Source organism: Saccopteryx leptura, chromosome 1, assembly GCF_036850995.1.
Source record: "Saccopteryx leptura isolate mSacLep1 chromosome 1, mSacLep1_pri_phased_curated, whole genome shotgun sequence".
Classification (NCBI taxonomy): domain Eukaryota; kingdom Metazoa; phylum Chordata; class Mammalia; order Chiroptera; family Emballonuridae; genus Saccopteryx; species Saccopteryx leptura.
In genome coordinates, this window is record NC_089503.1 from 161507032 (window position 1) to 161737258 (window position 230227).

General features: G+C 39.8%; 5 protein-coding genes across 11 annotated transcripts; 4 read left to right on the forward strand and 1 right to left on the reverse strand.

Moving 5' to 3' along the window:
• Positions 1 to 18911: 18911 nt before the first annotated feature.
• Positions 18912 to 61502, forward strand: RANBP3L (RAN binding protein 3 like). 2 transcript variants are annotated; one of them, XM_066379027.1, is made up of 15 exons: positions 18912 to 19467; positions 35646 to 35704; positions 36980 to 37019; positions 38184 to 38261; positions 39341 to 39415; positions 41761 to 41832; positions 42154 to 42281; positions 44932 to 45035; positions 46881 to 46965; positions 50166 to 50268; positions 50625 to 50755; positions 52203 to 52323; positions 53993 to 54135; positions 58310 to 58499; positions 60701 to 61502. In XM_066379027.1, exons 1-15 carry the CDS (start codon positions 19377 to 19379, stop codon positions 60742 to 60744), a joined length of 1464 nt encoding a protein of 487 aa, XP_066235124.1. In that variant the 5' UTR covers positions 18912 to 19376; the 3' UTR covers positions 60745 to 61502. The 2 variants fall into 2 exon arrangements, with proteins under 2 accessions (XP_066235124.1, XP_066235133.1); XM_066379036.1 differs by having other exon boundaries at positions 50694 to 50755.
• Positions 61503 to 65695: 4193 nt separating this feature from the next.
• On the forward strand, positions 65696 to 154719 carry NADK2 (NAD kinase 2, mitochondrial). 4 transcript variants are annotated; one of them, XR_010750486.1, is made up of 14 exons: positions 65696 to 66304; positions 73518 to 73606; positions 74651 to 74739; positions 75931 to 76012; positions 82332 to 82415; positions 83701 to 83837; positions 84866 to 84944; positions 87866 to 87931; positions 89250 to 89345; positions 96400 to 96455; positions 96576 to 96629; positions 99157 to 99280; positions 99774 to 100305; positions 154705 to 154719. XR_010750486.1 is itself a non-coding variant. In XM_066379051.1 (13 exons), exons 1-13 carry the CDS (start codon positions 66005 to 66007, stop codon positions 99910 to 99912), a joined length of 1395 nt encoding a protein of 464 aa, XP_066235148.1. In that variant the 5' UTR covers positions 65696 to 66004; the 3' UTR covers positions 99913 to 101876. The 4 variants fall into 4 exon arrangements, 3 of the variants coding, with proteins under 3 accessions (XP_066235148.1, XP_066235161.1, XP_066235169.1); XM_066379051.1 differs by lacking the exon at positions 154705 to 154719 and having other exon boundaries at positions 99774 to 101876; XM_066379064.1 differs by lacking the exons at positions 87866 to 87931; positions 154705 to 154719 and having other exon boundaries at positions 99774 to 101876.
• SKP2 (S-phase kinase associated protein 2) lies at positions 105592 to 130160 on the reverse strand. Its single transcript, XM_066378981.1, has 10 exons — positions 129981 to 130160; positions 129193 to 129464; positions 119798 to 119909; positions 117635 to 117778; positions 116170 to 116304; positions 113876 to 113974; positions 112485 to 112615; positions 110941 to 110992; positions 110657 to 110764; positions 105592 to 107446 (listed from the first exon to the last, which is right to left on the reverse strand). The coding sequence occupies exons 1-10, from the start codon at positions 130022 to 130024 to the stop codon at positions 107233 to 107235; spliced, it is 1311 nt and encodes a 436-aa protein (XP_066235078.1). The 5' UTR covers positions 130025 to 130160; the 3' UTR covers positions 105592 to 107232.
• On the forward strand, positions 130335 to 180544 carry LMBRD2 (LMBR1 domain containing 2). Of its 3 annotated transcripts, none has more exons than XM_066378995.1 (18): positions 130335 to 130540; positions 143716 to 143952; positions 144214 to 144311; positions 147140 to 147235; positions 150291 to 150458; positions 150808 to 151018; positions 157833 to 157907; positions 159107 to 159220; positions 159526 to 159709; positions 160370 to 160551; positions 161453 to 161586; positions 163146 to 163251; positions 163899 to 163996; positions 166724 to 166827; positions 169071 to 169117; positions 170505 to 170610; positions 173473 to 173602; positions 174503 to 180544. In XM_066378995.1, exons 2-18 carry the CDS (start codon positions 143779 to 143781, stop codon positions 174561 to 174563), a joined length of 2088 nt encoding a protein of 695 aa, XP_066235092.1. In that variant the 5' UTR covers positions 130335 to 130540; positions 143716 to 143778; the 3' UTR covers positions 174564 to 180544. The 3 variants fall into 3 exon arrangements, with proteins under 3 accessions (XP_066235092.1, XP_066235100.1, XP_066235110.1); XM_066379003.1 differs by having other exon boundaries at positions 173476 to 173602; XM_066379013.1 differs by lacking the exon at positions 157833 to 157907.
• Positions 180545 to 188150: 7606 nt separating this feature from the next.
• UGT3A2 (UDP glycosyltransferase family 3 member A2) lies at positions 188151 to 215346 on the forward strand. The gene is given in 9 exon segments (XM_066360860.1): positions 188151 to 188399; positions 190842 to 190943; positions 195717 to 195831; positions 207263 to 207685; positions 208108 to 208219; positions 210185 to 210216; positions 210218 to 210414; positions 211923 to 212142; positions 214898 to 215346. Coding segments are annotated over 9 exon segments (1572 nt in total). The 5' UTR covers positions 188151 to 188305; the 3' UTR covers positions 215175 to 215346.
• The last annotated feature ends 14881 nt before the right edge of the window (positions 215347 to 230227 follow it).

Here is a 230227-nt window from a genome sequence, read left to right on the forward strand (position 1 = left end):
ATTTTCATATGAATTTTAGGATTAGTTTGTCAATTTCTATTAAAAATCTTGCTGAAACTTTGATTGGGATTGTATTGAATCTATAGGTCAATTTGGAGAGAATTGAGATTTAATAATTTAGAGTCTTCCCACCATGAACACAGTATTTATCTCAGTCAATTTAGGTTTTCTATTTTTCTAAGTAATGCTTGCAGTTTTCAGTATATATGTTTTTCATATATTTTGTCATATTTATCTGAGTATTTTGTATTTCTTGATGCTGTTACAAATGGTACTGTATTATTATTTTCATTTTTGATTGTTTATTGTAACTGTGTATATATGAATACAATTTGTTTATATTCTGCCACCTATCTATACTCACCTATTCATTCAAACAGTTTGTTTTGTAGATTCTATCAGATTTTCCACATAGAAAATCTGAGAAAAAAATCTTCCAGGCCTTACTTTTATGGTTTATTAGGTAGGACCATAACAGCCCACAACATAGGGCAGTTGTCCATCACTATCAAGATAACACCCTACTGAGTACTTTACCCAGTGTTCCGTGAGTCATGAGGTTGTCCTGCATGATTTCTAGGTACTACCACCTCCAGGTGATTCTGTCCCTAGTCTCAGTCCATTTTGTCGTGTCTCTGTGTGTGTGCGTGTGTGTGTGTGTGTGCATGTGTGCTCGCCCATGCGCCAGTCAGTGGCTGAGAACTCCAGGGACACTCTGCACAGCTGCAGGTAGTCTTTGTGCAGCTCTTTCCTTTCCAGTACCCTTTCCTGTGACCTCTGGCCACCTTGTTCACCCAGCTTTCAGTTCCATCTTAAATCAGGGAATTATCCAGACTCCACCTGGGTTCCCCTTTCCTGGACTAGAGAGAGAAAGTGAGGGGAATCGTGGGGCTGACCGCATTTGTCTTCCTTTTTCAGGAATCACTCTTCTTCATTGCATGGTACCCAGTGTCTGGAAAACAACTATTTCATATACTTTCTTCACTTACTGATTGTTTAAGGTGGGGGGGTAATCTGGTTCTATTTCGCCATCTTGGCCAGAAATGTAATTCAGTTCCTAGTGTAATGTTTTGGAGAAAAATAATGGATACTAGTCATTGTCAGAAAAGAAAGAAAAGGAAAAAAAGAAATAAAAATAAAAAAGAAAGAAAACATTTGGTTTTAAACAAATTATGTAGAAAGATCATTAGGAGGCAGCAACATTGGTTTTTTTCCTGAGAAAAATAGTGTGTTTTTCATGAAGCTAAATGTATTTCATTTAAATGGTAATTTCTTTCTGTCTTTTTTTTTTTTTTTTTTTTGTATTTTTCTGAAGCTGGAAACCGGGAGAGACAGACAGACTCCCGCATGCGCCCGACCGGGATCCACCCGGCACGCCCACCAGGGGTGACGCTCTGCCCACCAGGGGGCGATGCTCTGCCCCTCCGGGGCATCGCTCTGCCGCGACCAGAGCCACTGTAGCGCCTGGGGCAGAGGCCAAGGAGCCATCCCCAGTGCCCGGGCCATCTTTGCTCCAATGGAGCCTCGGCTGCCGGAGGGGAAGAGAGAGACAGAGAGGAAGGAGGGGGTGGAGGTGGAGAAGCATATGGGCGCTTCTCCTATGTGCCCTGGCCAGGAATCGAACCCGGGTCCCCCGCACGCCAGGCCGACGCTCTACCGCTGAGCCAACAGGCCAGGGCTAAATGGTAATTTCTTAAGCTGAAGTGATATACTTACTATTTTGTGTGTTAAAAAGACATTGGATTTTCTTTTATCTTGCAAAGTTAAAAACTGGTATCTGGTATCTTTTCCAACTTAAAAATAATACTTGCCTGTCAAATTCCAAAGTCTGGAAAAGAACAATAAATTTTAGGACTAAGAAGAGGGGAAGTCCAGGTGGCTGAGAAATAATTGATTTTCTGAAGTGATTGTTAAAACTGTGAGCACTTTAAAGACTGAGATTGTATCTTTATTCACCATTTTGCATCCAATGTCCAGCATGTACTTGGTTTTCTATACATGCTTATAGAGAGCATGAACTCAATGCCATAACCCAAGGACTGCTGGCCTGGCAGGCCCAGGAATTTTCCAGTGCAGTCTTTGTAGTTGATTGGCTTCATTAAACTAGAAACAGTGAGACTAATTGGCTCTGACACAGGCTAATTTCCCCAGGTGACTGATATGGCAGTCATGCACCCATCAGTAAACAAGCTCTTGGACTGAATCAGTTGACAGGATTTGGACTGTGACAACACAATAGGGGGATAATAAAGAGTACAGCATTAACTGGGGAATCTGCCAGGATTTGGGGACACAGACACAAAACTGGCAAAGAATCAGCTAGGCAGACACCTGCTCTGTGGGTTACAACGGGGCTGCTCAGTAGACTCACTTGAATTGATCTAATAACATATCGATACTAAGCCCTGTACTCAGAGATTTAGGCTCAGTTAGTCTGATGTGGAGCAAAAGGAAAAAAAAATTGGAATATTTTTAAAGCTCTTAGGTAAAATTCTATTGTATAGGTAGGGTTACAAATTCTTGTGTTAAGGAAAGAAATGAATAGACCCATCTTCTACCTTTGTTGACTTCTTCCAGTAAGGTACAACCAGTCTCCAGTAAGGTACAACCAGTAAGAGGTCTGCATTGGAAAAACGCAAATCAAATGTAAGCAAATACGACATCCTTTTACAAGCCCCCCCCCCTCCTTTATAGTCTGTAATGGGAAAATTTTCACATATAACTTATATTCTTGTGTCAGTAATGATTGAAAAACTTAAAAAAAAATGTAATTATATTCAAAGTGTGTAAAATTTGGATGTTTTTAAGAAAATATGAATTAAAATAAACGTAAACCAATGAAAATATTTTTCCCTACATGTTTAAATAAGAAAGATTTCTTTTAATGTATTTTAAATTACTTAATAAAATTAAAAAGCAAACTACAGATTATAATATCAATAATTTTTATCAAATTTTAAATTAAAATTATTTTATTAAAACTAAAATTTTAATTTATTTTTTGAATGTAGGTGAGAGGAGGTAGACAAGGGTAAAGGGGGTAAGAGGTGTTGGAAGGAGACGACTTGAGGTGGTGAACACACAATATAACACACAGATGAAGTGTTACAGAATTGTATACCTGAAACCTATATAATTTTATTAACTAATATGAACTCAATAAATTCAATAAAATATTTTTAAAAACCCCAAATTTTAATTAATTTAAAAAATTTTATTGAGAGTATTAAATATATTTTTAGTTTTTTTCTATGATTTGAGAGGAGAAAGAGAGAAGAAGGGTAAGAGACAGACCGAGAGAGAGAGCGAGGCATTGACTCCTTTCACTTGATTATTCCATTTAGTTGTGCACTCATTTAAATGCTTCTCGTTCATGCCTTGAATGGGAATTGAACCCGTGACCTAGGTGCACTGGGATGACATTTTATCCACTGAGTCACCTAGCCAGGGCTTTATTAAATATTTAAATAAAAATATAACTAGTTGCAATTCTAGGATTTAATGTCCTTGAAATTGCCAGTGTAAGGAACAAGAATCATGCTTCATGCATGTTATAAGTAGACCTGCGTATGTTCACATTCAAGGGTAATATGAACAAGATTGTAATTATTTCTCAGCTGTCAGGCTACCAGCTGGAAATAGTAAGCAAATCCATGAGCACTGCGGGATGTACAAACTAAAACATAAAGAGAAGAAAATGGAGAGTTGGCACTATGAGGGAACTGCTGTTTCATTATAAAGCATCTTCTGCAATAACAGTAATTGAAAGGAAAGATTTACAAGTTAATTACTTTTCCTTGATTCTCCCTGAGGTGTTTTCATCCAATTCGCTGCTAACAGGCTCCTCACACTTCCCAGCAGCCTCTAGCAGAGGCACAGCTACTTACCTTCAGAGCTTTGGACACGATGCCTTTTGTTTAGAGGGTGTAAGGGGTAGAGAAGCTTGCCTGAGCAGTGTCAGTCAGAGAGCAAAGGTTTAGGGTTGCAGGCTGGGCTGGGCCAGCTCTGATGTCACATCCTGAGAGGCAGCAGTACCATGTGCTCTTTTACAAATGCATTTGCTGGCAATACACAGAGCCCTTTAAGGCTTTGCTGCCTTGCGTCCAGGGCACGGGATTTGCTTAGCAAGCCAACCTGTGTTTCCAGCCTCTTATAGCACCTCCGGGCCCACAGGAGACTTGGACTCTGTTACAACCATCTGGACTCTGTGGAAAACTTGGAAGTGATTTTGATGTCTCCTTACATGTTCTGCCCCCTTTCTGATGTCCTTTGCTTATGTCCAAAGCCCTGTGATGTCCTCCACAGGTCCCTGTCAAGTCTTTCCTATTCCCCCCATCCCTCTGGCCCATGGCTACTCTCTTCAGTTTGAATCAAAGTTTCCGGCTAGTTTCAAGGAATCTTCCATGCCTGTTCATAGTTCATGAAATTTTAAGGTCATGTTATCCCTCTGACAACTTTGAATGCTGTCCAAAAGAAATATAATATGAACCACAAATGCAAATCAAGTATGTAATTTTATATTTTCTAACAGCCATATGAAAAAAAGTAAGATAAAACAGGTTAAAATAAAGTTTAATAATATATTTATATATTATATTTGATATGTAATACTATAACATTATAATATACTTAATATAACATTTTATTTTACTCAAATATCCAAAATGTTATCATTTCAACACTTAATCAGTATTAACAAAATTAATGAAGATAAACTTTCTAAGAAAGAATAATCAGATAGCTAATCTTTCTTTTTCCCTGACTTAAAAAGGGATTAAAAATGTATTAGGTTCTTAAAATGTTGAAAATAATTTTGCCTTGAGAAGACAGAAAGGGTAAGGGGTCCTTCAGTCTCCACTTTTTCTTTCTTTCTTTTTTTTATTTTTATTTTTGGTACTTCTTAGACACTTGGCAGTTTTCTCACAATACATTTGCAAAAATTCAGGCAGAAAAGACTCTGTAAATAAGGCTAACCTAGAAATGTGGTCAACTGCTTATAACTAACTGATTTGGCACCCAAAATCCTTTTGAATTTTTTTCCCCAAGAAGTGAGGTTTATAATGTGGTGATGTTTTCAATGTAGGCAAGCATACAATTTCATTTCTAAGAAACTTAAGGCTCAATATCCTAAAGGCACAGCCACTCCAAAGATATGCAAAACCCAGACATACTTTTATTGTGGACCCTGTCCATCTAAATGCTTTAAGTCACCCAAAATTAACATGGGAGCCCAATTCTGGCAGCCCCATCTCACACACTCCCATGTGAGAACTATGTGTCGGACAGTGTGAGTAGTCCACTGAATCGCAACCATCTGGAGCCACAGCCCCGTAGCCCTGAGTCTAGAAGCCCCTGGAGACACCTGGTTGAGCCCATGTGTCTGGTGGAGGGTACAGAAATAAAGTTTCTGTTCTAAGTACAGGATGCCATGCCCAGAGGACAGAGCCACCCTAAGAGAGTTAAAAGATGTGAAAGAATGCACTGCAAAGCGAGGGCCCCACTCAACCAGGTCTAGGGAACATCCTGTGATAGCTGCCGTGGACCGAGTTCAGTAAGTCCCCTTTGGTGGGCAATAAAGTGGATGGATACACAGAAGGGAGGACTGGCAGAAGCATTACTGACTTTGGTTAGCAGATAACCCCTTGTTTTTATTACGCTTCATTCACCCCGACAATATTTATCCTGTGCCCCGGACCAGGCATTGCAGTAGATGCTGAGATGAGCAGTGGTGGGTAAGCACGCTGTCAAGGGGTTTGCAGTCTAGAGAGTGTTCCTCAATCCTAGCTATTAATTAGAATCACTTTGGGGAGCTTTTTAAAAATACTTGTTTCCAATCTCCAACTTAAACCAATGTAATGAAATTTCCTGGGGGTGGGGCCCAAACATCAGAATGCTTCTAAATTCCCTAAATGATTTTAACGTGCACCCAGAGTTGAGAACTGCTGACTTAGCGGGCAGCAAATGGCATGGAGTTCTGCTTCTTTTGCCCACGGCCTCCCATCTACCCTACCCGATTGCGAATCCCTGTGGCAGGCTTTGTCATGGGATGTTTGGTTGGTGAGTTCTTTCTGTCACTGAAGGTGTCCAAGGACTCCATGTGCCATGTTGAAACCACCCAAGGACTCGTCATCAGCTGGCTGTGGTGGACCAGGCTTTAGATCACTTTGAGGGTTGGAGGACATCACTTCTTTCATGACTGTTATGGCTTTTTTGGTTTAGAGAATAACACCAGGTTGTCTCAATGCCAATGGGACCGCCTCCCAAACCACAAAGAGCTTTTTCAGAATGTAATACCGCACCTGAAACGATTATAAAACCAAATCTCTGGCATGTTCCATTAGACAATTCAGGTATCTTAAGTGTCTGTCAGCCTTCTGGAATTTAGGTGAATAAGTATCTTTGAACTACAACATGCTTGCCTCCTTCTAAGCTCAAAATGAAGCTTATAAGTATTTGTTTCAAAAGAGCTTCAAAGGGGGAAAACCATGTATTCCTATTTAATACTTTTTTATTCTTTCTGCTTATGTACTTAACTCTAGTTCAGGGGTCGGGAACCTTTGGCTCGCGAGCCAGATGTGGCTCTTTTGATGGCTGTATCTGGCTTGCAGACAAAGCTTTAATAAAAAAAATAATAACATTAAAAATATAAAACATTCTCATATATTACAATCCATTCATTTCCTACTGCTCATGTTCATGGTTGTGGGTGGCTGAAGCCAATCACAGCTGTCCCCTGGGACAACACCAAATTTGTATTAGATAATGCATAACGTACATGGGTCATTGTGAGGTCAGGAAGTAAACTTCTCTCTTTTTAATCAAGGAGTCAACTAGCTAATTGCAGAAGCCCTTTTTTTTTTCTTTTTTTTTTTTTTCTGTATTTTTCTGAAGCCGGAAACAAGGAGAGACAGTCAGACAGACTCCCGCATGCACCCGACCGGGATCCACCAGGCACGCCCACCAAGGGGCGATGCTCTGCCACCAGGGGGCGATGTTCTGCCCCTCCGGGGCGTCGCTCTTTTGCGACCAGAGCCACTCTAGCGCCTGGGGCAGAGGCCGAGGAGCCATCCCCAGCGCCCGGGCCATCTTTGCTCCAGTGGAGCCTCGGCTGCGGGAGGGGAAGAGAGAGACAGAGAGGAAGGAGAGGGGGAGGGGTGGAGAAGCAGATGGGCGCTTCTCCTTTGTGCCCTGGCCAGGAATCGAACCCGGGACTTCTGCACGCCAGGCCTGCTCTACCACTGCAGAAGCCCTTTAGATGAAGAAGATGGCTAAAAGAAAAAATGATGAGGAGTATCGTACTTTTCAGCAGGAATGGACGGAGGAATTCGCCTTTGTGGAGAGAGCAGGTTCTGCAGTGTGTCTAATATGCAATGATAAAATTGCATTGATGAAACAGTCAAATAGAAAGTGGCACTTCAACACAGGCCATACTACATTTGCATCGGAATATCCAGTGGGGGACAGCAGGAAGAAAGCATGTCAAGAGCTACTGTGCAGAGTGCAAGCTAGTCAGCAGCACCTCCATGTTTGGACCCAACAAGGTGACTGGAATTCAGCTAACTTTGCTGGTTCTTTAGCAATTGTGAGAAACGGAAAGCCATTCACAGATGGGGATTATGCCAAAACATTCATGCTTGATGTTGCCAATGAACTTTTGGACAACTTTTCAGATAAAGACAAGATAATCAAATGAATAAAAGGCATGCCTCTGTCAGCAAGAACTGTTTACGATTGTACCATCATGATGGCAAATCAGATTGAGGCAACACAAGTGAAGGACATAAATGCAGCACCATTCTGTTCTCTTGCTTTGGATGAGTCAACAGACGTAAGCCATTTATCCCAGTTCAGTGTGATTGCAAGGTATGCTGTCGGTGACACACTACGTGAGGAAAGTCTTGCTGTTTTGCCTATGAAAGAGACAACAAGAGAGGAAGATCTATTCAAGACTTTTACTGAGTTCGCTAAAGAAAAAAATCTACCAATGGATAAACTTATTTCTGTGTGTACTGATGGTGCTCCATGCATGGTGGGGAAAAACAGAGGATTCGTAGCACTTCTTCTTGAACATGAAAAGAGACCCATCCTAAGTTTTTACTGCATCCTACATCAGGAGGCACTTTGTGCTCAGATGTGTGGCAAGCAGCTTGGTGAGGTGATGTTGCTGATCATTCAGGTGGTCAACTTTATTGTTGCCCGAGCTTTAAATGATCGCCAGTTTAAAACACTGCTGGATGAAGCTGGGAATAATTATCCTGGTCTGCTTCTGCACAGCAATGTGCGTTGGTTGTCAAGAGGGAAGGTGCTCAGCTGTTTTGCGGCTTGTCTGAGCGAAATCCAGACTTTTCTTGAAATGAAAAACGTCGAGCATCCTGAGTTAGCTAACACTGAGTGGCTCCTGAAGTTCTACTACAGGGGTCCTCAAACTTTTTACACAGGGGCCAGTTCACTGTCCCTCAGACCATTGGAGGGCCGGACTATAAAAAAAACTATGAACAAATCCCTATGCACACTGCACATATCTTATTTTAAAGTAAAAAAACAAAATGGAAACAAATACAATATTTAAAATAAAGAACAAGTAAATTTAAATCAACAAACTGACCAGTATTTCAATGGGAACTATGGGCCTGCTTTTGGCTAATGAGATGGTCTATGTGCTCCTCTCACTGACCACCAATGAAAGAGATGCCCCTTCCGGAAGCGCGGTGGGGGCCGGATAAATGGCCTCAGGGGGCCACATGCGGCCCGTGGACTGTAGTTTGGGGACACCTGTTCTACTATCTTGTGGACATGACTGAACATCTGAACCAGCTCAATGTGAAAATGCAAGGCATTGGAAATACAGTCTTATCTCTTCAACAAGCAGTATTTGCATTTGAAAACAAGCTGGAACTCTTCATTGTCGACATTGAAACAGGTTGTTTACTACACTTTGAAAAACTGGGAGAGTTTAAAGATGCATGCACAGCAAGTGACCCTGCTCAACATCTTGATCTCCAGCAGCTAGCGGGCTTCACATCTAATCTCCTACAGTTGGCTCCCAATGGGGTTCTCCTGTTGGTGCTTACTGGGCAGCTCTTTCCTCTTTCCATCCTATTTAGTTCATGTCTTTTGTGCTTTGTGCAGGCAATGTAAATAGTATTTTATTTAGAACTTTATAAATCATAAAAATTATGTAAGTTTGAACACAATTAATAACCCATAAAAATAAAATCAGAAGAGAAAGCATACATCTGTTTTGGGGAGTCAATATCATTTCTAATATTCTTCTCCTTTTTATTTTTATTTTTTGGAGGGTAAGAGTGGAGACGGTTTCTACTGAAACTCTATCACGCAACTAGAACATTTCCCCAGCTGAACAGCGGCTGTCTCTCAGCCACAGAGCTGGCAAAGGTTTCCTTGCTTGGAGAGAAAATGGGAGTGTAGGGCAAGTCAAGTAAGCATGAAGCCCTCTTCTTTCCTGCTTGCTATTATGCAAGCTTTTTGGGGAGGGGTTGGTTTTTTTTTTTAATTATAATGTTTTTTTTAAGATTTTATTTATTCACTTTAGAGAGGGGAGATGGAGAGAGAGAGAGAGACAAGGGGGGAGGAGCCGGAAGCATCAACTCCCATATGTGCCTTGACTAGGGAAGCTCAGGGCGTTGAATCAGCAACCTCAGCGTTTGGAGTTGACACTTTATCCACTGCACCACCACTGGTCAAGCGCAAGTTTTTAAAAGATGTCATCAATGCAAATTCTGTTAGTTGCTCTGGGCTCCACTGTTGATGTAGACTTCAGCAATTAGGCTCAGACAGGATTGTGAGTGTTAATTCCATGAATTCACTCCTCCAATGCAATGCACTGCCAACTGTGGTGTGCCCATCTCTGCGCTCTGCACTTGGGACCTAAAATTGAACTAGACATGGTCCCAGTCCTCAGAGAATCCTCATGTCCTCTTGTGGAGGCCCTTGCAATCCATGGGCCTCAAATTAGATGGCCCAGAAACTCGATTTTACCATTTTTCCCAAAAATATTTACTCTGTGGAGTATTGACTCATCCTAAACAAATTGCAACAGAGTATAAATCAGAATATGTTTGAGCTGACACAACACTCTTAACATCTCCTTCCTTACTCACCACCCAGAGTCCCCACTTCCAACTCACTAGATATATGTGTATATATTTGTATGAATTATAAATACAAAATATACATTTGTTCTAAATATATGTATACTTATATATCTAAGTATGTATATATAAATGTGTATATATATGTATATATAATACATACAAAGTATACATATATACTAAATATAAGTGTATATATATTAGTGGGAAGAAATATATATATTCTAAGTTAGTGCTTGCTATGCATGGAAAATGCTAACATCTAAACATCTAAATGGCTCTGCCCATAATTGAGCTAGATGCAGTTAAATGTTAATAAGATAAGTATTATTGTACTCGTTTTGTGTGATATGGAAACAGAAGCTGGAGGCCCTGGCTGGTCAGCTCAGTTGGTTGGAGCGTCTTCATGAATCACCAGGGATATGAGTTTGATCCCCAGTCAGGGCACATATGGAAGTGACCAGTGAATGCACAACTAAGTGGAACAACAAATGAATGCTTCCCTCTTTCTCTCTCTCTCCCTTCTTCTCTCTTTCTAAAATAAATTAATATTTTAAAAAAAAGAAGAAAGAAAAGAAACAGAAGTTGGAAGGTGGTAAGTTACTCAAGGACGTGCAGCTAGCAAGGGTGAAGCTCAGGTTCGAGCAGGCCTGCCTGAGTTCAGAGCCTCCAGTTCAACTCTCTTGCTCGCATTTAAATGAACTGAAAGTCTGTCTTTGCCTCTTAAATCGGCAGCATTTTTTTCTATTTATTATAGATGTCAATCACTTATTTAAGGTCATCTAATTTACCTTTCTCAAACAATTTTTCAAAAATATTTGAAAGCAATTTTTTCCACTTGTTGCAGAAATTTTCCCAATTTGGGGAACAATCTACTAGGATCTAAGCATGCCACAAATTGGTTATTTAATCATGATCTCTTTGAGAAAAAAGAAAGAAACCTAACATTTTTCTTTCTCTCTTCTTTCCTTCACCTCTTTCTTCTCCTTCTTCTTCATTTAATTATCTTCTTTCATTTCTTCTCTTTATTACTATAATACCTTAAAACCCATATTAGACTCAGTGTACTCATATTTTAGTGAGAAGCATGCATATAGATAATTATCAGAAATATCATATGTATAATGATAAAAAGATATTGAAAATATAGTTCCAGCCCAGAAGAAGGTGAGATTAATTTTATTCTAAAGAGGTTGGGGTGGGAATCTTTACACAAAAGACACTGGACCTGATTGTTAAAGAATGGATGGGCAAGAGAAAGAGCAATTTGGGAAGAGAGCATAGCGTTTGAAAAGCTGGAGGGGTCTTTGTTGGTGAAACAGAGATACAGAAATGTCAGAGCTGACCAATCATTTTATTGCTATTGGCCAGTGTGCATTGTTTCCCAAGACATGCATCCTGCTGCTCTCAGCATCCCTGTAGTGACAGGGGAGGCAGCTGCAAAGATGGCGCCCAGCCAGTCCAGGCTGATGGAATGACTTCTCTCTCCTGGAAATGATGATACTGCATGCTTAGTTTTTATCCGGACTGTTTCTGTTTGTTGTAAAAACCATTTGACATGGTACAAACTGGTGCAAGGCTGTGTTGCAGAGTACTGATTTTCTCACATACACACACACAAAAGCGATCCTACAGATGGAGGACTGTGGCGTGGACTAGGGAAGTCAATCTATGGAAGGACTTGGAACAGTAATGGCAGGTGGTAAACACACACTTATGGTAGATATCAGTAATGCAACTTGCTCGAGGTCACAGCTAGTAAGTGGAGGTTTATTTAGCTGGACCTCCTAGACTGACCTTCCATGTTCCAACTTGTTCAAGCATTTTTCCTGCCTTTTTACTCTGTATTCTTAAATTTTCCTTGATTTAACTTTCTCATAACTAATTCTATCTTTAATTGTGTTCATTATTCAGTTCAATTTTTGTTTTAGTGAAACTTTTCCACTTTTCCTTTATTTGGAAATCATATTTTTCATTTCCAAGAATTTTTCTAGGGCCCTGGTAGCTCACTTTTATCACAACAACCTAGTCTTCGATTATGGGTGTAATATTCTTTCTGTCTCTGAGGACACTAAAATTGTTATTTTTTTAAAGTTCTTTTTGGTTTCTGGCATTATTTCTATTTTCTCCAGGGTCATCTGTTCTGTTTGCTTATCCTATCCTGGTCCTTTTTCTTTCTTCTATTGGCCTTCCTCAAGTATCTGATAATCTTCCATTTGCCATTCATATTATGACTAAAAATTTAGGTCAAGATGTCTGAGGAGTTAGCATGATTTTCCTCTGCAGCTGGGTGGGGGCAGGTTTTTCCCCCAGCTGGCTTCTCCTGAGGATTGACTGCATGCTTTGTGTAAGTGTGCCAGTTGGTTGACAGAGTTCACTTCTGAATTCATGGATATAGAGCACATGGTCAGAAGGAAGACACCCTCCAATTACTACAAAGGCGCACTTGACTTTGGCTGTGAAAGGTTTTAATGTATTCATTTCTTGAGCGGATCAACCTCCCTCCCCAGTCTCTCTCCATCCATGGGAATTCCCATCTGGAAGTAGGCAGGAAGAAGTGCTAAGCCCTTGCCAGCTTTATTTTTCTTCCTAATTTCTCTTTGAAAGCCTTTTCCAGGCAGATAATTCACATTCTTAAAGAATACTCATCAGAATTCATCCTGTGGATAAATGCTACTGTTCCACATGTGAGTTGTTTTTTTTTTCTTTTCTAGTAGTATGTGACCATTGCCCATGTTACTGGTATTTATAGACTCCAAGCTTCTCTTACCATGGCTTACTTCGCTCTTATTATTCAGATTCCATCTCTTTTTTGTCTTCTTGTAAGTCTTCATAATTTTTCACCTAGTGATGGCAGATTCATAAAGATGACTTTCTAAGGTACATTGTCCATATTTTTATGTATATCTGTATAAGCTTCCATACCAAGGCATGGATTTGAAAGTGTGTGCTCAGTTCATTATTTTGATTTGTAATTTAAAAACATAAAAAACATCTCTATTGTCTTTTTCAGGTGTCTACTTAGGATTCACTATTATACAGGCTTACTTGAAAAGCTTACAATAAAGAAGTATATGTTAGCTGATGTAGCTAATATGTGTAATATACAGAAAAAAGTAGCAGAAAAACATACCAGTCGTTTTATTAATTGTGCCAATAACATTTGCATCTAGATTTCAGAGCTCATTGGAGAGCTTCACGCTCCCACCAAGTGAGAAATAGTTGAAAAGACCAGAAGTGGAAGTTTGATTCTTTCTTGATTTATCCTGTACCCCTCTCATGTGGTCACCCCACTGGACCCCTGAGGCAATGTGAGTGATCTTACATTCTGACCCTCTATCTTCAAGCCCAGCCACTCTGAACCCCTGTGGAGCAGTGTGGGAGTGGCTTCAATGGCTCCACTACTGATACAGCTATTCCCGGAACCCCCAGGCTGTTCTAGGATTTTCCGCTGCAACTCACTAGGTTCTCTTGTTTGAAGCTGAAGGTCAATGTCTGAGCTCTAACACCTGATCCTCAAATGCAAGTTATGAATGCCAGGGAGACAAGGTGCCCTGTGTGTATGTGTGCACATGTGTGTGCACTCAGATATGTAGGTTGGGAAGCACAAAGTGGTTGTAGTTCTGCAATAAGAAGTTAGTTGATATTTATTGACTAATGTAGGTAGGTGTCTGAAGTCATACACATGGGAATACAAAGAGCTCAAAGACATTTTTTCTTCATGCCCCATCAAGGCACTGAAATTGAGTTAAAAACTGTCTTCCATCCTTGAAAATACAGCCTGTTATGGACTAAATGTTTGTGTCTCCCCACATTCATATGTCAAAATCCTAACCTCCCATGTGACAGTATGAGGATTTGAGGCCTTAGGGAAGTGATCAGGTCAAGAGGAGGGAGTCCTCATGAATGCAATTAGTGCCTTTGTGAAAGGAACTCCAGTGAGCTCTCTCAACTCTTTCCACCATGTGAGGACACAGGGAAAAGTCAGCAATCTGACACCCAGAAGAGGACCCTCACCAGAACCCCACCAGGCTGGCACCCTGATCTCAGACTTCCAGCTTCCAGAACTGTGAGAGAGAAATTTCTGTTGCTTCTGATCCTTCCAGACTATGCCACGTTGTTATAGCAGCCCAAACTGAGGCACAACCTGACTACATTTTTAAAAGTAGAAATAATAAAATAGTGATACAATTATAGAAATGTAGTATAGTATGGAACATCTGTAAGTTCAAAAGTAATAATTCAATGACTGGTTCTTTTTAAAACTGTGAGTGCCATCTTCACATCAGGTGCTTCCTCCCCTGCCACAGAAGTCTCTGAGTAATGATCATGCCCCCTGCCCATAGCAGGTGTTTGAGAATGTACCTCAGTGTGAGCTGCTCTGTTTGGTTATAAATTGTATTCATGTACTGCTCCACAAACACATTTTGAATGTTAACATTTTCCATCTTTCTATATATTTTATAATATATAAAGTAAAAATTAAATAGAAAAAGAAATTTGAAGAGTTTCTTCCCATCCTAATAAATCTAGCACATTGCCTATTCCTTGTACCTTTTCTGTTAGATTCATTAAAACATTATATTTTAAAACATTTTAGCATGAAAACTTAAATATACGTGTGGAAAAGTAGACATGAACATAAAATAAATTCCATGTGATCATCACTCAAGTTTAATAATTATCTATGTATGGCAAATCTATTTTTTTTTTTTTTTTTTGTATTTTTCTGAAGCTGGAAACGGGGAGGCAGTCAGACAGACTCCCGCATGCGCCCGACTGGGATCCACCCGGCACACCCACCAGGGGGCGATGCTCTGCCCATCCGGGGCCTCGCTCTGTCTTGACCAGAGCCACTCTAGCGCCTGGGGCAGAGGCCAAGGAGCCATCCCCAGCGCCTGGGCCATCTTTTGCTCCAATGGAGCCTCGGCTGCGGGAGGGGAAGAGAGAGAGACAGAGAGGAAGGAGAGGGGAAGGGTGGAGAAGCAGATGGGCGCCTCTCCTGTGTGCCCTGGCCGGGAATCGAACCCGGGACTCCTGCACACCAGGCCGACGCTCTACCACTGAGCCAATCAGCCAGGGCCGGCAAATCTATTTTCATTAATACTTCTTATATCTTCTTCACCCAAATTATTTTGAAGCCAGTTACATAGATAGAATAATTTCATTTTTAATACATTAGAATTATATTATACTCCACTTAATTAACATAAAATGAAAGAAAAGAGGAGAGAGAAGAGAAGAAGGGAGGGAGGGAGAAAGGAAGAAAGGAAGCAAGAAAGCAAGGAAGGAGCTACTGAGAGAAGACAGATATGAAGGAGGTAGAAAAAGAGTAATGGGGTTTGGTTATTATTATATTCCTGTTATTGCAAATTCAGCTCAAGTAACAAAAGTTTGATCAGGTGCAAGTTAATTTGCTTTATTTTGGAAATAATCCCAGTTAATAAGTATTTACCTTCAGAGTTCAGTTCTCCTGCAAACCCATTGACCCCAATTCCTGTGTACTTCAAACACTTTTAAATGAAATTCAGACTCTCTAGGATCATTTGATCCTGCCCAGATGGTGAACATCATGGAACCAGAACCACTGAACTCTGAGTTTCTTTGCCACTTAAAACAAACAAAATAAAACTCCACAATTTTTCTGATCTTTGGTTTTATTTTGTCTTGTTTTCACTTTGGCCAAAAGGCCTCAATAAAGACAGAAAAAAGTGTAAAGCTGTAAAGATGAAATACCTGCACTTAGGTATTTCAAATGATCAAATTTTACCCATAGGAGAATAATCAGGTAACTTTCCTACAATCTCAGACATAGATAATCATTTCCTATATCACAAATACAAGACCCCGTTCTTGTGGGCATTAGATGAAAAGAAGTGGGTTTATCTTGTGCTGAGGCCAAAGCTGTTTTACTAATTGACCTTGGACTCTGCTGACCTCCAGAGGGAGCCAAATCTGAGGCCCATCTGCAAAAATAAGGGCCAAAAATCAGTCTGAACTGCCAAGGCAAAGTTTGTGGAGTGAGCAAGATTTTTGATAACCACGACCAAAAGTTTGGTCTTCAATGAATTAAAGATCAATGGTAGCAACTCAGATAGGGAGCCCCTTTGATAAGTTAGTGTCTTATCATACTGAAATATTTATGAATGCAGTGATGTCTGGAATGCTTCCAATCCAATGGTGAAGTGAGAGGGGAAAGTGGCTCTTATGAAACAGATTTGAAATGGAGAGCTATTGGCCAAAGAGTAAAAACTTCCAGTTATAAGAGCAATAAGTGTGATTTAATGTACAGGATGGTGATTAAAGCTAATGATACTGTGCCATATATGTGAATGTGGCTGAGAGAGTAGATCTTAAACGTTCTCACCACACACACATCCTGTGACTATGCCACAGGATGAGGATGGGGGTTAATGCTGTGGTGGTGACCATCTTGCTTTATAAATGTATCAAGTCAACACATAGTATACCTTAAACTTACATATATATATATATATATATATATATATATATATATATATATATATATATATATCTTTACAATGTTCCCAGGGTAATTATGGTACTCAGCCAGGTTTGAGAATTGAGAGCCTAGATTTTCAAATACACCCCCAAATCCTACTTAGATTTTTTATTTTAAATCTATTTCTTTCTCTTCAGTCTGTAGTCAGAGACAACGCAGAATAATCTTTCCTTTCCCAGGTCTTCATAATCACAGAATGAGTGTTGAATAATTTCTCTCATTGCTTATCAAACATCTGTTTCATTTGACAAATGAAGACACAAACCCAAGAGATGTTCACTACCTGGGTCAGGGTTACACGGTGCAGTAACAGGAGTGGCCGGTCTAGAAAGCTGGCTGCTTTAATCTCTATGGTCTATACCACTCTTTTTCCTGTCTTTCCCCACAGGTTTACATCCATGTGGAAGAAAAATAGAGGCAGGTAAGGGTCTTCCCTGAAAAATCAGACACAAATTAAGGTAAATGTAGATATTAATCCCTAAGCAACATTTTCTCAGAGAGGAAGGTACAGAGTAAAAAAACTGAAGAGACATATAACCAGATACAATGTGTGGACCTGTGAATCTAAATTTGAACAAAGTGTAAAAATAAAAAATAAATTATCAGGCATCAGAAAAATAACAACACCTGGGTATTTAATTACATCAAGCAATCATGTGTAATTATTAAAAAGATGACAATTTAATTATGGTCCTATTTTTTAAGTCCTTGTGTTTTAGAAATACATACTGAAATATTTATAAGTGCAATGATGTCTGGAATGCTTCAATTCCAATGGTCAAGTGAGGGGGAAAGTGGCTATTAAGAAATAGATTTGATTCAAGGTTGCCCATGAGTTGATAATGATTGAATTTAAGTGAGCGGTCATAAAGCTTATTATTCTTTCTGTATATCTATATCTATAGCTATATATATCTATATCTCTATATATCTCTCTATATATAAATTCTCATTATAAAATATTTTTAAAATATTCTTTTCTTTCAAGGGCTGGCTTATAGTTTTGTGGGTTATTTAATTTACCTAAATAATAACAGGCTCATTAGTGAGGCCCACAACTTGATGGAACATTAATTGCTTTCATTTCTTCAGGAATAATATTCCACAGCCTTCCACCATGACCATTGTGAAGCGGGAGATAAATTCCAGCCACTTAAAGCAAAAACTATGGTTCTCTAAGAACAGGAATCTCTTTCAAAGTGGCTAAATACTAAAAAAAAAAAAAAAAAAAAAAAAAAGTGGCTAAATACTTCTACAACCTGTTACACTGTGAGGGTCCTAAAACTTCTCTACACAGACTATTAAAATAATGAAATCATTTTAAAAATATGAAAGAGCGACCAGATTTCATGAGAGTTCTCATAGCTCAGAGTTTGCTGGGGGAAATCAATAATTGCCTCAAAATAAAATGAGGATGTCCATCCTGATAGGTCTAGGAGGTAAATTTCTAGTTAGGGTGTCAGGTTGAGCACCAATTTCCAGATATGCACAGGAAGCGGCAGGATACAGACATTAAGGCTAAAGAGCTCTGCCTTTCTCCTTTATTATTGCCCACCACCTCCTTTCTTAATCTACAAAGAGCTGTGAATCTTGAAGGACAGGCTCTATCAGCATTCATCATGACTTCACTTAATGGAAAGGTATTTCGGGGTTATTTAAAAAGATTAATGAATATGCTATTATTTAAATGAAATATGAGCTGTTTTTAGTATTTCAATAAAATGCACTTTTCCAATACATACACACACATACACACACCACTGGAAATAGCTTTGTCTTTTGACCTAGAAGTAGCAATAGAGAATCTAAGGGGAAGCAGAGCCAGACCTCAGGAAAGATAATGTATTGTGTGTTTTTATTTCTTCCAGAACTCCAAATAGTTACCTTGGCAGGCAGGCTGCTCTCTAACTGCCCATCTCAGAAGAACTGAAAGTGTTTACAGAAATTGGAAGTCCTAGCGGTACATTTCCATGAGCTCATTATTAGTTCCAGTTCTGCCCTTTAGATGTCGTGTGTACTAGTGAATATCCACGCGGCATAGACCCCTGCTCTGAGCTTTTGTTTCAATTACACACAAAGCAGCAGAAGTCGGGTATGGGATTACTGTAACGTCAGGAAATCTCTTGAGAATCCCTGCTTTGGTCACTGTTATTCAAAGCAACTCCACTGTCATTTCTTGCCTGCCTCTTTATGCTAATGAGCCCAGCCCACCGGGCTCCTCCTCCTTCCAGCCGCCCTTAAGAACTGTTCACTTTCTGCTGTCACAGAGGGTAACTGAGACCAGGCTTAGAAATCACTTGATTTAACGCAGCACTTTCCCCTCTCCTGTCTATATTATTCTAGCGTTCCTCTCTAAGTATATGGGGTATTGGATTGCATGGCAGCAGGAGGAATGAAAAAATGCCAAAACTGTGTAATCTGTCAGAAATAGTTACTCTGTAGGATTTTACACTATAAAGGGGAAATTTTCAATATGCTTTGAAATGAAAGAATTTTCTGTTTTCTCCAAATGCATTGGCATCTTTATATGTAGAGGCAGTTATATTGGTAAACATTTATTTTAAAAATCATGATGAGGAGACACTTGGAAATTTATTAGAGAAGTAAATGTTTCACACACAAAGGCAAGATCTGCACGTATGTCTGTGGTTCTGGGTGTTTTGTGAAGACCATTTTAGGTGCCTGGCCAAGGGAAGGAAATGACCCAGTGATACAGGAGCCGTAGTGACACTCCCAGTACCATGTCTGCTCTACAAAGAGAAGGCAGCAGCCACCTGTTCAACGGTTTGCACACCTGTAGATGGAAGCTTCCGGAGGACCAGCAACAGCAAGGTGAGTCAGTCAGACTAATGAGGTGTGTGTTCTCTGATATCCTGGCCATTTGCATTCCTGGAAGAGTGGTGGGCTAGGGACTTTCTGGTTGTAAAATGCTTGACAACCTTCCATTTTAAACTCCGAGAATAGTCATAATAGTGATGCATGAGGATGGGTTACCTTGCATCACTATTTGTTTTTAAGGGATTATGGAAGACTATCAAGAATGCGTATTCCTTGGAGCTGTCATTCTGAAACTTATGTGCTTAACCCTCTAGACACTGTCATTTTTCTAGAGTATGATAGATTTTGTGTAATTCAAAACACGCATCTGGGCAGGGCTGAATCAGCTACAGAGAGAATTTGCTGAGAGTAGCTTTTTGTTAGCCTGGAACTCTCTCCGCCGTCCGACCCCTAATCATGCACTTGTAGACTTAGAGTGTAAACTTACTTGTGTCTGTATCTTTTCCTTATTCATCTGTGGGCAAAATGAATATCTATTATTGGCTCTTTCCCCTTTATGGTCCTGGGAACAGCTGGAGTCAGACAGGGAAAAGCATTGCCTCTCACATGGTGAACACTCACTCAGACTAAGCCATCTCCCTTGCAGCCATTTTCACCGTCTTTTTAAAATTTGAAGTCCACTGTCCAGCCAGCCGCATCAGTTAATGGGCTGACAAGCTGGTCCTGCCAGTGCATTCTGTCAGGGACAGCAAAGGGCACTTGTAGAACAGGCTGGGTGCTGTCACAGATGACATCATCACCCCTCAGAGATGAAGGATTTACCCCAGACATATAACTTATCCTCAATAACTTGTGATGGATTGATCTATGTATGAATCTAGGCTACGAGATCTTTATTTATTTTTCCATGGACACAGCTTTAGATTTCAGTGACATGCAAAGTGTTGGCTAATGAACTGAAACCTCCCATTTCCAAGGTGACATTTGTGCACTAACATTTGTGGGAATGTGTCAGGCCATCTCCCTGCATGTGGACCTCATGCTGTGCAAGGATCAGCATAGTGTGGGTAGAAAATACTTCATCTCCAATGAAAGCACTTTAAGACCATTCTGTGCCATCAGGGCTCCTACAAAATATTTTGAACCAACTTCTTTAGAATGTAAAGTCCTGGCATGTGCCAGGGTTTAATCACAGCACTGCAAAACATTCTTCCTCCCCTATCAGAAGACAATCCTGACTCATCAGAGGTTTCTTGTTTGTAGTTCATTTTGTGTGAAATGTTTAAAGCTACCTCCCCCCCGCCAATTGCTGATATAATATTTGTTGTAGGAGATTTGCTGGTAGAGCATAAACGAGATGTTAAAAATCACCTGTGAAAGTCACCAAAGATATTTGCTGTTATCATTTGAATGTACAGTCTTTTAGCATTTTTTTCTATGCACATTTCTATGACTCTTCTATTGTGTGATTTTTAAACAAAAACAGACTTTGTACGTAGTGTTTTGTAAACTGCTTTTGAACTTTACAATGGCTCATGAGTAAATTTCCATGTTACTATATATTCTTCTACAACCTTATTTTTAACAGTTGTATACTATTCCTTCACGTGGGTGTAGCAAAATTCCTTTAGACAATTCCCTATTTTGGGGCATTTCTTTGATTTCCCATTTTTTACAATTACAGACAACACTGTGTTTAGCATAAACTAATGGATAAATCATTGCAGAGTTTGTGGGATCACAGAATATGCATAGTTTTATGTTTGTTTGTTTGTTTGTTTGTTTTGGCCAAAAGGCCTCCCAATTAGCTACATAGGAATATATTCTCAGTATTTTGCATATTATTTTAAAAGTTCTTTCCCAATTTTATAAGTGGAAAATGGTATCCCCCTGTTGTTTTAATTCGAGGCAGATAGTTTTTTATGGTCTCTCTCTTACCAGCCATATCCAGAGAGGCCTGGAAATATCATTACGATGACATACTTCCCAAAATACCAACAAGACTAAATGTCTGGTCTCATTTCTCAGACTGAAGCATTTGTCTAGAATGTTTTAAAAGCAGCCATATTCTTCCACAGCCGAGTCTCAAAATATCTGCCCACATAAACCACAATACATAAAGTTTTGGAGCACACTAATGCAGCCCAGACTGACAATTGACGGCTATAAGAAACATCATCTAAATATTTGCATTGACAAGTGACCCTGGGCAGTGTTTGCTGTGTTGCTAAAAAACATTCCAGTTACTGTCCTGGAGTTTAAAAGTACTCATTCAGAGCAGTGGTACTGACTTTTACTCTAAGCCAGGGGTCCCCAAACTTTTTACACAGGGGGCCAGTTCACCGTCCCTCAGACCGTTGGAGGGCCGGACTATAAAAAAAACTATGAACAAATCCCTATGCACACTGCACATATCTTATTTTAAAGTAAAAAAACAAAACAGGAAGAAATACAATATTTAAAATAACAAACAAGTAAATTTAAATCAACAAACTGACCAGTATTTCAATGGGAACTATGCTCCTCCACTGACCACCTATGAAAGAGGTGCCCCTTCCAGAAGTGCGGCGGGGGCCAGATAAATGGCCTCAGGGGGCCGCATGTGGGGACCCCTGCTCTAAGCTATACTTGTTCCTTGCTATTATGCAAAGTTCAGAGAGGTCCAAGGCATCAAAGCTGTTTGTTTCAGAGGTCTGGCGGAGGACTCACTCACGGAGGCATCCTGGGTTCATAGCATTAGCCTCTCCCCAAACAGACCAAAGTTCCAGACCATGATTGACACTGAACTCCTCAGAGTTCATGGCTAGATTCAGCACACATCTTTTCTAACATTCCTTGCTTTATGCTGAAGTATTTCATGTTAACTCTGAGGTACTTAACTCTTTCCACCTAGTCACTTACAAAAATGTACTTTTGGGGTGTTGATATAGATAAAAGTCACTCATTCTTCAGCAGTAATTGGGGCTATGACTGCGCCAAGCACTGGTCCAGGTGCCGGGGGTGCACGGCCCTGAGCTGTGGTTCTGGTCCACATGGAATTGAGCTCTAGGGCAGCAGGTGCTGGATAAGCATAGAGCAGACTCCAGGAGCCTCCTCTCCCCACTTGGTGCTGTCTTGTAGCTTCTTCTGTGATATTTAAATCCATTTATCTGTGACATTGTTCTGAGACCACAACTATAAACATTGATTTACATGTCTGTGAAGCTTCAACGAAGCTCAGTACACATTACATGAACTAGGCAGTTGTAGTCATTCTTATGTTTTATAGTCTTTAACATTTATAAAGTGGTTCCAGATACATTATCTCATTTCATTCTCACAACATCCAGGTAAAGTGGTATATTAGTCAAGGTTCTCCAGAAAAATAGAACCCATAGGATGTGTGTGTGTGTATATATATGTGTGTGTGCACACACACACATAGGTAGTTAGAGATAGAGAAAGAGAGAGAGAGAGAAATTTATTTCAACAAATTGTCACAGGATTATGGAGGCAAGCAAGTCCAAAATCTGGAGGTCCATACAGAGAGCCAACCAATGTCGCACTTGAAGTCTAAAGGTGGTCTGCTGGCGGAATTACTTCTTGCTCAGGGCAGCTCAGTCTTTTGTTCCAGCCAGGCCTTCAGACCTTCAGCAGACTGAATGAAATGCACTGACATTATGGAGGGCAGTCTGCTTTACTCAAAGTCCACCAATTTCAATGGAAGAAGAGCTACACATATATAGCTGTTTTTATTCCACCAAAAGGGAGCCTCAAAGAATCTCAAATAGCATTTATTCTATATGCAAAGTCATTACTGGCATTTGAAGGCACATATGGGTAGAAACAAATATAGACCATTTAAAAATAACTTTAAAATTCATATTTTATTAGACTTTATTATGTTCAAACTCCCACACTTCACAATAAGCCTCTCTAGTAAGTGGCACATATGTGAAGATTTGGAAAATATATGTAACGACTTGAACTTCATTTTTTCCACCTCACACTCATTAGAGTGGCTATTATAAAAAATAGACAATAACAAGTGTTGTAAAGAATGGGAAGAAATTAGAATTCTTATGCACTGTTGATGGGAATGTAGAATGGTGCATCTTCTGTGGAAAGTTGTATGGCATTTCCTAAACTACTAAAAATAGAATTGCCATGTGATCCAGCAATTCCCTTCTGGGTGCATAACCAACACGAGTGAAAGCAGGGACTGGAATTCGTACCCCAGTGCTCACAGCCACACTATTTACAATGGCCAAACAGTGGAAGCAACCTGGAAAGCTATGCAGTAGTAGGAGGGAATGAAGGATTGATGCACGTGACCTCACAGATGAATCTCGAATATGTATGACCCTTTGGAGGTAAAGATAGGAGGCTGGCCCTGTGGGGTGAAGGACCAAGATGTTGGCACACCTGGAACACACACCAGTGCTGCTACTCGTGGGCTAACATGCTTTAGCACTAGCATGCATTTCGATCCTTACTGATAGGCTGTATCATGGAGGCCGTCCAGTGAGGATGCTCAAGTCCCACTGGGAGACCTACATGACCCCATTCAAACTACGATTCTGCGATGTGCCTGTAATTATTTCCCTCCTGTTGTTTCTCTGTGTTGTACAAGTTCTCTGAGAGCAGCAAACCAGGTTTATCCTTAGGACCTCACCACAGTGCCAACATGTCATTTATGAACAAATTGCATTTATGAAGTGTTTGTCATACGACAGACACTATTTTTAAGCACTTTACATGTGTTACCTCATGATGTAGATAACGTCGTGACCTCACGGTGGGGGTCTTGAGACAAGATCCTAATCCTAGAAGCCTGGTGTCAGAGTCTGAGCCTTTAACCCGTGCTCATCATGTCTTCTCAAGCAGCACAAAATACATGGTCAGCTCTTCACCGGCAAAGGGCCCGAGTGATGGCTGACCCTTGAACTCTATTTGTGGTTCATCATTGAAAAGGTGTTGTTATTGATGTCACCAGTTTCTTTCTATATAATCTACTAACCATATTCTACTGTCTCTCCAAAAGGTGTATTTGACTCTAAAAGAAACGGGCCAGAAAATGTACCTGTATCAATGCAAACACATCAGCCCAGAGCAAGTGGCCTGCTTACTGGACTAGCCATCTTCATGTAAATTTAAGTAACTGCACAGTCTATATCTCTTATACTGCACAAAGTGTGGAAGATAGCAAAGTGCCATTTTTGGAACTGGCCTGGTATGGCCTTGAGAGATGCTTTGGGCTTTGACAAAAGGCACAAGTAGTATCCCAAACTCCAAATTTAAAGGGGGCTATATAATAGTTATTATTATTTAAACTGAGGACTCTACTTAAAATGCTGGCTCACCAATTATATTAAATCATTAACTTGACTTGAAATATCAACATTTAGGCAAAACCCATTTCATACTTTAGTTGCTTTTTAATGAGGTCTGATGGCAAATTTAGCATAATATCCAAAAGCCAAGATTCAAGATGCAGAAAATACCTGTATTCACTAAGAAATTGTAATTCCTTCCACCGATGATCTGATATCTCAATAAAGAGTTAGTGTTTAATGGGTACAGGGATGATGAAAATTTTCTAGAAATGGATAAGGGTATTAGTTGACACATCTATGTGAATATACCAAATGTCACTGAACTGTACATTTAAAGTAGTTAAAATGGTATATTTTATGTTAGGTATATTTTCCCCACAATAATAATAATAATAATAATAATAATAATAATAATCTAAAAAAAAAAGATCTCACATATTACAGTATCTCTTCTAATCCTTCTATCCTGATTTATAATACACTTCAGTGATCATGAAAACCTGAAGGGAGGAAATGGATGAACATAAAGGATTGTTTTCAGTTTACTTGAGAATTTTTCAAGTCATATGAATTTATAAATTTTATAAAAAGTCAAAGTTTTTCTCTTGTGATTTTCTTTAGCATGCTAAACCAATGTTCCTGGGAGATTTACGACTTGCTACCGGGACTTGACTTCTCCCATGCCAATCCCCAACCAACGGGATAGGCTATCTCTGGGCAGAGCCACCCGCAGCAGGCACAGGGCTTCCTGCGGCAGGTCCCTGCTGGAGGGCCAGCAGGGTATTTCAGGGAAGGTGAGAGCAAGGCTGCCGGCTTCTGCGAGTTCCCAGGAGGAGAATGAGGTCCAGGCCTTCCCGGCTTGTGAGCATGTCAGGCGCAGCTCTCCTGTGTTCCCCTCCAGGGTCTTGTTCTCAGTGGAATAACAATCACTCCCATGGAAATGGGAAAACAGGAGCAAGACTCTTCTCTGGCTTGCTCAAAGGCTCAGGATGAAGGGGAATATGTTTAAGGAAAAGAGATTTGGAATTGGGAGACATTGCAATCAAGCTTCTCCACCTAGCCCATGTCCTTGGGATCTAGGAAGGAATTTAAAAATAATGTGTTTCTTTACTGAACAGGAAGTGATACTTCGGAATTCAATATATGAAGCTATTTATCAGCCACTTTGACTTGTGAATAGTCTTTGCGGAAAATAATTTAATTCTATTTTGTGTCAAAATCACCTCTTTAATTTTAGCAGTACAGAAAACACTAGAGGATCACTTAAATGAACTCTAAGAGCTATCATTTTAAACCTATGCGTGTACCTGCTCAATATTTATCTTCAACATGCCAGGAAAACTAGATTATGTATCAATTTCCTCCTCCCTCAGCAAAATGGAGAGACTCATTCTAACATATGGAAGCATTTTCACACTGCAAGTTATTCTGAGGGGAGAGTAGTGATTTATAAATGCTGTCAAGTGAAATATGTATTTTCAAATGGTACTGAATTGACCATGCATGTCTCAGGACACATTCTGCATCTTTATTACCCAATCGGCATAAATAAAGAAACGCTGTAGAGAAAGAGCAAGGCAGCTGTTTCTGGCATTTTCTATCCAGAGAGCCCAAGTTTGCTACTGGTAAACATATTGAAGTAATCACAGATTGCAAGTGATTGTATCACAAAGGCACATAATAATTTTATTTATAGATAAATCTAATAACACCTTCAAATTACGGAGAAATGGATATGCTCTGTCAAAAGTAATCCATTCTTCTGAGTTATTTTTGCCAGAGACTGAAAAGATTTGACAAGATTTTTAAATGACCAGACTGACCATGCCACTGGCCTGTTGACCTTCTCAAACAAACCTCTTTAGAGTCAGAATACAAATAGAAAATGGCAACAGTAAGTGGAGCACCTAGCAGTGTTTACAGATGGCACAACCCAAGTTCAGGATGACTTGCACAGCCTGGGACCCCATCTCAACCAGGCTGGCCATGAAAGCAGGAGGACTGTCATCGCCTGGGCATATCATAGCTTCGAGAGAGAAGCCCCAACAGTCATTTCATTCACAATGCAAGCCAGGAGGGAAATCTTTTGTTTTTGTTTTTGTTTTGTTTTTAAACAGGAAAAAGCATGAGATTTGGAATAAGCACTCGCTCACATGGTTTAGTCCTGGATCTCTAAATGTTAGCTGTGTGCCCTTGGGTACATCCTATAAGCTTAAAGCCTCAGTGCTCTCATGGCAGAAGGGTTTAATAACTTACCTTTTGCGGATCAGATCATGTAATAAGAAATGCAGCTCACTGAGCATTTCATAGGTGCCAAGCACTGAGTTTAGGGTTTGACCTAATTACCTTGTTTAATTCTTACAACAACTCAGTGAAGTATGTCTTACTATCCCCATTTTACTGATGAGGAAACGGAGCTCGGTAGGATCACATGAACTGCCCAGCTCACAGAGCTGGTAAATTGAGGAGCTGGAATTTCAATCTATGTCTGTTTTTGTGTCAAAGCTTAGGTTTTTAAAAACAGATGTTCTGGATCCTGGCCGGTTGGCTCAGCTGTGGAGCGTCGGCCTGGCGTGCAGGAGTCCCAGGTTCGATTCCCGGCCAGGGCACACAGGAGAAGCGCCCATCTGCTTTTCCACCCCTCCCCCTCTCCTTCCTCTCTGTCTCTCTCTTCCCCTCCCGCAGCCAAGGCTCCATTGGAGCAAAGATGGCCCGGGCGCTGAGGATGGCTCTGTGGCCTCTGCCTCAGGTGCTAGAATGGCTCTGGATGCAACAGAACGACGCCCCAGAGGGGCAGAGCATCGCCCCCTGGTGGGCATGCCGGGTGGATCCCCGTCGGGCGCATGCAGGAGTCTGACTGCCTCCCCGTTTCCAGCTTTGGAAAAATGGAAAAAAAAACAAACAAAAAAACCCCAGATGTTCTGGTTCTTACTAGCCATCCATTTAGCCACTAATATACACTGCTCACAAAAATTAGGGAATATTTTATACTTTTATATTCATTTTGAAATATCCCCTAACTTGTAGTTAAATTTGCTTTATAAAGGTAAAGTATGATGCAAATATAAGTTTTTCTATTAAGCCTGTACATAAAAGAAGCATCAGGGGATATCACCAAAGTCTAACTTCTCATGCTACTTCTTCAGGTCATATTAAATTAAACATTTCAAAAGGCCAAAGGGTAAACATTGTTAAGAGGAAAGAACAATAAAATAACTTAAGAAAAAATAAAATAATATTTAAGTAATTAAAAAATAAATAAATAATTCAAAAAGTAATGTTTTCACATTGGAACAGTAGTAAAATTTAATGGAGTATGCTGTGATATCTATTAAAGAGTCACTCATCACCTCACCCCAATATAAAGCACACTGAACATGATGATCATGTCTTTTGGGATTACTTACAGAACACTCAGAATTTAAAGCCATTTTCTTCACCATCACTGCATTTTGATGGAAAGAGTGAATTAGCCAGATGTTCTGTATCAAATAATTTTGTTAACATTCTCTGTATTTTGAATCTATGAACTTCGCTATTTATAAAAACATTAGTGAAGTAAATGACTTTAAGTAATAAGAATTTTTTTCAATTGAATTACTGCTGCTGCAAATCTTCAGATTCTAAAATGCAAATGCAATGAATTCACTGGCCAATGTGACTTCACATCTGACTGGATTATAAATTAAGCAGCAGAGTGTGGAATTGAGTTTGGGGTGAGAATGGACCCAACACAATTTTTCAGGGGCTTGGTACTACTTCCAGAAGGGTAGCAAGTCTTATGTTTGACACAACCTCTGAATCTTTTTGCTTCTTGCACACATCAAAGCCTTTTATTATCTCTATGCCTTGGTTTTTCAAAATTTTTCTGTGTCTAGATCAAGACCAGCATGCAAACCAGTGGAGGTAAGTGTCTAGAGTCTTTGGAACCTTCTATGAATGAACCCCTTGAAGATTATCAGCACGAGAAAGCAGATGAATTCAGAAAATGTGATGGTTTAGATCAGTGGTAATCAACCTGGTCCCTACCACCCACTAGTGGGCATTCCAGCTTTCATGGTGGGCGGTAGCGGAGCAACCAAAGTATAAATAAAAAGATAGATTTAACTATAGTAAGTTGTTTTATAAAGATTTATTCTGCCAAACTTAGCGAAAATCCAACATAAAGTACTTGGTAAGTAATTATTATTATATGCTTTAACTTGCTGTAACTCTGCTTTGTAAGTTTTATAAAGTAAAGTTACTTCTCTACTTTATAAATCACCATTACTGTGGAACCAGTAGGCGGTTAGAAAGTTTTACTACTAACAGAGATACAAAAGTGGGCGGTAGGTATAAAAAGGATGACTACCCCTGGTTTAGATGAAGCTCTGGGTGATGATGGGTATAGTCATTGGACTGAGAGATAGTTTTGTCATCTTCAATTTCCTATTCTGAAATTATTTCTATTCTAAAAATGAGTGATTTCTTTGTTAGCATGGTATTGAGGAGACAAGGAACAACTTTTTTTTGTTTTATTGTAATTTTTGTCTCTAGTGTATGTTTCTCTCTCTTTTTTAATGTTTAAATTTTATTTAGAAAATTAACTTTAACAGGGTGACAAATGAATCAAAACTAGAAATGCTAGATTTATTAGAACTGGCATTTTATAACTTCATTTCCAACAAAAACTTAAAGCAGTTCAAACAATTTAAAATTGGATTTAAAAGATTGACTGAGGCCCTGGCCGGTTTGCTCAGTGGTAGAGCGTCGGCCTGGCGTGCAGAAGTCCTGGGTTTGATTCCCGGCCAGGGCACACAGGAGAAGCGCCCATTTGCTTCTCCACCCCTCCCCCTCTTCTTCCTCTCTGTCTCTCTCTTCCCCTCCCACAGCCGAGGCTCCATTGGAGCAAAGATGGCCCGGGCGCTGGGATGGCTTCTTGGCCTCTGCCCCAGGCGCTAGAGTGGCTCTGGTCGCAACAGAGCGACGCCCCGGAGGGGCAGAGCATCGCCCCCTGGTGGGCAGAGCGTGCCGGGTGGATCCGGTCGGGCGCATGCGGAAGTCTGTCTGACTCTCTTTCCCCGTTTCCAGCTTCAGAAAAATACAAAAAAAAAAAAGATTGACTGATTTTCCCCTTTTAGTCCAGATGCTGTATTTATTAAACACACTTGTATTTATAGCACACAAAATTTGTTATAACTTAAGCAGGGCTGGCATCATGCCAGCAGGGTTCATTCATCTTGTGTCTCAAGTTGAACTAGTGCTTTGTGAGACAGTCTGGAAACTTCCTAGGCCAACTGCCTTTGTTTCCCTCTGGGGTTCCGATTATTTTACCTTCAGGTCAATACGAGGGATCTCATAAAATAGACTCAAGATTGTCCCTTCACAGCTAATAATGTCATTCTGTGGCCCTACCACCCCTTTCTGTAAAGACATAGTTTTTTTTAGAATTTGGTGGGCAAATTACTGTTTATTTCATTTCTTTTGCATTTTTACAGAATTCCTCCGTATATGGCTAGAAATAAGTACACAAATATTTCATGCTGGTGGTTCTCTCTTGAACTGGCCAGGATTCCTTTTCCTTCTGGGCTACAATGTGTCCTTTCTTAAAACTATCTTAGAATATTTTCATACAGTTTTGACTTTTGTCTGTTCTTTTTCAACAAATCAGGACTGTGATTCAGATACTTTGTGTTTCCTGCTAGGATTTATCTGAATTTCCTACAGAAGATATCATTGTTTACCATTGAGATTTTAGATGTTTTACATTCTTGTTGAAGAATATAAGTTCTATGACAAAGGTTTTTGATGCAGTTTATGTTTCTAGGCTAAATTTTTCTTTGTAAATAACCTCAAGCAGATATATTTACTAGAAATTTTTGAATAAAGTTAGATTTCAGACACATTATGAAAGCAAATATTTGCATTAGAGAAGAATTCATTAACTGCTTCAAGCAGAATATCTGAATAATTGATTTTAATATCAATTTTGATATTTCATTATTCTTATTACATGTTTTCTTTTTAAGTCTTTCAAGAAGTCCTTGACTTCACCTCCCATTGAACCATAGTAGTCACAGTCTGTGGGCTGAGTACTAATTATTTTCTCACTAATTGTCGAGTTTCTCAGAACGTCTGGAGGTTTGGTCACTAACTGCTATCTTCCGACAGAAACCTGGGGGACTGTTTCTCAAATGTGTGTACAAATCATCAGAGGGTCCTGTCAAATGCAGATCCTGATTCAGTAAGCGACGCCTAAGAATCTGCATTTCTAACAAGCTCCCAGTCAATATTGCCAGTCTGTCTTGACCACACTTTGAGGAACAAGGATCTCTAATGCTATTTATGTGCCATGGCCTGAATCCAGAAACTTCCTGATACTAAAAAAAGAAGCAGAATATAACAGATCAACAAGGGGAACTGAGAAGGGAACAAGGGGTAAGAATAAGGTAATGAGTGAAGGGAAAAAGAAAGACCTTTGAGGAACAAAAAAGGCACTTCTTCCAGAACTGACAAGGTAGCAGGACGACTGCACATCACATAGGACTGGGGAGGATGAGGGAAAAGGGACCTCACTTTTATTGAGGGTCTTCTGTGCAGATAGATAGACTGAGAGCTATTCTGCTTTATTCCAAAAGGATTTGAAGAGGAAGCTATTCTAGGGGCTCTCACATGCACACATTGTTTCAATCCTAACAACTCTTTATAAGTATATCATACCTGCAGAACCAGATGAAAAGGCTGAGGCTTGCGGTTACTTTGTTTTTAAACACCGCTCCAGGCCTCTCTTGACCTCAGAGTTCTACCTCCGTGCCATGACCAGAAAGCTGGACACAAGTGAGGGCGGAGGACGAGGATGGGGACACACAGGACAGCGCTGGAGCCTGGGTGAGACCGTGCACAGGGAGAACATCAGGGCAGAGGATGTGGCAGAGACGCATGGGCAGGTTCAGAAAGAAAGAGACAGAAACACGCAGGGCCCGCCAGGGCTGTAAGTCAAGCAGCAGACCATTCCATTTGGCAGGCGGGCCCTCTACACAGGGCTTGTTATCCCCCTCCCTCCTGCCGAGGCTTCTTCCACAGCCTTTTTGGCCCCGCTAGCTAGCGGAGTCTGGGCCTTTCCAGTGCGGAGAATTCGGGTTTCACGCCCCCTAAAACCACAAGAGCAGCAAGCAGACGTTTGCTGGGCTCCAGTTGGGATGGGCCGGGTAGCAGAAACTTGAGACCCCTAGAAGCTGCTTGTACCCCACATCCTCCAGGACTCTGAGCGAAAGGCATCTCTTCTGCCTCCTTTTCCTGGAGCTGCTTTCCACTCAGTAAATCCTTTCAAACATCCTCCATCAAGAAGGTTCACCCAGTTACTTTCTTTCCTCCATGAAATAGGTCTGTTTGCCAGAGATCGAGTGCCAATGAAATATGTGGAAATACAGAGTACTTTACCACCCACCCAGAATTTGGTGCATATTAGAATAGGGGGGAGAATTATATTTACTGTTAACACTTTGAATCCTGAAGACCCAAGCTCTTACATATATGCACAATTTTCTCTCTGAATTCTTGTCTGGGGACTTGGGGGAATGTGCTGGTGAAGGGCAAGGGCATAAATTGCCTCTCAAATGTGCATTCTGAGCTCAGTGAGTTCCTCTTGCTCACACCTTTATTTCCCTCTATCTCTATGCAAAAACCAGTTGGACCTAAGAAATAAGATACTGGATGCCTGCTAGGCAGTGTAACTCAATAAGTCTATTTTTGGCAAGGAGCATGAGATTTGTCCTTTAATTATGGGCGTCTGACACTATAATAGGAATTATTTTTGTTTTTAATTTTTAAAGTTATACATATTCATGTGGTTTAAAAGATCAAATGGTTTTACAAGATTTTCTAGGGGGAAAAAACAGCCATTTTCTCCTTGCCCCTTTCTCTGCTCTTTCTTTTCTTGATCTCCTGACCAAGAAAAAACAGCATCCAACTCCCATAGCTTTCTTTAGGTGTTCATCTCTGGATCCCTACCTATCAGGCATTTTAGTGCGATTTCTTTATATGTATGTTTAGACATTACTGACTTACAATGATAGGACAATTTATATCCCTTCTCAGATTTCTCTGAACCCTACGATCACTACCAACACAGCTGCTCCCCACTCTCTCCCTTCCTGTCTCTCTCGGTTTCAAAAATTAAAAATAAATAAATAAAGATCTTGGCCCACAGCCTACTTCCATTGTGGAGCAGAATAACAGGTGAACTGAGTACATTGTGCTTTTTCTTGTATATAATGGGTACTTAAATGTATTTGAGATACTTAAATATATTGTGAATGAATGTCTTCTCTTAATGAAGTAGTTCAGAAAACAACAATATCGGGATTCATTAAATGCTACATGAACCTTAAAACAGGCAAAACATCAAGAATGAATCTTTAAGGGTTTTAGGTGTTCCTCCCCATTCCCTCATCTTCATTCCCTTTCACAGAAGACTGTATTTTAGACTTTTAATTTCTCCATTTGCCTCAAAAAAAAAAAAATCATAGCTGCAAGGTGAACAAAGAAATAAAAAACACAGTAGTTGACTCTCTAGAATTTAGACTAGCCTCTTACTTCCTCCCTCTCTGTCCTTTTCCCTGCTGATCCCTTCTCCACACAGCAAGCAGAGTGATCTTCAAAGAGGAAATGAAGATCAGAGTGAAACATTCCATGGCTTAATATCTCTTACTGGCTTTCCGTTTTTCTGGGAATAAAAAGGAAACTCCTGGCACAACCTACAAGGCCTCCCAAAGCTCCTATCTCATCTTCAGCCTTAATTTGTACCACTGTCCCCTCTCTCTTACCTTATAAAGGGTCTTATACAATACATAGCCACCCCTCAGTACATTGTTGTTAAAGAAGTGGGTTTATCAATAAACATATTAAAGAATAAAGGATACATTTTTTAAGATATAGTTTCAAGGACTTCACTTGAAATTGTTAATTTCCTACTGGGTCCGGCATGAAAACTGGTATGAACCCCATGGCTTGATACTTACTTTGGCTTTGTCTTTGGAGCCCAGAGGATTGCTTGGGAGAGGGGAGAAATCTAGAAGCGAGTGGAGGTGAGGACTATTTGCTTTCTCACTAACGCACTGGGCCCTGTTGGGGAGAGAAGGCGCTGCAATGAGGCTAACATACCTTCAATCAGACAGTATGTACCTAGGTCCTAACACAGTGGCTGGCACAAAAGAAGATGTTCAATAAATATGTGTTGAGTTAATGAATGAAAGTGGCTTTCCTACTTTACCATATGCCTTCCACACTGCAAATAACACTTCGTGATTTTCTCCTTAAAGCTGCCGTTGAAGATCGCTTTTGCCCATGGTTAGCTGAATACTTTGATAGAGGGAGAGTCATGTTATTTGTCTAGGGTTAGGCCAAGTTGTGCTATTTTAAGAATAACTAACCTAAGTCCACATCAGAAGTGGCCCATTCATTATTCTAATTCGTTAAGTATGCCCCCACACATTCACAAAGACTATTTCCTTTCAAAATCACTAGCAAGCTCCTTTCTTAGATCTCATGGGATTGCTGGAAAGGGGGTTTGTTTGAGAAAGCACATAGAATTGAACTGCAGTTTCACAGGGCTGGGATTGCCCATATGTTATGAGCACATTGTGCTGGGGGTCACTTGGCAGAGGGGCAGTAAGCATTGCACTGAAAGCAGGTATCAACTTCGCATGGCCCCAGGAGCTTGGCAAAGCTGGCAGAGTGTGTGACACTCTCTTATGGATTACACTGTGGGGAAGGAGAACCCCTTTCTGGCATCTAAACAATGTAATTGTCTAGTAGTTCCTTGAACTCAGCTAGAGGTTTATTTCTTCAGCCTAGGGATGGTAAATTATCTCAGCTTGTATGACAGGACGGAATATTGGTAATGGCTTCTGGGAACCTACAAAGAGAAGAGTTCTGAGGTCATATTTGGGCCCATCAAGAAAGTACTGCTGTAAGTTAGCAATGTTAGGTATGAGTTTTCAAATGGGGGTTGGTGGCATACCACATATTTAATATCCTTTTTTGTTTCTTTTGTTAAAAATCTAAGTACCTGTAATTAGGTCTAAAATCCATTTAATCTTCACATAAATTCTGTGAGGTAAGTACTATTTTAATCTTTTTTTTTTTTAGCTGAAGAAACTAAGTTTCAGAGAGATTAAGTTTCCTAAAGTATAAAGCAATTAGTAGTATAACATATATTTGAAAACATGCCCACCTAACTCCAGAGCCCAACTTCTTAAGAACCATTTTCCCTAAGAATTCTGGAGTGCAGATATTTAAAGCTGTTATCACTCATTTACACCCTAAATAGTTTCTCTCTATTGTCCTAAGATAGGAAAATTTAAAAGATTAATAAGGTTGCTAGGGCTGAAGATAAACTTCAGCTACTTTATAACACTAAGACTGATTCTTAACCTAAATATTGGAAACATGACTTAGTATATGACTACTCTAGTCAAGGAAATATGAATTATTTCTAGATCACTTTTAAGGGTGGACTGCAGGACATCTATATCTGGAGATTGAATCCAAGTAGGAGTACTATTATCAAATGAAAATTTTCACCCCTTGGAACTTTTTATTCTAAAAGTAAAGAATGTTAATCACTGTGTCCTGGTGGGATTCTAAAGCCAGGTAATTATATTTTGTTTTTCTTAAACTTTTAATTCATGTTCCTTTAATGGGATGATCTATTTATGGAAATATATTATTATTATTTTTCCCAAGTATTTATTTCTGTGATGAACTATTAAAATCATTTGTAAACATGCAATTTATAATATCCAAGCAAAACATTTTGGATTTTGCCCAAAAGCAGAAAAAAATACAAACAAAAAAAATCTTCAATTGTTTTATTTGGTATTAATTAGACTTGTCAGAATATGATTTCATTTCTTGCCTGATCTTTTTCTTTTGCAGAAAAATCTGTCATTTCTCAACCAATATTTGTTTTCAAAAAGAGAGAACAAACTTTTAAGGTAAGATTAGGCTACTTTTCTTTCTTTGATTTTTACTTTGACAAAGAAAATTGTATTTCACGAAGCTAGCTATATTAAATGACATCCCTACTGAATAAGCTTATTCTCTTAGTATTTACTTAGCAAAAGAATGCCTCCAGAGTATTTATACAGTAGAGATTTACTGACAGCAATTTGGTTGAAATGGGAAGTCTGTGGCCTTGTCTCAAAGCTATGACATTTTTATACTAAATTATACACTTAGAAAAGTGTGGAACTGAAAAAGATTAGGAAAGCTAAGGCTCCTCATAGATTTCCACCACCAATCCAGCCTAAAACTGGGTATTAAATACTTTGTAAACTATGGTATATTATTCATTTATTTTTTATTTAGAAAATTAAATTTAATGGAGTGACATTCATCAATAAGAGTACTTAAGTTTTAGGTAAACATTTCTATAGCGTTTGAACTGCTGATTCTGTTGTGTGCCCATCACCCAAAGTCAAACCATTTTCTGTCATTGTATATTTGTCCCTCTTTACTCCCCTGCCCTACCCCCAGTAACCACTTCATTTTTATCTATGCCCATGAATCTCGTTTATATACCCCATCTATGTGTGAAATCATTTAGATTTTTCTGATTTACTTATTTCACAGTATAATGTTCAAAAGGTCCATCGTGTTGTTGTAAATGACATTATGTCATCATTTCTTATGGCTGAGTGGTATACCATTGTATATATGTACCACACCTTCTTCATCTAGTCCTCTGTGATATATTATTTAAAAAGGAATCTTAAGGACCCTATCTGTTTTTTTCAACATTATACTAAAATCTCTTGCTTTGAAAGACAATCGATAACATTAGTAGCAGTCACTTTACCTTAATTAGTATTTCCTTGTTATTGGTTCTTGCTTATGCAGGGAATGTATGTCACTACCCACAAAACTAACTAACCAAAGAACTCTTACCCTCCAAGCCCTTGTTGAAAAATCAGATTCATGGGCTCTACCCAGGGTCAACCACTTCAGCATCCTGAGAGCTGGTGTTTCAAAAGCTCCCGCAAGGGATTCTGCAGTCGCTGAAATATAAAACTGCTCTACCAGACTTGGCTTTTTTTGAATACATGCTTAGTGAGTAAAGGTGAGCAGCTTGGTCCTGGCCTGGCGAAGGAGACCTGGCTTGGAGAATTCTCTCAGAAAGTGACGGGGTGATGGACAGTTCAAATGCTAGGGGTGGAAGTCTGGTGTGAAAACAGCCAACAGCTCTCATCAGCAGCTTTGTTTCCTTCCAGAGACCCGCGGAAGACGCTCTGTATGAAGCTGCAGAACATGGTAATGATATAGACTTTGTATTTCAAAATCAATCTTACACAAAGAAAATAAGCAGGCACAAGCAGTTTGGCATGTGGCACGGCCTGTGTAAAACGTAATGTTTCTTTTTCGTGTTCAAACATGAGAGTGTTCTGTGCTCACACATAATAGGGTGTACAAATATTGTGTTATAAAATTGCACCCTGGAAATTTATATAATGTTACTAACCAGTGTTATCTCAATAAATTTTAAAAACCACAACATAAAAATGTAGCTTAAACTGCATTAAAACTCAAAATGAAAAAGCAATTTTATTAAAACATGAGGAAAAAATTCTTCAAAACAAAGACAGTCTGAGGAACTAATCCAGATGAAAGGATTAATCTGGACCATCACAGATGGAAGACTGACAATCACATGCTATTCAGGACTGAATTCTAGACTGGGGAGAAAAATGTTATAAAGGACATTATTAGTCAACAGACAGAGTTACTTTTGGTGGGTAGATAAGAGTATTACATATTATGTTGAATTTCTTGAAGTTGGTCATCATACTGGGATAATATAAGAGATATACTTATTCTTAGATAATGCACATTGAAATATTTAGGTATGAAGGGCATAATATACACAGCTTAATCTGAGGTGATTCTGAATAATATGTATATAGACAGAAAATGGTATCAAATGAGGCAAAATATTAACAATTGGTGAGTCTGGTTAAAGGGCATTAGACAATTCTTTGGACTATTTTTCCAACTTTTTGGTAAATTTGAAAATATTTCCAAATTAAAATAAAAGTAAAAACAAACATGAAAGTAGTCTGGTTTTTGTTTTGAGAGACGACTTGGGAGTCCCTAAGAACAGTGGTGTTAGCCACTCAAAAATCCCATGATTCTCTGCTGCTTTGCCTCAACATAAAAAAATTCTCTACACAATCTCAGAATTCAATTTCTTGCTGCAACTACTTGTTTCTGATGGCTTTATGCTAGGGTATATGACTTATCAGTTCATAATCACCAAGCTATGAGCCCCATTATTTAAAATTGTGCTTTAAGAGTTAACATGCTATCAAATGATAATTTGTGTAGACAAAAGGAAATGCTATTTATCTCCCTATATTATAGGTCGAGAATAATTTGTTATTGAAAGCAATTTTACCCTTCACATTGAATTTCTTGCAGAATGTAATAGTTTTTCCAGAAAGCGCATACGGTCTTCATCTTTTTCTTTGCACACTACAGATTCTCAGTTCCGAGGAGGTAAGTAGAGTGTTTGTTGACTGTCGGATGTTCACTGTTATGTGTATTTTGAGTATAAAATTTCTAAGAAACTTTTCAAATGAATAATTTTTAAAAATCTACCCACTGGATGGTGTTTAAAATATGTGGCTCTAGCCTGACTTGTGGTGGTGCAGTGGATAAAGTGTCAACCTGGAAAGCTGAGGTCACCGGTTCAAAACCCTGGGCTTACCTGGTCAAGGTACATATGGGAGTTGATGCTTCCTGCTCCCCCCCCCCTTGTGTCTCCCTTCTCTCTCTCTCTCTCTCTCTCTCTCTCTCTCTCTCTCCCCTCTCTCAAATGAATAAATAAAATCTTAAAATAAATAAATAAATATAAATAAATAAATAAATAAATAAATAAAATAACATACATGGCTCTATGAAGACAACAGTCTATAAAATGAATTGTACAGCAACTACATTCAATTGATCAACATTGAAGAATCACTGAAAGGACCAAAGCTAGCAATGGCTATTTTAGGTCATGGGATTGCAAGTGATTTGGTTCCCCCCCTCTTTGAATTTTGCTATGGTTACAGAGTTTCTGCATTCAGTCTCTATTAGCTTTGCAGGGAAAAGGGCTACTTTCTCCTAAGTAACTGTCTACTTAAATAAATAGATGTCTGCCTTTTAAAATGGCATTTTATTCTAAGAACTTCATCATAAGACTACTGCATTCTGAGTAAACTGGTGATGTAGTTTGCCTCTTTTCTCCACTCAAAGCACTCCAGTGGTTCCTTTTGTGATTGATTGCGTTGTCCTCTGCCCTGTAATGCAGCTATTCCTGTTTACGTCTGTCTCCTCCACTGTTTAATTTCTTGAGCCTGTCTTCATGCCCGATAGAGTCTCTTAAACAGAGTGAGCACTCAAAATTTACTGAGTTAAATAGAAGTTCATTTATAATCCCTACCAGATGCACACTTTATTTTTATTGACAAAATACAGATATTTTTTTTCTAAACAAGTATGTAGAAAAATTTCTGAAACAGCAAAAAATCCAAATCAAAAGAAACAAAAAGCCACTTCCTAATTGACTTCTGTTTGCAATCTGCTTTTAGTGTCAACCTTGTCCCAGAAGCGAATGAGATCATCATCCTTCACTGACCTCCCAACCTTCCCCCCTACTGGCCCAGGTAATAAAGAATTTCTAGAACCTTAAGCCTGACACTCTGACTTTTCAAAATCCATTCTCATTAATGATGATCTTTCTTTCTCAGGTACTATAAAATGCTGACATTTTAGTGGCATATGAAATAGAGGATTTAGCAAAGTATATATGGAAGAATACCTTAACAATACCACAAATTCAGACATCATATTTGTTTATTATTGGTGAAAAGTTTGAGCTTGGGTATTTTTTTTAGAATTTCATATTTATGATAGCAATATATTGTATAAGGCAGCCCTATAGAATAACCTGCTTAATTTTACTTATTTTTGTTCATGTCTATGGCTTATAATATATATATATATAGTATTCCAAATATACAGCTATGCTTTGCAGGGGTCCCCAAACTTTTTACACAGAGGGCCAGTTCACTGTCCCTCAGATCGTTGGAGGGCCGCCACATACAGTGCTCCTCTCACTGACCACCAATGAAAGAGGTGCCCCTTCCGGAAGTGTGGCGGGGGGGGGGGGGCGGATAAATGGCTTCAGGGGGCCTCATGCGGATGCCTGCAAGTTAGATTCTTATTCTAAAGTTTATGGTTTAGATTTATATTTTAAAGTTTAGAATATAATTTTTTGTATTTTTAACTAATTAAAACATTACTTCTTTTTAATTTGAAATTAATTATACTTTGCTAAGTAAAACTATTTTATTATACTAAAATCTTTGAAATGGTTGAAACATTTGCTACATTAATATGATTTATATTCTTGTGTGTTTTTGCTTCTACTGAACAATCAACTGCCTTTTGCAAGTGATGCTTACCACCAGAAATGAAAAATACAAACTTTTTCTGAATTATTAACTGATCCCCATCTACCTGGGAACCGCCAAATTTTCAAATTAATGAATTTATGTTTTTGTTAATCATTCTATGAATGATTAAGCAACAATTTGTCAGACACCTTTCAGATACAGAAGAGATGCTTTCTAACTTAAAAGGCCTCCTATAAACCTCACTGATACCTTACAGACATTAAGAGGAATCGGGGTCCTAATCCTAGAGGATTTGTTATATTGTATTTGTGCATAAAGCAAAGGGATGGTTTTCAGTTATCTAGATCAGTGGTCCCCAACCTTTTTTGGGCCACAGACCAGTTTAATGTCAGAAAATATTTTCACAGACCGGCCTTTAGGGTGGGATGGATAAATGCACAAAATAAAATTATGCGACTGGCATAAAAACTGTGGTATTTTTAAATATAATTGTCGAACTTACGAGACAAGCATCAAGAGTGAGTCTTAGATGAATGTAACAGAGGGAATCTGGTCATTTTTTAAAAATAAAACATCGTTCAGACTTAAATATAAATAAAACGGGAGTAATGTAAGTTATTTATTCTTTCTCTGCAGACTGGTACCAAATGGCCCACGGACCGGTACTGGTCCGCGACCCAGGGGTTGGGGACCACTGATCTAGATAACTGTTTTAATTTTTTTTATTTTAATCAGACAAAAAAACCAGACACACAGAAAAGGAAAGACTGAATAAAGAAACATTCATATTAGTAAGCACCATTCTTTGTATATATATGCAGAATGTTGGTGGTGTTGAAATGGAGAAAAGTTGTATAATTTTACATGGTCCATTCATTCATTTTTTGTTTTCAATTATAAAGATCATAAGCACCCTTTAATTGAATTTTGAATTAGAGAAGCAATTCTACTCCCAAGTGTGTAATAGGTTATAATACTTTGAAGAAGCAATTCTTATTCTTTTCTCATCTCCCTTTCTCAAATGCTCAATGGTTGCTGATTCTGCAATTTGCCACCAATAGGTGATCTCCTTGAAATGGATAGTAGTTCTGTTCTTGTAGCCACCACCACTTACACCACAAACACACTTCATAGAAAAATAACGTATCATAATGGTTTTATTTCTATCTTCGGATATTGTTAAAGTGGGGAGAGGGGCAGAATTTGCTAACAATTTTGTAACATTCTATAAGAAGAATATATCAATGCACACAGAGGGTTCATTATCAATTTAGATTTTGTCTCAGTAGAATTTGTCAATGTAGAGTTCGTCTTGGTGCTCTAGGTCATAATTCTAAAGACAGCCTATTCTGTTAGTGACCTAAGTTACACCTACATTTATGAGAGTAAACAGAACTATGTAGCAAAACTCACTATGTAGCAAAACTCATCCATTTTAGCAGGATCAGCACTTCCCTGTGCAAAGCCTGCTACTCTATTAGTACCAACAGTGACATCTACTGGTGAGTTCAGTGAAGGACTGTTAAAACCCAAAAAGTGCCGAAACTGACCCAATCTCAGATTTAAATTTTTCTAAATATTTTTTCTTACAGTGAAGAAAAATAATGTTTTTATGACACCAACTCTTGTGCAAAGGAATATTTACATGAACAGTGCAGAACAAGGTATGTAGTATTTCCATTACCAAAACCTCAGAAATTAGATTCACCATCTATATTTTAATCTGTATATGTGTGTGTTGGAGGAATGAGGTAAGGCTGAGTGATAAAACATGAATATATTTGAAGCCAAGTCTCATGGTCAAAATAAACAGTTATATTGGGTAAAATTTTGACTGGAAGTGAGTAGTAGGCAATTCACTGTCTAGTTTGTCTTTGCTTAGTTAATATTAAGCCCTCATTTAATTCTAACTTTGGGTAATAATCATTAAATTAATCAAAGATATGGAAGAAAGAAAAACTGGCCTTTAATTCTGTCCTGTTAAGGTCCTGTGCAACATCCTGACCATATTCTAAGACCCGCTATGTTGCAGACACCTCAAGGTCAAAGGTGTGAAAAAGTAAGACACAACGCATCCGAACATTGCAAGATTAAAGAAAAAAACAAAAATAAGGTAAAAAAAAAAAACTCTGCTTTAGCAGGACTGACCTCAATCTCCCACCTGTCTTTTAGTAGGCGGTTGTAAGTCCCGGAGCCAGAATTAGGGGCTGTCTGAGCTTTGTGCTGTTGCAGAATCCACGGCCGAGCTAGAAGAACACTTGGACTGGGTTGCAGGAAGCCCCCATTAAACTCATTTAGTGTGTCTCCTTAACTTGGAAGGTTGTTCCCAGGAACAGGTCTTGTGGTTTCTCCAAAGCTGCAAAGCTGAGTCTTAGAAGGTGGGAGCCCTAGTGGTCCTTGTTCCGGGGCACTGATCCCATGTAAGAACAGGGGGAGCAATGAGGTGGCAGAGGCCGGGAGTCAGGAGTTAGAAATGGGACCGAGATTTGCTGCATCCCCAACTGCTTGACCTCCTACTGTGGCTTTGCTGGTTTAGGTCACACCAGGGATCCACTCCAGGACCATCTTCGTGGATCACAGGAGCAGTAGAATTGGGAGGGTTTGGGAGACAGATAAGAATTCTCTCTTCCAACTGTTGTGGGCGGCTGAGTCATGCTTCATGGGCATTGTGCTCAGGCCATGCTGATAGGGGATGGGATGTTCTGTTGCTGTAGTTCTAGCTGTGTCCTCTGGAAGTGGACACTTGAGGGGAATGAGACACAAGATCAGTTAGTTACAATTTGAGAGTTAACCCCACCAGTCACTTATTTCCAGCTAAACTATCGAGGGCTGGTCACTTAGTTTTGTGTTGTTTTCCCTTACTGAACATGACAGCAACACACGGACTGTTAAAAATACAGTGATTGCATCAATTCAATGACAAACGTCAGATGTGTAGTAATCCTACCTCTGCTACTACCCATGCTTGCATTCCTGGAAGGAAGCACCCAACCTTCTCTTTCTGTGAGTGAAGTGAGGGAGTTGAACTCAGCATTTGCCAACATTTTTATATTTCGAAATCTTTATTTATTTATTTATTGGTAAAGATATAATTTCATGAGACCCTTTGTGAATTTTAAAAATCACTTTATCATTTATGCATGGTTTATGATGTGATTTTTAAGTAAAGCAAGTTTTAAATTTTAAATCAGTATATTATTAAAAGTTTTCACTTCTAATAATCATCACTAAATATTACTTAAATTCTTTTATATATTTAAGAAGTGATGTATGTTATTTAATTTTTTAATTTATAAGAAAAAGTATGATATATTGACTAATTTCTACAATGTTATGATGCATTTGATTTTGCAACAGCACTACCATAAGTTATAGATTAAAAATTTTTATTACATGTTATGATATCAAAGGTAGATTAATACTTCTTATTTGGTATGATTTTTTGAAATCTTTGTTGCATATTTAAATAATAAAATTTAATATATTTATCACATTTTCTACCTAAATGATTCAGCATAAGAGAAATTTTCAGGCTATTGTTTGTAAGCTTGTCTTCTTGAATAACTTATTAAGGTCATGAATAGAACTTATTTTTAATAAGTAAAAAGCCTAATTAAATATGCTCATCACTGAATTTTTTATTTAATGATGACCTATAAAGAAAAGTTAAATGTTATCTAAAAATTCTGACAAAATAAATGTAATTTATAGAGCCAGTGAAAATTTTATAGCACCATTATTTCTTGTTTCTTATTAACTTGTATATCAAAATCAGAGAATTTTTATTCATCTTGTTATCAGTAGCCACTTATTGTGATAATGTAAGCAATATATTTCTAAAAAACTACTTTAAGCAAGCTAAGAGTAAAAACTTTGATTTTGGCTGAAAGATAAATCCTTTGAGTGACTCAGTCATGAACATGTATTTGATCTCTGCTAATCAATTACACATATTCTCTTGATACATGTTTCTCAGCTCTCAAATTCTGTCATAATGAGAAAAGTGTTCAAAATTATTTCTATTGATAGATATAATATTAAAGTGGGAACAGACCCCATCTACCTTTAAAAATATGAGCTCCCTACAACAAATCTTTGCAAATATCTGGTAGGGAAAAGGAGATGTTCACAAAACATTGGAGACACTAGATAAGATCATTATAGGGTTTCTTCCAGTTTTAAAAGCACTCATTCCTTCATTTATACATTAATGCAGGTAATGTGCACATGTATATACACATCAGAGTAACTAATTGTTATGTTACCAGTCCAGAGTTTGTAGGTGAAGAGATGAAGTTTCCTTTCACATTGGATGGTGGTGATGGTGAAGCTCTTAGGATGTTTCCAGGGATTAGGCAGACCTGAAAGACAGATTTACTAATCTGAAAATGAGAATGAATTCCATTTGGCTAAAAAGGTAAAAGGAACAAAAAGAGTGGGATTTCTAAAATATTATAAAGTGTATCATCTCTGGAGTCAGATAGACTCAGGCTCGAATGTCAGCCCGTTCCTGATTGCCCAAGCCTAGCCCAGTCACTTACCTCCTAATTAGGTTAGTTTTTCATCTGTAAAATGAAGATAATAATAGATGTACAAAGTGTGTAGAGTTGTTGTGAGGAGAAAATGAGGTAACATACCTCTAATGCTCAGGGCAGTACTAGAACATAGAAAAATTTCAACACATTTAACTATAATGATTGTTTCCTTGTCTGATTCCCCCCGAGTAAGCAATTTAAATGAACTTTTTGATGGATTTCTTTCAGATTTCTGAGAGGAACTCTTGTTTGCTAAGTGACAACTTGCCAAGTGCCAGAATTTCAGTCCAGCTGTCTGCTAACCAAATTATTTTGGGTGTTACATCAATAGGGTAAGTAAGTGTTGTCTTTTCCTTCTTGCTTTCTTTTAGTGGTATATAACCATTTACTGAAAAATAATTTTCTCACATTGTAGAGATAAATTGCCAATATTTCTGTTGCAAAGGAGATTTTATAGAGAACACAAGTTTCTAACACTTTTCAAAGTCTCTAATATTTCACTATCATCATATTAATATTGGATTGTCTCCATTGCCTTGTTGATGTGGGTGAGAATATTTCAGACAGGTAGGCTACATTTGTATTTAGTTAGGCATTAATTATCTATTAGATTAGCCTTTCCTCCTCTTTTGCTGGCATTCATTTTTCCCTTCTTTTACGTTACTTTTGGCCCTATTTATTGATATAGGTTGGGTAGACAATAAAGAAAACAGTATATATGCAAAATGAAAGTTAATATGTACCAGTGCTGAAGGCACATTTGATCTGAGTGAAGATTGAAAATAGCATGGACATACCTGGACTCACGTGGTCAGGGCCAGTGTACGAACCACAGGACTCACCTACTGTGCACCCCGGTCCCACTGTGGACTCTGGAGTACATCTGCCTGCAGAGAGAAGCTGAATGTCTTTGAGTGTCTCATCATGCAAAACACTTTTAATATTCAAACAAACAAACAAAACATTTCTGGGAGATAAACAACAAATTAAGCCAATGCAAAGATAAGTATAGCTGACTAAATATATATACATTGGCTTTGCTTTTGCCCTGGACCTCTGATTGCTAAAAGCATTGGCGATTTGGGGAAGAAGAGAGTGGAGATTAGAGACTGGAGAGTCCGTGCTGGAAGAGCAAAAAGATAAGGGTTGGGCAGCCCACCTGGTTGATCACACAGTACAATGATGGGCACAGGACTTATGTGGACAGGTCTCAGCCTGGGTTGTAACAACTGTCAAATATTTTTACTATTTCCTGGAAAGTACGTGTCTCAATTTTTTCTTCATTTCTCATTAATTTCAGATAATCGAAAGTTAGCATTAGATGAATCTATTTACTTTACATAAATCTATTAAGTCATCTGATGATTTCTCTTGCTAAGGTTTAAAATGGCTTTATCCATACACTTAACATAGCAAATGCTATGGTAAATGATGCTGAAGTGAACATAGGGGTGCATTTATTTTTTTGAATTAATATTTTGGGTTTCTCCAGATATATAGTTATTTAAAGTAGCCAAGCTATGGAAGCAACCCAAGTGCTTAATAAACAAGTGAATAAAAAAAGAATGGTACATATATACAATGGAATATTACTTGGCCATAAAAAAGAACAAAATTTTACCATTTGCAACAGCTTGACTAGATAGAAAGGGTATTATGCTAAGTGAAATAAGTTAATCAGAGAAAGACAAACACCATGTAATTTCACTGATATGTGGAGTCCAAAGAGCAATATAAACAAACAAACAAAACAGAAACAGACTCATAGATACAGAGAACAGACTGATGGTTGCTGGGGAGGGAGTACTGGGTGAAAAAGGTGAAAGGATGAAAAATATAGATCAGTATTTACAAAACTGTCACAGGGATGGAAAGTACAGCACAGGGAATAGAGTCAATAATATTGTAATAACTATGTGTGGTGCCAGGTGGGTACTGAAAACATCAAGGGAAACACTTTATAAAATATATGATTGTCTAACCACTATGCTGCATACCTGAAACTAATACAAAATAATATTAAATGTAAACTATAATTGAAAAACATTTTTAAATTAAAAAATGAAAAAAATCATTGATAAAAGGAAAAATGCAAAAGGTACAACAAAATTTTAAAAAGCTATTAAACATGCACACACACAAAAATAAAATAACAAATGCCTATATCTTTTTCTTAGATGTCAATCAAATGAAGATAAGCATTCTTTTAAAAGCTGCAGTTCTGATTTCGTTTTTGGAGAAAACATGGTAGAAAGAGTTTTGGTAAGATTTTGGCAAATGTTTCTATTATTATGTAGAGAACTGTCACTTCAAATTTCTGAAGACAAGTTAATTAAAATAATGTTAAATTGGAGCATTTTCTTTAACTCCTAGGTTCAAAGGCATGTTTTCTTTCTTTAACTGGAAAGATTCCCCTGGGAAACTCGTTTTAGTGTTAGAATAATAGGAAGGATTCCACAGAGGAAGAAAATTGTATAACTGTAACATTATTACTGATGAGAAATACTAAATAGTTCTTGACTTGTATTAAACCAAAGGTACCCAAAGCAATCCCATAATGATCTGCAATAATTAGATAAGCTCAAGTGATAATAATATTTTAATATAGTTTTTCAATTGCATTTTTTATAACAAGATGAATTTAAAATCATTTGCCATTTTTTTTTCTCATTAACCACAACCCTCCCCTTCAAGCTCTCACGCTAAAAAGTGTTACTATAACTTTTGAAGGGCTAGATTTAAGAGGAAAATCACTTGCCTAGGGGAACAGACCTGCCCAGTGGAGAACTCCTGAACTATGATTACTGCCGTCCTTATCCAATAGTCAGTATCCTACTGCATGCGGCAGTTGCTGCTCTGCCCTCTTGGGCATGTCTGAAACAGCATTTTGCTGGGGCAAAAACTACAGCATCTACAGCAAAGTGAAAGCTGCAGAGCAAACGAGCCTCTGCCTTAGTCTGGTCCGTCACATCTTCAGACCCTTTCCAGCTTTTACCCAGACCAGAACCTTGGCTAAGGTCGGTCAAGATGGATAGCTTACCTTATGGCTGATAGTTACATGAAGGCCCCAAGGAGACCGTAGAGATTAAAAACCCGTGAAAGGACTCAGATTAATAAGAGGACCAACTCAGGAGGCCAGTTTATTCCAAGATTTTTAGGGCTTCCACAAATCAGTCACTTTTAAGATTTACTTTGTTCCCCACTGGCCTCAAGCTACACTTCAATTCCAAGAGTAGTGCCATGGCTTTTCAGTAGAGGCACCCTTCTGCCACTCCCAAATCGAAGGTCAACACCTGTAATCCCTGAGCTGCTGACCCACTCATTTGCATCCGAACCAGAATGGACCAGCTTCCAGAGTGAAGTTTCAGGCAATATATTCATTTAGGCACATTTACTTCATAACCTTTACTCCTAAATTTGGCACTGGTTAGTCACAGCTTCCTCACGATGTCACAGACAAAAGCAAAATACTTTCCAAACCTCATAGGATCAGCCTTAACATTCAATTCAATTTAACAAGTGTACTGTGCTCTTATGCTATATAAAACATTGCTGTTAAATGTCAAATTCGGCCGCATATTAAACATCTGGTGAACCTTTAAAGTATTTCTTATGCCTGGGCATCTCCCCGAGCCATTAGATCAGAATGCCTGTGCGTGAGGCCAGGTGTCAGGTGATTCTAACACATAGCCAGGTTGAAAACCACATGATCAAAGCTAAAGGAGTCCATATGCTAGAGGTGCTTATAGTCTTGTAAAGAGAGACAGATACCAGTACAAGGGAACGAGTCAGGATCATAGATTTACTTTGAGGCTGCATTTGTGCATATTTCTTATGGGCAGTTTACATTTGGCTTACAAAAGAACCTGAGATTCCTAACCTTTTAAGTTGATAAAACAGGGGCAATAGAGATAGATTGTATTTGTCCTCTAGTTAATCCTATAATCCTGTGGCATTGTGATTTGCAGGTCAGGGTATCCTCCTGACTTGTTAGCTGGTCATGGGTTTTTTAGAGCTAGTCATTAAGCTTTCTGTGCCTTAGTTTCTATTTTCTTAAAATGAAAACAATTACACCTATCTCTACCAATTTTGACAGAATATCTTGATGTTCAGTTAAATAATGTATAACAGGGGTCGGGAAACTTTCTGGCTGAGAGAGCCATGAATACCACATATTTTAAAATGTAATTCCATGAAAGCCGTACAATGACCCGTGTATGTTATACATTATTCAATAAAAATTTGGTGTTGTCCCGGAGGACAGCTGTGATTGGCTCCAGCCACCCGCAACCATGAACATGAGCAATAGGAAATGAATGGATTGTAATACATGAGAATGTTTTATATTTTTAACGTTATTATTTTTTTTTATTAAAGATTTGTCTGCGAGCCACAGGTTCTCGACCCCTGATGTAAAAGAATCTTTAGTTTATAAAGGAAAAAATATAAACCTAAGTACATTTCAATTTTCCCGGTTCTGCAGGGGGCTATTCATTATCATGGATGGCAGGGCAACTACTCAGTCTTTTTCATATAGACCTAGATTATAACACCTGTGCAGAGACCCACGAATGCAGCCTTAAAAGCGATTATTGGCAACAAGTGCCTTGGAGGAAAATTAAGGTTCTTTCTATGAAAATTGTAGAAGGAGGGGCAGGCCCCCTCTTGGCTTAGAAGCAAGAAACGAAAATACAAGGAAAAGGAGCCAGCTGGGGTAACAGAGTCAGCCAGTGATATCCCATAGTTACAATACAAAATGAGAACAGCAGGATCTGTCTGTAACTATGGCCAGTGATCCTTCCCCCTTGTTTACTCCACTGAAACTTTCCCTCCCCTCTCCTTGAGTCCTGGGAAACCTTAAACAAATGAATCACATGCACTTTGCTTAGATACTGTAAAGGTATATAACCTGTAAGAAAATCAACTTCGGGGAGCCCGTGTTTTGGAACTACAAACTCCATGTGCTCCGCTGGCTTAATAAACTCTCCTTCCTTTATTGATTGAGTTATCTGAGTGTCTATCCTCCTTTGAGTTGCTTCCTGCAACAAAATGATCTTTGAGACAGCTCAGTGGTTTCTCTGGATTATTTTATTTTATTTTTTAATGCAGTGCATAGAGACAGTGAGTTGCTGGGAATACTGAGATAACTTGAAATAGATAATAGTTACACCTCCTTATAGGTATCAGGTTAGTCTGGTGGTAGCATGGAACACTTGTTTGCTCCTTTTGGGCTCTAAAAGGTCTCCCATTGTCCCTGAAATAGGCTGGGGGTAACTGGATTGTTTCCAGAGGATCAGTACCAAGGTCCTCGGAGGGGAGGGAAGAAGTTCCCGTTCAGCACATAGGAAGCCCAAACAAAAACAGTTGGGTTTGTTGGCCCTGTGTTAAGACAGAAGAACAAAGATATCTTTTGGTTTATTGCAAATATATGAAGATAAAATACATCTTTTCTTCCCACTTAGGGTACTCAAGACCTCACCCAGCCTCAACTTGAAAATGATTCCCAAGCCAAGGAAAAACCATTCAAATCCACTCTAAAATCTCCTCTCAATTCTCCAAACTCAAGTAAGACTCATTTCATTTGTAAAACATTTGGTTCAACTGGTTTATTTCCTATTTTGCCATGTCGTTTGTTTATTATTTATAAAATACAGAAGCAATAGTCCAGTATTTTTAAATTTGTTGGTAAATATTAAAGCATATTCATATGGTTACATGCTATGGAAGCTTTTTAAAATTTTTGACATAATGATCTGGGGAATCATGGAAGAGATTTACCTAAACTCAAGAACTTTGGTTTTCTTGGAAACACTCATTATTATAAAAGGTGGAAGCAACATGTATTTAATAGGGGCCACAAAGAACATGCACAATAGATAAAATGGGGCCTTTTATGTGTTTTCCCCCCTATTTTCTCTTAGGAACAGGCACTATTGAAAATATATCCCTTATTGAATCAGCTGCCGCTCTCTCTTTTAAATCACCACCAGAATGCTTGCTGAAGAAAATTGATGTAATAACGGGGGAGGAAGCCGAGTATAATGTGCTAAAGGTCTGTATATCATGCATTGCTCCTGCTGGTAGCACTTACATATGTCGAGTAAAGTGACCATCAGCAAGGACATCTTTAAAAAAAAAAAGCAGAAATACAGTTTTTAAGAAGACTAAGCTGCTTAAATAAAAATGTTGATGCTTCTAAAAATTAAGCTAGTATTTTGTTGTATTCTTACAGTTGTACATGTAATTTGCCGAAAGATGAGTTGCTGGGTTTACAACCATGCACATTAGTTCCTTAGGAAGATGACAGCTCAAGATCCCTGTATATAATATAACTTCAACCTTGTGTTTTATACTTTTCAACCTGCTCATATAATCAGTGCTATTATCATATGATTTAAAAATTCAATTTACACTGAAGGTTTTTAAGTGCTGATAAGAGGAATAGATTTTAGTTCAAGATAGTAAAAGAATTTTGTTTTCCTTTTGAAAGTTTTTAAGCAAGTTGTGAATGTCGTGTAAATGAAGAATTTCACAGATGTAGTCCACAGCGTCATACGTAGGATTTGAATGTTGAGTGGTCTAGGTATCAGCCTAGGGGTATGAAACATAATTACTGTAACTGAATCATTTTTTAACAAGACAGATATCCTTTTGTTTCTACATCTGCTCTTCCTCCAAACTCTCTCCTTTTCTTTTCTCCCACAATCTACTAATACATTTACTATACAAGGGTGTTTCAAAGCATACGTTGGATCAGATTATCCCTGGCTTTATTGACATAATCACTAGGGGTGAGACACTGGCATGCTGCATTTTTAACATGTCATCCAGGTGATTCATGTACACAGTGACATTTGACAATTTCAAATTATAGTAGGGTATCTGGTATCACATCTCAGTTCTCATGCTATAGTCTTTAAAATATTTTAAACACACAAACAAGTTCCATGACTTCTTTACTTTCAAATAAACTATATGGCTGAAATAACATTAAGTTTAACTTAAAAGTTGGTGTATATAGATATATAGGGTGGGGCAAAGGTAAGTTCACAGTTATTTGTTGGCAAATAATAGAATAATTAATAAATAAACATATAAGAATAAACTGTATTTGTGTAATCACAACTGTAAACCTACTTTTGTCCCACTCTGTATTAAGTGAAAAAGCAATATACAGAAAGTACAATATTCTACCATTTACAAAAAAAGAGTGGGAATGTATATGTATATTGACATGTATATACACCTACATATCTCTGGAAGGACAAACAAAATATTAGCAATAGTGGTTATTCGTTACAGGAGGTAGAAAATACAGATGAGAAACTAGGGTTGGAGACGTTTGAACTATTCAGAAGGTCTTAAAAGTTAAATAATATTGAAAAGCTGATCTATAAATCATTAACAACTGTCATGCTGGTAAAAGATCAAACAAAAGTATAGGAAAGAATTTGAAAAAACTTTCTGTATATTTGACATTTTAAAATATTGTCCTCTAGATCAACTGCAAGCTTTTTATATTCAACAAGACAGCGCCGTCCTGGATGGAAAGGGGCCGAGGAGCTCTGAGGCTGAATGACTCAGCAAGCAGTGACTGTGGAACTTTCCAGTCACGACTAAGTAAGGAATCATTCTGTAAAGCAGGGTGCTATTTCTCAGGGTAAAATTTCCAATATAGGTGCATACTATTTTTCTGGAGATGTGTTATAAAATATGTTCATAAATCAGACCATTGAAAACAATCTCATTTCCAATATGTGACAGGAGCTTCCTGTTTAGAGTACACAGGTCCCAGTTCTGGGTCCCCCACTGACTAACTCATGACCTTGGACAAGTTGCTTAACCTCCCTGTGCCCTAGTTGTATCATTTTAAAATGGGGGTAATAGTATTCCATGACTTATTGAGTGATTGTGAGAATTCAGTGAGATACTGTACAGAACGTACCTATGACAGAGCCCACCACATACCTAAATAGAAATCCGTTATTATTTAAAGAAATAGAAATGAACAAAAATCTATTCACCACTTTCATTACCACAACAATATACAAATTATCTAAAAAAAAAAAAGGAGAAAATAGTTTTTTAAAAGAGAATAATTGCCTTATTCTTGACTCTTGCTGTTGTAAACATGGTGTGTGGGTCGGGATGAGGGGTTCGTTTCCAAGGAAATAAAGGTGTGTGATTATTGAATCCGGCAGAGACAGTGATGGCTGGAATCTGGAGTCAGTCAAACTGAAAGGCTCATGAGGTTTGAGGTTTTGGCTTTTGGAAAGACACATCGGCCCTTGTTCAGAGGTGCAGACCAAAAGTGAGCCCCAGAAGAGAGAGATCTGGGGTGGGCAGAAAGGCTTGGTTGACTGGTCAACAACATTAGGTGGTCCGAGCTGTGGAGGAGACCACAGACAGAAGCTGCACCTACATATACACGTGTTTGCTGAGTGTCAGGTATCGAGCTCAAGAAACAGATAAGGAATAGAATTCGGACTAAGAGAACAGCCTTCACGTCTGTAATTGGCAAACAGGTTTCTAGGTAACCCAACCAAGTATTATCCTGGGACAGGTGCTGGTTGTTTTTCTACTCTGGTTAAATTCCACTCCTCCCCATTGCCTGCCAAAAGAACCCACAAAACAACTTTTACTTTTCATTATACAGGAAAAGCATGTTTGTTATAGAAGACAGAGAATGGATAAACAAAAGGAAAAACTTACAGGCCTATTTACTTGTAATAGCTTCTGTTAACAATATATTTTTTTAGACTTTATTTTCTATACACATAAATGTATATATATATTTTGAAATTTTTGTTTCATGTTGTTTATATTGCTTTGCAACCTGATTTCTTCTTTTTACATAGTATACCATGATCACCTCTCCACATCAATAATTACTGTTCTTCAGTATTCCTAAAGGGTTCATAATACCTTGAGTAGCTGTACCATCATTTATTTAACTAACCCATTTCTGAATGCTTAAAGTTTTTGTTTCAGTTTTCTCTGTTTTAAACAATTCTTGGATAAATTCTTTAGACCACTAGGTCCTCGAAGGAGTTCTAAACTTTTCATCATTTTAAATATTATAGTAAAAAGTATATAATTCAAGCATTTTGACAATAAATCCTCTAATAAAGTCCAATTTGAAAATCAAGTTATGATCTAGTCAAACTTAGTAGTGAAAATACAATCTGAAAAATAACTGCAAGATTTACCTTGCTTTCAACAGTACAAAATTCCCCTGGAAGGTTAAATCAACTGTTCCTTAGTCTGATGTACCAACTTTCTATTTCAGTTATGCGCAACCAGGGCAGCCTGAGGCTGGTTCTCAATAGCAAACTCTGGGCTCAAATGGAGATTCAAAGAGCGAACCACCAAAATTTACGAATAACAGCTACTGATTTAGAAGACTATAGTATCAAAGTGTTTTTAATTCAGGTATGTAAGAAATTCCAGTGATAGAGAATTACCCACTCTACTATATTTCTAGATCTTTGTAATTACTAATTTGTTTTTTCTTAAGTTTCATGATAATAACCTGTATTACTGCCAAAATATCAGGCATTCATTTTGGTTGTTCATAGTTTAATACAAGATCTAAATTTTACATGAAATTTAGATATTAACACCCAAATCTATGGTAATCAGTTGGTACCTGTCCCTAGACAGTTGTATTGGTATATACCATTGAACGTCTACATTTTCTCTTCACTACTGAAATTGTGTCAACAATCATACAAAGTTACTAAAGAGACTGCCGTCAGGAGTGACTCCCAGGAAGCTAGCAGAATCCACAGCCTGATGCTTATGCTGAATGCTGAAACTGAGGCGGCTTTGAGATCAGTGGAAAGGGATAAGCGAGGAATGGAAAAACACAGGGCTAGCAAGTTAGCCAGTCCAACAGCAAATTCCAATTCTGCACGAGTCAGTCTCCAAGGAAGCAGGATAGGGAGCACAGCTTCAGCGGTTCCCTGCAACAGGAATGCTTGATTTTAAATACAAGATATCCAGGCACAAGAGAGAGAACTGGCAGGAATCAGGTCAGGAAAAAGACTGGGTCTCCCCTTTGGGTTGAGACCCGAGAAGACTGGAGAAAACTGAGTGCCCAAGGGACTCAGGTGGAAGGTAACAATACACGTAAATTGGCTTCCACAGAGTAATGAAAAACAAAAAAAGTTGGCAAGTGACCATCGATGAAAAACCAAAGGTTTTATTAATTACCAGTAAGTGCACTGTTAGGAGTAAATGATGTAGAGTATTAAGGTGTTAGAGTAAGATGATGTCCAAACCCTGTTTTTATCTAGGGAGATGATACTCTGCCAAGCCAGATCACCTGACTTTGGGTCAGGCAGCCTGCCTGGGCAGAGACAGAGAGTGAAACTGTAACTATGGTTGTCTCTGCTGTTCAGTATCAGACCCATGATGTCTTTTTAAATTGCGGGATATTTTTTTTTAGCAATAAGCAAATAAATGAAAATAAAAATCACCCCAAATTTCACTCCCAGAGATGGTCATTATTCACATTTGGCTTTATACTGTATTTAGTTTATATACAGTGTGTCCGTAAAGTCATGGTGCAGTTTTGACTGGTCACAGGAAAGCAACAAAAGACAATAGAAATGTGAAATCTGCACCAAATAAAAGGAAAACTTCCACAGTTTCATACCTGTTCAACGCAGTTTGATGTGGGCTCATGCACAGATTTTTTAGGGCTCCTTAGGTAGCTATCCTGTATAGCCTCTACAGACTCTTCACTGACTGATGGCCTACCAGAACGGGGTTTCTCCACCAAAACTGCCGGTTTCCTTCAACTGCTTATCCCACCGAGTAATGTTATTCCTATGTGGTGGCACTTCGTTATAAGTGCGCCGATATTCACGTTGCACTTTGGTCACAGATTCAAATTTAGCGAGCCACAGAACACACTGAACTTTCCTCTGTACCGTCCACATCTCGACTGGCATGGCCGTGGGCTGCTCCGCTGTATACCCAGTGTTACGTTACCATCTGCGTATGCACACATGCTGCCACATCATCCTACAGAAACTGGGAGGGTTTTCCTTCTATTTGGTGCAGATTTCACATTTCTATCGTCTTTTGTTGCTTTCCTGTGACTGGTCAAAAGTGTATCATGACTTTACAGACACACTGTACATAGGCACCATACTGTATGACCTTCAGGCAAGGTAGTTACCCTTCCTTAACGTGACTTTAGTCATCTGCAAAATGAAGATAATAATAATATACTTTATAAAGTGATTGAGAAGATTAGATAGCTAATATTTGATTGTAAAATACATATATACAAACTTCTTTTCATTTATCAATTAAAATAAGTGTTTTTGTGTCATTAAATAGTAGTTCATGCCCCAAAAGTTCTTTTAATGGGTGAAAAGAATTCTTTTGTATTATGTATCATAATTTATTTCATTAATCCCACTTTGTTAAATAATTATTTACTATATTTCATTATTATAAATTCTTTAAGGAGGCTGAAAGAAACTCTCTGTGGACATACCTGTAAATATTCTTGGGAAAAGGTTAAGGTTTTGGCTTGTCTTAACAAATTTCTCTTCAGAAAGACTGAACCAATTTTCATTCTCACCAGAATTTTCTTATGGTATCTCCTCAGAATTATCGTTTTTATGCAGTGTAAACTTGTTATTCAAAAAATATCATGTTATTTTATTTTTAATTTCTTGTTCTGAATTTCTAAAATGAAAACATCTGAATGAACTTGTCAAAAGGAAATAAATATATCAACTAATGAAAGTCATATTTAAAATTTAATGTAAGAAAGTCAAGGAGCAGAATGGTGTTTATAATTCAATTACAGATACTCTTTCAATATTTGTTATTAATTAGGTTACTAAAGAAAAATTACACCTTTGTACATGAAATAAAAGTTAAATTAATCAAGTCAACAAATACCTAACTCTGTAATATTGAATACAATATGAGAAACAAAAGTATTTTATTGCATTTATATTTAAGTTTCTCCCCACAAAGTATTTAAGGCAACATAAGAATATGCAAATAAAAAATATATACTGTACTTTACGACTGTTCTCTCAAGAGTTGGGATATAGTTGGTCAGTTCTCAGTTCTGGGTTTTAACATGTTTGATAACTCTCTGGAGGGTTAGCAAAGAGAAGAATTTTCAATATTTTCTTTAAAATTGTGAAAAGATACAGAAACATAAACTACTGACATGTTATATTAAAGAGCACCGAGTTAGAGGACAAAAATCCAGAATCCAAGTGCCAGCCAATTTGCCAACTAGCTGTGTAAATTCAGACAAGTCATTGTACCTTTCTGAGCCCCAACATCTGTAAAAGGAAGAGGGAAACAAGAATATGTTGAATACCTGTGGTATGTGCCTTTGCTAATATAAATGGAATAAATAACTATAGTTTTATTGTAAAAATTAGGTAAAGATATACCTGTGCACCTTTCCCAACACCATTTATTGAAGAGTCTGTCTTTACTCCATTGTATGTTCTTGCCACTTTGTCAAATATTAGCTGACCATAAAAGTGTGGGTTTATTTTGGGGTTCTCCGTTTGTCCCATTGATCTATATGTCAGTACCAAGCTGTTTATGAAACAGCAAGGATGGACCTGGAGATTATTATGTTAAGTGAAATAAACCAGTCAGAGAAAGACAAGTACCATATGATCTCACTTATATGTGGAATCTAGTGAACAGAATAAACAAGAATTAACATAGAAACAGAGGCATGGACACATGGGACAGACTGACAACTATCAGTGAGGAGAAGTGGAGGGGACTGGATGCAAGAAAGTGAAGGGATTATCCAAAATATTTATACATAACATATAGACAGAGACAACAGAGTGGCAATAGCCAGAGAGAAAGCAGGGATTGGGGCAAGGTGGAGGTGGGCAAAGGGGGGGGGGGGATGAGGATGGAAAGAGAATTTGCTTAGGGCAGGAGGCTCATGATGCAGAATGTAGACAGTGTTATATTAGTTGTATGCTTGAAACCTGTATGATTTTGCAAACCAATGTCATCCCAATAAAGTTAATAAATAAAAAAATGGGGGATACTCTAATAACAGTAAATGTTATACACATAGTATTGTTACCGTCATTTTTATATTAATAGCAACCACACAAATAGCATACAGAAATACCGAAAATAAGTACTTCTGATGTGTTTATGGTACAGTATCATAGGCTGCTCTGATGAGTTCTGCTCTTCCATAGAGCTATGCGACTTGCAGGGGATGTCTAACCAAAGTGATGTAAAGGAGATGAATGTCTTCCCCCTACCCAATGCTACAATTTTCTAGAGTAGAAGCAGAGGACAGGGTGGTCTTCACAAAGTGAAATTCCAATAGAAATTTTAAATTACACAATTTTCTTTCTCTATTTAAAATGTACAAATTAGAACCTCTTACAAATTATCCACTTTAGGATTCAGTTTGTTTTACAATAAATTGACTTTTTACCCTTTAGTTTTTAGGGTTCTTTATATTCTAGACTCATGCCATATAATTTCTTTTTTATTAATAGTGAAAGATCAAAAATCCTTAAAATGTGGCTATTGAGTTACTTATATTCTTAACAACTTAATTTTCCTCATGCAGGCCAGTGCCAAAGATACAGCATCTCTGTACACAGCAATCCACCACCGTCTTGTTGCTCTTCGAAGCTTCAATAAGCAGAAGGACGGAAATCAAGTCGAAATCCCATCAGAAACAGTCCTCCAACCATTAGACTGTGAGAGCTGCGATGAGGAGGAGGAAGACTTCGTCCAAGTCACTAAAAATAGATCAGGTAAAGGACTTTTCTTTTGGTAGGACAGCAGTTTAAGAAGGAAATCTTAAACACAATCCTAGTATATGAAATAGATATTTCAGAATTTCAGTAGTAGAACTGATTGTTGAAAGGGGGTCAGGGTTAGAGGCCTTATTGTTTGGATCCGAGGAGGAGTGGGTTTGAAAATCTGTCTCTTATATAGGCCTTCCTTAGGATTTTACAAAAAGTCAGCCTCATCATGAGGCCCGCATATCATTTACATCAGTGGTCCCCAACCCCCTGGCCGCGGACCAGTACCGGTCCATGGGTCATTTGGTACCGGTCTGCAGAGAAAGAATAAATAACTTACATTATTTCCATTTTATTTATATTTAAGTCTGAATGATGTTTTATTTTTAAAAAATGACCAGATTTCCTCTGTTACATCCGTCTAAGACTCACTCTTGACACTTGTCTTGGTCTCGTGATACATTTATCCGTCCCACCCTAAAGGCCGGTCCGTGAAAATATTTTCTGACATTAAACTGGTCCGTGGCCCAAAAAAAGGTTGGGGACCACTGATTTACATATAAATTGTATACAGACCACTTTTACAATATAAAGTATGAATTGCTACCCTAAAACTAACCGTTTATTCATGTTTCTCTTCACTGCTCTTATTCCCCTATTATTGGCCATAATAGGAGAAATTATAAATACTGGCAATGGAGCCACTAGGCAAATTTTGCTTGAAACATCAAAAACCTTCCTTATTCCCTGTTTGGAATCTAACTGCTTTATTTTCAAAGACTTTCTTTGCCTGGTATAATGCAAATTACTTCTGTTATTGTGTCAAAATTCATGAATTAAGTGGGGTGGAAGTGGTTTACCCACTAGTAAACAGACTTCTGGGTTGCAGGGTTTGTCCTGATGCATGGATTTAAAATGAAAGTTCATCATTAGTTTTGGAGAAAAACATTGTCAAGGAAACAGTGAGCTTTGTGATTAGATGTCAGCCAAATATTTTCAGTAATAGTTCCATTTAGCCTTGAATTCTGCTCTACAGAGTACTGAGTGATATACTTACAAAGATAGTGTGTTAGCAAGCAATTTTTCAACTTTTGACCACTTTAAATCTTAAAGTTACTTTAAGCATACATTATTTAAGAATACACCAAAACACATGTGCAGAACTCAATGTAATATCTTCTTTTGCCTAATACTAAAAATGAAATCAAGAGAAAAATGCACCAAACATGCAGATCAGGATCATAAAGTACTTGAATCAGTGAACCAGAGAACTAAGTGAATATGATTTTTTCCTGTTATTATTAAACAAATGGCTTATTATTCTTTGAAATGTATGAAATATGAAATTATCTTTTATATTACTATAAAGTTTATATTGTCAACAATACAATGGGGTCTATTAGAAAATGAGTTGGGGCCCTTACTGGTGGCTCAGTGGATAGAGTATTGGCTGGGCGTATGGACATCCCAGGTTCAATTCCCAGTCACAACACACAGGAGAAGCAACCATCTGCTTCTCCCTCCTCCTCTCCCTTCTCTCCCTTTTACTGTCTCACAGCCAGTGGCTTGATTTGCTCCAAGCATCAGCTTCAGGCACCAAAAATAGCTCGGTACTGGAGCATTGGCCCAAGACGGGGTTGCCAGGTGGATTCTGGTCAGGGTGCATGTGGTCATCTGCCTCACTATCTCCTCTCTTCTCACCTACAAAAAAAAAAAAAAAAAAAAAAGAGTTGTTATTCACTAAACATATTAACTTGAAAGAAGGATCAAATGGCAAAAGTCTCATCAACAATGACCTGATTTTGGAATCTATATTTTTTAATATGCAACTATCTTCAGATACGATGAGAAACAATGGAAATAATGCAAAATAAATATCAATAATATGAACGCATCCTTCTTCTTTTGCCCTTTCAATTAGTACCTTCTCCAACAGATGCTGCATCCAAATGCTAAAATGTTATGAAAGCAAAAAAAGTCTAATTTTTAAAACTTTGTTGCCCATGCTTTAAGGAAGGGTTTAATTATTTGAAAATGTCATGTTTAAAATTAGCATTTCCAAATGTTACTTTTAAAAGATGTAAGTTCTGTATATTTCATTTCCTCACGAGGAAGCATATTCATGAGTATTCCTGTTTAGTTGTGTTCAATATTAAATATAACCCTGAATATAACATTGTATAATAAAGTATTTTAAATTTATATCACAGATCCGTCTAGGTGGACCCACCGACAGTCAGTTGCCTGTTCATGAGTGCTACCTACTATAAACATGACAACATCTTCACAAAGATTGGTCACCTACTGAAAATACTAAGCCATCCTAACTAAACGCGAAGATCCTATTCATTCCTTGAAGAGCTTTAATAGAAAAGTTCATGAAATATAATTTGTTGTAATTAAAATTTTTCTCTCATATCGTCTAATAATTCTGAGGTTTTACATTTTTCTTATTCTGGAGACAAATGACAGAATTTAAGAAATACCTGGACTTTGGGAGTTCAAAATTTGTCATTTTGGGGAAGTCAATTTAGAATAGGATTTGATACTAATTTGGACTATTCATCACATTGATGAACAAGATAGTTAAAGTTATAAATTACTGGATTTGATAAATGTCTAAAATATTTGTTTTTTTCAGTCATACATTGTGTGGCCAAAAAACAAATATTTTATAAAATTTCCAGTCATTTCTTTGAAAACCACTATAAGCACACTATAAGCACATTATATTGCATTAAATCATGTTTTTCTTCTGGGAAATATGTATTTTCATTTAGCCTTTGGGTTTCTTAATACTATAAGATTATATATTCATGCATTCCTTTATAGAGAGTACTTGTTCTTGGACTTGTATACTTTGTACCTTGTATGCTTGACTCACTGTCAACCTCCAGTAGTTGAAGGAATGAGCAAAATGCATTACCTATGTACCAAAAAAGTAAGTATACAAAAACTGAAATATTTTCACTTGTTCTTTGCTTTATGTAATTAAATTGTTATTAATATTCTTATAGGTGTGGCTGTGTAAAGAGACCTTTTTTAAACAAATATATCCTATATAGCCATATAAAATTCTTCTTAAAAAATTCAACAGTAATTTCAACAATCATGCAACTGAGTTTTGATGCTCCTCTTTTGATTTTTGTTTCAGAGACAATGTGTTATACAAGACAATTAGTCTCAGCACTTAATAGCTATATTTCACTTTTCAGTCCAGTTTGAATACCCTTTGGTTACACAATAACTGTTGATTGTAACCCTTAAACGATTCCCCCTGGGAGAGGCATCTTAGTCTGCTTGGGCTGCCAGAACAAGATAGCACAGACTGGTGGCTTAAACAACAGAACTTTATTTCTCATAGTTTGGAGGCAGGCTGGCAAGATAGGTTTTGTGCTCTTGGCTTGTAGGGGCCACCATCTCTCTGTGTGTTCACATGACCTATTCTCGTGGGAGCAGCAGAGAGAGAGTGTGTAAGCTTTCTGGGGTCTCTCGTCCTATACTCTCATTGGACCAGGATGCCACCCTCATACTCTCAACTAACCTAATCATCTCTGAAAGCCCCATCACCACCAAATACCATCATGTTGGGGGAGGGTAGAGCTTCAACATATACATTTTGCAAGAACATAAACATCCAGTCTATAACAAGGGGATAAGATTCACAATCCCAAAATGATTTCTGAAAATGTTTTGATAGTTGAGAACCATGGCATTGGAAAGGTTATTGAAATAACTGGTAAATGTTTAGCCTAATAAAGATTTGATGTATAACAATTTTTTAAAATTATAAGATTACCAAAACTTCTTAATTTTTTCCAATCTAGTAGACATAAAAGGCTATTCCACTATTACCTTAATTTGTACTTTTCTGATTTGTAATAAGGTTCAATATCTTTTAGATATTTATTCACTGCTTGTGTTTCTTCCAAGAAATTCCTGTTTATAATCTTTGCAAAGTTAAGCATGCCATTTTCTCCTTTTAGTGGCTTCCTAGCCTATATGGGGTAAAAGCCAAGTTCATAAGCATAAATATAATACTTCCATGTTGTTTTCCCTGTCTACCTCTGTAGCCTCACCTCCCACCATTGCCTGCTTCCTTCTAATTTCTCTAGGGACTCAGAACTGCTGTTTCATTGCTCCATTCCTTTGTGGAATTCCTTTCTCATTCTTGCTGATTCTGGCTAATGTCTACTCTTCCTTCACAGCTTGGCTCTTGACAGTTCCAGAATGCATTCCCTAACTCCTCTTAGGCTGAGTTAAGACCTGTTCCTCCTGATTCCTGTAGCATTCTGTGTATAAGCTTTGTCTCTGTAAGAGGGGAGACTACCTTTTATTTACCATTTTATCTTCAGCACCTAGCAGGGTGCCTTGTCCACAAATACAACCAAATATAATTGATCTCCATACCTGTGCTGTATGTACAAGGCTCAACAGAAAGATAGAAACAAGGATTTGAAGCTCAGGGGACAGTCTGGGCTAAAGATACTGGGAGTAGCTAAAATCATGGAAGGGGAAAGGGACTAATATTTTCCAAGTATATACTTTGTAATGGGCACGTCTAGGCATTTGCACATATATTTACAACTTTACAAGGTAGCTGTTACCTTTTATAAATGAAGAAGTAGCATCAGGAAGGTTAAACTAGTCCTAGGTTGACAAAGGTATTAAGTGGTGAAGCTGGGGTTTGAACCAAGGTCATTTTAAACCCAAAGTCCACTCTGTTTTCATTACACAATACTGGATGAACTCATGCAGAAGAGTGGAGAGAGAGGGGAGGGAAAGGAAGGGGAGGAAAGGATAGATTTGCAGATGAACTTAGGAAGGAAAAGGGGACAGAGAGATGGGAGGAATACCATCAATGGCTGGTGTATTGGAAGCCAAAGTAAAACATTCAAGCCTGAGCAGTGGTGGTGCAGTGGATAGAGTGTCGGACTGGGACGTGGAGGACCCAGGTTCAAAACCAGAGGTCACCAGTTTGAGCATGGGCTCATCTGGTTTGAGCAAGGCTCACCAGCTTGAGCCCAAGGTCACTGGCTTGAGGAAGAGGTCACTCGGTCTGCTGTAGTCCTCTGGTCAAGGCACATTTGAGAAAGCAATAAATGAGAAACTAAGGTGCCGCAACAAAGAACTGATGCTTCTCATCTCTCTCCCTTCCAGTCTGTCTGTCCCTATCTGTCCCTCTCGCTGTCTCTCTCTAGCTCTGTCACATACAAAAAAATTATCCAGAGGAAATGATAACCATTTCAAATGTTGCACTTAAGGGCTGAAAAAATTTTAAGATATCATAGATATGAGCATGTTAAAATCATAAAAAAGAAAATTCAGTAGAGAGAGAATGAAAGATATATTAAAGAGGGTAACTTCCTGAAGTAATGTTTGAGGAGGTCGAAGGGATGGGATCCAAAAATAACAGTGGACAAAGGGATATCCCAACTGAGATGTCAATGTAACCAAGTTTGTAGCTGGAAATGGGGGGGGGGGATCCAAAAATTTGAGTTCTTACCTGTGAGTGGGAAGAGAAGAGGTATGAAATTTCACATATACCAGACCAAACTCATAGACTTTGATCCCAAACCGGTTTTCTAGATTTATTTTTCTGTCAAATAGATCATAGCCACTATACATCGAAGCTTCAAACCTGTGTCATCTGTGACTATTTTCTTTTCTTCCTTCCTAATAGCTAATGAATTACCAAGTGTAACAATAATAAGAAATAGATAGGACCTTGGGGATGTTCAAGTTAGAACATTTCACAGAAACTAAGAGGCATGCTTTAAGTTTCTACTACAAATCACTTCCAGCAGCTGCTGTAAGGCAAAGTTCATGGCCAGAAGGGATCAGTGACCTACTAAAAGTAGACATCTATCAGACTCCATGATGTATTTCCCAGTGTAATATACTATGTGGCACACAGTAGGGCCTCAGTAAATATTCAGTGAACACATGAATGAATGTTGGTGGTAGTGACTAGGCGACAAGCAAGAGTCACAGATTTAGAATCAATTAGGCTCGATAGAACCTTGGTATCACTATAGTTCACCTCCCTCAGTTCCAGATGGGAAGTCTGGGGTCCAGAAAGATGAAGTAACCTGCCCAAAGTCCACAGGCTAGGTACTGATAGTGCCAGGACGACAGAGAAACAGAGGGTGTCAGAGCAAGTAGACCCAAGGAGCAGGGGGGATAAACACTAGGGTATGCACATTTGAGTCTCCTCATATAACAGGAGAATTTTCTTCACTTTCATTACTAATTCCCTAGCCCAGGTCCACCTGTAACTATCCCCATAGCATCCTAGTCTCCCTTCCTCCTCTTGCCTCCAACGTGCTCCACATGCCAGAGCCAGATCAATAGTCATCAAACATGGCTCTCAGGACCACTTCTTTCTGGTTAAAAGCCCTCAAAGGCTACCTACTACCTAAATCTAGAATCAAGTCCAAATTGCTAACATTCTTAAATATTCGGTCTTGTCCCACTTTTTGAATCTTATCTCCCCATCTAGAAATGCTCCAGTTGGCCAGGCTTCTCTACTCAGTAACCGCCAACTTCCTCAAAGGCTATCCCCTCTTCTTTCTTCCTCTGGGCTAAGTTTTTTTGGCGGTCAGCAGGGGCAGAGACCTGTGCAGTCCCACAGGCCCCATGCTTAGATGGGCTCAGTGCTCGGCTTACTGCTCCCTTGCAATTCTTAGTCATTTCTGCACCACGGTCTTCGCATTTTCCTTTTGCACTAGGTCCTACAAATGGTGCAGCTGGTCCCAGAAGGTCTCCCTGGCCCCTGGCCCGGCTTTGTGTCAGCCATCTCACATACGCTGTTTGAATGAACGAACAAAGGGTCTGCTCTCCTGAGCAATAATGAAACGGTCTAGACTTCTGTGGTCTAGCCCTACGTGTAACCAAGAAAAAGGACAGAACTGCAGCAAGGTGACACGCGGCACAAGCCTTCCCGCCAGGCCGTCAAACACCCCACCCGAGGCCCGCCGGCTTCCGGGTGGGTCCAGCTGGATTCCTTAGGGCAGCTCGAATGCCAAATAGAATCCCAGCCCTCCCCCGGCCGCAGCCAATCCCCGCAGTTCCTCGGGCTCCGAAACCGCAGCGGGCCTCGATTGGCTGAGAGAGTTGGCAGAGGGCTGATTGGCTGGCAGAGTTAGCTTGGGCGGGAGAGCTCGGATGGGAGGGGGTGGAGCGGGAAGTTGGTCCCCGGGCGGCGAAGCGGCCTCTGCGCAGGCGCGGATGGAAACGCACCCAAACAAACAGAGCCCACCACCCTGTGGCCTCCAGCTCTTCCCCGCCCACCTTTACCTCGCGTGGGCTGTCCCCCTTCCAATCGTCCGGGTTTCCCCGCCTCCGTCAACGTCCGGCACGTCCCCCTCGCGGCGCGGGCCACGCACGGCCCTGCACTTAACCTCTGGGCGCCCGGCGCGGAGTGGGAGGCTGGGGAGGCGCGGGTGGCGTGCGCACCTGCCCGCGGGGAGCGGAGGCGAGCGCCCGAGCCTGTCACCTCTGTTGGGCAGAGCATGACTTGCTACCGAGGCTTCCTGCTGTGCAGCTGTCGTCGCGTAGCGGGCGGCCGGGCGGCAGCGCTGAGGGGCCCGGGCGCGGGAGGCTCCGCCGCGCGGCCGCGGTTCGGCGGGGACGGGGACGGCCGGCGGCTCCTGGGGCACGGGACGCCGCGCGAGCTGGCGGGCCGCGGCAGCCGCCCCGACGGCGGCTTCCGCCCGTCCCGGGTGGTGGTGATGGCCAAAACCACCCGGTACGAGTTCGAGCAGCAGCGGTACCGTTACGCGGAGCTCTCGGAGGAGGACCTGAAGCAGCTGGTGGGTCCCAGCGGCCCGCGCCCTGCGTCTGGGCCAGAACTTCCTCCCCGAGGCGCACTAAATGCTTTGCCGGCCCTGCCCGCGGTCCCCACTCCCTCTGGCTTCTCTCGTAGGTCCCCCGTCGCCTCTGTGTGTGCGAGAGATGGCGAGGGACAGGGTCACTGTTCGTGCAGAGACCTCCCCGAGGCGGAGGCGTCTCTAGGAAGCCTTGGAGGGGGCACGAAGGGCTCCCACACTCGGAGGGGTTCAGGGATGCAGTTGGTCCTTAGCTTGTCACCTTTACCCCCTTATTGGGAATAGTAGCAAGACCCCCCCCCCCCCCCGAAGGGCTGGCCCGTCGCTACGTCCGGACGCTCTGGAGAGAGCTCCTAAGCCGCCTGAGAGTGCAGGACCCCGGCCGCCGCTGCGAGGGCCGAGGTGCCGCGGACACACCCCCTTTTCCTCTGCAGGACCGAGTCCCTGGACACTCGGTAGAGCCACTCTGGGTGAGCCCTATCCGTGCTGGAACGTGCTGGTCAGACGAAGTTCTAACAGTTTATCTTAAAAAAAAAAAACGCACGTGTCTCTGGTGCTGGGAAGAGCAAGGGAGAAAATTTGACTTTGAATATATTAAGTAGAAAGGTCTAGACAAAGGGTAGGCAAACCTGATGATTATGCGATAAAGAGCCGATGTCTATAATATAAGCAGTACCTGCACAAAAGACTACTTTCGGTAATATTTTTGCAGTCCATCTAAGGAAGAAACCCTGAGTAGTATTCTTGTTCCCTGTCCTTTTGAAACTTTTGATCCCAGGTCCCCATCCACCTACTTTAGGAAAAGGAGAGAGAGGATGCTTGCGTGAACATGTCTACAAAAACCTCCATTGGAGATCTCTAATTGTTGACACAATGCAACAAAAGGCGTTGGGATTAATTGCCTATAACTCTACTCTTGTAGAATTCTGTACAAGAATAGATAGCCTGTTCTTGTTCTGAACTTCTGCTTTGTAATCTTCAGCAAGTTTTTTTTGTGGAAGTATCCAAATAAAGTTGTAAATCATCTTTGCTTAAGTACTGAATCTATTTTCATCATTAAACTTTTTGATTCTTTAGAATGAGTGGATTAAAGAGAGGCCCTGCATTCATCTGATGACATGCTAGGTGCAGATTTGTCTTCTCTCCTTTCCCTAAGTGTTTGAATGTAGGAATTGATAGGAAACAATCAGTTAAAACAGGTAGAGCAGGAGGTTGAAGTAGCTAAGTTTGTGTTAGGGTGTGAAATTGGGCTGAGGCAGTGAATAATATCAGAAGCAAGTGTTTCTGTTTTGGTATGTCCCTTGGCTGTATTGTACTTTTAATTGTCCAAGATGTACTTTTTAGAATTTGTCAAAGGCCATATACCCATAAATGTGTTCTTCATACAACTTGATTGGAGTCACCCTTAATGATTTTTAAAATAGCACACTTGATTGGGATGTTTAGAGTTTGGGTTAGGAGGTTGGAATCTTATGCCCAGGTTCTGTGTGGTAAACATCCTTCCTATGAGTCTTTTTCTTTTTTAACTTATCTGGGATTGATGGGTGAAAACAATATTTTTTGTGTGGTACTGTCAGTTTTCCAAGTGCTTTTCCCTAGTTTTGCATGTGTGGAATACTCGGGTCGGACTGGAGAGCCTCCAAAGCCTCAGAAAGGCTGGTGTTTTGAAACTGCTTAACTTTTTCAAGACCTCAAGAAAATGGGTGGCATCTGAATTAGATTAATTTTTGGACCTCTTAACTAGATTGCCACTGATCACAACTTTTTAAATATAGGTGAGTCAGTAAGTTTTAAAAAAGCAAACTGCCTAATGTACCCACTTACTATCTGAAGAGAAATCTCTTAGTAGGTAAATATTTGTCTATGGATAGGTAATGCTGTTCAGGATAAGAAAACTTTGAAGTAAAACTTTTGGACTACAGAACACACAGTTTTGAAATAGTTGTCATTTCAATTAAATTTTATCGGATTAGTTTTCTCATTTATATGAAGGCCATTATTCAGACTAGAATAGAATTAGGTGGATCCCAGACCAGTGATCAGGAACAGGCCAAAGAAAACTAGGCTGTGTGAAGTTGTTCTAAAATAGGATTCTGTATTAGGAGTGGAAAGATGATTAATACTGTTTGTTATTTAGTTGAGAGTAAAAGAGACTGGTATACAAATCATGTGAATTAGGTATGAAAGAAAGTGGCCATGTGTGCTTACTTGAGTCTTCAGGCACCATGGTTGCTTTGTCTATACTGTCATGGTAACCTGAAGTTCGTATCAAAGGATTCTCTTTTTTTGGTGGTGGTGGTGGTGCTTTTGTTGAAAATAGATCTCAATTAGGTTACTTAGGTTACTTGTTAAAGTACAAAGGGAAGATGAGGGATGGAATACCAATGTAATTTTATATCCTTGAAGCCTCCTGGTTTTTTAACTGTAGAAATAACAATTAGAGGAAATACTTCTTCATTAATAAAGCACGTACAAAATAGGTTTACATCCCTCATATTTCATCATGTTTGACTTTCAGCTACTCTTCCATGGTGGTTATGTTGCTTAATTTTTAAGTTTTGCTTTTCCCTTCCCCTTACTGATCAACAACTTTTCTTGTGACTTGAGGACTTCCAGTCAAGGAGTTTTTCTCAACTGGCATATGACCTTGCAAGGATTAAACTATTATTAATTAAACTATTATTAAACTATTAAATACTAAACTATTATTAATATAAACTATTATTACATCATAAGAGATGTAGCTGTAGGCAAATAAGGAACTTTTATTAACAGAATCCAAGAGACTCACAAATTAGACCTTTAGATGAATCAAAGCTGACTGACCAAAAAGGTTTCATTTAACAATATTTTGCCATATACCAAATAAGAAATGAGCAGTTTTCACCCTCCTCTCCCCCAGTTGCAAGTATTACAACCCCAAATGCAACCCCCTTTAATGGTTCTCACTTATAGTTTTTAGAAAAAAATATTTCCAGAATGAGATAGAATAATTTTATTTAGCATTCTCTCTATTATAGGATTAAACTATTCCCAGTTTCCACCTTGTGAACAGATTTGGGGATGTAGTGCCTTGGATGTTGTTTCTATTACTCTGTTTTCTGTTAACATTGGTGTAGCTTAGGTTGTAGTTCTTGGGCAGATAATATTTTTGCCATATGGAGTGCAGTGAGTATAGTGTATGCAATGCATTTATCAAATGGAAGAACAGGATATGGAATACTGCCAGTGCCTTCCAACGGAAACCTCACTCCTCTCCAATCTTACAGACACAGGCATCAGTGTGGTGTATCTAATGTGAGCATCAGGCCTCTTGACTCGTCTATTTAGAATGCCTTAAAAGCTCCTCATAACCTGTAGAGTCACCTGGAATTTGTTAAAATGAAGATGCCTGAATTTTAAGCTTCCCCCGCCCCCAAGATTATGATTCAATTTGTGGAGAACTCCTAGACTCTGCCTCTCTGAACTCACACCCTTAAGATTGCTGACTCAGCATGTTTAAACCACTGCTTTTCAGGTTTGCAAGTGGTCCTTGGATCACACTTTGAGAAACACTGCTGTGGGTGAACCTTAATGATCTTTTAAGTATGTCAGACAAGTTGCTTCATGAACTGGTTCCTCTCTACCTGTTGAACTTCATTTCTGATCAGTTCTTCTGTTTCCTTCCAGAAATAATCTGTACGCAAAAATCAACAGTGAAATATTCTTTTTGCCTCAGGCCTCTGTTCAATGATAACATTTATTTAAGGTATTCTGCATCTGTTTTTTTTTTTAGCAGTATGTGCAGTATTTCATTGTGTGCAGATGCCTTAATTTATTAAAATATATTCTGTAATGAGTAATGAATAACATTTGTGTTAATTCCTACATATGTGAATCAAGCTCTAAGATTAATACCTGAAAGTGGAATTGCTGAGCCAAAAGGCATGTGCATTTGAAATTTTAATAGGTATCGCCAGGTGGCTTCTCTTAGAGGCTGTACCAATAAACACCTTAACCAGCAACGAAGGTGCTTGTTTTACCATAGGTAGTTTATCACATTGTGGTGTCTTTGCCAGCCTGGTAGGTGAAGATACTGTTTCACGATTATTTCATTTACATCACTCATTGTCTTCACTTTGTAGTCCTCTCCCCTTTACTTTCAGTAGCCATCCTTGGGAACCTTGTTGTGCCTCTCTCTGGCCACCAGGATTATGTTAGGTATTCTTCACTGTATCTTATATAACACTTAACGTTTTTAAGGGTTCCACTTTCGAGTATAATCTGTTGTGATTCTTTCTGCTCTAGACTTGAAGGCAAGGACTGCATCTTATTAAGTTGTATTATAAGTGGTCCATGGGAATTCAGAGAAGGGAGAGAATGATTTGGGGAAGGGCAGGAATGAAGGAGAAAGAAGACCTTTGAGTATTTCTTTAACTACTAAGTAGACTCTATAGTGATCCTTTTAAAGTGTTGATTTTCAGTTAGGAGCTATTTCTACCACATAGAAAAGTTTCAAAAAGTAACTAGACACCTGTGTCTGGAACTGTCTAGCCTTAGCAGGTATTTATTTTGCCATATTTACTTCAGATATTTTAAAGGCTATGTTGTAGTTAGAACTAAAGCCCCATCTTTCCAGTTTCCCCCATCCCTGCCTTCCTAGGGGGAGCCACTAGCCTGGCGTTGTTATATATACTTTTCACATTCCTGTGTCATCTAGTCCTTCATATGAAAGTGTAATATTCTGTGTTTTTAAAAAGTTGCATCAATAATACTATGTTCTTTAGATTATATGCCCATTCTTTAGAAATCTGCTTTTCTTTATTAGTGGTTTTGAAGCTTATCTATGTTGGTATATATTAGTTCATTTTAACCATTGTATAGTATTCCATTGTTTGGGTAATTAGGTTTCCAGTTTTTCCACTAGATAAAAAATGCTGCAATTAGAAGTACAAATCAGTTTTCCATGAGCATTGAATGCCTCCCTGATTCCCCACATTCTCACCAGCACTTGGTAGACTTTCCTATTTTTGCCAATGTGATGAGACTGAAAAGGTGTCTTTTAATTTTGGGATATTTGCATTAAACATTGAAGAATAAAGAAGAATTTATGTGTGAAAGGAAGAGAAAAGTGCTAGCAAGATAGTGGGAAAGTTCCTCTCTTTGCAAATGGAAAGAACTCAAACATTTTTTACTGCAATTCACTGTCAAAAGTTTTACATCGTGACTTAGTACATGTACTCACATTTGAAATAAAAGTTAACATGAAACAATTTAGTCTTGTTACATGTAGTATAGTTTATTTTCTCTTCAATAATAATGCTGGTTGTGATCATTAGATTGATATAGCAACCAATGTAAGGGCAGTTTGAAAATCATTGCCCAGTAGTAAGTAATCTGAAGCTAAACAGGTAAGCTGGACCTTATAAAGGTGTGAAGTGTCCTGTGAAGGAATTGATTTCCACTTTTTAGCAGAATACAACAACCCTATATTTCTAGCTATGTAAAGTGTTCACTCTTGAAACAGGCTCATTGGAGGTAATTATTGTGGCAACTAATCTGCTACAAAAGCATGATATTGAGCTTGTTAGTTTGAGAAGCCTGTTAAGTATCCAGAGAAAGATGTCAAATACACTGTTGGGTACATTTATTTGGAGCCCTCAAGTTAGGCCAGGGTTAGAGAAAGCAATTGGGAGTCATCAGCATCAGCATACATATCTATTTTAAAGAAAGCCTTGAACTAGAGAGGCTCCAGGGAGAGAGGAGAGAAGAAAAGCATTGTGATCCACATTCATTGAGAGGTAGTTAGTACAGTCTTAGTTAATCCACAGTTGGGTAATGAGAGTAACAATTTGAATGTTAATGCCATGTTTATGCATATTAAGAAACTCAACTCTTAGACTTGTTTTTCAAACCTGGTTCATGTTGATTTGTTGATTAAAGTAAATGAAAGTTTATCTGATTATTACCTTAGTCACTGCTTTAAAAAATATTCTTGTCATTGGTGTGTTCTGTCTAAATATGAGACTTATGTCTAGGCACTAAGCTGTTGTACAGGCTCTATGATCTATTGATAATATATCTTTGTGAGTTAATGTCTTCTGTGTATTAGTTTTCAAATAGCCAAGTAGGTCCTCAGTTTTTCTTTTGAGGAGCATGCATTGCCTTTTATTGTAGAGTAAGGATAAAACTATTTTAAAATTCTTACCTCAGTACTTAGACACAAAAGATTGGGAATGTAGGTGTTAAAATATAACTAATACAAATTTTCCTGGGGTAATAAGGTTATATTTAATTAAAATTTTCTTTATATATGCATCTTCCATGTTGTATTATTTTATAGCCTTTTTTAAAAATAAAATACATATTATTAAAAATTCTATCTAAAAATTGGTTTTAATTTATAATCAATAAGTAATGATTTAAAACAAAATGTATTTAAGGTTGCATTTTGGACAGGTACTTAAAAACTGATTTTGTATCATAAAGAGGCAAGGTATAAGGGAATTTAGAGAAGAAAATAACATGATTTTAATTCTAGCTTTTATTCTAATAGAAAAATCTACTTGATTAAATGGATGGTCATTGAGGTTATTTCAAAACTTCTCTGCTAACATTTTACTTTATGGGTTATTTAGAAGACATACTTTAAAAGGAGAGGATTAGTGGTGAGATAGTAACTTTATAAAATGTCATGTCACTAGACTGGGAAAGACACTTCTTGAAAGATAATACATCTTTATATCTAAAAATTATGTATTTTGGCAGCTAGTCAGCCCTTTGTTTGAATTGAATGGGGCAAATACAATTAGAGTTCATTAATCTAAGCACTAGAGAGCTGCAAATCCAAGTGGAACAAAAGTCACTGCATTCTAAAATACTAGTTTATCTTTGATCTTCAGGTAGCCATATGTGATATGTTAAAAATTCATTTAAAATATAAAGAAAACACTTAAGCTGTAAAACATGCAAATTATGAGATCCTGTTGACTGCATGATTCAGGAAACTTAATGGTGTATTTGGTATTAAAACCAAACTGATTTTCCAAAATCAAACTTTCTAGTTCAGTTTAAGCTTAAGTTTCACAAGTAGTCACTAAAATGTGCCTTCAATAAAAACCTCATTCTGTTTATTATATGGAGGGCTTTTAAAAGAAATATGTTATAATATGTACTATATATCATGTTATAAGACAAAATTTCTTTTATTTTGATGTAGCTTGCATTGAAAGGCTCTAGCTATACTGGACTGCTTGAACGACATCATATTCACACCAAAAATGTAGAGCATATTCTAGAGAGTTTACGGTAAGTTGGTGTGTTGGGTGGGCTTTTGTATGCAAGACTTCCAATTTTTTCCTGAGTGGCTGTTTATCATTAGATTTTTAGTAAAGATTGCCATTATAAAATCACTTTCAGAAAATTATATTGTGGTTAATGGACCTGATATAGTGCTTCTAAGGAAATTTTTACAGATTCAGTTATTATTTGATCTAACAGAGAAGTGCCTTTTCAACAAAGGGTTAAATCTACACAGCAGGGTTCAACTGTATGTGTAATGTTTTATTTCTAAAACAGAATCCTGGATTATATGGGTGTTCATTCTAACATTCTTTGAATGTTTAGAAATTATCATTATAGAAACTTCAGTTACTTTGGGGCTTAATGTAGTGAGTGAATACATTTATGTGTATAACACCATCAGTGTGAAAACATGCAAATTAGAAAGTATTTTTATTTAGTTTTAAAACTTATTGATTGCTTTTAGAGAGGGAAGCATTCATTTGTTGTTCCATTTAGTTGTGTTCACTTATTGGTCACTTCCTGTGTGTGCCCTGACTGGAGATTGAACCTGCAACCTTGGTGTTTCGGAATGATGCTCTAACCGACTTAGCTAACTGGCCAGGGCCTAGAAAGTATTTTGGTCACTGTTTTCTTGCCTGGCATGCAATGAATATTTGTTTGGATTTAAAATAATGGCTATTCAGTTTTCTAATTTAAAGAATGATCTTCTGGGTCATTTTTGTATTAATGAATTTTAACATCAGAAGCAGAGAAAATGAAGTGAAATTCTAATCAGTATAGTCATTTGTCAGGAGCTATAAAAGATGGTTTAAAGAGATTTGGGATAGTTATTCACTTTCAGTTTATTCATATGCTTTCTGATTTATAGTTAATTGGCTGTTGCAATTAAAAGAAAATGAAGCTAACCTTATGAAACTAAAAATAAATTTATTTATAAAACACAATTGTTTATTTTACATCTCCATTATAATAATCTGCTTCTATTAGAAACATACTCCTGGATGTTATTAGTAGAATTTTTGTATAACCTTTACTTTTTTATTTTAGGAATGAGGGAATTGAGGTTCGTCTAGTAAAGAGAAGAGAATATGATGAAGAAACCGTCCGATGGGCAGATGCTGTCATAGCTGCAGGAGGTAATAGTTTTACAGAGTTAAAGATGTGGTAGTATGGAAATGCTCGTTAACACTCCTCTTCCACATACCCTGTGGTCTAGCTGTAATGACGCCTTCAGAATCCTATCATAAGACAAAGTTTTGGATTTTTAGGATCAGGTTTAAAAAGATGTGTTTTATGTAACATTTCACTTTTTCAGTGAATGAGGTTACTGTGAGGTTCCATGAATATAATTCTGTGTGTCTATTCAAGGTGTGCATTTTAAATATGATTCAAAGGATTAGTTGTAACTGTGCTTTGGTTTAGTTATGCCAGTCTTTAAAAAAAAGTTGAAGTTAAGAGTTTAATGAGATGAGAAAATCCATCCCTCTCTGGCCCTGATATGCATACACTTATTTTTTTCTGAGCTTTATTATTACGTTAGTGAACGTTCTTTCTTCAAGCTTTAAATTGACAGTAGTTTTGGAGAGAAAAATCTGAAATTGGACACTTTGTTGGACATACTCTCATTAAAATAACTTATGGATTTGGACTGATGGTATAAGTCAGGGATAGTCAACCTTTTTATACCTACCACCCACCTTTGTATCTCTGTTAGTAGTAAAATTTTCTAACCGCCCACAGGTTCCACAGTAATGGTGATTTATAAAGTAGGGAAGTAACTTTACTTTATAAAATTTATAAAGCAGAGTTACAGCAAGTTAAAGCATATAATAATAATTACCTACCAAGTACTTTATGTCGGATTTCCCTAAGTTTGGCAGAATAAATCTTTATAAAAACAACTTACTATAGTTAAATCTTTTTATTTATACTAAATAAAAAAGCCAAACAAACAAAAACATGTTTGTTTGGCTACCGCCCACCATGAAAGCTGGAATGCCCACTAGTGGCGTTAGGATTAGAGCCAGTTCCCAACTTGGGGATGCTACTGGCATCTAATGGGCAGAGGTCAGGGATACTGCTAACCATCCTGTGATGCACAGGACAGCCTAAAATTATCTGGTGCACAGTGTCAGTCTTGTCACTGTTGAGAAACCCAAGATTAGAGTGGGAGGGGTACTGGACAGGAATAGTGGGAAGGGAGGAGGTGGAGTGGCCTGTGGCAGTCAGCAGGAGGTGGTGGGGGTGTGAGTGTTAGAAGTACAAGTGTTTCAGTGATGCTAAAAACCAGTTTTGTAACAAGTTTGGTTATGTCTTCTGTGCTTTAGGTGATGGCACAATGCTTCTGGCAGCTAGTAAAGTGTTGGACAGACTTAAACCAGTTATTGGAGTAAACACTGATCCAGAACGGTAAGGAAAAACATGATTTGTTTGTTTGGCTTTTTTATTTAGTATAATACAAACAAACATTATACTTTGCTTTGTATAGTATCTGTTTATGGTGAATCTTAACCTCTGGAAGCTTTCTTAACTGTCTGTACTCTAGTCATTACTGGGCTCTGTTCTACAAGGTGTCGACTGTGTTGTGTGATGTTTCAGTGGAAGCATCATGGCTCCTAGCTGTCAAGGCTAAATGAACATAAGAACATTTTAGTGATGGATTATAGACATAGAGAATTGATCTCTACTTCTAATAGATTTCTCATCTGTGCAGTTGTTTTTAAGCATGTAGCTTTGGTTTTTAGCTCAGGCATGAGATATATATATTTAACTGGCATTGATATGGGGCAAGACAAGTCCTCACATCTCACTTCCCAGATAGTTTGGGAGTAGTGTCTGTGACAGAATAGACCTGACCCTTCGCCTCAGTGACTGTTAGTGACCTTTAGTATCGCTAAAGAGGGAAGAATTAATGATGATCCATCTCTGTCCTTTCTTATGGCTCTCATCTACACTCCTGGTTGTGCCTCCGCTGACACCCTGGTGACTTCATTGACTCTGTGAACAGACTGATCCTATTACCATTTTTCCTTCTTTCCTCAGTTTCATTGATATTTACCCTTGTTCTGCTCAGTTGCCCATGGCCATGACCATACTTGGCCTTTATGATCATCTGTAATTTCCCCATATCTCAAATCTTAATTCCACTCTGGCCACAGCCTCCTACTTTAACAGCAGTTTTATTCCCTGCTAATTCACTTTTCCTTTGACATTTACTGAGTTGACCCATCCATTTTCTTCACTTAATTCTCCCTTACTCACTTTCTTGACAAGTTTCTTAAATATATTGTATTTTATCCTTCTGCTTAATCCTAGGTCAGTTTGTCATCTTTTCTATTCCTACATCAGCACTGCTGAGACCATCCGGGGGGAAAATCGTAGGCACTTGGGCTTGGTGGCCCAAACTTCCTTTCCATTTGTGGTTTCTAGCATTTAGAACTGTACTCTCAGAGAGTTGCTCAAGAGTTTCCTGCTGGGCTCAGGTCACCTCTCTTCCCCATTCCCTCAGGAGTGGCAGCTCCTGCAGGAGTGGCTCTTCAACTTCGTGCCCTCCTTGTGCTCCTTGTTCTTCCTTGTTCTTCTTCCTTCAACACACCTCATCTCGGAACAGAAACGGCAGTCACAGGAGTAGAACTTCTTCAGCTTTTCTCATGCTTAAGAAAAATCTTGTTCTGTCATTTGTTCCTTTTTTCCCTCTCTCCCCTCACCCATGCTTTTCTTTTAGGCTTAAAGCTCAAGACTCCCATCTTTCAAGAAATTTTAATAAATCCTTTACCTGGGTCACTCTCTTGGTTATTTCTCTTTCCTCCCCTTTCCCCTGAAGATTGGCATCTCTTTTTCTCACTTCACAGTTATTTTCTGAACCTTTGCGATCTTCTCCAGATTTGCCCCAGCCAGTTCATGGACTGTGCCTTGGAAACTGGTGAGATCGTGGTTACTGAGCCACTGGACGTTTTAGTTCCTGAATTGCTTTATTTCTGGGAAGTTGGTGGTGCTCACTGCTCCCTTTGATGCACCTGTACTTTGGCATTTATGATGCCCCTTTCCTTCTACCTCTCCGGCTATTTCTTGGCCACTTTCTCTTCTGGAGGATGTTATTGTTTGGTCACTGCTTACCTACTGGTGTTTTCACATACTGTCATCTGGGCTCTTCTTTTCCCTTCACTTTCTATACAGTCTCTTGAATAACTGATTAATAGCCGTGGTTTTAACTTAGATCCTAGTGACTCCTAAATCTTTATGTCCAACATGGGTTATGTCTCCGTTCTCACTCTTACTTAGAGGCTCTTCCTGCTGCAGCCAGAGTGATCATGTTAGGAAAGTTCGATACTGTTATGTGACTTCTCTGCTCAGAATCTTCCTCTGATTCTCCATGGAGCTCAGAGTAAAATCTCATTCTTTACTATGACTGGGGTGACCAACTCATCTTGTTTTGTCAGAGACTTTCCCAGTTTTGCACTAAAGGTCCTATGTCCCAGGAAAATTGTCAGTCCCAGGCAAACTGGAACAGTTGGTCACTTTATCTGGAACATATAAGACTATCTTACCAGGCCCCTGACTGCTCTGTGTCCTGTTATTTTTTGCGTTCCTCCTGCTATTTCAGTCATACTGTCCTCTACTTGAATGTATGCAGGGGCATTACCAGTGCAACATGTCTGTAAGTGGACCTGTCTTCTTTCCCCTTCCCCGCCACACTTGACGGAAGAGTCATAGCCTGTGCGGAAGCTATGATTACCCAGCCTCGCCTTCCTCATCAGGTTGCAGGGGGTCTAGTCTGCGTTCTGGGGATCCCGTGTCTGACTCCCATCTTCTGCTGTCCTCACTGCTGTCCCTGCTGAACACAGTCAGGCCCTCACGGTTTGTTGTCATTGCAGTAGCTTCCGGTCCCGCCCAGCCCCACCGTCCTTACATTTTGCAGTTGGGCTCCTTCCGAAGTGTGGGTCTGATTGTGTCCACTCCTGAAGTAGAATCTTTAGCAAAATTTCTTAGCATAATCCATGATCCTTCACCATCTACTTTTCTGGTTTCAGCTGTCCTCATGTGCCCACAGGCACACACGTCCTACAGCGTAAAAAGTAGTGCTGAAGCCCCTCTAGGAACAGCCTACAGTCCTTCCTAAAGGCTGCTCTTTCCTTTTTAACTGTGTTTTTACTCAGCTTTATTGAGGTATAATTGATATATAGAACTGTGTGCGTTCACAGTACAGCATATTGACTTGACTTACAGATACTGTGAAATGATTACCATAATGAGTTCAGTTAACAGCCATCATCTCATAGATACAGAAAAAAATAAGAGCTTTTTTCCCCTTGTGGTAGAAACTCTCAGGATTTACACTCTTAATAATTTTCAAATATACCAAATAGTATTAACTGTAGTCATCATGATGTCCATTACATCTCTAGTACTTAGGACTGGGAGTTTGTACTTTGGACCACCTTCATCTGATTCTCCCAGCCTGCTCCCTGTTCTTAAGTGCAAATGCAATGTACGAGCATATGCGAACACCATGGGTGGAGGCTCACATGTGAGGCTTTTGCTGGGGAGGAGCTTTGTTGGCATTTAAGATGGCAGGTCTTGAGAGAGTAAAGAGTTCTCCACAAGGCCATGTTCTTTTCATGCCTAGAGAGCCCTTCTGCCACTTCCTCATTTGAGTAGTTCTTACTCATTCCGATTGGTGCCCCTCCTGGGCTCTGACCACCAGTCCCTGTACAGAGAGCACTTCTTCCTTCAGATCATTTTCTGCTTGATTCTTTCTTCCATTTGACTAAGTTCCCTGAGTATAGGGCTTTGTGTTTTAACTTCGCTATCACTATTACAGTATTATATATAGTCAGTAGGTAATAAACATTTGAAATGAGTGATGAATTAAATGATCTTAGGGAGCAGGGCAATATTCCCTGAGCATAAGTAATTGACATCATTGGTTCAGTAATTATTTTTTGATTGCCTTCATTGTTGATGCGTATGTATTTTTAGAACTTCTTAATGGCATATTTTATATCATTAAAGAGATTCTAGATATTTTATATAGTTTATTAAAATATATTTTCCTTTAAAAAGGTGACTTAATACTCATAAACTTTTGGGAATTTGAAACTGAGTAGATGGTGTTGCCTCTATACTTTTTACCTAGAGTAATAAGTTTTAGAAGTCCTTTGGTTTCTCTTCTTGCATTCAGGCAGAAATGGATTGAGCCTCCTAGCGTGTTCAACAATTCAGGCTGCCGACTTCTTTTTCATAAGCACTGTGGTCCCTCACAATCCTTAAATAAGCCCAGAAGCTAATGTTCAACTTAACTTTCTTCTCTGTATTAGGTATCAAATGCCACATAACAAATTGCTCCAGAACTCAAAAGCTTGAAACAGTAGTAACGACTGATTATCTCTCATGGTTTCTGTGTGTCCAGAATTCAGGAGCAGCTTAGCTGGGTGGGTTTAGCTTAGGATCTCTCATGAGTTTATAGTCATATGTCAGCTTGGGCTTCAGGCATCTGAAGGCTTGACTTGGGCTGGTGGATCTACTTCTAAGATGGTTCATTTACATGGGCTTATCTAAATTTAATATATAAATTCTGTGTGTCACTTCTGTATTCTGCATTCATTCTACTGAGCCTGGTAAATATGACATTTAATGCTTAATAATCAGAATGAGATAGAGGGCATGTGGTTGTCAGCCTCCAAGGCAGCAGCTTCCTAGTATTTATACCTTTCTGTGGTTCACTATGCCCTTCTATTTTCGGTCAGGACTGGCCTATGTGACCAATAGAGTATGGTATGTCTGTGTGCAGATTCGAAGACTAGGTTGAAAACGGTATTGCTGCTTCTATGGCAGCCTCTCGGATTGTTCATTCTGGGGTAAGTTAGTACCATGGTGTGAGATACCTGAGCAGCCCCATGGAGAGGTTCACTGGGGAGGAATTAAGGCCTCTTGCCAACGGCCAGCCCCAGTTTGCCAGCCATGTGAATGAGCCCCATGGATAGTGAATCCTCCAGGCCAAGTCAAGCTTTCAGATGCTTATAGCCCTAGCTGATACTTCTCTAGAGTGCTTTAGACCTGCACTTGACCTCAGCAGGTAGTGTTCTAGCAAATGACTGTTGATACCTTTTATATACTTAATACTATGTAAAGTATTAGAATGAACATAAAGTTCTTAACCGCAGTATTGACCCTCTTAAAGAAATTGACTAGTGACAACTTTGTGAAAACCACTTTTCTGCTCTTCACACTTACAAATTGACCTATAGTTATTACCAAGAGTTTGTTTTGCCAAGTGTACTCAACCTTTCCTTCAGATTGATGATAATTGAGCTTCCTAGAGTCCTTTCCTCATGTTAGGTGCCACATTTTGTCATCTTCTTGTAGCAACCTATAGGCAATCTTAACACTGTAATTTGCAATAAAAAAATTGTCTTCTTGGCCCTGGCGGGTTGGCTCAGTGGTAGAGCGTTGGCCTGGCGTGCAGGAGTCCGGGGTTTGATTCCCGGCCAGGGCACACAGGAAAAGTGCCCATCTGCTTCTCCACCCCTCCTCCTCTCCTTCCTCTCTGTCTCTCTCTTCCCCTCCTGCAGCCAAGGCTCCATTGGAGCAAAGTTGGCCCAGGCGCTGAGGATGGCTCCATGGCCTCTGCCTCAGGTGCTAGAATGGCTCTGGTTGCGACAGAGCAATGCACCAGATGGACAGAGCATCACCCCCTGGTGGGCATGCCAGGTGGATCCTGGTCGGGCACATGCAGGAGTCTGTCTGACTGCCTTCCTGTTTCTAACTTCAGAAAAAATAAATAAATAAAAATAAATAAAAATAAATTGTCTTCTACATCATGCTGTTAATTCCTTGAAGGAGTTCATCCAGCAATGTTTTTTGAGTAAATGAAACATAACATTGAATTAAACTTTGAGTTTTCTTTTAGTGACTTGGAATATTTTAAATGACATTTAAAAGGGATTTATAGGTCAAAACACTGACATAAATGGTTTGATACCTCAGAATAACCTTTTGAGATTGGTGGTTTATTTTATTTTTTATTTTTTGTGTGACAGAGACAGAGAGAGTCAGAGAGAGGGACAGATAGGGACAGACAGAGAGGGAGAGAGATGAGAAGCATCAGTTCTTTGTTGCAGCTCCTTAGTTGTTCACTGATTGCTTTCTCATATGTGCCTTGACTGGGCTGGGGGGTGCTACGGCAGACCAAGTGACCCCTTGCTCGAGCCAGCGACCTTGGGCTCAAGCTGGTGAGCTTTGCTCAAACCAGATGAGCCCACACTCAAGCTGGTGATCTCGGGGTCTTGAACCTGGGTCCTCTGCATCCCAGTCCAACACTCTATCCTCTGCACCACCGCCTGGTCAGGCTAGAGATTGGTGGTTTTATAGCATGGAGATGAAGAAGCTGATGCTAAAGTGACTTACCCCAAATGAATATAGTTAAATAATTTAAAGGTAAGATGCAAACACCACTGTACTGTGAGATAATTTTGTGGACTGGTCAATCAGTGGCAAATTTGCTGCTATTTTCAGATTCACTGTAATGTGGAAACTAAGCGATGTTGTGTATTATGGCAATAATGTCTATTTGGTCTTTTTTTGTTCTTGTTGAAAATACAGACAATTTTGTGGCAAAAAAGTGAAGTATAGAGTATAATTTTTTTTTAAATTTTATATCTGATTTTCAAATTAAGTATTTTTTTCTTTTCTTCCCTTTATACTGCCCCAAATTCCTTTTAAAATAAAGGTCTGAAGGTCATTTATGTCTTCCTGTTCGATATACACATTCCTTCCCAGAAGCCTTACAGAAGTTCTATCGTGGTGAGTTCAGGTAAGAATTTCTTATTGTTATAAACATATATCTTAATAAATGTGCGCCATTAAAATGCTGTTAAACAGAATTTGCTAATATTTGGATTAGTCCATAGTTATAACAATCACCATGAAAAGTAATACCTTAGCAGCTGAGTCACAGACCCATCTAAGTTACCTTCTTCCAGTCCAGTCAGAACTGTGGAGAGAAACCCTGAGAAATGCCACCTGACCCTCAATGTAATTTCAGGTAGAAATTTTCCCTTAAGTGAGATAGAGGCCCTGTCTCTATTTTCCTAAACTTGTTACATTTTCTTAGCAGTTTGGTAGAACTGAGTTAAAACTGTTGGCTAAAATTGAGTGCTCAAATTTGCTAAGATTTTATATTTTTTATCCTCATCTTCTCCTGCCCATAATGACTGAAGGTTAGATTTACTCCAACCTTGCTGAGTTCTTGGGGTATCTCTCTCTCTCTTACATATTGTTTCTTAAGCAGTGAGGGTGGGTTTTTCCATGAGGAAGGAGAAGAGATGGAGTAGGCCAATTTATAGAGAGAGCTGAGTGGTACTACTATTATGAGATTTTAGTTTGGGAAAGCTTATTCTCTGGGTGGTTGAGTGATTGTAATAAATCTTTTTGACTTCTGGAATCATTAATAATGATTCTAGTTTCTAGTAATTTCAGAAGTTTGGCACCTCTACAAATGGCTGTAGTTACCAAGTAGGAATATACTTTTATGTATTTATCTGCCAGAATCTATCCAGTTGGCTTTCTGATACATCACTTTTTGCTTTTGAAATCCATTAAGCCTGATTCATTTTTTCTCTACTTGTACCAAAAATGCCATTTTTGTTTTAGGTGAAGTATTTTCATCTAATCCATTTACCTTAACACACTATTATTTTCATATCAGAATGATTTTTTTTTTTTGTATATCTTAACTTTTTAAAAAAAAATTTTGTGTGTGTGTTGTTTTTTTTTTTTATATCTTATACTTTTTGATGAGCAAAACACAATTGTATCTAGCTCAGTATGTTGGCTTTGATTGGATACTTGCTAATTAATTTTATTTTAATTCAAGTTATTTGAGAGAGTTTGTACACATACATTAGATAGTTCCATTTAATTGAACAGAGAAGTAAACTTCTAAGTTTGACTTTAAGCAGGAACCTGTGACTTTTAGGTGTTTCTAGTATAATTTGTTCCTGGAATAGCTAGGTTTTTTTAAATGAATTTTTAATTTGATGAGATTATAATGTTTAATTCTTAGTTTTATTTCTTCTGTTTTTACTCCCTCCTTTAAGGTGGTTGTCAAGGCAGCGGATCAGGCTGTACCTCGAAGGGACTGGCATCAACCCTGTTCCTGTGGACCTTCACGAACAGCAATTAAGTTTGAAGCAGCATAGTAGAGCCTTCAATATTGAAAGAGTTCATGATGCAAGTAGGTGGATTGGGAATTAGATATGTTTGGGGCAGTTTGTAACTTACAGTTCTTTGATCTGGTACTTGCCCAGTGAGAGATTCTTGGGTGTAGTGAATCTGCTATTGGTGACATTCAGAAGATGGCATTTCCAGTTGGAGACTTGTAAAAGAAACCATTTGTGGGTGACAGTCACAGGTTTGATCCAGAAAGCAGTGGGAATCCTTTGGAGGATTTTATGAGATGGAGCGATGTTTAATCGCCAAGGAAGATTGCTGAAGCTATGCATGCAGCCTTATAGAGTGAAAAAAGAACAGGTGACACTTTTTAGGAGTCATGAAAGGAGACGTGGCAGTGTTTCTGCAATGCGGCTGCTACTAAAACCCTCTTGAGGTTTTCTTCTTAAAAAAAAAAATAGATCTGATCTCTAACATAACTGATGTGATTTCCACGTGAGCCATTTATGTAATTTGCTGCTTAAATCCAAAATGGCTCTCCTTGGAGGTACCTGATCATTTCCACCTCTGAAGCTTCCAGAGTAAAACCAAGTTAAGTGTGACAACAAGAGTCTTATGAGATGGGTAATATATTTTATTACTCTGGAGAAATTGTTTTCAAAAAGAATTAAGGTTTATTTTGGAGAGACAGAGGTTTTATTGCAGCTATATTAGAAGACTTTGAGATTTATATTAAGAATACTTTGAGCCTGACCTGTGGTGGCGCAGTGGATAAAGCGTTGACCTGGAAATGCTGAGGTCGCCGGTTCGAAACCCTGGGCTTGCCTGGTCAAGGCACATAATGGGAGTTGATGCTTCCAGCTCCTCCCCCCTTCTCTCTCTCTGTCTCTCTCCTCTCTCTCTCTCCTCTCTAAAAAAAAAAAAAATATGAATAATAATAAAAAAAAGTTAGTGGGAAAAAAAAAAGAATACTTTGAGATAATTTATATGTTAATAAATAATATGAATATTTTAATGTTTTATAAAATTTACATCATGGCATTGCTAAAGTTGAAGTGCTATGTGGCGTTTTTTCCTTCCCCATACCTTCAGAGTCCGAGGCTTCGGGGCCACAGCTCTTGCCGGTGAGGGCGCTGAATGAAGTCTTCATTGGGGAGAGCCTCTCATCCAGGTACATTGAAGCCTGTGATCTTGAGTTTGGAATTTAAATGTTTTACTATTTTTTTTAGATATTTATTGAATTTCTACAACCTAAGATTTGTGAATAATTAACACTGTACAAGTAACAGAAATGAATTATTTAATGAATTATTTCTGAAACCTTCATACATGTTGATACATATCAAGAGGATAAAAAGTTCTATGACCCAAAAAGTTTGTGAAATCCTAGGCTAGACAAAGTTACTCTGGTTTCTCTACTGCAGTATTTTCCAGAACCTTTAATCTGTGTTATAGGTGCATTTATATGTATCATATGCATGTTTAAGAGAATGATATACTTACTAGGCATACATTTGCAATTGATACAAAACTTTTATAGACAAGTTATTTAAAAACTTACCTAATTATCTTAATGTCCTGTAAAGCTGATTTGTTTGTTTGCTTGTTTTTATTCAGGATCCAGTTAAAGACCGTGCATTGCATTTGGTTATTGTGGTCTTTAAGAATTAACTAAGAACAGGTCTTTAGTCCCACCCCTTTTCTGTCATTCATGAGATTAATAGTTTGAATGGTCTAAGCCAGTTGGTTTGCAGAATATCCCTTACTTTAGATTTGTGTGATTTTTTTTTCTCTGCATAAGATTTAGACTAAATATTTTTGGCAGGAATACTACATAAGTGATCATTGCACCCTTCTCATAGCAACATCATAAGGCAAGCGCATTGACAGCTGAAGATTTGTAACCAATAATTATTAGCAAAAAATTAAGATAGTCAAGTTCTTCATTAAGAGCATATAGTATGTTTTATGATGGATGAAATTTGTTTTGTTGGTGTTGAATATAACTTAGGCTTAAATTGTCAGTAGAATTTTTTTTTTGCAAAACTTTTTTTGTGTTAGTTACCAGAAATGACTGCTATAAAATAGAGTTCATTTAACTCTTGGTGGTCCCTTAGAACGTGCCTTCTCCTTTCTGTGTCTGTAAGTAAATTCAGGGCTGAAGGTTAGAGATGAGTCTGTGTCCCACTTTCCTGTTCCCCGAGCCATGTGACCTTTTGAAGGCATTGTAGTTGATCCCCTAGTTTACTGAGGAGAGTTCCACATATTCTGAAATTCTGTATGTAAGTCATATTCTTTTAGAAGTTTAAGTATGGGGAGGAAAATTCATCTTAAAGAAGAAAAAGATATCCACATTTTAGCCAAGGGCTTCTTAGTGGTACTGAAGAAAACGGAGCCTAACTCCACAAGATGATACGAACAGTTTTTTGGGTTTTATTTTATTTTTTTTGAGTAGTTGTAATTATTATTACTATTACTACTTCTTTTTTTTGGTGACAGAGATAGAGAAAGAGAGAGAGAGGGACAGATACGGACAGGCAGACAGGAAGGGACAGACATGAGAAGCATCAATTCTTTGTTGCAGCACCTTAGTTGTTCATTGATTGCTTTCTCATATGTGCCTTGACCGTGGGCCTTCAGCAGACCGAGTGACCCCTTGCTCGAGCCAGCGACCTTGGGCTCAAGCTGGTAAGCCTTGCTCAAACCATGTGAGCCGATGCTCAAGCCATTGACCTCAAGGTTTCGAGCCTGGGTCCTCCGTGTTCTAGTCCGATGCTCTATCCACTGCGCCACCTCCTGGTCAGGCTGTAATTATTTTGATTAATGTAATTTTAAGTTTATTCAATAAAAATATATTGTGCTCTGCCATGTGTAATATGGAAGCCACTAGGAATATAAAGATGAATAAGATAAAGGTAATGGTATCTTACTTTTTTGGAGGGTGGCAGTAAAATACAGTATATAACTTAAAAAATTATTAAAAGTAAATTTTTTTCTTCAAAGAAATAAAAAATATATTCTTTAAAGAACTTAAATTGTAAAAATGTATTTATTTTAATAGTAAGACATGCTGTCTATAAATTTTTTTTTTTTTTTTTGCTGTCAACTTTGAAGCAATATGGAATGAATAATGGATTCATTTATGTGATGGAAAAGAGAAGGAAGGAAATGCAGCTAATTAGTAATATAATCTAGTTATTATTGCTAAAGACTCAAGATAGAAGAGAGCAACAACTTTAAATGAGGCTGGAGAAAGTCTATTAAAATAAATAGATGGCAAAGTTAAAAACATTGTGAGTTTATGCATTTACTCCAGGGGAGCCATTTAGGGGTTCATGCCATTCAGTTTGTATATTTTACAGGTGTAACTTCTGAGAGCTTCTGCTAGCATTGCTTTATAGTTTGTACTTACTAAAAAATGGAATAACAGATAAAAGAAGGAAAACTGGGATAATTGATAGACTGGGTATTCTGTGAAGTCCCAGAAGGAGAGTTCAGATTGAACGCTTTTATTTTCTGTGGCAGTAGTGATTGGTCGATTTATCTCCTAAATAATACCTGATGCTGCTTCTCTTTGTGCTCTTTGATGCCTTATATCTTTACTAAGATAAGGACAGCAGTGGGTTGTCTTCCAATGCTATTGAAAGAGGGTTCGCCGTTAAAGGTCTTAGAACTTCCTTTTAAAGATTCTGTGACAAAGACTCTTAGGCAGACAGCAAGTGATGAAACTTCCTAGGTGCCTGCTGTGTGTCAGGCACTGCATATATTGTGTATGCTCACATTTATGCTCATGGCAACCCTGTGAGAAAGGTAGTTGTATTCACCCATGAAAAGATTAAGATTGGAATTGGGAGAGTTCAAATAATTTGGCCAAGGTCATGTAATTAGTTAGCCTCAGAAGGGCCATGTGAAGCCAGTGTTCCTGATCCCAGCCCTTATGTCAGTCTCCATCGTGCCCTGCATACTGGAGGGCGTTGCTTGGACAGAGGAAGTGTAGCAATATTATTCCTGCCTCGTTTAGTATGTTCTTAGATTTAAGAACATTTTAAAAGCCCAGTTTTTTCTTCTTTTCTCCTATTTGTTCTGACCTAGAATGTCTTATTCTTGGGCTGTAGCAGTGGACAGTTTAAGAAGAAGTATACCCACTCTAAAGGGACTGTGAGTTTTATTGCTGCCTTAAAAAATAATTTCCCTGAAACAAAAATTCTGAGTTGACTAATCTTGATAAACCTGCATGAGAGAATGACACTAAACTTGCTCATTGTTTTGGGCTCAACATCTCTCACCTATTACTTTTCTTTCTCTCCACCGCTGTGTCTCTGTCCCCGCTGACCTCTAACCTCTGATTTGTATGTGATTCGGACATAATAGCAGCCACCCCAATGATCGGCTGGCTTGTCTATATAACAGGCTCCTAATGTGACTAAAATGCCTCATTTTCTAAGATGACATAATAAAGCTATGAAATTGATTAGATGTGACTATGAAACCTCTGTCTTTTACTTTTATGAAGAATGCTGTGTTCAGAATAAAAATCGAAAAGGAATTCTATCATGTAAAACCTTTGCAGATTCAGAGCTTGGCAGGAGAAATTGAAAAGGTTAGAATACGAATTAAATTATCCACTGAGTGTTAGTGTTTGCAAATATGTCTGATAATTACTTTGAAAAGCTATATTTTACTAAGGGTTTATTTTAACTTTTTTATTTGCTAGAGAAAATTAACCCAGGATTAATTAGCAACACAATTATTTTAAGATACAGTTTACAAAATAGACTTCTACATGTTTCAGGAGTTCCTGGAAGAGTTGCAGATCTTCATGCAGTTAAAGAATTGTGTCATTTCTGCTGGTGTCAGAAAACCCGTTGGATTTCATTTTATGAAGTACTCTAAGAAATATAAATCCTTAACGGAATTACAGTTTAGTTTTATCTCTAGTTTTGCCCACTAGAATGCGGATTAAGAATTTTCTTTAAAGCTTGTTATCTTACTATCAATTCAAAAGGCACAATAAATAGTATGTAACTCAACAAAAATTTAACAGGAATTCTCGATAACTTGAAAGATTAGATTCAGATGTAAATACATCACGGACTATCTACCAGGAAAGAAACTCAGGAAGAATGGTGTTTCCGTTTTGAATTCTGAGCTAAGGCTCTGTACGTGTTAGGTTCCATAGAAGTAGCAGCGGCAGCACCAGGCAAAAAATTTCCCGATGCCCTGGTGTGAGATGTTAAAGTACTAAAGTCTTGATTGACAGGAGCATGTAGATCAGAGAAGGATGCAGACATGCAGGATAGTTTTTTAACTTTTTCACTTAATATTAGAGTTAGCGTCATGATGTATGTGCCTACTAAGGTATGTCTAAGTCAGGCTGGCCTACTTAGATTTCATCAGTTCTGAAAAAAACGATGTTTGTCTTGTTTACTATGAGCCATAAATGCAGCAAATCCAGTGTTATATTCTCAATTCTTAGGGCTTCCTACTATGAGATTTCCATTGATGATGGTCCATGGGAAAAACAGAAAAGTTCAGGACTCAATTTGTGTACTGGGACAGGATCAAAGGCCTGGTGAGTCACTCGGGATGCTGCTTATTGACTTTTGGGAAATATTTTCAGTAATGGGACTTATGAGTTACTTCATATCGGCATATCTGAGGCCTCTGATGCACAAGAGGCCGCCTGGTGGTGTTATGTCGCTTGGTTCAGTTTCTGCTTCACTTGGATTGGGCCTCCGAGTCTTGCTTTGACTTCTTAGACTACAGCAGCAGCTTAGTTGTGGTCATTATTTAGCCTACCTTACCAGATTTGTAAAAAGAATAAAATAAAATGAGAATTTTTTTGGTAGTACATAGATTTTTTTTTTTTTTTACAGTGCAAAATATTTAAATAACAGTAAAAAAATGGAAAGAAAGTACAATACAAAAAACATATGCTAGAGGTTTGTCCATTGGAGGCCTAACCAGAGGTCCCCTGGGCCCCCAGCATCTTGTTGACACTATAACCTCGTTCTGGGTGGTCCTTCTGCATCCAGCACACAGGAGGTGCCTCCCAGACTTCAGTCTGCTGGAGCACTCTTCTCTCCTGACTACACTCACGTTCTAAAATTGCTTTGTAGATGGAATGGGGATCCAGCTTTTCAAATTCAGTGCATTTAAAACTGCATGTATTGTCTTCGGATTTTTTCCCTGTGTTCCTTGCATTGCTTGCTAGTATCAGTGTTTACGCTGAGTTCACATGCTAGAGCAGTGATGGGCAATCTTTTGAGCTTGGTGTGTCAAAATTCACCAAAAAACTGAGCATAACTCGAGTGGTGTGTCACTTCGAGAAAAAAACCATAATTTTGCGATATTTATAGTTTAAATAACAAAAATGTATAATTGTAATATATAACTGTATTTAATAAACCAAAAACTAATTATTTAACTTACCTACTTAGTGACTTTTTGTTCATCTGTCAGTCGGTTTCTTTTGTTGGTCTTGATATTATTTAACTTGTGTGGGGTGCCGTGAACTAAGATAAGTGAAAGGGAAGGGAAATTCTTTAACTAACCTGCCTATTAGTGACTTTTTTGTTGCTGAATTTCATTGGCTAAATCTTGAATTGAAGGTTGGTATTTTGTACACTTCAAGCCCAAGCAAGCGCTACTAACTTCATCTGTCAATCTGTTTCTTTTGTTGGTTTTGATATTATTTAATGCTGAGAATAAGGTCTCACAAAAGTACGTAGAGGGAAAAATTGTGAGTAAAGCCATTGCTATATTTTTCAGGGTGCTAAAAGTGTCTGGTAGTCGGTTCAAGGCACTCCAAATTTCCTGTTCCTAGTGGCACTCCTCTTGATTCTCCAAGCGGCATCTTTCCAGATTCTCAAGCTTTGACCTCAAGTTGACAAACACCTGAGCCCAGATGCTGTCTTGAAATTCTACAAGTTGCATCTTATGTAAATTAAGATGGCTGCCGCTATTTCTAATGGCAGGAAATGGCACCCATAGCACAGGCCCTCACCTCTCCCAGCCTCCTCCTCACTTACCTCAGTAATGATGGTTAATTAGAAATCCATGACACCCCAGAACAGTAGATTGGATGATGGTTGCTGTGGTTATGTGGTTGCTGGTAATGGCGATCACAGGGCCCCCAGAGATGCATCCCCCATGGCATTCCGCTGCTCCCTGCTCCACCAGCCAGAAGTGAGGTCAAAGATCCCCTAATGGCCTAACCGGAAGTCCCAGAACTAGACGCTCTGTGCCCGAATTCTGTTGTTTTGGCCTACAGACCTCCAGTACAGAGTGTCTACACTACAGCAAATGTTTTATCCTTGGCTACTGCACCTGGCTGTGCAGGAGCCAAGGATGAAACATCCTTCTCGGCATGTGGCCCCATACTTCTCTGGCATGCGGCCGCTTGCAGCTGTGTGTCATCGAAAATGGCTACGTGTGTCAGTGCTGACACACGTGTCATAGGTTCGCCATCATGGTGCTAGAGGGTAAGTGCTTTTCTTCCAGGCCTTGCTTGAGCCTCCTTATTCGCCCCCTGCACGCCCCAGTCTCGAACCCAGTGAGTGGCACTCTGGGTCTTGAGCCCCTTTCAGTTTCTCCTGCTTGTTTTTCGGCCTGGGCCCCCATCTTCTTAGTGAATATACTCTGCCTCACCCTTTAGTCTTCAGGCTGTCATCTGTACCACTAACAGTAATATTTCTTTTAAAAAATATTATATTGACATTATTGGGGTGACATTGGTTAATAAAATTATACAGATTTCAGCTGCACAATTCATACATCGTCTGTATATTCTAAAACATAGATAAACTCTGACTACCCCTTCTGTGCTTTACACCTTTCATTGACTCCTGTCTGTGTCTAGATTACTCAGTCTGTCGTGTAAGGCCCTTTAAATATGACTGAAGGTGCCCTGGCAGCCTGCTGCGCCTTCCACCCCCCGCCCCTCCCCCCACACACACTGGAGATGCTGTAGGCTGCTTGCGATTCCCAGCACAAGCCAGGCTCTTGCTGCCCTTCTTCTTTGTGCTCAGTGCAGCTTCTTTCTGTGCTGAATACTTGAACACCCTCCACTTTCCAGGCCTGGCTGGAAAATCCAGTCTTCAGATGTCACACTCTGTGGGAAAACTTCACAGGGATCTGGTTCCTCTAGCACAATTCATCCTCATGTACTTATTGACCAGATTCAATAGTTACCAACTCACATCCATTTGTTTTTTCTGTCCCCCTATCTCCTTCCATCCCATGTTGTTATGAAGTAATTTTCAGACATCATATCACTTCATAAGGACCGAATAACTTAACATCTTAAAAAAAAAAATCCTAGTCTTAATCAAATAAATAAATCTTTGGGAAAATATGAGAAGTATCATTTTAAAAGATTGGTTAATATCTTATTCTCCCTAGGGCCAGTGAGAATACATTTCTAAAATTATTTTTCTAATTATTTTAAACAATAAATTTAATCATATGATATACTATAAAGTTATTTTTTAACCATCTCATAAATTAAAACATTACAATGAACAGCTTTAATTCATCCTAACATTTCTTCTGCTCTACATGGTGTTTTACTGGTTGAAAACTTGATTGAGAATTAGAAATAGTTTTCCATAGCCTTTCCCTTTTCTTCTGTATTCCCATCCTTTAAAAATGGGCAAATGATATAATTGAGAAGAGTACTGGCCTGGAAGTTGAGAGATTTGGCCAAACCACTGACTAGCTTTGCCACCTTGTACAACTTTTCTGCAAAGTGAGGGAAATGGAACATAAGACTACTTTATCCTATGAACTTTTGTGATTCTGTTAATATTTTATTTGTTATAATGCAAACCACCAGTTATTTAGAGCCTGCTACTTTCAATATTCTGTGCTAAGGGCTTTTCATTCGTTGACTGTAATCCTTATAGAAACCTGCAGGAAAGTGTATAGTAATATTGCTGTTTTGTAAAGGAAGAAATTGAGGCTTAGCCGGGACAAATAATTACGCTGATATCTCATGAGTGTCAGACCTGTATACGAGCACAAGTGTGCTTGAGTGCTTGACCACAAAACTGATGCCCCCTCCATTGCTGACTGGTCAGTGGAGGGGGGGCTGTCTAGAGGTCACGCAGTTGGGAGATGAGTCACTAGATTTTATTGAAGATCGTCAAGGTTAATTTACCAATCTTAGAGAAGTGCTCATGTATGGTCAAGGCAGTAGTGTGTAATTTTGATAGTTTTAGTTTTCAGCCTTTCAGTAGTGGAAAGAACATAAAGATTAAGATCCATCATGTTGTCAAGTATCCCCCTTCCCTGCCACACCTCAGTCCCCTTCCCATTGTGGAACGTGGTTTGCTTCATACACTGGGAGATGTACTATTGAGTGGAATCATAATGTTTGTTAGTTCTTTTTTTTTTTTTTGGTTATTTATTTATTTATTTATTTATTTATTTTTTCATTTTTCTGAAGCTGGAAACAGCGAGAGACAGTCAGACAGACTCCCGCATGCGCCCGACCGACCGGGATCCACCCGGCACGCCCACCAGGGGGCGATGCTCTGCCCACCAGGGGGCGATGCTCTGCCCATCCTGGGCGTCGCCATGTTGCGACCAGAGCCACTCTAGCGCCTGAGGCAGAGGCCACAGAGCCTTGGCTGCGGGAGGGGAAGAGAGAGACAGAGAGGAAAGCGCGGCGGAGGGGTGGAGAAGCAAATGGGCGCTTCTCCTGTGTGCCCTGGCCGGGAATCGAACCCGGGTCCTCCACACGCTAGGCCGACGCTCTACCGCTGAGCCAACCGGCCAGGGCTTGTTTGTTAGTTCTTAAGACTGTCCCCAGGCCTCCTCCTCCATACCTTCTGTCCTAGCAGACTTAAAGAAGGGTTGAGGAGGTGTTAAGTGAAGAAAGTTTTACAGCTGTTGAAGATGAGAGACTCTGTCTTTCAGTTTGGTTATCTGTAGTACAAAGGTGTGTCTGATTTCAAATGGGAACTCTTAGAATGGTAAAAGTTATAGAAAAAAAGTGGTCATGTGCTAGCTAACTGCTGCTTAGTCACACACTTTGTCTTTGATGAAGAATGTAAACCTGCCTGACCTGTGGCGGCGCAGTGGATAGAGTGTTGACCTGGAATGCTGAGGTCTCTGGTTCAAAACTCGGGCTAGCCTGGTCAAGGCACATATGAGAAGCAACAAGCAATCAATGAACAACTAAAGTGAAGCAACTATGAGATACTTCTCGCTTCCCTACCCCTCTCCTTTCTCTGTAAAATCAATAAATAAAAATTTATTTTTTTTTCATTTTTTTTTTTTTTTTTTCATTTTTCTGAAGCTGGAAACGGGGAGAGACAGTCAGACAGACTCCCGCATGCGCCCGACCGGGATCCACCCGGCACGCCCACCAGGGGTGACGCTCTGCCCACCAGGGGGCGATGCTCTGCCCATCCTGGGCGTCGCCATGTTGCGACCAGAGCCACTCTAGCGCCTGAGGCAGAGGCCACAGAGCCATCCCCAGCGCCCGGGCCATCTTTGCTCCAATGGAGCCTTGGCTGCGGGAGGGGAAGAGAGAGACAGAGAGGAAGGCGCGGCGGAGGGGTGGAGAAGCAAATGGGCGCTTCTCCTGTGTGCCCTGGCCGGGAATCGAACCCGGGTCCTCCGCACGCTAGGCCGACGCTCTACCGCTGAGCCAACCGGCCAGGGCCTAAATAAAAATTTTTAAAAAAGAATATAAACCACTTCTAAAGGTTGGGTGAATTGGCTGAGATCCAGGGTCTAACCACAGGAAATTAGTCTTAATTTAATCCCAAATCAGAGGCCTAGTTTGGGTTGGTTTGTGGTATCCCTAATAATAGGAATGTGGTGTTCCTAGTAATAGCAATCTAGGAGCATTGCAGCAAATCTCCTTAGCCTTTTGTTCTCTGAAGTTAAATCTTTTTTTAAATTTTTAAAAAATTTTTCCGAGGTGAAAAGGGGGGGTGGGGGTGGCAGACAGACAATCCCGCATATGCCCGACTAGGTTCCACCTGGCATGCCCACCAGGGAGGATGCTCTCTGCTCATCTGGGCCATTGCTCTGTTGCAACAGGAGCCATTCTAGCGCCTGAGGTGGAAGTTATGGAGCCATTCTCAGTGCCTGGGCCAACTTTGCTCCAATGGAGCCTTGGCTGCGGGAGGAAAATAGAGAGATAGAGAGGAAGGAGAAGGGGAAGGGTGGAGAAGCAGGTGGGTGCTTCTCCTGTGTGCCCTGACCAGGAATCGAGCCCAGGACTTTAACACGCCGGGACCACACTCTACCGCTGAGCCAACTGGCCAGGGCTGAAGTTAAATCTTAACCACAGTAAGGAGATATTAGTTACTAAAATCTTTTGTCCTTTATATATTTTAACTCCATGGAATCCTAATAAACATAACTCATTTTAATGTGAATTTTTATTTTTTTAAGAAAGAGAAATATAGGAAGGGAGAGAGGGGGAGGAGAGGAGATGAGAAGCATCAAGTTTCCTAGATTTTTTTTTTTAAACCTTTCCTTAAACATCTCTATAGACGCCGGGACAGAGCTACTTTTAAAAGTCATTCATGTTTGTGTTAACATTTGTTTTTAAGTGGTTAAATAAAGCATCATACTGGCAAAGGATTTCCCAGCTTTAAGGAAACTATTTTATGATTTAAATAAATACTTATACATGTTAAAAATGTTAAATATTACAAAAGGGTATATACAATGAAAAGCTAGTCTTTATTTTTTATTTATATATATTTTTAAAATATTTTATCAATATTTACTGATTTTGGAGAGAGAAGAGAGAGAGAGAGAGGCAGGGGGGAGGGAGGAATGGAAGCACCAACTCGCAGTTGCTTTTCATATGTGCCTTGACCAGGCAAGCCTGGGTTCTCAAACTGGCAACCTCAACATTCCAGGTTGACACCTTATCCACTGTGCCGCCAGGAACCAGGCAAAAAGCCAGTCTCTTTAATTTCATACCTCTAGTGCTAATCTCCAGAAAAAACCCCATATATATGTATAATTGTTTTTTAATAGAAGTAAAACAGGGAAGTAACATATATACTATATAATATTTTTTATTTAAACTTAATATCAATATATTGGTTATCCCTCTTTATTAGCACATGTAGTTTTATTTTATTCTTTATAATACCTTTATAGTACTCTGCTGAGTAGCTATAAATTTATTTCACCAGCTTTCTATTGCTAGATGTATTTGAGGGTTTTGCTACATATAATTGCTTTGCTATTATAAACAATGCTTCAGTTACTATCCTTGCATGTGTTCTTGTATATTATATGTACAAGTGTATTTTAGGATAAATGACTAGCTTGAAGAATATGTTCTTTGTAAATTCTAATAGTGCAGAATTGCTCTCTGACTGCTACTTCTATATGTAACCCCATCAGTGTATGACGATGCTGGTTTCACATACTCATGCCAGTCATTATTTATCAGCCTTTAATTTTTGCACATCTGAATGTTTACCCATGTACTTTGACCACTTTTTAAAACTGAGTGAGATGGCTATTGCCGTTTGGTTGTTTGTTCCTGATAATTTCTAAGAGTTCTTTGTATATCAAGTAGATTATTTCTTTTTCATTTTTAGTATGTTTTTGGAACAAAGAATTTATGTGGTGTTTGTTTTTAGGTCATTCAATATTAACAGAGTTGCAACTCAGGCTGTGGAAGATGTTTTAAATATTGGTGAGTACCAATAAAGCTATTGTATATTACAGTTATAATATGCTATATAATGTATATGTTTTATGATGCTAGGAAACATTCTATTTAATCAAGATATTTTCCCCTTTTCTTTTTCACTAGCAAACCGACAAGGAAATTTAAGTCTTCCATTGAACAGAGAACTGGTAGAGCAAGGTCAGTAACAAATAATCATAATTACTAACAGTTTCATTGAAGTTCTGTATTGATTTTAGGATGTTATCATGATGTATACTTGTCTGATTAGCAAAGCACAGTACTTTTTTGAACTTGAACGTACTTTTAATATCACTTTAAATATATTTAAACAAGAAGAAATTTTAAACCGAACTTTTATATTATGATCTTTGTCAACCATGAAATATAACCTCTATGTCAGGAACAGCATAACTGAAAATATGCCCTGGGGAATAGGGAAACACAGAAAATCACGTATCTGGTGGCTGGGGAACGCACAGCTGAACTCGGTGTGCCATTATTTCCCCTGAATGAAGAGTTCACGGGGCTGTAAATGCTTATCTTCACATTCTCAAAAATGTTCTTTGGCCTTCTACCTACTCCTGCCCAGATCCTTCCGGGCTCCTTTGAGAGAACTAGTCCTGTTGGGAGAAGGGATACTCATCAGGGAATTTGAACATCTGTGATCTAGTCCCAGAACAACTGGTGACTCCCTGTGGGAAGACGGCAACTCTCCACTCCCCTGCTTCCTCACGGGGCACAGGGAGTCTGCAGAGTCTCTAAATTTTATTGAGAAATATTTAAATTCTCAAATTATGAAAAATACATTTGTTTGATTTGCATGTGAAATTTTAACATACTGAAGTCCACTTATTTACCAAGATCACTGTTGTACAGACCTCAAACTATCTGAAGAGTATCCTTCAATATCAAGCTAAGTTATTTTAAAAAAACAATAAAAACCCCAAACTTGTTTACAGTTGCATCTACCTACTTTTGTAAGGATTTGCCAACATACAACCAAAATGAAGTGTAGATACAGAGTAGATGTCAACACATAAAAGATTAAATTGTCATCTATCCGTAAACACAGACACTTGAATTTGTGAGTTATCAGAATAACTTCATTCTTGTTCGTTGTCTTTAAAATGATTTAGCAAAACATTAGAAATGTGATACAGCTTTTTAACAGTGTCAGTTCCTATATCTGTATATTGGGACTTCTACACAAGAATGCCTTTGTTGGGTACGTGGCTTGCCTTTAAAATACTAGTGTGAAAACAGGACCATACTCTGGTCCTTTATTTCTCTAAAATGGAGTGTTCTCTTCCTCTCAGTTTGAGACCTAATGATTATTTTAATCATGGCTTATGAGCTAGCATTAGCATTAAATCTAAGTCAAAGAAAGGAAAATTAGCCATGTATAGTAATTGTTTTCATTATGTAATTAAACAAACGATATATATAGACCAACTGAAACTTAGGTATGTAAGTTAATTTAAGGGTACAGATAAAAGAAAGATTATTTTTCTCTTAATAAACAAACTGCTCTGACTGGACACAATTGCTTTGAAGGCTGTCTGTCTTCGGAAGCGGAGTGGGTGGCAGAGTTCAGTCCCTGATGTCCTGGAGCAACTTTCTCTAGAGCTAGCACCATTTTGTGTGTGGGCCCAGAGAGGCAAATTCTTCTTCTATTTTTTATTTTTTCTGAAGTGAGAAGCAGGGAGGCAGACAGACTCCCGCATGCACCCAACCGGCATGCCCCAGGGCGATCCTTTGCCCATCTAGGGCATTGCTCTGCTGCAACTGGAGCCATTCTAGCACCTGAGGTGGAGGCCATGGAGCCATCCTCAGTGTCCAGGCCTACTTTGCTCCAGTGGAGCCTTGGCTGTGGGAGGGGAAGAGAAAGACAGAGAAAGAGAGGGGAAAGGGTGGAGAAACAGATGGGTGCTTCTCCTGTGTGCCCTGGCTGGGAATCGAACGTGGGACTTCCACATGCTGGACCAACGCTCTACTGCTGACCTAACTGGCCGGGGCAAAATCTTATTTTTCAAAATGAATTAGATTTTTTTAAAAGAACCCAAAAATTCAAGTGAAATTTTGAAAAATCAGGTAGATTATCTGACAGTCTTATGTCTTTTAATGTGCTTCTGAACTAAGTGTACTTCAAGCCATGCTTCTGTGTACAGTTGACTTGAACCAGTTTGTGCTTTACCTGCTAACTCTCACGTGCCTCTTGGTTAGACAGAAAGCAGGTCCCAACGATTTCTAAAGCTATCTCAACTAATGGCATTTTCAGTAGTGAAGGCATACTGCCTATCAGTATTTGAGAGTGCATTTTATATCAAAACATAAACTTATACTTGTGAACTCTTTGACATGGTATTTTGGAAAAGAAGTTGGCAGGGGACTATGGCAACTCAGGTTCCATTTTTGAGTGCCATAAACTAGTTCCTCCATTATTACCAGCTTTGAATTTTCCCCCCCAAATGTACGTATTCCTATATTGTGAATAATGTTGGCTTCAGTGGATTAATCTTGGAACCTAATCCTCATTTTTAAAGTTTGTTTTTTTAATGGAATATGTAGTGAGTTCCAAGATACTGGATACCAAACAGACCTTTGGAACAGACTGCTTTTAAGCTGGGGATGGTGTCCATTCTTCATTTTGCACTTCTCAGGTGACTGTTACTGAATGTGCTAGTGTTTTTTTCTTTCTTCACAGTAACAAATGAATATAATGAATCGCTGCTCTATAGTCCAGAAGAACCAAAAATACTTTTCAGTATTCGAGAACCAATAGCAAACAGAGTTTTCTCAAGCAGCCGTCAGCGTTGTTTCACCTCGAAGTAAGCTTCCAAAGTCTGTTTTCATCCCTTGTAACTATAAAGCATACTTGGTTTTAAAAGTATTAAATTTCATTCAAACTAAATCTGGTGGGAGAAGTAGCACCTGTGGAATGGAGGCATCATGTTAGCCTGCCTAAAAGATACTTTCTTTCAATGTGGCATTTTAGAGAAACTGAAATTTAAAGGAATACTGTAGAAGGGGCATAGTTACTTAATTGGATGATGTGGATGTTATTTTAAAATTTATTTAGATCACACTAAGATCAAATTGTTTTAAAAGAAACTGACTGGAAAGCAACCTTTATCACATGCTGTGGAATAAAAGCTGGATAAACATTTATATAAAACCTAAATTGTGTAGCAGTAAACCTACAGAGTAGGATTCATGTCTTCCCTCCCACATCTGCTACTTTAGATAAAAAATTAAGGGTTTTAAAGAAACTGTTATTTAGGGTTAAGAAAAATCATTAAATGAGATATGCTTTCTGCTTAGGGTTTGTGTTCGCTCTCGTTGCTGGGATGCTTGCATGGTTGTGGACGGAGGAACTTCTTTTGAGTTTAATGATGGAGCAATTGCTTCAATGACGATCAATAAAGAAGATGAGCTTCGAACTGTGCTTCTAGAACAGTGAAAGATTTCCTCAGATGACACATTTTGATTACCAGAAAAATACTTTTACTGCAGGAACAGACTACCAGTCATAAAGCTACATATTTTGGTTATTGTTGAGACTGGTTGGCCCTGGGCTCAAAGGTGACTGAGATTTGTGTTGGATTTTGATGGAAAATATGTTCACTGTGTGAGAAAATGGTTGGACTAACCTGTTAGAATTTATACCAGTGGAATTTTTATATTGTTTATGATTGGTATCCAAGAGTGCTGATACCTTTTTAAATTTAGGGAGGTAGGCTCAAATAAAGGATTAAATGTTTAGGATTTGTAATTTAACTGTACAACTTTTTTCCTTCTCCTTTCTCCTAACTTTGTGGAATTGGGCAAAACAAACACACATTATTTGATTGGTGTATATTTTTTATAGCACCTAAAAATCAAGATTTAAAAAAAATTTTGATGGAGAATTTTGATAAATCCTGATGTTGACCTAATTGAAGTAGGTAAATGTGTTTTTATATGTGCTAAGAATTTTCTAATTTCAGAACATATTATTATGACTATTGACTTAAGAATTTCAAACAACCATTTTTGAAGTTATTTATAGTTTTCATTAAATTGACTTACAGGTTAATTTTGACAGTGCTGGGTGAACTGAAATCATGATGCTATTACAAATGTGTTAATTGTCCCATACCTATTTCAGGTCATAGCCAATTTGTTAAAAATTATTTGAGTCTAATAGATTTCTTCCATATTTAAAACTCTAACATGGATTCAAAGACTAAAAGGATGAACTGATTAGACATATTCCACTAGGAGTTTGCTCAGATCTTTAAAAAGTATTTTTATCTACTTTTAATGTCATGATAATTTTCATATTCCAAGTTTTACACATTAGCTTTGGAGGATAAAATGCTATGGCTTTTCTACCCCCGGCCCCCATGGGAGTTCCTCTACTTTTGGAGGAAAATTTTATCTAATTCTTGATTTACTTATATGTAATCCTAGAATTTTCACAAAAAGCACTTAACTGCTGTATCATGAGACCAATGGTAGTCTCATGTCATTTTTCTCCCATCCAAGTACTAACCAGGCCCGACCCTGCTTAGCTTCCGAGATCAGACGAGATCGGGCGCGTTCAGGGTGGTATGGCCGTAGACACATGTCATTTTTCAAAGTTGTATGTTTTATTCACTAGCTATGAAAAAATTTTATTCAATCATTGAAGTATTTATTGAATACCCATTCTGTGCCATGCACTGTACCCATCTCTGGGTGGATATACATTGGTGAATGAAACAGACTCTCCTGATAGAACTTGAGTAGTGTGAGCTTGGAAGTAAATTCTGTAACAGCTAAGATGCGTAATCAAATTGAGTGCTCTTCATTTTGCTAACATTTAACGTTTTTGTCAAGTGTTTTACATGTTACTACACAAAAGTAATCTAGGTTTCCATATATATCCAGAACAAGAACCTGCTTTTCCTTTTTAGTGAAGAGTATATATAGATACTCATTAGCAAAGCATTTACATGATACATACAGTGAAAATGCTGTTTTCCCAGAGCTGGGTCTAGTTTCTGGTTTGACATAAAAATGATATCCTTAAGGTCTACTTTATATAGTGAAAGTCTACACTACAGAAATTCCCCTGGTAGGTTCGAAATGCCTTCTTGACAAAAACAACAACCCCACCTTTAACATCAAGGAATTCTGATTGTCCACATGGTACCATAGATGTTAATATGTAACATATTAATAGGTAACCTGTTGTGTAAAGTTGTTCATAAGCCACATTTTAAAGGTTTAAAAAATGCTTAATGTGCTCCATTTGCAATATAACTTTTAATATTTCTGCTATGTGGTAGGGATTTATTTGTAAGAGATGATGAGAGGCAAAGGATGTTAGAATACAAAAACTTTTCATGAATTAACCTTTAATGGCAACAAGATGTGAATAAAATTAAACTACTATTGTTATTTCCTCTTTTATTTAACTCTTATGGGGTCATTATATCTGAAAGCATGGTTTTCCAAAAATGTTGTTTCGTCTTTCTCCCCACCACTATGTATTATTCTTTGCTCTGTTGACTTCATTTACTGCTCATCTTTGATGCAGAAGCATGAGTTGTTATATAATCAGGATAAAGTGCTTACCTGGTAAGTATAGAGACACTTTAGATGATTTTGACTTAATATATATTTCTTGTTGCCCCATGTGTATTCATATTGTGGCCCTGGGAAATCCAACCATGGGAGAGCAGTGGTCACAAAGGGTAAGTTGCCTTTTTGCTTGTTCGGGGTCAGGATCTCCAGTGGAAAGGGGCTCTAGTTTCCCCAGTCCCCAAAACTTGCCTCCTTAGATGTTCTGTACTATCCCCTGTGCTATTATTGAAACACAGAATCCTCCACACTGTGGATCTTCAGGACAGTTGAGTTCACCAGGATAAAAGGGACACAGTGTTGTCACTTTATCCAGAAATAAGAATTTTGCACTTGGCCAGAGTACCCCTCAGATCTCTGCAACTTGTGGCTAGGGTATAGCAGAGGGAGGAGTCAAAAGCTGGAGGCAGATCAGATTTTAACTCCATAAAAATGACAGCCAGCTGTTAAGGAACCACAGAAGACCCAAAATAGCCAAAACAATCTTGAGAAAGAACAGAGCTGGAGGGATCATGCTCCCTTATTTCAAACTATGTTTCAGTGCTCTGAAAACAGTAATGTATTTGTATAAAAACAGCAATGTATTTGTATAAAAACAGACACATAAATCAATGGAACAGAATAGAGAACCAGTAAACTCATGCATCTATGATCAATTAATTTATGAGAAAGGAGCTAGTCTTCAATAAATGGTACTGGGGAAATTGCACAGAACATGCAGAAGAAACGATGACAGACTTACATCACACACAAAAACTAACTCAAAGTGGGTTCAAGACTTGAGCAGTAAACTGGAAATCATAAAACTAGAAGAAAAAGTAAGCAGTAGATTTCTTGACATCAGTCCTGCTGATGATTTTTTGGATTTGACACTGAAAGCAAAGGCACCAAAAGCAAACACAAATGGGCTGACATCAAACTAAAAAGCTTCTGCACAGAGGAAACCAGCAACAGAGTGAAAAGGCAGCCCACTGAAGAAGAAAAAATATTTACAAGCCATCTATCTGATAAGGGGTTAATATGCAAAATAATTTTAAAAATTCATACAACTCAATAGCCAAAGAAAGATTTAAAACGTGGATAAGAGGATATTAACATATACCATCTTTTGTTTATCCATTCATCCATACAGGTTGTTTCTGTATCTTGGTTATTGTAAATGGTTACTGACAATGAACATGGGGTGTTCATTGTCAGTAACCTCGGCTGGTGGCCGAGGATAGGTGGGTCCACGTTGAAATCGGGCAGACAGTAGAGACACTGCAGAGTCGGAAAGCGGTGGGCCATTCTCGTTTAAGAGTCTCACAATGGCGGACAAGCACACAGGCAGGGGAGACCGCCTCTCAGGCAAACAAACAGCAAAATGGCCCCTCACATTGGTGGGCAGGCAACCTGTCATCTGCAATCCCCCTGAGCGCAAGCACCCATAGCCTTACATAGACTATACACACGTGGCATTGCCACGTGTTCACGCATCAACCAGGCAAAGTGCTTGCAGCCAGTAAACCAGCGAGCGAGCCTAACCCAGCTGCTTCCCACAGGTGCATGGATCTTTTCAAGTTAGTTTCCACTGTGTGTACATACAGACACACCACAGATTATTCTACAGCCATAAAAAATAAACTCTTACACTATTTGTGACAACATGGGTGGACCTTATGCTTGTGAAATAAGTCAAAAGAAAAACCAAACACTGTATCATCCCACTTATATGTAGAATATTAAAAAAAAAAAAGTTCCAAGGTCACAGTACACACAGTACATTGGTGAATGCCAGAGGCTGCGGGCTGGGTGGGTGAATGGGTCAAGTGGGTCCAAAGCGACAAATTCCCAGTTCTAAAATAAGTCGTGGGAATGTCATGTACAGAAGGGCTATTATAATTAACAATACTGGACTGCATATTTGAAAGCTGCTGAGAATAGATTTTAAAAGTTACCATAAAAAGTTCTGTTAACTGATGTATGGTGGTGATCGCTTTATATTGAATCATTATGTTGTACACCTGAAACTAATATAATACGGAGCAATTAAACCTTAATTTAAAAAAAGAATGTCGCCCGACCTGTGGTGGCGCAGTGGATAAAGCGTTGACCTGGAACACTGAGGTCACCGGTTCAAAACCCTGGGCTTGCCTGGTCAAGGCATATATGGGAGTTGATGCTTCCTGCTCCTCCCCCCTTCTCTCTCTCTGTCTCTCGTTCTAACTCTCTCTCCTCTCTAAAATGAATAAGTAAATAAAAATTAAAAAAAAAAAAAAGAATGTCAATCAAATGCAGTGTGTGGACCATGTTTGGAACCTGATCATACACACACCCAGGTAAGAGAACACTTGAGACAACTTGATATTTAATGTTTTAGAATTACCTCAGGAGAATCTGTCTTTTAAAGGTATATACTAAAATATTTATGAAGTCAGTAGGTTTGGGTTTTGCTTCTTGTTTGGGGCAGTTGAGGGAAGGATGGAGGACATGATGGAGAGCGACTGCCATGAGTTGATGACTGTTGACAGTGGATGATGAGGCTCACCATATATATTCTCTACTTCCTGCCTTTTAATGTTTTTCATAATCAAAAACAGAAAAGGAATCATAGTAGTGATAAGGGGGGAAAAGCAAAAAAACCCAAAAAAACTATAATATTCAAGAAGAATCACCATTCTATCATTTGAATGGGTGGGTTCAAAAGGAAATGAATTCCTGGAAGACCTCTGGATATAAAGTGAACTATGCAAATAGTTTCCTAATGAGAAAAAAATACACAGTATAAGCTGTATTTTAAAAATGCGAGCAGCTGACTTTTCTTGATAGCACTTCACTATCCCCTCAATCACTTAAATTTCAGAAGTTTTATAAATGCTATTTTTGTAATGCAGGTGGTTGAGGCCAGGTGGGTTCGCATTGAATTAGGGCAGATGGCAGAGGAACTGCGGAGCCAGAAGGCGTCGGGCCATTCCCGTTTATTGAAAGCTTGCAGAGACAGGTGAGTGAATAAACAAAGGAAAACCGCTTTAGCAGTGGAGGGTGAGGAATCAGGAACACCGCCACTGGCAGCTGAGGGGATCAGGGAACCACACTTCACAGAGGCGGGAGAGCGATCTGGGAGAATCACCACCGAGGAAAACCACCCGTCGCTTTTATAGAGCCACACACGTGGCTTTCTGCTCAAGCACTAATCTTGTAAAGTGCTTACAGCTGGAAAACCAGCAAACAAGCCTAGCACAGCTGTTTCTCCCATACTTTTTAAAGCACTTTAAAGATAAACAAGCCTGTATTTAGTACCTTGTTAGGAAGTATTACAAACTCTCATTTTAATTGAGAATGAGCATATCAATTAGATGAGGCAAAAAGGGCCACTTTAGGTTTTGTTTTGAAGGCTCTTATTTAGGGGGCTGGGACAAAGAGCACCCCCACCAAATGCTCCCAATTCTAAAAATAGCACTTAAGGAAAAGAGAAAGAAAAAAGAAATACAACTTAGAAGAAGTACTCATTTTTATAAAAATGTGTTTTTATTTTAAAACAAGTCTATAAAAGTAGAAATCACATACAAAAATACAGATTACTCTGACACGTTAGCAAAATAGCTTTTGGCTGAACTTGAGTTTGGAAGTACTATGTGTTTGAGGGCATCCGGAAGTCAGAGTCCGCTGGAACCTATCCTCAGCCCTTGTCACTAATCTGTAAACAATGATTTCAAGTAGTATTTAGCACTTTTTAACTACTACAAAATCGAAACATAATCATTTCGGGTATAACTACCTTAAAATGTTCTTTCTTAGGCCTAGGCAGGTAAGGGCACTTCGCACCATAGTTTCTAACATTTGAAAAATCTGATTAAAAAAATGTTAATAGAAATAATGGGGTTTGGCTTTTCTGTTCCATTGTGAATGTATGGGGAGGTCATCAATTTAAGTAAGAAATTAGTGTTTGTTTGTTTGATTTTAAAGTAGAATTTAATCTGTTTGCTTCTATGTGCCATTGGCAAAAATCACTGCTGTCAAAAAGTTCAACACCCGGGTGTTAACTTCTCTCTGCAGGTGCAAGTTGGGCTTACAGCTCTGAAATTATGGGACCCACACCTGCTTCTAGTGCCTTGATGATGAACCTTTTTATTAAAACCGCCCACTTTTGCAGTGCTGGTCAAACTGGTCCCTCCCACCCACTAGTGGGCGTTCAGCTTTCATGATGGGCCAATCATGGCAAAAAGGACAATTAAAAAAACTTGATTTCAGAGTAATATAAAAATAACTTCAAGAACCTCGGCAGTAAAGGCAAACAACTGCAGCTCAGCGGCTCCATCAACATTTTAAGAACAGAAACACTATATCGCCATCCTAAAACAAAGCAAGGCATTTTAAAAGCTAAAGAACCCATATTAACATCATTTGATCATCAAGTTAGAAGACCATGATCACCTCCTTGGCTACTTTCATATTCTGGGAGCACAGTAAATTAAAGGCTACTTCATTAATATGCAGAGCATACTTCAGATTAACCTGTCATAGAAAACTCCCTCCTGAGCCTTCAAATCCTGCATCTGCATGTGGCTCTTCTTTTATTTAGGCTTTAGGGTGACTTACCCAGGACTATTTGTTTTCCTGAATCTAACTGCAAATCTAAAGGTAATGTTGAAATGTGTATTTTTCTTTTTCTGCCTCAAATCGACTGTCCTATGCTGCTTCTGTTTAACTCACAATACAAATAGCTTATCATTCTTCCAGTCTATTGTCTTATAATAAAGCAATAGTGAAAAATTAAATAGAAGACAGTTCAGTTACCATAGAGAGCAAGAAGAAAGATTTGCTTGCTGGTGATTTTTAAGCTTGTTTCTACACAGATTTAATGAGAAAGGCACCCGGAAGAGACAGCTCCAAGTTTGCTTTTAAGAGGTCTTGAAATTACAGGCTCATTCTCCTGAAATTTCATAAGGCCCACAACTAGACTCTTAGGGGCCTAGCAGCGACAGAAGCTTTGATAGTCATTTAAAAATAATAATAAAAGAAAAGCAACACATCCTAGTTTTCTCTCTCAGAAGCTTCTCGAATATACTTGCAGAAGGAAGACACACGGAAAAACCAGACATAAAAATAGGCGAGCGCTTCAGCAATTGGGCTTCCTGACTGTTTTCCCTGATCCATAGAAAAGAAAGGAGATAGCACCTTGCAATGTATCACTTCATAGACAACTGGACTTCTGCAGTGTCAGTCGGCATCTGATGCCCCATATCTCAGGGTTGCTTTTAGCACCAATGGTAGGCCTGGCAATGGTGGTAAAATGGGAACAATTAATCTGGAGGTGAGGAAGGGCTTCCTGCAGCAGCTGAAGGGTACCGTCTGGCACGATTCCGAAAACTTGTAGTGTTTTTAGTGTGGGAATTTCTCCAAGTTCACTGGAAAGGAAGAGAGAGGCTTTCAGAGTAGCAGTATCTATGGAAACTATTCCCACTAGTTACCTGACCCTGTTTTGACAATTTGTATCATCCTTGATAAAATGCAAACTGACAACATAATCTGCAATCAACGATTTAAGAAAATAGCAAAGGCGAATCTAGCCGCTAAGCACAGGCCACAGCTTGGAATATCTGACAACCTGAAATTGAAAGGTTTATTTCAAATCCAACCGTATTTGCTTCCTTTCTCCATTCTTAATTTATACTGGAAGGTGTCACCATCTTGGGCGGATAAACTAGCAAGCTGGAGGTGGTCAAGTTTTACTGTGGTTATCAGTTGAAAATCACCTAAAGTTACATGTAATTTACGGACATGGACTTGATCTTAGGCTCCCTGTCTCAAAAGATGTCAGCAGTGTTGACAATGTCCCAAGCATCCCCAAACTAGGGCCCGCGGGCCGCATGCGGCCCCTTGAGGTCATTTATCCGGCCCCCCGCCACACTTCCCCCCGCCACACTTCTGGAAGGGGCACCTCTTTCATTGGTGGTCAGTGAGAGGAGCACTGTATGTGGCCTCCCGTGTAAAAAGTTTGGGGACCCTTGGTTAATAATGGTTAGTAGTCCACAAGTCCTTTATATGTGATAGAACCTAACGGTGACTTCGCCAAGATATTTTAGACAGGGTTATGTAGTTGGGTACAGATGGAGAAGAGGGGTGATTGTTCAGACCCTTAGAGGAGGCCAATACCCACCTTACCTCTCCACATATCACCACATTTTTCTGTCACCCATAAGCTAATTCTCTTAGATGTTTCACATTAGATGAAATATAACTCTGTCAACTGTGAAACTCTGGTTCATAAAAAAAATGGAGCTTGTTTATCTAAGGTAAATACTTTTTGGTAATGATTCTTTCTTCTTAACTCAGATCTGTGTGCTCAGAAATTCCCCTCTCTGATCTGTATTTGCTCCAGATTGGGACACACAGTACAAAGTCTCAGAGAGGGAATATTTGGTTTGGAATTGCCACAAAATCCCGCTGCAAATCAATGATCATATCAATGACCTAGAGTTAGAAGCATCCTTTATGTTTTCATATTGCTGGTAGTTACTTACAAAACAAACTTTCCTTTCCTTATAATAATTGTCACTTTGCCTCCAATTTCCAGCCTAGTCTAAATACCAAAGGCCAAGGCATCTTCCAAGACCCTAGGTCATGTTACTCCCTGTTCTAGAACCTTGGATGCTTCCCTCGTGTTTTTCAGCCAAACCAGACAAATCCAGTCTTTCTGCTCCTCTAAGTGTATTTCTTCTGTGATCAACACAGTGTCTTAAACACCAAACACAGTTCATATATGTTAGCTAAATAAATATGAAGGGGAATTTAGAAAGTAAAAGAACTATCCACATTAAAATAAACATGTTTGGTGTTCATAAGGGGACAATACGACATGGAGGTCACAATAGACCTAAAAGAAAACCAGAAAGAACAAATCATTCTTGAAGGAAACTAGTGTCTGGATATAGAAACAGGAGTACAAAAGAAAGGTCACAACATATATGGGTATGTTGATCACTTCAGAATGCAGTAGTCCCATGCCAACCGTATCTCCCTGTTACATGAAATTTGAGTATATGAGAATTTTGGTCCTGGGATGTTCCCATTAGCCAAATTTAAGTCACTCTGCTGTGGACAGTATTTCAAAGAAGAAACTGTAGGTGGGAGGAGAAAAGGAGAGAGAGCAGGTGGCAGAAGAGCAAGTGTCCCTGTAGCCACAGCGACAGAGCCTTGGGGAGGAAGGAAACTGGACCAGACTCCCAGAAGACACTCGGTGTCATGTGTGAGGAGGGAGGGAGCTGTAAAGATGACATTAAATTTGCTATAGATTTTCATTTGATATGAGGAAGAATTTTCCAGCCCCTTGGGATGAAAGAGAGGAAACTTTTTTAAAAATCAAGAGATGATATTATTTCTAGGAGGACTTGGGTATAGATAACACTTCCAAAAAAAAAAAAGAAGACCAGGTTCCTTTTCTCTGGACATGCCCCTTGATTTTGTGGAAATGGCCGAGCAGATACAAAGTTAATCCTTAAATAAATAAAGTAAATAAACAAACAAGAGCTTAGAGCAGGGGTCCCCAAACTATGGCCCGCGGGCCACATGCGGCCCCCTGAGGCCATTTATTCGGCCCCCACTGCACTTCCGGAAGGGGCACCTCTTTCATTGGTGGTCAGTGAGAGGAGCACATATCACTTGTTACGGCTAGCAGTGACAAAGATGGAACCGGATATTGACCATCTCATTAGCCAAAAGCAGGCCCATAGTTCCCATTGAAATACTGGTCAGCTTGTTGATTTAAATTTACTTGTTCTTTATTTTAAATATTGTATTTGTTCCTGTTTTTTTTTTTTTAACTTTAAAATAAGATATGTGCAGTGTGCATAGGGATTTGTTCATAGTTTTTTTTTATAGTCCGGCCCTCCAACGGTCTGAGGGACAGTGAACTGGCCCCCTGTGTAAAAAGTTTGGGGACCCCTGGCTTAGAGAGTAGATCCAGACTACTCTGCATCTGTCCAGGAGGTCTACACTGTAGACCCAGGTTAGCCATGAACTCGCTCTATAGCTAAGAGTGAAGTCAACTTCACTCCTTTGGACTTTTTTCTCCCCCCTTTGCAAGGAGAGCATCACACTCTCACAGTAGTGACCACTTAAGTATTTCTATTCTTGCTATTCCTTGACTATCAAGGATAGACATCACTAGAAAATTATAGAATTTTTCTTGTAAGTCCAGATGAAGACTTTTAGAATCAGGAGTTGATTTGAACATTTTATTTGGTTAAAAAACAAAAACACCACATTGGGTCTGCCTCCCCACTTATACTCTGAGCACCCTAGACAATAAGGCCATCGTCTTTTGCAAGTCCTCCACAGATGCCAGTACCGAGTTCTATTTAAACCTGCTCACAGCTAAATAGTAAATGTTTGGTAAGTTATTTCAGTCAACTCACTTTTACCAGGTTAATTTTAAGCAGAAAATTTTGCCTGTTGTTTTCTATTTTGCTGGTCTTTCCTAACCAACTAGTTCGTGGTACACTAGTATCGATGTTCAAGTGTCAAACATCTGCTGTTAGTAATAACGAATTTTAGCACCCAGTGACCTCTCTTTGGGTCCCTGACTTCTACTAGCTTTAAAAAACAAAGGTACTTACAGTAAAGTTTCAGGTATTATATCATAGCACCGACTGAGCGACAGGTGTTGGAGGTAGTTGAGTTGGTAAAATTCTGGAAAGCAGTCGTGATTTATCATGATACTATCACTGTAACAGAGCAGAGGAGAAGAGTCAAAACCTGTCCATCACTTCCAGGTGCAGAAGAAAAAAGTAGTCTACTGCTGAGTTCTTTCAAGTCAACATATAAAAATCTTTCTAATTATGATTGTTCACATTTAAATAAATAAATAAATAAATAAATAAATAAATAAATAAATAAATACCTTAAGTCTAGGTTGACAAGATTGGGGCATCTTCCAATTAAGGTAGAGACATCTAGAAAAAAAAAAGATGGTGACGATTAAGGAACAACATAAGGATATCTGCTATCAACACTATCATTTACCATTGTGCTAGGAGCTTATGCAGAACAGTTCAATCAGCCGCACACACACTATTAGAAAGAAAAACACATTAGCATCTTGGTAAAAGATTTTTCTACCCTGAAAACCCAAGTGAACCTCCTGGTAACTATAGAAAACAGTAAAGAGAAAAAGTGGTTAACAACAGTCCATAATTTATCTACATATCAGCAAAAACTGGAAAATAAAATCCTATTCACAATAGCAAAAAGCAAAACCAAATACCACAATATATGGGTATGTGCCACATAATGTTTCAAAGAAGGACCACATATACAATGAAGGTCCCATAGAGCTGAACGTTCTTATCAGTGACATAGCCGTCCTCAATGTCTAAGCAAAACACAGTGCTCATGTGTCTGTGGGGACGCTATGTAAACAAACCTTCTGTGCTGCCAGTGGTAGAAAACTGTAGCACATACAATCATGTGCAGTACATAATACTTGATATGGTAATAAATGTTACTGGTGTATGTATTTACTATACTATACTTTTTATTATTTTAGAGTGTAGCCTTTCCACTTATAAAAGAATGCACTAGAACAGTAGTAGGCTGTGTTATGCGGGCGTCGGCCTTATATACACCTCGCATTGACTGTCTCTAAGGATTGCATAAGTTTCTCTCATGTTTGACTTAACCTTAACCTCTGTCCAACAGATGCCAGGAGCCACTCCTGCATCTGTGACAAAAAAAATGTCTGCAGACTTGCCAAGGTCTCCTTGCAGGCAAAATTAGCCCTGGTTGAGAACCACTGTTTAATACTAATCAAACACTGCATTTACCGTATTTCCCCATGTATAAGATGCACCTTAATTTGGGGGGCCCAAAATTTGAAAAAAGTGTATTACATAAAGTTATTGAACTCAAGTTATATTAATCTTAAAATGCATACAACTCCTCATCACTGTCAAAACTCCCATCCACTAGCTTGTCCTCATCTGTGTCTGATGACGAATCACTGTCTTCAACAATGAGTGCAAAAACAAGCGTGAAAAAGTGGGAAATGCAGGTAAAAAAATCTACAACCACTACAGAAGACGCACCCAGTTTTTAGAACCAAATTTTCCCCCCAAAATGTGCGTCTTACACATGCAGAAATACGGTATATATCTCTGTGTTGGAGTTTTACCTAAAAATCTAGTTGATTAAAAGTTCTTCTGCTTAACAAAGAAATTGTTTGAAAGTATAAAGGCTTCTACTTCTAGACCCTGGATTCAAATCTTCATGCTAGCTGTTTGCCTTTACCTAACTCTTCTGATTAGCTGCTATCTCATCTGAAAAACGAAGGAAAAAACACAGGTACTGGGTTAAGTGAGACAACTTGGGGAGGACCACACTTAGCAGGGGCTCAGTGAGTGAGACCCACAACTGCCAAGGCACCTCCAGCAGCCCAGCGGCTCCTACCTGATCTCTGCAGGTTCTTCCGGTAGCCGCTAAGATTCAGCTGGGTGACAGTCTCTGACACATGGGCAACAGCCACCTGCACGTGCTTTTCAGTGAAGTCGAAGCACCAGGAGAGGTTCAGCTCATCCAGCCTGCACAGCAGAGGGGTAATAAGAAAAGCATGAAATTATCACACAGGAGCAAGTTCTCCAGGCAGCACTGCTTCTGGCCACAGAGCAGATACGAAGCCATAGACTCTTGCCATTTTATGCACAGAACCTCTGCTTCTCCAGGCAGCTACCTCTGCTCACCTGGAACTGTGCTCCCTGGCCCTGTGACCCACTCCTGGGCTCCATTTTGCCCCAGAATCCACTTGGCCCCAGAAAGTGGCCACGGGATCTAAGCCATGGCCTGAATGAATGCTGCCCCCTTGTGGAAACCACAGGCAGCATCCTCCTCCCTTCCTGACAGCTCAAGCCTCACACCAGAACTTGGAAGCAGAAATTCCAGCCTGTTTTCTTTCTCAACCACCCATACTGCTGGCAAACAACTATACAGATGGAACAATCATCTGAGATCTTTTAAACAACTGATTCCTGATAAAGAGACTGACGTTGCAAAAAACTGCTTCATCTTATTTGGCCTCAAACTAAGCAAATGAGACATTCAAGGAGTATGTCCAATCATTAAACCACACACCCCATTCCTGGCATTCCTGAGAAAATGTAGGGCTTATACATTATCTCACTGATAACGTTCCTATCCAAAGGCAATCTGCTTTCAACAGATCAAGGAGACAGGTACAATGCAGTAAGATTCATGCAGAGACCAAGGGATATTAAAAAGGACAGAGACACGGACTCACGGACACACACCACACACACACACACACACACACACACACACACTGTGTATTCTGTGAACCATATCTCCTCTCAGTAATATCTGTACCTCTATAGCCTTTACTTTTATGCTGGCCTTATTAACACAATATAAAAGATGTTTTTAGTGTAATCACCCAAATTCATGATGTATATTTGCAATGTACCAAATTTAATCAAAAACTGTTAATTTAGGTATACAGATATTAAAGGGGGGAAAATCTGACTGTATAGTCAGGTGTACACAGATTTCTTTCAACCATCCTGTTTATAAACATATTACCACATTTCCCTTTAGTAAACAGTAACAACAACAGAAACGGGGATCATTACACAAGCAGCCTCTGCAAACGCACTGGATTTGGCTCCTGAGGTTGGACAGAACGTTTAGAGGGCAAAGGACACTGCATTATCCAGATGAGAGCTCGGAGGTAGGAACCGCTCAAAAAATGTCCCAGTTCTGTTCAGATGTGAGTGATGATTGTACCTTTCAAACAACAGCTATGTAATCTAGTCTCAAATCTTTCCTACCTGGAACAGCTACTCAGCAAAGTCTCCAGGGCAGATTCGGAGAATCCAGAACACCCAGAAAGGTTTAGGCGCACTAAATTTGAGTTCTGCGAGAGATTACTGGAAAAAGAGAAGAACAGACAACCAATAAGACGCTCGTTTCAATTCACAAGCATTCTGAGGAAAGCAGGCTAGTCAAGTGTTTAAGCAATGCAGGACTTTGAGTCAGAAGTGAGTTTAAGTTCATATCTCACGGAGCAGATTGGACTTTGGGTGCTGAACCCACAGTGCAATATACAGATGATGTATTATAAAATTGTACACTTGGAACCTGAGTAATTTTATGAACCAAAGTTACCCCTATAAATTTATTTTAAAAATTAAAATAAAATTAAAATGTGAAAAATAATTCATGCCTCACAGAAGGAGATTTGACTTTGGGTGGTAAATACATAATGCAACATAGAGACAATGTATCATACACAGGCTTGTACACTTAAAATCTATATAATTTTATTAACCAATGTCACCCCAATAAATTTAATTAAAAAATTAAAATAAAAATGTGAAAAAAAATTTATGTCTCACTGTTTGTATGACATTGAGCAGAATGCTCTCTACCTCAGTTTACTAATCTGTGAAATGGTAGCATCAGGACTTTCTTGGAGGTTTAAAAATAAATGATAGAATGGGCCCTGGCCGGTTGGCTCAAGTGGTAGAGCATCAGCCTGGCGTGCAGAGGTCCCGGGTTCGATTCCCGGCCAGGGCACACAGGAGAAGCGCCCATTTGCTTCTTCACCCCTCCCCCTCTCCTTCCTCTCTCTCTTTCTTCCCCTCCCGCAGCCGAGGCTCCATTGGAGCAAAGATGGCCCGGGCGCTGGGGATAGCTCCTTGGCCTCTGCCCCAGGCGCTAGAGTGGCTCTGGTCTCGGCAGAGCAGCGCCCCCTGGTGGGCAGAGCGTCGCCCCTGGTGGGCGTGCCGGGTGGATCCTGGTTGGGCGCATGCGGGAGTCTGTCTCTCCCCGTTTTCAGCCTCAGAAAAATATAAAATAAATAAATAAATAAAATAAAAAATAAACGATAGAATGTAATAAAGGGCTTAGCACAGTGCCTGGCACAAAGTACAGACACAAGAAACGTTTGTCAATGTACTTTTTAAATAAACAAAAGCAACATTCTATTTCCATTCAGGCATAATTAGAATTAACTTATAGGCAAAATTCTAGTTATAAAGTTACTGGCTTCTTTCAATCAACTGTCTCTCAAATTCGCCCTCTCCTCTACATTCCCAAATGTCTCATGCCAGTGAAACTCAGTGATAGAGCAAGAGTTCTGGAATCATCATTGCCAGGTTCAAATCTTGGTTCTGCCACCTACAAACTGTGTGACCTTGGACAGGTTAGTCAGCCTGTGCCTCAGTTTCCACATCTGTAAAAAGGGAACAATAAGAACATATTTTATGGGATTGTTATGAGAATTAAATGAGAATACCTTTAAAGAACTTAATCTCTGGCACACAGGTAAGTGCTTAACAAATGTTCGCTGCTATTATTATTACTATTATTCTATATTTTTACATCAGGTTTCATTCTTTCTCACCCGAAGAACACAACCAAGTCCTAACTAACTTGGTTTCTTCCATGTTTGAGTGACCCTCTGAGGTGGTCAACAAGTTGATCTTCTAAACTTCAACTCTGCCATATTCCTTCCATTTTCAGAAGCACGCTCTATACCACACTTCTCTATAGCCTACGGCGAGGTCCAGACCTCTCCCAGCACGGCGAGGCCCATTACAACCTGACCCCGATGATTGCACTTCCTGTCACTCCCCTCACTGAGCCCTGTGCTCCAGCAAGTCCCAATTACTTAAGAGCTTAGAACCACGGGCAGCAGTACCCAGACAGCTCCCTTTGTCCTACTGCATGGAGATATTGTCAATACTCAAAGTAAGAGTCACTTCTTCCAAGAAGGCAACCTTCCCTACACTTAACTAGGTCTCGCTGCATGTTGTCACGTATTCACCAACACGATTAACAAGCACACTGCATAGTAATTATCTGCCTCTCCCATGCATGAGGCAGAGACCGTGCCTTTATTCATCCAGGTATCTCTAGAACCCAGTGTAAGGCCTGGCACTTAGTAAGCACTGCATGCATGCTTTGGTTGCCTAGACCCTGGAAAGTTCTTTAGAAGCTGAAACACTGTCCCGGATATTTTCTGAGTCCATCTGGATAAGGGCAGCAGTTATACTAAGGACACAAAGTCAGTACACATAGAAACAACTGCCTTTGTGACAGGCTCCTGGCTGCCACTCACTTGACAACGGGATCCGAAAGCTGTAGGCCTTCCAGGCTGAGATTCTGCAACTTGGAGCACAGAGACATAATGTCCTGGAGGGTCGACACATCGATGACCGAGTTCGACAGGTCCATGTGCTGCACACGGAATGGGCTGAAACAGAGACCAGAAAGAGAGGGGTCCCGTAAGGCAGCTCACACAGTCCACATCAATTCCGACCCTGCCTCCTCCCCAAATGAATAGCCAATCACAAACCAAACACTCAAAGCACATTTCAAGTATTCACTATAGTCCCTTCCATAAAACAAATTGCTCCTAGCTAATTCCCATCCTCATTCACCTTAAAATTCATGAGAATTTTTGCCAAGTCAAGATGTCACTGCCAATCTAGTCCTGCTTAGAAATTAGTGAATGTTGTGAGAATGAGCTGGATGTAGGTAACAAGGGAGTTATGTCTATGATGACTTCCAGAGAGGATGAGGGGGTGGATGGCAGTGGCATTTACTGAAACAGGGAAGATAACGGAAGGGCAAGTTGTACAGGGTAGGCTGAGTTTAATGTCAGATATGCTGATCCTGAGGTACCTGCTGGAAATGCAGGAGTGGCCGTGTCCAGGTCGTTAGCAATGAGAATGCTGAGAGGAGAGAGCTGAGCAACCGGCGAGGATTTGATGGCATACACGTAGGAACACAGGACACGGTTTATCCAAGGGCAGTGTGAGGACTGAGAAAGAGTGCAGCTGGGGATAGACGCTGGAGTGAGCAGAGGAAACCGTGCAGGGGACGTGTGGAAACAGCCACCGCAGAAGGATAGAGATTGGGGGCGGGGGAGCGCCGCCCTCTGACCATGGAGGGGGAACAACCACCTGCATCAGAATATGCGCTCCATCCTGCCTTCTTTCTTCTGTTTTGAGCCCATTTTTTTTTGTTCAGTACCCAGTCATTCTACTCAAGTTTGAGCTAACACTAAGCTGTGTTACCAAACTATCGATAACAGGGAAATGTTTTTTTCACAATATTCTACAGAACAAACAGAAAGAGGACAATTCTCCAGGCTGCAAATTTGTCCATGAGAGGATCGGAAACCTGAGCTCCCAAACTAAAAATTCTCCTCACACACTTTTTTCCTCTTGTGGAATGGACCCTAGGGAAGTAGGGTGCCCCCACCCCCTGTCTGCTGCTGGATGCTCGGCTGGCCCCGCCTCATGAGACACAAGAGCCATCTGCTGAGGAACCCGCTGCAGAAGCTAGCAAGCATTGCTGACCCAGGGACGAGCCCAACTGGAACCCCGAGTTAAAATGGGAAGGGCGTTGCTGGAATCTGGGCCACGTGCCCACATGGCAAAATATGCAATTAACATCCTACACGGCACCGAGGACCTGTCACAGGCTAGATCAGGCTGCATGGAGTGAGGAAAAAAAGGTTTTGATCTATTTTCAACCTCAAGATTTAAAAAGTCTTTTCCCAAGTTTTTCTTTTTTACCTGAAGTGTTCAACTAATGGTTGGTCCACAAATGATCGTGGGCAGGAGAAGGCAACCACCCCTCGAGACAGCAGCCGCCCGATCGCATCCGGGTGCAGGTTTTTACCTGTGAGGTCTAAGGTCTGCCACAGAGACTCGTCAAACCTGGAAAAGAGGAGGGGCTTGAGTTGGTGAGTCCGGGGCGTGGGTTCCAGAGGCGCCCTGCTACTAACGAGAAGGATGCGGCCAATACACCGCCCTGCAGCACATTCTGAAGAAACCTTTGTTTTTAAGATGACTACAATTTAGCTACGGCATTTTTAAGGCATATTATTTCTTGCTCATAACATGGACAGGCTTCCATGTTCCTCTTTCTACATATTTCTAGTTTCAATGGCTCATTATTATCAGTAGCCAGGCAAGGCTCTGAATACAGAGAATAAAATTCAATTCGATTGGTTAACTTTAAAGATGACTGCTCAAACCACTTAATGGATTACTCAAAGGTGAGTACGTTCAAAATGGCCAGAGTGATCTCACTTGCCGTTTTTGTTAAGCATAAACAGGCTACCATGGTTACTCCAAATAACATGTTAATAAAATTAAAAAAGCCTGACCAGGCAGTAGTGCAGTGGATGGAGCGTAGACTGATATGCAGAAGACCCAGGTTCGAGACCCCGAGGTCGCCAGCTTGAGTGCGGGCTCATCTGGTTTGAGCAAAGCTCACCAGCTTGGACCCAAGGTCGCTGGCTCAAGCAAGGGATTACTCGGTCTGCGGTAGCCCCACAGTCAAGGCACATATAAGAAAGCAATCAATGAACAACTAAGGTGTCGTAACAAAAAACTGATAATGCTTCTCATCTCTCCCTTCCTGTCTTTGTCCTTATCTATCCTTCTCTCTGTCTGTTAAAAAAATAAATAAAATAAATAAAATTAAAAGATAGTGTTTCTAAAGCAAAAAGGAAGTACCAACAGTGAACAGATCAATAATGGAGCTTTAACAACCACAGATAAATTCAGTTTAACAAAAAAAAGTATCAAACACATGAGGGTTCGAACATTTCAAATGCCTACTACCAGAATTTTACTTTTCAACACTGCTTGAAACAAGCAGACTCCTGGCAAGGGCTTTGAAATAATTCCGCATAAAGAAACAGTCAATGTGTTCTTTGATCTCCGTTATTAAGAAGGCAGGACTGCAGTGCGGAGCATATACAAGTGCCTGATAAATGTGTTACTTTTACAGTAACTGAGATGAAGAGTCACAGACTCTGCATGCCCAGGACAGTGGGCAAAGAAAGTTAAAACGGGGTCACTAGCTGGGAGGATGGATGCTGTAAATACCGAGGGTGTCTTATTTCCTGCACTCCCTGAATGGAGAGGAAGGGGCTCCTACTGTCTCACCGTGAGTCCTGGCAACGTGGAAGGAGAAGAGACGGATGGCGGAGGGTTGGGTGGGGATGAGAAGGGATGAAGACGGAAACACATGCAAACTGATAAGCACAGCCTTTTCCAGGCCCCAGCCTATTCTCGCCTTTCCAACTCACCAAGACATTCCCCGTGCAGCTCGCTGTCCGCCTCCGAAAGTGCTGTCCCCAAACCAGCAAAGCACCAACCACCGCGGGCTGCCACAGCACCCACTTCCGGAGCCAGGCACCGTGCAGGCGGCACCTCCTTATGCATCCTCTGAACTGTCCTGCCCTGAAGATGCCCTTCTTCCCATCTTATCTACACGGAGGCAGGGGGGCTCAGAAGTGTCAAGCACCTCACTCAGGTCACACAGAGCCTCAATAACAGGGGCTGGGTTCACACTCGTTCTAAAGCCAGGGCCCCACGTCCTCTCCCCACTGCGATCACCGGCCAGCCCACCAGGCTGAGGAACCGCAGTGCCTCCCCCAAGGTACCACCTCGCAGGTCAGGGCCCAATACATGTGTGCTACCAAACCCGGGGAAAATAGCAGCTCTCCGACACGGGACAGAGTTCACCTCCAGGAGGCTCCTTCCCTTTCCCGGTGAAATAAGACACTAAGTATTAATAGAAACATGAAGATCCTTAGCTTGCTTTGTGCTCCTATATTTTTCTTGGGTTTTGGTTTCATCAGACCCAAATGAATGAGTCAACGAATCCTGTCTCTTCCTGAAGATGCCCTTCCCCATAGGCCAAATGGGGTGGAGAATACTTACGCCAGGTGATACCACCGCTTACACACGCTGGAGACTCTGAGGAGTTCAGGGAGGCAGAGGCAGGAGAAGATGCCCAAGAGCAGCTCATCGGGAAGCGAGTCCCAGGAGACACCTTGGGGGAAAACAAGGGCTCTCCTGTCACCATTCCTTCACCCGTCACCATTCCTTCACCGCCACTCTGTTGGCTCTTTCCATGCACGTAAAGGATACACAATATTTAGCTCGAAACAGGAATTTAACACTAATCAAAGTACTCATCCCCACGATTGTTTTTCTGCCCAGCCACTGTGTAAGTACTTTACAGTAAGCACTGCATTTTCTTAGTGAAAATAGAGAAAACTGTGAATGCTTTTCACAACACGCTTCCTTCGGTTGGCGCCCACTGGTCGACCTTGGGCGGAGACGGTATGAACGATGTCCGCACCTGCTCAGATGTCACACAAGGTCTAAGGTATCATGATGCTTTTGATTGCTACGGAATGCTAAGGAGACAGTGGAGGGTCTATTGAGTAGTGACCTTTATTTAAAAGGCAAATGGACATTCCTCCCTCTTCTTTCAGATTTACAGAAAGCACTCGGAAGTCAACTTACTTAAAAGTGTAATATCAAAAGGTGCCCACACAGGAGAGGATGGGCAGTACGGGGTGGGTGTTCCAAGTCTGAACACAGTGGTCAGGGAAGGCCTTCCAGAGATGGTGACCACTGACTAGAGGCTTGAACAAAGTGAGGGAGTCAGCCCTGTGAGTCCGGGTTGTGTTCTAGGTACAAGGAACAGCATGTGTTTTGAGGAACAGCAAGGAGTACAGTGTAGAAAAACAGTGTACAGGCAAGAGGGAAAAGGTGAGATCATGCAGGACTCTGTGTCATGATGAGTTCTTCGGCTTTGACTGTGAATGTGCTGAGGAGCCACTGGTTCTGATTACGGGGGTGGCAAAAATCTTGATTTCACATAAGTTTAAAAAAAATCATTCTAGTGGCTGTGTTCAGAAAAAAACCAGGAGGAGAAAAAGGAAGACCAGTTTTCTTAGTCTTATAAAAGCAATCTCTAAACAGCTTCCCAACAAGAAGTAAACACTTATGTATGAATGTATAGACAAGGATAATAGGGCAACTGACAAGAAGGAAACCGCACCAGATATATTGAGTTGTCAAATTAGCTCAGTAACTTGCCTTCCCAGTCTCTTCCTACCTTCCATTGACCAGTACCAATTCTAAAGCTATTCTCTCCTTTCTGTGGTAGTTAATTTTATGTGCCAACCAGCTTGGGTCTGGGGACGGCTAGATAGCTGGCTACACACTGTTCTGGGTGTTCTGCAAGGCTGTTTCAGGATGAGATTAACATCTGAATCAGTAGACTTGAGAAAAGCACAGGGCCCTCCCTCCCCAATGTGAGCAGGTCTCCTCCCATCAAGGACCTGAGAGAACAAAAGGCTAATCAAGGGGGAACTGGCTCTCCCTCCTGGGACTTGGGGCTTCTCCTGCCTGCAGACCCTGGATCGGAGCCTCTGGTCGGTAATACAGGGTGATAATCTTATTCTTTCTCTGCCCATTATGCCCTTCCCTCAGTCCTTCACTGGTGCTCCCCAAATAGCCTAAAGTCTGATTGACGTGAAGTTCAACGCTTTCATGTCAGAGCCCAACACATTTTTCTAGGTTCATTATCTACACATAGGTTCCAGCAGCCATTGAGAGTTCTTTGTAATCCTCAGCATGAGTCCCTCTGAATCACATCTCAGCGCCTCTGCAGAAGCTATGCCCACTCCTGGCCAAAAGCCCCGACTCCTCCGGAAGGCCTCTAGGCCAGTACCAAAACAGGCCCGTGTTACAATTTATTACTTACTCTGTCCCTTACTAGACCACAAATTCTTGAGAATAACACATTAAAAAAAATCTCTGTATTTCCAAGGACTAGCACAATGTCTGAAACATTCATCTATTCATATATTTATTGAGCAGGTGCTACATGCTGGGGTCTGTTCTAGGGATACAAAAATGAACAAGGCATGGTGTGCTCAGAGTTTGAGACATGGACAAGGAAGGAAATTTTAATGAAGATCACGAGAGGCTGCAATAGGTAGGCTTCTGGATGTTGTGCTATGCGGTATATGGTGGTAAAGTAGTGGTCAGGGAAGCCTTCCTGGATGAAGTGGCTTCTATTGAAGAATAAGTAGAAGATGTACAGTTGTTCAATTAATGCCTTCCCCTCTCTATCTAGAGGACAAAATTAAAGGTTCTGAGTCCCAGAGGTAGAGAGATGAAGGCAGATCATCAATGCTGACCCTTGACATGAGCCGAGGAGGTGGCTAGAGATTAAACTGAGGCTGCTCTGTGAGGCAGGCACCTTCTACCACCACCACAAAGCTCCTGCAAGGTCAGCCTGGACAGAGGACGGAGGTTCTCCAAACAGGATCCTGTTCTGCTCCCCTAATTGGAAAAAAGTTGATGGACAGGTTTTTCTTCCATTAATGCTTCTGAACTCCCTGACCTCTGCTGCTTCTTGTATCTGCAGGTCACATTCTACCATTTGATTTAGCAAAAAAAAAATAACATACTTAGATCTCTAAAGTCTAATGTCAAGTTTTACTATGTTCTGCAAAGACCATCCTGGCACCAGGTGCTTGACAGCAACCCCCCACCACCACCACCCAACTAGCGTAAGAACCACTGGCTAGAGGGAGAAACTGCTTGGAATTCGACTACGGTGCTGCCAAATCCGTGAACCCTGGGTGGGTGAGTTACTTAAGCCCTCTGGGCTTGGTTTCTTCATCTGCAGGAATGGGGACAGAAAGATCATCTTGCAAGTTGTTCACTGTGAAATTAAGTAGAATATGGAAAAAGACTGAGCCTCACTAATTCTCCTTTCTCTTTCCATCTCTATTCCTCTCCTTTCCCTATTAAATCTGCACATTTTCCTCTTGTGGCCTCTTCTTTTCAGTAGTGCTGAGAATTTTCACTCTAAGGCAAAAGGGAAGCATGATGTAATTTACCAAGACCTCCAAACCACCCTCTAGCTACGTGTGGGATCACCAGAAGCAGGTCCTGAGGATCTGAATTCAAGTAGCTGAGTTGGGAAATGATCTCAGGAAGTCCCAGGAGTGGAGAGAGATATGGGAGGGAAGGAAGCTAATTTCAGGTTTGTTAATTAAGGAGGTTATTGCTATGGGCCATTGGGGTTCAAATCTGCTGGAGACCATCCCAGAGCTGTCCAAGCTGAGGGCACGGGTGCTGGGGTATTAATCCACCAACTGCTGTCAGTCACGACAATTCTAGGAGGGAGGCACAATGTTAACTCCCAGCATGCCTGCTCAGGAAAGCCCACAGTCACATCTGCTTGCAGGAGAAAGCTTAGGGAATGGGGAGCTTCAAAGGACTATGGGGGGGGGGGGGCCTGAAGCATCCACTAAAGATGTGAGGCTGAAAGAAACTTAGAGAGGTTTGCTGTGCAGTATGGGGCAGGAGAAATGAATAAACTTTGTGCTTCCTATTTTACTGAGAAGACATAAGAAGCCAGGAACAATAAAAAGATCGGTAATTAAAATGCTAGGAGGAAAATTTGGCCTAACAATGAATGCAAAGGTTTGTTGAGGACAGCAATGCCAGGCAATGAAGCCACGCAAATAAGAGAAGTCTAGAATTAGGAGAAGTCTAAAACAAGGAGGGCTTTGCATCGCAACGTCCACCTTCACTGCCCAACTCCTATTTGTCCTTCAGATACCAGCTGAAATGCCACTTCCTCAGAGGAGCAGCCCCAGGTCACCACCATAGCCCCGTGCCCAGATCTGAACAGCCAGTATCTAGCACAATGCTTGGCACACTGTGAGCGCTGGCTGAATCTTTGCTAAATGCATTAGACTTTTCATTCTCCTCTCATGCAGACTGTGAATGAGCCAAATCTGTAACCTTTGTTAACCAGGGAACTACGAAACACCAGTGCCTAGGACAGAGCCTGGCAATGAGTATTAGGAAATGCTCAAATGATATGTCACAAAGAAATGATTAATAGCTGAGAGGTAAATGGCTGTATTTTACATGAAGGCAACACTGTTGGCCTCTTAGGACCAGTTTCCTCATTTGTAAAATGACAAGGCTGGCCTATGGCTCCACTACAACAGATTCCTGGGAGCCTAATTAATGCTCTAGTGCTGGGAGCTGGTGTATGCAACAGTCCCTGCCTAACAGCCTCTCTGGGAGATGAGCTAATAAACAAATACATAACCCAATGTTTAAAACGGCCATTTACCAGAAGCTCTACAAGTCTCAGGTATTGATTAAAGGACACTGACTCTAATCTTTGCAGCAACCTCGTGTACTAAGTAGTAGCATCCCATCTTATAGATGAGGAAACTTGTTTAGGGGACTGAAGAACACCACTATGAAGTGGCAGAGCCCAAGGTCAAATGTGGTTGTTCTGTCTGCTCCAAACCCCACGCCCCAAAGTGAAGGCGTAGAGCCACAAGAAGTGGGTGTTGGAAGGTTGGCCAGATGGCAGAGGGCACTACAGGTAGGGACACAGAATCCGCAAAGGAATGGCATGGCACTATTGGCTTCTGAGGGCATGAGGTTGAAGACAACTCAGGGCACAGAGGAAATGTTCTCCATCAGAACAGAGGTGCCTTTGAGGTGGGGGGAGGGGCTTCAGGAGAATATACAACTTTGAAAAAAGAGACAACTCAAACCCAGCTCTGACTCCAATTCATGCCTTCTTTCTACCCTAAGGTGCTCTAAGACTCCATGCTCTCCCTGTTCTGAGTACTCAATGTTCTACAAGTGTAGGGAAGGGGAGACTTAAACCTGATTCTAGGGAAAAAGACACAGACCAGAGCTGGGAGGAAGAGGTGGCAGGGAGGGGGCATAAAGCAAAGGCGCTGAGAGCGACCGAGGGGCTGGCTACCAGATGGAAGCAGCAATGGTCAAGGAAATGCACTAGCAGCCAAGGACCCAGGGCCTTACTCAGTGACCACAGGACAGTGATTCTGGGGCCCCTGGGTGGGGATGTTGCAGCCTAAGACTGGCTGCGGTCCAAGCAGATGGGGCAGAAGTCTGTCTTCATATCGATGCTCTAGCGGCTGGTATCCAGGCCTACGATGTGCTTAATCTAATTTTACTTGCCATATTTAATTCTCAAAACATCAACCATCTGTTTCCTGGATTCCCGACGACACTGCTGCCCGGTCTGTTTGCCCAGAGCGGAAGAGAAAGTCCAGATCTTTCCTCCACTCGCCTCCTCTTCTGCACCCCCCAGGACTGCACACCAGCCCTGCACAGTAAGGGAAATAACAGCTCAAGGCCTCCAGTCTTCAACCACATGGAAGCAGTTGGTCAGACTCGCAAACCTGCTCCTCATCACCCGTCGTCACCACCATTTCCACTTATTCCTGAGGTGCAAAACCAGATGTCCACTCCTGTGACTCCATCCCTGCCATGCCTCTTAAACCCCGCTGGAAAGAATGGCTCATTGAAGAGTTTTCATGTATTAGATCTCTGGAGGATAGATAACTCTTCCCACCTGACCTATTTCTTTCTCAGAACATCCCCTACACTTGAATTCAATTTAAAACACCTAAGTCATCTTAATCGTAAACCAAACTTTGACTCCTAAAATTGTCCCTCTCTTTAAGCATAGAAAAATTATACCTAAGGAGTAAGCAGGCCCTGCTGCTCACAACAGTTTTTTATGTATTTTTAAGGGTGGGGGTTTACCTCATGTTTGCTTTCACTAGCTTGTTTTAAGGAGCAACAACCCAGGCTTCCCTTCTGGGAAGCTACAGATTCTGCCATCTGAGATGAGTTTTCCTTCCTCTTCCCACAAATCACAAAGAGAATACACATACTAGCTCTCATGCTCTCTCTCTTTGTGGCTAGGTAGGCAGAACTGAGAAAAGCAAAACACAGCAAAACAAAACCAGGGGTCCTCAATGACACCCTGTACCCCACTAGATTTCTGTGAGACCCCAGCATGAGGGAAGAGCAGTGGACAGACCAGGGAAACTGGGATTGGGAGAACAGATGCAGTATATAGGCTGAGAGTGGGCCTTTTGCCTGGTATGTTCAGTGCTGTATTCCTAATCCCTAACAGTGCTCAATGAATCTTTGCTGACAGAATGAATGAATGGAAGCTGCAGAGCAAAGAATGCGCCTGGGAGGGTCCCAGAAAGGCTTTAACAGCTGAGTTTTGAAAGCTGCAGGCTGAGATTCATTAGTGAGCTATGAAATCAGTCTAGTTTGACCAGCACTGTTTTTGAAAGAATCAAATGGAACAGACTAGGAAATAGCTTAGGGGAATATAGTTTTGTGAAATTTCTGTTTCAAGTACACACCCAGGATTGCAATGTAAAATATATTTCTTATTGGTTAAAAGAGAAAAATTGGAGGAACTATGTTTGACTGGGGCTGTTAAAGCAGATTCCCAGGTTTAAGGCAGGGCTTCTTGGATCAGTATCTCAGGAATTTTGCACTTTGAACAAGTTCCCTTGGGGATATCAGCATACTCTATAAACCCTGGAGTCTCCAGTCTGAGAACCAGCTCAGGGTCTGGAATTTCCAGCAGTTTAATAGCCACGGAAGAGTTGATTAACAAATGACGTCAACAGGGTTTTCATGGCCATCCTGTTTGGAGGGGGAAGCGGGGAAGATGGGATCAGGACAAACATTTAATGCCCACAGATAAAATGCAGTTGTCTTCTTTCTGCCTTGCAATTGGCCATTTCTGCCCAACTCTTCCCACACATTCACACAAAGGCAAGTCAGACCCATCCTGGTACGGGTTGGTCACATAGTTTTTTATCTTTCGAAGTAGACAGATAAAGAACATTTAGCTGCCAGATGTGAGCCTGGCTTGGGGCCTGCAGGGAGAGATTGTTGAATGAGGAACCAAGAGAACTCCCAGTCCAGGGCCACTGTCATCAGATCTCTATGTAAAGCAGGTGTGGCCTCTCCACCCTAATCCTGGCAGAGCTATAAGCCACCTGTCCCGACAACTGCACTCAAAACTCCCTGGAATGATGATCCACTCCACTGGGGACCCGGGCTCCGGGAAGCCCGCTGGGAATCCTCCATCCAGCTGTCCCTCCTCCTATACATCACTGGTCTCACCTCTCCACCCTGCCCCCCTACACCAGCTAACCCGTCTATGCTGTGCGCAATTCCACACATGTGCAATATATACATTGCTTCCTTCCCCGCCCCTCTCTTCTCACTTCAGACATATGTATTTGAGGTCAAATTGAACAATCCAGCCCTTCTCTGGACTCCTCCACATAGGGCAGCCAGCTGCCATCTTTTGCTGTGAGGATCTCTTACTGTACATTGTCTCTGCACCCCAACTTGACTTGCAAGTGCCTAGAAGACAGCAACTGTCCCTCAGTCTCCTCCGGTTTCCAGAATGCCATGTTTAAAATTGTCTCTCTCATTTACATCTGTGTATGTGAATGGGGAAGGGCACACAGGGACCACATCCGGTGTGAAAGGCTATCAGCAATGGACACATTAATCAACAACTGCCCATTTAGCACCAAGTGTCTTTCACGTGTGGGAAGTCAAGAGCCGGATTGCTAGTTGCATTCCACACACTAAGTAAAACAGTGACATTAAATCCAGAAGGAAAAAGCCCTGATGCTAACAGGATCAGACCAACAGTATTAAGAACAAAAAAAAAGTGAAGTCGACTCCCAGATGGATGTCAAGTTTTATTGACCAAATTAATTGGGTTTACTTACTGTTACATGCAGGCAACATGATAAGAGCTTCACGGGCATTTCTTTCATTTAATCATCCCAGCAACCTAGGAAGTGGGTGTTATTTCTCCATTTCACAAAGAAACGAAGGCAGAGAGGGCCCCAAGTAACTTCCTAGGGCTGGTAAATAGCATGCTAGAGATTCAAATGTAGATTTGTCTGACTTCACCACAATCCTTTATTGCCTTTCTAATTCAACTTATGTTGATTCCCAGATTCCCAGAGGGTAACTTAAAGAGTCCTTCTACTAAAGAAAGGATCAACCCCACCCCCATAAAAAGATTTTTTAAAAGAGCAAAACAAGCAAGCAAGCAAGCAGTTAAGCACCTCTAGCCAGATATCCCACTGCTCTCCCCCTTACTGGTTCCAGTCTTAGAATATGGCTTCCTCGTTCCTTCAACAAGAGACACACCTCTGCCTGAGGGTCTTTGCACGGTGGCTCTCTCTGCAGAGGGCTCTCTTATCCAGACATTTGCACGGCATACTCTCTTCCCTCCTTTATGTCTTTGCTTAAAGCTCACTGTCCAAGGAAGGCTTTCCATCAATATCCTGTTTAAAATTTTCTTCCCATTATACGACTTCCAATGCCTCTTGGTTTGTTCAAAGTTTGTTTTTTAGCTGCACTTATCATGCTTTAACATACTACATACTATATTTATTATGTTTATTGTGTCCTCGCTCTAGAACAGAAGCGCCACGGGAGGAGGAATGCTGACGTTTTGTTCATTGCTGTTTCCCTAGCACATAGAACAATGCTAAGCACAAGGCACACAGTATGTGCTCAGCAAACACTTGCTGAATTAATGTTTTAAATGACTTACTAGCAAGAAAAATGGATAACCCTAGGTCAATGCCCTTTGTTTACCCTATGACTTTGAGTTCTTGTAGTTCTGATCCGCTCTAGGAGGCATTCATTCATCTGCTTGAGAGTGGGAATGAAAAGCTACTAAGAGGGTAACGATATGGTGAGTTCTATGTTTCAGTCAGGCCGTTCTAGCTCTAGAATATGGATCTGGGGAGGATAAGGCTGGAATGATGAGTCCATTCCAATATTCAGGTAAGAGATGAAGAGAACTTGAGAAATACTTAGGACACAAGAAGGAAGATTCAATCATTGGTGGGGATTTCAGGTTTGGGGGTTGGGTGGCTGAACAGACAATGCTACCAGTAACAGAGACAGAGCGTAACAGAAGAATCCCATCTGGGAGTGGACCTGGTTCAGTCTCCTCCACTTAGTTTAACATCCACCTTAGCAGTCCTTTGGCAAATAACTAAAGCGATTATGGCAAAAAGCTCAATGAGGGGCATAAAAGAGCCAACTACAAAGAGTTCTATAAGATCACCACTTATGTTCCCATTTATCGGTTGCACTGAACCAGCCTTTGAATATAGACAGATTCCCTTCTAAGGAAAAAGGGCAGCAATGTCTTCTCCTGGGTTAAAATTTTATATGAGTTAAAAATTAATTGTACACTTGAAGATAAATACCCTCAAGGTTCTTATTGAGTTCATTGACAATGAGTTGTTTCATTTCTTTGGAAAATAACTTCAGAATTAGGCGTTTTTAAGAGGGTCCCATTCTAAAGATCCCAAACAAAGGTTTACCAGCAAAATTGTTGAACCCGGCCCCTCTGAGACTTGAGTTTTACCCTCATCCCTTACCTGGAAAACTCTCTCGATTTAGCTTGGGTCTGCGGATGATCACAAAGTCCTTGTCATTGCCTTTGCTCTTCAGTCGTTTCCGTGTGGGGCTCTGCGGGTGGCCCAGGTTGGAGAGCAGTTCTTGAGGGATGTTCTCACTGTCCACCTCCTCCTTCTCCAGCGCGGAGACCCCCATACCTGTCAGCAGCTCAGAGGTCTTGCTAGAATCCCATCCCCAAGTGAAGCTGGTGGTAACGTTGCTAGTCTGGTCGGGAATCTCCTGGAGGTGTTTCCTGCAAAAATGCACAATAGCCCCTTTCCTTTGAGGAACACACCCATAAATAATTGGTAGGCCTAAAGGAAACTTAAGTTATGCAATGCAGAAAACTTTCGCAGCAGCTAACAGAACTGCATTTTTTAAGTGCCGGGGGCGAATTCCCAAGAATGAAAAGAGAAAATAACCGAACAAATCGAGAAGGCTTTTTGGTTTACGATCCCGATGATGTAGAAGGCATCAAGGATTTCTGAAAGTGGAAAGAACAGATTAGGAAAGACGGAGGAAAACCACAGCCATTCAAAACAGTAGCAGGAAAACCGAGTACAGTACCGAAAGACTGATAGCACACTCTGATTTTCGCACTAAAGCATCCATCCATCCATCCATCCATCCATCCACGCTTTCCCCAAAAGGGGCTAAGAAACCATTCACCGTCCAGCATTAGCAACGATTTTAGAAAGTAGCAAAAGTCGTAGCCGAAATGAATTAACACGGTCCATTCATGTGCTGCCCCTTTTCTCAATCGGTTTACCGGTGCATGGCGTCCACCGATTCCGGGATTTTAAATGCGTGCATTAATTGCAGACTTGCCCGCCTCCCGGATTCCCGCTCCGGTGCGCGGCGGTCCGAGGCGGGAGGCTTCGGCCCCCAGCAGCGAGACCCGCCAACTCTAGCAACGTCCCATCTCCGCCGCGCGCGCAGGGCTCCCTGCTTGATCTCCGCGGCTCCCGCCCGCCGCCCCGCTACCTGCTGGGAATAGTAGTTTCTCCCTTGCCCTGCCCTGTAGTCTGGCGGGCTCACTACCACTTCCTTCCCTTGCCGCTCCGCCGCCTTTGAGATACCCACAATCCCCAGCGCGTGCCGGACTGGCCGGCCCACCGGGTGGGCGGGGAAGCGGAAGCGGGCGGTGCTCCGCCTGGCTTGGACATGTCAGCCTCTTGACGGGGATCGGGTTTTCCTTTTCCAGGAGCCCCAAAGGCCTTCTGGTGACCGCCACAGCCGTCACCTCGGAGCGTGAGTCCCAGACCCTGGACGCTGTGGCAGAGGCGGAGTCTCCCGGTCCTTCCAGACGCTGTCTGGCGAGATCGGACGGTGAGCCTGCGGGGCAAGAGCGTGGAGCACTTGGGTCTGGGGTCTGGGGCGCGCGTCGATGGACAGAGGACCCTGAGAACCCCGAGCGGCCGCCGCCGCGCCCGTGGGGCCCACGGCCCCAGCCCCGAGGGCAGGCGGTGACCCGGATGGGCGGCCAGGTGCGAGGCTGCGAGCCGCGGGCGTCGCACCTGCTCTCGCCGTTCCCGGGAAGCTGCGGCCGGGGTAGGACCGGGTCTGTGGACTAGGTCCTTGCCTCGTCTGCGCTCCTCTCCCAAGCTGGGAGTGAGGGTCAAATCAGAGTGGGACAGCGGTTATTAAATTGAAGCGCAGATCGAGAAGAGGCGGTGGTTTAATTTTCGGGGAGCAGGAGACCACGGTGGCCCCTGCTGGGTGCAGTGGGAAAGCTGCGCATCCTTTTGCAGCCGCGACAAGTCTCATAAACGCTAGCGCCGGAACAAATAAGGTGGCTGTGCTTGCGAAGGGCTTTAGTGTGCAACGCTGGTGCCACCAACAAAGCCATTCTGTTGCTTTGGGTTGCGTCGCGGCCTGAAAGGGAGTTGCTTTTAGCCTATCTCCCCGGAACGGAGTTTGGAGGCGGCTTAGAGTAGAGTGTGCCATTTCCAGATGGGATGACCGTGCGAAATCCATTGTGCAAGCTGCACTACAACCGGGGCCTGGGAAAATGGGAAGGGGGTGGGGGGAATACATTGCAGCCCTAATAAAAATGGGGAGGATTTATTAAATTCACAGGTAAGCAGGCCAGCGTCATCACAAAAATTACATCAGCATGCTGTATGATACACCGTTTTATATCTTTTACTAATTCACTTTATACTGCCCAGGTTTGCTTCAGGCTTGGTGCTTAGCTTGAAAAGGAAATACCATCTCTTGACAGAGAAATGTATTCATGATCCTTTTGTTTGTTCTTGGAAGTAGGTGAAATTGGTGTCTAGAAAGGATCTGTTGACATTAATTTGGATTGAAAATAGCTAAGAACTAGGCCGAATGTTTAGAATTCATTACACTAATGTTATATGGAACATATTTTTAAATGCAATATTCTAATTTTTTTACTTTTTTACATCAATTTACCTTTCTGTTAGTTTGGCTAAGGAGAACGCAGTTGTCTTAATTTGAAATCTACATCTTTTCCCTTAAAATTGCAAATCATTAAAAAAAATTGCAAATCATTAGATAAAATATTTTTAACAAAAACGTTCAGGAAAGTGAATAAGATAGAACTTAGAAGTTAATGGAAGAAAATGAATAAACAACAAAAAACTTTAAAATGACTTGATGAAAGGAAACAAAGTTTTGACATATAAAATAACTGGGAGAGGCCGGTTTAGATTTAGAGCTGATAGATAGGAAGGTCTAATAGGTGGGATGATTCTCAATTTAGAGATGAGAAATAGTCTTGTTAGGACTTAGCTATTAGTGCCCGAGAGCTAAGGAACTTGACTAGTTTTCAGAGAACTTGAAATATCTGACATGATGGACATGAGATCCTAAATGGACTCGAGGAGACCCTGTCAACTTTGAAAGTCAAAGTTTTTATATTCCAGAATAGATATTTCACTAATAGTTTGCCTTGATAACAGAAATACTTTAGCTTGCTAAAATGGGAATACCTTTTTACTTCATTCCCTCTAATCATGGCTCTATCTATTTATCTATCCATCTCTAAAAGTTTAAATTGGTACATGTGATTCTGTTTAGGGAATTAAATCCATTGAAAATTTGAGATTACTGGCTACAGGACAGATTAATGTCTGGTCTTTTCCAGAGTTACACTGTGATTGCAAATGATGTGGATGATTTTGTTTTCCTGATTAATTTTATTCATTTAATCTTACTCAGCACACCTGCTGTCCCAGTTTAATGAGAGAGGTATACCATATTTCTACAAGTAGAATACAAGATCAGTATTTAGGACAAATGAAATATGTATTTTTTTAATATCTAAAAAGGACAGAGTAATTTCTAGTACTCTTCAGAAGCTTCAGCTAGAATACAAAGTGAATTTGTGAATTGGGAAAGTGTTGATCGTACAAAGTGGGAAGAACGTAGTTACAAGATCAGTGCGCAGGAGGGGCCAAAAAGTACTGGAAATTACATTTGACTATAAGCTATATCTACAATATATTCAGTAGTCTATTAGTGTTCTTGAAAATCAAATATGACAAAAAGAGATTCTACTGAGATGGAGGGTGTTGTGCTTCTTAGCTCCATCACTGCATGTGGTAAATCTAAGATTCCTCTAGTTTTTTAAATGTGATTTAGCTTAGAGGAACAAAAGACTAACCCTAATTCTAATTTGCTCTGTTTTCTTTTCTACTTCTCCTATGTAGATTAGAATCATATATTATCCTTAAATAATGGTAGTCTTAGATACAAGGTAAAAAGGCTTACTTAAATTCTATATTAAACTTGACTTTCTTAGCACTCTACCATGATATATCTAAGGGAATAATTAATAGGAGAATGTTTGTAATTTGTTCACTGTGAACAAATTGCTGAACAAAGCTATTATTTAAACAGTTTGTTACTTTTTTAAAGATTTTATTTATTGATTTTAGAGAGAGAGAGAAAAGAGGGGGGAGCAAGAAGTATCAACTCATAGTTGCTTCACTTTAGTTATTCATTGATTGCTTATCATATATGCCTTGACCTGGCAAGCCCAGGGTTTCAAACCTGCAACCTTAGCGTTCCAGGCTGATGCTCTATCCAGTGTGCCATCACAGGCCAGGCTAAACAGTTTAAATTTTATTAAGCCATGTCTGCACCGGAGAAGAGAATGGTGTATCCTAACTGTAAGCAAGGTTCAGTAGTCAGGATGTCTGGGTTTGAATCCCAGTTCTGACCCTCTCTCTGCCATTTTCCTCCTTTATTTATTTATTTTTTTAATTTTTTTTTAAATTTTATTTATTCATTTTAGAGAGGAGAGAGAAAGGGAGAGAGAGAGACAGAGAGACAGAGAGGAGAGAGAGACAGAGAGAAGGTGGGGAGGAGCTAGAAGCATCAACTCCCATATGTGCCTTGACCAGGCAAGCCCAGGGTTTCAAACTGGCGACCTCAGCATTTCTAGGTCGACACTTTATCCACTGCGCCACCACAGGCCTTTCCTCCTTTATTAAACAAAGATACTAACAGTCCTTTTTTTTACTGGGTTATGAGGTTTAATTCAATAAAGCATGCTAGCACAGTGTTTGGCATCTACTAACACACTAAATATTAGTCCTATTTTTTTTAAAAAAAAAATCTTTAGTCGTTAGGAAGGATTCTAAGGATTTTGTAATTATCAAAGTAAGTCTTACAACTTTACCTACAATCTTTAAGCATTAATTACAATTTCACTTGTTTTCATCTTACCTTCTTACATGGTTCCTATCTCTCCTTATGCCTTGCTAGAGGTGAAACAGTTTTGGTTTTTTTTGAAACAGTTTTTATGTGTCCATCTTTCTTCAGAATGGCTTGTCATACTTTGGAATTGCATTCACTTGGTTGGTTTGCCAACTCAGTTATGACTTTCTTACATTTTAAAGTGGGGGTGACATGCTTTTGTGGTATTCTGTCTGTATTCTAAACTGCATTCTCTCTATACCTAAAATCTTTAAATGTGAGAATAATGATTATCTTTAAATGTAAATTTTGATTAGGGGTGGAGAGCTGTTGATTTTCATCACTCATATTTAGTTCTGATTCTTTTTCATTATTAGAATCTTTAGTTGTCTCCTACTTATTATTTCACATAGCTGAGTTGGAAGAGGGTAGAAAGGGGATAGATGGTGATGGAGGGAGATTTGACTTGGGGTGATGAACATAGAGTACAACATACAGATGATGTATTATAGAATTATACACCTGAAACCTGTATAATTTTATTAACCGATGTCACCCCAATAAAAATATAGAGATACATATTTAAGTTAACACAGTCTTATTCTGATGAATCACCCAGTTCTAGTTGGGAGTTTTTCATTCAATTTCAGAATCTTAGGTGTTGATAAGATTTTTGTGTTCGATTGCTACCAGTCCTTCCTTCAATCCTCTCCTTCCTTCAATCCTCTCCTTCCTTCCTCCCTCCCTCCCTCCCTCCCTCCCTTCCTTCCTTCCTTCCTTCCTTCCCTCCTTCCTTCCTCCCTCCCTCCCTCCCTCCCTCCCTCCCTCCTTCCCTCTTTCCCTCCTTTCCTCCCTCTCCCATCTTTCCTTCTTCCCTCCTTCCCTCCCTCCCTCCCTTCCGTCCTTCCTTCCTTCCTTCCTTCCATTACCTCTCTCTCTTTTTGAAAATATTTGGAATTATTCACATTTTTAAATTGTCTTAACCTCTAAATTTTCCACTTAAAGTGTGTTTAGCCTGAAAAATCATTATCAACCATAAAGTACTTAGGAAACAGTACTCTAGGTCAGTAACATTAACATGCTAATCATGAGAAGCATTTGAACGATTATTGCACAGTACAGTGGTACCTTGAGATACGAGTTTAATTTGTTCTGTAACCGAGCTTGTAAGTCAGTCAACCTGTATATCAAACAAATTTCTCCCATTTAGCCTGACCTGTGGTGGCGCAGTAGATAAAGCGTCAACCTGGAAATGCTGAGGTCGCCGGTTCGAAACCCTGGGCTTGCCTGGTCAAGGCACATATGGGAGTTGATGCTTCCTGCTCCTCCCCCCCTTCTCTCTCTCCTCTCTCTCTCTCTCCCCCCCTCTCTCCTTTCTAAAATGAATAAATAAATAAATAAATAAATAAAAGAAATAAGAGAGATCCATATGGCAATAAATATAAAAATTAATGTTTAAAAAAAAATTTCTCCCGTTTAAAATAACTTAAATAGAATTAATCTGTTCCAGCCTATGAAACATCCCCAAACCATCCTAAATTATGAAAAAAGACATGTTTTTAATTAAGAAACACACATGTATACTTTACCAATGCATAACAAAATATATGAAATAAAAGAAAAAAGTGTTATTTAGTACTGTATTCTTACCTTGGAGACAGACGAGTGCGGCTAACGGAGGTGAATGGCAGAGGAGGAGGGAGGGAGGAAGGGATGCAGGCACTGTAGACACATAAACTATCTTAACACTAAATGTAAACTAAAACTGCATTTTCTTTAAACAAAACTAAAACTACATTTTCTTAAAATGAAACCACATAAACTTAATTGTAAAAAAAATCCACTTTCTTAACTTTAAACTTAACCTAAGCTTAACATTCTGTATTTTTCATTTAATCATCACCTGTTTTTGCCTTTTTGGCTGCACTTTCAGCACTTTCACTTGCAGGACTTTTGAATAAAAATCTATCCAAAGAGGTTTGCTTTTGCCTGCCTTTTAAAATGTACGGAAATGTGACAAACAAGTGTCATTAAAAAGTGCTGAAGCACGACCGGTTGAAACTTTTTCTGGGTGTTTCTTTTCAATGAAACTTGAAAGCTTCTCCCACATTGCCAGCATGTCTTTAATTTCACTTGTAGAAATCACTTCCTCTGACTCTACCTTCTCCTCACTACTAATCTCTTGCCCAAGCTCCGTATGTTGCATCATCTGTAGCTCCTTCAACTCCTCAGTTGAGAGTTCCTCCTCATGTTCCTCGAGGAGCTCGTTTACGTCACTCTCATCTACCTCCAGACCCATCGACTTTCCCAGGGACAAAATCTCCTCCAACGCTTCTACCTCAGTCTCGGTCTCTAGTTCGAATCCTTCAAAGTCCCTGTCTGCAACAATATCAGGCCATAACATTTTCCATGCTGAGTTCAAGGTTCTTCTTGTAACCTCTTGCCAGTTCAATACTCATACAGCATGCTCATGTTTTTCTATTATTTCTTGCTTTACTTCTATCGACATCATTCTCTTCTTCTCACCATTGTCCTTTACACACACTTTCTTCGGCTCCATGATAGCACACAAAAAAAGTAAAAAATGCAGAAATGATGCAAAAACGAGTACAGTGCACGAGATTCGACTTGATTCTGTGGGTAACACATGAGAAAGAACGAGATGCTGGTGTTGTGCTGCCAATACTGGACCCGTGCGCCAGTGCGCCAACTAGCGGCAGCTTCCCGAATCATGACTCGTATTTCGAAATTTCGCTCTGATCTCCAACAAAAATACAGACCGAGTTGCAGCTCGTATCTTTAAAAATTTGTATGTTGGTCTGCTCGTATCTCAAGGTACCACTGTATCTTGATGGTTGGTAAAAGACTTAGTTGGATTGAAAATATTTAAGACTTTCAGAACTGGTATTTGAAACGTAGACTATGTCTGCATATCAGGCACTTAAATTTGATGGAATGAATAAATTAGCATTGTAAAATCTTTTGCTACTGTGTGCTAATGCCAACCTTGATGGCCTTAAGTCTCTTTCATTTCTAATCACTGGGACTGAATTTTGGTTTGGCTCCAAATTTTAGCATTTTCTTCAGTTATTTTTGTTATTTAGTGTAAATACGTTAATATTTGAAGAAGATTATTAGAAGGACCATTGTTATGGTCAGGGACTTATTTCACCTTTGGCTTTGAGTGTGATTTTGCAGACCTGCGCATGTTTGCAGTTCAGCCAATGATCCATCTTGACCCACCTCTATTTTGAGCATCTTCCTGGAAGAATGGCATTGTCTTTCTGTATGGCACTGCTTTGTTAAACATACCTTTGTTAGAACCATGGTTCTAATAGGTGTTCTGTCTCTTCACAGGAGTCTGGTGAGGGGCGTTTTGGTTACCTCGCAGACCTAGATGGTAATCCCAATTTGTCAAGTGAGGCAAGGGGAGCAGTTTCTGTGAGTGAAGATCAATTTTTGTTTTATAGGAATAAGGGTGGGCCCAGGTTCTGGTAACCATAGAAACTATGAAGCAGAAAGCATAGGTATCGGGGTAGGGGGAGAGCTTAGTGTAAAACAATGCTTGGAGACCATTGAAGCAACTAGTTATCTTTTGGAAGCACATGATATGAAAGAGATGGAGATTAGCAACAAGAATTTATTGACAACCTGCTTTGTGTCTGAAACTGCTGCTTGCTGTTTTACTTTTATATTTCATTTGATCTTCATAACAGCCTGTATGAGATAATTATCCTTATTTAACAATTTCAATTGCATAAAGTTAGACAGTTATTAATCAGAGTGGGGATTTGGAACCCAAGTTTACCATGGTATAATAAAACATTTGTATTTTAAAACAGTTGTAATTTTAGGCACTTAACACTGCAGCAAAATTTTTTATTTTAGAGTTGCTATGTGTTTTTTCTTTATATTACTATACTGATTTTTATATAATTGTATTTATTTTTTGATTTCAGAGAGAGAGATAGGAAAGGGGGGAGAGAGAGAGAGGAGAGAGAGAAAGAGAGAAATGTTGATTTGTTGTTCCACTTACTTATGCATTCATTGGTTGATTCTTGTATGTGCCCTAACCGGGGATTGAACCCACAACCTTGGCATAATAATTTTAAAATGACAAAATAATGCATGTTCATTGTTTAAAATTAAAAAAACACACAAGAAGGTACAAAGAATAATGTAAAAGTAATCTCTTGACTACTTTGTGACAACTGTTGTTAGTATCGTGATGTATATTTGTCCGAAATATACATGTGCTTCTTATATATGCTCCCTCAGATCCTGCCCATGTCCCTTGTGACATCTCTAAATTGTCTCTCTGGATCTCACTTTCTTCTAGACTGGTGGAATCTGGTGGGCTCCTTTAAGTACTGTCTGCAATGGAGTGTTTTTTGACTCAGACACAGATCTCTCCTCCCATCAGTCATGGCCAGGTTAGCAGGATTAATGATTGATGAAACCCTTCACTGTTTTTCTCAAAAAGGCAATGGACCACGAGGAGGCTAGTGAATATTTTTAAAACTTCCTGGACTATTGAGTACAACCATTTAAGTTGTTTCTATGTTTTTATGTTTAAATAATGCTGCTGTAAAAACTAACATTTTAAATAAATTTTGTTCCCATTTTGGTTTCCTTTAAGTTATTTGGAAAGGAATCATTTGGACAAAGGACATGTACCTTCTTTAAGGCCTCTGATATACATATTGCCAAATTGCTGCCCTCTCAGTAAGGTTTCTTTGTTTTTGTTTTTTAAATAAGCCAAACTTGAGTTGACCAATTTTTGTTTATCTCTATTAGATTTTAATTGACAGTTACTTTATAAATTTAAAATACAAGTAACGAAATCAGATGGAGAATAAGGCATCCCTAGCTTCGAGCAGAATATCATTCAACTGCAATAACAAAAACAGGCCATAGGAATTCATAAGGAACCTTGAAAAGTACTATCATTCTGGACTGTAAAAACAAAAAACAAAATCAAAATTCCGCACTTGAATTTAGGTACAAGGTCACTTGAATTTAGATACACAAACTTTAAAACTATTAGTTTTCTCATCTCAGGTTAGGGAAACCTGTTTTTATTCCCAATTTCATGGGACCCCTAGTCCTAACCTTGTGTAATCACAAGGCATCAGGAGTTCAACTTGAACAGAAATAGATGCTGTGGTAAGCAGAGAAATAGAGCCGTAAGGATATCTGTGCCTAAATCCTGGCAGTGTGACTAGATTATCCAGATGGCCCAGTGAGAGCAGATGAGCCCTAAAATCAGAGCTTTCTTCCAGCTGAGAACGGAAGAAGAAGTCAAATTCCTAGAAGGAGAAGGATTGGATAAGCATTCATTGCTGGCTCAGATATACAGGGCCACCTGCAAAGAGGCCTCTAGAGGTAAGGTCTAATGCCAGCTGACAGCCAGCAAGGATCTCAGTCGTGTAACCAGAACAGACGGAATTTTGCCAGTAACCTGAGTGAACTTAGAGATTCTTCCCCAGAGTCTCCAGAGAGGAGCACAGACCTGCTGACACCTTCATTTCGATTTTGGGAACTCAGTCGAGCCACAGTGTGCCTGGATATTTGACCCACATAAACTATGAAATGTGGGTGTGTTTCACGCCACTAAGTTATAGGAATTGTTTACAGCAGCAATAGGAGACTAAGACAGTGAATATGGGAAGAGATGAAACAAATCATTTATTACTAGAATAATAGATCCATAATTCTGTTTATTTACCTATAATATTTTAAAGTACTAGCAATGAAATTGACTAAAAATATCAGTCATTATAAAAAATCATATTATTAGTTGCAAGTTTATAACTGTGACTTTTGTTGTTTGCTTATGCCCGTAATTTTACCATCTGTTATTGATATCTGCATAGATTCCATTATTGTCCTGTTCATTTTTTTTTTTTTTAAAGTTCCTTGTTTTATTTATTTTTTTTAATTTTTTTTTATTTATTCATTTTAGAAAGGAGAGAGAGAGGGAGAGAGAGAGAGAGGAGAGAGACAGAGAGAGAAGGGGGGGAGGAGCAGGAAGCATCAACTCCCATATGTGCCTTGACCAGGCAAGCCCAGGGTTTCGAACCGGTGACCTCAGCATTTCCAGGTTGACGCTTTATCCACTGCGCCACCACAGGTCAGGCTGTCCTGTTCATTTTTATGCATGTTATGTAAAATTGTGCAAATCTAGTTTTTCAGTTAATGTTATGGTAATTTTCTTATGTTATTAAATAATCTTAATAAACATCACTTCTTATACTTCAGTAATATTCTATCATTTGATTCTGTCATACTTTAACATTTCCTTGGTAATCTTTAATAGTCTTCTTTTCTATAATGGTTATGTTTGTTGTACTGGATAATTTCAGTCAAATAAAGGTCTAGGTGAAACCCTAAAGGAATTTTCAGGTAATAATTGTGTTAAATTCATATTGAATAATATTTTTTTAAAAGCTGGATCATGCCGATGGTCATGGTTTTCATCAGCACATCCTAGGTCGAGTGGTTGCCTAACCACTTTATCTGTTCTTGGCTTAAAATAAGATCCGACTAACTCTTACTGTAGTGGTGTAAGTTTTTTTGATAGATTATGAAATTTGAAAGTTTGAGTAGTAGTAGTAGACAGATTTTTAAGCCTTTTGAGTTATAATTAGTATTTGTAAAATCTATTTCGAGACCATAAAAAGTTTTAAAGTAGTGTATATATTAAAGGATACAGTAATGTTTTTTATTCATTCATGTGTTCATTCAACAAATAGTTTTGAATATCTGCTACATACCAGACAATATATCAGAGACTTGGACTTTAGTACTGAATAAATTTGTCAAGCCTCTTCTTTTGTGTGTGTGTGTGTGTGTGTGTGTGTGTGTGTGTGTATGCATGCACGTGCGCACAGGGGGGCTTATAGGGAGACAATAAATATAAAGAATATGCTGAATTAACTGGATAAGTGCTTTGAACAAAAATATAGCAGGATATGATGAAAGTGACAAAGGGGGTACAATTTTAGATATTTAAAGGAAACTGAAAATATTAGTTGAAATGCACAGAGGAATAGAAAGAAACTGCTTCAACAATATAAAGAAGCAGTTTATTAAGCACGATTTTTACTTGTGATATTCTACAAAGGGATATTTCTTACATAGATTTAAATATAGCTTATTAAAGTACCCAGACTTTCTATTTTATTTTTATAACTAGTTTTTGTTGGAGATATGTATTGATTTTGCCTTATTTTATTTTGATGGTTGCATCACAACCTTGATTCTCTACATTAAGATATTAATCAATTCATTAGTCTATAATAGTTAGTCCACAGACTAACAAAAATGCCTAACATTGATTTTACAAAGGTGAAAAGTACATATTGCCTTCTGTTAATGAAGGTGAATTATTTTATAAGGGTAGAGAGATAGGAAACAAAACCATTTGCTTATGTCTGTATCATCAGTTTATAATAAAAATATTTTCAATGTATGACTTTATTCAATAATCACTGATAAGTTTTTATGCATATAAAATAAAGTAAATTTCTTTACAGAAAATAAGATTTATATAGATAAATGGAAAGTAGTAAGCATATCTTGTGAAGCAGTAAGTGAATTAAGAACTTCAAGTTCTGAAAGTTCTTAGACAAGATTAGCAGTAAAGGAAAATACTGTTTCAAACAAAGAAAACATTACTTCACATGGTCTCTCTCTTTCTGTCTCTCCCTCCCTCCCTCTCTTGTAGAAAATTTTAAGTAATGGGTTACTGATGACTTAGAAAACTTGAATTTATGAAATATCTAACTCCCTAGGATCTGGTCCATAGTGTATTTGTATAAAATATTCTGTTAGGACTTACCACATTAAAGAACCAGCTCCAAATGACACTATTTTTTTTTTTTTTTTGACAATGGAATACCTTTATCTTGGTAAGAATGTTTAAAATTAACAAATAGGCAATGCTCTCTAGGATGAAGACAAAAGGCATGCACTTACAATCTTGGTGGTGATTTATTTTAGTACGCATTGTTAAAAATATGGGTTTTACAATTTTATTGAAATATAATTGATAGAAAAACTGTTCACAGTACACTGTATATAGCATACACAAGGTGTAAACTATTTTTTTTTAATAATTTTATTTTTTTAATGGGGTGACATCAATAAATCAGGATACATATATTCAAAGATAACATGTCCAGGTTATCTTGTCGTTCAATTATGTTGCATACCCATTACCCAAAGTCAGATTGTCCTCTGTCACCTTCTATCTAGTTTTCTTTGTGCCCCTCCCCCTTTCCCTCTCCCTCTCCCCCCTCTCCCCCCTCCCCCCCCGTAACCACTACACTCTTATCAATGTCTCTTAGTCTCACTTTTATGTCCCACCTACGTATGGAATAATGCAGTTCCTGTTTTTTTTCTGATTTACTTATTTCACTTCGTATAATGTTATCAAGATCCCCTCATTTTGCTGTAAATGATCCGATGTCATCATTTCTTATGGCTGAGTAGTATTCCATAGTGTATATGTGCCACATCTTCTTTATCCAGTCATCTATTGATGGGCTTTTTGGTTGTTTCCATGTCCTGGCCACTGTGAACAATGCTGCAATGAACATGGGGCTGCATGTGTCTTTATGTATCAATGTTTCTGAGTTTTTGGGGTATATACCCAGTAGAGGGATTGTTGGGTCATAAGGTAGTTCTATTTTCAGTTTTTTGAGGAACCACCATACTTTCTTCCATAATGGTTGTACTACTTTACATTCCCACCAACAGTGTATGAGGGTTCCTTTTTCTCCACAACCTCTCCAACATTTGCTATTACCTGTCTTCTTAATAATAGCTAACCTAACAGGTGTGAGGTGGTATCTCATTGCAGTTTTGATTTGCATTTCTCTAATAACTAAAGAAGATGAGCATCTTTTCATGTATCTGTTGGCCATTTGTATTTCTTCCTGGGAGAAGTGTCTGTTCATGTCTTATTCCTATTTTTTTATTGGATTGTTTGTTTGTTGTTGAGTTTTATGAGTTCTTTGTATATTTTGGATATTAGGCCCTTATCTGAGCTGTTGTTTGAAAATATCATTTCCCATTTAGTTGGCTGTCTATTTTGTTATCAGTTTCTCTTGCCGAGCAAAAACTTCTTAGTCTGATGTAGTCCCATTCATTAATTTTGCCTTCACTTCTCTTGCCTTTGGAGTCAAATTCATAAAATGCTCTTTAAAACCCAGGTCCATGAGTTTAGTACCTATGTCTTCTTCTATGTACTTAATTGTTTCAGGTTTTATGTTTAGATCTTTGATCCATTTTGAGTTAATTTTAGTACAGGGGGACAAACTGTAGTCCAGTTTCATTCTTTTGCATGTGGCTTTCCAGTTTTCCCAGCACCATTTATTGAAGAGGCTTTCTTTTCTCCATTGTGTGTTGTTGGCCCCTTTATCAAAAATTATTTGACTAAATATATGTGGTTTTATTTCTGGGTTTTCTATTCTGTTTCATTGGTCTGAGTGTCTATTTTTCTGCCAATACCATGCTGTTTTGATTGCAAATGACACTATTTTAAAACGGACCACATCTCATATTCTTAATGTGTAATATTTTTAGAACTAATGTAATTTTTTACAAAAATACCTTTTATCCTGAAGGTACAATTTATGTGAAATTTTAAGATATGCTTTAAAAATAAGATATAAGAACCTAAGAGTAAGATTATCCTTTTCATCTTATTCATAGTCCATTATAAAGCCTGACAGTTTTCCAAAGAATTTATTAATAGATTAATAAACAATATTTAAGAAGTTTCCCAGTGGTCATTTCCTGTTAATACCGCCATTTTTTTCCTTCAGTTTACAGATATGATCCAACCCTGTACGTGAATTACTTTGGTTAGTCAGAGTGAGCATTCAATAATGAGCGGTGCGGCTTTGGGACTCGAGATTGTTTTTGTCTTTTTTCTGGCATTATTTCTACTTCATCGATACGGAGACTTTAAGAAGCAGCATAGACTTGTCATTGTTGGAACACTGCTAGCTTGGTATCTCTGCTTTCTCATTGTCTTCATATTGCCTCTGGATGTCAGTACGGTAAGAGGTGAAACTGATTTTCACAATTTAAAAGACACTTGTAATCATATAGCATGTTTGAGATATGTTAGGTCCCAAAACAGCTAAATTATGTAAGGTTATACTTATATTTTTAATTTAAATGTTACTATATGAATTTAATCACTAGAAAGCATAGCCAGGAAAGTAATTTTAGGTAGATAGGTTGATACACTCCCCTATTCTTTAAATACTTGGTAACATTTTGATTTTCAGTTTTAAACCATGCATTTGTTGCTTTAGACAATATACAACCGGTGCAAGCATGCTGCTGCAAACTCAAGCCCCCCTGAGAACAGCAACAGTACAGGCCTGTATGCAACTGCTACCCCAGCTCCAAGGTATTGCTCTTCTTCCTTTGTTAATTTCTTCCCTTCCTTCCTTCCTCCCCTTCTTACTGTCTCTCCCCTCCCTTCCTCTCCTTTCCTTCCTTCCCTTCCTTCCCTTCCCTTTCCTTTCCTTTCTTTTCCTTTCCTTTCCTTCCCTCCCTCCCTCCCTTCCTTCCTTCCTTCCTTCCTTCCTTCCTTCCTTCCTTCCTTCCTTCCTTCCTTCCCGTCTCTTCCCTTCCTTCCTTTCCCTCCCTTCCCTTACTTCCCTTTCTTCCCTTCCTTCCTTCCCTTCCCTCCCTTCCTTTCCTTTTCTCCCTTCCCTCCCTTCCTTTCCTCCTAATATTGTAGAAGACAAATTGTTTTGAAATTGTCGCTTTTTACCATCTGGATTTTATGTTTATAAAAGTTAATCCTCATTCTTTACTCACCCTACCCCCACCTTCATCCTTTGCTAGTAGACTTTTAATTACATTGTATTTTGTTTAAAACTTAAATATTTAAATAAACTTAAATATTTATTGATGTACAAGGCCTTTTAGTAGACGCTAATGAGAAACTTGGAGAAAGCCAGATTTTTTGGTCCTGGTTCTACCTTGACTTCCAAAAACTGTTTTTCTCTCCGCCACTCTCTGATCTAAAAATGGGGCATGCATTTGTTTCTTTTTTTGCCTAACATACAAGGTTGTGTACTAAAGAACAAGGAGGTTATTCTGTGTGGGGGATATTCCTTACATATTGCACAGCCTTTGAAATCGTTATAGTTTTAGACTATGAATGACTAAAATTTAAATTACCAAAGGTTTTATTTAATTCATATCAAACTTCCAAGTAAAAAAACTAATAAATGTATTTTGTGTGTATGTATTGGTTCACCTTCAACTCAAAGGTGAATTTTTTTATTTCAAAAACTGTTAAACAGACCCAGGCCAGTTGGTTCAGCAGTAGAGCGTTGGCCTGGTGTGTGGAAGTCCCAGGTTCGATTCCCAGCCAGGGTACACAGGAGAAGCACCCATCTGCTTCCCTATCCATCCACCTCTCTTTCCTCCCTCTCTCTTCTCCTCCCACAGACAAGGCTCCATGGGAGCAAAGATAGCCCAGGCGCTGAGGTGGCTCCATGGCCTCTGCCTCAGGCGCTAGAATGGCTCTGGTTTCAACCTAGCAAAGCCCCAGATGGGCAGAGCATCACCCCCTGGTGGGCATGCCGGGTGGATCCCGGTCGGGCACATGTGGGAGTCTGTCTGCCTTCCAGCTTCTCACTTCAGAAAAATACAAAACCAAAAAACAAAAACCTGTTAAACATGTTTTTACAGATGGGTTTTATGGACAACATTATATGGGAGGTAGGAGAGAAGTGTATGTTTATGCCTGTATTATGTACTTTCTTCAACCCACAGTATACACTATTGCAGAGAATCTCAAGTATATGTGGCCAGTATTAAAGAAGTAAAAGCTCATAGTACAAAAATGCATTTAATTGTAAAAGATAAAATCCAACAAAGAAATCTCAGAATAAAAAACAAAAAGTGTGGCAGACTTTCTTAGGCAAATATTTTAGGCTAACAGTTTCCCATCATTGATTTCAATGCTGTCCTTTAATTTTTTTTTCTTAAGTGAGAAGTAGGGAGGCGGAGAGACAGACTCCCACATGCACCGGAACCAGGATTCCCCCTCCCCCACCGCAAACCCCCTACCTGGTGATGTTCTGTCCATCTGGGGCTGGTGTACCGTTGCTTGGCAACTGAGCTATTTTTAGCATGTGAGGGGAGGCCATGGAGCTATCCTCAGCTCCCAGGGCCAACTTGCTCCAACTGAGCCATGGCAGCAGGAGGGGAAGAGAGAGAGAAAGAGAGAGAGAGAAGCAAGAGGAAGACGGGTAGAAAAACAAACGGTCACTTCTCCTGTGGGCCCTGACTGAGAATCAAACCCAGGACATTCATATGCTGGGCCAATGCTCTACTACTGAGCCAATGGGCCAGGGCCCTGTCTTTTAATTTTTGCATTGAAAAATGGTCAGTTCTCTTCTCATAGCAGTTATCTTCCAAATAGAATTACAAAACTGGCTGCATTACGTCTCACTTCCAGCAGTATGGGTTAGTGTTTTGTTCAAATATATACCAGCTTAGATCGAAAACTAATTAATGTTGACTAGTTTTTACCAATGCTTTACATGGTATTTACATGCTTCTTTTTGCATCTTTTATTTTATTTTTAAATCTAACTTGAATGAAGGGATATTTAAAATGTAGATGCTCCCCTTTGAAGCATCATTAAAAATTGGATATAGATCTGCAACAATTGTGAATTGTTGGAAGTCCTTCAACTAGAAGATACCCTTCCAGTCTAGGCAGACTGTCAGTGAAAGAATCAATGGTCAGATGCACATATGTTCAGAAAATTCAAACGGATTATGAATAGATGCTGGCATGCATCTTCATAGAAGCTATGCTACAGTGACTGATTAGTTATGTTTCAATTTCCAGAAATTAATCGCCTAATGTCATTTTCCTCCCTGCTCCCCTTCCCCAAAGTAACCAACCTCACAAATGGGTTGAATGTATATTTTAAAGATAATCATGTCAGAGATTTAATTTCATGGTGTATTGGTTTTTAAGTACTGTTGAGTTATTAGTCAGTCTATTGGATGAACATTGTGTCCTCAAACTGTTTGGTTGCCTTTGTGTGTGTTTGTTTAGTTTGACAGTCAGCTTTGAATTTTAAGTTTTATATGAAATTATACAAGTTAGAGTCAATAATTTAAAATCTGAATGCTAATAAATATATATAATTTATTTAATTAGTCATCACTTATGATGAATTTGCTTTAAATTGTTATGAAACAGCCATCATCCGTGTTTCAAGCCATGGAGTTACATTCCTGATGGAATCATGCCAATTTTCTGGAGGGTGGTGTATTGGACATCACAGTTTTTAACATGGTAAGTGGTAGTGAACGATAAAACTTTTAAATTTTGGCTGAAGTAAAAAGAGAAATTATTGTTTTAGTGACTCTTCATATTTTAGAATTTACTTGTCACTTATCTTTTCCCTTAAATTTCTATCCTTTCCCTTTCTGCTTCAAGTCTGTCCCATCTTAAAGAAATGAAAAAAACCCCAAGAAATAGAAAATAGAATAAATAATTTTCCTTGTTGCTGTTCCCTCCCAGTTACTGCTTTCTCTCTCGACCTTCAGTGCAGTCAGTCTCCTTGCAGTCCCGTTGTTACGGGAAGCTGCTCTTGCCAAGGTCATCATCATCCCTGCTTTTCTTTCTATCCGCTTACTCCAGCCTTCTGCATTGCCTTCATGGGCTCCAGTTCTGGGTCCATTTCCTAAATGCCAGTGTCCCACATTTGGTCATCATGTTATCTGACTTTCCCTGTATAGCTTTAATTATAGCCGTGGTTTCATCGACTTGTGATGCATCTCAAATCTTTTTTTCTACCCACTCTCGCTTTGTCTTTCTTCTGTGCTCTAGACCCACACTTGACTTCCTGCTGAGCATTTTAGATACTCTGCAGGCAGCTCAGCTCTAAAACTTGAGGCCTTCAACATTGCAATAGAAAAGCCACGCGAAGAATGGGGTAGTACCCCGTAAACTGATGTTCAGTGAACTCACGGGTCTCATCGTCGCCAGCCTTGCTCCTTTGTTCTCCAGTCGGCTTGCTTTTCACTCTCTGCAGCAATCTTTCCCGTCACTTCAACCTCTGCTATTCCCTTTGTGACTCTCATATATCCTAGAAGCAGTACCTTCTTTCCTTGAACATCTTTGCTTTCCACCTCCCAGCAGAAATAGAAACTATCAGATGGCAGCGTTTTAGATTCCCATCAAGTCTATTTACCTACCTATCCCTCCGTCCTTCCTTCCCCAGAAAACATGGAGGAGTCACTGTTAAATGAATCTCTCTTCCTGAAACATGGCCCCATTCCCTTTGGCTCTTGTTACCTTCACTTCCCTGTACTTGTGCAAAGTATGCACAGTTCTCTCGTCCTTAGGAGTCCCTCAGATCCCAACCCTTTCCCACTTTCTATCTCCCACCTCAATTACCTCCTCATCAGAGTTCAATTTTTTGTTGATTGTTTCACGGAAGTATGAATTAGTATTGCAAAGCTCACAGATTGTGTTTAGTTTAACTTTTTTCAAAGTAAATACACCTACATAAGCAGCACTCAGATGTTGATAAAACAGTGTCCCCAGACACTCCCCTCATACCCTGTCATTGCCCTCCCAGAGATAACGGCGATTCTGACTTGCATTACCATAGGTGAGTTTATGCCTGGTTGATTTTTCCATTAAATTTTTTTTTATTTTTCATTTACAGTTGATGTACAATATTATATTAGTTTCAGGTGTACAAACCAGTGATTAGACTTGTACATAACTTATGAAGTGATCATTCTGATAAAACTAGTAGACATCAAGGCAGCATCCACAGTTACTACAATATAGTTGATTAGGTTCCCCCTGCGGTACTTTACATCACCATGACTGTGCCATAATTACGAATTTGTGCTTCTAAATCTCTTCACCTTTTGCACCCATTTCCCAGCTCCTATGACATCTGGCAACCATCAAAATGTTCTCTGTATCTACAAGTCTGTTTCTGTTCTGCTTGTTCATTTATTTTGTCTTTTGGATTCCACAAGTCAGTGAAATCATCTGGTGTTTGTCTTCCTCTGACTTCCTTCACCCAGCACAATATACTTTAGGCCCATCATGTTATTGCAAATGGCAAGATTTCATTTTTTTCTGTGGCTGAGTCATTTTACATTGTATATATGCACCACTTCTTTATACATTCATCTACTGATGGGCACTTAAGTTGTTTCTCTATATTGGCTATTTTTAAAAAATTTTTATTGAATTTATTGAGTTTTTGAACTTTAGAAGTGTAGAATTATACAAGAAGTACTTTTTGCCTCTCTTTTTGGCTTATGCATTTTGAAGACTCTTTTGTGTTGTGCTATATTTATTAGTATTCTTTTTCATTTCTGTAAAATATTCCACTTGATTATATGTATCATAGATTATCCTACCCAGCCAAAAGTCTTAAACAAATTGTCTATGTTTAGCATTTAGTGTCTCCACATGCTCACTGCTTACTCTTTATTCAGCTCGCTGAGCTCTTTTCTGTCCCCACTTGTCCCCTCACAAACGCAGGCTCTTCACTTACCTGACCGCCCGGCAGCATTGCTTCTGTTGTTTTCTGTCTTAATTTTAAAACCCGTGCTTCTCCTGGTTTCTACTCTATGTGCACTCCTGAGTCTCCTTCCATTCCCTGCTGTCCTGTCTCAGCGGGCCTCCCCTCCTCCTGTTTTCTCCTCTGCTTTAAAAGTCCGTTTCTCAGAGGGCAGCCTCAGTTCTCACTTCTCCTTCTGCACACTCTGCCCTCCTGATGTTATTTCAGTATCACCGATGCAGTGGTGACCCTGGGTCTGTCTGTTTCTCATCCTGCTTCTTGAACTCTGAAGCTGGATCGCCAGCTTTTTGAAGTCCTAGGCACTTCAAAATCAGTATATTGACAGCCTGCTCTTCATTACAACACAGATAGTTCCAATTTTGTTCCTGTTAACTCTAGTCTCCACACTGAAGCCTTGTCAGTTTTAAGAAAACTAAAATTGACTGAGTCCCTTTTTCTGTTAAAGAAAATGGTTCCTCATTGTTCTTTGGATGTAGTCCAAACTCTTCATAAGGCTTTCAAGCCTTTTATAAGACTCATAAATCACTCACTGTTCTAGTCTCTGCTGGTCATTGTGGCCTCTTTTGCTCCCAGGAATGTGCTTAGCTCTCCCCCAAATTTAATATTACAAAAAATTCAGTCATTTATTATAATTTGTTTGATATTAACAATTAATCAAAATCATATGTGTTTGTAAAAACAAATATATTAAAATTAAAAAATACATTAGACAACACATTAAAATTGAGATTCTGGTATTTTGAGATTATGAAGACATCCCGAATGCGATTAACCACATTTCCCCTCTCCACCTAGGATTCTCTTGCCATTTATGCAGTCGTACGCAAGATCCGGGGGGTTCTCTATCACCGGGAAGATCAAAACCGCACTGATCGAGAACGCTATCTATTACGGCACCTATTTGCTGATTTTTGGAGCATTTTTAATTTATGTAGCTGTAAACCCACATTTGCACTTAGAATGGTAAGAAAAATCTTCTTAATGTTGTTTCTGTGTATATTTCCACTTTATAAAATTAATGTATATATATCTCATATCAAGCACCATTTCACCAAGAAGCATAACAAGTTATATGTTTTATAGATTCCTCAAAAAAAATATGTGAATAATTCATATTACTAAGAAGGAAAATATGGAATAACATCCACTGTTACTAAAAAAGGAGCTGAGGATTTGAAGGTCTAATTTTTTTCATATAAAATGTTAGCCATCTTTTAGGGTTTTCTGACAAACCATTTAACACTAGTTAGTTTCATTTTAGATTTGTGTTGGGAAAATTTATGACAGCTGTCTGCTGTGTTCTCTCTCGTAGGAACCAGCTTCAGACAATTGGGATAGCTGCTGCAAATACGTGGGGTCTGTTTCTTCTCGTGTTGTTGTTGGGGTACGGCTTAGTGGAAATCCCTCGGTCGTACTGGAACGGAGCAAAAAGAGGTTACCTGCTTATGAAAACTTATTTTAAGGCGGCCAAACTGATGACAGAGAAAGCAGATGCAGAAGAGACATTAGAAGACGTCATGGAGGTGAGCATGTTGTAAGCCTTACAGTCAAGTTTACACCTAACAGCAAGTTGTGCATATCCCCTTTTGGATACATGGTTAGTTTATTGTTGTGAGCACATCGATGGACTTTAATATTTGATGTTGGACACTTCTTAAGGATGTCTCATTCATTCAGATGATGAATTGGCAGTTCAGCTTCATGAGATGTCATCTCCATCTTCTAACTGCCAAAGATTCAGGGAGAAGATACCCGACAGTGCAAGGCTGTGCTCGTTGTCCTTGGGTAGCTTCTAATAGTGCCCTCTTTTGCTCTCTAAAGTGTCTCAGATTAGATGATGTTATAGGTAACCCTGACATAGTGGGAGTGAAAATTAGGAATCAGAGAACACTTCTTCCTGAAAGTTAACCCGAAGTACTCCCACCATGTCTGGAACTCGCTGTAGAAAACAATTTGCATGGGAGTTTGTATCAGTAACTTTTGTTTCCTGTCTGTAATCTTAATGTACTCAAAAAATGCCAATCACTTGAACTATCTTCATAAAGGTGTTGAAAGTATAGATTTCAATAATATACATAAAAATATTTAACAGATTATAAAATCTTGCTGTTAAATAATAATTTGGTTATTGATTTAAAAAGATTATTATAGTCATCTCACATTTTGCTCTTCTGGGAAAATATACTATTCTAATGATGTCACTCTCCACCTTAAAACCTCCTGTTGAAGGCTATTCATTCATATTAGAATAAACTCCAAAAAGTTTTATTGTGGCCTACTGAAAAATGATTTGGCCCATGGTTAGCTCTCCAGTCTTATCTCTAGCCTCTCTCTTACACTGGTCAACTTTGTTCCTCAAACTTAACAATGGTGAGAATAACAGCAAACAACTATATAGAGTTGCTTACTTACTAATGACTTTCCAAGAACTTTACATATACTAATACATTTAATTCTCACAGCCTTATGAGGGAGATTTTTTATCCCCACTTTATGAATGAAAAAAATAAGTTACACAGAGGTTGTTAGTGTCCCAGAGTCACACAGTGAATGAGTGACAGAGCCAGGCAGTCTGACTTCAATTCGTGCTTTAACAGGGATTGGCGGACTTTCTGTGAAGGGCCAGATAGTAAATATTTTAGGATTTGTATGCAACTGCTCCATCACTATTACATGAAAGTAGCCACAGACAATACATAAATGAGTGAGCATGGATGTGTTCCAAACAAGAACAAGTGTTGGGCGAGACTTGACCTGGCTTCTGACCCCTAAACTTAGCCGTTGCGTTCATCACCTCTTCTTTTTGAGCATACCATCCCGAACCTTTGGAATGCTCTTTTCTCCACTCTCTTCAGCTAACTCCTACTTCATTTTCGGGTCTCAACATAAGTGAGGATTCTTCCGGGAAGGCTTCTGTATTCATTTCCTAGTGCTGTCATAACAAAGGGGACAGTTTGAACAGCAGACATGTATAGTCTCACAGTTCTGGAGGCTACCAGTCCAAGATCGAGATGTCAGCAGGGTTGGTTCCTTCAGAGGACTGGAGGGAAGACCTCTGCTACGCCTCTCTCAGCTTCTGGTGTTTGCTGGCAGTCTCTGGTATTCCTTGACTTGTAGACCTCTGCCATCATCTTCACATGGTGTTCTCCTTGTCCACCTTTCTGTGTGCGGATTTCCCCCTTGTACTAGATGAGGGGCCCTGTACTGCAGCACACCTTGTCTTAATTTCAGTAATTACATCTGCAACAACCTTATTTTCATATAAGAGAACTTAAACATATGAATTCTGAGAACTTAAACATATGAATTTCGGAGAAAAAGAAACAACAACATAAATTTGGGAGAAGTTGCAGTTCAAACCATAATACGATCCCTGGTCCTCCAGACTCTGAGACATTCGGCACCGTTTTCAAGTGGATGAGTCAATGAAGAAAAGATTGTGCGGGTGGGGCTCACGTAGGTTTATGTTGTGAGTACGTGAAGCACAGAGTTTATTCTTGTATTATTTTATTCATTAAATATTGTATTATTTTCCATACAAACAACTGTAAACCTACTTTTGCTTACCCTGTATACTGTGATTGAAAAATTTTATGTTGACTTTTGAGCATTTATTCCCTATGAAATATAAGAACTGTAGCATTAAAGTAGTTTTGCAATATAGGAGTAAATCTCCTATAAATATAAGTAATCTATTACATTTCCTCAGGCATATAATGAATATTATTACATTTTTCAAACAAAGATAATTTATATTTGGTAATTTTATATATTGAAAATTTGATTTTTTTGGAAAAATATTTGAAAATTTCTATTTGATAATAAAATAATTAAACCCTATCCATTTAAATGGATAGGGTTTCCCCCAAAAGATGGTATCAAATTTAATTGTTTTAGATTTGAGGAACATGAATTTCACCAGTTCATTCAATAGTCCAACAAATATAAATACGTTTTATTTTTTGAGATCTGGATTTTGCCAGGAGGACTTATCAGTGTCTGAATGAAGAGAGATGTTGTTTTTGTTATTGTGAACTAGGAGCACCCTGCTAAGGAACAGGTGCTTTATCTGCTATTTCAGTTTAGGTTTAGGTATGAGGAATTTAAAAAGTTTTAGGAAGGAGAAAACTTTCCACATAGAAAGGAAAGCACTCTTTTCTGTTGACTGTATTTGACATATAATATTGTTGGACAAGTAAGTTTGTAAAATGTTTTTTGATTTTGCTCACTTTTATTGTTAAAAAATGGCTGCCCAGATATGTGATCTGTGAAACTGCTAATTACTTTCCTGCTTGGGAAGGGGTTTTGTTATGCTAATGTGTGCTGGGGGAGGGCTTGTCATGCCAAAAAGTTTTAAAAAGAAGGAGAACAAAGAGGAAGGAGGCAATGTTTTTGCAGAGAATGCAGCCAAGATGGCAGGTTGCTGAAGGAGAAGCCAGTTTGTGCAGAGTTTGTGCAGAGAGAGGAGATGGGGAACCAGAGGTGACTGAGCTAGTGGGGGCCTTTGATTCTAGGAAAACCCAGATGTGTCAGTAGCTTTGTGAGCACTGAATAAGTGGGTTTTGGAGCCCTCTGTGTCTGTGTGTTTACTCGCCTGCTGGAACGAGGCTAGAATAAAGGAATGGCCCACCAGTTTTCAGCTCCGCTGTTTCTTTACCGTCTGTCCAAATCTAATGGGAACCTGTACGTGCATGGCTGTGATTGCCATGGCTACTGGTCATACAAATATCATGGAAATTTAAAGTCTACAAAATGTTAATTGGATGCATTAAAATACTGTAAGAAACCACTCTTCTTAATGGATGTTTTGCAAATAGAAGCATATCCACACAGATAGCAGGACTCTGGCCCCATTCCCCCCCCCCCCCCAAATGCATCATTTATTAGGTGTAATTTTTTTGGTCCACATATTTCCAGGGAATTTGGAACCTTTTCTGCTTTCTTGAATGTCTGAAAATCTATAAACTTGAGAAGGAAATATATGTATTATTTAATAAATAATTCTTGTCTTCCTCTTGTGTTAAGTGCTATGCAGAACTGGCTGTTAGGATGCTACTAACTACAGTGGAGAACTGCAGTCCTTTGTGGTGCATGGTAAATGCTATGTGAATTACTGTATATAAAGAAACTGCTCTGGGATAGAGGTTTCACTTCTGAATAGTGAGCAGAGGAGGAAGTGAAACATGACCGGGCCTTGAAGGATGGGTAGAATTTTTTTTATAGCTGGCAGCATCCTGGTCACATATTAGGAGATTTTAAAACCAAATTAATTGAACATAAGGTTAATGTTGGAAAGATGAAGCTTGTAAGGCTGGAAAGGTAGGTTGTAGCCAGATAGTGGGGCCTTTAATGTCACAGTGGAAAGTCCAGACTGCACTTGGGAAGCGGTGAGGAATCCCTGAGCCCAGCCGAGGGGAGCAGACAGACCCCAGGGCGCACTCTGGCTGCCACAGGGGCACAGAGCAAGGCATGGAGCAAGAATGCAGATAATTTACTTTGAGAAAAACCTTTAAACACAGAATTTTAACAGACTGCAAAATTCAGTCACCTTTTTTTTGTAATTAGTGATTATAGTTTTCATCTACCCATGAAATCTTCAAGTTGCAGTTTTATACATCTGTGTGGCTATTGCTTTTCTTTGAAGCATTAATAAAACTTATAAGCCTTGTCAGACTATTCAGAGGGTATTAGCTACATGGCCAAAGAAGTCCCTTCTATCTTTAGTCATTTTTCAAGGTAGAGGTTTTGGAAAGGGAGAAACAGCTACTTCTTTCTGCCGAACACCGCTTGTTCGCCTGGCTTCACCCATGTTGTCTGGCTGCCTCGTAAAGAAGAGATGAGGTGCAGTACTAACAGAGCTCAGGGTTACGTTCTTTAAGTGAAGAAAATAAGCTAATGTTTCACATACATTCCACACTTTATAAAAACTTGGAACTTTTAAAGGAAACTTACTGTTGTAACACACATAGCAAATATCAATAGCTAACTGTTTCAGTACTCATTTTGTTTTAATACGGTTAAAGGATATAAAGGAAAAAATATATTTCATATATGAATATATAACCAGAGTATATAGTTCATATTCAGAGTTTTGCTAACAAGTCAATAAAACTTGAAGACAGCATAGCAATGGAAAGTTGTAATCCACTGATGCTTCAAGCACTTTTTAAAAACCCGGGTTTTATCTTATTCTTCTCGTGTGTGGGCCTCACGCATTGACCCACAACGAACTGGTGTTAGGACTTCTGAGGTGCTTTGCTGACATCATTCTTCAGCCTGATCAAGTGCTTCTCAGGCCTTTACTCTTCTTTATCCTGAAATCAACCTGGACTTCCTTTAGTTCCTTGAAAATTTGTTTCTTTCTGCTTGAAGGCTTTTGTATGTGCTGTCCCTCTATCTGGAATATTCTTGCCTCTTCCTTTGATGGGCTGACTCCTACTTATGCTGATTATTAGTTTAAATAATCAGTTAAAATTAGTTAACTAATCAGTTTAAATTAAATAATGAGATTAAGTGATGTGCTTTCAAACTCATGAAGCTAAACCATTTGACAGGAGTAGTGTGTTTCAATACAGATTATTCATAAGGTCTGCATATTTAAATTTTTGATACATATTGCTAAATTATCTTCCACATTTTACTGTGTATATGGGGACCTGTTTCCCTGCAATCTTACCTCATTACATGATACACTTTTTTTATAAATTTGTAAGAAAATTATTCGCACTTGAAAATTTGTAATTGTTTTTCAGTGAGCTTAAGTGTCTTTTTCAGACATTTATCAGCCAATTGTATTTCTTCTGTGTCTTCCCATTTTTCTGTTGATTTGCAAGAGCCCTCCATATATTAAGGACAGTGACTTTTTTGTCAGATAAGTTACAGATATTTTTTTGTCACTTTGTCTGTATGCCAGATGTTTCCCTGCCTCCAGTTTATGTACCTTAAGGCCATTCTTGACCCTACAATCAGAGTGTTCTTGACAACATTCTGGTCAGTTCGCTCTTGCTTCCCAGCCTTTGAACATGCTGTTTATTCCATCTAGAACAGTGGTTCCAACTTTTTAAAAATTTTGTTACTATTAGAGAATATAATGATTCTTTCAGAACTATTGGTTCTAAAGGTGCCGCTCCCTAACCCCTTGATGGCTCTCATACTCATTAAATTGCTTATTTAATTATTTCATCACTAGACTCTAATCTTAGTCAAACACGTATGATACTACGTCTTCCCAGTCACCCTCTGGTACGGATTGTGGTTACACAGCGCAGGGCTGGCCCATAGGGTGCCCGTAATAAACAAATAGGGGTGAATCATTAGCTGTGACTGCTTGTGGAGCTCTCTCCCACAGGGAAGGCAGGTGCTCTGTGACATTGGTAACCTGTCCTGCTCCTCTGGTCTCTTCACTGTATTTCAGACAGTGAGACAATTCAGCTTGATAAGCAAGTTGAAGGAGCACAGCCCTGTTCATTCAGGATTGCAAAGTTTCATCCTTTGAGACTTTTTAACAATTTTTATTCATCTTTGTGGACCAAGTAAGCAAATGACAAGGGAGTGTTAGGAAGGAATAAAAAGTGTGATGGTGCTGAAATACCTATTATACAGGGCAGGGCAAAGGTAAGTTTACAGTTGTTCATATGGAAAATAATCCACTAACTAATAAATAATAATACAAAGACAAGCTCTCCTATACTTACAACTGAAAACCTGCTTTTGCTGTGCCCTGTATAACTTTGTATGCATTTTCACTTGTGTTCTAAAGAACTTTTATTCTGTGAATGGAACTTCATATAAATGTTAAGTAATCTGGATTGAAATTAAATTTGTGAGAATATGTATATTTATATAGTACCTGGAGCATTCTCATTTGAAACATCCAACCCAGGGGTCCCCAAACTAAGGACCCCTGAGGCCATTTATCCGGCCCGCCACACTTCTGGAAGGGGCACCTCTTTCATTGGTGGCCAGTGAGTCCTGGAGTACTGTATGTGGCGGCGCCACATGTTACTTGTTACTGTTAGCAGTGACAAATATGGAACCAGACATTGACCATCTCATTAGCCAAAAGCAGGCCCATAGTTCCCATTGAAATACTGGTCAGTTTGTTGATTTAAATTTACTTGTTCTTTATTTTAAATATTGTATTTGTTCCCGTTTTTTTTTTTTTACTTTAAAATAAGGTATGTGCATTGTGCATAGGGATTTGTTCATATTTTTTTTATAGTCCGGCCCTCCAACGGTCTGAGGGACAGTGAACTGGCCCCCTGTGTAAAAAGTTTGGGGACCCTGATCCAACCTATAGAAATGGAAATATTTTCATTTTTCTTACTATTTATGTAGGAGGTTCGTAAAGTGAATGAAAGCATCAAGTATAACCACCCATTGAGAAAATGTGTTGACACAATACTTAAAAAGGTAATTAAATTATAATTTGCATCTATTTTCCTTTGAGATATGTTTCTATATTTTATTACAATAAAAACATCAGGAAAGTATGAAAGCAGCCTATGATTGAAGTCTTCTTAATTCCTTTTTCTTTTCATGGAAATATAGACCATAAACCAGTAGTCATTTGAACATAACATTTGTTCCTTTGTATTCCAAGTTTAACATTAATTATTGGCAGTATTTTCCATTGCAGTGTGGACATAGAGTTTGTATGAGTAATGTATTACAACTGCCATGACACAGCTATGGAGATGGACCCTTACAGTTTATAAGGGTGTCATTGACAACAGTCTTTAAAGGCGTATGTCCTGTATGAAAATAAACGAGGGCCTTAGTGACCTGCTTCAGTTTGCTTCCTATAGGTCATTTTACAGTGTATTTCATATGCCATCAAATGAATGACATTGTGAGGCATTTAACACATATTTAATAAGAAGCCATACAATTAAGGTTTTGATGTATTATTATTGAATCAGGAGCATTCATGTACTTCTAAAAATGATTATTCAAAACATAATTTTGCCAGTTATTTTCTCTGCAACCATAGTACTATTGAACTATCTTTTCCTATATTTTAAATTTTTTATGTTGAGTATTAGCTAGTGTTCCTTTTGGCTAAGTTGATAGTCATGAGAATCATTTCTCTAATCATTTCTCTCACATTTGCTATTTTTTGAGACCTATTCTGGGAAGTTAACTGACTTTCCCAAGTTCACATAGATAATAAATGACTAATAGCAGGGCAGACAACTCAAAATAATGTATTTGTTTCTCAGTACTATTCTTTATAAAAATTCAACATCTCGGATTGTTGGGGTTCTTCTTCATTATTTAGCTGGAAAAAAATTGACAGTTTCTAGGTGCTTCCTAGAATAATACTCTCAGATACTAGTTGCTTCACGTCGGTAAGCTCCCCTGCCCCACCCATCTCCAGCTAGTATATCTTAGCACAAAGGTTAATATTAATAGAGGTAAGAAGAAACTCAATGTATCTTTTAAAATATTTTCAAGAAACATGTCATCAACTAAAATTCCAACTACATAGAAATTACAATAAAGAAGGATATTTTTGAGAAAATATGCCCAAGAATGAAAGATTTTTAATGAAAATAAAATTTTTGTCTTTTTACAAATAAGGTTTTTACAAACCTACTTGTTCCTTCCAGTGTCCTACAGAATATCAGGAAAAAATGGGTAGGAACATGGATGATTATGAAGATTTTGATGAAAAGCATAATACCTATCCAAGTGAAAAAAGTCTGGTGAAATTACATAAACAGGTAACTTTATTAATTATAGCTATGTCACTTACTGATAGTTTAGTTAGATCTATAATTACTGCCCACAAGAAAGAAATTGTGAGTAAAATGTTTTTAACTTCATGTTTCTTAACAGGGGTGTTCTTGGCATTTAGGGATTCACTGAATATAACTGTTCCATTATAGTACAGAATGTAACATCCTTGGCCCCACCAACGGGATGCCACCAGCACCTCCCATTGTGGTGACAACAAAAACATGCTCCTGCATGGGGGTTGAGGCACGGTTGGACCAGAACACTGAATGTACCCCGTCCTCTTGTTTAGGTCATTTATTCGGTGCAGCGGCACCGTCGAACTCAAGTACAGTGGCAGATTCTGTTGGAACAGGCATTTTATCTGGAAGATGTAGCGAAGAACGAAACAAGTGCTACTCATCAGTTTGTTCACACTTTTCAATCGCCCGAACCAGAAAACAGATTTATCCAATATTTTTACAGTCCTACAGTTGGTATGTAATTTGATACAAATTTCAAAGTTTGATTGATAATTTTTCTGAAGAAAATGTATATGTTTTCACCAATGTGGAGTTGATTTGTATTTGGACTATTTGACTTATAGCATGTGGTAATGTTATGCATCTGATAATCCCCCTCCCCCCACAAAAACTATTTTACTTGTCATATAACATATAATCTATTTGTTTGCACTGTTACTTCACAGATGACCAAAATTCTGTGCAAAAATATGTGCAGGATATCAGCATATTTTGTATACATAATACATATTTAATTTTAAGCACTTTTACAGCATAAGCTTGGATCTCTCCTCCAGTCTTGAAATACTACTAAAATATTCCCCTAAGAAGGACTCTTTGATTATTTACACTTATTAGTCTATTTATAAAACTTGCACTCAATAGTCATATTCTATGCTCCTTTATGATTATTTATGACACTTTCTTCGATGTTATCAAATTTAACATGAAGAATTTAATGATAATGCCATTGTCAAAGTCTTAAAACTTCTGTTTACCTTAAATATTCAAGTTGGTAGTTGTGTTCACTTTATTCTCTTTTGTAACTGTGTATCTCATATACAGATGTGAAACAGTATAAATACCCTGTTACTCTTTTATGGTTTTTCTAATAATTTTTCTTTCCCCTTCCAGAGTGGTACTGGGAATGTCTTCTACGGCCGTGGTTTTCCAGAATACTAGCCGTGGTTTTGTCCGTCTTCTCTGTGATCGTTGTGTGGTCAGAGTGCACATTCTTTAGCACTACACCTGTCTTATCCCTCTTCGCAGTCTTCATACAGCTGGCTGAGAAAACATACAATTATATTTATATCGAGGTCAGTTCATTTATATCAGTTATGAGTAAATTTCAGTCTGTAGTAGAACCCTTACCTGTGGTCTCTTTTCTCTGTATGCAGTAAGGAAGGCAGTGAAGTTTCCCACAGTGTTGTCATTCAAACTTCCAAAAAATGAGTTTCATCAATTTACCCAGACCATAGAAACTAAGAACTATATTTGAGGAGAAATAAAAAGGTACAAAATAGCACAATATACTCTTCTGAGATTACCTGATTCTTTTTATGCCAATGGAGCATATAACTTACAGTCTTCATGTGAAGGGTGCCAACGGAATGGGAGAACAGGCTCACTGCAGGAGGTCGATTTGAAACTTAGGAACAGGATGGGAAACTGGTTGAGATGTAGTTTTATTTCATACTCTGATTTTCTTAAGTGGTTAAAAAATCTGTTACTATATTTAAATTTTAGAATGTCGATAATATTAGCTAGAAATAAAGGATAATGCTCTGACAGTATATAAAATACTATTAGTCTTTAGTCTATTAGTCTTTTTTTTTTCTTTTTTTGAGAGAGACAGGAAGGGGGAGAGAGGGTGAGAAGCATCATCTCGTTGTTGCTTTCACTTTAGTTGTGCATTGATTGCTTCTCTTTCGTGCCTCAACCAGGGCCACGTCATTGTCTCCTTGTTCAAGCCAGTGCTCTTGGGCTTTTAATGCCAGTGACCTTTGAGCTCACGCTGACAAGGTTTGGGATCATGTGGACCATTTTCCCACTCAAGCCAGGTACCCCACACTGACGAGCCGGCGCTCTGAGCCGGTGACCTCAGGGCTTTGAACCAGTGACCCTAGAATTTTGGGTTGATGCTTTATCCACTGCACCACCACTGGTCAGGCAAAAGGCATTAGTCTTAACCTGGGTTTTTTTGGTTTGTTTTTTCAGATTGCTTGCTTCCTTTCCATCTTCTTCCTAAGTATCTGTGTTTATTCCACTGTGTTCAGGATTCGTGTGTTTAACTACTATTACTTGGCGTCACATCACCAGACTGATGCCTATAGCCTTCTTTTCAGTGGCATGTGAGTAGATCTTATTCAGAAACAAGGGAAATCCCTATTGCATGTATCCTTGTGGAGCTCTCTTTTATTTCTTGTTGTTTATGGGTCTTCCACTGACACCTGTACCTCTCTGAGCTAATTGATTAGGTTTAAATATTAATTATATGTTTGTTGATTGCTAGATAAATACTGCTTGAAATTATGGTTAAAATAGGGATGCTAGACTAGGATTGAAAGGGAAGGCACAGTGAATCTGGATTTACCAATTAGAGATTCACTAAATAGGTTGGTAAAGTTCAGAGACTAAATCAGACCTACAGAATGTTCTGGGATTCTGTGGCCTCAGACTGAATTGCGGAGGACTGAGAATACCAACAGGAATAGTTTTTGCTTAGAGATTTAGCAAGAGTTTCAAGAGAGAGAGCTTCAGCTTGGGCTAGGTTGCTCAACCTGTTATTTGTTCATCTTATTAAATTAGTCATACTGGGTGTTTATAAGAACTAGACTTAGAGAGGTTTGCAGAAGAATCAATATACAAAACATCTCTAAGACCTTTGTTTTTATCTTTTTTCCAAATATAATAGAGTCCTCCTATTAACCTTCCTGCAGCTTCTTCCCCAGAGGAGACATTTTATATAGCTGTTCTGCAGTATCAACATCAGGAAATTTACTCTGACACAATACTATTAACTAGGCTCAAGACCTTATGTAATTCTACTTTTTATCCTTTATTCGTGTGTGTGTATGTGTGTGTGTGTGTGTGTAGATTCCTATAAGCTAAATTATTCTATTACCACAAAAGCACTCCTCATATTACCACTTTTTTATTACAGTTTACATTCAACATTATTCTGTATTAGCTTCCAATGTACAGAATACTTATTAGACAATCGTGTACTACTTAAAGAGCGATCCCCTGAAATTTTAAGTGTCCACCTGGCCCCATACATAGTTACTACAATATTATTGACTATGTTTCCTATGCTGTACTTTACATCTCAGTGACTATTCTGTAATACCAATTTGTACTTCTTAATCAGTTTACCTTTTTCATTCCCCTCCCTTCATTTTTCTCTTCCCTTTTCTTCAACTCTGTAATGTTCTGTTTTTACCTGGACAGATGGAGCTCTAACAATTTTTTATAACTATAGTTACCAGTGACGTACTTTGATACAACTTCAGACCTTTCAGGTAGTGAGTGCGATTCACCATAAAGATGTTACCGTCTTTGCCATGCTACCGAGACAGATTGTCCAGATGGTAGACTTGGGAGAGGCCCATACAAAGGCACTTTGCCAACTCTTGGCATAAATCAGTGGCAAACACCACCAAAGCAGGCAGCCTGAGACTGGAGGGTTGCCTTGGAGGTTTTTAAGGACCATGTGATTAATAGGGTTTTCAGAATGTCTCCCAAGGAAGTAAGGGCGATTCACATTAATAAAGCAAAGATATAATGAATACAGATAGGTGAAAATGATAGTTACAATGATCTAAAATGTTTTTACTACATTTCAGTGTAATATCAAAAGGATTTTGCTGTGTATTTTTTTATATATTTTATTTGTAAATGCTTATTGCAGGTTATTTTGCCGTTTGACTCCTCCTTTATGTCTTAATTTCTTGGGTTTGACACATATGGATTCATCCATCTCTCACCAGAATACGCAACCAACTGCTTATACATCTGTAAGTATGATCAGAAACAGAGTTCTTTAGATTCATTATCTAATGGAATATTATTATTGTGAAAAAAATTGTAATACAGAAAAGTTCTGTAAAATTATTTGGATATTTTTTTTAAGTAACTAACTTTCTTTTAAAAGTTGTATATATAATTACTAATGACTGGATGAAAGTGATTTTGGTTTTTTTATTATAAAAAAAATGATTTTTGGTTCACATAGGTCTTCCAGCTAAGTAGTATCAATAGATCTGACCTATCATAATAATTGACTTTCATATGACAGTTTTCAGTTATGTTTACAGTGTTGATTATTTTAGGGGAAAACCTTAATAAGTAAGCAAATTAAGATATACTCAGCATATAACACTGTATTAGTTTAAGTTGTACAACATAATGATTTGATATATACATAAATTGTGAAATGATTACAATAAGTTTAGTTAACATTCATCACTTCAGTAATAATTTTTTTGCTTGTGATAAGAACTTAAAAATCAGTCCAGTAGTGCTATATTTATGCTTTCTGAAAAGTAGAAATTTATTGATATATCTAGTTATGTATGAATTTTCTAGTGATGGAAACAAATTAAAATATAGAACTGTATACTGATTTAACTTACATTTTTCTCCTTTTTTTCTTGCTCCTCAGATTATGGGTTCCATGAAAGTTTTATCCTTTATTGCAGATGGATTCTACATATATTACCCTATGCTGGTGGTAATTCTGTGCATTGCTACTTATTTTAGGTGAGACACTCAATACTCTTAGTCTGATCTCAATATCCTCTCTTCTTAAAGATCTTTTCAATATTTACTGGTTGGGTTCAGATTGTTGTTTGTGTTATTTTGGCTTTGGAGATGTTAGGATAGGATAAAGCAGGGGTAGTCAATCTTTTTATACCAACCGCCCACTTTTGTATCTCTGTTAGTAGTAAAATTTTCTAACCACCCACTGGTTCCACAGTAATGGTGATTTATAAAGTAGGGAAGTAAATTTACTTTATAAAATTTATAAAGCACAGTTACAGCAAGTTAAAACATATAACAATAATTACTTACCAAGTACTTTATTTCGGATTTTCACTAAGTTTGGCAGAATAAATCTTTATAAAACAACTTATCTTAAAAAACATCTACCTTTTTATTTATACTTTGTTTGCTCCGCTACCACCTACCAAGAAAGCTGGAACGCCCACTAGTGGGCGGTAGGGACCAGGTTGACTACCACTGGTTTAAAGAGATTGCTTGAGTGATTAGGTAAGGGTCTTTCTCTGAAGATATTTCCAGGAAAAGAGAGGTAGAGTTAGTCATTGCAAATACTTAGGCTACAAGGTCATAGCAATAATTACAGAATGTTAGCTCGAAGTTCTCTGGCTTTCGACACTGAAGCCAATGTAGCTTATAAAACATGTCATGCCCAACTTCTGCCTAGTAACATAAATTAGTCTTAGGCTTTCCCATAATCGTTGCTGGGTTTCTAGGTGCTTCAGCTCATAGCACAAATGGTCTCTGAGAAGCAGTAGCAATCAGATAGTACATGTAAGGCTGAGAAGGACACGGGCTGCTCTTTTGATAGGATTAGAAAACACGATTAGAGGTAAGACTCGAAAGGACAGGTGTGCTGGCTTCTAGCATCTGCCTTGTCTACCTCCTCATGTCAGGTGCCCTCAGCCACCCTCATCACTCCTTAATGCACATACCAAAAGTGCTGCTTTTTAAAAAATAGTTTATTGATGTTAATCAGTTTGCTTTTCTGATAAAACTAAGTCTTATTCAACCACTTTTAATTTAAATCTTCCAATACCATTATATAGTTATTACAGATACTATGTATGTACTCACATTGGGATATTGGTAAACAGACAAGTATTGTTTGAAATAAATTCTCTGTTTAATTTTTTTAAAATCTATATTTTACTTTCTCATAAGTAAAGGAACTAGAGAATTATAATTTAAAATAAAACTTAATATGAACTGATATATAAAGTGAATATGAACTGATAATAAACCTATTGTTTTGGGGTTTTTCTCTAAGTCTTTCTATAATGACTTAGGTTTATACTGTGAAAATCACATACCCCAAAAAACAATCACCTGTCGGCTATCCAGAACTGAGTTTTGATTATATGCTTATTCACTTTAAAAGTGTATAACACTGTTATGGAACATTAAGAGCTTGTGATGTATAAATGATCTCTTCTCATGTTAGTAGTTATTTTGGTAAGAGATTAGCAACTCCTCTTACCTTATTAGATTATTATATGGATCGAGTAATAGATGGATAGGATAGTGCTCTGTCAACTATAAAATATTAAATACAAGGAATTATAATGTCTAAAAGGAAAATTGTTAAACTTAAAAATAACTCCTTAAAAGTATTGTTTTAGTGTTTATTAGATTAAACATTGAATGCTAATTTGTCTTTAAGGAAAAAAAGAAGGTTGTGTTTCTCAATTTTCGAATTCTCTCTCAAATAAATATTTATTATAGGAATATATGAAGCAATGCCTTGCTTACATTTTAATGGTAACTTGACTTTATAAGTCCATTTCCTTTTGAAACTGTGCCATAATAGGTCTAAATAATACCTGTATATATTACTAGCAACACAGCCATACACAGTGGTCTTCAGACTCAATGCCTAGAGAGCGTAAGGCTGTTTTCTGACACTTTACACAAAGCTAAGACCTTTTCAGAGACAGTGATATACTTTATGGCTTCTCATCCAAGGGTATAGTATTTCTATAAGGATATGAAGATGGCAAGGGAATATTTAAAGTCACAGAATTAGCAGTATTAAAATTGCTGTTTGAATATAAGAAAAGAATAAACTGCTTTTGTATTATAGCTATTATTTAGTTTCTTAGCATAGTCATTTTCTAAAGGTATGCTAATAGCTTAACTTAATTTGTTTCCTTAAGAAATCTGGGTATGCTGCATACCCTAGGCAGTAGAGTCCTGGGAGTCTTTGAAAGGGAAATAAATAGTTCTTAAAGACATTGTAACTCTGTCTGACCAGGCCGTTGCACAGTGAATAGAGCGTGGGACTGGGATGCGGAGGACCCAGGTTTGAGACCCCGAGGTCGCCAGCTTGAGTGCGGGCTCATCTGGTTTGAGCAAGGCTCACCAGCTTGGACCCAAGGTTGCTAGCTTGAGCAAGGGGTTACTCAGTCTGCCGTAGCCCCACGGTCAAGGCACATATGAGAAAGCAATCAATGAACAGCTAAGGTGTCACAACAAAAAACTAATGATTGATGCTTCTCATCTCTCTCCGTTTCTGTCTGTCTGTCCCTGTCTATCCCTGTGATTCTCTCTCTGTCTCTATATAAAAAAAAAAAGACAATGTAACTCTATTGATGTGCTCTGATAACTGATAATGAAACAGGCTTCTTTGAGGGTGACAGCACCAAAAAACAGTTTACCCAAACATTTACAATGTGAAATAATGCTTTTTTTAAAATCTACTTTTATTAGTTTGGGAACTCGTTGTTTGAATCTACTTGGTTTCCAGCAGTTCATGGGAGATAATGATATGACATCAGACTTAGTTGATGAAGGAAAAGAATTAATCAGGCGAGGTAAGATTTGTCTTTTAAAATAAATGATGAGAAAGTGCAAAGACTCAAAATACTGAATTAATGTTTTTATAATTTGTAATATAGTATTTAATCTTTCTTAAGAAATTACAAGTTAATATTTTTAATTAAAAGCCTACATAATGCCTTTGTAGCAAAAATAATTTGAAAACATGAATGATTGTCTCATCTGTCTTTAAGAAATTCTGCAGCAGGGTCCAGGCTGGATAGCTTGGTTGGTTAGAGCATTGTCCCAACGTGCAGAGGTTGCTGGTTAGATTCCCAGTCAGAGCACATACAGGAGCAGATCAGTGTTTCTGTCTCTCTCTTGCTCTCTTTTTTTTTAAAAAAGCAATAAAATAAAAGGAAATTGTGCAGCAGAAATTATATGATATATCTTTAGCTAAATAATGCCCTTGTATGGTGCTAAAGTTATTTTCATGTTTACTTTGAGACAGATATGCCAAGTTTAATACAACTATAAAACTCATTAATTTTTAAAATATTTTTTATTGATTTTGAAAAAGAGGAAGGGAGAGAGGAAGAGAGTGAGACAGAGAGGAACATTGATTTGTTTTCTACTTCTTTATGCATTCACTGGTTTCTTGCATGTACCCTGACCGGGGATTGAACCCACAACCTTGGTGTATCGGGACGACACTCTAACCAACTGAGCTACTTGGCCTGGGCTACCAAAACTTATTAATTTAAAAAATCATCAGTTTGACACTGCAAGAAAGTTATTCAGGCCAAGGCTAGTTTTCAGAATGTGATGGATGATCATTAACATGGAACTGTACCGGAATCCAATCTCACAGCTGATGTATCACATTCCCTAAGGTTCAGGTGACGGTAGGATAGGGGAAAAAGGGAAATAAAACTTGAGTTTGGGGATAGTGATTCTTCTTACCTAGATCTGGGGCTTTTATATAATCATTAGATAAATGTAAGTCAAAATTTGTTGCAGCATTAAAATAACCTAGTGTGGCTTTCACATGCTCCCATAGGAGGGTGGTACCTAGTTAATGTAAGAGTTCTGCTTTTTGTATTAAATGGACCTCATCTGCCCTGGCCAGATAGCTCAGTTCAGGGGTCCCCAAACTTTTTACACAGGGGGCCAGTTCACTGTCCCTCAGACCGTTGGAGGGCCAGACTATAAAAAAAAACTATGAACAAATCCCTATGCACACTGCACATACCTTATTTTAAAGTAAAAAAACAAAACGGAACAAATACAATATTTAAAATAAAGAACAAGTAAATTTAAATCAACAAACTGACCAGTATTTCAATGGGAACTATGGGCCTGCTTTTGGCTAATGAGATGGTCAATGTCTGGTCCCATATTTGTCACTGCTAGCCGTAACAAGTGATATGACGCACTTCCGGAGCCATGATGTGTGCGTGCCGCGTCACCGGAAGCGGTGCTGCGCTTTGCAGTGCCACCACATACAGTACTCCAGGAGCACAGGATACAAATGCTCACTGACCACCAGTGAAAGAGGTGCCCCTTCCAGAAGTGTGGCAGGGGCCGGAAAAATGGCCTCAGGGGGCCGCATGCGGCCTGAGGGCTATAGTTTGGGGACTCCTGGCTCAGTTGGTTAGAGCATCATCCTGAAGCACAGAGGTTGCGGGTTTGATCCCCGGTCAGGGCACATAGAGGAATAGAACAACGTTACTGTCTATCTTACTCTCTCTCTTCCTCTCTCTAAAATAAGTAAAATAAACTTAAAAAAATTAGACCTTATCTGGAGTATCATATCCAGTCCTTGGTAAGATTTTCAAGAGTAAGAATGATAAGTCAAAAGGTATTTAGAGGACAGAACTATGAGTCTGTGAAGCACAAATCTTATGGGGAAAAACCAAAACCAAACCAAAAACCAAAACCCTGAGTATATAGCCAGAAGAGAATAAGAGGAAAGACTTGTGTAGAAAGAAGTATGAACTTAATTTAGAAGTAAAACATATAAAAAGGAGAAGTTACAGAGAAACACATTTCAAGTCACCATAAAGAAGAACTTTCCCTCACTGGAACTAGAGAAAGCCTAAAGGGCCATCTCCAACAGAAGTAGAAAAGGTATTCTCTGTGGAGTTAGGTTCATCTCTAAGGTCCTTTCCAACGATAGCCTATTACCTTTGATTCTGTTGTAGTTTAAAAGAAATTGGTCATAGCCTGATACCTTTACTTCAGTTACTCTACATCTAATTATGTTATACCAAATTTGAGACCGCTTTTCTGTCTCTAGAGAAGAGAAAAAGGCAAAGGCAAGAAGAAGGTGAAAATCGAAGAAGAGTAAGTACAGTACTTATTACATTGCTGCAACCTAAAGATTATTGTGAAATATAAGAATCTTCTGATTTAGAAAAATTAGATAAAGACCAGAGAATAGTTGGAAAAGACTTAAGACATGTTTTTAAAGAAAGGTAATTTTACCAGTTTTATATATTCATGCTAGGTGTCTTGTCAGACATACTTTTAAGTCATTAGCATCAAAGACTTGACTTGGAGAGTGAACACACAATACTGTGTACAGAGATGTGTTTTTTGAAAAAAAGGAAAGCTAAAATAAAAATCATTTGTAATAATTTCATGTTCAGCATCTAGGTAGGTGCTCAGAATATAATTACTAAAGGAATGAATAAATTCATGCAGTCTATTAATTTTGATTGCTTTAAATCATACTTTTTTTATAATATGACATTAATTTTATTGCTCTTTAATTTTTCTTCAGTCTTCTGTTTACTGAGCCACACTAAACTTCTAGAGAGTAAAAAGGCAATAAATGAGAACAATCTAATGAGAGTCACCACACATTTTCAACACCTAGGTCTATCTATACTAGAGAAGTGAAGACTCAGGACATGCTAGTCATCTTCATGTGTTTAGTGTTTGTCATGTAAATAGAGACTTGTTCTTTATCTCGGAGCCATAATTAGAACCAAAGAGTGGAAGTTACCGGAGACGGCATTCACTTCTCTAAAAAAATTTCCTCGTTTTACCAAAACTGCAGGGGTGATTATGCATAGAAATTTCCTTGTCATCTAGTAAGAGAACCAAAAAGCATCTGGTGTGACTGCTTTAGAATGAAGCCCTGCACACAGCGTGGGAGGTTGAATTCGGTGACCTCTCGTGTTCCTTATAGCTTTAAGATTTTAATGAGTAGAATCCTAGTTAATATGGTTTTAGTGATGTTAAGACTACACACAATGCCATGTGAGTCATTATCTATTTATCTTTGTATACAACTTTAATTTTGGTATCAAACATGAGTTTAGAGGTCTCAAAATTTGTAGTTAATTTGAGTGGAAGAAAATTTTGTTAGCATCTCATTAATTATTGTAAGTTTTCATAACTTCTACATTGTCAAGGTAAGTTTATTGTAGTTGTAATATTTTGACATTTTAGATAGAAAAATTGAATAATAGTATAATCAGAGTTAGCAAATATGTCTAGAAATGTCTTCATTCTTAAAAGTTAAGTTTGGAAACTATTAAAGTCATGTAGAGATAAGGAAAATTACTGACCTATGATTTGTAAAGGCACCGTACTAGTTATATTAATTTCTGATGAAAAATAAGTAAATTATATTACTCTGTGTAGATAATTTGTTGACACTAATAAATTGTTTTTTGCCTGTGGGCTCTTTTGTTATATATATTCACCTGTGTTTATTTCCTAGGAATGGAAAGAACGTTATGGACACAATAGAGACGATTCCACTAGAAACAGAAATGTTCATATTGATTCAAAAGAGTCCAATTTTTCAGATATTAGTACAAACCGATGTAAGTGGTTTAGTAATTTTTTCTTACGCTTGCTTGCATAGAGACTGAGGATTAGGAGACCCATTCAGGAATGTGGTTCTGCATTGAGTTTACTTTTCTGTCCCTTAGCGTATTGGAGGGAGGGAAACTCAAATATGCATCTGTAGGAAAAGGAGACATCTGGAATATAGATGAACAGTTGTAATTGTTCTACTCTAAGTAATAGTACTTATCCCAGGCATATTCTAGGCAGATATTGATTTTTATTATTTACCTAGGTGTTTTTCTTTACTTTTCTATAAGTAGATTTGAGCCTAGTAAGTACTTTAGAAATGCTTTAAGGGTTGAATATTATAGTAGACTAAAATCACAGGGAAAGAAAATGGATTAAATATTGATTTCATGCTAGAAGAGTTATATGTGTCTGCTTATAGAAAATGCCCTGAAGCTACCATGCTTTAGTTTTTGTCTTTTGGGTTTTTTTTTCCATGCTTTAGCTTTTACCCCCCCCCCCTCCTTGGGGAAGATAAGCTAAACAATTTTTAAAAAATACTGTTGACATTGTTAAATTCTAAACCTTCCTTTGCTCATACCAGCAAATTTCTAATAGCTAAATATGAGCAATTTATAATAATTTTATAATAATTTATTGACCAACCCATGTATGTCAGGTACTTTTTTAGGAATATAGGGATATAGAGAACATAAATGTCCATCCTTGAGGTGCTCATAATTTAGTGAGGGATTGATACTAGGCAGGAGACATTAGTCAGTGGGTTAAGAAACTTTCCCACATCCTTAAAATATGATTTGTGCCAAACCCAATATTGAGTAGAAGCAGAGGTTGTCTGTCTTTAGGGGAGATGCAGGAATGCACCCCTGATGCTGAGGGAACTCGGCTTAGAGAATGGAAAGGGTTCTTTATTGGGAAAGGATTTCTGTGATAAAGAAAACTTAACTGAGTATTTAGGAATGACTAATACTTAGCCAGGTGAAGGTGTTTTAAGCAGAAGAAATAATGAGTAACAGGAGAGAACCTTGGGAAATTCAAGTTTTTCTCTGATTAGAGTCTAAAGTATGGGGAACGGGATATGAGGGGAAGCTACAAAGATAGTTGGGAAACAGATATTATTGTGCACAGTTTGGGATTTATTCCAAAGATAAGATTTCAATCTGGAAAGAAATGTACTGAGATTTTTTTATCTAGAAAGATTTTGACAGCCATACAAAGCATGATTTTCAGGAAAGTAAGACACAGAGACCAATTTAATGTCTGTTTTGGTAATGCAGTCAAGAAATGATGTAAAAAAAATGATGAGGATATGCCTGACCAGGTGGGTGACATATAGAGCATCATCCTGGGACACTGACGACTCAGATTCAAAACCCTGAGGTCATTGGCTTGAGCACAGGCTCATCTGGTTTGAGCACTGAGTTGCCAGCTTGAGCATGGGATCGTAGACATGACACCATGGTCTCTGGCTTGAGCCCTAAGGTCACTGGCTTGAGCAAGGGATCACTGGCTTGTCTGGAGCCCCTCCAGGTTAAGGCACATATGAGAAATCAATCAGTGAGCTACTAAGGTGCCAAAACTATGAATTGATGCTTCTCATCTCTCTCCCTTCCTGTCTGTCTGCCTGTCTCTCTCTCTCCTCTCTTGCTAAAAAAATTGATGAGAACCTAAAATAAACAGTGGTTCTGGAGATGAAGAGGGCAGGATGGATTTGAATGATACTTAGGGGAGAAGAAAAAGGGAAGAGGTAAAGTTTAGTTAAAGCTAGGAAATGGAGTATTTTACTGAAAGGTTGGGAAGCCTGCTTACCATGGAGTAGGAGTTAGCAGTGGAAGGATCCAAGAGTTTGAGAGAATGGTTAAGAGAAGAGGAAACACAAAGCCTGAGTGTGATGAGTTAGAACCAGGCATGTGGTAAGCAACCAGTATTTGCTGAGTGAATGGGAGAAAGATGAAGAGGCCGTCCAAGATGGCAGAAATGTAAGATAGGTTAGAATTGGTATGCCCTAAGTTTCCAAAGGAACTCTATCATAAAGTTATTTTGAAGCAATTGGACTGCTCAAAACAAAATGTAGATGGTTCATGAAGGAAACCCCATCCGTGCAGGGTAGGGAGAGTTAGTGCTCCTGGTCTGTGCTGACCACGGTGACCCATTAGCCATGTGTGGCTGTTGAGCATTTGCAGTGTGGCTGGTCTCCATGTTGAAATGATAATATTTTGGATATAGTGAGTTAAAGTAAATACATTAAAATTAATTTTACCTGTTCTTTTTTACTTTTTTAATGTAGCTACTAGAATAATTAAAAGTAGAGGACTCGCATTTTATTTCTGTTGGACATTGGTGCCCTAAACTCTTGCCTTTTGGGAAAAGGATTTAGGCCTTTTCCTTTCTTTTTTTTTTTCTTTCCTTCGTTTTTTAATGAATTTTTGGGGTGACATTGGTTAATAAAATTATATAGTTCAGGCCTTTCTTAAAGTGCTAGAGTTGAGTACACCTTAAAGAAAATCTTAGCCAAGAAATGAGATGTAGCAGCCCCTGGATTCATTGTAAAACTATCTGAAACCTGATTTGATTGTGAATAATTTTATTATGATACCAAAGTTAAATATTAACTCTGATTCATAGTAATTCAGTCTTTGCACTATAGCTGCTTTTGATATTAGACTTGTTACAAGGGAAAACTTTTTCTTGTTACTTTCTATCATACTCTTTATCATTTTAATCTGATTGTAAGGAACCACATAGTTATTTTAATATTGTCGCCATCAAAATTCAGATCCACTGTAGTCTTGACTTTCCTTTCTGTGAGTTCACAGACTGGCCCAAAAAGACAATAGAAAAGTCACCCTGTTGTTTTTCTTCTTTTGCAGCAGCATCCAAATACACGAGGGCTAATAACAGGACTGAAAGGGACCGAATAGAACTCCTACAAGACGCAGAACCCTTGGACTTCAATGCGGAAGCATTTACCGATGATTCCCTTGAATCTGAATCAGGAAGGTGAGTTCCAGCTGCATCATGTTGGCTCCAGCATTCTTCTAAAATTTTAATGACATGCTGACTCAAGAGATAAATAAACATAAGGAAAATTCTCATCTTGACTACCGATAAAAAGCGTATTAAGCAACCTTTGATGCCTTTTTATACCTTCTAATGCTTTTCTGGTTTTTAAAATTATAGCATGGTGGTAACTGAAATCTTAACAAACCACTATTGGCATTATAAATAAACAAGAATTGAAATTGATAGTAAGAATCTTAAGAGTGTCTATTTCGAACAGTCTCATTTATGAAATTTATCATATTTAACAATGGCCAACTAGCTATGATGGATATCAGACACTATTTTAAGCACTTGCACATGATATTGTATTCTATCATTGTAAATCCAATTAGATTTGAATTCAGAGAGGCTCGATAACTGACCCAGAGTCACACAGCTTGTAAAGGGCAAAGTCAGATACTCAAATCCCAGAACTCTGGCTATAGAGTCTGTGCTTTTACCCATGATGCTATGTGAAAATAATTATACAGAAACAAAATACATGCATGAAGATATTGCTATACTATTGCCTGCCTATAAATAACAAAAAATATTCTATTCTATTCAACAATTAAGAGTGGTTGTTAAGTCTTTTACATTTCATGATGTGTTTAACATCTCTCTGCCCCTTCCTTTTACATCTCTGATCTTATTTGGGACTCTGAACAGTTGTTGGCGGGTTTATAATTGAGTAAATCCCTTTGGGTAATATCCTTAGAAAATAGGTTTTTATCTCCAGCTCCTGAATAGATATTATAGTGCTTACAAATTGTGTAGCCACTTCCTTTTAATGTGTCCTTGTTTTTCTCTCCTCTGCTATTTTTGATGCCTCAGATCATTTCTTTATCCACCTTTCAGGTATCAGCCTGGTGGACGATACCTCTCGATGTCTCGCAGCAGAATATTTGACGATGTTTAAAATCTGAAAGAATTTATAGAATGACTGGCAAAAATCAACATATCTGTTCAGTCTTTATGAATATCTGTTACCCTAGAATTTACACTGTATTCTCAGTGAAAAGGGTCAGGATAAAGAAGACACTGAAAATTAATCACATCTTAGTAATAGCAGTTCATTCTTCACTGAATAGAGTATGATCTTTCCTAATAGAGGTCATTGCATATCATTCCTGAATTGTCTGCCTTAGGAGGACAGTTACAGAGGAGGGACTTCATTCATGATTAAGATCAGTATATTGAGAACATGTAGTTCAATTTGTTTCAGGTTTTTTTTCCCCATGAAAGTTGATTTAAAGCTCCAAGGAAGCCGTATACGTCAAACTAAATAACGTTATACGACGTTGTTTAGATTTATATTTTTGCTGTTTCTAAAGAATATGTTAATCTTGTATTTCCCAAAGAATTGGAGACCATAAATAATAACCATATTTACAAAACCCATGTCTTAGAACAAGGCTTACTTATCAGCCATAACTGAATGTAAAAAGCTCCTTATCAACTCTCTATGCATATTAGTGAGGTTTTTGCATGTGCAATTAACATTATACTTCAGCTGATAGTGTTAATATCTTTAGTATGTGTGCTGTCATCAGATGATATGTAATCTGTCAGTCTTTGGTAGTAACTGGAAATTGTTGATGCTTTTGGTATTGCTTTGTAAACAGTTTTCATTTCAGAGAGAAGTGGTCAGTCACCTTTACCATTGAGCTTGTTGATTTAAGTTTTGATTATTCCATTTAAGGAGAATCCTATACATTAATGGTAAATAGTATTGTTGTTTTTTTCATAACCAAAGAATCCCATAAAATTCTCTAACTTTTAAAGGTGCCTGTTTATGCTTTTTGAAAAAAAAATCTGGTTATTCAATGGTTAAAAAGTGAATCTATTTTTTGTTAGTACTAACACTTAAGTTGTGGTTGATAGGAAAGAGAAAACTGCAGGCATACCTTCAAGATATGGTGGGCTCAGTTCCAGACCACAGCAATAAAGTGAGTCTCACAATTAAGTGGGTCATGCTGTTTTGGCTAGTGGAGGGCATTCCCTTCATTTGTAAAAAAAGTAAGATCTGTGGGTGCAATAAAGTAAGGTTGAATAAAATGAGGTATCCTGTTTACATTAGAGTAGAAATATGTAAAAACTTATTAGTTAAACATGCTGTTTATTTTTGATTCTTTAAACCTTTGTGTTTAAGTCAGGGTTAGGTATTATATTTTAAATCATACATCACACATGGAATATAGTTGAGCAAAACATACTTGCAGAGCGTTTTTTATGTTCCTGAAATGTTTACAAATCCTAGAGGATCCAAACGATGGATTCACCCAATGGTGACTATACTTTAGCTTGACCATGACAGTCTCAGTTAAAAATCTGTTACTCTGTGTAATTTTTAATAGTGCTCACTTTTACTCTTAAGTATTCCAGTTTGCAGATTAATTATATAGTCACTCTAACAATATGAATATATGATTTGTAATCTTTCTCTGAATCATAATTTTCAATTTTTATTTTCCTATTTACTTAGTGTTATGTGAATTTAAAAAAGACACAGGTCTATGCAGATACCAAAAGGAGTAGTATATTATTGCATTTATCTAATTTTCTTCAATTTTTATGAGTTTTTGAGATTAGCTCTCCTTTAAAATAATTATCAATGGATAGATTTTACTCTCAATCAAAGGTCATATAGAGTGTCCATCTGAGATCACACACACACAGCCTTTTATTGTGAAGTGTGGTTCGAGAGCAATAGGCCAGGAGCAGAGATAATTTAATACTGTTCGTAATTTTATGGTTGACCATTGAATACCTTGGGCAAAACATGTAACCTTTCAGTGCCTCAATTTCTTCATTTGCAAAATGAAGATAGTACTTGCTATTTACCTACTGATCTACCTCACAAAGCTATTGTGAGGTTGTTGAGTTGAGGTTTATATATTGGAGTTAAAAAGAAAACAATCAGTTTTTAGCTGTCCTGTTTTTCCTAATGGTACTTTGACATTGGATGGAGAAGTAATCACCCACAAAGGGGATCAGTTTCTTATTAATACAGAAAACTTTTTTAAGTCCCCAAAGCAAAAAGATTTCTGTTGGGAAGATTCACCAAAAATTCTGTGAAAATAGTATTGTTTCATTATTTAGTCTTTGGGTTTCTGGGAATATTTTTCATAAATATAATGTTTCTCATTGAGTTTTATAATAAAACTCAGATGCTGTTATAGAAGCTGAAGCATAAAAAGAAAAGAAATTATCTGCTTACTGTTGTAACTTATAATGTCCTAAGATAAACTGATAGGAAAGTATTAAGGGAATGTACTACTTTCCTTTGTTATTAAACTTTTTTTATGATTATGATAATCAAAGTATTATACTTTACAAATGGTAGCTCCCTTTATGACTTCTGTTATTTCCCAAATAAATTTGGTTAAGTGACCTAGAGCAGTGGTCCCAACCCCTAGGCCACGGACCGGTACCGGTCCGTGGGCCATTTGGTACCGGTCCGCAGAGAAAGCATAAATAACTTACATTATTTCTGTTTTACTTATATTTAAGTCTGAGAGATGTTTTATTTTTAAAAAATGACCAGATTCCCTCTGTTACATTCGTCTAAGACTCACTCTTGACGCTTGTCTCAGTCACGTGATACATTTATCCGTCCCACCCTAAAGGCCAGTTCGTGAAAATATTTTCTGACATTAAACCAGTCCGTGGCCCAAAAAAGGTTGGGGACCACTAATCTAGGGTACTTAACTTTTTAAGCAGAATTTATCTTGCAGGATTTGTATACTAAGATCATTTAGGAAGGTTACCTGGGTAGGTAAATTTAAGTTCAAAAGGTAAAGATTTAATCTCTGGTGACTGGGAGTTTAGTGCTGGGAAACTAAGTTAATATTTATTAAGTCACCTTGTATTAAAAAAAATGTAATAGGTACAAGAGATTTCTTTTTTGAGAATCTTATTAAAATGACATCTATTATAAAACATTGCTACCAAATTAATACTTCACGTGCAAAGTACATTTTTTGAAGTTACTTCTGTCAATTACCTTTTGATGTCTTTCTTATATAATAATAGATACCTGATTAAATTTTATATGTTATTTTTCTAACTAATTGCTAGTTAAGGATATTCAGTAAACCAATAATACAAATTATCATTGCAGAAAGTAATGACCTACTAATTTCATGAATCATTTGTAAGTTGCTAATTTTGTTACTCCATTAATATAATCTATTATCAATAGAGCATTTTTGTCAAAATTGTTATTAAAATAAAATAAGGGATAAGCCTAATTATTAGAATTTGTTCTCTTGCCAAATGAATACAAGGGCTTTGAAATAATTTCATCACACAAGAGGCCCTCATTTCACAAGAGCTAAATCAAAACATCAGTGGTTCTTTTTTGTTTTGTCTTTATTTTTTTGTATTTTACTGAAGTGAGAAGCAAGGAGGCAGAGAGACAGACTCTCGCATGCACCTGATCGGGCTCCACCTGGCAGGCCCACTAGGGGGTGATGCTCTGCCCATCTGGGGTGTTGCTCCATTGCAACCAGAGCCATTCTAGCGCCTGAGGCAGAGGCCATGGAACCATCCTCAGCGCCCAGGCCAACTTTGCTCCAAGGGAGCCTTGGTTGCAGGAGGAAAAGAGACAGATAGAGAGAAAGGAGAGGGGGAGGGGTGGAGAAGCAGATGGGCACTTCTCCTGTGTGCCCCAACCAGGAATTGAACCCCGGACACCCACATGCTGGGCCAACATTCTACCACTGAGCAAGCTGGCCAGGGCTACAATGGTTCTTTATTTATAGAAAACAGATCAGAGAATTGGACAATCCAAGCCTTCAAAAAAGACTCTGCCAAGTGATTCGTTTTTTGGAATCTACTATTTGAATAGATTATCAGTTCTTAAATGTTGCCTTTTATGTCCCCAAATGAAGTTAAATGTGGATGGGAAAGGCCATGTGTGTTTTCTGAAGCTTATCTGAGCATATTAATGAAGGAATTTTATTTATGTACAGTAGCAAACCTCACTTTTTTATATCTTTAGTAGGTTTAAGGAATGTTCTTGATTGTGTGTTGGTTACCATTTTAAAGGAAAAAAACTCTGCGTGATTATAATTCACACTGTTTAGTTATGTGACTTTTATTCTTGTGATTTGAATAGACCAGCCTAAGAATCACAAGGATAAATGTATTTACACTAAGAGGTAAAACTTATCCCTGAAAAATCTTAATGTACTTGAGTCTCCAAAGTGTATTGGGTCATATTGTATTACATTCTAAATAGTAAGAAGTAAATGGATTTAGAGGCTTGTCTCTCTCTTTTCTTCTTCGCTTTCTCATTCTGCTTATACCCTCTTTCCTTTCTGAGGTCTCTCTGTAGAGCCGACTTTTAAAGTGTTGACAGATTCTTCTGTGTTTTGTGTGCACAGCTGTTTTTGAGGCTCAGTACACGCAGAAGGAACTAGTTCTAACTACAAATCCCACCACTTGAATGGCAGTATTGCACCTAAAGTAGTAAAACAGACTTTGCTAGGCAACTAAGCAACATCTGAATGGACACGTGACATATGTCAGCTCCTTGTGTTGTCTTGTAGGTCACTAAGGAAGGCACTTCAGTAAAATGAATCATTCTCAGTGTAATGTTCTTGCATAAAAATAGATTTCCAAAAGCAGTGATTATTAAAAAACAAAACATTAAAAACCTTAATGCCTCTTTTTATGAAAAGGAATTCACAAATCATTGTTAAAATTTTCATTAGGAGAGGTTGAAACAGTTTAAGAGGGTTAGAGGGGGACTTCTAAAATATGAATTCTCTCTGTATAGGGTACTTCTTTCCAACTCAGTGACTTTTTCCTGCACAGAGAGCTGGAAGACCAGGCAGTGTCACACTCTTGTCCTAGTTCCTGGGGGCCAGGCCCTGTGAGCCATCCCCAACAGAGCAGGCACTAGCCCTGCTCATCCTGCATCCCACTGCAAAGGGATCACTCCCTCCCCTCTAATTCCTTTCATTCTCAGCCTCATTTCCTAAAAGACTTGGCCATTGAGGTTGATGGAAACTTTGTTGTGATTTTGTTTTGCTAAAGTAAGAATGACATGTTCCTCTTCTTATTGATACCCTAAAAGACATTTGTTTTTACACTTCCTGGGGAGAATTAACTTTTTTCCTCTTAAAATCTTTTCTTTGTTGTTATCTTGATTTTATATTATTTTTGCAAAAAGATTTTTCTGTGCTTGGTAAAAAAAAAAGGAAGGAAGGAAGAGTAGCTTACTATGGCAGACATGTAGGGTAAAGTCAAAATTTATTAATCTGACTATAAAATACCATTTTGAATTGATATTATTGATGTAAATCATTTCAACCTAATTGGTTAGAGCTGCATTTCTCAAAAGAATGCAGGCTAGCATCTTCCCTACTTAGTACATCAAGTTGTAGGGGAGAGACTAGATTTTATTTTTTAAAAGCAATCCAATGGATTTTTGTCCATATTTTGAAAACAAACTTGAAGAGTTTTTCTCGTGTTAGAAGGTAAAGAACATGTAGACCTGTCTTTTAAATTACTGTAAACTAATATATATTTATAAATTATGGCATTGAAAAAGAGTTCAGATATTGATGTTGTTACTTCCTGGTATTTAATTTTTATAAAATGTTTTTGTAAATAACTAATTATAGTATTGCTTTTAAGTAGTTTAAAAATATTTCTCAAATAAATTCTGCCCAGAACCTATTTCCTTAGGGCAATACTCTAAACTTCAGTAGTCCAGTGTGAATTTGAAATATTCCTACATCTCTTCAGTATCTTTTTATATATAGGAATACCCAAGCAAAGTATACCAAAAGCCTAATTTCTGTATTGCATTAATAAAGTATGTACTAATTATCTAATTCAGTGGATTAGGTGAAATAAAGAGTAAGACTTTTCAAATATGTATCTGATCATACTTTTTTAAAATATTACGTTCATTTTTGATTCATAATGCCAAATTTATCTTTAATCAACCATTACTACATATAATATACTGACATGTTTTTCTATTTGATCAGTGGGTTGTAGATTTAACTTTTCTCTGAAGATTCTCATTACATTTTCAAATATGTATTTGGAAAAAGATATTAAGTAAATTAGCCTTATCTATGCATAAGGTTCTCTCAGTTTAGTTTTGACCAACTCATGGACTTGGATTTGCTCTGTACTATTTTAATTTATTGTGATGTAATGAATTTTTGAAGTGCTTATTTGGCTAGCTGTTAAAATACAGAAAATTATGTAGCTTTGCATGAAATAAAGTACATTTTTACAAGTTACTAAGAATTTTGTTCATTATTTATGCATTTTACATCATACCATCTTTGAGATTAAACTCTTAAGTAGACTGAAGCATTCTATGTTTCTTACAAATTTATTAAGACATTATAAATGTTTTATGTTTTAAATTTAGACAACATATTACTTTAATCTGTATTTATAATTAAAATAAATAATTATTATAAACATTAGAGCAGAAATCACTGAAATTGAAAACAGGAAAAAAATAATGATAAAACCAATATCTGGCTGTGTGGAAAGAGAAGAAACATTGATGAAACCATAATCAGGCTGAGCAAGAAAACTTAGTTGCTTTTCTGTATACAAAAAAAAAAATGAGATGTGAAATAAAAATATAACACCATTTACATTAGTCTAGCTAATGCAATAAGATAAGAAAAGGAAATAAAAGATGTACAGATTTGTAATAAGAAATAAAAGATTCTTACACATTGTCATCTGTGTAGAAAATCCAAAAGAATTGAAGAAAAATACTCCTAAAACAATTAAGTGATTATAGCAAGTTTGTAGGATACAGGTTAATTTGCAAAAGTCAATCACTTTCCCATATACCAGCAGTGGACAAGTGGCATTTGAAGTTAAAAACACAGTATCATTTATATTAGCACCCCTGAAAATGAAAACTTAGGTATAAATTTAACAAAAAACATGGAAGTTTGGGGTTTTTTATGAGAAAAAAAACCAAAACTCTGATGAAAGAAATCAAAGAGCTAAATGAAAGACACCATGTTCATGGATAGGAAGACTCAATATTGTCAGCTTGTCAGTTCTTAAATGCTGTGTATGCATTTTCTCAACCACTTCAACATTATAAGTGATTTCTGTTTTGATTGACACTACAACGCTTTCTCAAGCCAGTCCCATTGGCAACTCCTGCTCACTCAGCCCTGGACTCTATACAGTGGTCCTAGAATGTCTATGGGCCTGTCTGATAGGGATCACCACCAGGGAAGGAGGCTGCATGCTGGGCTCAGCCCTCCAAAGGAAAATAATATGAATGTGTTTCCTAAGCTCAGGCACCAGTGGAAATGGACCAAAGGTCTCCTGCAAACTCCGTACCTTTCTGAGTCAGATCTAAGCTCCAGACACGCCCGAATATGTGTTGCTACTCTGACATCCCAAAACCTGTTCATACATTGCATGTGTGGTCCCCACACATTGGATACTGTGTTCACAATCATTTCTGCAGTTTTCAAGAGCATTTTTAACACTTCAAATGAATAATACAGTTTTTGTGTGTGTGTGTGTATGTGACAGATAGGGACAGACAGGAAGGGAGAGAAGAGAAGCATCAAGTCTTCGTTGTGGCTCCTTTGTTGTTCATTGATTGCTTTCTCATATGTGCCTTGACCGGGGGACTCCAGCAAATCAAGTGACCCTTTGCTGAAGCCAGGGACCTTTGGGCTCAAGCCAGCAACCATGGGGTCATGTCTGTGATCACACACTCAAGCCAGAGACCCTGCACTCAGGCTGGTGAGCCCATGCTCAAGCTGAATGAGCCCACGCTCAAGCTGGCAACCTCGGGGATTTGAACCTGGGTCCTCTGCATCCCAGTTCGATGGTCTATCCACCATGCCACTGCCTGGTCAGGCAATTATATTTTTTAATAACACAAACATTTGAGTGTTGTATTTGGGAATCCTTCAGAAGTTTATTCTATGATGGTCAGAATCAGCTTTCATCTCAGAATTGGCTGAATATGTAACATTTGGCTTTTGACATTTCTCAACTGATTATAGTATACATATACATATACAGCATATATGCTGAGTGTGTATATATACATATATGGGTATAGTGTGCATATATATGCATGTATATGTGTGCGTATATGTGTGTGTGTGTGTGTATATGCATATTTTTTATTTGTGTGTGTGTGTGTGCATCTGCCAACAGATACAAATGGGCAGCGATGGCCACCAGAATTGTTAGGCGCTCCCACCCTCTGACCCGACCCCCACCCCCCCAGCGGCTGGTATGGTGGATCAACCACATCCTCCAGATGGGGTTGGGGGCAGGACACCTCAAACCCCTGGCTTCCAGCAGCCATGGTATGAGCAGTACCTACTGGACCTCTTCTCATTCCTAGGTCACCCTAGGCTCGTGTGGCTCTGGGAAAATGCTGGGTGAGGTGGCCAGGTGGCTGTGTGGGGCAGGCAGCTGAAGAAGGCCTGATGCACAGAGCATGCTGAAGGTGTTCATAGAATTTAGGTACATCATTTTCAAGATGGTCATAACAGAACTCCTGCTACTCCTGTTATTGATGTGAACAATTTTCTCAGTGTTGATATAACTAGGAGATATTGATATCAATCTGTGTCATTCCAGAAGTAATGTTTATTTGTAGACAATGAATTAATTTTAAAAGAATTGAAAAAATGTCCTTTATCTCATTGTGAGATATGCTCTAAATAAAATTTTATATTTTGTGTTAGGGGCTTATTAATCAAATTAAAAATTTGTTTAATCAAATATTAAAACAAAATAATTTAGTAAAATATTAAGCTAATAGAGCATTATTGTCATAGAAAATATAAATATTTTAATCTGAATACATATTTTTGATGCTTACCCCTTTGAGTAGTACAGACATTCATGTAAGTCCTCGTGCCTCCTGACCATCCAGAGTACCATCGTACATGGGTAAGGCAACATTAAAAAAGGCACGTGTATGTTCTTCTTGTTTCCATAAATTGGTTATCAAACAAACATGATTTTAAATTAATAAAACTGTAACTGGAACTAATTTCATTTTTTGAAAAATACTCATTCCTGGGGGACAGCAAGCATGAAAGAAAACTCACTACTCAAAGGGTTAAGGTTATGCAGGAATATGCAATACATTTCTTTCAAGCACAAACATATAGAGTAGAATATTCAGTTCTTTGGAGAAAAGAATAATCAAGAAAAAATGGAATGATACGAAATTTTCAACTAATAAAGAGCTCATTATCAATACTAAGAATGGCTGATGTGAGTATCAAACTGCGGAGGTGTTTACAACCCATTGCATACATTTAACAGAGGGCTATAACTATTTTTAGACCACACCATTACAATGACCAGAAATGACATCCTATTTAATTATTTACACAGAAATATTCTGTAGGTATAGTGACAAAATAGTTTGAAGATCACAATTTAAAAAAAAATTTTTTTTATTCATTTTTAGAGAGGAGAGAGAGAAGGAGAGAGACAGAGAGGGAGAAAGAGACAGAAGGGGGAGGAGCTAGAAGCATCAACTCCCATATGTGCCTTGACCAGGCAAGCCCAGGGTTTCGAACCGGCAACCTCAGCATTCCCAGGTAGATGCTTTATCCACTGCGCCACCACAGGTTAGGCCACAATTTTTTTTGTCATTGGCTTACACAAAGAGGGGTTCATTTTTTCTATGTAGGAAGTAGATAAGAGGCAGGCAACTGTTGGCATTGGTCCAATAGCTCTACAGTGTCAGGAAGAATGTGTTTACAATTCCTGCCCTTTACCTCAAAGTTGAAAGTGACTGTCCAGTTCCGGATGTCATGTTCATGCTCCAATGGGGACAGAAAAGGGGGAGGGGCAGTGTGATCTCCATATAGAACTTTGATGTGGAAATGAAAGTTTCCACCAAATTATATTTACCTCTCTCCCAGACAAGAGACGTCTGTTCAGGTGCAGAACTCACCTGGCTAATCAGGGATGGAAGGGAAGCCAGGAACATCTCTGCCTTGGCAGCTGGTAAGGCCTGAGAGCTGGAAGTGGGTGTCAGGTTAAGTGAACTGTAGTGTCTGAACCACATGGCAGAGGGCCAGAAAGCCTTAATTCTTTTTTTTTTTTTCCCCCCTTTTTCTTGCACCTTTCTGAAGCTGGAAACGGGGAGAGACAGCCAGACAGACTCCCGCATGCGCCCGACCGGGATCCACCCGGCACGCCCACCAGGGGCGATGCTCTGTCCACCAGGGGGTGACGCTCTGCCCCTCTGGGGCATTGCTCCACCGCCTGGGGCAGAGGCCAAGGAGCCATCCCCAGCGCCCGGGCCATCCCCGCTCCAATGGAGCCCCGGCTGCGGGAGGGGAAGAGAGAGACAGAGAGGAAGGAGGGGGGGGGTGGAGAAGCAAATGGGCGCCTCTCCTATGTGCCCTGGCCGGGAATCGAACCCAGGTCCCCCGCACGCCAGACCGACGCTCCACCGCTGAGCCAACCGGCCAGGGCCAGAAAGCCTTAATTCTTGACCATGCGCAGGAGAACTGTCTGGGTTCTGATATTTTGTCCAGCCCTATAGTCAGTTATACAGCAAAGCAATAAGCAATCTCCAACATAATAGAAATAAAATTTCAGTCTCTTGGTTACAGTCTCTGGCTGGGACCGGGAAAGGAGCTGGCAGAGTAGGCTGCAATGACTTTCTAAGTGCAATGGGGAGGAAGATGGCAGGGATGAGCCCCATCCTGGGGCTCCAGCCTGTGTTCAGTTCCCAAGCAGATGAGAAAGGGGATGGAACTGTGGCTGTGATTCCAGGACAATGCACAGAGCAACACAAAGGGTCCAGATGAAACCCACACCTTCCTGTAAGCAGAAAGCCAAACTGTCGACAATTGCTGGGAAGCAGAGTCTCAACAGATTGAGAAAATGCTCCAAAAAATGGCAGTTTTACCACTTATTTTATACATTAGAATCAAAGGGGAAGACGTCAAGGGGTTACATGAAATTGATTGGTGCTAGATTAGGGAGGCAGGAGAAAGCAAAGCAAGGTGGGGGGAATCTCTGGGATTGGATAAAAGGTAAAATGCATACACTGAAACTTCTTTTACATACGGAGGCATAAGATAGGTAAGCTAATTAACATGATAACAATGAAGGGGTTTGTTGGTTCCTAGTTTGGTGGGATGCCTACCCTGAGAGGGGCAGAAAAAAGATTACCCCTACATTTCAAAGGCATGTTATCAAGTACATTATTTTAGATACAAAAGGCAAAAGACAGGCTTCAAAGCAAGCATTGACCTTAGTTCGATAGAGACTAACTCCCTAGGACGTGACTACCCACCATAAACCACTTTCAGTAAAAATGTTTCCATTTCAGACCATCCTATGTGTTTACTTTAGGTCCGTGAGTATATAAGGACACCATGCAGGCTTTCCCTGAGCTTGTCAGGTTAAGCATGTGGCCCTTCTTTATCCACAAACTAAAATGTGTCCAGAAAGAGAAAATCTGCATTATGGATGGAAATTTCGAAAAAGACTTCTGGTAGAAGGAAACTTTGACAATAGGAGAGGGACTCAAAAACATGAGGGACACAAGGTAACAGTCTTGGAAAGGCTTCATTTCTGAGAGAGATGAGGGTGAAAGGGAAGGGTATATGTGTCACCTTTTCTGTATCCTTTTCTGCGTCGAGGGGCACGTAGGCTGCTTCCATATCTTGACTGCTCTGATAATGCTGCAGTGAACAGGGGGTGCTTATGTCTTTTCAAGTTACTATTTTTATTTCATCCAGGTGTGGAATTGCTGGGTCACATGTGTAAGGTATTTTTCCCCGCCGAGAAGGAAGGAAGGGGCCAGAGCACCAAGTGTGGAATAACAAAAGGCTTTATTGAGTACAGAGCACATCCCATCCGGCAAGGTTCCCTGGCCCCGAGGAAAGATGGAGGCCAGGGAAGTCGCAAGGATTAAACCACGTGGGAGATATTTAAAGGGGTCCTCTAGGGAAGTCGGGCTAATATGACTTAGTGAAATCTCACTGGCTGACAGACAGTCGCTTTTTTCCAAAGGGCTCCTGCCAAGCTTCTTTTGGCGTGCTTGGTTGTGGGTGGTCCTACCCAAAGTTCGCGGGTCTGGGTTTCCCACGTGACCATCCCCCATTATTCAATGACCTTACAACATGATAGTTCTGTTTTTACTTTTTGAGAAAACTTTATACTGTTTTCTGCAGTGGCTTCCCCAATTTATCTTCCCTTCAACAGTGCCTAGGGGTTCCCTTTTCTCCACATCCTCACCAACACTTAATGTATTTTGTGGAGGTTTTTTTTTGTTTTGTTTTGTTTTGCTAACAGCCATTCTCATTGTGATTTTGATTTGCATTTCCCTGAGAGTAGTGATGTTGAGCACCTTTTCATGCACCTGTTGGCTATCTGTATGTCTTTTTTGGATAAATGTCTATTCACCAATTTTTTTATATTGAGTTATATGAATCTATATATTTTTGACATCCACACTTTATCAGATATATGGTTTGTCACTATTTTCTCCCACTTGTTAAGTTGCCTTTTCATTCTGTGAATGGTTTCCTTTGCTGTGCAGAAACTTTTTAGTTTGATGTGGTCCCACTTGTTTATCTTAGCTTTTGTTGCCTTTGCTTTTGGTGCAAAATCAAAAAAATCATCACCAAGACTGCTTGCCGTCAAAGAGCTTACTGCCTGTATTTTCTTCTAGGAGTTTCCTGGTTTCAGGTCTTAAGTTCAAGCCTCTTCTCTGCCTGTTATAGAGTTGCACTAAAAACCTTCACTAAAGCCAATCTTGTTTTGAGGACAGAAAATGCAAAGATGAATTCTGGAGTTTGCATGCCCTGTCCTTCCCGAGTCTGACTGTATTTATGAAGGGCAGAGTTAAAGGATGTCCCAGCTTGTGTTTGAGGAGGCTCTAACAGATTCCTCAGTCCTGTGTTGTGATTGATGCTCACTCAGAATTATAGCCTCAGCTTTAGAGGTTCAGGCCTGGGGATAAAGACCTGAACTTGGAGACTTAGGACAGTAGCACCCCTTCATGGATAAACTACATCTATGAGAGAGGCTGTCGTGATGTCATCCTGGAGTGGTAGGTGGATTTCTCTTAAAGATTCGCTTCCAGAGCAGAAACAAACCACTCCCAAGGACAGAGACTAGTGTCCTTGAGCTTGGGACACCAGCAGATCCTCTAAGCAGGTAGCTGAGGCAGCAGGAACTGGAGAGGGTAGTAGGTAACAGAAACAGTTAGATGGTTGCTGGAGTTCCCTAAGTTCAGGGAAGGGTCCATAAAACGGAGATGAGGCTCAGTCCCTGTTAAGTGGAACTGTCACAGACATGGTTTCATAAGTCCCCACCTTTCCTGGGTCGGAGTGTTTTCTATAAAGAGAGTGTGGGAATTAGCTGTCAGAGGGGTTAAGTATCAGCTGGCTAACCCCTCCTTCCCGCTAACGGGGATGGGGACAGAGCAGAGTACCTAGTGGGGCGTGCACCAAGGGCGGAGTGGCAGAAGGGCTAAGGGGGACCGACGGGAGAGAATCAGGCGAGAGCCTTCTTTTGCCTCTTCGCAAGCTCTCACCAGCGTCTTTCCTCCCGTGCGGGGGCGCACAGGTGCCTCCGCGTGGCCGCGCGCAGGGCCCACAGCGCAGGGCGCGGTCCGCTGCTTCTACCTGAGCGAGCATGGCGGGGCAGCGGGCGTTGCTGCTAGTGGGCTTCCTTCTGCTTGGGCTGCTGCTCTCAGAGGCTGCCAAAATCCTCACTGTGACTTTTATGGGTGTGTGCTTGACCGAAGAATTCAGACAAGTGCGTCCTGGGAAACCAATCCAAGGCTCTTGCAAACAGCGTTGGGCAGGTTTTGCCCCTTCCTGGAGGATGAAGAGATGGGCGCCTTTGTGTGTATGGTGAGGGGCTGGGGACAGATGTGTAGGTCAAGCCCGGTGCAGGGGATCCCCGGCGGTCGCCTCCAGAGAGCAGGTGGACATTCAGAGGGAGGCAGCAGTTCCGGAGAGGGTGGCCCGCACGTAAGGCCCCTGGAGGTCTGGGAAAGGGGCTTGGGGAGCAGCAGCAGCTTTCTTTCTGAGATTTCACAGGAGCCAGGGTGGAGCAGGGAAGATGTTTAAAAGACAGGAGGGTGGAGTGTTGTTATGTAGAGGAAACCTGGAGATTTCAGGTGGGCTGAGGAGTGGACCCTGGGCATCCCCCCCCCCTTCCTTTCTGCCCTGCTGCTGGGCTTCTTTGAACGACTCTTGGGGCCGTTAATTCTGCATTTTGTGGCCTCAGTTTTATTTCCTTTACTTTTGTACCAAAGTGAATAGAAGATAAAAGGGAAAAATATAGGAGGATAAAGGGGTCATCATAGAATAGAGCTCTTTCAAGACTATTTCAATGGACAGTCAGTGAGCTCTTTTAGATATCTTTCAGATCACCGAGAATTAGTGGATTTTTGAGCTAGAAAGAACCATAAATCCCCTGATTCGGTCCCCACGGTATTTTCCTGAGCGGGAAGTGAAGGGTTGGGGGAGAAAGTTGCCTTCTGCAAGAGCTCGCCAGACATCTCTCACAGCCGCACCTGGATTGACTCGGGCTCTCCAGCCCCAGGGTCCTCTCCACACTCTTAAAGAAACCCTGTAATTCCATTCCATTTGACATTTTAAATCTCCCTAATTGTTAGTAGCAATGAAGTAAAAGAACTTCCCCACCTCTTAAGAGTCCCTGTTCTCTTGCCTCAGATGCCAGGCAGACTGGTGTGAGGTGAGGGGCTGGAAGCCTCCTCTCCACCCCAGAATGCCCTTGAGCTCACAGAGACCCTTTATGATTGGGTGCATATGTGGTCACTATCTTCTTCCCAGTTTTCAGGTGTTTCAAGGATTAAAACGTGGGCAAAAGGTGTGGGAGATCTGTACTTTATATATCCCATTACTCCAGACTATACAAGTTTGGATATTCAAAAAAACACAACCCTCAGAAATAGCCACACCATTCCTCCACACCAGCTCCACTCCTCTAACACTCATCTCCAAACTCTTCTCTCCTGGTCTTTCCCTGTGGCTGGGACCTTAGATTCAAACAAAAGACTTCTGTTGAAACTGGTTCTAGGAGGAGACATTGATGTGATGGGACTTGAACCTTCCCTGAGAATCAATCTTCTCTTTCCTTAGGATCCCAAGATTGTCCTAGGGTGGGTGGAGCCTCAGTCTCTCAAGTATGTAGGGCCCTGCAGGCCCACCCCAGGCACTCACCGTTATCTTGGATATTGTGACTTGATGTTCTGTAAAATTCAGGCTTCGACTGAGAAACGGCCTAGCAAATACATAAAACAGCCTGCCAAGCCTTCAATCTCAAGGATTTTGACTTCAAGTGGTAGCTCCACGTCCTTCTGCCCCAATCGCTGTTTCTGGGACTCATATTCAAATCCAAACATTTCTGGTTCCTATACTAGCACAAATTTCCAAAGAGAAAGACTTCAGAAATGCCTCTCATTGATTGTCAGTTAGTTAGACCATCCACACTCACATGCCAACATTTCTAACAGTGCAGTTATTTCTATAGGACATGGTGTCTCCACTAAACCTTGGCTAAAACGCAGCATGTACCTTCGCATCAGAAACTCAAGGCATAAACACCGAGACATCGTCACACCGAGAGGGAGCCCATGAGTCACAAGAGGGAATATTTGATGGAAGTCTGCCACAAGTGAGGGATTTGGGCCAGCAGTCTCTGGGTGCATGGCCTAGGGGGAACCTTTTTGGCTGAGGGAGCCATGAATGCCACATATTTTAAAATGTAATTCCATGAGAGCCATACAACGACCCGTGTACCTTACGCATTATCCAATAAAAATTTGGTGTTGTCCAGGACAGCTGTGATTGGCTCCAGCCACCCGCAACCATGAACATGAGCAGTAGGAAATGAATGGATTGTAATACATGAGAATGTTTTATATTTTTAACATTATTATGTTTTTATTAAAGATTTGTCTGTGAGCCAGATGCAGCCATCAAAAGAGCCACATCTGGTCATGAGCCATAGGTTCCCAACTCCTGACCTAGGGGCTCACTCAGAGGGAGATGGAGAAATTGATCAAGTTCATCTCTTTTATTCAACATCAACTTTCTGTTTCAAGACCCCTTCTCTTCCTTATCTGGCTTTTTCATCCTATCATCCTCAGAACTTCTATTCTCATCATTACAAAAATGAAGTTGTTCATTGTTTCTAGGTGGAAGTCATTATCTACTGATGGACCGGGTACCTCAGATTCTTCACGATCATGGCCATAATGTCGCCATGTTTTGCCAGAGAGAAAATTCAGTAATGTCAGGTATCTTTTTCCCACTAATTCTTGATATCTTCCAATTCAGACAAAAGACAACAATGACTTTTGAGTAGATGGGCTTTTCAAATAGTTCTAAAAATTTAATTGGATTGTAAGAATGAAAAATGAATGTGTGTGTTTGTGTGTGTTTATATAAGGTGCTAGAAAACTTCTTAAATTTGTTGACTAGAGTTCCACACGCTGTAGTGTTATATTTTCCTCCCTAACCTGGACATCTACTTCATTCTACACAACCCTTCACATTATTACAGAATCTTTTGGTAAATTTCACTTTATAACATGGCTTGAAAATATGTTGAATAGAAATGTTCGGCCATTTAGATTTCTAATAGGTAAGCATCACTTTCCTTTTTCTATAGCATAGATTACTTTTTTTTTAATGATGTCTGAAATTTGAGGAAGCTTTCTCTGAGAGTCATTTATGCAAATATGATGAGGATCTATCGTTGAGATGATCTTACTGTCTTGAAAATACAGTGAATGCTCATGAGTTTATGAGTAGAGATTCTTTTTTTTTAATAGAGAAAAAGATAGGGAAACATTGATTTGTTCCACTTATTTATGTGTTCATTGATTGATTCTTGTATGTGCCCTGACTAGGAATAGAACCCACAACCTTGATATATGGGGATGACACTCTAACCAACTGAGCTACCTGGCCAGTGCTGGAGACTCTTTTGGGTCATTGAATCCAAACAATTTTCAGCTAATATTAGCACATAAATCTTACCAACTCTTTTCTGTTGACAGACAAGAAAACAGCAGCCCAAAGAACTTAAATAATTTACTCAAGGTCTCATGGTAGGTTAATGATTATGTTGGATATAGGACTTTAAGCTTTAGATTGCTCAATCTAACAAAACTGAAGTTTTGTTTTTAAAAAATCCAATGTTAAACAGCATCTTTGGGGAACAAAATTCTGATAAAGTATAAAACTTTAAAGGTGACTTCACTTTTTGTTATTGTTCAGATTGTTTCAAAACAGTATTTTTTTTTCCTGTGAAAATTTCTTTTAAATGTTTTATTGTGGTAAATATACATAACATAAACTTGACAATGTCAAGTTTACTGACCCTTCAGTTCATTCCCATTGTGGTGCAATCATCACCACCATCTATTTTCAGGACTTTTTCATGATCATGAACTGGAACTCTGTACACATTAAACAATAACTGCTAGTTACCTATTGTCCTCTGCCCCTGACAACCATTATTCTACTCTATTTCTCTTATAATTTGACTATTCTGGATAGCTCATATAAGTGGAATTATACAATACAGGCTGGGGATAAAGTAGGGTTACAGTTGTTTGTATAGAAAATAATACAATAGTTAATAAATATACTGCTTACAAAAATTAGGGGATATTTTATTGCTTCATATTCATTTTTGAAATATCCCCTAATTTTTGTGAGCAGTATAATAATGCAAGAGTAAACTGTGTTCCATGTACTCACAGCTGGAAACCTCCTTTTGTCCCACCCCGTACTTCTCCTTTGCTGTCTGACTTATTTCCAATGATATAATGTCTTCAAGTCTCATCCAAGTTGTAGCGTGTATCAGAATTTTCTTCCTTTTGAAGGCTGAATAATATTCCATTGTGTGTATATGTGTTTAATTTATCCATTCATCTGTTGGTGGACATTTTTTTTCCATCTTTTGAATATTGTGAATAACACTGCTCTGAATATTATAGCATACAAACATTTGTTGGAGTTCCTGCTTAAAACCATTTTAGTCACCTTCTAGAATAAGCTCTATATTTTTTTACTGAACACCATTTATAGGTATAATCTTTTATAACTGCCTTTACTGCAGATCTGATTAAACAGCTATATTGTATTGTTCTTTTTTTTTTAAGACTTTTTAAAATTTTATTTATTGATTTTTAGAGAGAGAGGAATGAGAGAGAAAGAGAGAGAGAGAGAGAGAGAGAGAGAAGGGGGAGGAGCAGGAAGCATCAACTCCCATATGTGCCTTGAACAGGCAAGCCCAAGGTTTCGAACCGGCAACCTCAGTGTTCCAGGTCAACGCTTTATCCCACTGTGCCACCACAGGTCAGGCCTTTGTATTGTTCTGAATTTTAAAAATTATAATTACATATAATTAAAATGTTAGATTAAAAATTAAATTGGTAGTTCCCCAGAACTTTGAGAAACTTTTAAAAGCTACAGACCTTGTATTTTGATGTTCTGCATGGGAATTCACTCTTATCCAGAGAAACAATTCACCCCTTTAACAAACATATTTGCATCAAAATCCATATACAGTTTGGGGAGTTCATGAATCCCTCCAGTCTTATCGTTAAGTTTCTGTTTTAAGAGTCTAGAGTTTCTCCCAATATTCCCCAATAATGGGCATTTCTGAGGCTTTGAAGTAGCATATTCATTTGTCCCTTCAGGAGTAGAGCTTGGCTCAATGTCTGCAAATAAGGTGCATGTGGGATGGACATGAGTGTTGGAGGTACAGAGAGCAGAATGTAGTGGGAAGAGAGTGTTCCCCAAAGATACTCCACGTCCTAATCCCTGGAACCAGTGAATATGCCGGATGGCAAAGGGACTTCGCAGATGTGATTGTAAAAAGAGCTTGAGATGGAGAAATGATCCTGGATTGTCCCTATGGGCCCAATGTAATTCCAAGAAGTCCTTCTTTAAAAACAGTGACAGGAGAATACAAAAGTAAATGTGATGGTGCTAAGAAAAGTCAGAGAGATGTGATTTGCCAATTGGAAGGAGGCCGTGGTCCAAGGAATGAAGAAAGCTGCTAAAAGCTGGAAAAGACAAGACAGTTCAACCTCTACATCCTTCAGAAAGAATGCAGGTCTGCCCCCACCTTGCTTTTATCCTAGTGAGACGTGTTTTGGACTTTTAATCTCCAGAACTATAAGATAATAAATGTGCGTTGTTTCAAGCCACTAAATTTACAGTAATTTGTTAAAGCAGCTGTAGGAAACTGATACAGCCATTATAGGTGGTCAGAAGAACTACAGGAGGCATAACAGGAAGTTGCTGAAGCGTCTACAGTTTGGGGGACACTGATGGCTGTGCCTATTGTATTACAATTTGGACAGACACCAGACGTTTTTGCCATTTGGGGCACTATGTGAGTCTGTACATGGCACGTCAATGACCTCTCCCTGATGCACGCCAGTGCACTGGGGATGGGATTGTTCCCACAACATCATGTCTCTGTCTCTCCAATGCATTTCTAGGTGATCTCTCATTTGGAATGAATGAGCATTACAGTTTGTCTTCAAGGGAAATTGCTCTGTCTGTAGGTGTAGATTCTACGTGTTTATAGAATATGAGAAGGTGAATTCAGGGTTTTCTTATGCTATCATCTTGGACTGGAAGCCCAGTATTGTTTCTTGACAGTTTCAGGGATAGAGATGACTTTAACTGGCCAAATGATTCCCAGGAATTTAACAAGGGTACTGGAGCTTGAGCTTTTGTGGAAGCAATCTCATAGCCCTTTGTGTGGGCCCCTTTGTGAGTGTTTTTCTATACTGAACGAGTTGTCAGATTAATCTCCTTGGAAGAGTATGTACTCTGTGTAATGCCATACCCATGCTCCTCGAGAAAGCTGGATGTGGTGAAGGTCTTGCCAACAAAGGTCATGGCCAATCGTGAGATTGTGAAGTACCCAATGTGCAGCCAGTTAACTGTACCTTCCAAGGTAAGGCAAACTGAAGTGGCAAGTTTGAAATAGGTGCTGAAAAGAACATATTACCCAAATCTATGACTGCAAAGCCTTTTCCAGTAGATACTTGGAAAGACTCAGTAATTTCACTAAGACTGGTTATGGGAGCTTCAATGTATGGAATATACATTAACCTATTCCCAACTCCTACACACAATTTGGTTGGATGTTATGACTGAGGAAGACACACAGGCATTGAGAATATGAAATGTTTCTACTCAAATAATAAGGATATTTTGGAAGAGCATTCAGTCTCCCAAGAAAATCTGAAAAATCACTTTCCAGAGCGAGGAGGATGGACTGGCCTGAGTTTACACTGTGGGTAGTGGGTTGGGATAGGATGAGGGCTCACCCTCATTGACCTGACTTGCATGTTTTGAAACTCTCACTAGGGAGAAGGAACAGAGCACTCAGACTTTCTTACCAGTTTTCCCAAATGGGGCCCAGAAAAAGGAGAGTAAGATAGGGCTTGGAATCTGTCAGCATTCAAACATCAAAAATGGACCCATATTATATTAGACATGGGTACTAGGGGAGGAGCCAAGTGTAAGTAGAGGTATAGAAAACTACAATTTTAACGAAGCCATTTAGTACTTTTTACTGGAACAAATTACTATTTGGATGTATCAACTTAAGTAATAAAAATAAATGTATCCATGACAGAAAGAGCAGAGGCTATGGAATGAAAGAAACCTTTATTTAAATAATACTATCCCACTTCCGATGTACGCCACCTAGACAAATTATATAAAATTCAATTAATTTTGTTTTCTTCCCTCCCAGTGAGACAAATAGCCCTACCTTCAATAAAATCTTTAAATGTAAGCTTTTATTACTTTCAATTAAAAAGCATTCCTGAATCATTGTAAGGTTGTCAATAAATGTTTTCAGTTTATAAGATTGAATGAATAAGAAAGCAAACCAAACAATAATGGTTCAAAAGGCAACCATTCAAGTGCATGTAAATTTATTGGAACAAACAAATGTTGATATAATCAAGCTAATGTTAATCCTGTTGTGTGATATATTTAATATTTTTAAGTGATTGTTATTTTTCTAGATTTTAAGGATGTGGAAAAATCATACGAAGTCATCACTTGGTATCCACCTGAAGATTATAACAAAGAATTTAAGAAGTTTTTAAATTTTCTCATTGAGGAAGCTTTGAATGGCAGGTATTTTCTTTTTCTTATTTGAACCAAATAATCACTATTTTAGTGATACAAATTAATAGGTAGGTACATGGATGCTTAGACTGAGTTTATAAGAAAGTATGAATAAATGGATGGAAGGATGGATGGATGGATGGATAGATGCATGGATGCATGGATGATGGATGATGGATGGATGATGGATAGATGGGATGGATGATGTATGAGTGAACAAAGGGATAGATGACAGAGTGAGTTGTGTAAATAATTATTTCACACCAAATCATTCAGTCTAGTCAGTAGAGATTCTTCCTTACTATGCACTTTCCCTCCTCCACTAAGAACATATGTGTATTTCTATAGAAAGTGGGGGTTGTTACTTCTAGGATCTCCTTGCAATCTTCTAACACAGAAACGTGGGCATCTCAACCCTCATTGTTGGTAGGAAAATCAGAGCTAATGTTTGACACATATTTGTCATTCTTTTTTAATATATATATTTATTCATGGAGGGAAGACTTAAGAACATTGATATCCTAAGAATTGAGCATTGGGTCCTTTTTATTTTATTTTTTAATTTTTTCCAATTCTTATGTTGTAAGCTCTTAAAGTGAAAAACATAAATTTTATTAAAATTGATTTTTTTAAAAAATTTTGTTTGGACAATTAATTTTAACAGGGTGACATTGATCAATTAGAGTACATAGTTTCAGAGAAAACATCTCCAGATCATTTTGACATTTGATTCTGTTGTATACCCATCACTCAAAGTCAAATTGTCCTCCACCACCTTTTATTTAATTTTAAATTTCTCCCATTTATTTGGTTTTCTTTATGCCCCTCCCCTCCCCCACCCCTCCCTCCCCTCTCTTCCCCTCCCCCCTCCCTCTCCTTTCTTCCCCTCCCCCTTCCCTCTCCTCATTTCCCCTACCCCCTCCCATTCCTCCCTTCCCCTATCCCTGGTAACCACCACACTCTTGTCCATGTCCATGAGTCTCAATTCTGTGTCCCACCTATGTATGGAATGATACAGTTCTTAGTTTTTTCTGATTTACTTATTTCACTTAGTATAATGTTATCAAGGTCCATCCATGTTGTCATAAATGATCCTATGTCATCATTTCTTATGACAGATTAGTATTCCATAGTATATATGTACCACATCTTCTTTATCCAATCATATATTGAAGGGCTTTTTGGTTGTTTCCATGTCCTGGCCACTGTGAACAATGCTGCAATGAACATGGGCTGCATGTGTCTTTATGTACCAATGTTTTGAGTTTTGGGGGTATATACCCAGTAGAGGGATTGCTGGGTCATATGGTAGTTCTATTCTTAATTTTCTGAGGAACCACCATACTTTCTTCCATAATGGTTGTATTACTTTACATTCCCACCAACAATGAATGAGGGTTCCTTTTTCTCCACAGCCTCTCCAACACTTGTTATTATCTGTCTTGTTGACAATAACTAATCTAACAGGTGTGAGGTGGTATCTCATTGCAGTTTTGATTTGCATTTTTCTAATAGCTAATGAAGATGAGCATCTTTTCATATATCTGTTGACCATTTGTATTTCTTCTTGGGAGAAGTGTCTGTTCATGTCCTCTTCCATTTTTTTAATTGGATTGTTTGCTTGTTTGTTGTTGAGGTTTATGAGTTCTTTGTATATTTTAGATATTAGGCCCTTATCTGAGCAGTTGTTTGAAAATATCATCTCCCATTTAGTTAGCTGTCTGTTCGTTTTGTTCTCAGTTTCTTTTGCTGAGCAAAAGCTTCTTAGTCAGATGTAGTCCCATTCATTTATCTTTGCCTTCACTTCCCTTGCCTTTGGAGTCAAATTCATAAAATTCTTTTTATGGCCAAGGTCCATGAGTTGAGTACCTATGTTTTCTTCTATGTAGTTTATTGTTTCAGGTCTTATATTTAGGTCTTTGATCCATTTTGAATTAATTTTGGTACAAGGGGACAAACTGTAGTCCAGTTTCATTCTTTTGCATGTGGCTTTCCGGTTTTCCCAGCACCATTTATTGAAGAGGCTTTCTTTTTTCCATTGTGTTTTTTGCTCCTTTATCAAAGATTATTTTACCATATATATGTGGGGTTTTTTCTGGGCTCTCTATTCTGTTCCATTGGCCTGACTGTCTATTTTTCTGCCAGTACCATGCTGTTTTGATTATCGTGGCCCTATAATATAATTTGAAGTCAGGTACAGTGGTTCCTTGAGATCTGAATTTAATTCATTCTGTAACCAAGCTCATAAGTCAGTCAACTCATATATCAAACAAATTTCTCCCATTTAAAATAACTGAAATAGATTTAATCCGTTCCAGCCCAGTAAAACATCCCCAAACCATCCTAAATTATAAAAAAGACATGTTTTTAATTAAGAAACACACATGTATACTTTACCAATGCATAACAAAATATATGAAATAAATGAAAGTGTTATTTAGTACTGTATTCTTACCTTGGAGACAGACGAGTGTGGCTAGTGGAGGTGAATGGTAGAGGAGGAGGGAGGGAGGAAGGGATGCAGGCACTGTAGACACGTAAACTAAAACTGCACTTTCTTAACACTAAATGTAAACTAAAACTGCATTTTCTTTACTTTCAACAAAACTAAAACTGCAATTTTTTAAAATGAAACCACATAAACTTAATTGTAAAAATCCACTTTCTTAACTTTAAACTTAACCTAAGCTTAACATTACGTATTTTTCATTTAATCATCACCTGTTTTTGCCTTTTTGGCTGCACTTTCGGCACTTTCACTTTCAGGACTTTTGAATAAAAATCTATCCAAAGAGGTTTGCCTTTGCCTGCCTTTTAAAAGGTTATGGAAATGCGACAAACAAGTGTCATTAAAAAATGCTGAAGCACAACCAGTTGAAACTTTATCTGGGTGTTTCTTTTCAATGAAACTTGAAAGCTTCTCCCACATTGCTAGCATGTCTTTAATTTCACTTGTAGAAATCACTTCCTCCGACTCTACCTCCTCCTCACTACTAATCTCTTGCAGAAGCTCTGTATGTTGCATCATCTGTAGCTCCTTCAACTCCTCAGTTGAGAATTCCTCCTCATGTTCCTCAAGGAGCTCGTTTACATGACCCTCATCTACCTCCAGACCCATCGACTTTCCCAGGGACACAATCTTCTCCAACGCTTCTACCTCGGTCTCAGTCTCTGGTTTGAATCCTTCGAAGTCTTTTGTTGCTCTTTCTGATGGAGTCAGACAATTCCTGTAGGGATTTCTCATTTTTAAAAATTCGTGACTCTCTCTCCTCTTCTCTCTGTAGTGTCTCTAGTTGCCTGTCTTCTATGTCACTAATTCTTTCCTCTATCTAGCCTATTCTATTAGCTAAGCTTGTTACCTCATTTTTCAATTCATGTATTTTTTCATCTCTGGTTCCTTTTTATAGTTTAGTTTCCTTGGTGATGTATTCTTTTTGTTCATTGAATTGTTTCTTGAGCTCTCTAAATTGCCTTTCTGTGCTTTCTTGTATTTCTCTGAGTATTTTTAGGACTTCAATTTTTAATTCTCTGTTATTTAACTCTAAGGTTTTCAAGCAATTGAAAATTTTTTTTCTAGAGATTTTTCATCATCTCTCTGAGCTACATCTCTGTCTTTTGTATCCATGATATTTGATTTCTTTTTTCTTAATGGCATTTGAGAGTGGTTTTGTTAATACCACTAATAAGGGATAATTAAAAATAAAAAAAATTGAAAGGTACAGTGAAAAGATGAAAATTTTATTATGATAAGTGGAACAAAAACTACAGAGAACAGGGAGCCAGAACTGAGGGAAAATGACAAAGAGATAAAAAATGAAGTAAAAAACACACAAAATGCCACAAAGAAAAATATGAATCCAAAGTAAAATAATTTGTTGATAAATGACAATTGAATGAGAAAAAAAGTTAAGGTTTTTGAAGTGTAACCCTCAAGAATGAAAAATGTAACAACTATGGATAATGAAGTTCAAAAGAATAAAAAGGAAGAAGATACAATGACCAAAGTGGAAAAAAAACTATAAAAAAGGTAATTTTTTCCTGGTTTTGAGAGGTAGCTTCTTTTTTTTGAACAGCACTGCAAAAGTGGGCGGTTTTTATAAAAAGGTTCACCAACATGGCCTTAGAGCCTCTTGTTCTGCAAACAGTGGCTGGGGCAACCTCACAGCTAAGTCCCCAGGGTGCTGGATGCTGTGCTACAGGCTTTGCCCCTGTGTGGCTCTTGAGCAGAGAGATTTGCTATTGTGTCACAATGGCAATGATGTAGGCTTGGCCTCAGTCCATTGGTAGTGTTAGATTCAGGGAGTACTGACATGCTGGGGCTGCCAAGAGTGTACAAGGTCCCTGTGACACTGAGAACAAAGAGTTCAGCAACATCCTGCATTGAGTCAGAGACCCTTATCAGAAGTTTATGTTTGAAATTCTCCACTGAGCAATACCCCCCCGTAACTGCACACAACCTCCCTAGCCAATGACTAACAGCCACATCAGCTTCTGTATGATGCTTGCTCATTCTAGATAGCCATCCTATAAAAAGGAGCCATTTTAGAAGCTCGGAGCTGCAGTCCCTGTGCAGGTTTGGGGGGGCTGCAGTCCCTGCGCAGTTTGTTGGCTGCGCAGGTTTGGTTGGCTGCAGTGCTCCCTTGCATGGGTTGCCTACAGTCCCTGTGCAGGTCTGCAATAAAACTTATAAAATTTACTTTGTGTCTGCTGTGACCTATCTCGCCAGGATGTAACAGATGGAGGCCCCAGCGAGATAGACCGTGTAAGACCCCTCCTCACGGAGTGGGCTGCAGCAGACTTTGGTAGCTGGCCAGCCTCCGGCAGTTGCCATTTGGAAACTGAATTTGGCTGATTTGAAACATTTGGAGTCTTGAGACTGTTTGGTAAGGAAGCTTTTGGTAAATAAGCTTCCTCTTTGAATATTTGGAAACAGAGCTCTGGTTAGAAAAGGGTGTAGTGGAGCAGGCGGGACGCCACCTGATTCCTCCCCACCTGGTCAGCCGGGGAACGCAGGACGCTGCCTTCTCCCTTTGGTTTTGGTTTAGAAGTTTTGTTTGTTTTGTGTGCATATTTGGTTTGTTTGTCTGCTACTGGAATGGCCAATTTAAGAGCAGACTGGCCAAACCAAGGATTGCTAGACCCATAGAAAACATAGAGAGTCTAGCGTACTATCACCAGCACCCACCTGCAGGCAGGTGGCATGGTTAGTGTGCAGCCAAGTATAGCAGCAGAGGTAGAGAAAGAAAAGGCAGCCAGGCTGCAGCTGGCTGCAGGAGAAGTGGCAGGCTCCCCTCACAGTTTCAGGCACTTGATCCTCCCCATTGGGCACCGGCTCAAGGGCTGAGCCACTGCTTAGTCAGGCAAAAGATAACAGTGCAGTAAGCTAGAGGCTATCATCAACTTGCTACAGCCCTCTGCCCTCCTCTGCTTTGGCTCCGGGGAATCCCCACCTCCTATCTGGAGCCAGACCCGAGGAGAAGATTTAGGGAATATGGCCCCTTCTAAACCCACTGCTTTAGCCATAATAGAATTGTATAGTCTGTCAAGTACAAAGACTTCCTTTTTGTACCAAGGATCTGTTGTTATATTCCCAATTTTGCTCTCTTAGTCAAGCCCCTCAGTGAGATCTGAGCATGGCTTTTAAGGTCTATAATGACCAAGGAAGTAAAAGAAAAGGCAAAAAAGGCCCAAAAGAAGTCAGGAAATACCAACTTTTGGCTCCAGCGCCCTAAGGGGCTTGCTTCATAGCTTTCATCAAGGCCCTGCTCCAGAGTGGAAAGAAAGGTCATTGAACTGAAGCCTGCCAGGCTTCCCGGTCCCACCGGTTGACACACCTGTGCTGTGGAAAGAGGGACATGAGAAGGTAAGCTGCCCCCTTGCTCCATGGAGGGAGAGTTCAGTCTCTTCTAGCCCTGCTCCAGCTACCTGTGACCTGACCTTGCCCAGCGTACTGGGAATTGCCACTGGAGGCCCAAGGACATCGTTCACGAGCCTAAGGTATTTCTTCCAAGTAGCAGATAAGCTAATCTCATTTCTTGTAAACACAAGGGCCATCTACTATGCCTTGCTTGAATATTTAAGTTTTATTTATCCCTCAAAAATCTCTACTGTGGGTATTGACAGCCTGATTTTATTGCTTTATTTAATGTTTAGTATCTCCTTTATTTCTCTTATCTCAATGCCCCATGCCTATTATAGGCTGGGACCTGCTGCTAATTCCAGCTAGAAGCAGTGGTCACTAGGACTTAAACTCTAACTGCAAAGTGTAGAAATGTAACACCCTTTCCCTAAGTACTTACAGGTTTTATAGGTTACTCAGCAAACTGTTCAAAGACTGTCCAAGAGGCACTTCTAGCAGTACACCACCCAAGGACTGACTCCCACCTAGACAGGTCCAGACACCATGAACCTGACCACTCCCACTACTGCCAAGGTAGAAGGCATACCTACCTGGGTCCACCGCAGCCGGCTGAAGCTTGCAGTCCCAGCAGAAACACCTTTGTGGACAGCGAAGACTGACCTCGCCAACCCTTGTAAGCTGACCCTGAGAAGGACCGCATGCCCTGCTTCAGCCACAAACCAGAAGTTAACTGGTCCACGCATGGCTAATGCCTAGAGAAGCTCACTAAGGACCTCCTTTTAATTAGACTTTGGGGAGGGAGGGAAACTAAGGTAAAGGAAAGCCAAGTAAGTCATCTTAAGGTTTGATGCATGTACTGCTATGAGTCATACAGAAAGGGGTGTAGGTCCCTTGGCTGAGAGAGAAGCTACAAGGTAAATGAAAATTATATATGTGCTCATAGCTACCACTATAGAATAACCTATGAATATTGGTCATGTGTCCAATAGGCTGCTTATGAAAAGGACACCTCCAAAAGCAATCTTTGAAAGAGGATTACTTAGTACTAACTTAGTCTTTGCTGAAGGTTAAGGTTTTTAAAAATTAAGAGTTCTGATGAATTAGAAAGGAATTGTATGATTTTAATAATAAAAGGTATAAGGTGTAAAGGTACTTTTAAAAAGGAAAGGAAAAAGTAAGTTATTATAAAGGCCAGTTATTTCTGGATAAGAAAGTGCATAAAAGTTGAAGGTTTATGTAAGTTGCAGAAGGTTTGTGTAAGTTGCAGAAAGTTTGTATAAGTTGCAAAAGGTTTGTGCAAGTTGTAAGAAGTTAGTACAGAGAAGAAAGATACAAGGCAGAAAGAAATTAGTCCATAAAGCTTGTAGTACTAAGGACACACTATCAGCGTGCCAGCACATACTAGGGAGGACCCCTGACCTAATTAGCTTATAGCTACAGCTAAAGTAGAAAATTCTCATAAGCCCCAGCTTTATACCATTCTCCCCACTGATGAAGAATCAAGGATTTGATTTATGCCCAAAAGAAATGGGGGAATGTTAGATTCAGGGAGTACTGACATGCTGGGGCTGCCAAGAGTGTACAAGGTCCCTGTGACGCTGAGAACAAAGAGTTCAGCAACATCCTGCATTGAGTCAGAGACCCTTATCAGAAGTTTATGTTTGAAATTCTCCACTGAGCAATACCCCCCCATGTAACTGCGCACAACCTCCCTAGCCAATGACTAACAGCCACATCAGCTTCTGTATGATGCTTGCTCATCCTAGATAGCCATCCTATAAAAAGGAGCCATTTTAGAAGCTCGGAGCTGCAGTCCCTATGCAGGTTTGGGGGGGGCTGCAGTCCCTGCGCAGTTTGTTGGCTGCGCAGGTTTGGTTGGCTGCAGTACTCCAGTCTCTTCGGAGGCGTGGGTTGCCTGCAGTCCCTGCGCAGGTTTGGGGGGCTGCAGTGTTCCCCTGTGTGGGTTACCTGCATCCCTGTGCAGGTTTGGGGGGCTGCAGTGCTCCCTTGCATGGGTTGCCTGCAGTCCCTGTGCAGGTCTGCAATAAAACTTATAAAATTTACTTTGTGTCTGCTGTGGCCTATCTCGCCAGGATGTAACAGAAGGTGGGGATTGTTAGAGTTTGGAGGCTCTGGCAATGGTAGACTCAGTTAGTTTTCCAGGTGCCTCTCTACACATCTCTCCTTCCTGAACTAGCACCATGAAAGCTGGAATGCCCACTAGTGGGCAGGAGGGACCAGGTTGAACAGCACTGCAAAAGTGGGCAGTTTTTATAAAAAGGTTCACCATCACGGCTCTAAGAACAGCCAGGTGCTTCCTCCAGTACCACTCAAAGCACAGTTCTGGGTTGTGTTGTGCCAACCAGAGCCACCAGCGAGAACAGAGAGGGCTGGGAGCGGGTTGCAGGTCTGGCGCCTTTCTAAGGGCCAGTGGACAGGTCTAGCACATCTCAGTGTGCTGTGGGCTGGGAGCCAACTGCAGATCAGGAGCCTTCCTAAGGGCCCCCGGGCATGTCTAGTATGCCTCAGTGCTCCGTGGATCTAATCTCCACAGGCTTCTCCCTTATGCCCTGTTTGGTAGCCTGCAGCAAGCCATGTGTGCATGTAGCTACCACAACTTCCGCAGCGCACATGGAGGTCTGCTCCTGCCCACTTAGGCACACAACGCCTGTGATCTCAGTCAGTGCTGGAATGCAGGAATGCGCTTTGAGACCTGTATCAGCTCACAGAGGCGCCCTGCCTGGACAGGTCCAGGCCTAGGGATCCCAGCCCTTGTGCACTTCCTGTGCTGTTAGTTGGGGAGCCAGGACTACACAAAAACGCTGGCTGCAGCCCATGCAGATATTCACCGCTAATACTCTTGGGCTAAGCCCTTTAGCTCGTGAGCACATGTACCTATGCCAGAGGCACCAGGTGGAGCCACTTGCACACCGCCCGTGATTGCAGACCCAGAAGTGCACAAAGCTGCTCCGTCACCAGCCTCCGTGGGCAACTCACACAGGCAACCTCTGTAGGAGCCTGCCGCCCATGCTCACCCTGCGTCTGCATCCGCATTCTCAGGCCTAGCAGACGTGCTCTCCTCGGCTTGATTATCCGCCCTATCCCAGCTTCTTCCCTCTGCCCCAGATCCTTCATTTCTCTCGGTTCCAGATGAAAATGGCCCTTCTCGAGATCAGTGAAGAAAGTGGAATGCTCTGTTCTCCATCTTATTTCCTTCAGAGTGGATTATATATTCAGCCACCTTTTCACCCAACCATACCTTTGTCTGGTGTGTGTATATTTCAGATGCTCCTGAGATTTTTTTCTGTCTTTAGTTGTTGAATTTGTTGAAATTTCAAGGAGAGAGATCGGGAGCACCCCTCACGATGGTATTTCTCTGACATCACTCCCTTTTTATTTTTTTTTTTAAAGATTTTATTTATTGATTTTAGAAAGAAAAAAGAGTCTGACCTGTGGTGGCACAGTGGGTAAAGCATAGACCTGGAATGCTGAGGTTGCTAGTTTGAAACCCTGGGCTTGCCTGGTCAAGGCACATGTGGGAGTTGATGCTTCCTGCTCCTCACTTCTCTCTCTCTTTCTCCTCTCTAAAAGGAATAAATAAAATCCTTTAAAAATTTTAAAAAAAGAAAGAAAAGAGAGAGAGAGAAGGGGGAAGAGAAGGAAGCATCAACTCATAGTTGTTACTTCTCATATGCAACGTTCCAGGTCCACGCTTTATCCACTGTGCCACCACAGGTCAGGTGGAAAGTGGTTTTAAATAGCCATCACCCTCATGCAATAAGACATGAAGCTGACTCCTTATGCTTCATTTGGAATGGAAAGGAACATATAATTTCTTAATCTTAGACATAAAAATGGAAAGACAGAAATCCATGTCTATCTCTATAAATTACAGTAGTCTCACCTTCTTCTTATTATTTTTCTTTTTTTCTTTACTTTAAAAATTCTACTTACTCTTCATGTCCTGCTCAAATAAGATTTAAAAGAAATTTAAAAATATATTTTTTTAATTAAGTCTTTCTTCCTACTCAAACTGAAGGACCACAGTACCTCCTGTATAGGTCTGACCTAACCTACTCATTTAACATTTAATTTATTTTGTCTTGCTGATTAGTTATATATTTTTATTTATAATATATATGTAGTATATATATTTATATTTATATATTATTATATGCTTTGTCTCTTCTCCCTTAGTTTAATATTTTTAAGAACAGGTTTGAGTAACTATGCATTCTTGAAAACTTTTAAATTAATTTTAAGACCATGAGTTATCTTTTAGGAATTTTTCTAGCATAACTGAAATTGTCCAAAATATTTAGCAATCACTCTGTTTGTTATGTGAAATCTTAAAAAATTGAATAACTTTAACCAATCTCTTCTGTTGTGTGATTTGCAGTTGATCCTAATGATCAAGCCAAGATCTGCATATTGTTAATGAGTTCTCAGCCTCTGGGTCTTCTTTGTCCTGGAGGCAATGGTGCAATGTATACAGTTGGTGTTGATTCTCTGAATCCTCCCTGAGGCCCCTGGTGTCTTGAGCTGTGGCACCTGTTACCTCTGATAATTTGGCATAGTGTAGACGGTTATCCTCATTTATTTCCCTGTGCTTGTACAAATAAGAAACAGGGTTACATTCTATACAGGAAGCGATCGGAAAGCATTGCAAGAAGAAAATCCCATAGGCAAAGTCTGAATTACACATCAGTTAAGCTTTGCCATTATCTTCTCTGTTCACTGCAGCCAATACTGAAGAGGAATTAAGTATTCAAAAATCAAGCTTTTTTAAATTGCTTAACCCATGGACATAGAAAGTTGGACTTCCCATTTTCAGCTGGGATTCTGTGTTCTAATATGATCAAAGAGTCCCTTGGGTGAGAGAGACTGTCATTTACAGAATACACAGTGGTTTTTAAAAATAGCCTATATCATCAATATTTATGGGACTGTGTCACTAAATGACTTCCAGAGTTTGGCAGAGTAAACGGCAAAATCATTCATAGTACATTGGTATGAAGATAAAGGTTGAGAACATCAGGGGATACACCAAGCAGAAAGAAGTCTGTGAGGTCTGCTATGGTCAGAGACGGCACCCAGAGCAGAGGGCCCAACACAACAATTTGTTCTCAGTTAATGTGATTCAGTAGTGCCCGTGGGTTTCAAGAATTGACAGTTCAAAGATATATTTTCTAATGAACTGGGGTAGAGAGTGCTTGGGATTTGGAGTGAGTAGGAACCAGGGGGCAATGCTCTGCCCCTCCGGGGCGTCGCTCTGCCGCAACCAGAGCCACTCCAGCGCCTGGGGCAGTGGCCAAGGAGCCATCCCCAGCGCCCGGGCCATCTTTGCTCCAATGGAGCCTTGGCTGCAGGAGGGGAAGAGAGAGACAGAGAGGAAGGAGAGGGGGAGGGGTGGAACATCTGCTCAGAGTGGCCAAGAAGAGGGTGTTCAGGATCGACCAGGAGGGCAACTGCTACATGTGCTCTTCATTACCTAGGATATTTCCTATAGAGCCCAGGACTCTTTCCTGTGCTGTGAAATTCACACCAACAAACACTTATCCCTTCTGTCCCTTCTTATAGACATAGATTTGAAAATTTATTACAATTGATGCAACTGCTGGCGCTTCAGTGCAGCCATGTGCTCAGGAGACATGATCTCGTGGATTCCCTAAAGGATGAAAACATCGACCTGGTGATAGCTGACAGTTTTGACTACTGTTCATTCCTGGTGGCCGAGAAGCTTGGGAAGCTGTTTGTGTCTGTGCTCACCACCACGTTTGGCACGATGGACCTCGGGCTACCAAGCCCTGTGTCTTATGTGCCAGTGTTCTATTCCTTGTTAACGGATCACATGGACTTCTGGGGCAGAGTAAAGAACTTTCTAATGAGCTTGAACTTCTTCAGGAGGCAATGGCTGCTGCAGTCTACGTTTGACGACACCATCAGGGAGCATTTTCCGGAAGGCTCTAGGCCAGTTTTGTCTCATCTCATAAGGAAAGCAGAGCTATGTTTTATTTTATTTTATTTTATTTATTTATTATTATTATTTTTTCTGAAGCTGGAAATGGGGAGAGACAGTCAGACAGACTCCCGCATGCGCCTGACCGGGATCCACCCGGCACGCCCACCAGGGGGCGACGCTCTGCCCACCAGGGGGCAATGCTCTGCCCCTCCGGGGCGTCGCTCTGCCGCAACCAGAGCCACTCCAGCGCCTGGGGCAGTGGCCAAGGAGCCATCCCCAGCGCCCGGGCCATCTTTGCTCCAATGGAGCCTTGGCTGCAGGAGGGGAAGAGAGAGACAGAGAGGAAGGAGAGGGGGAGGGGTGGAGAAGCAGATGGGCGCTTCTCCTGTGTGCCCTGGCCGGGAATCGAACCTGGGACCTCCGCACGCCAGGCCGATGCTCTACTACTGAGCCAACTGGCCAGGGCCCTGTGTTTTATTAACTCTGACTTTGTCTTTGAATTTGCTTGGCCTTTGCTTCCCAACACTGTATATATTGGGGGCATAATGGCAAAGCCTAGTAAGCCGGTATCACAAGTAAGTACCACCTTGGCTGAACGTGGATGTCATGCAAAGGGCTTTGGAGGTTTTGTGGGTGCCCCTGGCAGTGGAATACTGGGCCTGATGGGGTGAAACCAGGGAGGCACCTGAGGCATATTTTTTAAGGAAGTACTCACTTGCAAGGCTATGCAGGTACACTGTTAGTGCTTGAACATCCCTGAGATTGAGGGCCTCCTTAAATGGTCCTCTTGGCCTTATGTTGGCCTTGTCTGTTGGGGTAAGCCTTTTAATATGTGGGCATTTTCGTATGCATTTTTTATGATTATATGTGCAGGAAGTGCATTGTAAGCATGTCACATGCAGGGATTATTGGGAGATGAGTGACTCACCATGAAACACACAACATTGTGAGAAACATGGTATAGCCAAGGTGGGACTGTATGGGCCTGACAGTGAGAGCTGCAGGCCCCATCTCCAGCGTCCCCAGCCTGTCAAGCCCTGGTTCCTAACTCCACCTCCTGATGGGATGAGTCTGGGTCAAGCCTGGGCATTAGAAGTTGTAAAAGGTGCTCAGTCCATTTGAATGCAAAGCCTAGACTCAGAGTCCCGGCCATGGAAGTTTTCAAAATGAAGGGGAGCTGAGATGAGTGGGCTGCCTGCTGCCCATCAGCACAGGGTTGCCGTTTTGTGAAATTTGTATAGTGTGATGGTCTCCATTTTTTTTAGGAGACAGAGGCTTGGGTGCTGTACCTGATTTCCCCACTACCATCCACGTCAGAGCCAGGGAGCATGCTGATTGGGCCTGGGCCTCCAGGGGCATGTCCACCCTCCTTCTGCTGACCTTGCACTGAGTGATCAGGAAGATTTGGGTAGTGACTCATAGGCTGATTGTGCTCTGACTTGATGGCAGGATCTTTTAGGAATGGAGCTGGGAGGAGAGGGGGCCCACAGTGCCGAGGTAGAGTGGAAGATTCTATCACACAAATGTAGTCAGGTCAGACTGCAAGAGGACCCATCCAGCAGGAGAGTGTACCAGGTTGTGGCCACAGCGCAGGGGGACAGACTTGTTAGGCAGAAGCAGAATGGGAGGAAGGGTTGTAGGTCTGTGACATGGTGGGCTTTAAAAAAATATTTTGTCCTCTCTGTTTTCCAATTTTTATATCCTATTGCTTTCATGGTTATACAAGATGACCAGGCTATTTTCAAAGTGGTCCTTTGAGATGATAAATCAGACACTGTCTTGCTAGAAAGAATCACCTTCAGAGGATGAAGGTCTGGGAACTGGTGGCAAGTCACAGATGTCCAGAGGGTAAAAATAAATATTTGAAAGTCAGAATTAGTAAAACTGTGTTAATACCGAGATTACATTAGGTTCCCCTGCCTGAAGGACTGCATGGTAGACTTGAAAAAATGAGGTGCCCAAGTCTAGACTTGCTGCTTCTTAAAAATCTCATGGGGGTATATTCTATAGCCCCATGGATGAACCACTGAGGGAGAAGGTGAATTACAAAGATCAGAGGCCGAGACTCTCACGGGGTATCATGGTGCACTGGCCGCGAGAGGGGAGGAGTCTTCTACCTCTTCTTATGCCAGCAGGCTTCTCCCAGCTTCCCCATTCAACCCCCCGATGGACCGCCTCCCTCTGTCTGACTGTCACTCCCACCAGCAATGTTCCCGACACTGCCACCTCTCCTCTGGCTTCGGAAAACTCCCCAGTAACCATGTCTCAGTGGACCTGAAATGAGTAGAGGGTCTTGGATCGCTCTGGCACTAGCCTTAGGGTTTCCAAGACAAAAGATGCTCCCACGAACAGCATGGTTGTGAGCACAATGCAGAGAGTGCAGAACTGTCTGCGGAGGGTGATGTGACCATAGTTTCAGGACCGTGAGCTCCAGAAGTGACAAAAGGGTATGTTAATAAACATCCTTTCTCTCATTGCATGGCTGACTAGGCTTTTGTGACAAATTTGTTCGCCTCCTTTCCTTTCTTACCTCTTTCCAGGAATTTGAGACTTTCGTCACCAAGTTTAGAGACTGGTTTTGTCCTTGTGGCCCTGGGCTCTATGGTGAGCATTGCTAAATCCAGGGAGGTTCTTAAGGAGATGAACAGTGCCTTTGGTTATCTGCCTCAAGGGGTGATATGAAAGTTTAATCCTTCTCATTGGCCCAAAGATGTCAAATTGGCAACAAATGTGAAAATCATGGACTGGCTTCCTCAGTGTGACCTCCTGGGTAAGGACTGCCCAGGTGTGCCTCTCTCCTTTTGTGTCTGTGTGTTTAGGGCTTATCACGGCGCTAACCTTTAGTTGGGCAATCCCTCAGGACAAGAGGAGCAGCACTTAGCTAAGACTAAGTGTCCCAATGGCAGTCGTGCAGCAGCCAGCTGGAGTTCATGGGAAATCAGGCCACACTTCCAATGAGATAAGATGGCTAAACAGCCATCTCCCTTTCATTCTTTTCTGTCTCAGGTCCACTATTGGCCACCATCAAAGTCACCTTGATGTACTGCATTTGGTCTTGAACAAGGTCACCCAGAGTCCAAAACCATTGGTGACTCTGAGAACACATACCAGGGTGCTTGTTGCCACTATACTTAGTGGCTTTATGAACACCTGTACATCCATGTGATCTTACACACACACACACACACACACACACACACACACACACACACACACCTCCCATCTTTCCACTCAGAGATACATCCTAAGATACTAAAGTGTGAGCAACTCATACCTTTACATCATTGATGCCAATAGTGTCTTTGTGTTGTGCCAAAATACCTGAGTGCCAATCTGAGCACCATTCTGAGCAATCTCCTGGCCAGTTATTTGATGCACTGAATCGCTGGTCCCAGAGTCCCCTCCTCCCCCCCCCACACAGAAGGTTTTCTTTTTGCCCAGTGCTACTTCTTAGAGACTCCTCACAGCCATAGCTGCTGAGTGGATCCAAGGCTCAGAATCAAGATTACCACTCAAAACAAACTGTGGAGTTTAAGGAACATATCTTTGGAGACACATCTGCAAGTGAATTTCTTTAGGTCTGGGTTGGGACATAATGATTCTCACTTCACAGAAGAGACAAAAGGTTTGGATGCACACCCCAGCTGAGTGGCACAGGCTGAGATTAACTCTTTGTTATTCACAGTCATTTTAGTTACCTTTAAATGAAGGCAAGATGGAGTGGCAGAAGCTGGAAATACTGAGTCGTAGGGTCTCTGCTTTCAGGGGGCTTCTCATGTATTTGAGGAGACATCACATACAGTGTAAGTTTTATGAGTGCCCTAGGAGTTGTGATGTCAATGAATAAGCCAGGAATTCATAGAAGGGGGGAAATTAAGAGAAGATTGCTCTAAAGAGGGGGGGGGGGGAGAGAACAAACATGAAAGCATCAAAGAGAGGCACTGGATAGAGTGGATGATGGATTGATGGATTGATGGATGATGGATGGTGGATGATGGATGGATGGATGGATGGATGGATGGATGGATGGAGATATGTGCCTTGCTTTGCATTATTCTCTACAGAATTCCTTGACTGTGTTCTGGCTGAGGCAAGAACAAGTCTTGGAATCATGTATGTTGGAATGTACACCTTAGATGTGTCTCAAGTTAAATCATCTTTACAGTGTTCACAGTACATCTGGAGATTCCTGGGTTTATTCCTTTGCCCTTGCTGCTTTCCCTGGTGTTCCCTGGTGTTCATCCTAAAATGTTCTGCTGTTTTTCTTATTTGCAACAGCTCACCCTCGCATCCGTCTTTTTGTCAGCCATGGTGGGTTGAATAGCATAATGGAGGCCATCCAACATGGTGTGCCCATAGTGGGAGTTCCCATCTTATTAGACCAGCCTGGAAACATGGTCCGAGTAGAAGCCAAAAAGTTTGGTATCTCCATCCAGTTCTACCAGATCAAGGCCAAGACATTGGCTCGGAAGATGCGGGAAGTCATAGAGGACGAGAGGTAGGCAACTGTCGGGGCTGATGGTCTCAAGGGTGAACGGAGACAGCAGAAGCGTAGGGCACTGTGAGGGTCTTTGCATAGAAGCTGAAACTTGTTCTCCTCTGAGAGCAAGACCAGGCAATTTAGGTTAGATGCTGAGTACAATTTTCTACCTTCTGGGTTGTGGGACTCCTGAACTACTTCCACAGGGCATCCTTGCCGGGTCTTTACTTTGGAGGTGCTGGTAGTAGAATTCCAACTGAAGCAGGAGGTTGCCTTTCTGTCCCCTGGTTCGTGACACTGCTCCACACCTCAGGCCCTTGGTCTGAGCTGCTCCCTCCTCTTCACAGGGCTCCTCCATGAACTTTGGGCGCCAGCTCTCCCACAGCCTCCCTGGAGAGGCCATCAGTCTGACAGTCCTAACTAGATGGCTCCCTTATCCATCCCAATCTTAATTTATCACTTCCACTTGACACTACCCAGGATCTGTAGTTACCCGATTTCTTTAGCCCTTTTAACTTCTCATCTGCTCTCCTACCCTGGGAAGTCGATCTGAAGGGCTGCCTCAGTTTCCCCTCTGCCCCCAGGGCCCAGCACAGAGTAAGTGTGATGAATTTCTGTTACGTGAGTCAGTAAAAAGGACCCACAGACTTCCTGTGTAAGTTCCCATCCAGCACCACCATGTCACGTGAAGAGAAACATATATATATTTCTTTTCTATAACTGAGAAGGACTGAATAACAGGGGTTCAGGCTACAATCCCAAATCAGATCTCAAGACTTAACCTATGACCTTGCACACAGGAGAGCTGCATGTAGTTCTAGCTGGATGACAGTGAAACAACCACACAGCCTAAAGTTCTCAGCCCTAGAGATGTTGTTAAGCTCCAGGGGGCCTGAATACCACCAACATTTTATATATACAGTGGTACCTTGACACACGAGCACATTAAATCACGAGCAATTTGAGAGACGAGCAGTCACTTGTGGGATTTTTTGCATTAAGTCTCAAGTAGATATTTGAATCAAGAGCTTCTGCCACCCTCCACTAGATAGCCTGCTGAACGTTCTGAAAGGGAAGAAGAAACAAACTTCTATGGAAAGGTTTTTGTTGAAATGGCCTCTAAGTGAAAGTGTGGCAAAAAAGCCAAAAGTCAGTGAAGAAGATGATGACTAAGCAAAGTAAAAAAATAGCAATTAAGTTTAGCAATAAAGTTACATATTATACATAGTGTATAAGTTAAAATTTCCAATTAAATGTAGTGTTAAGTGTGTAGAGAGTAAGTTATGTTAGGCGATAGCGCACAAAATAAAAACCTCCCCACCAGTCTCCTCCCCCTCTGCCAGCATCTTCCCCTGACTTTGAAGGTAAATATACTTTATAAACCAGTTTATTTCTTTACATTCTCTCTTATTATGCATGTGTATGTATATATATATATATGTATGTATGTAATATATGTATGTATATATTTGTTATTTATAAAGTATATTTTCTTATTTAAAAGCATATAAAAAATTTGTGTGGTTCTTGGGGGCCAGAACAGATTAATTGTACTCCATTAATTTAAATGGGGAAATTTGATTTGATACATGAACAAATTGAGTCACAAGCTCGGCCATGAAACGAATTGAATTCATGTGTCAAGGTGCCACTGTATTTGGTATCTTGTGTTGAAAATGTTTAGTTTCTGATGAATGAGTTTTTAACTTTCATTGGATTCTCAAACACCAAGGCCCAAATGGCCATCACCCACTGGGCCCTGTGAAGGAGTCATTTGGGCTGGGCAGGTCCCCAGGTACTGTGCATCAGGACCAGCTACATGATTTATGATGCCCAATTTAAAATGGACATATGAGGTCCTTTGTTATTAAGTTGAAGGATTTTAAGATGATGACAGCAGAGGATTGGATCAAGCACAGGACAGGTCTCAGTGTGGCCCTGTGCAAATCTGCAGCCCCGCCCTGACACCAGCACAGGCAGAGGCAGATTTAAGGGTGGGCACACATAAATAAAAAAAATAAATATTTTTTTATTTATTTAAAAATATGGTCAACATGTATTTTTATTTTCCCTCTCTCTTTTTTTTAAGGGGCCCAATATTTTTTCTTCTGCACCCGGGGCCTCAACCGACCTTAATCCGCCTCTGAGCACAGGTCGGTGTCATGCTCAGCAGGAGCCGGAAGTGAGGGCGTTATCTGGTCCACAGTCCCTGGAGTCACATTTGTCACCTACCTTAGACACCAGCACAAAGTAGGCTCTCTCTCTCTTTTCATCCTGTACAACTTTCCTATTGTATATCATAAGCCTCTTTGGCATGGAGACTAGTCCGTATAGTCTTAGTCACTTTTTTTATAGTTTAGCACTTTTAGCACTAAGCAGGGATCTTTACATGTAGGTATCAGTTTGAATTTTTCTTTTTTTAAAAACATTTTTATGTATTAATTTTGAGAGAGAGAGAGAGAAAGAGAGAGAGAGAGAGAGAGAGAGAGAGAGAGAGAGATAGGAACATCAATCTTTTCCTGTATGGGCCCTGACCGGGGATCAAACTGGCAACCTCTGTGCTTCAGGACAACGCTGTTACCAACCGAGCTATTTTGCCAGGGCAGTTTGAATTTTTCAAAGGGACCCAGGTGGACAGTGGCAAGGCCAAATCAACACTTTTCCTTGAAAGGGAGTCCTTTGGGCACATGGTGAAAAGTGTGTGTGTGAGGCACGAGGTCTCTAAGACTTCGGAGACCACATGAGTAACACCCACCTGTGCATCTGCCAACAGGTACAAATCGGCAGCGGTGGCCGCCAGCATCATCAGGCGCTCCCACCCCCTGACTCCCACCCAGCGGCTGGTGGGTTGGATCGACCACATCCTCCAGACAGGGGGCGCGGCACACCTCAAACCCCATGGCTTCCAGCAGCCGTGGTATGAGCAGTACCTTCTGGACGTTTTCTTGTTCCTGCTGCTGGTCACCCTGGGCGCCAGGTGGCTCTGTGGGAAGATGCTGGGCATGGTAGCCCTGCAGCTCTGTGGGGCCAGGAAGCTGAAGAAGGCCTGAAAGCACAGAGCAGGCTTGGAGGGGGCAATGGGGAGCCACCAGTTCTCTGAAAAATTTCCCCAGCTCACACCAGCCTGCTATTCCCCCTGTTTAGAAAGTCTTATGAAGCAACCTTGGTCTTCCTTCCTTCCTTCCTTTCTTTTTTTTTAATTATTGTAAAATAAATGTCACATAAAATTTGCCATTTTAACTACCATACCTAGTATTCAGTTCAGTGGTATTGAGCACATTCATATATTTGTGCAACCATCACTACCATCCACTTCCAGAACTGTTTTCATCTTCCCAAACAAGGATTGTGCACTGAATAAACAGTAATTCCCCATTTCCCTGCCCCCACCCCAAGCCGACGGGAACTTGCATTATACTTCCGGCATCCACGGATTGGGTCTTGGCATCTTGATTTGCCCCTCATCAGGGGACCCCTCTCCTCAGGCTCAAACCTTCACCAGACAGCCCCACCTTCCTCCTCTCCCTGTCCTTAGGCACAGTGCTCTGGCTCATCCTCTCTGTCCTTTCTCCTTTCTATGAAAATGACATAAGGTATTTGCCCAGTTCTTCCCTTTTGGGCCTACCTCTTTTTATTTTTTATTTTTATTTGTGTGACAAAGACAGAGAGAGACAGAAAGAGGAACAGATAGGGACAGACAGACAGAAGGGAGAGAAATGAGAAGCATCAATTCTTCATTGTGGCACCTTAGTTGTTCATTGACTGCTTTCTCATATGTGCCTTGATGGGGTGGGGTGGGGCTACAGCAGAGCGAGTGACCTCTTGCTCAAGCCAGCGACCTTGGGCTCAAGCTGGTGTGCCTTGCTCAAACCTGATGAGCCCACGCTCAAGCCAGCAACCTTGGGGTTTCAAACCTGGGTCCTCTGTGTCCCAGTCCAAGGCTCTAGCCACTGTGCCACCGCCTGGTCAGGATGGGCCTACCTTTTGCATCTTCTTCTTAACTCACTCAAAGCTCAGAAAGCCTGTCCTCTCCTGCAGGGAGGCAGAGTCAGCCCCTCCCAGGACTCCACCTTGGGCTGTGCCCCAAGTCCTCTCCTGCGGAAGCACCTCCTTTGCCAGTCTATCTGTCCTGGAGCCTGTCTTTGTTCCACAGCTGATGCTGTGTGTCCCACTTTGCACAGGTCTCTTTCCCAGACTCCTACTGTCAGAGATGTGCTAACAGAAATCTGAGTGGGGACCTCGAACCTTCAAGTAAGGCTTGGAGCCTTAGGTCCTGTGGCCACAGTGGTGCCCAAGGCTTTATCGATTCAGGAAACATTCTGTTTGCCACTCTGTCCCCCACCCCCCATATAGTAGAGAATATTCCTATATGTGCTAGATTCTTAGGGATTTCATTCAGTTTCTAGTAAGAGAAATATGGTAACTCATGGCCTAAATGTGGTAGAGTTTTTGGTATGTTTTTTCAAACATGCCTGGAGGCAGGTCCCTCCTGGCTGGTATGGTGGCTCATCCTGCCCGTCTGCAACCTCTCTCTTCTTCTTTTGTTCTGTTGACGTTTTATTCTCCCTTTCTAAACTACTCACCAAGCTGCCTCTCTAGTTTGTTGGTTTTAGGAACTATTCTACCTTCAATGACTGTGTCCTTCAATGATTTGCTTTCGCATTCTCAGATGGACTGAAATTCCTCCTTCCAAGAATGAATGAGAATGAATGGCCAGGATTTCATCCCTCATAAGTGACATAGGGACTTAAGGATGAGGATCCCTGGCTGGTAACTTCTTTTCCATTCCCACCACATCATTCTCCCTGAACATCTGATAATTCAGTGAGACCAACTCCATGCCGGGTGCCCCGGAAGTGTTTTACCCCATCCATGAAATCTAATCACTAGCAGCCAGTGACCAGAGCGACACCCCCAGTCTCGTTCCTCTGCGCATCCTGCACTATGGCCCAGATGGTGTGGAAATCCAATCCCGTCACCTCCTGGTGAAACCTTTCGAGGGCTTTTATGGAATGGAGGACAAGGCCTCTGGGATTTGCCTCTGGCCATCTCTCCAGGCACACCTTGATAATTCTGAAATAGACCCACAGAAGTATTTTCAGTTGATTTTTAAGAAAGGCGCAAAGAGAATTCAGTGGGAAAAATAAAATCTTTTTAGCAAATTTTACTAGAATAATTGCATATCTGAATGCGATTGATTCTTATTTAATAACATACCCAAAAGACATTGCCTGTTACTTCGTACCATATCCCAAAATAAACTCAAAGTGCATCATAGCCCTAAAAATAAATGCTGAACCTGTAAAAGTTCTAAAAGAAAACCGTGGTAATTTTACAGTAGTCACAGATGGAAAAGGCATCCTCTCAGTGAGTGGATACGGAGCAGGCGGGAGGACTCTCTGTCGCCTGTAGTTACACCTGCCTGCTCCCCTGTGTGCTGCTTTTAAGTGTCACCTGATGATTACACAGCCTGGCAGTGAGCCATCTGGGGACAATAGAGGGGCAAGAAGGGGTTGCCTAAAGGAAGTAAGAGAATCTGTTGAGCATTTTCTTATAAAACATGTGAGGCAAGTTCTGGTGCCTTTTTAGAAACTAAACAGTTGCCAGAAAAACTTCCGGCTGTCTTTCCTCTTCGAACAAACCACTGGGGCTTTTACAGACACCGGACTTCCTAGGCAACAGAATTGTAAACTTGAGAAAAGGCGAGGACAAAATAGGGATTGACAGTGATCTGAGCCAATCAGGCTGTGAGTCTGCAGCAGCGATTCCAAACCATCCAATTGGCAGGACCAGGGCACATCAGGAGGTGTGAGGATAGGTAAGGGGGTGGAGGCAAAAGGAATGGGAGGGGACCAGTCTTTCCAGATGCAGAGCGTCCACAGTTTCCAAGCAACTGGTGGCAACAGGTAGGTTAGCTTTTAAGGTAAATCAATCTTTAAAAACTTCTTATGCTGATTTAACCACTTGTGTTTTGTTTTAGCAAAATGATAATTAAAAATAAATAAAGGAGAGAGAGAGAGAGAGAGAGAGAGAGAGAGAGAGAGAGAAGATAGATGTTACTTTCTAAAAAGAAATCCCAAAAGTTGATGAGAGTTCTTGACTGTCAGTCTAGGGAAGAAATAGCTTAGCACGAGGAGAGGCTTTGTCATCTTTGGGAAAAGGTGCTGAGATACAAATGTACCATCATAAATTTCATTCAGGAAAGGGGAAGGTAATAAACATCATTGGGCAGTCACTATGTAGTGACTACTTGAGTGTGAAGTTTTCAGGAACTGCTTGTATGACCATTGCTGAAACTGAGCTTCAGGAAGGTTAAATAAGGGAGGGAGGGAGTTTGACAAGGGAGGGCTGAGGAAGAAGGTGCTGGAGGGAAGTGGTCAGAATGATGTGCTAACGTGTCTAGAATGCAGAGGAAAGGAAATGTCCGTAGGAGTGAGGTGGGTAAAGGCTCTGGTGAAAAGGCAGGGTTAGAAGTCTGGAAGTTTCATAGTGTCACAAGCGGCTATGGTTGGAAGAATGAAACTGAATGAAAGGTGGAAAGAATCCGGATGCTGGGTTTTGAACTTGCAGAGGAGACCGACTCTGGCTGGTGACAAAATGTAAGACGTGGTCTTAGAAAGGTATGCGAAAGATAGAGCAGAAGAAGGTGGCAGAAGTCAAGGAGCTCCAGAATCTCATGGCCACATGGGTGGGTGGTCTAGATAACCTGTAAGGGTGCCTAGATTGGTAGGGACACTGGGATGGAGACTCAGAGTCTTAGTGATTCAGGAAAGGATGGAGACAAAGAGGGACAGTGGGAAGGTGTCCAGCTGAGCTGTGCTTCACAGAAGACCATGAGAATGGGTCACCCTGGTGGTGGCAGGGTGCATTTCAGAGATGATGAGGTGCTTCAGTATTTAGAATTTGAGGTAGGAACTACCTTTATCTGAGGAAGCAGCAGAAGTGGTTTCTTATACAAGTTCAGGTGCCAAGTAGGACAAAGGCATTGCACCAGGCAGCCTCCTGGCAGGAAATGGGTGGCAAGTTCAAAAATGACAACAGAGAAGGGTGAAATTAAGAGCGATCCACAAAGATGTGGATAGAGCTAAGGGATATGAATAAGGAATGAGGACACACCGCAGGGCTGCCACAGTCAGGAGGGAAAAGCATCCTTAGACCTGAAAGGTCCATCTCAGCAGGAGTGTTGCTATTGGGCGGGCTGCCTTTGGTGAAAGATCAGTCTCTGGCCACTGTGGCTTGGCAGAGAAGAAGCTTGGAACATAAATCCTCCAACTTCCTTCTCCTCCTGCCCTCTGATCACCTGCTGGTGCCTCCTGTCCGTGGGGTCTAGCTGGAAGCCAGGTACAAAGAAATCTGGTGTCAGCAAATCACAGAGGTCAGCTTCCAGCAGCACAGATCGGGGTGGAGAATGGATCAGAGAAGGGGTCTGCGCAAACAGCCTATCAAGCTCAGCAACGAGGACGGTCAAATTGTTCAGAAGCCAATGAGAATCAGGGGATTAAGGATGGGGTGAGGGATTGAGGAGGGGCTGGTGTTTCCACAGAAAAGGTGCTCTCGGCCTCCGGAGGGCCACACCTCTCTTAATCACTTGTGGTGATGATGAGGTGCCTACCAGCAAAAAGTGTGTGGGGGGGTTCGGCTTCCTAAATACACTTCTGGTTTCCATTGCTGCTTTAATTTCTGAATTAAATAAGGGTTTACCTTACTGAATTTTCCTTGTGAAATATTTCTCTTTATTCTAATCTCAAACAATTAAAGAAAAATATCAAAGTTCATAAGAGCAGTTTCCTATATTTTGGAAACAAACAAGTTGTCTTTGGGAGAAGAAAACATCACAGGACGATTATTGTATTACAGAAAGGGCTGCCTTCTGCCTTTTCCTGACACTCCTAATGCCCATAAAAATGCACACCTTTCATGGAATTCTTCAGGGTGGAATTTCTTGCACATCTCTAGCCACGGTGTTTCATTTCATTGCCACCCAGGATCTTGGTTTTTCTTTGGTCTTGAAATAATTTTTTTAAATTACCTTTTATAATCTGAAATGAATTAAAAATTTTCCTGTATACTGCAAACTGAAAAATGTAAATTGAGAGAGCTGGCAGTTTTCGGCTGAGAGATGGAGTGAAGATGCTCTTCCTTTCCTTGCAAGCTCTGTTGTGTGTGCCTCACCACCTCCGTGGCCCTCAGACCCTGACAGCCACTCACACAGGGCTGGGGCGGGAGAGAGCACTTCAGGAACTTACCGTGTCTGTGTTCTTACTACACATGCTTTATTACAGTATTGTTAATCATCTTGTCCTAGTTTTTATATGTGAATGGTTGGTGGCAACTCATTTAAAAAATGAATATTCTAAGTGAATCAGAAAAAAAACAAGAACAGCAGGATTCCATACATCGGTGGGACATAAAAACGAGACTAAGGCCCTGGCCGGTTGGCTCAGTGGTAGAGCGTCGGCCTGGCGTGAAGAAGTCCCAGGTTCGATTCCCGGCCAGGGCACACAGGAGAGGTGCCCATCTGCTTCTCCACCCCTCCCCCTCTCCTTCCTCTCTGTCTCTCTCTTCCCCTCCCACAGCCGAGGCTCCATTGGAGCAAAGATGGCCCGAGCGCTGGGGATGGCTCCTTGGCCTCTGCCCCAGGCGCTAGAGTGGCTCTGGTCGCAACAGAGCGACGCCCCGGAGGGGCAGAGCATCGCCCCCTGGTGGGCAGAGCGTCGCCCCCTGGTGGGCGTGCCGGGTGGATCCCCGTCGGGCGCATGCGGTAGTCTGTCTGACTGTCTCTCCCAGTTTCCAGCTTCAGAAAAATACAAAAAAAACAATAACAAAAAAAAACGAGACTAAGAGACATGGACAGGAGTGGGGTGGTTACGGGGGTGGGGGGAGGGGAGAAAGGAGAGGGGGAAGGGGAGGGGTACAAAGAAAACTGGATAGAGGGTGACGGAGGACGATCTCTCTTTGGGTGATGGGTATGCAACAGAACTAAATGACAAGATAACCTGGAAATGTTTTCTTTGAATATATGTACCCTGATTTATTGATGTCAAAAAAAAAAATGAATATTCGCTGACATGTTGTGTGTAATGTGCAGAAGACCCCCTGGGGAAGTGGCAGATTCTGGAGACCCTGCTCGGAGTCTCAGTTCTGCGACTTCATCTGAACTGGGACAGCCGCTGTTTCTTTTGTTTCCTCGTTTTGTAACACAGGAATAGCCATTACCTCTTATATGTGGGAGCACTTTGTAAGCTATAAGAGTTATCAAAATTTACTTTAAACAAGTCACATTTTCTATTCTAAACAAGCTGATTGTGAATAATTTGTGAAACACAGGCCACCCCTCTCACAGAGAGCCTTATAGAGTAAGTGCTAAATTAATATTCCTTATTCCTGTCGTTATCATTTGTATGGTGCCAGGGAGCTGCAGATGGTTTTTATATAGGACCAGGTACCAAATATTTCTGGCATCCTGTGGTTGCAACCATCCAACTTGGCTATTGTAGCACAAAGGCAGACAATGAAACATATAAACAAACATGTGTGGCTGTTTTCCAATAAAACTTTAGTGATGAAACTAGGTGTACAGGCAGATTTGCCAGTGGGCTGTGGTTGGATGTTTCCAGTTTCAGTTTACTTTAAATTAAGCTCAGAGCATCTTTGATAACTGCCTGTGGAGAGGTGGATCTTGTTTGCTTTGAGGGATCCAAGGTTGAGAAATGAGAAATCAGCCATGTGCAAATTTCTGCTCCTGGGATTAACCTCAGTGTTCTCTATCAGGGAAATCTGGTTACTCTAGATGTCTCCAGAAGCCCCAGGCTCTGGAGAGCTGATCTGGAAGGGCTCACACTCTTTACTTTCCAGAAGGATGCTATTTCTTTTGCCAACAGTGCCAGAAACTGCCAGTTCATTGCCTACTTAATAACCAGTCTCCTCCTCTTTGGAAACAGAACCCTGGGGGGATGGCAAAGTACCCATCCTAAAACTAGATCTCCCAGTTGTCTTAGTCTGCTCAGGCTGCTCTAACAACCTACACAGACCGCGTGGTGTATAGACAACGTAAGTTTATTTCTCACAGTTTTGGAGGTTGGGAAGTCTAAGATCCAGGAGGATCAGCATAATTGGGTGAGGGCTGTCTTCTTGGTGCGTAAACAACAGCCACATAGATAGCACCTTCCAAAAACCCCACCTCCTAATGCTACCAGCTTTGGGAGTTAGGATCTCAATGTATGCATTCTAGGGCAGTGGTCCCCAACATTTTTTGGGCCACAGACCGGTTTAATGTCAGAAAATATTTTCATGGACCAGCCTTTAGGGTGGGACGGATAAATGTATCACGTGACTGAGACAAGCATCAAGAGTGAGTCTTAGACGGATGTAACAGAGGGAATCTGGTCATTTTTTAAAAATAAAACATTGTTCAGACTTAAATATAGATAAAACAGAAATAATGTAAGTTATTTATTCTTTCTCTACGGACCAGTACCAAATGGCCCACGGACCGGTATTGGTCTGCATCCCAGGGGTTGGGGACCACTGTTCTAGGGGGACACAAACATTCAGACTGCAGCACGAGCCTTCTTTGCAAGAGTGGCCAATGAGATTGAAGTGAAAAGCGATGAGTGGAGTCTCCTGGGAACCATTTAAAAGGGGCTGACTCATCCGGGAAGTGTGACCTTGCCCTGGCCCCTTTCTCTTTCTTGCAGCCTGGAATATGGATTTAATGGCTGGAGCTGCTATGGTTATTTTATAACTTCAGACAACTTTGAGGGGGAAAAAAAGCATGGTAAGGTAGAAAGATGATAGTTTTTTGGGACCTTGATGACTACCCAAATTGCCTCCAACCTTTTGTTTACATAGAGAGGAAAAGAAACCTGGATCATTTGTAGAGACAACCTGTTTTTGTTCTGAGTAGCTGGATCTAATTCCTACCTGAGAGGCCAGCCCACACTGGTGTTAGCACTTGGGCACCAGACTTCTATCCCTTAACACTTCTGGACTTTCTGAAAGTATCAGTTCAGAGCAGCGATTTTCAACCTTTTTCATCTCACGGCACATATAAATTAATTACTAAAATTCTGCAGCATATCCCAAAATATATTTTTTGCCGATCTGACAAAAAAAATAGTATAATTTTGGTTTATTCACACTGGGTGGCTATTGTTGTGTTGGCTGTTGTCATTTATTTATTGGACAATCTAAAGGAAAGGAGATCAGTGCCCCTGACTAAATACAGGTATTGCATGTTTTAAAAATTCTTGCAGTAAACTGATTGAAAATTGCTGGTTTAGACCATGAAGGATGCAAATAATTGGCTGGATTTATAAGTGGCTATAAAATAAACATTCAATAGATGATGACTCCAATAGAAGCATTTTAAGTGACTGTAAAATAGTTATTAAATAAGTGATTTTGGTGATTATTGTTGCAAAAGGGCAAATGGTGGTCAGAGCCCTAGCTTTGGTCCCAGCTAAAAGCGGGGACAGATGCACAGTGAGGTTTATCCCCTCTGTAGGTTTGAAATTCCTCAGGCCAAGGCCTCATGGAGCCTAAAAACATGAGATATTGGAAAGTTACTTGGTTGGTTGGTTCTAAGAATATAGTCACTGAAACCAGGGAGTTTGGAGGACAAGTTTTGCTTCTTTCTTTCTTTTTGGAAAACAAATCCAGCCAAACCTTTATTTACCTTTGTGTAGTTTAGATATTTTCTTACTCTGCTTCCTGAAGACCTTCCACCTGACAGGCTGCCTGACTCAGAAGAGATTGCAAGTAATTTCTTGGTGAAAGCCCCAGAGACTCAGGGCAGAGCAGAGGGGAAGAGCGAAGGCAGAGACAGCAGGGAAAATGCTGTTGAGATGGCGCCTGCCTCTGAGGATTCCTGGGGGGAGTTCATTATGCCAGGGAGGCTGTCCCCCTGGGGCCTCCAGGTTCTGTGAAGCCTGGGTTTGTAGCACATTGTGTTAGTTACATGAGACTATCAGCTAAGCATTTTCTCTCACTCTCTTTCATAGCCAAAGGTGCTGAGAGGCTGCTAAATGTTGATAAAATGTTACCAAGAGAAGAGGTTATAGTGGAGATCTCTCCTCCCAGTTCTCAGGGAGAGCTGAGCCTCTCCTCACACTGGATTGCTAGTTATTTTACCCCGGTGAAGGTCAATAATGAGAGCCAACCCAAACACTGCAGGAATAAGCTTTGCCTGTTGTAACAGTTAGGAAGATTATTGGTTGCAAATAACAGCGAAGATCTGACCACTGATGGACTAAACTAATAGAAGCTTATGTTTCTCACATGACAGGAATATGAAGTTAGGCAGCTGGTTGCACTGACCCAGCAGCTCAGGGATGTTAGGGCTCTAATTTGGTATCTCTGTGATTCCCTTGGCCCTTCCCTCATGATTGCGTAAAGGCTGCCACAGGCCCAAGCATTGCATTTTTGTTCAAGGCAGGAGGAGGCAGAGAGATGAGAGAGCTCTCCCAGAGCCCTCAGAACTTTCAGTTGGATCATTTTGGCTAGAACTTGTTTCACATGGCTTCTAACTAGAATTGGGATGTATCACAGAAAGAATATTGAAATGACCTTTAAATCAGCCAGTTGGCAATCTCTGGAAATTCATCTGTAATTCAAATTCAACAAAATTAAAACTACTCTGAAGAAGGCAAACGCCTAAAAAGGAACTGGGCTGTCTCACTCATTGTTATTGTGTGGCATATAACAAGTATTCAGTAAACCTATGTTGAGTTTAATACCAGGACTCACGTGAGGCAAAGTCGAAACCTGGGGCAAACTATTTAAGGAGGCTTAGGCAAGTGCCAAGGTGACATTTGCACAATCTTGAGATTGAGGGACTCCTTAAACATGTAGTTTAGGCACCTATCTGACCTAGCTCTAATCCCAACCCTTGTTGAATGAATAATATAAAATTTTAAGAACATGTACTTTACAACAATAATATTTACAAACCATCCTTAAATTGGGGCATATCATAAACATTAAAATACAGTCTTAATTTACATTTAAAAGATCAATAGAAAGACTACAAGACAGATGGGCTATTTGTGAATATTTAGCAGATTGACAGCAGCCGAAACATGCATTTTACACATCTTAAGAAAATGCATTTTGGTGAAGAGGAAATATGGTAAGATCCCAGACTTCAGTGATATCTTATTTTCACAGTATACTTACTTATGTGGTAAGTATAGATTAAATATCATAATACTTTAAATCTGATGTGTAAATTGGCAATCCAAACAAAAACCAAATGTTACATATATTTATACACTGCAAAAATATTTTAAAAAGTGATTTTGGGGAAAAGAACATGTTACAGATGATCAGCACAATAGTTTTGAATTTAGGTTTCAAAAAAAACAAAACAAAAAACCAAACATCTGTCACATCACCATATTAAAACAGACAAACAGCCTGACCAGGCAGTGGCGCAGAGGTTAGAGCATTGGACTGGGATGCAGAGGACCCAGGTTCAAAACCCTGAGATCACCGACTTGAGCGTGGGCTCATCTGGCTTGAGTTCATACAGCTTGAGCATGGGCTCACCAGCTGGAGTGCAGGGTCGCTGGCTTGAGTGTGGGATTATAGACATGACCCCATGGTTGCTGGCTTGAGCCCAAGGTCACTGGCTTGAGCAAGAAATCACTCGCTCTGCTGTAGTCCCCCCGGTCAAGGCACATATGAGAAAGCAATCAATGAACAACTAAGGTGCAACAACAAAGAATTGATGCTTCTCATCTCTCTTCCTTCCTGCCTGTCTGTCCCTGTCTGTCCCTCTCTCTCTCTCTCTCTCTCTCTCTCTCTGTCACAAAAACAAAAAACAAAACAACAAAAGAGACAAACAAAAAACTACAGCTCCAAGAGGAAGAGGCTAAGTGAAAATGTCCAGGCAAATAAGGAGTTTATACTGAGCCTTAAAGTTTTGAGAACTTGAGCAAGGACCCCAAGGTGAAAGAGGTGAGGCTCATTTGGGACCCGCCAGTGTGCTGCCTTTGCTGTGCACTGATGCACTGATGTCCCCCACCCTGCTCCACAGTGAAATCCTTTGAGCCTGCCACCGCAGCCTCTTCCTTGCAGCTCTTCCTTCCTTTCTTATTTCGTGGCCCTCCTCTGAATTTCCATAGCAGCTTATCAGCGCCCTGGCGTGACTGTTGAATGCGGCTACTTAGAGCTGGATGTCAGTCCCACCTATGCCACTGCCTCCTGGCTTGTTCTCAGGCAAGTGAGCCAGGTTCTCGGAGTCCCTGTTGACACCCTGTAATAGGGTGGCGGTTTCCGCTAGAAAACCGGCGATGGTGTGGTCATAATTGTTACTACTATCACTCCTCTCCATGCCTGTATGTGACCCTGGGTTGTGCCACACCTTTCCTCTAGCCTCTCCCCACAAGGTCTTATTTCTGCTACGTGGGGTTAGTTGGTATCTCATAATTTAGATGCTCAAACTCAGGTGTACGCAAAAGCCACCTGGAAACATTAACACGCAGATCCCCAGCCCTCACACCTGCCGATGCCGTTTGCTGTGTTTGGGGTGGAGAGTGGGCATCTTCGCTTTCCAACAGCATCTCTGGAAGTCTCAGCATCCTTGGGGTTCCCAGGTCTTTCCCTATAGGGGGCCTCTCATCTTCAATATTATCACCATTTTGGACTGGACAGCTTTTTTTTTTATATAGATAAATTTTTATTAATGTTAATGGGGTGACATCAATAAATCAAGGTACATATATTCAAAGAGAACATGTCCAAGTTATCTTGTCATTCAATTATGTTGCATACCCATCACCCAAAGTCAGATTGTCCTCCGTCACCCTCTATCTAGTTTTCTTTGTGCCCCTCCCCCACCCCCTTCCCCTCTCCTCCTTCTCTCTCGCGCCCCCGCTCGCCCCCACCCCCAGTAACCACCACACTCTTGTCCATCTCTCTTAGTCTCGTTTTATGTCCCACCAATGTATGGAATCATGTAGTTCTTGTTTTTTTCTGATTTACTAATTTCACTCCGTATAATGTTATCAAGATCCCACCATTTTGCTGTAAATGATCCGATGTCATCATTTCTTATGGCTGAGTAGTATTCCATAGTGTATATGTGCCACATCTTCTTTATCCAGTCTTCTATTGAGGGGCTTTTTGGTTGTTTCCATGTCTTGGCCACTGTGAACAATGCTTCAATGAACATGGGGCTACATGTGTCTTTACGTATCAATGTTTCTGAGTTTTTGGGGTATATACCCAGTAGAGGGTTTGCTGGGTCATAAGGTAGATCTATTTTCAGTTTTTTGAGGAACCACCATACTTTCTTCCATAATGGTTGTACTACTTTACAGTCCCACTAACAGTGAATGAGGGTTTCTTTTTCTCCACAGCCTCTCCAGCATTTGCTATTACCTGTCTTGTTAATAATAGCTAATCTAACAGGTGTGAGGTGGTATCTCATTGTAGTTTTGATTAGCATTTCTCTAATAACTAATGAAGATGAATATCTTTTCATATATCTGTTGGCCATTTGTATTTCTTCTTGGGAGAAGTGTCTGTTCATGTCCTCTTCCCATTTTTTTTATTGGATTGTTTGTTTGTTTGTTGTTGAGTTTTATGAGTTCTTTGTAAATTTTGGATATTAGGCCCTTATCTGAGCTGTTGTTTGAAAATATCATTTCCCATTTAGTTGGCTGTCTATTTTGTTGTCAGCTTCTCTTGCTGAGCAAAAACTTTTTAGTCTGATGTAGTCCCATTCGTTTATCTTTGCCTTCACTTCTCTTGCCTTTGGAGTCAAATTCATAAAATGTTCTTTAAAACCCAGGTCCATGAGTTTAGTATCTATGTCTTCTTCTATGTACTTTATTGTTTCAGGTCTTATATTTAGGTCTTTGATCCATTTTGAATTAATTTTAGTACAAGGGGACAAGCTGTAGTCGAGTTTCATTCTTTTGCATGTGGCTTTCCAGTTTTCCCAGCACCATTTGTTGAAGAGGCTTTCTTTTCTCCATTGTGTGTTGTTGGCCCCTTTATCAAAAATTACTTGACCATATATATGTGGTTTTATTCCTGGACTTTCTATTCTGCTCCATTGGTCTGAGTGTCTATTTTTCTGCCAATACCATGCTGTTTTGATTGTCGTGGCCCTATAATATAGTTTGAAGTCAGGTATTGTAATGCCTCCAGTTTCATTCTTTTTCCTTAGGATTGCTTTGGCTAATCGGGGTTTTTTATAGTTCCATATAAATCTGATGATTTTTTGTTCCATTTCTTTAAAGAACATCATAGGAATTTTGGTGGGAATTGCATTAAATTTATAAATTGCTTTGGGTAATATGGCCATTTTGATTATATTTATTCTTCCTATCCACAAACAAGGAATATTTTCCTATCTCATTGTATCTTTTTCAATTTCCCTTAACAATGCTTTGTAGTTTTCGTTATATAGGTCCTTTACATTCTTTGTTATGTTTATTCCTAGGTATTTTATTTTATTTTTTTGTTGCAATCATGAAGGGGATTATTTTTTTGAGTTCATTTTCTAATATTTCATTATTGGCATATAGAAAGGCTATGGACTTTTGTATGTTAATTTTGTATCCTGCGTCCTTACTGTATTGGTTGATTGTTTCTAGTAATCTTTTTGTGGAGTCCTTCGGGTTTTCGATGTATAGGATCATATCATCTGCAAAAAGTAAAACCTTTACTTCTTCTTTTCCGATATGGATGCCTTTTATTTCTTTCTCTTGTCTGATTGCTCTGGCCAGAACTTCTAACACCACGTTAAGTAAGAGTGGAGAGAATGGACAACCCTGTCTTGTTCTTGATTTAAGGGGGAAAGTCCTTAGTTTTATGCCATTTAATATGATGTTGGCTGATGGTTTATCATATATGGCCTCTATCATGTTGAGATATTTTCCTTCTATACCCATTTTGTTGAGTGTCTTAAACATAAAGTTGTGTTGTATTTTATCGAATGCCTTTTCTGCATCTATTGATAAGATCATGTGGTTTTTGTTCTTTGTTTTGTTGATATGGTATATTACGTTAACCGTTTTATGTATGTTGAACCATCCTTGAGATTCTGGGATGAATCCCACTTGATCATGATGTATTATTTTTTTAATATGTTGTTGTATTCGATTTGCCAGTATTTTGTTTAGTATTTTAGCATCTGTATTCATTAGAGATATTGGTCTGTAGTTTTTCTTTTTTTGTGCCGTCCTTGCCAGGTTTTGGTATGAGGGTTATGTGGCCTCATAAAATGTGTTTGGAAGTGTTGCTTCTTCTTCAATTTTTTGGAAGACTTTGAGTAGAATAGGAACCAAGTCTTCTTTGAATGTTTGATAGAATTCACTAGTATAACTGTTTGGGCCTGGACTTTTATTTTTGGGGAGGTTTTTAATAATTTTTTCTATTTTCTCCCTGCTAATCACTCTGTTTAGGCTTTCTGCTTCTTCATGACTCAGTCTAGGAAGATTGTATTGTTCTAGGAATTTATCCATTTCTTCTAGATTGTTGAATTTGGTGGCATATAGTTTTTTGTAGTATTCTACAATAATTCTTTCTATATCTATAATGTCTGTGGTGATTTCTTCTCTTTCATTTTGGATTTTGTTTATATGAGTCCTTTCTCTTTTTTCCTTGGTGAGTCTGGCCAAGGGTTTGTCAATTTTGTTGATCTTTTCAAAGAACCAGCTCCTTGTTGTATTAATTTTTTCTATAGGTTTTCTGTTCTCTATTTCATTTATTTCTGCTCTGATTTTTATTATTTCCTTTCTTCGGCTGGTTTTGGGTTGTTTTTGTTCTTCTTTTTCTAGTTCCTTAAGGTGTGAAGTTAAATGGTTCACTTGAGCTCTCTCTCTGGTTTGTTCATGTAGGCCTGAAGCTGCTTTTGCTGCATCCCAGAGATTCTGATATGTTGTATTGTCATTTTCATTTGTCTGTATATAACTTTTGATCTCTGTGCTTATTTCTTCTTTGACCCATTCATTTTTTAAAAGTATGTTGTTTAGTTTCCACATTTTTGTGGGTTTTTTCCCCTCTTTTTTGCAGTTGAATTCTAGTTTCAAGGTTTTATGATCAGAAAATATGCTTGGTACAATTTCAATTTTTCTGAATTTGCTGATGT

What these genes read in the sequence shown, in the direction of transcription:
- RANBP3L (XM_066379027.1), top strand. Translation starts at nt 19,377, where the DNA reads ATGTCTGCTCTACAAAGAGAAGGCAGCAGCCACCTGTTCAACGGTTTG. An exon ending in CCGAGTATAATGTGCTAAAG is followed by an intron (nt 50,756 to 52,202) that starts GTCTGTATATCA and finishes ATTGTCCTCTAG; the next exon opens with ATCAACTGCAAGCTTTTTAT. An exon ending in TCAAAGTGTTTTTAATTCAG is followed by an intron (nt 54,136 to 58,309) that starts GTATGTAAGAAA and finishes TTCCTCATGCAG; the next exon opens with GCCAGTGCCAAAGATACAGC.
- NADK2 (XM_066379051.1), top strand. Translation starts at nt 66,005, where the DNA reads ATGACTTGCTACCGAGGCTTCCTGCTGTGCAGCTGTCGTCGCGTAGCG. An exon ending in GGGGAGAGCCTCTCATCCAG is followed by an intron (nt 84,945 to 87,865) that starts GTACATTGAAGC and finishes GTTCTGACCTAG; the next exon opens with AATGTCTTATTCTTGGGCTG. An exon ending in GGAAGATGTTTTAAATATTG is followed by an intron (nt 96,456 to 96,575) that starts GTGAGTACCAAT and finishes CTTTTTCACTAG; the next exon opens with CAAACCGACAAGGAAATTTA.
- SKP2 (XM_066378981.1), bottom strand. Translation starts at nt 130,024, where the DNA reads ATGCACGCATTTAAAATCCCGGAATCGGTGGACGCCATGCACCG. An exon ending in AAATCGAGAGAGTTTTCCAG is followed by an intron (nt 119,910 to 129,192) that starts GTAAGGGATGAG and finishes TTTTCCCCCAAG; the next exon opens with GTGTCTCCTGGGACTCGCTT. An exon ending in TTGCTGAGTAGCTGTTCCAG is followed by an intron (nt 112,616 to 113,875) that starts GTAGGAAAGATT and finishes TCTGCTGTGCAG; the next exon opens with GCTGGATGAGCTGAACCTCT.
- LMBRD2 (XM_066378995.1), top strand. Translation starts at nt 143,779, where the DNA reads ATGAGCGGTGCGGCTTTGGGACTCGAGATTGTTTTTGTCTTTTTTCTG. An exon ending in TTTTTACAGTCCTACAGTTG is followed by an intron (nt 159,710 to 160,369) that starts GTATGTAATTTG and finishes TTCCCCTTCCAG; the next exon opens with AGTGGTACTGGGAATGTCTT. An exon ending in AAGGTGAAAATCGAAGAAGA is followed by an intron (nt 169,118 to 170,504) that starts GTAAGTACAGTA and finishes TTTATTTCCTAG; the next exon opens with GAATGGAAAGAACGTTATGG.